Below are 288,358 nucleotides of genomic sequence, written 5' to 3'. Positions count from 1 at the left end.
ATTGATAATACAGACACAAAATGACGGACAAGGGGGCGGAACCATACAGCGAGCACGTGATTTTGTGACGTCGGTGGGTAGGGTCTATAGGAGAAATAATAACGCTACCATCCCATTGCTGATTTTTTTTTTTATCATGTCAAAATATAGATTGAGTTGTAGAAGAGAAACATTTTCATCTTGGAAGGGAAGTTGCAATTTGGGATTTTTTTTTTTTTTTTTTTTAACATTGAACTACGCTGGTTTTACGGTGTGATTGGGCTGGAGACTGTTTCCCATCATGCAATGCTGGTCGAAAATTCAAAAGATAAAGACTGGCCAATGTGGAGCCTTTTTTTGTTTGTTTGTGCGCATCTTGTTTTTTAGTTAATTTCAGTCACTTAACTAAACCGAAGCCTTGACGACATCGTGTCCAGCATTAGCCACATTACGGACTCAAACATTAGTCTTCAAGTCTCAGCACTCGTCGAAGGTTTGCGACTTACTTTAGCCTAGCCTAGCCTAGCTGGCAAACCGCTGGTTTGAAAGGGCAATTTAAAGGCATACAAAAGAACCCACACTGGTGAAAAACCTTTTTCCTGCTCATTTTGTGATCGAGATTCGCTCAGAAAGATCAGATTATGAGACTCGTGTGTACTGGTGTGAGAAGCAGTGGCCAATGACTTTTGCCTGTAAACCATGGCGCCTTCATCAGATTGTGCACACAGAACAATTGTATTCTGTAGAGCTTCCTCAAATCCTGTTGAGGATTGGCACTTTTGGTACCTTGCATGTGCTTTGTCCAATCCTTTTATGATGTGGATCCACACTTTTGCCAAAAGTATTGGCTCACCTGATTTAACTCTCAAATTAAGTGGGATTATTTATACAAAACCCCCTCTTTCAAACTTCTTTTCACAGCTAATATTTGAAACAGTAGACCCCAAATTACAAAAATTCTAAATCATTCATTAATAATGTAATTACATAAATATGGCAAATAAATATTATTATGGTTGTGATTATATATAATTTAAAAAGTTCCAGTCACTACTCTTGATTGACAGTGACATATTACGAGAGAGTATTAGGGCCAAATAAAGGGAGAAAAAGAAAGGAAAATGAGATTAAAGTCATACTATTACTACAAGAAAAAAAAAAGTATATTACATAGGAGGAATGTAGCTGAATAAGGGGCTATGCACTTAATGTACATGTACCGTAGCTGGGAGTCTGACAAAGCATTAGTAGAAATCCTTCTATTGATTTTAATTTGATGTAGATGAGCTAAAAGATAACGGATTTCCTTATTTTGGAAACTGATTCTGAAACACAGCCTCACGATATGCTTTCATTATTGTTGACTTCAGTGGAGGTGGCAAAGCGCTCCGGAAAGTACATGGATGGTTATTCAGCTACATTGCCCAAATGTAACTAATGCCACTTTGTGTAATTACACACATCGCAACACCAATAAAATGATAGAAATTTGGATCGATTGTCAAGCTAAAACGACCGACGCCCGAGATCCCGGATGTAGTGGACCGACATAAACACGATTAATGTCTGCTTAAATAAGGACAGACAGCTAGTTTTAGACAGTCTTGTTTTAATAAAAGACTGTCTCCCCGTCATCTCCTCACTTATCACTGATATCATTAACACCTCCCTACGCTTTGGCTCTGTCCCCCAACTTCTCAAACTGGCTGCCATCACGCCAATCATAAAGAAAACTGGTTTAGACCCCGACATCCCGACCAACTACCGGCCCATTTAAAATCTGCCTTTTCTATCAAAAATTCTGGAAAGGGCAGTTGCGTCACAACTCCGAGCCTACCTTACTGACAATAAGCTATTTGAACTTTTCCAATCTGGCTTCCGCTCACAACACAGCACCGAAACAGCACTTCTCAAAGTAACCAACGACATCCCCCTCTCCTCGGACTCCGGACAACTCACCATCCTCATCCTCCTGGACCTCACTGCTGCTTTTGACACAATCAACCACACCATCCTGCTCTCCCGACTAGCGTCACTACACATCACTGGCACTGCACTCTCCTGGTTCCACTCCTACCTCACTGGCCGACAACAATTCATCATCATTAACAACTGCACATCCCCTGCGGTTTCCCTACCACAACGTGTCCCCCAAGGTTCAGTTCTTGGCCCTTTCCTCTTCATTCTTTACATCCTCCCCCTTGGTCAGATAATCCGTAAATTTGGACTGCAATTTCACTGCTACGCCGATGACATCCAAATATACATCTCCACAAAAACCATCTTACACAGCACCAAATCTACACTTCACAACTGCCTCAGCAAAATTAAATCCTGGATGCAACTTAACTACCTTCAACTCAACAGCAACAAATCTGACATACTCATCATAGACCCTACAGCTCACATCAAAAACAGTCAATTCTCCCTTACCATCGACAACTGCACCCTCCCTCTCTCGACACACTCCCGCAACCTAGGTATCATTTTCGACAATAAACTAAGATTCGATCAGCACATCAACCACATCACCACAACTGCCTTCTTCCACCTCAAGAACATAGCCCGCCTCCGCCCCTCCCTCACCTACTCTGCTGGAGAAACCCTCATACATGCATTCGTCACCTCCAGACTCGATTATTGTAACAGCATTCTTTTCGGATCTCCAGCCAAACTCCTCAATAAACTACAATATATCTAGAACTTCGCTGCACGCCTTCTCACCCGTACCCCCTACAGGAATCACATCACCCCCGTCCTTCACAAACTGCACTGGCTTCCCATCTCACACAGGATACATTTCAAAATCATCCTTCTCACATACAAAGCACTCAATAACCTGGCTCCTCCTTACCTCACGGACCTTCTCTGTCCCCACACCCCCTCCCGTCACCTCCGCTCATCTAATGGAAACATTCTTACACTGCCCCCACAAATAACACACCGTACTTGGGGGGACAGAGCCTTCTCCGTTGCTGCCCCCTCACATTGGAACACACTCCCTAAAACCATTCGCACCTGTTCTGATCTTCCCACATTCAAAAAATTGTTAAAAACTCACCTTTTTAAACTGGCTTTTAATTTGTAATTATTTTCTCTATTGTTCTGTACTGCCCACGTTGTGTGAGCTTTATCCCCCCCCCCCCCCCCCCCCCCCCCAACTGTAAAGCGCCTTTGAGCACCGGTAAAAGCGCTCTATAAATAAAATGTATTATTATTATTATTATTAACTAATGACCACCAGATGGCCAGACCTTGAACAGCTATGGTCGCTACCTCTAATTAGAAGGGGAAAAAATCAGATCCCATAAGCATTCAAACAAACTTTCACCAAAGTGTACATGTTCAAAAGAATATCACATTAATAACTGAATCTTGAAACACTAAATGGTGGTGGTAGTAGCCACCACACACTCCCCTCCCCAGAAAGTTCGCTTACACCGCAGGAGAGATAGTCGGCAGTACTGTTCTGCTTGCCTGGAATGTACTGCACCTCGAACTTGTAGGGCTGCATGGCCAGATACCAGCGGGTTATGCGGTTGTTGGTGTCCCTCATCCTCTCCAGCCATTTGAGTGCTCGGTGGTCCGTCTCAAGCACGAAGGGCCTCCCCAGCAGATAGTAACGGAGTGCATCCAAGGCCCACTTGATCGCCAGGCATTCCTTTTCGATAGTGGAATAGCGGGTTTCTCTCGGGAAGAGTTTCCGGCAGATGAAAGCAATTGGATGGCAGTCATTCGGTGGCCCCTGAAGCAACACTGCCCCCAGACCTCTATCACACGCATCAATCTGTAGGACAAACTCCTGCTCGAAGTCAGGGCAGTGAAGCACTGGATCCTCGCACAAGGTCTGCTGAATGTCTCTGAATGCCTTCACGGCCTCCTCAGACTACCTCAGTACACTCGATCCCCGAAGGCTGGTCATGTCTGTAAGCAGAGAGGCCCTGGCAGAGTAGTTAGGGATGAATCTGTGGTACCAACCTGACATGCCCAAGAAGGATTTCAGTTGTTTTTGGGTCCGGGGCAGAGGGCAGCACCGGATAGCCTCCACCTTTCCAATTTGTGGCTTCACAAGACCCCCTCCAATGACAAAGCCAAGGTACTCCGTCTCCCTCTTGGCAAAGGCACACTTGGCTGGATTCACAATCAGTCCTGCGTTCTGGAGACACCTCAAGACGACTTTTAAGTGTTGCAAATGTTCATCCCAGCTGTTACTATATATAATAATGATGTCATCCAGATACGCCACGGCAAATTGTGAAAGGCCACACAGTACCTTGTCCATAAGACGCTGAAAGGTAGCAGGAGCACCGTGAAATCCAATTGGCATCACTCTGAAGTAGTAGAGACCCCACGGTGTACGGAACTCCGTCAGCTCTCAAGACCTGGAGGACAATGGAACCTGCCAATAGCCCTTGCAAAGGTCAATGGTGGTAAGGTATTTAGCGGTGCCCAGTCACTCAATCAGTTCATCAATTCGAGGAGTAGGGTATGAGTCAAACTTTGAAACAGAGTTGAGATAGCGGAAATCAACGCAAACCTAATCGCTCCATCCTTTTTAGGCACAAGTACAATTGGATTGCACCACTCACTGTATGAGGCTTCTGTAATACCCAGTGACAGCATCAGATCAACTTCCCTTTTAAGGGGGTCCAAAAGTTTCTGTGGTATACGATAGCTTATCCGCTTGGGGACCGCATCGTTCTTTAAAGCCACATCATGCATTACCACAGTGTTGCAACCTGGGGTCTCCTTGAACACCTCAGACGAAGAGATCTTGCCCACCTCCAACCGCTGCTTGACTGGCAGATGGTCCAACCCGGGTACGGAGGCTAATGGAACAGGCAAGTATTGCTCCTCCCGCTCCTCATCCTCGGTGCTCTTCATGTAGAGGGAAACTCCCAACACTGCCACCATGTGTGGTGGCTACCACCACCACCATTTAGTGTCACCATTCAGTTATTTATGTGATATTCTTTTGAACATGTACACTTTGGTGAAAGTTTGTTTGAATGCTTATGGGATCTGATTTTTTTCCCTTCTATTTAGAGGTAGCGACCACAGCTGTTGAAGGTCTGGCATCTGGTGGTAGTTAGTTGTCTGTCCTTATTTAAGCAGCCCCAGTGATGGGTCTGCAGGTCAGTTTGGGCGAACCATTTTGTTATGTTGGCCTCCTTTATGGTGGGCCCAAGATATTTTGTTATATTGGATTTTTTTGTGACTTTATTAAATTGAATGTTCACCTGAGTTGAAACACCAGTGTCCTCGTGTTAATGTCGGTCCACTACATTTGGTGGCAGTGGTGTATTTTTTCCTCCGTTTCCCTTTTTAAAAAATTTTCTTTTGTACCATTCACCCTCAACTATGCCCGTTAGAGGAAGAGGACGCATGAGCCGTGACAGCCCAGAACCGGGCTCATCTGGAAGGGGAGGATATGGCCATGAAGAGGAGGGGGCTGTTGGTGGACTGCCGGTCATGGAAGAGGAGGCAAGTGAAACAACGTTAACCGACCTCTCTAACCTTCTCAAAGCCCATATAAGCCAGCAGAAAGCCATGGAGGCTTATTGGGACAGGGAGGCGGTTAGAAAGGCAAATAACTTCAGAGAACTACAAGAGCAGTTCACTCTACTCAAGATGGAGGTTCAGACTCAAGCCACGCCCCGAATACGGGAGTCATCATCATCAGGGCCTGAAGTGGCCACACCTGTGCAGAGGTTATCTGGCAACTACTCTCGGGCTTCCTCACCAATGCCTCAGCTACCTAAACTGCAAAAGCTGAGTGAGGGAGAACACTTCCTTATTACATTTGAACGAATTGCGGCTGCCTGTAGATGGCCAAAAGTAGACTGGGCTTTCCATCTAATACCATTGTTAACTGGCAAGACCAGAAGCGCTTTTGTACACATGGATGTCGATGTGTCAATGAATTATGACCAAGTCAAGTCGGCTATCTTGCAGAAATATGAGATAAACAGCGAAACCTACAGGCAGAGGTTCCGTTGACTTCAGGTGGACCCCGAGGAAACTCCCAAAGAGCTTTACATCAGGCTGAAGGAGCTGTATGGGAAATGGGTCCAACCGCGAGGTAAAACTGTTAAACCAGATTAACGAAATGATAATTCTTGAACAACATATGAGAATGTTGTCACCAGAACTCCAGGTATGAATCAAGGAACATGAGTCGGCAGACGAGGCTGCCAGATTGGCTAATGTGTTTGTGGCTGCAAGAGGGAAGCATCAGCTATGGGCGCATAGAAGCTGGAGTAAGGGGGACTTTGGTCAGCCCCCCCCCCCGGCACCAAGTGTTGGTAAGCCCTTTGAAAGGGGGGACTTTACGTCAGCACCTGCTTCAAACCTCCATGGGAAAAAGCCAATCTGTTATTTATGTTGACAGGAGGGTCACACGAAACCCAGGTGCCCTCAGAATACTGTCAAATTGTCTCAGATGGGTTTTGTGCCCAGAGAAGAGACTCAAAAGGTTGGGGCGAAGCATAATTTACAGGAGACGTTCGTGGAGCTAAATGGTCAGACACTTAAAGCATTGATTGATACAGGAAGTACACAGACGTTAGTTCGGCGTAAATATGTTTCACCGTATTCTATCTGCACCAGTGAGACTGTTCCTATCTGTTGTGTCCATGGTGATGAAAAGGAATATCCTTCTACTGATGCCTATTTGACTGTGAATGGTTAGACTTATCTGCTGAATGTTGGTTTGTTAGACAACTTGCCTTTTCCTGTCATTGTCCTGTCTTTTCCTGTTACCGTGTCCTCAGTGTGATGTCGCAGTGAATCGGGCCCAGTCAAAGCAATCTGAAGACATTGTTTCAGACCTCAGGGCCTTGCCATTTTATAATGTTGAATTCTCCACAGAAAGGGCAAAGGAACACAAATCCAAACAACAAAGGAGGCGAGAGAAGTTTTGTGGGACGGCAGTGATTCACACTGACACTCCAGAGCTGGATGTACTGCAGGATTTTAAGATCCCTGGTAATATTTTGGAGCTGCAGCACCAGGATCCAAATCTTGCACAGTATTTTGAAGAAGCTAAAGCTAAGGGAAATGACTTCTGTGTTCAAAACGACATTCTTTACAGACAAAATGGTTCAATTAGGCAGCTGGTGGTTCCCTGAGCAGTAAGAGGAATTGTTCTGAGATTGGGCCATGCTATACCCTGGGCTGGTCACCTGGGGATGCACAAGACCTCAGCCTGCGTGAAGCGTTATTTTTATTGGCCCGGCTTGCGTAAAGATGTCGAGCAGTTCTGCCGAAGCTGTCCAGAGTGCCAAATAACATCAGCCAGACGTCCTCACAAAGCTCCTCTCCACCCGCTGCCAGTTGTGAGTACACCATTTCAGCGACTAGGTATGGATATAGTGGGACCTGTGGAAAAAAGTAAATCAGGTAACCGCTTCATGCTTGTAATAACGGACTATGCCACAAAGTATCCAGAGGTCTTTTCCCTCTAAAAACTATTAAGGTCAAGACTGTCGCTTTCTGCTTATTTTTTTTTTCTCCTGTCGTACACACTTTAATCTCATAGTCCTTTTCAATTCAATTTTATTTGTATAGCTCTAAATCACAACAAGGTTGTCACAAAGGGCTTTGCAGAGGCAATGGTACACAATCAGAAACAGCATGTGAAGTAAAAAAAGTTGAATAAATAAAGTTCAAGTCCTGGGCATCCCCCATCCTTGTACCTTTTAATTATTCGGGCCCCTCTCAATGGAAAATCTCTCGACTCTGCTTCGAACTTTAAAGTGCTTGTACTTCACTTTGTTAATTTTATTCATAACAAACAACTTGTTTTTATCCATTTGTGCCCTCCTGTTCCCAATGTTCAGACGAAGCCTAATTATATTTATAATAATTAACCTCAAAACTAGGGTTGTAACGAAAATCGATACTTTATTACCAAGTTGATTCTAAGATTCACAAAATGTGACGGTACTGCCTTTTCTGCAATACCCGAAGTATCGTCGGTACCGACGCGGCAGATCTGGCTGATTCTTTTGTGTGGCATACGGGGCGACACAAGTTGCCGGACAAGCGGTCATTTTCCCCGCTAAAATGGGGGTTATATAGACCAGGGGTTCCCAACCTATTCCACTAAGGCACACTGTGGGTGCAGGATTTCATTCTTACCAAACAAGATGACAACACTTTTTCCCCAATCTGGTGTTTTACAAGTGCAATCAGTTGATTGCAGTCAGGTGTGGCTTGTTTTAGCAGAAGCCTCATTGGTTCAACTGTCTCTGCTGGATCGGCTGGAACAAAAACCAGGACCCACAGTGTGCCTTGAGGACTGGGTTGAAAACCCCTGATATAGACCCTACTCACCTACGTCACAAAATGGGCGTGTCGGTTTCCGGCCGCCATATTGTACCTCTTTTTCAGACCTATTCTCATTGTTTTCAATTAGTCGAGCAAGTTATAGAGCAATTCATGGAAGCCCCGGTGTTATCTGACGCTGTAAACTCATTGGATCCGTTGCATAAAAGGCGTTACGTGGAAAAGCTTCAGTTTATTCATTCTCCAGATCCGTATTTGATGCCTAAATCGATGTTTTTCGACCCGCTGGCTTCGCCTGACATCTGATATCCTGATATTTACAACTATCTTGTCCACACAAAATCAGCCTATTCTCACGAAAGTTTGAAAAACTTTAAGAGCTTGGAGGCTTATAAATGCTACGTTGCTGGTTGGGTGAAACAGGTGCTCTTACACGAAAATTCGGCAGGAATCTTGTGCTCGGAAGGTGAGTTACGAAATTTTCAATTCAAAATCTTTTGTTCTTGCTAACATCCACTGTCAAGTCTAATGTATTTCATATCATTTGTCAATGGAGCTAGGGCTTTTAATGTTTATATAGTTTAGCGATAGCACTCTCACTATATACATATATAATACGTAATAAATATGAAGTGCGATAGCACTACTCCAGATCGTCCCTAGTTGAATTTATTCTGGGGCTTTTGACCTCAATAGTGAAATTGTAAATTAATTGTATGACAACTGTCTGATTATCCCCTTATAATTATATATTTTCAGGTAGTTCATTCACAACGTCTGAGTGTATGTTGTCGGCGATTAGCCTAGCAATGATCTTAATTGTGGCTGTCAGCCCAAAACCCTCTAAATATATATTAAATGCATCTTACCAGATATAAAATGACTACTACATAATCTGTGGTAGTCGTTTGGAGCCCAGTTTTCTCGTCGAATTGCAGCAGTCAATCTCTGTCTCCTCTTCGGGTCTCTCGGAATACGGTAAAAATTCAAGTCTCTCCGTCTATCTTCTCTGTTTTTGCAACCGACCGCCACACACGACTTCACCATTTTGATTATTAATGTTAACGAGCAGAAAAACACGCCATAATAGGAGGAATTTACGAAGCGCTAATGCATTAACATGACTAGTATCCGGACAACATGGCGCGGGGGCGTGGCTGTGACGTCACGTGAGTAGGGTCCATAGTAACCCAAGCTGTGCTAAAGAACGAGAAAAAAAGTCAATGTATGCAACATTGCAGTGGCATGTACATTTACATTGTCTGTGCTGCAAACCATGTACGAACTGTTTCTCATTTTCTTCTTTTGTGGCAACAAAGTAATTACACAACAATACAATACAATAAAAGGTGTTAAGTCTAGGTGTGGTTGTCCCTGTGGCTGGGGCTGGAATTACAATGTCCCATAAACACACGTTGTTTTCCACACACACCCTATAGCTTTTAACGATTGGTACTTCCAAGTTTGTTTTTTTTTTAGTTTAACCCTTTGACACCTAAGCCTCTTTTTTTCCCAACTTGGACACCTTTAATGTTTTTATTATTTCAAAGATTTTTTTTTTTACAATGGCCAGATTGGGTCCCATTTTTCAGGACACCATAACTTTCGTCTCCAAACATTTTGGACGCCCCAAAAATTCAAAAAAAATTTTAATCAAAATTTGTGATACCAACCAAACATGTTCGACGAAACCTTTTGAAGCGTTATAATATTTATTCAGTTTTTTAGGATAAACATTCAACAGAAAAAAAGAGACTGAACAGTTTTACGTATATTTGATAATTCAACAAAAACCGCGGGTATGGTCATAGGCATTTTTGTCCTGTCTACAAACAGTTTGTATATACAGGAGACCAACAGTGAAATACCGGTATATATTATACACACACACACACACACACACACACACACACACACACACACACACACACACACACACACACACACACACACACACACACACACACACACACACACACATATATATACTGGACTGTCTCAGAAAATTAGAATACACAATATTCTAATTTTTTGAGACAGTCCTGTGTATATATACAGGACTGTCGTGTCCTGTATATATGTGTCGCAAGCAAATTTTTGACCACAAGCTGAGCAGGAAAAAGGTTTTTCACCAGTGTGGGTTCTAGTGTGTACTTTTAAGTCGTGAATTTGAGTGAATCCTTGACCACAAAATGAGCAGAAAAAAGGTTTTTCACCAGTGTGGGTTCTTGTGTGTCTATTTAAGGCGCTCTTATGACTGAATCCTTGACCACAAACTGAGCAGGAAAAAGGTTTTTCACCAGTGTGGGTTCTTATGTGTGTTATCAAGCTTTGCTTTATAGGGAATCCTTGACCACAAACTGAGCAGGAAAAAGGTTTTTCGCCAGTGTGGGTCCTTGTGTGTCTTTTCAAGTCTACCTTTCGACTGAATCCTTGACCACATACTGAGCAGGAAAAAGGTTTTTCGCCAGTGTGGGTTCTTGTGTGTGAGCTGTAATTTTACTCCAAAGAAAACAACATGAACATACGTTGAAATCTTACAACTACCATTCTTCTTTATCAAATAACTAAAAAATAAAAGTATATTGTAGAAAATATCAAAACTTGAGCATCATCTTATGTAAACATATCACACACACACAACCCAGCAAGAAAAGGGGAAAGAGCGTGATTCTCAGTGCAGGTCTCTCACAGTACAGAGCGGGCTGTTTTAACCTTCAAAGTCAGGCGACTACTTTGTCTTTTTCCACTAACAGTGAATTCTATGCACAATTTTAGATTTTATATAACAAATACAAAATATGCCTACCTTAATGTAATCCCTGGCCCTGTTTTCCATGAATTTCATGTTTCGTCTCGTAGTTGCGTTTGACACTTGTTGTGCGACACACGCACAATGCTCCCGAGGTATAATGCACAGAGCAAGCGGAAGTAACCAGCCAACCAGTTGTTACCGGCACCCCCAAGGGGCCGCTCTCCCCTACAGTATGACCAGCTTACTAGTTAAGCGTAAGAAAAAGAGAGGCAGGGAGCAAGGTGTTTTGAGAAAGTTGTGCGAAGAGCGCCATGAAAAGTGGCTGTGTCCCATGCTGGTTTTAGTTTTGTTAATAAAAGTCTCCAGCAAAATACCATCCAACGTGTCACTGTGTTTTTATACACATCACCACCTCTCTGAAGTAATAAGCACCGGGCAAATCGACAACAACAAGCCACGTTAATCGCCTGTCCACTACACCCTACGGTGCAGAGTTGCAATTACCAAAAAGTGCAATTGGTAACACAGTGTACTTCCGCCAGCTCTCTGATTGGTCGGCTTCGTGACAGGTTAGTAGTGTGGGCTGAATTAAACGCGCAGAGAAAAAAACCCGACAAGCGCAGGCGTCGAGAAATTAGGGAAGAGCTGGAGGTGTGCTCAAAATCCATTATTGCTCGCATATAACGCCACAGGCAGAGTGGGTGAGAGGGGCGGTCCCGTAAAGCCCCTAAATAACAGGGCGCGCAACTGAAAATGCCTTAATTTCCGGCAAAAAGGCACATTGTAAATGGGCTCGCTTCCGCTATCCAAACAGCTAAACATGAAAAGGTTCACACTCCGGATGTTTTCAGTAATCCCTTATGTGTCCGTTTTCTTTTTTATGAAACTAAAACAATGAAAAAATCCATGCAATCAGCAACAATGCTGCAAATAACAAAAATGCCATCCATATATGCAAACACAATTAGCCTGTATTCAGTAGTTCTTAATTAGAAATATCAAACACATTTCCCCTCAAACACGCAACCTAAAGACAATATAAAGAGTGTAATTCTCAATTTGACAACAAAATACTCACAGACGTTGCTCTAAAGAACACAAATGCCACTCAAGTTGTGAGAGTGGAGCTGCCATGTAACACACTGAATCCCATTTGAAGAACTTCCTATTTGCATTTTTCTTCTACTGTTTTAGAACCAATAAATAAAACGGCCACAAGATGGGGCGCTTGAGCAAGTGATAAAGATACAACCGACAATAAACACGCATTTTTTTTTTTTTTTTGCCATGCCCTCGCGTGTCACTGGTTAACCCTTCGCGTGCCAGTGCTGACACACGTGTCATAGGTTGCCGACCCCTGACTTACACAGTCTGGTGTCTAGCTGTAGCATTGACAGTCGTGAATGCTTTCTGACACATTTCTGCCTTGTAAATATATGTCTAAGTATTTTATGTTTATATACATATGAATACGCAGTATATGTGTATTTCTGTGGAGAAAAGTTTGACTTACAAAACGTCTTAAGTTGTTGTTGTGTTATAGAAGTCAGCCTATGCTAAGACTAGTAGCTCAAGCAATTTGTGCTATCCATATAAAAGTTGTGTATAACAGTGTGTTGTGCAGTTTGTTGTTCATTGAGAATTGAAGATGTGTATGTTTCTTTTATAGTTTCACAATATATTGATGAGTCTCTTCCCATAAAAGCAAGAAAAGAGCAAGCCTTGTAGTTTATGGAAGTGCATTCATTGTTAACTGGCTGTCGGGCAGTGCACAAAGGAAACGCACTGTTTTGGGCAGTACACACATTGTTCTGCATCTGTTTACATTCCATTCTTTTGCACTAGTTAGGGCCCAAATCGCCAGATGCATGATCGTTGCGGTTCCGGTCAGACTCCGGTAAAAAATAGCGCCAGAGCCAATCCGTTCCCATTATATCGTATTGTTCAACGTATACCGGCCGCGTCAATGCTCTGGTTTGACTCCGGACCATCTGCGGCGTGCCGCACCCGCCGGATGGTATAGGCTATTTTCTATTTTTGCCGGACACGCATCCGACAAAATGGGCGGAGCCGGGCCTGACGTCAACATCCCAGTTGCTTATTCACAGTTTAAACCCCAGCGGACATGGACAAAGAACGTTTCATCATGGAGGTGGAAAGTCACAAAGTAATTTACGATGCAGCAGATCGTTATAAAAAGGACAGAATTAAAAAGGAAGCTGCAAGGTGTCCTATTATGTGTGTTTTTCTGGCAATTATATCAAACACACGACGTGCTGACAACTTTGTTTTTGTGAACACACGGCGCTAACTAACTTCTTCAAACCATGGCTATCGGTAGACTGCCTCTTTCTCACTCCCACATCACATGAACAAAACGAACACCGTAGCGTGCACTTCAGGGTGCCTGGGAAAACATCCAGGCTTTCCCCTATACAGTGGGGAGAACAAGTATTTGATACACTGCCGATTTTGCTGGTTTACCCACTTGCAAGCCATGTAGAGGTCCGTAATTTGTATCATAAGTTCTCTTCAACTGTGAGGAACGGAATCTAATACAAAAATCTAAAAAATCACATTGTATAATTTTTAAATAATAAATTTGTGCTTAACTGCATGAAATAAGTATTTGATACATTACCAACTAGTAAATATTTTGGCTCTTAGTTCTTTTTTCAGAACCCCTCCTGTTCTCCACTCATTACCGGAAGTAACTGCACCTGTTTGAACTTGTTACCTGTATAAAAGATACATGTTCACATGCTCAAACAAACAAACTCAACCTCTCCACAATGGCCAAGACCAAAGAGCTGTGTAAGGACATCAGGGATAAAATAATAGACCTGCACAAGGCTGGGATGGGCTACAGGAAAATAAGCAAGCAGCTTGGTGAGAAGGTAACAACTGTTGGAGGAATTATTAGAAAATGGAAGAATTTCAAGTTGACGATCAATCTGCCTCGTTCTGGGGCTCCATGCAAGATCTCACCTCGTGGGGCATCACTGATCATGAGGAAGGTGAGGGATCAACCCAGAACTACATGACAGGACCTGGTCAATGACCTGAAGAGAGCTGGAACCACAGTCTCGAAGAAAACCATCGGAAACACATTACGCCGTCATGGATTAAAATCCGACAGCGCACGCGAGGTCCCGCTGCTGAAGCCAGTGCATGTCCAGACACGTCTGAAGTTTGCCACTGACCATCTGGATGATCCAGAGGAGCAATGGGAGAAGGTCATGTGGTAGGATGAGACCAAATTTGAAGATTTTGGTCTAAACTCGGCTCGTCGTGTTTGGAGGAAAAAGAAGGATGAGTACAATCCCAAGAACACAATCCCAACCGTGAAACATGGAGGAGGAAACATCTTTTTTTGGGGCTGCTTCTCTGCCAAGGGTACAGAACGACTGCCCCGTATTGAAGGGAAGATGGATGGGGCTATGTATCGCCAGATCTTGGCTGACAACCTCCTTCCTTCAGTGAGAGCCCTGAAGATGGGTCGTGGCTGGGTCTTCCAGCATGACAACGACCCAAAGCACACAGCCAAGGCAACTAAAGAGTGGCTCCGTAAGAAGCATCTGAAGGTCCTGGAGTGGCCTAGCCAGTCACCAGATCTGAACCCGAAAGAAAATCTATGGAAGGAGCTGAAAGTCCGTGTTGTCCGCCAGCAGCCCCGAAACCTGAAGGCTCTGGAGATCTGCATGGAGGAGTGGGCCAAAATCCCTGCTGCAGTGTGTGCAAACCTTGTCAAGGACTACAGGAAACAATTGGTATCTGTAATAGCAAACAAAGTTTTTTTGTACCAAATATTAAGATTTTTGTGATGTATCAAATACTTATTTCATGCAATTAAATGCAAATTTATTATTTAAAAATCATACGAGATTTTCTGTTTTTTTGTATTAGATTCCGTCCCTCACAGTTGAAGAGAACTTATGATACAAATTACAGACCTCTACATGCTTTGCAAGTGGGAAAACCAGCAAAATCGGCAATGTATCAAATACTTGTTCTCCCCACTGTATATTAAATATTGTGGCGCACCGCCACACGAAAATAAAAGCTGCCACGCCGTGCAATTTTTTTTAAGGCCAGTTCAAACTAGCGTCAGCCTAATGTGAAAGGTTCAGGCAACCTATTCATTGTGTATTGTAACGTCCGTAACTAAACGAGGGCCCCTAAGAGACAATCGTACGGGGAGCGAGAAAGCGATAGCGGTCGCATGTCGCGGAAGCCCACTGTTATTTTGTTATCCTTTTTCTTTATTATTGTTGCCACAATAAAGTGGCTAAGACAATACAGACTCCCCCACCCCCCATCCGGGGCATTACTGTATTTTGGATAAGACATTTCGGCGAAAGTGAGCGGTGGACGTACCTCTTGGACGGAAAGGCAAGTTTCAATGAGTTTTGCGCCGAGCGGCGGGTCAGAGCGCCGCCGCGCTAATGTGTCAACAACTCATTAAATAGCAGAGGGGCAGGGCTGTTACAGTCATCGGATATACGCAATCACGGCTGACGAAACCTTGATAAATGCGCTTTTTTCCCCAAGTGTTGCGAGCTCTGGGACAAAAACTTATCTTATACCTCTCCTTGCTAAGCGAAATGGTACCTCGATGTGTGTTTGTGTGGAAATGTAGTTCACGAACAACAACAAAAAGACTATTCACCTTCTCACCGAAACCAATAAAACTTTTTTACACGGCAATTAGAATTTCCCCCCACACCTTGAAATGGGTCCATTACAAGGGCGTAGGTTTGGTCTCAATATTGGATTAATGGGTCAGATTATTCCATTTTCTTTAGGTAAATTTTACCATCTGTTCTTATTAAGCCCATATATCTAAAGGTTGGTCATCTTTCTTTTAGCTCTATATGTAAGTAAAACGGCGCCATTATAGACTGAACGCGACAATGCGTGAGTGGGTCGTGCAGCGCATGCGTTCATTGCGTTAAATAATTTTACGTGATTAATTTTTAAAAAATTAATTACCGCCGATAACGCGATAAATTTGATAGCCCTACTTTAAGCCTAAACTAAAGACTCTGGATGAGTGTAAAGCATGTTGTCTGTAACGTTAAATACAAATAGAAAATCATTTAATTAAAAAATATAAATTTATTTAAAAAAGGCATGTTCGATATTTTTTTGCCGATTCCGATACTTTGAAAATGACGAGATCGGACCCGATCGATCTTTATTTTCTACGATGTTAACGTTAGTTAAAACTGTGAGAAACCTAGTGAACTCTGCTCAGCTGTAAGAAACGTAGTGAACCAAGGTTTAGCTCCTTCTCCCCAGTTTACATTTTTATTTTGCTTTAGTGGTCTTAAAGCAGCCGAAAGGAGCTTTCGTTTTTTTTTTTTTTTTAATTTGGCTGTGCTTGTGGACAAAAGAAGTCGTGTTTTTCCTGAAAGACCACTCCATTTTTATTTATTTTTGTTATTCCCTGACCAAAAAAGTTTTTTTTATATTTAATTTATTTAGACAGACAATTTTGAGTGGCATTAAGACAAATGTTTATTTTTTGCATTCCTGGATACTTAAGAGATGATTAACAAGTTTGTATTTCTTGTGTATGCTAATATAATTTGTGCTCGAACAATGCAATTCAAATTTGCTAATAAAATCAAAACATTTAGTCTGGAAGTTTTCAAAATTTCAAAGTTTCTTTAGCAGTTTTTGAAAACAAAGGTTTGAATCGTACGGTGTATCACCTGAATCAATGCATACCGTGCTGGCCAAAAGTATTGGCACCCTTGAAATTCAAATACAAATGCTATGGTAGTAAAATTTAATTATCATTTTACACAAAACTTTAAAAATGGGCCGGACAAAAGTACTGGCACCCTTTATAAAATCATGTGATGCTTCTCTAATTTGTGTAATTAACTGCAACTGTTACTTATCTGTGGCACATAGCAGGTGGTGGCAATAACTAAATCACACTTGCAGTCAGTTAAAATGGATTAAAGTTGACTCAACCTCTGTCCTGTGTCCTTGTGTGTGCCACATTGAGCATGGAGAAAAGAAAGAAGACCAAAGAACTGTCTGAGGACTTGAGAAGCAAAACTGTGAGGAAGCATGGGCAATCTCAAGTCTACAAGTCCCTCTCCAAAGACTTGAATGTTCCTGTGTCTACCGTGCGCAGTGCCATCTATAAGCGGAAAGCCCACGGCACTGTGGCTAACCTCGCTAGATTTGGACGGAAAAGAAAAATGGACGAGAGGTTTCAACGAAAGAATGTGCGGCTGGTGGATAAAGAACCTGGACTAACATCTTAACGACTTCCAGCTGTCCCACAGTCCGAGGGTACAACAGTGTCAACCCATACTATGTGTCGGCGTCTGCATGAAAAGGGACTCTATGGTAGGATGCCCAGAAGACACCACTTTTGACCCAGCGACATAAAAAAGCCAGGCTGGAGTTTGCCAAAACTTACCTAAGAAAGCCAAAAACGTTTTGGAAGAATGTTCTCTGCTCAGAGGAGACAAAAGTAGAGCTTTTTGGAAAAGGCATCAACATAGAGTTTACAGGGAAAAAATGAGGCATTCAAAGAAAAGAACAACAAAGTCAAACATGGCAGAGGTTCCCTAATGTTTTGGGGTTGCTTTGCTGCCTCTGGCACTGGACTGCATGACCGTGTGCATGGCATTATAAGGTCTGAAGACTACTAACACATTTTGCAGCATAATGTGAGAAAGCTGGGTCTCCCTCAGAGGTCATGGGTCTTCCAGCATGACAATGGCCCAAAACACACTTCAAAAAGCACTAGAAAATGGTTTGAGAGAAAGCACTGGAGACTGGTCAGCCATGAGTCCAAACCTGAATCCCATTGAACACCTGTGGAGAGATCTGAAAAAGGCAGTTTGGAGAAGGCACCCTTCAAATCTCAGAGACCTGGAGCAGTTGGCCAAAGAAGAATGGTCTAAAATTCCAGCTGAGCTTCGTAAGAAACCCATTGATGGATATCGGAAGCGGTTGTTCGCAGTTATTTTGTCTAAAGGTTGTTCTAACAAGTATTAGGCTGAGGGTGCCAACACTTTTGTCTGGCCCATTTTTGGAGTTTTGTATAAAAGGGAAATTAATTCATTTTTTCCCATTCTCTTTAGTGTTTTTTCGATTGCAAGCAAAATAAATGAAGATATTACTACCAAAGCATTTGTAATTGCAATCATTTTCTGGGAGAAATTGAGCATTATCTGACAGAATTGCAGGGTTGCCAATACTTTTGGCTGGCACTGTATGCACTGCAAAAAAACCCCTCCTTAAAACTGAGAAACATTTTTTTTAATTTCCTTGTTTTCAGTGTAACTCTACTAGAAATTCGTCAAATTATCTGCCAGTGCTTCAAGTAAATTTTACTCCGATTTCTTGACATAATAAAAATAGCTAGCTGAAAAGATTAACAGACTTATTTTAAGCAAACCGTTCGTACATTTAATCTTAAAAAAAAAAAAAAAAAATGTCAAAAATGTCCTTAATTCAAAAATAGATATTGTTCAAAACATTATTTGAAGCATATTTTTCATTTAGGTGAAAAAATGACCGACTTTTAGATGTATGGATTTAACAGTAAATGGTAATATTTACTCTAAGTAAGTGGAAGAAACTAATGCATTAATCTGTTAACTAGCCTTTAAAACCCAAAACAAGATGAAAAAAATATATTCCACTAGATACAAGAAAAGATATCAGATTAAGACGTTATTCTGTAATTTTGCTGTTTGAAAGTATGAGTGAATACGGATTTTGCATTGATCATTTAGCCTATCAATTAAGTTTTTATTGGTGAGAAATCGAGCTCTGACCGCCGTTCACCCAATCTGCTTGGTCCTATTAATGTCCCGTCCCCAGCAAAAAATGGGTACATGCAGGTTCTGCTGTTATATCGTCCCTACCGATATAGAGACCAAACCTACGCCCTTGTGATAAGACATGTTTGAGTAAACTTGGAGTAAAATTTAAGTATCTGGAGGCCGGGCTGAGTGTCCTCTATTTTGGAAATCACAATATGGTCACTAGTGTTGTCAGTAACGCGTTACTAACGCGTAACTGTAATCTGATTACTTTCTTTCAGTAACGAGCAATCTAACGCGTTCATTTTTCCAAACCAGTAATCTGATTAAAGTTAGTTTCCTCAGTGCCTGTGCGTTACTATTTTGTTGTTTCCTCATAATGTATGTAGAATGAAGAATACTGTAGTCATGTACGAAGAGCATTTGAATAGAAAATACTGCTCTTGAGTTTGGGAGTGACATCACATCTTACGTTTTGTCATCGGAAAAAAAACGGGTCACGTGTATTACCATGGTGTGTGCGCGCCGTCTGCCACAGCGGTCAACAACATAGCATGCTACCTATCAGGATGCTAACAGTAAAGGAGCCGGAGAGATACAGCAAATGGCTGCATTTGCTCACCGGAGATACAGCCATTACTTCACATATCCGTCCAGTAAAGATGACAAAAACTACTCCGTGCGTTGCAAACTGCGCTGGCTCAGAAAGACTGTCGACCACTGAAAACTCGACATCCAATTCAACAGGGAAGCACTTGGAATTACAGGACGACACGAAAAAATTCGAAACAAAGCCGACAGATAACGAGACAGCCAGCACTTCTACAGTTTGTAACCAGCCTTAATAATACGTGTAATTATGTAGATTTTATAGTTAGAGTCTGTAATCATAGGCGGAGTTTTACATTTGTGGGAGAAAAGTGGGGAAAAAGCATGTTGAAGACTTTGAAACAAAAGTCAAAAGTTTGGACACATTATATATTTTCACTACTATTGTAAATACTCACTGAAGACATCAAAACTATTAACATGTGGAATGGCAAAAAAATGTGAAATAACTGAACACAGATTTTGTATTCTACATTCTTCAAAGTATAACTTCAAACTTTTGGCCAATGCTGTGTATATTATATATATACATATATATATATACATATACTGGACTGTCTCAGAAAATTAGAATACACAATATTCTAATTTTCTGAGACAGTCCTGTATATTGTTCTATGTAAAGGACGTCAGCCAAGGTCGGCCCCCCACATTTTTACCACGCCAAATCTGGTCCCCTTTGCAAAAAGTTTGGACACCCCTGCTTTAAATGGTGGATTAATGTACAGGACTGTCTCAGAAAATTAGAATATTGTGTATTCTAATTTCCTGAGACAGTCCAGTATATATATATATATATATATATATATATATATATATATATATATATATATATATATATATATATATATATATATATATATATATATATATATATATATATATATCAGAGGTTGCGCTAGACATTTTCGTTGTCTGTCATTTTGACTGACAGGGTCATAAAAATCCGGTCATAATCTATTTTTACCAGTCACTGAAATTTTTAAAATGATAATGATGACATATTCAATAGTATTTAGTTTTCATTCATTTTTAATTTTGTAACGCTTGCTTGGCGGCGAAAAATTAGACACTGAAGTTGTATTTTTCTCCCTCTTTTTACTCTGCTTACCGCCAACAACACCAACAAAACAACTCCACTCCCTACAGAAAAAGAGGCAACCATATAGACCCCAATCACCAACGTCACACAATGATCTTAATTGTGGTTGTCAGCCCAAAATCTTCTAAATATATATTAAATGCATCTTACCAGATATAAAATGACTACTACATAGTCTGTGGTGATCGTTTGGTGCCCCGATTTCTTATCGAATTACAGCAGTCCATCTCGCTCTCCTCTTCGGTAATTCCAGCTCCAATAGCATATATTTTAAAATGCTACCGTTCACAAGTTCGTAGTTGGATCACGGCGATCTCGGCGAACCACCGTCTGTCACAATTCCTGCCTCTCTCGGCCTCTCCCGGGAGTCGAGCTGTCATCATCATTGTGGAACGCAAACTATATATGTTCGATATATGTCCATCAACGTACAAGTCAAGTTGTCTTCTCTTTTATAACAGCATTTCCCAGCTGTAAACAAACGAATAAAAACTTGTAACACTTGGATATATGCGGTGCATTCAAACACGATTAGCAACAGGCGGCTAGCAGCAGTAGCAGAAGCTAGTTGTTGTAAAAATGATTAAACTTCGTAATTACAATCATCATCGTAATATCAATAGCAAAGGCAACAAGTCGTTTCATGCGCCAGATTTTAGGTTTTAGGTTTCGTATTTTTAGAGCACATTACCTTCCATAACAGCGGGGGCATGACTGCAGGAGCTGTCAGTTTTGTCCATCTCCTTATGACGAGTACGAGCACCCATGGTTTGGAAATCGACATGGTACGAAGCATGGAGGCCTTGGCTTGGTTCTCCACCCGCCTACATCAAAATAACATTCCCGGGATCTTGCATAAAGACCTTCCAACTTCGATTCCACCGCCATTGACTTCAATGGTAAACAGGCGGAAACGGAAGGGGAAGGAAGACATAAGGAAGTAAACCGGTACCTCGAAAACTTGTCTATACACAGGCGGCAATCTAGTCCACCAATTGGATCACGCGCTGGCACACCGGGTGCACCAATAAGAACCTCGCGTTGATGTGTCAATCACGGTGCCGCCGCCAGACCCCGGTTACGCTACAATATTCTGACAGAATAGCCAACGACGTCATGCATTAAGAGAGACAATAGCTAATTAATGTGCCACCCTGTGGTCTGGGGTGTGAATTGCAACCTGTCAAAATGACTGACGGACTTCAGTTTTTTCCGTCAGCGTTTTAAAAAACCGGTCAACGACGGAAAATTTCCGGTTAACGCGACCCCTGATATATATATATATATATTAGGGCTGTCAAACGAATAAAATTTTTAATCGAGTTAGTCACAGCTTAAAAATTAATTAATCGTAATCAATCGCAATTCAAACCATCTCTAAAGTGTGCCATATTTTTCTGTAAATTATTGTTGGAATGGAAAGATAAGACACAAGACGGATATATACATACAACATACTGTACATAAGTGCTGTATTTGTTTATCATAACAATAAATCCACAAATGGCATTATTAACATTCTTTCTGTTTAAGTGATCCACGGATAGTAAGACTTGTAGTTCATAAAAGATAAATGTTATAGTTACAAGTTATAGTAATTTTATATTAAAGGGGAACTCCGGATTTTTTGACATCAGGCTTAATCATCGAGTTGGGGGGCTTAATTAGTCAGTGGAGTAGATTTCAAAATATTACGTAGCGTTTGTTAGTCTTTTATTATTTTTCAGGGCTCCGGAGTGGCTATGCTAATGCAAGTCAATGTGCCCAATTAGCATGCTAATAAAAAGCGATATTCACAGATCTAACACAGTCAAATAAATTGAAAACGCAGCTCAATGTACAAAAATCCCCTGCAGCCCAAAAAAATGTCGCACCAAACTGCCGTAATTTATTCAGTTCTGCGGGACTATTGTTTCATATGCGTAATGACACTCCACTAGAGAGCAGTGCTACGGCCACTTGTCTTCACGTCAGTCTGCACGAAAGGACGTCAGCATGGTGATATGTGCTTTTTAGAACTTGTGGAAACATACAGAAGAAATGGACAAAAGAAAGTGTCCACCGCTTCCCTGTGAAGAACGAGGAACTATATAAACTTTGGTTACTCTCTGCTGGATATGACATTCACACACCGGTGGAAAAAGGACTAAAATGGCGAATTTGCAGCAAGCATTTCGCAACAACCGACATCAGGAAAACATTTTGTGGCTATTCTCTCCTGAAATCAAATGCTGTGCCTTCGACTGCCCAAACAGCTTCAAGATCTTCTGATAAACAGGTAAAAAAAAAAAAAAATCATGTATGGAAATATATCGCATATACACTTCTACTAGGTGTTAGTGTACATGCATGCCAAAAGCGAGCTACTTGTAACAAACACCGGGCATATTTATGGTTCGTGTTTTTAAATAGGAAACAACGATCAACTTTCATATAACCATCCCAAATGCAGTAAATTATTCCAATTTGGGTTGGGTTCGGTTTACAAATGGTTCGTAATTGGTTTATGTTGTGCCGTTCGTAACTTTGTAGGGTTATCTTTTGCCCTGTCATGTCCTCGCACGTCCCGAAAGGTTTTCTAAATTCATGTAGATGCTGCTGCTTTTTCTGTCTGCGTTCTAATTTCTCTTTATAAAACTCAGACATACGCAAATGTGTTGAACATAACCTCAAGTATAATTTCTTGAATTACAAGTGGCCCCCTTGAACACTTGATTTAAAAACTTGAAGTTGCGTAATTTGTGGACTATAATCCGCTGTTTTTTTCCCTCATTTTAAATCCTGCTGCTTATAGTCCAGTGTTGCTTATTTGTTGGGTGAATTGAAAATGTGTCCAACTTAGAGTTCTGTAACCTATATACTTGCGCTCTATCACATGAGGATTTTGGCACATTCTTTTTGAATCATCCTATATTATAGTATAATTAGTGTATAAATATTATAATTTAAGTTACTCGAGGCCGGGTCGAGTTTCCCCTTTTTTTTGGAAATCTAAATATTGTCACCCTACCTATAGTAAGTAGTTTTCTTCGTCCCATTTCCATTCAGGCATTTATTTAAAATGTTGTCGTTTGCGTAAAAGCATAACTGTATTTGTAAATATTAATGTAAATGCCTGAAATGACATGAAAAAAAAAAAACAAAGCGAGCAGCTCTCTCTTTTGTATGATAGGCCTTACTAAGCCAAGCATTTGTTCATACTTTCTTTTGTGATAATGAAATTATAGGTAAGATCTGCTCTACCACAGTCCACGCCAGTGAAGGATACCACATCAACATCAGGCCAGCCGAAGACAATTCAACAATCATCATGAGTAAGTGATCAACTAGTAATAATTGCCACACGATATTAGGGTTGGGAACCTCTGGGTGCCTCACGATACGATACGATTAGCGATACAAGACTTATGATAAAGATGATCTCACAAACAATACAACAATTATCGATAAATCGGTCAGGAAATGCTTCTAGGATATTCAACAAAAAAATAAATAAACAGAGAAACTGATTGGACCTCTACTGGAGATCCAATTAGTTCGAAGAGGGAGGGATGGCAGTGGATAGTTATTCGCTGCAAGCCAACTTTCCACTTCAAATGGATTGGACGTACAGTGGGGAGAACAAGTATTTGATAAACCCATTTGCAGTGTATCAAATCGAGCTCATTGAGAGCCATATACAGTGGGGAGAACAAGTATTTGATAAACCCATTTGCAGTGTATCAAATACAGTGGGGAGAACAAGTATTTGATAAACCCATTTGCAGTGTATCAAATACTTGTTCTCCCCACTGTATATGGCTCTCAACGAGCTCGATTTGGGGCATTTCACATAATTTCCAGTTTATTTTCGATAACTTCCTTTTAACGGGTCACTTCCTGTTGATTTAGGCTTACTGACCACTCAAAAATGTCCCCAAACAGTTAGGAAGCAACTCCAATGCAACAGGAAATAACGCACTTGATTTCTGATTGAATTAGAAGCAATTTTCCGAACATTTATTTTATTGCAGTAGAAAATGTTATCCTCTGCCATTGACATCCCTAGTCCATTACACATACATAATATAAATGCAATTGTAGTTTTATTTTAAAACAAAAGTAAACAATGATGATCGACAGGAGCAAATTTTTGACTAAGTTGTTGCCTCATCAGGACACCAGATCGATTAAATCTTTTTGGTCTCCTGTATTTTTTGGCTGAACATGAAAATACTGCATTATTTATTTTTTTCTGATACTTGGGTTTGCCTTATTCCGTGGTGCGGTTGTGTCTATAACACTGGCGTATATCATGACATATCTCACAAGCTACTTTTTATTGTGATCTGTAGGTGACCTGGAGGTATACCACAGTGCGATGCTGAAGTACACCCAAAAGAGGCTCCACTTTGTCTATAACTCCATGAAGGCAAGGACACTGATGTCTGTTATGGACCACAATGAAAATGTCGGGCGCCAGCAACAGAGGAACGCTGATGGTAGGCTTACTCATACGTCATGGACCAAATTGAAATCTGTCAACATTTGTCCCATTACAATTGCACTCTACCTTTCTTATGTACATATCTCTATCAAATTTACTCTATTAGGCACTTTGAAATACAGCTCGGAGTTTCCAAAGCAAACAAAAAGATGGGTTGCCCGGAACTGTTACGAGCCAACAACGCAGACATTCAGAGAGAATTTGGTGGAAGCGTGTCCTGGAAAGACGGCAGGATTCATCATTAAAGTTTGCTGAGCCAGACTTCTATTTCAAGCCTCCAACTACTATTCCACCGAACATTGTAAACATCGAAAGGCCTGAAAGAAGAAAGAAAGAAACACAAAGAACAACAAAAGAAAAACAAAAAGTTATTTTACAACATGTCAGTCACTTTAAAAAATAAGTAGGCAGACATTTTCCTTTTTTTTTTTTTTTTTATAGATATTTTATAATGTAGATATTTTTGATTGAACGACAATAAAAAAAACACACATATTGTATAATTTGTGAAATGTGAAGGTTTAAAAGATAAAAAGTTTCTGGGTATGGAGGAAATGGTATGAAAAGGTATGTAGGTAAGTCGTACTTAGAAAAATTGCATAGCATCTTCAGCTTCCCTAAAACCATTGTAGTTCTCACTGACAAAAGGGTACTTCTCACGGATGCAGGAGACGACACACGATGGAAGAACACGTCGTTGGCCTCTTCCCAGATGTTCGCCTTTCAACGCCCACTCAAGAACAACCCTATATGCTACCAATCAGAGTTGCCTAAAACAAAACCATAATAGAGGGTGATTCAACAAGAATGTTTCAAAATCATCATGTTGTAGATCAACAGTATATAATAAAAAGTTACAGAACTCTAGATTATTTAGCAATATACATTTTAAATATACCCAACAAATAAGCAGCACTTGACTACAAGCAGCAGGATTCAAAATGAGGGGAAAAAGAAGCGACTTATAGTCCGCAAGTTACGTAACTTCAAGTGCTCAAAGGTGCCCTACACCAGCACTTGTAATACATGAAATGATACTTGAAGTTATGTTCAACACATTTGCCTATGTCAGCGTTTTATAATGTTTTTCATTTTTGACATATCCCGTGATGATTTAGGCACATTCTCGTAAATAATTGCCATACAGCTACTGATTTTGGTAATGACATCATGCTTTATGCTCACAATGCATTACAGTTGAGATGATATAGCTGCTTACCTGAAGTAGAATGAAGCTTAGAGTATACCATAGGTAGTTTTATTATGAGACCATTACGAATATTCATCCAGCGGCAAAATAAGGCATGCAGGAATTCACTAACTTCATTGATCGCTGTCCATTTGGGCCTGCTGGCCTTGTTTTTTTCTTTCAGTTGATCTTGTCGACGAAGAAAAAAGTTTTCTAGAACACCTTTGTTGATAAGTGATAAAAAGTCTTATGCATCGAAATGCATTTTCATCGTCACTATGCAGTGATATATTGAGTTCATGAAAACTCGTGTCGGGAAGTTGCGTCGTTGCCACAAAAAAAAAAAAAAAAAAACTGCGGTGAAAAGACCAACGTGATATACCTCCGCCCTGAGTGCCCGGCGCTTGTTCTCTGCAAAGCAACTGAATTACTAATGTTGCTCTTCATACTGCAGTTATAGACACGCAATGGTAAGTTTTAATAACTTTATCCTGAAAACATAGCCAACACTACTGATTGCATGCGTCATCGGTGATTCTCCTGCGTGCATATGTTTTTTTTATTGGTATGCTAATTGGGCACATTGACTTGCATTAGCATAGCCACTCCGGAGCCCTGAAAAATAATAAAAGACTAACAAACGCTACATAATATTTTGAAAACTACTCCACTGACTAATTAACCCCCCCCTAACTCGATGATTAAGCCTGATGTCAAAAAATCCGGAGTTCCCTTTTAAAACCCCTCTTCATATTTTCGTTTTAATAAAATTTGTACAATTTTCAATCAAAAGTAGAGTTAATAATAATAAGAATAAAAATAACAATAATAAGAATTGAGTGACCAAACTCTGAGTAATGCCAGTTCACTTTGCATTGTTGTTTAGCTGTGTGAGAATAGGGCCTCATTACTACAGACTGAAGTGCTTTTCTTTTTGTGAACATTATTTATTTTGACAGATAGCAATATTATTTTTGTTGTGCTTTCACTAAATGATTAGGGGTGTCAAACGATTAAAATTTTTTAATCGAGTTAATCACAGCTTAAAAATTAATTAATCATAATTAATCGCAATTCAAACCATCTCTAAAGTATGCCATATTTTTCAGTAAATTACTGTTGGAATGGAAAGATAAGACACAAGACGGATATATACATACAACATACTGTACATAAGTGCTGTATTTGTTTATTATAACAATAAATCCACAAATTGCATTATTAACATTCTTTCTGTTTAAGTGATCCATGGATAGTAAGACTTGTAGTTCATAAAAGATAAATGTTATAGTTACAAGTTATAGTAATTTTATATTAAAACTAGGGCTGTCAAACGATTAAAATTTTTAATCGAGTTAATTACAGCTTAAAAATTAATTAATCGTAATTAATCGCAATTAATCGCAATTCAAACCATCTATAAAATATGCCATATTTTTCTGTAAATTATTGTTGGAATGGAAAGATAAGACAAGATGGATATATACATTCAACATACGGTACATAAGGACTGTATTTTTTTATTATAACAATAAATCAACAAGATGGCATTAACATTATGAACATTCTGTTAAAGTGATCCATGGATAGAAAGACTTGTAGTTCTTAAAATATGAATATTAGTACAAGTGATAGAAATGTTATATTAAAACGCCTCTTAATGTTTTCGTTTTAATAAAATTTGTAAAAATTTCAGTCAAAAAATAAACTAGTAGCCCTATTCTGTCCTCAATGTGTGTGAGTACACGAATTGACAGATAGCGAACATAAGTTCCAAAAAGAAATCAGACGGTGTGGCAAAGTTGCATGGGCTTTACTGAAGTCATCTCTTTTTGACAGGAGCACGTTTGTTGTATTTTTGTGAAACTGAAAATAACAAGGCAATGTGTCAATAACTTGCATAAATCACAAAATAACATAAAATGTACACACACGTGTCCATTTGAGCAGTAGTACTAGCCAATTAGCTCACAAGCATCTAACAATGTAACTGCATTTCACCATATATGTGAACAAATTCAAATACACATCATCAATAACTATCTAATGCTCATGAATATAAACAAAGGAGGAATATAACTCACAAGCGATGCATGTATTAGACACAAACAGTGTGATGGGGCTATGAGAACTGCCACTGAATACTGGATGCGGACGTTAGCTGGTCTGAAGAGCACTGTCTATTAGTGTAAGTTCGCGTCGACATACAGGACTGTCTCAGGAAATTAGAATAAGAACTTTATCACAATATTCTAATTATCTGAGACAGTCCTGTATAATCACGTCAGAAAAGCGCGCCGAAACCCAAATAATCAGCTGCACTGAATCGCCAGCAGAGGGCCACATTACACCACATAACATATGCAAGTTACACCCAAGCGCCAACAGAGGGCGGAAAAACTCCATAAAACACAATTAACAAGTTGGCCTTTCACTGTACTGACATTTAAATCTGTCTGAGCGGGCCTAGTGCGTTAATTGCGTCAAATATTTTAACGTGATTAATTTAAAAAATTAATTAACGCCCGTTAACGCGATAATTTTGACAGCCCTATAAATGATACTTCTGTTTGTTGTGAAGGAGTTGCAGAAGCTTATTCCAATAAACGGCGCAGCCCAAAGAACGCCTGTGTCCACTCGCCTTTATAACAGATATATCTCTGTGCACATCTTACCCAAAATACAACAAGAGACACATAATTGCCACTAAAAGAAAGCAAACTTACCGAAATATGTGTGGAGCACAAAGCAACAGCATAAACGTCTCACAACTACTAATTCTCCGACTATTAGAAGGAATAACATTAGTATGGAACGGCGCTGTGCTGCCCCCAAGCGGCCGGTGGCATTCTCTTCACTTTTAATGTCCATAAACGGCGTCACATTGAAATCTGTTTGAGGCAATGTGAGAGGAGCTCATTCAGTGCATGCGTTAATTGCGTCAAATATTTTAACGTGATTAATTAAAAAAAAAAAAAAATTAACGCCCGTTAACGCGATAATTTTGACAGCCCTAATATATACACACACACACACACACACATCTTGACACTGTTCGAGTTCGATCAACTGTTCAAGTTGTTGTTGGTAGCGTTTGAAAGCTTAGGTTTAAAGAAATTCTACATATCCATCTTGCCTCCTCTGGTGTAGTTTTGGCTAAGCAAAGCAAAGGATAGTCTCCAAGGTGCTAGTCACATGATCTGTTCGAAAAATGAGTTTGACCCATTATAAAAACTACATTGTAGGACTTTTGTTCATTTCATTATTTTTTTTTTTTTTATTGCTTTATTACTTTTATAGACAACATTTTAACGGCTAGGTCTTTATTTCAAAGGGGAAGTTCAGAATTTTTTACATTGGGCTTAATCTTGGAGTTAGCGGGAGTTTAATTAGTCGTTGGAGTTGATTTAACCAAATTTTGTGCAGTTTGTCAGTTATCTGCGATGCTAGGGCGAGTCAATGGTGGTTGAAATCAACTCCATCGACTAATTAAACCCCCGCCAACTCAAAGATCAAGCCTTATGTGAAAAACTCAATTACACGCGATGTTATTTTTAAGTTATTTTTATGTTGAGGCAGCAAAAGGAGAAAAATTGGTAAAAAGTAACTGATAAGTTACTTTTAAAGTAACTTTGTTACTTTGATCATAAGGTAATCAGTAAAGTAACTAGATTACTTTTTTGAGGTGTAATCAGTAATCGGTAATTAAATTACTTTTTAAAGTAATCCGTGACAACACTGATTGTCACCCTAGCCAAATCGGGGTCTCAGAGCGGAACCACCCGAGTGTTTTCCCATCCCCAAATTTCCCCCTATCAATAAAAGATTATCTTTAGGATTAAAAACTACAGACATGCAATTCATTTAAACAGGGAGGCCTAGCCTTGAATGCTCATCTTTCAATTTAAATGCGAAACCATGAGGACAAAAAATGAATAGTATTTCCCGAATCGGTGAACCAACCTGCTAGTCTACGAAGAACAACTTTTACTTGCATTTTGCAAGCAGTCGAGAGTTGATGTCATCGCGTTCCTTTTGCGCCACAAAGTTCCGCCTCGAACTTTGCAACTGGCGTCCTTCTTGCACGCATATTGCACACTTGAGGAGGCTCCAACTTGATGTTCAAGCGTCGAACCACGTTGCTTTGTGTTCGCAAGCTAAGCTAAGATAAGCTAGCTAGGCTGCGAAGCGTCAACGCACACAAAGACCACTTGAAGATGGACAGACCAAATCTTTCGAATTTCTTCCAGTCAAGTAGTTCTTGACCTCCTGCGTCGCCAATTATGTGGGTTAACTCCGCACAAAAAGCAACTTGTTGCTGAGCACGTTTTTCTTCGCACGGGGAACTGAGCGTTAGTGACGGGATCTGTCGTTCACTTGAGTAAACGAATCCATTCCGGTTCGTTCAGTAAAACGATTCGTTCAAACGAATCGTTCAACGAATCGTTCGCCCCCCTCATCTCCCTCCCCACCCAAATGAATCGTTCGGTTAGTGAAGGGGAAGTGACGTTGCCGAACGAATCACCAAAGACCGCTTCGCAGTATAACTGAACGGGAAGTGACATTGCTTGGTCCCTCCCTCTCTTGCACATTGACCACTCGTCGTAGTTTCAGAAATGAGTGACAGGCGATATCATTCTGCTCTCAGAGACAGCCTCGTCTCCCTCCCGCTGCTGCAAAAGCGAGGGAGAACTTCCGCGTCGTCTGTCCTAGTTCTATGGGCTCAAAGTCATGGCTCGTGCTTGCATTTCGAATTAGGACACGGTTAAACATTTTCCTTTTGAGGGGGAAGTCGGGGTTTGGGGTCGGGGGCGCACGGACTTTCTTTAGCATGATCTTGCTCACATATACAATGCTGCTGCTAACAGCCAACGCGGCATGCCTGCTGTCACGAAAATAAAAATAAATCGAAAGTTTAATTTCTAATTATGGAACGGCCAACACATCATATTAACCTCTCGCTCTGTTGTATTTTTGTTTTTTATTATTAAGATGATCGTTTTGAATTTTTGCACTGGTATTAATAAATAAAATAATCCGGTCAGCTCCCCTGTCGTCCCCGCATCTCAGATCGTCAAATGCTGACGAGAAATAATTGTTTGCTTTATGATTTCGCCTTTCTACTCTCATTAGTCTGTTAAGAAAAATGTAGACATATTGCGACATCTCCCGTGTCCGCGCGCTTTGTTTTTGGGGCGCTTGAGTAGCACATGATGGACGGATTGACATAATTTGTCAAACCAACCGACACCCTCTGACACGAAAAAAAAAAAAAAAAAAAAACACTCGGAAAAATTTGACATGTATATACAGTTTCATTGCAAATCAGTATTATGGTGATCATACTAAATATTATTTTTTTTCTGTGCACATATGAGGTACATATCGCTGCCATGAAGCCTCCATATAGTGACAGTTCTCTGCCCGCTTCACTGCCGTCACGCGACCGCAGCTCAGGTTTTGCTTGCCTCGCAGCTACGCGTGTTTTAAATTACTGTAAATTTGATAGTATATCGTCATAGGCACAGTCCCGAGTCTGTTGAGAAAAGTAGAACACTAAACCATGCTCGCTAGATTTGTGTGGTGTTTTTGTCTTTTTGAGCAGCATTTGATAGGCTCCACGTTAACAAATATGTGACAAAGTCGTTTCCTTTCATTTTATGACTCGTTCACCGCATAGTCATTACTGGAAAGTCAAGTTAGCAGCAAGCTAGGTCAGGAACCGGAGGACCGAATCACTGAACGGGAAGTGACAAAACTCAGTCTTTCCCCCCTGCCTGCACGCTGGCTGCTTATTGGCCACACGTGGAAATGAGTGACATACGCCATGATTCTGTTTCTGCTCCCTCCCCTGCCCGCGATGAGGCTGGCGTCTGATTGGTCGTGTGCGATGTCAGAAGAGGCTGCCGCTTGCTCAACGCCCTCCCACGCAGCGAACAAGCGCCACCAACTTCATAGAACGAATCAGTGCAGATGGTGATTAGTTCGGTCTCGTTCACCCAAACAATTCGTTCAAAAAGAACGAATCGTTCGCGACCGATACAACACTACTGAGCGTGTGGCGAGTCGGCGACCAGATGGCGGCGCGCATGTGCAGACAGATGCGACGTGGCTCGCTCTGTGAGCAGCTCCGCTACAGTGCATGCGCCACTCACATCGTCGGTACTTACATTGGGTTGCGACACGCCTACACATCGGCACAAAACAAAAATGATCAATATTTGTTTTAATTTTGAAAGTCATTAGCTGCCATTGACGGAGCAGAGTGGTGAAATTTCCTTTGAAACATATTGTTCACTTTTCAAGTTTTACTCTTGGCCGTTTAAAAAGAAGCTTCACCAATTATTAATTATGCATTACTGCAAATTTATCGTAGCAATTATTTTGGTGCTCTGATGTGATTATAACTAGACGTTAAGTGCATGTGACAAGAAAAAAGCATGTTTATTTCATAATACACGTGTATTTTATGCTCCTGAATGATATGGACCTCTTGGATGTGTGTGGAAGCGATCGCTATATTTATTTAGTTTTTTAAATCCCGCGCCATGAAAATGAGTGACTTCCGGCAACAGTCTCGAGTTGAGAAAGAGGGCGTTCTGACGTGTACGGTAGAAGGAGTCCTCCTCACTATACAGCTGTACTGTTGTATGAGAAGAACTAAGGATTCAGCTGATTTTGCGGATTAATACGTTTATTTTTCGAATCACGCCAGCCAAACGGCTGCAGAAAAATCTTGCTGTATGAGGGAGGGGCGTGTGCGTCTTTTTGGAGTTTCAAAAGGTTCCCATTCACCGTGGATATTGGCCAAAACATGCCATACTACTGTGGGATCATCGGACATACGAGGAAGTGAGTAAACATCGTGTTTTGTATTATGTCAAATACTGGGATCATTTTAATATGTAAGTGGCTTGCATTTTGTGGCTGACATGCATGCGGGGTGGCTATTTTTCGTCCCAACACCGTCAGCTTGTGGCACATCCACCCGCCGGGAGAGCACTATATTTGGCTAATTGTGCTCATGTGCCCGGTGTTCTGTCAAATTTTCCGACCGATCAGAAATTGCAACTTTGAGTTAAAAATAGCCGCGAATACAGCGATTACAAAGTAAACACTACAAACTTTCTTTAAATAAAGGACTACTTACATTTGATCATTGATAGGCATGTAAAAAGCTCTCCTCATGCACATTAGCTGCACATTAGCTGCACAACAACTGCAGCCGCCCTCCTCCGAGGAACGAGCTGCAAATTGCTCTCCGCAGGGTGGTTTGCCGATAGGCGAAGACAATCGACAACCCAGCCATCATGTCAAATAACCCGGGCTAGTTGTTTGTGATTTTCCGCTTCGAAGACTTTGAAACATCACTCGGTTCGGGTTAGCGTGTCGGCTAGCTGTCACGCCTCTTGGTTTGTTTACATTCTCCGAAGCTGGGGAAGGGAAATGACGTAAGCCCGATTTAGGTGTCATAAAATATCGTTCAGAAGGTGTGAAAGTAAAGGTGAAGTCGACAGTTTAGATCATTATGGAGTAATTTTGCCATGTCGTCCTGAATAAGTGCATTTTTATTATTTCATATTCCATTTAGCACAAGACTGTTATTTGTCATGACCATGCTATTTATTTAGCAATTGGGGAAAATACTTGGATAAAAAGAATATCCTGTAAAAATATTGAAGTAGAGAGACAGAAACAATGACATTTTGCAGCCCTCTTCGTCGCGTTTTCCTCGTTGTGAATAATTCACCCTCGACGGGCTGACTGGTCATTCGCAAGCCATTTATTTAGCTATTGGGGAAAAATACTTGGATAAAAAGAATATCCTGTAAAAATATTGGAGTAGAGAGACTGAAACAATGACATTTTGCGGCTCTCATCGTCGCGTTTTCCTCGTTCTGAAAAATTCCCCCTCAATGGGCTGACTGGTCATTCGCAAGCCATTTATTTAGCTATTGGGGAAAAATACTTGGATAAAAAGAATATCCTGTAAAAATATTGGAGTAGAGAGACTGAAACAATGACATTTTGCGGCTCTCATCGTCGCGTTTTCCTCGTTCTGAAAAATTCCCCCTCAATGGGCTGAATAGTAAAACCGATGAGCCCAGTCTCCCGCTAACGTCATCCACCTGTTGGGGACGCTAGAGCTCTATAATGGTAGGTGTGGCTAACCGGCAGATTAAATGACTCATTTCTCGTCATCTGCGCTTTGCTAAATTGTTGTATAAAGTCGAATCGTCTCAAAATATGATTCTAATTCACATAATAATGCTATTTAAGACTTTTTTTCTCCTGTCGTATGCTCTTTAATGTCCTACTCCTATGATTAAGTGTTTCATCAAAATGATGGCGCCCCCTTGGGGGGGTCGGTGTAAGGTATATTTTTTCGACATGTTAGGATGAACATTCAATGCAAAAAAATTGAATGAATGGTTTTATATTTGAAAATTCAACATAAACAGCAGGTGTAATCATAGGCGTTTTTGGCCTTTATATAGTACATGCTTTAGTCAAAACAGGTTATGTACAGTAGACTATCCTCAATCGTGCTCGGCAGTATATTCTAAATGTTCACATTGTGTGCTTCTATTGTGACGTCAGAAGTGTTCCTTGGATATATGGCGCTTTCAGTTTTGAAAAAGGACAAGAAATGATGGAAATATGGACATTAACAAATGATCCATGCAGCATTTTATTGTTTATTTGAGAGGACAATAAAACTATAAAACTTGATGACAATGACATTATCTCACGTTTTACTTGGTCGATTGACTTCAAATAAAAACGAGAGTAAACCTCAACTTCCGCACTTTCAAACGAGACTGGCCAGCGGCACATGGGTGACATAATTAAAACATGGGGGGCTTCAAAGACAACATTCGCTGAAGACGCGTGGGCGCGTCCTGTGACTTATAAGTACTTAAATAACGAGCGCTTGAGTAACAAGTACTTTAATAACGAGTACTTGAGTGTTTAAGAGTACTTGAATAGTTAAATAATGATTACTCGAGTAGTAAGGACTACTCAAGTATAATGAGTACTCAAGTATAATGAGTACTCGAGTATTAAAGTAATGAGTACTCAATTACTTAAGTGACAAGTACTCAGTAACTTGAGTACTTGAGTGAGTAAACAAGTAGAGTAGTAAAGTAATAAGTACTCAAGTATTTAAGTAATGAGTACTTGAGTAAAAGTACTCGAGCACTTAACAGGCATGAAAATGGGTCAGGGCTTAAAAAGGTGAGTAGGGTGTGGAGGAAATATATTCCGGCGTTCTGCCAAAATGTCCTCGGTCAGCGAAACGTCCTACATGAGGCGAATTTAACCATTTTAATTTTTCACATAAGGGTTAATATTTGAGTTAGCAGGGGTTTAATTAGTTGAAGGAGTTGATTTCAACCACCATTGTCTCGCGCTAGCTGAGCCAGTCCGGAGCCCTGAAACTAACAAATAACTGGCAAACTGCACAGAATTTGCTCAAATCAACTGCAACGACTAATTAAACCCTGGCTAACTCAAAGACTAAGCCTAATGTAAAAAATTCTGAACTTCCCCTTTAAAATAAAGACCATTGAATATGGCCATTTAAATGTTGTCCATAAAAGTTTTAGAGCAATAAAACAAACAACAAAAATGAATGAAATGAACAAGAATCCTTCAAAGTATTTCATAATGGGTCCAAATTATTTTTCGAAAAGATCATGTGACTATAGCACCTTTGAGACAGCCGTTTGCTTTACTTAGCCAAAACTACAGCTGAGGAGGCAAGATGGATATTTAGAATTTCTTTAAACCTAAGCTTTCAAAACCTTCAACAACAACTGAGCTTGGACCGAGCATTGAGCACGAGCAGTATCAAAAAGTCCTGGCTGTCTTGTTACCTGTTGTGCTGTAATTCCAAGTGGTGCTTGAATTGGATGCTTTTAGCGGTCGACAGTCTTTTTGAGCCAGCGCAAAGTTCGCGGCGCATGGAGATATTTTTGTCATCTTTACTGGACAAAAATGTGAAGTAATGGCTTGGAAACACAGTGTGTACATACAGTGTGTACATACATGTACATGTAGCATATCTCCTGCCTATTTCATTGCATCCCGGCGAGGTCGCAAGGCTATGTTATTTTGGCCGCAAACTCCCAGCGCTCACAGCTCACGCATCATGGTAATACACGTGACCCGTTTTTTTTTCCATCCCCGATTAGAAAATGTGACATGTGATGTCACTCCCATGACTACAGTATTCTTCATTCTACATACATTATGGGGCATTAACAAAATAGTAACGCACAGGCATCAAGGAAAGTGACTTTAATCAGATTACTAATTTAGAAAAATGAACACGTTAGATTGCTCTTTACTGAAAGAATGTAATCAGATTACAGTTACGCATTACTCACATAACGCGTTAATGACAACACTGCTTTTATATTACTGTTAAATACACAAGCTTGACGCTAACTTAACGGGAGCTATTTTTTCACCGGAGATTTGGCTAGCTCTGGCAGTGTTCAACGCAAGCTGCAACGAACGGCAGTAACTTTGTCATACCGCAAAATATGAAAACGATTGAAACCATTACTCACCAAATTCAATATGCTGGCAAATGCATTCATCTAAAAAAAATTGGGAGTGATACGTCTCCTCGTCCAGTGAACGTGAATTTGTGCTTCGGACAAGATCATCTGTTGCAATTAGCGATCTTTGACGCTCTCTTTTCTCCCCCTGCATTCAAACTTGTTTCTCTCTCAGCAGCTGTGATTAACCTCAATGAAGTTGCTCTCCTAGCTAAGCCTTGCCTATCATTCGTCTTTGTAAGTTTTTAGTAACTTTGTGTATTGAATTTGAAAGGAAAATGTGTGTTTTGTTTTTGGCGAACTTTTTCATGAAGCTAAACTGTTGAAGCTACTTACACGTGGAAAAATACGATTGTACAACGTTTTAAATGTATTCATATGGTATATTTCACTTAACATGATTTGAGAGCTCAATAAATTGAAGAAAAGTACGCCTTGTGTTTGGAATGTTTGTTTTTGGGTTTGCTGGAATAGGGAATGGGACGTACTATGTCATTGTTTGGATACGCCTCCATGCTGATAATATCCTTTACTTCCGGTCCGGCAGACTCAACGCGGATTGTAACATGTGGTAGTGCTAAACTAATTCCTTCGGTGTATTCGAAAGAAAATATGGGTGTGTATTGTTGTGTTACCGGGTGCAACAGCGTCTCTTCGACAAAAAAAGGGGTGAGGATAACTGGACTCATTTTTCACCGTTTTCCTGCGTGGAGGACCAATGAATGGGACCAAATATCAGAGATCACGAAGGCACGACGGATGGCTTGGGTCGCGGCGGTTCGTCGGAAAAGCATTTCTTTTGATCACAGGCGGTTTTTGCTATGGGCAATGTGGGTGACCGCCCAGGGCGCAATCTATTTGGGGGCGCACAAACACCCTCGAGAATAAAAAAAAAAAAAAAAAAAATCTGCTAGTTTTCTAGACTAATACCGGTCATTTCCACGTCAAGTTAGTAGAGTGGGCGCTAGGGCACTGTCAACTGCTGCTGAGAGTCGTGTGTGTCAGAGGAAAGGGCACGGAGAGACGAGAGGGGGATCAGCTGCTTGCAACGGCAGAGTGAGTGAGCAGGTCGAAATTCAACCACTCTCAGAGGCAAATCATGGAGGGGGAGGGCCCCGCACCCGTGCCACGTACCCTGTACAGCTTTTCACAGGCCACCTCATTATTCATGTGACTACTTAAATAAATCGTGATTTTTTTCCAAGAAAGTCCATTAATGGGTCTATCATATTCCTCGTTCAATACTCTATAAGAAAAATATAACATATATGCATCTAAAATAATCCTAAACGATTTTATTAGCAATTTTAATACTCCTTTTAGCAAGGTTACTTGGGAATGCGGTGTGCCGCTGAGTACGTTCCCATAGCAACCAGTCCTGTTATTGTCCTACGTCAAAAGCGCTGCATATTCTGAGAACGAGAATAGGCGTAAGCGTAAGGTGCGCATTTTGGGCAGAGGACGGCCACCCCACCTGTTAGGATTAATCTGTGCGTCCATGAACGAATGTAAGTATTTCCTCTTCATGCCATAAAGTTCTTATGATAAGTTAGAGCCATCATCAGCGCGACCGTTTCGTGTTTTTCCTGTTACGTCAGCTGGTTGATCCCACTCGTTCGCGCTGCTTCGAGGAGAACGTTCTTTACTTTATATTCGCATTGCACATTTGCTTTAAGAGGGAAGGTGTTAGTTTAGCATCTTAAAATGATGTTGTACATCTATATGAGTGTAAAGTGCTTAGTTTTCGCCACTTTTATGGCCAAGATGACCGTACGCAGCGCGCACTCGAACCTCCCGCCCCCACCTTCGTGTTCATTTTACTGCACAAATATGTATGTGTGTCACGTGACTCAGAGTGAGTGGGCGGCGATCTGGCCCTTTTTTAATTGGCAAAATGGAAAGTTATCCGTCTGGAAATAAAAAAGAAAGAAAAAAAAGCAGAAGAGGAGAAAAGGAAGCAAGACAGCGGTGAGTGTACTATGTAACTGTAGTTTTATGTCCTAATGTAGTCGAAGCACTGCAGACTAGTAGTAGTAAACCAATTAACTGCCTTAACTTGTTTTAACTAGCTTGTTAGCGTCTGCTAACAGTATTGCAGCATGCTAGCGTTTCTTCATACATAAATGTTACCTAGAACATTAAATCAGTGTTAAGAATCACCATACACACTGATCAGCCAGATGATGGGGTGGTTTGCCCAGGGCGCGCAAGTAGCCAGGACCGCCACTGCTTTTGATCATATTTCTGCTGGAATGAGAGTGTGTTCCCGTCATTTCTACTCTGGTAAATTGAACGATTTATCCACTGTTTTGGTTTCAATAAACGTTTTTTTTTTTTTTTTTGTTTACCGCTGTGTAAATCTGCCTCGGTAGCAATGCTCAGCTACATTTGTTGTGTTCCTTGCATATGAAATACTGACAACACATCCCGATTGGTCACCATCTCTCTTCTTGGGTTGTTCTGAGGTCAAGCGCACCACATTGGAGCATTATGAGAGGTTGGAAAGGCGAAGAGTGCACGCTGAAACCTTTTTTGCTGTGCTCTTACAAACATGAGCCCAAGTGTTGTTGTTAAAAGTCAATAAAATGTGAATACTAAAACATGACTTTAACAAGTTCTTGACAAACTGTAACTGCTTGTTGTTTACTTCAGCTCTTCATAATAAACAGGTGTAATGATTACAAAGTCAGTTGATTTAATATTATGTTATTCTATTTGGAATATGCATTGACAATGTTTGGACAGTATTGTACACAAGAACTGGGACTGGTAAATTGCAATAGATTTATTTCAAGTAATGCAACTTCTTCAATACAATATTTGAACTGACAGTTTAAAATCTTTAAATTAGTGCAAACAAGACCCACCCTCTGACGGGGGAGCAAATATTATATAATATTATAATATAAGGAATAAACAATACAAGATTACAATAAAAGTGTCTTTGTTAAAGCAGTTACAAAAAATAATAATTCACTGGCCTTGGGTAAATTGCCAGACATAATCAAAATGTACTTCTTGCATTTCCATTTTAAGTATTGCAAGTTCCCCAAGACAATATTTGAACTGACAGTTTAAAATCCTTACATTAGTGCAAAATGGCCCACACACTGACAGCGGGCAGCAAATATTATTATATAAAATAAAATAGATTATAAAAAGCAATATACTATATAAATACAAGATTACAATAAAACGTGTCTTTTTCAAAGCGGTTTAAAAAAAGAAAACATTCGGTGGCCTTAGGTAAATAAAGGTGAAGAAATATGTACATTACAGTTCTTGCATTTCTATTTTAGATATTTCAACTCCAACACAATATTTGAATTGACAGTTTAAAGTCAGTGATGACCCATGGCCTTAAAGGAGTCTCGTTGAGGCACTGAGAGTGCAAAACCTGTTAGGGCAGAGAGAAAAAAATAACACAATCGAGTCTTTAGCTCATTGTTTTGAAATCAATGTGAAAGTAAATAAAAGCACTCGAGTAAACATGCATTTAGTCATTTACTGTAGCTGTAGTTTCAACATGGATACAGTCAAGTGAGCTATAAGATGATAAATGCTGGATCAACAGTTGATAATGTAAAAAGCAATGGATTAACAACAAGAGTGTAGCTTTGGTCTTAACATTGGTAGGGATGATATAACATGCATGTACACTTTTTGCTGGAGATGGGACATTAATAAAACCATTAATAAGACCAAACAGATTATTGAAAAGGGGTCAGGGCTACATTTCTCATGAATATGAGCCTCATTAATAAGCTAATTTTAATTCCAATATTTAAACACAAATTACATTAACCTGCACAATAAATACAGACTTGTTACTAGTACAGCGTGTTGTGCTTTAGGTTTTACTTTCATGCACCAGGGAACAATGAGTTAAATGATGGCGATATGTTAACAACATTTCGTGCACTGTGGTACAGAAATGTAAACAAGGCAAGACAGACATTGTGAGAACCGCACAGCACGTAGCCTACCTGTGAGCAGACGAGCGTGTTGTCGTCTGTTGCTTTGAAAATCTGTAGGTCCTAAACCCATCCATTAGTGAACTGGACATGAGCCTCAAAGGATTTGCAATTTTTCAACTGAACCAATGTGTAGGCACTCACACTGCAGACAAGGTATGCGATGATGTCGTTTGTTGTCAACGAGGGCAAGTCGTCCAAATTGTTGCTCCATGCCTTCTTTGGCAGCAAGTACGGGTCTACATCGTTAATAAAAGTTATTTTTTAAAAGTACCGGGTTTGAGCCTCGACTGACAGCGTTTCCCTGTAAATGCCACGACGACTTTGCTTTTTTAACATGATTCCAGCATAAAAACTATCCCAAGGCAAAGTAAACAGCAAGACTGGTTATAATCCGCGTTGAGTCTGCCGGACCGGAAGTAAAGGATATTATCAGCATGGAGGCGTATCCAAACAATGACGTAGTACATCCCATTCCCTATTATGGCATGTTTTTCTCCTCGTTAACATTAATAATAAAAATGGTGAAGGCGCGTGTGGCGGTTGGTTGCAGTAACAGAAAAGATAGACGGAGAGACTTGAAATTCTACCGTATTCCGAGAGACCCGGAGAGGAGAGCGAGATGGACTGCTGCAATTCAACGAGAAAACTGGGCACCAAACGATCACCACAGATTATGTAGTAGTCATTTTATATCTGGTAAGATGCATTTAATATATATTTAGAGGGTTTTGGGCTGACAACCACAATTATAATCATTGCGAGGCTAATCGCCGACAACATACAGTTTCAAATTCAAGATGCTTATTTCTTCCACCATCATTACATTTTGAATAATATTTAGCTGGTACCAAGTGATAGAAACTGGCCTCGTCTACGGATCATCAGTTAAACAGGTGTGTTCAAACCTTTTGCAAAGGGGGCCAGATTTGGTGTGGTAAAAATGCGGGGGGCTACCTTGGCTGATTTACATAGAACAATATATTTAAACAAATTTTAGCAAGCCCTTCTGTGTGTCACATTTGCTTTATTATTTTTTTAAATTCATAATTCCAACAGTCTCGTCTTTGTGGCGTTCTTTCGACACTCGGGCTCTTGCGAAATACTGCTGCTGTGAAATTAAATTAGCTTCAAGTTGCTATAATTTCTCGCTGCGTATCTTCCCTGTAATGTTGTCGTACCTGTCAGCGTGTCTTGTTCGGTAATATCATTATCGCGTCACATCGAACTCTTTGAAAACAGCGACTGTCTCTTTGCAAATGAGGCAGACACAGTTGTTGCATGTTTTATTGAAGAAATAGTCCAATATCCACCTATCCTTGAAGCGTCGGCCATCGCAGTCAACTTTTTTTTATTGATTGTCGCCATTTTAGAAAATGAAGCAAAGGGTCACACGGGGTAATGTTGCTTAGAGTGCTGCTCTTAAAGTTTTTCAAACTTTCGTGAGAATAGGCTAATTTTATGTGGACAAGATAGTTGTAGATATCAGGGTAGCAGATGTCAGGCAGAGAGGGCAAAGACAGCGGGTCGAAAAATATCGATTTAGGCATCAAAAATGGATCTGGCGAATTGATCGACCGAAGCTTTTCCACATAACGCCTTTTATGCAACGCATCCAATGAGTTTACAGTGTCTGAAAGCACCGAGGCTTCCATGAATTGCACTATGAATTGCACGATAAATTGAAACCATTGAGAATACGGATAAACAATGACGGACAATAAGGCGGCCGGATACAGCGACACGTCATTCTGTGGATTTGGTATGTAGGGTCTATATGTAAATTGATTGGCTCATTGAATCCCTATAGAATCATTTCTTTTGCTTTGCTAAAAGAATTGGGGAATCAATAAATAAATTATTATGAAGTTATAAATCGATTTAAAAAATATAAATCATTTAATTGATAAAAGGGGAATATACATGTGTACATATTAATATGTTTGTGTTTTGACTTCCATTATTTGTTCAATTATTTTCTTTAGGGCAGTTGACAGTTATTTTACCTAAATATTGGAGTGTATGGAGCGGCTAATTTCTCCCATTGATTTTTTTTCACATTTCAAAATGCATGGTATGAAAAATATAATAATTACCAAGAATCCTCGAACGAATCACTCCTGAGACAGTCCTTCTTGTTAGTATACGGTCCATCTTTCATACTTTATTAATGTAAATCCGACATTGTGCTCAAAAGCATGTGTAAGAGTTTCACTCCCACTGACTTTTAATAAATGAAGTTGAGTCGCACAGAATGAAGGAGCTTTCAAGTCAAGTTTTTTTATGTCTATGGACAAACGTTGTTCTTTCTACCGTAAGACATCAATCATTGCTGTTAAAGGCTCTAATGAGGTGCAGCAGGCTTATCTTAAAATACAGCTATCCTTAAATGAGGCGTTTCCAGTGGAGTTTGTTCGAAGTGATTCGCTGTCTTCCCGGTCAACCAAGATCACAACTATTTTTCGACCAAAACCACTGCTCATCCATAATTGGATGACTTTTTAAATCATATTTCCTGGTACCTCATTTATCAACTTTTTGTCAAAATTAGTTCATCACCTATAAAACAATGTTAACCCAACCATTGCCTGACATACTATAAAACAGCGTTGTTTCAACATCACTGTCATGTGTTATTGATTCAACATTGGTTATTGACGAAAATTTCGATGTCAACCATACTGATACTGATTTTGATGGAAAATCAACTTTTATTAAGTGTCGGTCTGCTATCTGGGTGTAATGTCAAGCACTTTGAATTAGCTTTGTGTTGGATTGGATGACAACAAAATATCAATCAACAAAAATTTGGCAAGGAGGAATTTTCTCCAACAGAAAACAACTTTGGGAACACAAGGTAGCAAATAAGGAAATAAGATTGGCCCGTGTGTTTGTGGTCTTGCAGATCTAAGTGTCACCCAAGCCCATCGTCCTGAGCACCAGGAGTCTGCATGCATCAAGAAGGAAGGGGAGGAAGAGTCACCATACATCAAGGATGAGGAAGAGTCGGTACCCATTCAAGGTCATTCTGACTTGAATATTGCTTCAACGAAAAGGACACATTGGCTTCGTGCTCGAAGATGGCAAGATAAACTTATATTTGTCAGTCCGTTCTTCATTTAATCGGCAGTTTTCAGTGGCCACCTTTCTCAGACGTGCCATTTTGATGTTGTGCCACCGGTGTGAGCAACGCTCCTGCCGCAAATAAATTGCCACTGTTGCGCCTGAAGGATGAGCGCGTGTCAATGCACAATGATTAACAGCCAATAGGCGCATCGTTGTCATGGGATTGACAGCCCAGAATGCATCTGGTACGAGCGGGTACATACCTCTCCATCTCGCTCTCTTAGCCAGCCTAACCTTACGGCCTACTAGCTGGATAGACTGTTCATAAAACATATTATTTGTCTATTTGTGTCTTGCAGGTTTCAGCAAATATCTTGGTCTTGGGGGGCAGGAGTCTCCTGGTGTTAAAGAGGAAGTCGAGCACCCGCATATGAAAGAGAAAGAGCCAGAGCACTCTCAACAGCAACTTCCAGTCATAAGGGAGGAGGTAAAGCTGCCATATATTAAAGAGGAAGACTATATCAACAGGTTGACTGGTGAGCCCTTGAAGAGTGAAGATGGTCCGAGTGAGGTCAGCAGCGGGACGGAGCCTCCAAGCGGCAGCAGCAGCTCAACAGAAGGATTGCAAGCCTACATTTTCATCGCACCGTCAGATAGAAATGGCGCCACGTCACACTCACCTTCCAAAGATGATGGTCCTAAGAAATTTCACTGTGATGACAATCTCTGCCAATGGTCTCAGTGTGGGAAAACCTTTGCTAATAACTATACTTATATTATGCATATAAGGAGCCACACAGGTGAAAAACCTTTCTCCTGCTCCTTTTGTGGTAAAAAATTCTCTGACAAAGGCAACTTGAAAAAACACACAAGAACCCATACAGGTGAAAAACCGTTCTCCTGCTCCGTTTGTGGTAAAAAATTCTCTGACAAAGGCAACTTGAAAAAACACACAAGAACCCATGCTGGTGAAAAACCTTTTCCCTGCTCAGTTTGTGGTCATGGTTTTATTCAAAAGAAAAACTTAAACGCACACATGAGAACCCACACTGGTGAAAAACTTTTTTCCTGTTGTGTTTGTGGTCAAGCATGCAGTCAAAAGGAAGCCTTGAAAAGACACACAAGAACCCACACCGATGAAAAACCTTTCTCCTGCTCCGTTTGTGGTAAAAACTCTGAAAAAGGCAACTTGAAAAAACACACAAGAACCCATACCGGTGAAAAACCTTTTTCCTGCTCAGTTTGTGGTCATGGTTTTGTTCGAAAGCATCACTTAAACATACACATGAGAACACACACTGGAGAAAAACCATATTACTGCTCAGTTTGTGGTCAAGGGTTTGCTTGGAAGTATCAGATTAAGAGACACGTGTGTGTCTAACGTGCTTTGTCCAATCCTTGTATTATGTGGATCCACACGATAGTACTTGCTCACCTGATTTAACTGTCATGTTAAGTGGCATTTTTTATACTATACTCCCCCTCTTTCAAATGACACTTCACAGTTAATATTTGAAACAGTAGATCCCAAATTACAAAAATTCTGAATCATTAATAAATAATATAATTACATTAATATGGAAAATTATGATTGGCTTACAAATAATGTTTTTGGGGTGGGGATGATTAGACAAATTTAAAATAATTACTATTACTACCCTTGATTGACAGTGATATATTACGACAGAGTATTAGGGCAAAATAAGGGGGGGAGTAAAAGGAGTACAATATTAAAGTTGTACTGTTACTCCAAGAAAAGTATTATTACGTAGGGGTAATGTAGCTGAATAAGCAGCTACGCACTTTACATGCATGTACCTTAGCTGGTAGCTACGACGAAGCATTAGTACAAATCCTTCTGTTGATTATAATTTTATGTAGATGAGCTAAAAGATGAAGGATTTCCTAATTTTGGAAAGTGATTCTTAAACACAGCCTTTTGCAGGCTCCCGTTTGCCCCCCGCCCCCTCCCTCCCCCCCTTAGCAACAGGAGGTAACATTATGAATATTAATGAGCGGAAGTGACGTGTTGCTTGCGGTACGCCATTGAAATCCTCAGCTGGCCCCCATCATGTTTAAGTAGGCGTGTCGCAACCCAATGTGAGTCCCGACAGGATGTGAGTGGCGCATGCGCAGTAGCGGAGCTACTCACGGAGTGAGCCACATTTGTCTGCACATGCGCGCCGCTATCTGGTCGCCACACAAAGGGTCAGTTACCCTAGCGGTAAAATTAAAGTGCTCAGCAACATGCTGCTTTTTGTGCGGAGTTAACCCACTAAGTTCGCGACGCTTGAAGTTCAGAACTACTTGACTGGAACATAATCGAAAGATTTGGTCCATCCAAGTGGTCTTCGTTTGCGTTTTAGCTTCGGAGCCTAGTTATCTTAGCTAAGCTTAGCTTAGCTTAGCTTGCGAACACAGACCAACGTGGTTCGACGCTTGAACATCAAGTTGGAGCCTTCTAAAGTGTGCAAAATGCACGCAAGAACGACGCCAGCAGCAAAGTTCGAGGCGGAACTTTGTGGCGCAAAAGATCTGCGACAACATCAATGCTCGGCTTCTTGCAAAATGCAAGTAAAGGTTGTGCCTCGCACACTACCAGGTTGGTTCACCGATTCGAAAAATACTATCATTTTTTTGTCCTGATGGTATTTGAATTGAAAGATGAGCATGCAAAGCTTTTTTTTGATTGGAGTAATGTAATTTTGAGTTTGGGCCACATTTTAGGTAGGACATTTGTGTCTTAATAATTAAATCACAAAATAAATTGCTTCCATCAAAAGAAAAGATTTTCAATTAGGCTCGAGCGTTTACGTCACAGCAGCACGGGATCGTGCGAGATTTGCGACAACGCATCCATTGCGGAAGCACGTCTGCATCACGGGACATTTAAACTTAACGGCAAATACAATTCAACTACGAGTGCCAAAGATGGAAAAATGTAAGGAAAACTTGCCAGTTCGAAACAGAGACAAACTTGTTACCACGGCAAAGGACATATATGTGAGCAATTTTAAGGATGTGAACAATGTTGACCCTCACGAGCAAGCCGAACACAAATGGAATAAAGATGTCGACAAGCTTCCACCACTACGCGAAATGGACATCACGCTGTATTTAGTGTTTGGTATATGTTACTACACTCATCAGCAATTCCGAAAATACAAATCGCTACAAAGCTACGAACAGTTTTGCTGCGGATGGGTGCAGGATCTTCACTTTATGGCCATAGCAAACGGCAACACCATCTTTCTAGCAAAGGTAGGCAATGTGTGTTTACATTAGTCTGTGACCACGGATGTACAAATCTTTTGCTGCATAAAATGTAGCCTGTGTACAAATTCTTTGCCACTCTCTCACGTCAAAATATTACAGCTTTTTCATTTAGCAACGACAGGAATGATGTCTTATCAAGACAATGCACATGTATGCATGCTAGTTGTTTAGCTGTAGCAATAGCTAACAACAGGGCGACTTAGGGCGTAAAGTTACTGAAATTTGCGTAAACAAACGAAATTAACTTACCGGAGTGGACGTGCATAGAGCAAACTCAGTGTGTAACTGGAGAATCAAACGTTATGCCCTTCCTTCTGATCGAGGCCACCCATGCCATTCTTCGACGTTTGGTAAGTTCAGATATGAGCTTTCCCTCGCCTTTTCTCCATGTAGGGATCCGGAAGAAACTCAATGGTGTTCCGTCGAGCTGTACATTCTCCTTTCTATTCGATCGGTTGTTGCAATTCTTTACCGCACAATAATTTCCAACCATTTTTAAAGAGCGACCTGTGTTGAAATGCCTCAGTTTATGTTTCTCGCTTCCACAATGGCGATAGCGGCGGAAACCTCGCGAGTGCCACGTCATACGCTCGAGCCTAATAGAAAAATGACGTCAATTCAAAAACCTTTTTTCAATCATGTGAAAAATTTTGAATGCGAAAAAAATATTTGACTCAAAAATTCACATTTGAACAAGTCAATTTTTATTGAAAATATTTTCTTAGATTGAAGCAATCCTTTTTGTGTCTGGGCCATATTGTGCGTCGGATATTTAAGTCTAAATCATTGAATACCCCCACCCCCTAAATTTGCTTCAATAAAATAAATAAATAAAAAATAAATCGAGGAAAATGTTCATATGCAAAAATAAAATTGCCCTCCTTAAAAAAAATTGTATTTGAAATTATTTTTTGATTTTTGTTGAAAAGGGTTTTAGTACTCTTGATAACAACTAGCCAGCTGATTTAGGTGAGTTTGAATAACACACAATGGTTGGTAACAAGAAACTGACCTGTTTATTCAGTGACAAACACAAAAGATTATAAATAACAAACAGAAATGGCATAGTCAGTCAGTCAACCGTGCAAATAATATTGTAAACTGTCAGTGGAAAATCCCACAAATCCGCCAAGCTATTAGATGCTTTTAATGTTTCGTGCATTCGTTACAAAAATTGTATAAAAAGCCTCTCAGGTTTAAATAAACGACTATTTCAGTATCAAGTTAACATTTTAAAACAGTAAATAAACTACTCAAGTCCCCATTCTGTATCAGCAGCTTTAAACTACATTCAATTAATTTAGTTTTGTGAATCAACTGTTAAAAGTTGTTAAAATTGCTCCCGTTATTCCATGATTTCCCTTCTGTCTACTTTTGACATGTGAAAGTTTTAAAACTGTTTTGAAGATAGATTCAAGTCAAGATTTTGCCGATTTAGGAGTAGTTTAGATAAAAAGTTAATTAGGTTCGCTTGGAAGGTTTACTACAACAGCCTACAAGGGAAGTCTCCTGCTTTAAGATGGCGGCTGTTTACTAACGCACCTAGTTTTCAATGCATGTGTTGCTAACACTGTCAAGTCTGTCATTGTGCATCTAGTTCTACATACATATGATATCTATTAGATAAGCATGATGTTTACTCTTGGGACCCTATGCGGTCCGTTTCTCATTGCGTCCCAAAGACCCCGCTGTGAATTAGTTCTGCTTTACTTGACATATTTCAATAATCGGAATTTGGATGTTTGTGAATCGTTCTCGAATCTTCCACGGCAGAATCGCTCAAGGATGTAATGACGTCTGGCCAAGTTGTACCGTGGTTCTAATGCTGCGTTCCAGAAAAGTGGGATGTCGGACTTTTCCGACCTCCGACTAGGAAAATATCATTGGAACACCACTTGAACTGGGAGGTCCAAATCGCAAAGTAGGAGAAAAAATAACTACCCCGACTTCCAAGTTGTTTCAATCTGACGTCACTGGACAAAATGGCGCTCAAGAAAACAAATGATAACACAATAATGAAGTAAATCAAGTTTGAGACGCCATGTATTTTTTTTCCTCATACAGTCAATTATCTTTGTTGTGCTATGTTTTTATATTGAAGATCAGCAAAGGATGTAACTAAAAAAAGGCTGTTTACAGTGTGGGCTATAACGCAGCCGTTGTTTTTCCTCTGCTATTTGATCGCTTATAGGAAGGCAGGTTCGCTGGAGGTCAAAATGTCTTTGGATGGCCGATCAGCCATCTTTGTTGTTTACATTTGCTTGAAACGCTTTGAGGTCGGAACTGGGACCATCCGAGGGGGATAAATCTGACTTCCTACTTCTCTGGAATGCAGCATAATGTGTTGGATGGTGTGTCTTTACTCGCGAGAGATAATGGCTCGTCATCCAGAATGAATTCTTGATTCTTCTTCTTGGAATGAATTCTTGCAGTGACTCTTGTTATTCCCTGGGCTTTGGGACTGTCGAGTGCCAGTTTGTCACGCATAGCAAAAGTTTCTGCCAGTGTTAGTTGCGTAGGACCTTTCTTTTTGTCTTCGGTTTTCTTAACATACTCCTCATATTGTTTGTGGTGGTATTTCGCTAAATGCTTGCTTAGGTTGGTTGTATTAAAACTTCTTACAGCTTTACCACCACGCTTGACTTTATTGTGGCATATGTTGCACTCTGCCTCTTCGTCTTTGTCGTCCTTTAAGGTGAAATGATCCCACACAGCTGACATTTTTACCGATAAAGTCTCTCGGTAAATTGGGAGACGGTAATGTAGTGTGTTGAAGGTCTGCCGTAAAATGCGGACCGGATTTTAGGGAAACCGAAGCAAAAACTGGAATGGATTATGTATATCTGTGCGCTGGAAAACCCAGACCGGATTTTCAAAAAAACTGGATCGGAAGTCTGGATCGGAATTTTTCCGTGTCGGCCGATCCGATACCGATGCATTTTTTTGCCCATATCGGCGTCCGATCCGATCCCAATATCGGATCGGGACATCTCTAATACAGACATTAACATAACGTTTAAGTTCTTTATGACGTGTCTTTGACCCGAATCGTCGCGTCCTTGCCAGCATTTTTTTCGCCGCTGACGTCACTCGTTTTAATTTCAGAAGAGTATTTATATGGGAGAATATTTTTTCAATATTTATTTATTTATTTCAAAAATTTTTTCAATATTTACAGTAAGTAGAAGTAAGAAGTATAAGTATTGTTAAAAGAAGTCAATGTTGTGAAGGTGGGGAACGCACCACTCATTTTGCGACTGAAAGTCCGACCTGCATGAGAGTGATAGCTGTGTTTTCTACTGTTTTCTACTTTATATACAGTGGGGCAAATAAATATTTAGTCAACCACTAATTGTGCGTGTTCTCCCACTTGAAAATATTAGAGAGGTCTGTAATTGTCAACATGGTTAAACCTCAACCATGAGCGACAGAATGTGGAAAAAAACTGAAAATCACAATGTTTGATTTTTAAATAATTTATTTGCGAATCATGGTGGAAACTAAGTATTTGGTCATGACCAAAAGTTCATCTCAATACTTTGTTTTGTACCCTTTGTTGGCAATAACGGAGGCCAAACGTTTTCTGTAACTCTTCACAAGCTTTTCGCACACTGTTGCTGGTATTTTGGCCCATTCCTCAATGCAGACCTCCTCTAGAACAGTGATGTTTTGGGGCTGTCGTTGGGCAACATGGACTATCAACTCCCGCTGCAGATTTTCTATGGGGTTGAGATCTGGAGACTGGCTAGGCCACGACAGGACCTTGAAATGCTTCTTACGAAGCCACTCCTATGTTGCCCTGGCTGTGTGTTTGGGATCATTGTCATGCTGAAAGACCCAGGATCGTCTCATCTTCAATGCCCTTGCTGATGGAAGGAGATTTTCACTCAAAATCTCTCGATAAATGGCCCCATTCATTCTTTCCTTTACACAGATCAGTCGTCTTGGTCCCCTTGCAGAAAAACAGTCCCAAAGCATGATGTTTCCACCCCCATGCTTCACAGTGGGTATGGTGCAATTCAGTATTCGTTTTCCTCCAAACAAGAGAACCTGTGTTTCTACCAAAAAGTTCTATTTTGGTTTCATCTGACCATAACACATTCTCCCAGTCCTCTTCTGGATCATCCAAATGCTCTCTAGCGAACCGCAGACGGGCGTGGACGTGTACTGGTTTCAGCAGGGGGGCACGTCTGGCAGTGCAGGATTTGAGTCCCTGGCGGCGCATTGTGTTAATGATAGTAGCCTTTGTTACTGTGGTCCCAGCTCTCTGTAGGTCATTCACTAGGTCCCCCCGTGTGGTTCTGTGATTTTTGATCCCCGTTCTTGTTATAATTTTGACACCACGGGGTGAGGAGGGAGTTGAAAGTCCGTGTTGCCCAACGACAGCCCCAAAACATCACTGCTCTAGAAGATCTGCATGGAGGAATGGGCCAAAATACCAGCAACAGTGTGTGAAAAGCTTGTGATGAGTTACAGAGAAAGTTTGGCCTCCGTTATTGCCAACAAAGGGTACATAACAAAGTATTGAGATGAACTTTTGGTATAGACCAAATACTTATTTTCCACCATGATTTGCAAATAAATTCTTTAAAAATCAAACAATGTGATCTTCTGAGTTTTTCCCCCACATTCTTTCTCTCATGGTTGAGGTTTACCCATGTTGACAATTACAGGCCTCTCTAATATTTTCAAGTTGGAGAACTTGCACAATTAGTGGTTGACTTAATACTTATCTGCCCCACTGTACATGTACCTTCCCTCACAGCTACGACGAAGCATTAGTATAAATTCTTAAATTGCTTATAATTTGATGTAGATTAAGCAAAATAATGATTTCCTTTTTGTAAAACTGATTCTAAAACACAAAATGCTTTCAATATTGTTGATTTTAACGGAGGTGTCCATGTCGTACGTATAGTACTTCGCTGCTTATTCTGCTCATGAGCCCGACATAAGCCCCAATACTCTGTTGTACGGCCAACATAAAGGCAACTTTAATGAAAAAATCTCTCCTGTCGTCTTCCAAAATAATACCTGCAGTGTTTCCCCTAGGATTTTTTGGAAGCTGCGGTAGTGGGCTGCATTGGAGTTGGACTGCCTCAACATGTCGTGTCACGGCAAAATTGCGTCATATCATGACTTTTTTTTTTCACATTTAATTTCCCAAAAAGAACCATAACAAAGCTCTATTTGAAATATTTCATGAGCCAGGCTAATGTCGTAGCTCTCGGCAACAGTTCATGTACGTAAAATGCGTAGCTGATTACAGTTACATTCTCCCACGTAATAATACGACTGTTTTTTTCTCGTAGCAATACTATGACCTACATTTCATACTCCTTCTTTTTCCTTTTATTTGGCCCTAATATGTACTACATTAACACAACAATAATAGTACTTCTATTAATGGACCAATGGCGTAGGTTTGCATAGGGATGTTAGGGACATAACACTAGGAACTTTTCAGGATGCGCAAATTGTCCCCACCAAATTTTAAGCAACCTTGTTGTATTCTCTAAAGAGTTCAATTATAGAAGTCATTTAGATTGTCTTCACATATTTTGTAAGGTTAGAATTGACCCTACCATTATTAACTCAATTACTTTCCTTATGTTCAGACTTGCACTGACACCATTTTTTCCCCTCAAACGCACGTTTGATTGGCAGTTGACTAAATTCCCTTGTTTTCAATCTACTAGAAATAAGTGAAATTATCTGCCAGTGCTTTAAATAAATTTTATTCAGATTTCTTGAAATAAGATTATTTTCAGATGGCTATTTTTTTAACACACTTACTTTAAGCAAAAAAAAGTTTTTTTTTCGTCAGGAATGTTCTTAATTCAACAAGTGATATTGTTCAGAACATTATTTGAAAGCATGTTCCCCCTTGATTTTGGTGAAAAATGGCCAACCTTTAGATGCATGGGCTTAATAAAAACAAATGGTAATATTTACCTAAAGTAAATTGAATAATCTGACCCATTAATCTATTAACTAGTCTTAAACACTCAAAACAAGATGGAGAAGATTGTTCGAATAGATTTCAGAAAAATCCTCGCACTAAAACATTCTAAATTTGTAGTGTGAAAGTTGGTACGTCAATACAGATTTATTTTTGCATTGATCATTTAGCCTATCAATTAATTAGGTTCAAATTGGTGGTGAGAAATGTAGCCCTGATCCCCGTTCACTAGGCATGTGCCGGTATGAGATTTTGACGGTACGATAACCTTGAGCAAAAATACCGCGGTTTCACGGTATCACGGTATTGCAATTATAGCTCCAAAATTTTGAGATGTATGAGTTTAAAAAAAAAAAAAAAAACTTTTTTCCATTGAACAGTTTTTTTTTTCAGAACATATTTGCAAATTGGAACATGAATATAATGTGAAAATAAATGAATGTGAAAATAAATAAACTAACAAAAAATAACAAATATTTTATATAAAATTAAAATAAATAGAACCTAGACTATACCCACAGCCACAGCTCAAGTTGCTCAATATTAGAGCAAGAACAAAATAATTGCTATAAAAAAGTAAAAACACTTCAAAATAAAATTAAAAATATATACTGTATGACTTTTTTTGAGGGGGAGAAGCTGCAATTTCGCCATTTTCAGCCACTGTGTCAACTCTCTTCTACATGATGTCATGCCTTTGTGTTAAAAAGAACAAAGAATTCATAAGTTAATAAGTTAGTTAAAGATGTGTAAGTTAGTTTTATAAGTTAGTTAAAATATAAATATGTTGAGGAAGGGTTTCATCTGAAAAAGTGTGGAGTGAGACCTCCTTTCGCAATTAGCGATCTTTGACGCGATCCTTTTTTTTTTTTTTTTCTCCCTCCTTCATTTAAGCTTGTTTCTCACTCAGCGGCTGTGAGACATGAAATGTCGACGAAGCTGCTCTCCCAGCTTAGCCAAAGCTAACATTCGTCTTTGTAAGTTTTAGTTAGTTTGTATATGAATGTGAAAGGAAAATGTGTGTTTTGTTTTTGGCGACCTTTTTCATGGTGCTACTGCTATCCTGTTGAACCTACTCACATGTGGAAAAATACAATTGTATAACGTTTTAAATGTATTCATTTGTATATTTCACCACGATTTGAGAGCTAAATAAATTGAAGAAAAGTACGCCTTGTGTTTCGAGGGTGGGTTTTTGGGTTTGCTGGCTGTTGAGCAGAATAGCGTTACTGACACTCACGGCAACAAACGGGAAGGGTGAGCGCTGCCGCACCAAGCCACTTCGGCTGCATTTTGGCACATGAAAAATAGCGAATACCGTACTAAGGTATGACGGAAAATTTTAGTGGTTTTGAAACCGCGACGTTTTCACACCACGGTAAACCGTGAAACCGGTAACCGGCACATGTCTACCGTTCACCCAATCTGTTGGGTCTTATTACGGTAATGTCCGTCCCCAGCAAAAAGTGTACATGGAGGTTATGCTGTTACATCGTCCCTACCAATATTGAGACCAAACCTACGCCCTTCTAATGGATCCATTTCAGGCAGTAGGGGGAAATTCTAATTGCCGTGTAAAGAGATTTACTAGTTTTGGTGAGAAGGTGAATATTTTTTTGTTGTTGTTCCTGAACTACATTTCCACACAAACGCACATTGAGGTACCAATTAGCTCAGCAAGGAGAAGTATAAGAGTCATTTTTCAATTGTCCCCGAGCTTGCGAAACTTGGATAAAAAGAGCGCATTTGTCAAGGTTTCGTCAGCCGTGATTGCGTATATCTGTCCGCCGAAACAGCCTGATAGCATAAGTACGTCTGCCCCTCTAGTATTGAACGCGTTGTTGATATTAGCGCGGTGGCGCTCTGCCCGCCTCTCTGCACAATTTCATTCAAACTTGCCGTTCCGTCCAAGCCGTCCACTGCTTACTTTCGCCGAAAAGTCCGGTCCAAAATACTTTAAAGGGATCTTCTATTTTTAAGACAAATAATTCTTAAAAGATAAATGTTAGTGTGAGTTATAATAATTTGATATTAAAGCCCCTCTTAATGTTTTTGTTTTAATAAAGTTTGTAAAATTATTTTAAGTGATATATCGCCATTCTTGTTACGTCGCAGTGCGTAACGTCACCGGTCCCGTTGCCGAAATTCCAGCGTGTCACTCGTTAGCTTTCTCAACATCGTCAGTTCTACCCTTCCTATTTGAACCATATCTGAAAAGTGAAGAGCAGGACAGCACTGTCGGTCGTTCACAAGACGAGCTTCAGGGAAAAATGCGTGCAGCAAATACCTGATAAGACAAAAGTTGGGTAAAACTGTGTGATGCGAGAGAGTGCTGTTAGGAACTCCGGTTGGGAGCAAGAGTGTATCCTGTTGGGAACTCCGGTTTTATTAGCAGATATTCAATGTAAGGATATTGCGTTTTCAAACTTATCCCAATATACTGTAATTATGTAGATTGTTAGCATCCAGAGCTGTCGTGTGCTTTACATACAGTACAGGCCAAAGAGCACACCTTGTGTAATCCATGTCTTGTACATTGTAACGCGTGGTAGCTAGGATACGTGTATAAGAGTACCAAAAAGGGGAGAAGCTTCCACTTATGCACATTTATTCACTAAAAATATTTCCACCATGACCACTCTTCACTCGGGAGCTCAGCAGTACGCAAACACGCGTTCCCTGACGAACTCCAACATTGTTGTAAGGTCCACGTCAGAGTCACTGTCGTCACTGTAGCGTGCCATAGTGCTTTAATTATTTAGTATGATTTGGGGAAAACTCCCACGAAGAATAGTCAACAAAAAAGATAGCAATGGTAATCCAAATCCGCGTTTTTTTGTCGCAGCCGCGATCAGGCCATCGATTCCACAAAATAGACTGATCCGATAACCCGCTGTGGGACCGACGAATCAAAAGAATGGACAGATCCGAAACCAATATTGCAGACGCGGTGGGACCGTCGGATCCAGAAAATAGATGGATCCCTTACTTGATTAATGTTAACCAATCACTATACGCTATGTGCTTACTTTCTGCATATTCATGTGTTATCAATAAAAGGAGTGTACGATGGAAAAAAAGGTGGATTACCCCGTGCACGTAAAAAAACAGATACTCGAGTAATTGCTGACTTGGGTGTGAGCTTTTTCTCCTTGCTACTGTTCTCAGAATAGAATACTGGTTGTGTTTTATTTCCTGACACACAAATAAAAGCGGGCTTCCGTGACATGCGACCGCTATGTCGCTTCCCTCTACGTCACAGCTCCTCCCTTAAGGGGGCCTCGCAGAGCTACGGACATTACAATACACAATGAATAGGTTGCCGCTGAACCCTTCACACTAGGCTGCCACTAGTTTGAAACGGCCTTAAATTTTTTTTTTTTTTAAAACATCTCTTTTGAACGGCGTGGCGGCTTTTATTTTGGTGTGGCGGTGTGCCACAATAATTAATATGTATGGGAAACCCTGACCTGGGTGACGGCGCTTCAGGTATTCATTTACGGCCGATGTGCTGCTTTGGTATGCAACCTGGGTGTACGCTCCTTTGTTTTGTTGAAATATGTTAATGCTTTGGTCACTCTAGTGCACTTTTTTGGCTTTGTGCCGCTTTCCCTGCTTGAATCCCTAGCATTGTCCATTCTCAACACTCCACGCATATTTTTTTAACCCTTTATTAACAGTAGACGGGACGGTGTGCTCGTCAGCACATTTATGTCATCGATGATGTTGACTACGTCAACTAGTCGGGACAGCTCTAATGTCAAGCCCTTTGAATAATTTGAATTGGATTGGATGACAACAAAACATTAACAAACAAAAAGAGATTGGCAAGGAGGAATTTTCTCTAACAGAAAACAACTTTGGGGACACAAGTTTGCAAATGAAATAAGATTTGGCCCATGTGTTTGTGGTCTTGCAGATCTATATGTCAGCCAAGACCATCGTCCTGAGCACCAAGAGTCTGCATGCATCAAAGAGGAGGAAGAGTCTAGACCCATCCAAGGTCATTCTAAGTGCTTTCTTTTTCTTCTTCAGATGAGGCAGGAACCAAATATGGTACCTTCTCATAAGTATGAAAATGTCTTTCAGTCTAATATAGTGGCTTTGTTTACTCAGTAGCTGTGCAATGGACTCGTTAACCGACGCAAGGGTTGCACCATTGCATCGACTTGACTACAGGTAGTCCCGGGGTTACGACGTACCTGACTTACCCGATTTCGACTTTATGATACGAAAGTCTTGTCTGCCATTCTGTTTCCAGTTGTGTTTGTAAACGGTACCTAGTTCTTGCCATGCCTATTTTTGCTTAAGCTTATCATACTGTCAGAATCTCATACCGGCACATGCCTATTCCCTTTTAACATGTTTTTTTTTCTTCTTTTTTTTCGGGAGCCCCAGCAGTTACATGGATGCGTCCCATTCATGACAGAAACCAAATATAAATATGAAAAAGTTTTAAAAAATGCATAATCTAAAGATAGTCATGGGTTTAAGTCAGGGGTCGGCAACCTTTTTGACCAAGTGAGCCAAAACACCCAACATATTTTAAAAAGAGCACTGTTTCTTTCGTGAACTCATTTGAATGCATCATACAGGAGGGAGAGTGTGGTCACACTCTGCTTTTACAAGTAGTCGCAGAGTTGCAAAAGAAATAAATCTTGAGTAAACGAAAATGTTTAACATTTTTACTAAGAATGTTACAATCAATGCACACTCAACACTTAGATAACGGTGCCTCTTGGAGCGGCCGTTTAGTAAGTCGCGCTCTCTCCTGGAAGTTGCCTGGAAGTCCTTTTCTTCTGTTGTATTTTCCCTTGGCAAATCAGCTCGTTACATTGCAGCGAAGTAGTCGATTTAACCGTGAAGGAGTGGGAGTAGATGAAAATAATACTCGCTCGGGCTCTATTTTTAGTCGCAAAATGCCCCAATTGGGGTCAGTCTGGAGCCCTGGATTGAAAAAAACTTCTTTTTTTGATTGAAGTGATTTTTCTCTTGGAAATATTTATTCTTCGTTTGAAGCAACTTATTTTTGGGATTCAATCAAAAAGTTGTTTCAATCACCCAAAAACTTCAAGGGCAATCCCAAACGATTATTTTTCTCCCGATTAGTCAGCGGACTTTAAAGTGCATGTGACACGAAAAAGCGTGTTTATTTCATAATACACGTGGTATTTTATGCTCCTGAATGATATGGACCGCTTGGATGTGTGTGGAAGCGATCGCTCTATTTTAGTTTTTTGAATCCCGCGCCATGAAAATGAGTGACTTCCGGCTTCGGTCTTGCATTGAGGAGTGCGCTGTGACGTGTACGGGTGAAGGGCTCCTCTTCACTATAGACCCCAATCACCAACGTCAGACAATCACGTGATCGCTGTATTGTGCCGCCATATTGTCCGTCATCGTGTGTCCGTATTGTCGTTGATAGTAGTTTCTAAAGGTGGATTCACTTGCAAATTATGGAAGCCCCGGTGCTTTCAGACGCTGTAAACTCATTGGATGAGTTGCATAAAAGCAGTTATTTGGAAAAGCTTCGGTCGATTCAGTCGCCAGATCCATACTTGATGTCCAAACCGATGTTTCCTCCCATCCGGTCCCGTCCCGTCCCGTGCATCAGAGCTCGTCCAGAGACCACAAAATTTCTAATCATACTCCAGTTTATGTCACGATGGGGAGTCGCATACCTGTCAACCTGGACGCTTTTGCCGTACAAAGTACGGTTTTTATGCAATGTAAAATGTGTACGGCGTACAAGAAAATCTGTACGGAAAATCGCAAATTTCCCAATTATGGGTACCGTCCGGTATGCACCGATTATCAAGTAATGGTAAATCAAAAGAGTTCGCTGCGGTAGCCTCCATTCCGTATTATTTTTTCGGTGCAAACGAAGCGAGTGGCTTCATGCTCCTGTGCGCATGCGGTTACCGCCTGGGTTTTTCCCCATTGCATCATTCCGATCACGTGAACAAAACAAAAGCACAGTACAACGTCGTTTTAAACCATTTTTTGGATACAATTATCAAGTCGCAATGTCTGAACCTGAATCAAAACGCCGCAGGGTAAATTGAAGAGGTAAACATAAAAAAGAATGGGAGAAAATGTCAGGACGATATGAGGGATTGATACGAGCTTAGAAGAAAGGTGTGGAATATTCTTATTGTGTTGCTTGCAAAAAGGACGTGAAAGTGGCTGCCTCCGGTTTCTATGATTTGAAGACGCATTATGATACTAAGAAGCACGCTGACAACGTAGCCGTCTCAAAAACCTACAGATCAATGAATGTTCATTTTGCTCCTAAAAAAGAACCAGAAGATTTCTCAACAGCTGCAGAAGTGATGTTTTGCCATTTCATCGGAGAGCACAACGTACCTCCAACAGTTGCCGACCACTTCACATTGCTTGTGAAAAACGTGTTTCCATATTAGAAGGCTGCAAAGGTTTGTAGGCTTTTCTGTCCCTTTTATAAAAATTAAATTACAAGCATAACTGATTGATATTTTACCTTGGATTAATATTTAAAAAAACAAAACAAAAAAAAAATTCCATGCAAACTGACAGCTACTGGACAAGTATTCTAAAGCAGACCACATCACTGGGAGTGCAGATATTTCCTGAGGTATGGAAACTTTTCCATTTTGCTGTGCCTCCCACATATTAACGCATATAGTGAGAGGGTCAACATCAAAATCAACACAGAATACAGAAAGAGCATGTCAGAAGATACACTCGTTGCATATTTGCAAGTGAAGATGAACTATGATGGCAAATGTTGTGACTTTGCTCCATCAAAAGATATGCTAGTTTCAGCAAAGAAGGCAACGGTAACATACAACAAAGAGCGCAGTAGTAGTTAAAGCAACACTTGTTTACGTAATTTATTAAGCAAGTAATTTGTGTGTATAGAAGAATATAATGAACTTAGTGAAAATAGAAAAATGTTAATCTGGTTATAAATAATAATGTCCAACTATGTACAAACGGATTTGGAAAAAAAAAATAGGGTGTAAGTTTTTTTTTTAAATTTTGTAAAGAAAAATACGGCGGTTTGTAAGGCCATGGAGCCTTGGAGGTTGCAGGTATGGAGTCGGGTACCCAAAATCGACACCGGCCCGAATATAAACCGACATTTGGTCAGCTGAGCGTCACCGTTGTCACGATTGTAAAATGAAACTTGATCGACAACGGGCCGGTGTGTGGGGAAAATAGCTGCCCCGCGTGAAATGTCCTCCCTGACGGGAGCGCTTATTTATAACGCTTTACTGACGTGAAAACATCAAAAGTTTTCATGGACGCCTTACAGTAATGGATTTACAACTGTAAGATCAGTTTTAAATAATTAAATTACACAAAATATTAGTACTGTATTTTAGTAACAATTCGTGGACTGGGCCACATAACCATTTTTGAACAGAAATGTATTAGTCTACAGGTTTTCATGACCATATCCCAATGACAATCACACAGGTATTGCATTTATTAGTTTAAGCAGAGTAAAATAATACATATTCACGGTACAACAAAGTCGTTTCCGTGTGGGCGCTCCCGTCAGGGGGGACATTTCACGCAGGGTGGCTATTTTTCGGCACAACGCCTGTTGTTGCGCTCACCTTCTTGCTGTGCAACCGTGGCGACGAGCTTCGTAGTCTCCGTCTGATGATGTCTGCGATCGTGTTGGCATCATATTGATGTTTTCGCCGCTGTCCAATGGCTGTCGACACAAACGCATCATGGACCGAGATAAAACAAGCCGTGCTGCTTTAGATTTGCCCTTTTAACAATGGGCACACAGCAACTACTAAAATGACCGTTTATCTTCTCTGTTGCTGCAACCAACCGCAACAAATGCCTTCATCATTTTGATTAATCAATGTTAACGATCGTCAGGAAGGTTTTTGGGTTCGTTTACTAGGCGGTGATTCCTTAGACAAGCAGAAAAACACGCAGTAATAGGAGGAATGTACGTAGCGGTAATATGTAAACACGATGAGCTGATGGACAATATGGCGGCACCAGTCACGGGGGCGGAGTTGTGACGTCACGTGATAGGGGTCTATACAGCCGTACTGTTGTGTATGAGGACTAAGGATTCAGCTGATTTTTCGGATAAATACGTTTATTTTTCGCATCACGTGAAGGGGAAAGATATCGTCATCGTACACACCACATAATTGTTTGCATTAGTCTAACACATATATAGTCTAACACATACATATGGTACAGGTTCTCGTAGGCACCGTCTGTTTGCAGTACTCTAACACACGTAATATAATTAATCAGGAAATAGTATCATTTTCATATTTACGGTAGGACTACACTACTAATATAAAATAAATAACACACCATAGTTTAATGAGAAGAAATAGAAGAGATACACAATGCCGTCTTATAGCGGGATGTTGAATGATAAATTACTGTCAATCCAAATTCCTAAGTATTTGTATGAATCAGTAAGAGTAATTGGAGTGTCATTTAGGGATTTGATTCCGGGTAAGTCATTGTCAGTAATAGTGGAAGTGGAGAAAACCATGTATTTAGTTTTTTTCAGAATTTAAAACTGTGATTATGAAGAGATATTTGTAAGCCATCAAAAGCTGTCCGTAAATGAGTCAGAGCTAGAGATGGGGAAGAACCGGGCGCATATAGAATAAAATCATCAGCAAAAAAAGTGGACATTACAATATTGATTAGGAAGAAAAATTTTATTGATGTATAACGTAAAAAGGAGTGGTCCAAGGACAGACCCCTGCGGCACCCCGTTTTTAATAGTAAGTGGACTTGATTGAACACCGTCAGCAGCAACAGTTTGTATTCTGTCTGTAAGGTAGACTTAAACCAGTTGAGGGCATTAACGTCTAAACCTATGGCCTGTAGTTTATGAAGTAGAATTTTATGATCAACGGTATCGAATGCTTTTGAAAGATCAATGAAAAGAGCAGCACAGAACTGTTTATTATCAAGAAAGGAGACAATGTTATTTAGGACAGAAACTGAAGCTGTAATTGTACTGTGACCTGGGCGAAAACCAGACTGTTGCGGCTGAGGTATGTTAGATAAGTCAATAAAAGAACGTAGTTGAGAATTGATCAATAATTCAAGAATTTTGGATAAAAACGGAAGCTTGGATATTGGACGGTAATTATTGAGGTCTGAGATATCACCATTTTTATGTAGCGGGATTACAGTAGCAGTTTTCCAAGGGGATGGGATGATGCCGGAAAGAAGGGTTTGGTTAAAAATGTGAGCTAAATATGGACTAATAAAATGAGCACTTAATTGAAGAAAATATGGATCTAGATGGTGTGCACCAGCATTTTTGGAAGCCTTCCATTTCCTCAAAATTTTAAAAACATCAGAACTTTGAAATAAGGAGAACGAAAATTTGGGTTGAGAGTTGATTTGCGAATTAAGGGCTCCGTCTAAAGGAACGTTATGATAATTGCTTTGAGTTGACATGGAGGAGTTACTCTATAAGAGACCAGAGGACATGAAGTGATTGTTGAATAATTCAACCACAGATAATTTATCAGAAGTATGAGCAGCTGCTTGAGTGATATGTGGAGGGAGATGTGGCTTAGATGAATTCTTTAGAGATGAAATTGTTTTCCAGAATTTAGCAGGGTTGTCAGAAGAAGAAAGGGTGGAGAGATAATAATTTGATTTGGCTTTCCTAATCATGCTAGTGCAGATTTTCCTTTTTTGCCTAAATAATAACCAGTCTTCAGGGGTACCACTGGATCTAGCCCTGGACCACGCCTATCTCTGCTGTAAATGACAGTAGCAAGTTGTGGGGAAAACCAGGGATTGAATCTGTTTTTAATTCTTTGTTGTTTACAGGGATCATGTCTGTCAGCAATAATGTTAAAAGAATGTGAAAAATGTTCCAAGGCCAAATACATAAATTCGAAAAAGGACTACCAGATTAAAGTCTTACTATTGCTGCGAGAAAAAAAAGTCCTCCTTCCCAGTAGCTTCGCCGCCGCCGTCTTGCAGTTCCTGATGGTGTCAGGGCCCGGCCGCTGTCATCTCCAGTACTCTTTGCACAGAGCCCTTTTCTCTCAGCCAGTAAAGCCCTAATAGTCATTCAATATAGTAACAGCATTTAACACAACGTACCTTAGTCTTATTTTGTACTTATGAATATGACATACAGTCCATGTTTTTGGACCGTTATTTAATATTTAGAGGTACTTAAAGGGTTCATTCACACTTACGCAAAAATTGGGGTTACGTTGCCAGCCCCGGAACAAAACTCGTTCGTAACCCGGGGACTACCTGTATTTGCAGATTGAAAGATTTCTTTCTATGTAAACGATTTTGCTTTGTTTGAAGTAATTACATGATGTAGATTAGGAGTGTGAACCGCAGGGCACCTCACAATACGAAACGATTCGCGATACAAGGCTAACGATAACGATTATCTCACGATACAGCGATTGTCGATATATTGGTCAGAAATTTGATACATGATGTTCTACGATACAACTGTTGAAACGGGGGGGGGGGGAAGATATTTCAAAATAGAAAAAATCCAGTTTAAGTCATTTATTAAACAGTGACACCTTTTCTGTGCAACGTTGCTGTAAAATATAAATCTACTGCAAATTGTGTACCTGCACACACTAGTATAGAGGAAACAAACCACAGCCACTGATATCCTTGGAGAGATCATGATGAATGGCACCCTTAATTTCTTTAAAGTTTTCAATCTTACAAAAAAAAAAACAGTGCTGTACGTGTCAGTCAGCAGTTGAGCTTGGAGTGGGACAATGATAAAATTGGTGGGTCTTTTCTTCGTATATGACCTTTGTTGCCAAATGCATTGGTTTGAGCACTTCCACCATCTGCTTCAGCATTTGAGATGTCTGACTCAGTCAGTCACATTTTTCCTCACCTTAAAAGCGACACCATAAAACAAAAAATATGAGCTACTTAATAGCTTTTGAGTTGAAATCCTGTTTTTTTGTGTGTGTGTGTGTTGGAAGTATTGAGTAAATTAAAAAAATATGAATTGAATGTACAGAAATTAAAAATGCAATAATTACCTATTTTTAATATGTAGGGTACAATAATTGCACATTACCTTGTATATCTTGGAAGCTATTCAAACCATTTTTATAGCTTATTGTATCAAAATGGCAGTAATATTTAGTAAACTAGATGGAAAGTGGTTCTCAAATAATGTCAAATAAATCAAATTCATGTAGGCTTGTTTGATATTCATTTTCATCCAGTTTAGGGTCCTGGTTTATTTTATATCATTCAACACCAAATTAAATTACATTGCAAATCTTTCTTACCTCGAGTGCTGAAGCGAAGCAGTGAAGAAATCCGGTGCTCACTTTATCACCAGCTGTCAGTGAACCTTATTTTTGTTTGACAATTCTTGCATACAGCAAAGTCCTTGTACACCCACTTCCTTTCTTTTTGGTGTAAAATCTAAAGTGTGTCCACATGTGTGATTTGTAGCAATAGTTTTCTCAGGTTTTCCTCCACCGTTCTCACAAAGCTTTATTTTTTTCAACCCACTTGGAGGTTCCTCTCTTCTTTTCTAGATGACATGTGGGCACTTTACCTTCATTGCCGCTCATGAGCGCCCCTAGTGAGCCGCCAAGGAATTGCTCAACAAACATTGAGCAGTTTACAGCATTCATACTCCATTGGATGGCCAATATGTTTACTAAAAGTATCGATACTTGGCGGGAGCATATCGATAACCAATCAGGTTGCAGAATATCACGATATGTCGCTGTATCGAGAGATGGTCACAGTCGTACTGAAAACCCAGTCCGCGTTTTCCCTGTGACCAAGCTAGCAGTCAGTAGTACCATTTTTCCCCCTGCAGTCGGTTTCTGCGCGCGTCTTTTACCTTTGTTGGTTTGCGGTCAAAAGTTACATCCCAGCTCTAAAATAACGCTGCTACTTAGCTAGTTAGCTTGAAATGTATCGTGAAAGTCCTAGCAGAGGTAAGTGTGTACTAGAGGTGTGCAAAATTTCCGATTCTTAGATTATTCGCGATTTGGCCGTGGAAGATTCGAGAACGATTCACAAACATCCAAATTCCGATTATTGAAATATGCCGAGTAAAGCGGAAGTACAACACACGCAGCGTGCCGCGCGGTCTTCGGGACGCAATGAGCAAGAACGGAGCGAGAGTAGCTAAACATCATGCTTCTCATTACCCGGCCCCTCGGGTAATGCCAATGCTCAACTCACGGCTCTAGCTCAACTCATGCCACGGGATAAAAAAACACAACAACATACCTGACTGCTGCCGAAAAGCTACTACAAAGTACATCCACATAATGTTACGGTAGATATCATTTATATAGGACTAGATGCACCATAGATTCGGTAGCGTTAGCAGCACATCTACAAAAAGTTAGATGCGGACGTTAGTAAACGGCCGCCATCTTAAAGCAGTATACTTCCCTGCAAGGCTGTTGTAGCGAACCTTCCAAGCAAACCCAATTAACTTTTTATCTAAAATACTCCTAAATAGGTAAAATATTGACTTGAATCTATCTTTAAAATAGTTTTAAAATTTTCACATGTCGAAAGTAGACAAAAGGGGAATTATGGAATAACTGGAGCAATTTTAACAACTTTAACGGTTGATTCACAACATTAAATTAATTGAATGTAGTTTAAAGCTGCTGATACAGAATGGGGACTGGAGTTTTTTATTTACTGTTATTTTTGTATATTTGTTTACTGCTATATGTTAACTTGATACTGAAATAGTAGTTTGGTTTAGCCTGAGAGTATTTTGGAACAATTTTGGAACTAATGTACAAAACATTTAAAAAAAAAAATTTTTTTTTAAAAGGAGGGGGGTGTATCTATAATCGTTTTATAATCGAATCGGAGCCTCTGAATCGTTATCGAATCGTTAGGTGCCCAAAGATTCCCAGCTCTAGTGTGTACTCTTGTTCCCACTATCTTTGGGTAGGGGGACTTCCTTGATTATCATCAGTGGATAGTCATTATAATACACTAATAATTAGAGGTGGGAATCTTTGGGCACCTAACGATTCAATTACGATTAAGAGGCTGCGATTCGGTTATAAATCCATTATTGATAATGATTGATGATGTGATGATGCTTCGTACATTAGTTACAAAAATTGTACAAAAAGCCTTTGAGGCTTAAATAAACAACTACTTCAGTATCAAGTTAACAGTTCAAAACAGTAAATAAAATACTCAAGTCCCTGTTCTGCATTAGCAGCTTTAAACTACATTCAATTAATTGAATGAACTTGTGAATCAACCGTTAAAGTTGTTAAAATTACTCCCTTTATTCCTTAATTTCCCTTCTGTAGACTTTCGACATGTGAAAGTTCTAAAACTGTTTTAAAGGTGGATTCAAGTCAAGATTTTGCGGAGTATTTTAGATGAAAAGTTAATTAGGTTCGCTCGGAAGGTTGGGTACAACAGCCTTCCAGGTAGGGGTGGGCGATATGGCCTTAAACACGTATCACGATAAATTGAGCAGATTTACCTCGATAACGATAAATGACGATAAATTCGCCCAAGCGGACTGTTATATACAGTGGTACCTCTACATACGATCACTTCAACACACGATCTTTTCGACATCCGACGTAAAATTTGAGCCGCCATTTGTTTCTACATCCGACGAGTTGCTCGAAATACGACGACATGACAGCACTGCAAACGAACGCACGGTGGATTTTCTTGTGTGAGAAATCAACACAGTTTTCAAAAAAAGTTGATACAGTTGGAGAAACAAGGAAAAAAGTGATGCTTACCTTTGAAATGAAGATGCAAGTTACAGAAAAATATGAGCTTGGGGTGCGCGTCCCTGAACTGGCTCAACAATACAGCTCCATGGTCCTCTTCCGACCACCGTTCGCCACTATTTATAAGTTAAGGTGACAATTATTATTGTGGTAACATTGCCAAGGAAATCGCCAGCTTCGTCTCGTTTTTATCATTTATTTAAGAACTTATCCAACACAAAACGCCCATTGTCTTAAGCAGTTGACTGCTCTCAAGAAAACGAAAGTATTATCTCTACCGCACCGACCTATCTCACTGAGACGTCACCTTCGCGGTGCGTTCAGGGACAGTAAAAAGTGTCCGCCATATTAGAATCCGATTCGTTACATTATTTACAGGAATAATTATTAATTATTATTCTTATTATTATATTATTCTGAATTATTTATTTATAACTTATTTGTTTTTCTATGTTTAATTGCCATTTGTAACAGTGCCAGCAGTATTAAGAATTTAGTGCATGTTTTTAGGCTTTGGAACGAATTAATGGAATTATAATGTATTCCTATGGGAAAATCCTGCTCGACATACGACCATTTCGACTTACAAACAAGGTCCTGGAACGAATTAAATTCGTATGTAGAGGTACCACTGTAGTTTGAAAATCTGAATCAATGCATGAAATACAGATTAACAGTTTCTTGTTGATTTATTTACCAGCATTCAATTTGATATATTTAACAATTGTACATGCAGTCTAAACATTAAGTTTATAAAAATGTATTGTAAACAATAAGAATTCAAGTATGAGCATTTATAACGGCGTGTATGGCTTGAACAATGTACATTGTCAAAAACAGTGTACATTGTCAGAATCAATATGCCTGTGCAAACATGTCATTGTAACACAAATGACTTGCAGCTTGAACAGGACACTTCAAAAAGACAATTTATTGTTAATGGCTGCTGTGACATAATTATTCAATACAAGTGTTTACTTTATGGTTTCAGGGTCCCCCCCCCCCCCCCAGTGCATTTTTTAATAAATGCACGCATACATGAACCCCCAAACAGACAGACAGACACACATTAAAGCTATATTGATCTTCTGCAAATGAAACACTTAAGATTTTATGATAGCAATAATGACAGGGAATTAAGCACATACAGAAAAATAGCTGGGGCGATTTCTCTGTCATATTATAAGTTTCACCGTTGGATTGTGCTTTAAGCTGAATGCTTTACCATCACAAAAGCTATCTGAGAAATCACACACAGACAGATACAAAATAACGCGACATAGTAATTGCTGGATGCAGTCCGTGCCCAATCCACTCATTAAGTTCAGCCGTTTCGACAAGGTTAGAGCCGCTATCCGACTCCATCACGTTCATTTGTAGCGTTAGTCACTAGCGGCCGCTAGCGTTAGCCTGTGGCCTGGCTACCAGTAGAAAGTACTGAAAGCAACATCTCCGGAAATCGTGAGAACAAGGGAAGACAGCGGGTGAAAGCCCGTCTGGATGCCACCAAGAGTCTACTAAATGTCGGGTGAGAGTTTGGCGAACCTCCCTTAAAGAGCATATCACACCAGAAAAAAAGTCTTAAATGGCATTATTATGTGAATTAGAATCATATTTTGAGACGATTCGACTATATACAACAATTTAGCAAAGCGCAGATGACGAGAAATTAGTCTTTTAATCTGCCGGTTAGCCACGCCTACTATTATAGGGCTTTAGCGTCCCCAACAGGTGGATGACGTCAGCGGTAGACTAGGCTCATCGGTTTTACTATTCAGCCCATTGAGGGGGAATTGTTCAGAACGAGGAAAACGCGACGAAGAGAGCTGCAAAATGTCATTGTTTCAGTCTCTCTACTCCCAATATTTTTACAGGATATTCTTTTTATCCAAGTATTTTTCCCCAATAGCTATATAAATGGCTTGAGAAGGACCAGTCAGCCCGTCGAGGAGGAACTATTCACAATGAGGAAAACGCGACGGAGAGAGCGGCAAAATGTCATTGTTCCTGTCTCTTTACTTCAATATTTTTACAGGATATTCTTTTTACCCAAGTACTTTCCCCAATTGCTAAATAAATGGCATGGTCATGACAAATAACAATCTTGTGCTAAATGGAATATAAAATAATAAAAATCCATTTATTCAAGACGAAATGGCAAAATTACTCCATAATGGTCAAAACAGTCGACTTCACCTTTACTGTCACACCTCCTGAACGATATTTTATGAGACCTAAATCGGACATATGTAATTTCCCTTCCCCGGCTTCGGAGAATGTAAACAGACCAGAAGGAGTGACAGCTAGCCGACATGCTAACCCGAACCGAGGGATGTTTCAAAGTCTTCGAAGTGGAAAATCACACATAACTAGCCTGGATTATTTGACATGACGACCCGGTTGTCGAGTTTCTTTGCGGATCGGCAAACCGCCCGGAGGAGAGCAATTTACAGTTCGTTCCCTGGAGGAGGGTGGCTGGAGTTGTTGTGTAGCTAATGCGCTAACAGCTAACTGCTAATGAGCATGAGGATAGCTTTTTACATGCCTATCAATGATCAAACGTAAGTAGTCCTTTATTTAAAGGAATTTTATAGTGTTTACTTTGTAATCACTGTATTCGTATTTGACATAATACAAAACAAGATGTTTACTCACTTCCTTGTAAGTCCAATGGTCCCACAGTAAATATCCACGGTGAATGGGAACCTTTTGAAACTCCAAAAAGGCGCATACGCCTCTCCCGCATACAGAATGATTTTTCTGCAGCCGTTTGGCTGGCGTGATGCAAAAAATAAAAGTATTAATCCGCAAAATCAGCTGAATCCTTCGTCCTCATACACAACAGTACACTGTATAGTGAAGAGAACGTCTTCTACCGTACACGTCACAGCGCCCTCCTCCTCAATGCAAGACCGAAGCCGGAAGTCACTCATTTTCATGGCGCGGGATTCAAAAAACTAAATAAATATAGCGATCGCTTCCACACACATCCAAGCGGTCCATATCATTCAGGGGCATAAAATACTGCGTGTATTATGAAATAAACATGCTTTTTCGTGTCACAGGCACTTTAAGCCACACTCCATCACGTTTTGCTTGTAGCGTTAGCTGCTAGCGTTAGCTTACCAGGCTTCTGTTTGATTGGCTTCCCGATGATCACGTGACTCTCTATTAAGCACATTGACTTTTCTTAAAGGGGAATGAACATAGACGAACAACACAGAGTCAAAGCGGGATGAAAAGACTATTTTCTTGTTTTATTAATTTACTGAATTTACCGACACGGTCAAAATTACATCGGTCATCGTGAAGAATTTCGGTGACGGTAAATTTTCGGTTTACCGCCCTGCTCTACTTCCAGGGAAGTCTACTACTTTAAGATGGCGGCTGATTTCGATTGCCGGCGAGTCTGTCATTTCGCATATAGCATAGCATTATGTGGACGCAGTTTGTAGCGGCTGTCGGCAGCAATCAGGTATTATTGTTTATTTATCTCGCGGCATGAGTTGCGCCAGAGCCGTGAGTTGATCATTGTCATTACCCGGGGCCAGAGCCGTGAGTTGATCATAGTCATTACCCGGGTAATGACAAGCATGCCTTTTACTCTTGGTCCGTTCCTTAATGCGTCCCGAAGGCCGCGCCGACTGTGTTTTAGTTCCGCTTTACTTGACATATTTCTATAATCGGAATTTGGATATTTGTGAATTGTTCTCGAATCTTCCGCGGGCGAATCGCGAATAATCTAAGAATCTGAAATTTCGCACACCTCTACTAATAATAATAATCACTCCACCATCTTTATTGACCTGTAGCAGTCAGAGTAGAGGAGCAAAGAGGGTGACGGGGGAGAGAGACCTCTACATAAAAGGTCAGTAGGAGAGTAATGATTAGAAAATAGAGAAAGCCAAACTGATTATTATATACCCCCCCCCCCCCACACACACACACACACACACACACCTGTACACAAACGTACAGTACAGGCCAAAAGTTTGGACACATCTTCTCATTCGTGCGTTTTCTGTATTTTCATGACTATTTACATCGTAAATTCTCACTGAAGTTACTAAAACTATGAACATGTGTGGGATTATGTACTTTGCAAAAAAGGTAAAATAATTAAGAACGTCTAATATTCTAGCATCTTCAAAGTAGCCAACCTTTGGTCTGATGAGTTTTTTGCACACTCTTCCATTCTATTGATGAGGTTCAAGAAGGAGTCACCTAAAATGTTTTTTGACTTCACAGGTATGTCTTTTCAGGGTTAATTGGTGGAGTTTATTGCAGTGGGTTTGGGACCTTCGGTTGTGTCCAAACTTTTGGCCTTAACTGTATGTATGTTATGAATCATTTTTGGATGTATGTTTGTGTGCGTGCGTGCGTGCGCGTGTGTGTGTGTGTGTGTGTGTGTGTGTGTGTGTGTGTGTGTGTGTGTGGGTGGGTGTGTATGTGCGTGCGTGTGTGTGTGTGTGTGTGTGCGTGTGCGTGTAAGGCAAATTAGCCTGACCCGGATATTACTTAAATTCAAGTAACTAGTAGTATTTTTCAGGGTTTGAAATTACAGCCATTTTTGTTACGTATATGCCCAAAATGTAATATGTTTGATTTACAAATATTTGGGAACAAACAATTACTGTGCTGTGAGTGAAAGTCATGGCATTAGCCTCTATGATTAAATGTATGTGTATATATTAAGAGCGTGACAATATCTCGATACGGCAATATATATCGCGATATTTTGCAACCCAATCGGTTATCGATATGCTCCCGCCAAGTATCGATACTTTTATTTGACATATTGGCCATACAATGGAGTATGGATGCTGTAAACTGCTCATTGTTTGTTGAGCAATTCCTTGTCGGTTCACTAGAGGGGGGGCAAAAGAATGGCGGTGAAGGTAAAGTGCGCACAAGTCGTCTAAAGAAGAAGAGAGGATGCTCCGAGTGGGTTGAAAAAAATAAAAAAGCTTTGTGAGAACGGTGGGGGAAAAAGTGAGAAAAATATTGCTACAAATCACACGTTAGATTTTACACCAACAAGAGAGGTAGTAATGGCAGAGTTATGCTTCCGCGGCAGACCTGCGCCGTCGACGAAGAAACGTAGCCGTAGCCTCTGGGTCCTTCCGCTTCTTCTGACTTCGCGTCGCTATGATTGGTCCGCTCAGACTGTTGTGTCCGGTTCAGCGCGAAATCGCTGGCATTGTCAAACATTATTTTTCTACACGTAAAAATGGACCAAGCTGACGAGAGTATCAAGTATCCCAGTTGAAGCCTGGGAACGTGTGCTTTGGTCAGATGAGACCAAGATTGAGCTTTTTGGCAGCAAACACTCTAAGTGGGTCAGGCGTGCCATGAAAGATGCGCATGCTGAAAAGCACCTCATACCCACTGTGAAGTATGTGGGTGGGTCAGTGATGCTGTGGGGCTGTTTCACTTCCAAAGGCCCTGGGAACCTTGTTAGGGTGCATGGCATCATGAATGCTTTGAAATATCAGGACATTTTATATCAAAATCTGTTGCCCCCTGCCCGAAAGCTGAAGATGGGTCGTCACTGGGTCTTTCAGCAAGACAATGACCCTAAACATATGGCCAAATCTACACAGAAATGGTTCACCAGACACAAAATCAAGCTCCTCCCATGGCCATCTCAGTCCCCAGACCTTGTTTTGTTGGCAAAAGGGGGTTGTACAAAGTATTAACACCAGGGGTGCTAATAATTGTGACACACATTATTTGATGTCAAATAATTATTTCTTTATGAGGGATTTTTTCCCCACTGAATAAATGCACTTGTATTGAAGGTTGGATTTTTCTCTTTTTTCCATTAAGGTCCCATATTATTTGAATTAAAAAAAAAAATAGAAGCTAAAAAACACATCTTAACCAGGGGTGCCAATAATTATGGTGGGCGCACTATATACAGTACATTCCAGAATTGGTAGGTCTGAAGAAAATATAAGGAACCCACTAACCACTAAAATCTAATGAGTGCATACGTTGACAGGACAACCACTTATTTTCAACAGGGAATTTCTTCTGAAGAACATACAATACCAAATTATTGTTATTTTGGGTTACTGCCGTTAAAGTAATATAGCTAAATAATGACATTAATAGATTACCTTTCTAATAGGCTGAAATTTTCCCCAAAACAGACTCCCAGCTACCACAGCAGAGAGTTGGTGAATGGGCTCCTGTTAAAAAAGGGAACAACATTACAGCTGTACTCTGGCAAAAATTAAATGCATTGAGAAAAATAACTACATCCAGCACTTGCCTGCTGCCTTACAATGAGGATATGAATGTATGCATCAATTACCTGTATAGAATTTTTTTAAAAAATTGGCAAAAGGCTTAATACTTATTGTTCCCACTGACTTCATCCGACAGCCAGCCATTGCCTTCTAGTGTATGGAAAGACGTGTCATATAATTTATACGGTCCAAAGACAGCCTCCACCTTGCCTTGGTCCTCTGCAGCCCACAGTAATTTAACTGAAAACACAACATTGTTAAATCAAAAAAAATTATTATTTACGGCACTTGACCAGATGACCATCAGGTCAGAATTATCGACTGAATAGGCCAAACCACCATAATGCTGATAAACTGGGGTTGGCCAGACAAATGACAGAAAAGCGATAAATTCATAATCGTCTGAACATGCGAAATGAAGGGGAAAATTGCCTCCCTCCATACATCATTAACAAAGGGGAGAGCTTTGTGGTTCTGTTAATCTTGGATCTCAAAGCAAATAATACTGGATCCAAGAGCACATCCCAGTTGTCCTGATGGCCATTCACCAATTTTGTAAGAGCTCTACGAAGTAGAAGGGTACAATTAGATATACATTTTGGAACTAAACAAAAAAAACTTGCCGTTTTATGTTGCTATTTGTCCTCTCATCCAGCCCATTCGTCTAAGGATGATATGCAGCTGTAACACTCCTTTCAATGCCCAGGAGGGCACAAAGGTTATCGTTGACCTGAAAAATTGATACAACTTTGTAAATAAATCCAATTTAAAAAAAAAAAAAAAAAAAAAAAACCAAGGAAAACAACGCCAAAATCCCACTGTGAAAATATTTAATGCATTCAGATACCTCATTGACAAATTCTCTTCCTTGGTCAGAAAGGATTCTTTGGGGGCAGCCGTGTCTATAAACAATTGAGCAGATCTGTTGTGCCACTTTTGATGCTGTTTTGGTTTTTAAAGGAAAGGCCTCAACCCACTTAGACAAATAAGTCTTAAGTGGGGAAAATACACCAAAACATGGCGGTGCGCATATAGTCGCAGCGGCTTGGAGCTCCAACACTATCGTAGTTTTCTACAGTATTTTGGTGATTACATGTCTCATCTCGCATGGTTACAACACCCTTGCACTGCAATATAGTCGGACTGAACTCTTGCTGCTAAACAGTGGAGCGCATCGCCTGCCACTTGAGCACTTTATTCCCCAGGAGATCGCCAGACAACCTACCGGGACATCTGCAGCAGGAAGCCGGAGGAGGAAGCGCTGCGAGCGGCGGCAGAAGAGGGGCAAGAGGGCGGGCGTTTTGGCTAGACTCAAAGCCAGCCCGTTTAGACCACCGCTCCCTACCATCTTCCTCTCGAACGTTAGATCCATCCGGAACAAAATGGACGAGTTAAGACTGCTATTGTCCACCCATAAGGTCCTGAACAACTGTTGCTGCATGATTTTCTCCGAAACCTGGCTAGACAGTTTCATCCCCGACGCTGCTGTGGAGCTAGCGGGCCGCACCGCCTACCGAGCCGACAGGACGGCTGATTCGGGTAAGAAGACTGGCGGGGGGCTTTGCGGTTACATCAACAACTCCTGGTGCACTAACATCACTGTGGTGGATAAACTGTGTACTCCAGAGACAGAACTCCTGTTATTAAAGTGCCGCCCTTTCTACCTCCCCAGGGAGTTTACGGCTGTTTACATCTGCTGTTTACATACCACCGGACGCTAATGCTAAGCTAGCGCTAGCACAAGTATACAGTAGTATTAACAACAGCCTAGTAGCACACCCAGACAGCATTTTTATTGCAGCTGGGGACTTTAATCACGCTGATTTAAAATCAATTCTGCGTAAATTCCACCGCAATGTTAAGTGTGCTACTAGAGGAGATAAAACTTTGCATCAGTTGTATACTAATGTAGCAGATGCATACAGAACTCAGGTCTACCCCCACCTGGGTCTGTCAGACCACCTCTCTCTCCTGCTGCACCCAAGGTATACACCCCAAATCAGGAGAGCCGAGACCACTGTTAGTACAGTTAGAATCTGGCCCGAGGAAGCTATTCCTATGCTACAGGACTGTTTCCACCATACAGACTGGAACGTATTCAGAGAGCAGGGCACTGTCACTCGAGAGACTTTGGACAACTACACCTCCACTGTCCTGGAATATATATGCTTCTGTGTGGACAATGTAACATCATGGAGACAACACCGCGTGCTTCCTAACACACCACCTTGGATGACACACAGAGTTCAACAGCTCATCTGTGCTAGGAATAGCGCTTTTAGGTCTGGAGATCAGGAGGTGTACAACAGACCCAGGGCTGCCCTCAGGAAAGGGATCAAAATCGCCAAGCAGCACCACAGGAGGCACATCAAAGCCAGGTTTGCTGACTCGGCAAATCCCAGGCAGGTCTGGGAGGGCATCAGGACCATAATGGGCTATAAAAAGAAGACACCACCTCTCCTAGCCAGTCCCACCTTGGCTGAGGACCTAAATGCTTTTTATGCCCGCTTCGATAAGGAAAACAACGACCAGGTTCAACACCCCTCCCCTCCACAGGTCATGCTCCAGTCCTGACTGAGCACGAAGTGAGGTGTCCTCTGCGCCGCATTAACATCAGGAAGGCTCCCGGACCAGATGCAGTGCCAGGCCGGGTGCTCAATGAGTGTGCTGCAGAGCTTACTGACGTCTTCACCTCCATCTACAACACCTCGCTGTCAACTTCCTGGGTCCCAGCCCGCTTCAAAGCTGCCACAATTGTCCCGCTCCCCAAGCAGTCCCAGGTCACAGGCCTGAACGATTACAGGCCAGGTGCTCTCACCCCCATCCCCGCTAAATGCATGGAAAGACTGGTCATCAGCCACATCAAGGCCGCCATACCACCATCACATGATCCATACCAGTTTGCTTACAGGGAAAATCGCTCAACAGAGGACGCCATCACTACAGTGCTCCATGCACTACTGGAGCATCTGGAGCTTAAAAACACCTACGCACGCCTCCGGTTTGTGGATTACAGCTCGGCCTTCAACACCATCCGGCCATAGAGCCTACGCCCCAAACTCCAACAGCTGGGACTTAACACCACCCTGTGCAACTGGATTGTGGACTTCCTCATGAACCGCACACAGAGTGTCAGAGTGGGTAATTACACCTCCTCCACCTTTGCCATCAACACTGGGGCTCCCCAGGGTTGTGTGCTAAGCCCTCTGCTCTACACTCTGTTCACCCATGACTGCTCTGCCTCCTCCCCCTCCAACCTCATCGTCAAGTTCGCGGACGATACCACTGTTCTTGGACTTATCTCCAACAACGATGAGACGGATTACAGGAAAGAGGTGCAACATCTGGCGTCATGGTGCAGGAAGAACAACCTGGTTCTAAATATTAAAAAGACCAAAGAAACCATCGTGGACTTCCGTAAGTGCAAGCCCAAACACCATAGCCCTCTCACCATTGGCTCGGAGGTGGTGGAGAGGGTCAGCAGTTTTAGTTCCTGGGGGTGACCATGGCAGAGGACCTATCCTGGAACAATCACATTGCCTCAGTAGTTGGTAAGTCCCAACAGCGCCTCTTCTACCTGAGGAAGCTGAGGAATTACAACATCCCCAGACCGCTGCTGGTGAACTTCTACAACTGTGCCATCAGCAGCGTTCTGAATTATGCATTTCTAGCTTGTTACGCAGGCTCCACCAAAGCAGACCAGCAGGCACTCCAGCGAGTGGTAAAAACAGCAGAGAAAATCACTGGGACCCCCCTCCCAGAAATAAGTAACACATACAACACACGCTGTCTAAACAGAGTGCAGAACATCCTGCGGGATAAATACCATCCTGCCCATCGCCTGTTCCTCCTTCTACCCTCAGGTAGAAGGTACAGATCATTGAGCAGCCGTACTAAAAGATTTGCAAACAGTCTGTACCCTCAGGCGATAAGACTGCTGAATTCACAAGTACACTGAAATTGCTGTTATGGTTATGCTGTCATTAGTACGCACTTGACACTGTGGGGTGTGGGGGGGCATAAATGGTTATGTAAATCTATCAATATTTATTATTATTTATGGTGGGATTGTGGGGGCACTGGGGACACTTTACCTTTATATTGCTCTGCACCAAGCACTTTAATGGAAACTAACCCATAGTATTGTTGGAACTCCAATCTGAATTTCGTTGTTATTTTGACAATGACAAATAAACTCTGAATCTGAATCTAATCGGTGGCAGTCAGAATGTACTGAAAGCCATCCTGGGTTTTTGGGAGAGGCCCCGTCAGGTCTATCCCAACCAAACAGCTGGCACATGTGAAAGGCAAATCCAATATTTAACTTATCTCTTACAGCTATTCCTACACAATCTGAGGAGCACCATGTTTTATCTTTGAAGTTTTTAACTTAATCTGGGTAGCTGGCTCCCAACTTGATATGAAAAGAACACATAAAAACCTAATTTTCACACATGTCCAAATATTAAATATGAAGTTGGGTGAGACAGGGTGAGATCTTGCATGGAGCCCCAGATCGAGGGACATTAGCAGTGGTATTGTATGTCTTCCATTTTCTAATAATTGCTCCCACAGTTGATTTCTTTACACCAAGCGTTTTACCTATTGCAGATTGTCTTCCCAGCTTGGTGCAGGTCTATAATTTTGTCTCTGGTGTCCTTCGACAGCTCTTTGGTCTTGGCCATAGTGGAGTTTGGAGTGTGACTGACTAAGGTTGTGGACAGGTGTCTTTTATACCGATAATGAGTTAAAACAGGTGCCATTAATACAGTTAACGAGTGAAGCCTCGGTAGACCTCGTTAGAAGAAGTTAGACCTCTTTGACAGCCAGAAATCTTGCTTGTTTGTATATGACCAAATACTTATTTTCCACTCTAATTTGGAAATTCTTTAAAAATCAAACAATATAATTTTCTGTTTTTTCCCCCAACATTCTGTCTCTCATGGTTGAGGTTTACCCATGTTGACAATTACAGGCATCTCTAATCTTTCCAAGTAGGAGAACTTGCACAATTGGTGGTTGACTAAATTCTTATTTGCCCCACTGTATATATAGGATTTTCTCAAAATATAATGGCATATTTGGGTCACTAGCCATTTGGAGATATGGTTCATTTTTGTATGATTTCAAGCACGAAACTCAGTTAAAACCCAGGTTACCCAAATGTTTAATGCTTACATCATACAATGCTAACTTCCGTACGCTTTTAACCCGCTATAATGTAAAAAAAATCTATCTTGAATAATCACCGAATCTCCATTAAAACCCTGGCGACCCACGTGTTTACTGCTTATCATGCGACGTTAATTTCATTACGCTTTTTTTGTGCAATATCATCAATATTCCAATTCAATCTTTCGTGTATATGTATTTGCTTACAGAGGTTAGCGGACAAAAGGGACTAAAAATACATTAGAAATATTACTCACTTCCAACGACAACAACAAAAGCAATGAAGCACGTGTTTACTGCTTATCATGCGACGTTAACTTCATTACGTTTTTGTCTTGCAATATCATCAATATTCCAATTCAGTCTTTCATGTATATGTAGTTGCTTACAGAGGTTAGTGGTCAAAAGGCACTATAAAATGAAATTACTTGAGAAATGTACTCACCTGCAGCGACAACAATAGCAGGAAAGGCGTCGTAGTCAAATAGGAATCTCCACTTGACAAAAGTTTGACACGTGAACACCCCTGGAGGGGTGTGGTTGCCATGCGCATGCTCAGTAGCGCTTTGGCTATCAATTTGACAGGGATCTTCAATTGTCAGTACACCGGTATGAGATTTTGACGATGAGATAACCATGAGCAAAAATACCGCGGTTTCACGGTATGGCAACTATAGCTCCAAAATGTGTTATTTTGTGATGTATGGGTTAAAAAAAATATTTTTTCCATTGAACTGGATGTTTTTAATTTTTCAGAACATATTTGCATATTGGAACATGAATATAATGTTAAAATAAATACATACATTAACAAAAAATAAAAATTTTAAAAAATAAAATAAAATAAACAGAACATATAGACTATACCCACAGCTACAGCTCAAGTTGCTCATGATTAGCGCAAGAACAAAATAATTGCTATAAAAAAGTAAAAACACTTCTAGATAAAATTAAGAAAATATATATACTGCATGACTTTTTTTTTAAGGGGGGCGGGGCTCAAGGGAAATTTAGCCATTTTCAGCCACTGTCAACTGTAGTCTACATGATGTCATGCCTTTGTGTTAAAAAGAACATAAAGAATTCATAAGTTAATAAGTTAGTTAAAAACATATTAGTTAAAATGGAAATATCGTCGTGAAAGGGTTACATCTAAAAAAAAAACATTGGGTGTGAGACCTCTCCTAGATGAGCGAACATGGATTTGTGTATCAGGCAAGATCATCTTTCCCAATTAGCTATCTTTGACGCTATCCTTTTTTCCCCTTCATTCAAGCTTTTTTCACACTCGGCGCCTGTGAGACTTAAAACCTCGACGTAGTTGCTCTCCCAGCTAAACCTAGGCTAACATTCGTCTTTGTACAGTTTTAGTTCGTTTGTATATTGAATTTGAAAGGAAAATGTGTGTTTTGTTTTTAGCGAAGGTGCTAACCTTTTGAACCTACTCACATGTGGAAGATTACAATTGTACAACGTTTTAAATGTACCGTAATTTACCGAATATAAGGCGCACCCGTGTATAATGCGCACCCCAAATTTACTTGTAAAATATAGGGAATATTATTGTACCCGTTTATAACGCGCACCCTAATCTTAGCACCAATAAATAGAAGAATACAAGAAAACAGAGCTCGTGTACAGATACAGAAATGTCATTTTACTGAATGGTGAAACACAGCACAAGCATAGCATATTGGTAGTTCAAAACATTACCATAAACTGACAATATTTACGGTAATAATATGATTTGACAACTTCTCCAACTGACTAGAATCTAGGAGAAAACAAAACAGATGTGACTTTTCTTTTAAAGGCTGCTGTATAACTTGCTCGTTTCATCATGATGAATAAATGTTTCTTCCATGGATTGATATTGTAAAATGTAAGTGAGAACGTAAGTCGGAAATCCGAGAACGCTCATCGCTGTCGACACGACAGTAACAATAGGAACTATTTTTATTTGGGTTTGAGTTTCCCGAGGGACAGATATAGTTGACGGACATATACAGGAAGCCCGTTGTTACGTTTGTTATGGTCCGAGTTGCGGAGCTGCAATAAACGTTGACTCAAATGAGTTCAAGAAACTAAATTCTGTGCTTTATGAAGAGTGAAAAAAGCAGAATTTAACACAGACGAAATCATTCGGCCGATCAGAGTGAAGTACTACCGAAACAAAATGGTGATGTCACGTACCGTAATGGTCGGCAACAGAACGCCGCATACGAATCTTCAACACAACGTGGCCGTGTCAATTAAAAAAAAAAAATCGGTTTATAGATATACAGTATACATATAATATATATACTGTATATACAGTGCCTTGCAAAAGTATTCGGCCCCCTTGAATCTTGCAACCTTTCGCCACATTTCAGGCTTCAAACATAAAGATATGAAATTTAATTTTTTTGTCAAGAATCAACAACAAGTGGGACACAATCGTGAAGTGGAACAACATTTATTGGATAATTTAAACTTTTTTAACAAATAAAAAACTGAAAAGTGGGGCGTGCAATATTATTCGGCCCCTTTACTTTCAGTGCAGCAAACTCACTCCAGAAGTTCAGTGAGGATCTCTGAATGATCCAATGTTGTCCTAAATGACCGATGATGATAAATAGAATCCACCTGTGTGTAATCAAGTCTCCGTATAAATGCACCTGCTCTGTGATAGTCTCAGGGTTCTGTTTAAAGTGCAGAGAGCATTATGAAAACCAAGGAACACACCAGGCAGGTCCGAGATACTGTTGTGGAGAAGTTTAAAGCTGGATTTGGATACAAAAAGATTTCCCAAGCTTTAAACATCTCAAGGAGCACTGTGCAAGCCATCATATTGAAATGGAAGGAGCATCAGACCACTGCAAATCTACCAAGACCGGCCGTCCTTCCAAACTTTCTTCTCAAACAAGGAGAAAACTGATCAGAGATGCAGCCAAGAGGCCCATGATCACTCTGGATGAACTGCAGAGATCTACAGCTGAGGTGGGAGAGTTTGTCTATAGGACAACAATTAGTCGTACACTGCACAAATCTGGCCTTTATGGAAGAGTGGCAAGAAGAAAGCCATTTCTCAAAGATATCCATAAAAAGTCTCGTTTAAAGTTTGCCACAAGCCACCTGGGAGACACACCAAACATGTGGAAGAAGGTGCTCTGGTCAGATGAAACCAAAATTGAACTTTTCGGCCACAATGCAAAACGATATGTTTGGCGTAAAAGCAACACCTCAGCTCATCACCATGAACACACCATCCCCACTGTCAAACATGGTGGTGGCAGCATCATGGTTTGGGCCTGCTTTTCTTCAGCAGGGACAGGGAAGATGGTTAAAATTGACGGGAAGATGGATGCAGCCAAATACAGGAACATTCTGGAAGAAAACCTGTTGGTATCTGCACAAGACCTGAGACTGGGACGGAGATTTACAGTGCTGCTCGAAAGTTTGTGAACCCCACAGCGATGGTCAGATTTTTTGTAAAAAAAAACTAAAATAACCTTATTAAATGTTAAGTTATACCCAAATCCACAATACTGACATTCCAAATAATGGACTGAAACAAAAGAAATAGTTATATTGTCATTCTTTATTTAACAAAAGTGGTTGATTTAAGAAAAACTCAGATATCATGTGTGCAAAAGTATGTGAACCCCTTCAGTTAATAGGATATTGCGCCTCCTTTTGCAGAGATTACCTCAACCAAACGGTTTCTGTAGTGACTAATCAGCCTCACACATCTACTTTGGGGGATTTTTGCCCATTCTTCCTTGCAGAACGCAGTCAGTTGAGAGAGGTTTGATGGGCGTCTGGCATGAACTGCTCGCTTCAGGTCCCGCCACAGCATTTCAATGGGATTTAGATCAGGACTTTGACTGGGCCAGTCCAGAACACGAATCTTCTTCTTTTTCAGCCATTCCTTGGTTGTATTGCTGGAATGCTTTGGATCATTATCATGTTGCATGATCCACCTTCTGCCAAGCTTTAACTTCAAAACAGATGGCGTCAGGTTATGTTCTAGGATTTGACAATATTCCTCAGAATTCATGATTCCCTGGACTATGTGGAGTTGTCCAGGTCCTGAGGATGAAAAGCAAGCCCAGATCTTGACATTCCCACCTCCATGCTTCACTGTTGGGAGAAGGTTCTTTTGGTGGTATGCAGTGTTGACTTTTCGCCAGACATGGCGGTTTTGGTTGTGACCAAACAGTTCAATTTTGCACCTACATCAGTTGATGAAAACTCTTTTTAATTTAGTCTCGACAACACAACTGTTAAAAAAACAAAAAAAACTACTGAATTGATTGATTAGGAAATCAGGTTGAAATAATAGAAAATTCCAAAATGTTGAGGGGGTTCACAAACTTTTGAGCAGCACTGTATCTTCCAACAGGACAATGATCCAAAACATAAAGCCAAATCTACAATGGAATGGTTCAAAAATAAACGTTAGAATGGCCAAGTCAAAGTCCAGACCTGAATCCAATCGAGAATCTGAGAGCTGAAGACTGCTGTTCACAAACACTCTCCATCCAACCTCACTGAGCTCGAGCTGTTTTGCAAGGAAGAATGGGCAAGAATGTCAGTCTCTCGATGTGCAAAACTGATAGAAACATACCCCAAGTGACTTGCAGCTGTAATTGGAGCAAAAGGTGGCGCTACAAAGTATTAACGCAAGGGGGCTGAATAATATTGCACGCCCCACTTTTCAGTTTTTTTTATTTGTTAAAAAAGTTTAAATTATCCAATGAATTTTGTTCCACTTCATGATTGTGTCCCACTTGTTGTTGATTCTTGACAAAAAATTAAAATTTTATATCTTTATGTTTGAAGCCTGAAATGTGGTAAAAGGTTGCAAGGTTCAAGGGAGCCGAATACTTTTGCAAGGCACTGTATATATATATTTATATTTCTGTCTTTATCAATGTACCTATTAATAATGCGCACCATGATTTTACAAGTTGATTTTGGGGAAAAAAAGTGCGCGTTATATTCGGGAAATTACGGTATTCATTTTTTATATTTCACTTCCCACGATTTGAGAGCTCAATAAATTGAAGAAAAGTACGCCTTGTGTCTGGAGTGTGTGTTTTTGGGTTCGCTGGCTGTTCAACAGAATAGCGTCACTTTTACACACAGCAACAGGGAAAGGGCTGAGCACTGCCGCGCCAAACCACTTCGGCTGCATTTTTAGCACATGAAAAATAGCGAATACCGTACTATGGTATGACTGAAAATTTTAGGAGTTTTGAAACCGCGACGTTTTCACACTACGGGAAGTCGGTAACCGGTACATGTCTAGTCCGTAACAAAGCGCACCCCCCCCCACCCCCTTAAGACTGGGGAGCTGTGATGTATGGGCAAGCGAGTTGGAAGAATGGGCGAGATAGCCGTCGCATGTCGCGGCAGCTCGCTGTTATTTTATTGTTTTTCTTTATTATTGTTGCCACCATTAAGTGGGTAAGCCAATACCTACTCCTCGCTTTCCCTCAGCGAGCGTGAGCGGTGGACAGCCGTCTTGGACGGAACAGCAAGTTTGAATTAATTTGCACGAGAGACGGGGCCCAAAATAGAGCCTTGCTCTATTTTCAGAGCGCGGCCGCGCTAACAGCAACAACGCATCCAATAGCAGAGGGGACATTTCTGTGCTATCAAGCGGTTTCGACGGACAGATACGCAATCATGGCTTACGAAACCTTGATAAATGTGCTTGTTTCGCATGCTCTGGGACACTCTCAAAATGACTCTCACCTCTCCTTGCTAAGCTAAATGGTACCTTGATGTTCGTTTATGTGGAAATGTAGTTCACGAACAACAACAAAAAAGTATTCACCTTCACACCGAAACTATTAACTGTTTCAGTGTTTCCCCTTGGATTTTTTTAAGCTGCGGTGGTGGGCTGCATCGGAGTCGGACCGCCTTACCATGTCGTGCCACAGCAAAATTGCGTAATATCATGACAAATTTTTGTTTCTCATTTTTTCAAGAAGAACCATAACAAAGATCTATTTGAAATATTTCATTAGCCATGCTCATGTCATCACTCTCAGCTACGGTACATGTTCATAAAATGCGTAGCTGTTTACAGCTACATTACCCTACTTAATAATACGACTTTTTTTTTTCTTGTAGCAATAGTATGACTGACATCTCTTAGTCCTTTTTTCTTTTATTTGGCCCTAATATGTGCTACATTAACACAACAATACTAGTCCTTCTGTTAATGGACCAATGGCGTAGGTTTGTATAGGGACGTTAGGGCCATAAACACTACAAGCTTTTTAGGATGCTCAAATTGTCCCCACCAACATTTAGGCAACCTTATTTGCATTATATAATGAGTTCAGTTATAGAGGTCATTTAGATTGTCTTCACATATTTTGTGAGGATAGAATTGACCCAACCATTAGAAGTGAATTACTTTCATTATGTTCAGACTTACAGTGACACCATTTTTTCCCCCTCAAACGCATGTTTGATTGGCTGATGATTGTCCAAGACGTACGTCCACCGCTCACTTTCGCCGAAATGTCCTATCCAAAATACAGTAATGCCCCGGATGGGGGGGGGGGGGGGGGGTTCTCCTTTGTCTTAGCCACTTTATTGTGGCAACAATAATAAAGAAAAAGGATAACAAAATAAAGGCGGGCTTCCGCGACATGCGACCCCTACCGCCTTCTCACTTCCCACTACGTCACAGCTCCCCATCCGATTGTCTCTTAACGGGGCCTTGTTTAGTTACGGATGTTACAATACACAATCAATGGGTTGCCTGAACCCTTCACACCAGGCTGACGCGAGTTTGAAACGGCCTTAAATTTTTTTTTTAAAAACATGTTTTTGCACGGCGTGGCGGCTTTTATTTTAGTGTGGCGGTGCGCCACAATATCTAATAAGTAGGGGAAAGCCTGCTCTTAACATGGATATTAGATTTTCGCCCTACTCCTTGAAATGGGTCCGTTAACAGAATGACTATTATTGTTGTGGTCATGTAGTACTATTAATTACAATTTATTCACACACACACATTCATATTTACAAAGTGTACATCATCTCCTAATGCTGAGCAAGGATCATGTTTGAGTCCGGTCTCCTTAAGAAGCTACTCAAAGCTTATAGCCAGGAGCCTGCGTACATTATGACAATCCTAAAAAAATTAAAAGAGCAGAAAGGGTGAATTATCGCATATTGCAGTATCCCCATACAATAAAATACTGACAAACAATAACATTAAACACTAAATACACACACAAAAAGAAATTCTTCCCTAGAAGAGGCGAATTTATAACTTCGATATGTCCAAATTTTTATATTCACTGATCAGAATGTTTATTAGCATCGTTTTAAAGTTGGAAATGGATTTCAACACGTCGAGCTCATTCCAAATTAGGGCCAAATTAAAGGAAAAACAAAAGGACTACGACATGTAAGTCGTACTATGGCTATGAGAAAAAGTTGAATTATTACGAAGGGTAACGTAGCTGTAATTAGCTACGCAATTTACGTACATCTCCTGTAGCTGAGAGCTATGACATTAGCCTGGCTAATGAAATATTTCAAATAGATCATAGTTATGGTTCTTCTTGGGGGAAAAAATCTCATTTGTCATATGACGCAATTTCGCCATGGTCGACATGGTGAGGCTCTCCGACTCCGAAGCAGCCCGCCGCCTCAGCATAAAAAATCTGAGAGAAAACCCTAGATTTATTTATTTTATTTATTATTTATACTTCATTTGGGGACATTCTTGAGTCACTTCCTTTTCAGCAGAGGAAGGTAGAGTAGACAACATTTTAAATCAAGTGAAAGTAGCGTTCAAAATAATACGACTCCAGTAAAAGTAGTCATCTAAAAAATGTACTCAAGTACAAGTAAAGCATTTGGTGAAAAGAACACTCAAGTCATGATTAAAATTGTAACTGCTAGTTTTTTTTTTCTTAAACAATGAATAAAAAATTTTGAAAAAATAATAATTCTTAAACAATGAATAAAAATTTTTGAAAAAATAATAATAAATAAAATTGCTACTGCTTGCACCTGAAGGATGAGAGCGTGTCAGTGCACGATGACTAACAAGCAATCGGTGCATCGTTGTCACGGGAATGACAGCCCGGAATGCATCTAGCGTGTGCGGGGATATACACTCACGCTCTCTCAGTCAATCTACCCTCACAGCCTATCAGCGACATAGAGGGTCTATAAAATACAGAATTTATCTTCTTGTGTCTTGCAGGTTTCAGCGAATATCTTGGTCCTGATGCTAAACAGCTAAAGAAAGAAGTACAACTTCCAATCAAAAAGGAGGAGGTAGCGCTTCCTTATGTTAAAGAGGAGGATGATATCACCATGTTGACTGGTGAGCCCTCGAATGGCGAGGATGGTCCGAGTGAGGTAAGCAGAGGGACGGAGCCTCCAAGCGGCACCAGCAGCAGCTCAACAGAAAGACACATTTTCATTGCACCATCAGATAGAAAAGGCGCCACGTCACGCTCCCCTTACAAAGATGGTGGTCAGAAGAAATCTCACCGTGACGGCCAACTCTGCAAATGCTCTCAGTGTGGGAAAAACTTTGCTAATAACTATTCTTTTCGTATGCATATGAGGAGCCACACTGACGAAAAACCTTTTGTCTGCTCAGTTTGTGGTCAAAAGTTCACTCAGAAGACCAACTTAAACACACACACCAGAACCCACACTGGTGAAAAACCTTTTGTCTGCTCAGTTTGTGGTCAAAATTTCACTCAGAAGAGCAACTTAAAAAGTCACTCGAGAAACCACACCGGAGAAAAACCTTTTGCCTGCTCAGTTTGTGGTCAAAAATTCGCTCAGAAGACCCACTTAAACACACACACCAGAACCCACACTGGTGAAAAACCTTTTGTCTGCTCAGTTTGTGGTCAAAATTTCACTCAGCAGAGCAGCTTAAAAAATCACACTAGAATTCACACTGGTGAAAAACCTTTTTCCTGCTCAGTTTGTGGAAAAAGATTCACGCAGAAGGGCACCTTAAACACACACACAAGAACCCACACTGGTGAAAAACGTTTTTCCTGCTCAGTTTGTGGTCAGGGATTCACTTCAAAGGAAAGCTTAAAAAGACACTCGAGAACCCACACTGGAGAAAAACCTTTTGCCTGCTTAGATTGTGGGAAAAAATTCAGTCGCAAAAACGTCTTAAAAAGTCACGCTAGCACTCACGCTGGTGAAAAACCTTTTTCCTGCTCAGTTTGTGGAAAAAGATTCGCTCAGAAAAACACCTTAAACATACACACAAGAACCCACACTGGTGAAAAACCGTTTTCATGCTCAGTTTGTGGTCAAAGATTCACTCAAATTCACCCCTTAAAAGTACACACAAGAACCCACTCTGGAGAAAACCTTTTTCTTGCTTAGTTTATGGTCAAGGATTTGATCACAAGGATCGGATTAAGAGACATGTGTGTGTTGGTGTGAGAAGCAGTGGCCAATGACTCTTTTGCCTGTCATCCATGCTGCCTTCATTGGATTGTGCTCACAGGACGATTGTATTCTGGAGAGCTTCCTCAAATCCTGTTGAGGATTGGCACTTGTATAATGTGGATCCACACTTTTGCCAAAAGTATTGGCTCACCTGCTTTAACTCTCAAGTTGAGTGGCATTATTTATACAATACTTTCCCTCTTTCAAACTACACTTTTCAGAATGAATATTTGAAACAATAGACCCTAAATTACAAAAATTCTAAATCATTCATCAATATAATAATTACATAAAAATGGAAAATTATGACTCGCAAATATTCGTTTTTTGGGGGAGGGGTGATTATAATTTTAAAAGTTACTATTACTCCACTTGATTGACAGTGACATATTACGACGGAGTATTGTGGCCAAATAAAGGGAGGGGAAAAAATGACTACGAGATTGAAGTTGTACTCTTACTACAAGAAAAAAAGTCGTATTACGTAGGAGTAATGTAGCTTGTAGTGGACCAAAGATACACGAGGACACTGGTGTTGCAACTTAGGTGAACATTCAATTTAATAAAGTCACAAAAGAGAACCAATATAACAAAATATCTTGGGCCCAACATAAACGAGGCCAACATAACAAAAGGCTTCAACCAAACTGACCTGCAGACCCATCTCTGCGGCTGCTTTAATAAAGACAGACTACGAACTACCACCTGAGGGAGGCATGACAACCAGTTAAGCAAACATTGTCAATTTAAACAACAACAGATGGAGAAATTACATACATCAACTTAGAACAATAATCAACTAATGTGCATTGAAATTATCCCTGAAAATTTTACCCCAAACCATATTTAAATCAACCTAAATATTCCCCCTCCAGAATAGGAGGTGCCAGATCTTGAACAGCTGTGGTCGCTACCTCAAATAAGAAAATCAGATCCCATAAGCATTCAAACAAACTTTAACCAAAGTGTACATGTCCAAAAGAATATCACATAAATAACTAAATCTTGAAACACTAAATGGTGCCGGTAGTGGTAGCCACCACATAGCTGAATAAGGGGCTACGCACTTTATGTACATGTACCTTAGCCGGGAACTCCGACAAAGCATCAGTAAAAGTGCAAAACAATATCGGTATCTGATCGGAAGTGCAAAAACCTGGATAGGGGGATCCCTAATTCGACCGCCATATTGTCCGTCATTGTTTATCCGTATTCTCAATGGTTTCAATTTTTCGTGCAATTTATAGACCCTACCCACCGACGTCAAAAAATCACGTGATCGCTGTATTGTTCTGCCCCCTTGTCCGTCATTTTGTGTCTGTATTATCAATGGTCTCAATTGATCGAGCAATTTATAATGCATTTCATGGAAGACCCGGTGCTTTCGGATGCCGTAAACTCACTTGATGCGTTGCATAAAAGGCGTTATGTGGAAAAGCTTCAGTTTATCCATTCGCCAGATCCATATTTGATGCCTAAATCTATGTTTTTCGACCCGCTGTCTTCGACGTATTTGCCTGACATCTGCTAGCTACCCTGATATTTAAAACTATCTTGTCCACACAAAATCAGCCTATTCTCACGAAAGTTTGAAAAACTTTAAGAGCTTGGAGGCTTATAAATACTTTGTTGCTGGTTGGGTGAAACAGGTCCTCGTCCACGAAAATTCGGCAGGAATCTATCTTGTGCTTGGAAAGGTGAGTTACGAAATTTTCAATTCAAAATCTTTTGTTCTTGCTAACATCCACTGTCAAGTCCAATGTATTTCATGTCATTTGTCAATGGAGCTGGGGCTTTTAATGTTTATATGGTTTAGCGATAGCACTCTCACTACATACATACGTGTATGTTGTCGGCGATTAGCCTAGCAATGATCTTAATTGTGGTTGTCATCCCCAAACCCTCTAAATATATTTTAAATGCATCTTACCAGATATAAAATGACTACTACATAATCGGTGGTAATCGTTTGGATCCCAGTTTTCTCGTCGAATTGCAGCAGCCCATCTCGCTCTCTCCTCTCCGGGTCTCTCGGAATCCGGTAGAACTTCAAGTCTCTCCGTCTATCTTCTCTGTTATTGCAACCAACCGCCACACACGTCTTCACCATTTTGATTATTAATGTTAACGAGCAGAAAAACACGCCGTAAATAGGAGGAATGTACGTAGCCGTAACAGGTAAACACGATGTGTTGACGGACAATTTGGCGGCACCAGTCAGGAGGGCGGAGTTGTGACGTCACGTGGGTAGGGTCTATAGTGCAATTCATGGAAGCCCCGGTGCTTTCAGACGCTGTAAACTCATTGGATGTGTTGCATAAAAGGCGTTATGTGGAAAAGCTTCAGTCTATCCATTCGCCAGATCCATATTTGATGCCTAAATCGATATTTTTCGACCCGTTGTCTTTACCGTCTCTGCCTGACATCTGCTACCCTGATATCTACAACTATCTTGTCCACAGAAACTCAGCCTATTCTCACGAAATTTTGAAAAACGTTAAGAGCAGCACTCTAAGCAGCATTACCCCGTATGACCCTTCCAATTTTCTAAAATGGCGATAATCGATAAAAAAAAAAGTTGACTGCGATGGCCGACGCTTCAAGGATAGGTGGATATTGGACTATTTCTTCAATAAAATACGCAACAACTGTGTCTGCCTCATTTGCAAAGAGACAGGCGCTGTTTTCAAAGAGTTCGCTGTGACGCGATATTACCAAACAAGACACGCTGACATGTACGACATTACAGAGAAGATACGCAGCGAGAAATGAAAGCAACTTGAAGCTCGTTTAATTTCACAGCAGTAGTATTTCGCAAGAGCCCGAGTGTCGAAAGAGAACGCCACAAAGGCAACATTGTTGAAATTATGAATTAAAAAAATAATAATAAAGCAAGTGTGACACACAGAGCTTGCTAAAATGTGTTTAAATATATTGTTCTACGTAAATCAGCCAAGGTAGCCCCCCACATTTTTACCACACCAAATCTGGCCCCCTTTGCAAAAAGTTTGGACACCCCTGTTTAACTGATGATCCGGAGACGAGGCCAGCTTCTTTCAATTGGTACCAGCTAAATATTATTCAAAAAATAATGATGGCGGAGGAAATAAACATCTTGAATTTGAAACTGTATGTTGTCGGCGATTAGCCTCGCAATGATCTTGATTGTGGTTGTCAGCCCAAAACCCTCTAAATATATATTAAATGCATCTTACCAGATATAAAATGACTACTACATAATCTGTGGTGATCGTTTGGTGCCCAGTTTTCACGTCGAATTGCAGTAGTCCATCTCGCTCTCCTCTCCGGGTCTCTCGGAATACGGTAGAACTTCAAGTCTCTCCGTCTATCTTCTCTTTTACTGCAACCAACCGCCACACACGCCTTCACCATTTTGATTATTAATCTTAACGAGCAGAAAAGTAAGCCATAATAGGAGGAATTTACGTAGCGGTGATGCATAAACCTGACGAGCTGACGGACAATATGGCGCGGAGGCGTGGTTGTGACGTCATGTGAGTGGGGTCTATAGACCCCAATCACCAACGTCACACAATCACGTGATCGCTGTATTGTGCCGCCATATTGTTAGTCATTGTGTGTCCGTATTGTCAATGATTGTAGTTTCTAAAGGTGGATTCACTTGCACATTATGGAAGCCACAGTGCTTTCAGACGCTGTAAACTCATTGGATGAGTTGCATAAAAGCCGTTATTTGGAAAAGCTTTGGTCGATTCAATCGCCAGATCCATATTTGATGCCCAAACCGATGTTTCCTCCCGTCCCGAGACCACAAAATTTCCAATCACACTCCAGTTTATGTCACGATAAGGAGTCGGGTACCCAAAATCGGCACCGGCCCGAATATGAACCGAGATGTGGTCAGCTGAGCGTCACCGTTGTCACGATTGTAAAATGAAATTTGATGGACAACGGGCCGGTGTGTGCCGAAAAATAGCTGCTCCGCGTGAAATGTTCCCCCTGCCAGGAGCACTTATTTATAACGCTTTATTGACGTGAAAACATCAAATGTTTTAATGGACGGCTTACAGTAATGGATTTACGACTGTAAGATCAGTTTTAAATAAGTTACACAAAATATTAGTAATGTATTTTCGTAACAAATCGTGGACTGGGCCACATAACCATCTTTAAACAGAAATGTATTAGTCTTCAGGTTTTCACGACCATATCCCAATGACAATCACGCACGTATGACATTTAGAGCTGTTACGACACGTGATTGGGGTCTATACTCGAAGTATCGCGCGGCAGATCTGGCCGCTTCTTTTGTATAGCATACGAGGCTAAACAAGTTGCCCTACAAGCAGTCACACAGCTAAAATGGAGGTTGTAAATGAGCGCTTATATGGCAACCCACGCTCTGCTAAAGAATGAGAAAAGTCAATGTACGCAACATGGCAGTGACATGTGCATTTATGTCGTTTAAAAAAAAATTTTTTTTTTTTTTTTTTACTTTTTTTAGTTTAACGCAAACACCTAAGCCTATTTTTTTTTTCCAAATCTGCATACCTTTGATGATGCCTTTATATTTCAAAGAAAAATAATCGCAATTGCCCGATTGGATCCCCTTTTTAGGACACCATAACCTTCATATCCAAACTTGTTTTTTTCAACCAATTATAATCAACATTTTGGACCCAAACAGATAAAATAAATCAAAACATTTTTGTCAAAATTTCTAATATTGATGTCCCATTGACAACCAAACAGGCTCGACGAAACGTTTTTAAGCTTGATATTTATTCACTATGTTAGGATAAACATTCAACAAAAAAAATGAGACTGAACAGTTTTATATTTGATACGGCAACAAAAACAGCAGGTATGATCAAAGGCGTTTTTGTCCTTCCTACATATTATGGTCAAAACAGGTTATATACAGGAGACAATCAGTGCAAAATAGTGACTATATCAATAAAATATATTATACACAGTAGAAGCGTGCAAAATTTCCGATTCTCAGATTATTCACGATTCGGCCGTGGAAGATTCGAGAACGATTTACAAACATCCAAATTCCGATTATTGAATTATACCTGGTACCCGCCTGGTAAAGCGGAAATAAAACAGTCAGCGGGGTATTCGGGATGCAGCGAGGAACGGACCGAGAGTAAATATCATGTGCAGCTAATGCCGCTAGATAAAAAAAAAAAACAATAATACCTGACCGCGGCCGTCAGCCGCTACAAATAGCGCCTAGTTGCTACTTGCTAGTTACTACAAACATACGGCAACATACGGCTATGGGAGATATCACATATATCTAGAACTAAATGTGAAATGACAGACGACGGCCGTGTTAGACCATGTATCAATAACTACATGCGAAATGACGGCCTTTCCCGCGCTACTAAACAGGCGCCATCTTAAAACAGTAGACTTCTCTAGAGGGCTCTGTTGTAGTGAACCTAATTACTTTTTATCTAAAATACCCCTAAATCGGCAAAATCTTGGCTTGAATCTGTCTTTAAATGATGAAACAGTTTTAAAACTTTCACAGGTCGAAAGTAGACATAAGGGAAATTATGGAATAACAGGCGCAATTTTAACAACTTTAACGGTTGATTCACAACATTAAATTAATTGAATGTAGTTTAAAGCTGCTGATACAGAATGGGCACTTGAGTATTTTATTTACTGTTTTTAACAGGTAACTTGATACTAAAATACGGTAGTAGTTTGGTTTATTTAGCCTGAGAGGATTTTTGAACAATTTTGGAACAAATATACAAAACATAAAAAAAAAATTTTTTAAAAAGGGTGGGGGGGGGGACTTCAATAATCGATTTATAATCGAATCGGAGCCTCTGATTCGTAATCGAATCAATAAGTGCCAAAAGATTCCCACCTCTAATACATATATATAATAATATCTAATACATAATATGTTATATATTTTGTATATTAGCTGCAATATAAAATTTGTTATACTTTTCCTGTCAATGTGCAAAACAGGCCATAAAATGGCAACTATATTCATTTCTTAATCTTTGATTACTCAAAGGCCTTGGTCAGTTCCTCTCTGACTGGAAACACAAGCCCACATTGTTTGTCTCACACATCCAGGCAGTGCTCCTCTGCAGAGTTGGCACCCCATGCTGGCTCTCTGCGATTTCGGTCTATGACCACACTGGAATCTACAGCATCTCCACAGTCCTCTCCAGGACTTAGGTCAGGTAGAAGACGAGTGCTTATTTCATTGTTATTTCATAGCATATACACAGTATATGTGTTCCTCATCCCAACACAAACTGTAGCAAAGTAGTAGCGGCAGTGAAAGTAGGTAGAAATTTCATGTCGGAAATCCCTGACATGAAGGTTGCCACGGTGCCAGATTTTTTTTTTTTTTCTTTTGGGGGTTGGGGGGCGGGGAATCAGGGGCTCAAACTTCGGAAAACCACTGAAATGCAGATAAAACTGCTTTTGGCACAGTTATTCCTATAACACACATTTTCGTTGAAAATTATATTTTTCAATGATTTGCAAAATAAAAGTTACCCCAACCTCCATCTCCTAATCCCCCCCCCCCCCCCCCCCCCCCCCACATTTCCTAAATGCAAAACCTCCATTTTAACAACTTAAGAACATTGGGTGTTCATTAAAATAGTGTACCACACATAACACGTCACCTTTGCTAAATAATATTCATGATGTAATACAATATTCATTATATTTTGTATGATCCCTATAACCAGCATTATGTACTATTCTTATGGCTCCTAACCCTGCAAAATGGATAGTGATGTTATTGTACATTTATAAGTGTTACCCCAGACCTCTGCACAGTAGTGTAAATATGGCAGGATTAAAGAATGTGGAGTGATTTATTGTCAAGGCTGTGTTTAGCTTTATTCAAGACTGATATGCTTCTTGATACTTTACTTTGTGTATGTTTTATATGAGCTTTCCAGTTACCCTTGTCATCAATAACAACCCAAAGAAACTTGTTTTCATAGACCCTTTCAATATTCATCCCATCTATCTGTATTTGTACTGACTATATTTATTGTATCTGGTAAATAACATGATTTTGGTTTGTATATATTTTTGTGTCAAGCCATGTCTTTAGTTTACAAATTTCATCAGAAACCCTCCCCAGGAGCTCATGCACATCCCCCCCAGAGAAAAGATACTTGTTTCATCTGCAAATAAAACTAATTTTAATATTCTTGAAACTTTGTATATATCATTTATATAAGAATAAACCGTTTTGGACCTAACACTAAACCCTGAGGGATACCACAAGCAATGTCCGAGCATAATGATGAATAGTCACCCTCTTCACTCAGTGTAGTGCCACCCCCCTAATTCAATACTTTTCAAGTTTATTGATTAAAATGTCATGATTAATAGTGTCAACTGCTTTCTTTTAAGAATATTCCAACTGAGTATAATTTATCATCAATAGCGTTACTGATGTCCTGAACCGATTCAATTAATGTTAGTGATGTTGAGCTGTTTGCCTTAAATCCATCCTGACTGTCGAAAAGTAAGTTATATTTATAGTTGTGAATTTATCTAATCTGTTGTTGAATCATTTTTCAAGAATTTGGGGAAATCGTGGAAGTAGAGAAGCAGGCCTGTAATTTGTAAAGTGGTGCCTATCTCCAGTCTTGTGTTATGGCACTACTTTAGCTATTTTCATTTTGTTTGGAATTGTACCCGTTGAAAATTATCAAATATAAATATAAAGTATGTTAGTGGTTTTGGAATCCCCTCAATGACCTTTTTTACAACTGTCATGTCAATGTAATTTCAATCAGTGGATGTTTTGCATTTACATGTATTTGCCGTATCAATTATTTCTTCCACCACTGCTGTAATGGACATTAAACTGGGATTCCTTTCAATGAGGTTTTCATTCCACTCCTCGGATAAACTTTTTTTTGTGTGCCAGATTTGGTCCAACATTTATGAAGAAATAATTGAAGCTGCTGACGATGTCGTCCCTAATATCGTTCTTCACATCATTTTCCACAAAGCATTGAGGATAGCTCTGTTGTGTAGCACCATTTTTAATAATTCCATTCAATATGTCCCATATTCCTTTCATTTTTAATTTTTTTTTTTTATTTTATACAATATTTTACAATAGTATTCTTTCCTACATACCCTTATGATATTGGTCAGGTTTTTTAAAATATTTTTTTTCTGCCTCTGTAGTTCTTTGTTTTATGAATTCTCTATACAGTGTATTTTTCTCCTTTACAAGCGTTTTGTAATCCCTTCGTGAACCATGGTCGATCTTTGTACTTTTGTTTTCTGCCGTACCGTTGTATTGGACAGTTTTCATCATATAAGTATGTGAATATATTAAAGAAAATGTTTCATATACACAGTCAATGTCAATTTCATTACATGCATATTCCCAATTTTGTGCCAATAAATCCTTTTTAAATGAGTTCAGTTTCCTCTGTACTTACTTGCCTGTACTTGACATTCTGCTCTGGCAAATTTCTTAGCGGGGTACCATTATAAACTGTTAGGTGATCACTAATATTGTTAATTAAGTTCGCTTACTGTATTACTTTCAATGTCATTGTTGACTATATTATCTATAGACCCTACTCACCAACGTCACAGAATGACGTGTCGCTGTATCCGGCCGCCATATTGTCCGTCTTTGTTTATCCGTATTCTCAATGGTTATTCTCAATGGTTTCAATTAGTCGTTCAGTGTCAGTGTAATTCATGGAAGCCCCGGTGCTTTAAGACGCTGTGAACTCATTGGATGCGTTGCATAAAAGGCGTTATGTGACAAAAGCTTCAGTCTATCCATTCACCAGATCCATATTTGATGCCTAAATCGATATTTTTCGACCCGCTGTCTTCGCCCTCTCAGCCTGACATCTGCTACCCTGATATTTACAACTATCTTTTCCACAGAAACTCAGCCTATTCTCACGAAACTTTAAAAAACATTAAGAGCACCACTCTAAGCAACATTACCCTGTGTGATTTCTAAAATGGCAACAATCAAAAAAAAAAAAAAAAAAAGTTGACTGCGATGGCCGACGCTTCAAGGATAGGTGGATATTGGACTATTTCTTCAATAAAACACGCAACAACTGTGTCCGCCTCATTTGCAAAGAGACAGTCGCTGTTTTCAAAAACTTCGATGTGACGCGATAATGAAATTACCGAACAAGACACGCTGACATGTACGACAACATTACAGGGAAGATAAGCAGCGAGAAATTATAGCAAGTTGAAGCTAGTTTAATCTCACAGCAGCAGTATTTTGCAAGAGCCCGAGTGTCGAAAGAGAACGCCACAAAGACGAGACTGTTGAAATTATGAATTAAAAAAAATAATGAAGCAAATGTGACACACGAAGGGCTTGCTAACATTTGTTTAAATATATTGTTCTATGTAAATCAGATAAGGTAGCCCCCCGCATTTTTACCACACTAAATCTGGTTGCCTGGCTCTGCCAGACTATTCTCCCTGTATTTTTCAAACACTGAGAGAAATAGTCTGGGAACCATCCCATTAACGACCTTTCGAGCAGGTACAAAATCAATCGACAAATCAGATTCGTTTATTTGCGTGACGTGTTCTTAACGAGCAACGTCACTCTTGCGCGTCGAAAGTCATCTCCAACACAGATGGTGAACGGGAGAGCCAAGAATATGTTCCAATCCACGGTAAAATCCGTTTTAAATGACCAAAAATGCATCGACACGAGTCATTGACAACGGTCTGTCTCGTGCTAGCCATGTTGAATAAACTCCGCTCTCTTCGTATGTTTACTTCCGCGCGCAAGTCCCTCGTCCTTCCCTCGTCATTGAGAGATGTCGTCATTTTACTAACGTCACGTCTGCCCGTCGCTGATTGGTCCACTCCGCTGTCTGTTTGATGTGGCTTACTCCGCCCTGGAAATTGTACCCGCTGGAATGGTGGCCAGACTTAATAGCTGGAACAGCGGTGAGTCTGGTGTACCAGGCAACAAATCTGGCTCCCTTTGCAAAAGGTTTGGACACACCTGTTTAACTGATGATCCGTAGACGAGGCCAGCTTCTTTCACTTGGTACCAGCTAAATATTATTCAAAATGTAATGATGGTGGAAGAAATAAGCATCTTGAATTTGAAACTGTATGTTGTCGGCGATTAGCCTCGCAATGATCTTAATTGTGGTTGTCAGCCCAAAACCCTCTAAATATATATTAAATGCATCTTACCAGATATAAAATGAATATGTTCCTACCATCCCGATGCAAACCTACCCCCTTGCTTCATTATCCTTTCCAATTTGACGCGATGTGTCATTTTACACCCATATTTCTTGGCAGGCTCTGAAGATATTTTAAAAGACGAGCAAGCAAGAAGACCTTGCCGGAAATTCCTTCAAATAGGTGACAACACAACGTCACAGTAGTGTTCATATGGAAAGTACGGAGCACAATATTTAATGCGGTGTCACGTGTTTTAGGAATTTGTGATTTCGGCACCAGTTGTAGGTTTTCTCACATGTCTGAGGCAGATATGTTCCATTTAGCAAAAGGTAAGAATTGCACGTACACGTCTCATGTCAAAAAGCTGAACTTTCATCCACGTAGTGCGGAAGCCGAACGGGAAGAGGACCGCACACCGTTTGACGTCCCTCCGCAGATCTTCTCCGTTCCCGACCTACCGCGCTCCTTGGTGCCGCCTTCTTCAGGCGGCTGGAAAGTCGATAGCGACACGGACTGGGGATAATCAATTGGGGAAAAAAAATCGAGTGTACTAGATTTAACCTTACAATAAAGGTGATATATCGTGACACTTTGTTGCCCAAAAGTGTATCTATATGCTCCAGCCAAGAATCGATTTATCGTTTTAAAGATGTGTCACTGTTAAAAAAAACAAAAAAACAAACAGTTTGATACCAAAATCTCCCATTAGAATAATGAATATCTTAACTTAGCTTACTGGTTTCCCTTGATGGCGCGAGACATATAATTCATTTTGACTGGATTGACCTTCAAGGGCACGAAAACTAAAGCAGTCACAACAAGTCTTGTGGGTATTTCCAGGTCAATTCATGTTCAGTTTGCAGGTCACGCCACTGATAGCCATAGACAGCCAATTTTTTTGAAGTGGGAGGGATGGCAGCAAATGAACAAACACTGATACCCTCCCACTTTAAACAGATCGGACGTCTACTTGAAATAGTCTTTGAAATGTGGTTTGATTGTTGAATACGGGGTATTTATGAGTCACTACCTATTGATTTCGGAAGCATATCAATAACCTTTCCTTTTGGGCTACAAATTATCGTGATATATCATCTTTTCGATTTGTTGTCACGCCCTAATGTAGATGTGTGTGTAAAAAAACATTGTTCTTAACTGTCCTTCAGTTGCAGCTCACATGGTACATTCCGTTACTATTCATAGCCCGTTTGCTAATATAAAAATGCAAAGTTTGTCATTCATGCAGTCCGTGCAGCTAAGAGGCAACGGAATGGTACGAGTTGAGTATTGCACATCCCATGTTTTCATATCCCCAAGTATCTTCATTTGGCCGAATGATAGCAGCATTGTTTAATGTATTATTGCCAGACTGAGGCTATGATTTGTTATGCTGTGCTGACGTCAGTGATTGCAAACCAAACCGCGCAAAATCAAAATAATATTTAAACACTTCCGCCCTGTGACACACACCTGAACAAGAATGGGTATTGTTAGTATATTTTATGTAAAATATAGTATATTTTTCCTGGTCAGAGGTTGGAAAACTCCGGCTTCCCAACTTCCTCGAATACAGCCAAAAGTGTGGCCACTTTTCTCTCTTTGTTATCTTTGGTCTTTGATCTCCTCTATCTCAGTCACTTTATTGTAGCCTAGCTGGCCGACCGATAACATCGACACGCCGTCAGGCATTCAGAAATCGAGTAAATTGTCACCGGCTCCAGTAAAAGAGGAGCCCCCGCGTCACCAACGCTCGACTGTGTGCAAAATAATTAAGCTTGAGAACGATAAACCGATATGACCGGATATCCGGTTTTACAGGTGAGAGATACAGCTGCATCAATAGTAAAGTTACCATTCGACAGTAATTAGCCATTAAATATTCAATTAACCGATAGTAGAGATAGAATTCGGCTATCGCGAGCACAAGAATCGTCTTCTAATGACTAGTGCAATGTATTGCTTAATGGGATGATAATTTAGCTTTTAATTCACATGCTGCGCTTGTGTCATTCACCACACAGCGCACTTAGATTGAGACTGGACGCATGATATAATATGGACAAGCACAACTCATGGTCGTGGTTGCCTCAACTTCCCATGCATTTCGGCAGAACCGCTACTAGTCACCGTCATTACCTGATTGTCACGGGCGTGTCATAACAATGCGAGAGCTAACAAAACCACTGTACCGCACGCTCCGTAGCGCTTTCTTCACAGCCCAAAGCGAAAACGAAAATTGTAGTGGCAACGAAGCAACATGCTAAAACAATCGACAGTTTGAGCACCGATGCCAGCGACGTGGAGCGATTGATTTTCAACGCACCCAAGAAAAACAAAAGTCGGACTTGGAAGTGAGGAAGGCAGCCAGATCTGTTCGCATGGGACAAAGCTAGTGTGAAGTGTGGAACGGTACAGAGATCGTGAGTTTTTATCCCTGAAAAATAACCCACTACAATGGTGGAAAGGGCAGCACGACCCTCTGGAGATTTTTTTTCCACGAAACGCAGTCTACTTAAACATTAACATGTGGATTAGTTGATCTTCCTCAAGAAAAAATCTGCCCTTCAAAAAAGATATGGACAGTGATGAGGAATAAAAAAATGTGGAAGCACAGGTATAAGTGAAAGACTGCTGTGTATAAGGTTAAAGTAATGATGATTGACCTGTCTGTCTAAAATGCAATGTTTTTATTCCCCCAATTATATTGTGGTAAAGCATAATTTATTATTTATTTATGATAACATTGCAGGTTTATTTATTTTTTTCTAGAGCTGCTGCATATAATTAATATTTTTTGCTTGTAAGAGGTTTATGTTGAAAGTTTGCACTTAAATTACTTACCTCTTGTGTTCGAAACACCAGGAAATACAGTAATTGAATTACTGCACTTTATTGTTGTCTGTCACTGGAGTTTTATTATCAATCCCAATCCAACAAAATGACGGTCATATAGTAAACCTTAATTTATTTATTTTTCCATAAAAAAAAAAAAAAAACATAACATTGGTATGAAATTTTGTTGTTTAATTTTGCTATTAGAAATGTGGTCTTTTTAATATGTTTAAAATACTGTACAAACACACACAACAAATGTTTACTATCGTATTGTTTTCAATCTGTATCAAACCGTATCATTCTTAAACTGTATCGAATCATATTAAATCGATCGGCCTTAAAAATGTATCGTTTTTAATCGAATCGTAACCTGTGTATCTAGATACATATCGAATCGGCTTCATGCCAGAGATTCCCAACCCTAAAAATAATGCACGCAAAGGTTGTTCTTCAAAGACTAGAAGGTTGGTTTACTTTCGAATATACGTATACATGACAGACAGAAGACAAATCCCAGTGATGAGAAATCTAATGTTATAAGTCGTGGTGTCAAGATATTAACATTTTTATTCACACTTAATCGCGTTTTTCATAGTTAATGGGCCGTGGGGTCGGCTCTATACAGGGGCAAGAGGGGGGCAGTGCTCCCTCAAATAAGTGCCTTGCCTCCTCCAATCAAAATTTTAGACGTTGAGAAAGCACATTTTTAATACTCTCACAAAATGAATATATTATAAATTGACAGATTCATCTGCACTCAATATACAATAACTCCATATACAAAATCTGCACATGACTTAATATGGTAATTTATGCACGTAACTTTGGCTGTGATAGGCATGGAGTTGACACTTCCGCGAAGCACCTTCAAGAGATATGCTGTGTTCACGTGTTTCGGGAGGTCTGAGATCCCAAGTTGGAAAATCGTCCTAATGTGCTGAAAAGTCGTAATGTGGGATAAAAACGTGGTTGCTATAAACAGGAGTAGCCTATTTTAATGCTTCAGCGATACATCACAAGTTGTGTGACTGTTTGGCGCTTTTTATAGACACCATGTAATAGAATGTCATTTTTTCGATTACTCCAACAACACCTGAATGCAGCATCATTATTAGCATGTGCCTGATGAAGAAAAAAAAAATCCAAATGTACAATATGTAAAATTGATTGTCTTATTGAATTGCTACAGAACTATTTCTTTTGCTTCGCTTATAGAATTGGGGAATCCATAACTAAATGATTATTATGTTATAAATCGATTAAAAAAAACAATAATTTCATTGGTCAAAGGGGAATGTATATGTATACATATTTATATGCTTATGGTTTGACTTGCATTATTTGTTCAAGTATTTTCTTTACCAATAAAGTTTAAAATGTTATTCCAACATTGTTGCAATGTTGACATAAAAATGTTGTCTACCAGTAAACTGAACTCTTGCCTTAGCCTACCAGATCTGACATGTTTTGATTATGATTATGTAGTCTACTTTGCACCATCAGCTGTTTGATTCTTTACCAGTGTTATTATAGTTTCTCATTTCGCTTTAAACTTCCATCATGCTCCAAACTAAGGGCTGCATATAGGTTTATCACTTCAGTGCACACTAAATACAGATTATGAAAAATATGTGACAAAAATACCTTCAGTATTTAAATATATCATTTATAATATAACATATCTAATATATACATAATATAACATTTAAATGTAAAGTATACAGATTGCCATGCGCTGACTCTACTGACTCCTTGATGAGGGTGATACCGTCACAGCATGGAAAGGCGAGCTCACAAATCAAAACACCGGCCACCTGCCAATACTCACAAATACAGATCATATATAAAGATAAAATGGTTTATCTCACACGTTTTTAATAATACTTGAAAATGGGCTAAATAACAGTCATATAGCCAACATATGGTACTTTTTTTATGCTTCGTCATATTTATATGAGAGTACTCTAGTTAGGGTCCTGGCAAAGTCCAGTGCCCCCCATTCCCGTTCTTGCATGTCCACATTTTGAAGTTCAACTACGCTGATTGCTTCCAGCAGCATCTTCACTAATGAGCTGAAATGCCAGTGAATTGTATTGACAAACATGTAATGTATATGTTTAATAGTGAATAATTAGACCATCGGATATTAATGATTGTATTTCTTGAAATGAAAATACCGGAGTACAATCGTTCTTCTTCATCCATGCTGACCGCTAGAAAGCGTTGATGAACTCGCTTAATGATTCCTGTGAAAAACTACCCCTCCCATGATCCTTATAGGAGAAATAATAACGCTACAATCCCATTGCTGATGTATTTTTTTATCATGTCAAAATATAGATTGAGTTGTAGAAGAGAAACATTTTCATCTTGAAAGGGAAGTTGCAATTTGGGATTTTTTAATTTTTTTTTTTAACATTGAACTACGCTGGTTTTACGGTGTGATTGGGCTGGAGACCGTTTCCCATCATGCAATGCTGGTCGGAAATTCAAAAGATAAAGACTGGCCAATGTGGAGCCTTTTTTGTTTGTTTGTGCGCATCTTGTTTTTTAGTTAATTTCAGTCACTTAACTTAACCGAAGCCTTGACGACGTCGTGTCCAGCATTAGCCACATTACAGACTCAAACATTAGTCTTCAAGTTTCAGGCACTCGTCGAAGGTTTGCGACCTACTTTAGCCTAGCCTAGCTGGCAAACCGCTAGTTTGTAACCGCTAATCGAGAGGGCAATTTAAAGGCACACAAAAGAACCCACACTGGTGAAAATCCTTTTTCCTGCTCATTTTGTGGTCAAGAATTCGCTCGGAAAGATCAGACTATGAGACTCGTGTGTATTGGTGTGAGAAGCAGTGGCCAATGCCTTTTGCCTGTAAATCATGCTGCCTTTCTCAGATTGTGCACACAGAACAATTGTATTCTGTAGAGCTTCCTCCAATCCTGTTGAGGATTGGCACTTTTGGTACCTTGCATGTGCTTTGTCCAATCTGTTGCGAACGGCAAGCCTTTAATGCGGATCCAAAACACAGACCAGGAAATCAGAGAGCGAATTTAGTATTTAATGAGTACAACAAAGGGAGCACGCTAGAAAACGCGAGTGAGAAAATAGAACTGAGAGAGCAAGCGAGTAAGAAAATACAACTGAGAGAGCACGCTAAAATGGCGTGAATATAACAGTACAAAATTACTATTACAAAATCCAAAAAAAACAAAAGTAAATGAGATCAAACCAGAACACGATCGACGAATGTCGGGAAGCACCAAGGGTGACGATGAGCAGCGGTAAGCAAAGCAGGTAACAAGCAAATGCAATAGTCCGACACTCGCAGACGGTGGCCGGAGTCCTTAAATAATGAGCGCTCCAAATGCGCCACAGGTGTGTTGCAACGGCCCCGCCCATCCAGCTGAATCAGATGCTGGAATGAAAAAAGAACTGAGAAGGCATACAGATATGACAGAACCCCCCTCTCAACGGACGCCCCCTGGCGGACCACCTGGTTTCGTGGGATGACGAGAGCGGAAATCCCGTAGCAGCGACGGATCGAGGATCCAGGAGCAGGGGACCCATTGGCGTTCCTCAGGGCCATAACCTTCCCAGTCGACCAGGTACTGCACCCCCCTACCCCTCCTCCTAGAGTCGAGAATGGCACGTACTGTGTACACCGGCCCACCGTCGATCACGCAAGGAGCAGGAGGAGGCACTGGTGGAGGGTTCAGGGGACAGGTGGAGACTGGCTTGAGCAGAGAGACGTGGAAAACTGGGTGAACCTTCATCGAGCTGGGAAGCTTCAGTCTTACAGTCACAGGGTTCACCACAGCATCTACAGCAAAAGGACCCACGAACCGAGGGCCCAGTTTCTTTGAAGTCCCAGCCAGGTGTAAATCCCGCGTTGACAGCCAGACCATCTGGCCTGGGCGATAGACTGGAGCGGGCCGTCGGTGGCGATCAGCTATCTGCCGGTTGCGGGCCGCCGTGCGGACTAGCGCAGCCCTTCCGTCCCTCCAGACCCTATGGGCCCTTCGCAGGTGCACCTGGACAGATGGCACGATGACTTCGGCTTCTTGGGAAGGAAATAGTGGAGGCTGGTACCCATATGCGGTCATGAAAGGTGACCTCCCAGTGGCAGAGGAAACGAGGGTGTTGCGCGCATACTCCACCCAAGGGAGGTGCGATGACCAGGAGGCCGGATGCAGTTCACAAACACAACGGAGGGCAGCCTCTAGCTCCTGGTTGACCCGTTCCGTCTGCCCATTGGATTGTGGGTGGTAACCTGAAGATTTGCTTGACGTGGCCCCCAAAGCCTTGCAGAACGCTCCCCAGACCTGTGAGACAAACTGGGGCCCTCTATCAGAGACAAGGTCGCACGGGATGCCATGAGCCCTAAAAACATGTGTCACCAGCATGTCAGCGGTCTCCAGGGCTGAAGGTAACTTGGAAAGGGCGATGAAATGCGCCATCTTGGAGAACCGGTCCACCACCGTCAAGATGACCGAACAACCCCTGGATCGTGGAAGACTAGTGACGAAATCGAGTGCAACATGTGACCAGGGGCGAGTTGGAACAGGCAATGGATGGAGTAAGCCCGCTGGAGCACGATGGACTGGCTTGCCCCGAGCACAGATGGAACAAGCAGAGACATAGTCAGTGACGTCCTTGCGCATGCCTGGCCACCAAAACCGCTGGGAAACGAGGAAGAACGTTTGGGACACACCCGGGTGGCAGGCAAACTTCGAGGAGTGGCCCCACTTCAGTACTCCTGTGCGCTGAGCAACTGGGACGAATAACTTGCCGGCAGGGCAACCCCCAGGCACCCTAACTCCTCGTAAGGCTTCTTCCACAAGACGCTCTACTTCCCAACGTAGGGCGCCAACGATCAGATTCACAGGAACAATGGACTCCTCTGAAGGCCCCTCCTCCACTGGCTCATGGAGCCTTGACAGCGCATCGGGCTTCCCGTTCCTTGACCCTGGACGGTAGGTAATCTGGAAGTTGAAACGGGTCAGGAACAATGCCCAGCGGGCCTGGCGAGAGTTGAGGCGCTTGGCAGCACAAAGGTATTCCAAGTTTTTATGGTCTGTGAATATCTGGAACGGTACCTCAGTGCCCTCCAACCAGTGTCTCCATTCCTGCAATGCCTGGACTATAGCGAGCAGCTCCCTGTTGCCGACATCATAATTCGCCTCGGCCGGGCTGAGGCGGCGGGAGTAGAATGCACAGGGGTGCAGCCTCTGGTCGACTGCAGACCTCTGGGAAAGGATGGCCCCCACTCCGGAACTCGATGCGTCAACCTCGACCACAAAAGGGAGATCTGTGTCAGCATGAACAAGGACAGGTGAGCTCGTGACCGCTCGTTTAAGGCTTACAAAAGCGGCCTCTGCCACCGAGTACCACACAAATGGTCGCTTGTTAGAGGTCAACCTGGTAAGGGGCTCGGCCCTCATACTATAATTGCCGATAAAACGCCTGTAAAAGTTAGCAAACCCGAGGAAACGTTGTATGTGTTTACGTGAGGTGGGGGTTGGCCACTCTGCCACCGCCTGAATTTTTGCTGGATCAGGCCCGAGCTGCCCTTTTTCCACAACAAAGCCAAGAAACTGCATTGACTCACGGTGAAACTCACACTTCTCGGCCTTAACAAACAACCGGTTTTCCAACAGTCTATCCGGACATGTTGGCGATGTTCATGCAAGCTTTCGGAGAAAATTAAAATGTCATCCAAATAAACAAAACAGAACACATTTAGCATGTCACCCAATACGTCGTTGATGAGACTCTGAAACACTGCGGGTGCGTTTGTCAGACCGAAAGGCATGACCAAGTATTCAAAATGCCCAAGCGGGGTTTTAAAAGCGGTTTTCCACTCGTCTCCTTCACGAATCCTGACCAAGTGGTAAGCGCTGCGCAAGTCTAATTTGGTGAAAATGGTGGCAGATTTTAACGGCGCGAAAGCCGAATCCAACAACGGTAACGGGTATTTATTTTTAACAGTAATATTGTTGAGACCCCGGTAGTCGATGCACGGTCTAAGTCCCCCATCTTTTTTGCCAATGAAGAAAAACCCCGCCCCCAAAGGAGAGGATGAAGGGCCAATAAGGCCCAAAGCCAAAGAAGAGGAGATGTATTCCCTCATTGCTTCCTGCTCCGGTCTAGAGACCTTGTATAGACCCTACCCACGTGACGTCACAACTCCTTCCTCCTGACTGGTGCCGCCCAATTGTCCGTCAACACATCATGTTTCCCTGTTACGGCTACGTACATTCCTCCTATTTACGACGTGTTTTTCTGCTCGTTAACATTAATAATCAAAATGGTGAAGGCATGTGTGGCGGTCGGTTGCAATAACAGAGAAGACGGAGAGACTTGAAGTTCTACAGGATTCCGAGAGACCCGGAGAGAAGAGAGCGAGATGGGCTGCTGCAATTCAACGAGAAAACTGGGCTCCAAACGATTACCACAGATTATGTAGTAGCCATTTTATATCTGGTAAGATGCATTTAATATATATTTAGAGGGTTTTGGGCTGACAACCACAATTAAGATCATTGCTAGGCTAATCGCCGACAACATACACGTATGTATGTAGTGAGTTCTATCGCTAAACCATATAAACATTAAAAGCCCTAACTCCATTGACAAACGACATGAAATACATTAGACTTGACAGTGGATGTTAGCAATAACAAAAGATTTTGAATTGAAAATTTCGTAACTCACCTTTCCAAGCACAAGATAGATTCCTGCCGAATTTTCGTGGACGAGGACCTGTTACACCTAACTAGCAACGAAGTATTTATAAGCCTCCAAGCTCTTAAAGTTTTTCAAACTTTCGTGAGAATAGGCTGATTTTGTGTGGACAAGATAGTTGTACAGTTCAGGGTAGCTAGCAGATGTCAGGCAAATACGGCGGAGACAGCGGGTCGAAAAACATCGATTTAGGCATCAAATATGGATCTGGCGAATGGATAAACTGAAGCTTTTCCACATAACGCCTTTTATGCAACGCATCAAGTGAGTTTACGGCATCCGAAAGCACCGGGTCTTCCATGAAATGCATTATAAATTGCTCGATCAATTGAGACCATTGATAATACAGACACAAAATGACGGACAAGTGGGCGGAACCATACAGCGAGCACGTGATTTTGTGACGTCGGTGGGTAGGGTCTATAAGCGCGAACTGGGCAACGGGGCATTGGGCAGCAGATCAATGGCACAGTCGTAAGGACGGTGCGGGGGCAGGGTACTAGCCTGCTCTCTACTGAATACACGCTGGAAATCATAATACTCGGCGGGAACATTTTTCAAATTAACAGGCTCGGTATCCGTTTTTGCTTGACCGGGAAGTAGACACGCTGAACGTAAACGGTGCGCATAACAGAACGCACTCCAAGCAACTATTTGCGTCTTCGCCCAGTCAATATTAGGATTATGCACTTTCAACCAGGAGAGCCCCAGCACGACCGGAGCCGATTTGCACGGCATAACCAAGAAGCTACGGGCCTCAAAATGATTCCCGGACAACTTTAATTTGAGCGGGGGAGTAATAAACTTCACGTCCGCCAGAGGGCGCCCATCTAGGTCTAAAACCCTTTTGGGCCTAGCGAGTCTTATTAAGGGACATTTAAGCGCGTCAACAACACTCTGGTCTATAAAACAGTCATCTGCCCCCGAATCAATTAGAGCAGTAAACCTAAAGTGAACCCCACCGTGCGACACTTCTCCCGGCAATTGCAGTCTCATAACACCTTGGGAGTCTTTTGGATCCTTCAACTCCTCCCGAGGCAACTCACTTGAGGGATTGCTGTCCTGTAAGGACCTCGTACTACTACACCCTCGGGCGAGGGGAGCCCCAGGCAACGAAGATTCCAGTTGATGCGAAGGGGCGGCGTCACAAGCGGCGACACGGTGCCCCTGCAAGCTACAATCGGTTGTTGTCACCTACGTCATCACGACCACCTGAGCCGCCATCTTTCGTGTATCTCAGTGACCTTCACTATATCCGCCGCAGTCACGTTTGTTCTGTTGACAGTTTTTCGTGGAAGCAGCCACGCGAATGTCACATCAAAATGGGAAAAAAAAGACAGAAGAACGACAAGACTCCTTATGTGGAGAAGCTTGAAAAGGAAGCGAGAGATCGGTATTTGTCAGTTATGGTGCCTCTGCCGTGGTCTGGAGACCAAAGATGACATGGTTGCGCGTGATAATGAGAACTGCCCCATTATTATTTAACCTGTGTTGGTCCACACAGCATGACACAACTAAAGACATATGTTGGTTCTGCTCTCTGTGCTCCACTTAAGTTAGTGGTGATTGGTAGTTTGTGATTTGTTTTAACTGACAATTTGGCAACATTAAAAGTACCTGGCCAAAGTAGTAAACTGTCGTCCTTTGTATAAACATTATTATGCGTGTGTCAGTGTGTGTGTTTATATATATATATACATACACACATAAAATACAGTATTGACACAAATGCTTTACTTACAAAGAATAGGATTCAAGATGACTTAATGTTTTATTAAGTACAATCAAGTCACAACAAAATACAAAAAATCACTAACAGCTACATTTAAAAGGCTGTTAGCATACTAAATGGTACCTTTCACGTATAACAGTACAAACTACACAACAGTTGGGCAAAGGTTTGTAAGGGCACCGCATACATGAACAATCTTACCCAACAATGTGCAATCTTCGCCGTCACATGGCAGAACCACGTTAATAGGTATAGTTCCTGTTAGGATCTTATACTTCTGGCAAAGATTACCAATTACCCGTTCAACATGGATCCTCAAATGTGCTATCTTCCTAGTCTCCTCCACATCTCTACCAGCTAACTGACAGCGACCTTTTGTGAACGCAGGGAGTTTGACCTCTGCACATAACATACCCACATGTTCTTGAATATCAAAGCCTCTGTCAGTCAAGACAATGTCCCCGGGCAAAAGGTTATTAAAAAAAGCACTGTTCAAGGTGATATGTTTGTCACCACCCCAACCTTCTGACATGAAACAAATTCCCCCCTTTGGTGTGATTCCAATTAGGTATTTCATGGTGTAGTTATGCTTGTAACTAGAAAACATTTGCGCACGGGCCTTAAGATTTTATGGTTTCTCTGTAAAAATTTCAAAAAACTCATTAATCACTGCAACTCTGCGTCTGAAGGACTCAACAAACTCGTGAGGCATTGTTTCTCTGTTGTGCCAAACAATTGCTCATCTCAAGTTAGCATGGAAAAAGAGCACCATGTCATTGAACACTCAGTACACAGTCTTACGGGAAACATGTAATATGTGTGCAATGTGTAGTGCAGCCAGGTCCTGACGCAGGTGCATGAAGGTCAGAAGGAGCATCTGAAGGGCGCTGAAGGCTCGTCCTGTAGCTCACCAACGTCTTCCTCCATCCTCAATTTCTCACGCCCACTTCGTCTAGAAGAGCGGTCCACGTTGGTGGGTTGAACACGTGTGTGTCCCAGGCGTAAGGATGGTGCCCAGTCAGGGTCTGCCTCATTTATTTCATATGCTGGTTTTCCTGCAATTACATAAGTCGTATCAGTCATACAACAGGTTAACATTAGTTACTTAAAATGGATTTTAAAACTTTGTAGTGTGTCTAAACTGGTGGGAACTGCCTTCATATGGCACTGATGTGTAGGCAACAGATTTTTTTTTTTTTTTTTTTTTTAAGTTTAACTGATCATTAGGCATAACAAACAAGCAGAAGATTCTTCTGGTGATTTAGTAGATCTGTAGTCTCCTCCACAGAGTGCTTGGTCAAGCATATCAGTAGCTTAAGCGGGAGGTAAATATAGCATTTTTTTATTCACACATCTCCCATACTTATAATCATTCATGGTGTGCTGTTATATCTTCATTACTACCCTTACTTTGTTACCTTTGAACTGTTTTTTGTGTACTAGTATCATACGGTGAACGCCTGTGGCTTATGCAGTTAGCCAGTAGGGCAACAGTTAGCCTCTCTGAGACACTAGCGTGGTTAGTCAAAGTAAACAACACAGCCACACGCCATAAGCGTTTCAATCCAGTCAGTATCAGCGTCCGAAGAACATTAACACTTCCAGTTACTCACCTTTATGGAAATTTAGGGAACAGACCGACATGTTTTCAGGTGATGAATGAAAAGCGATGGCCTTTCTTCTCACCGCTGCAACCATTCGAAGCTTCTTGGTCAACTCATCGGAGTTCCATATTTTCTCTTCCTGGCGGGAATGCTAAAAACGTATCCCATCCTTTTTGCATTCGTTTCTATCATGGGAACGAGAATGGCAGTCATTCACACAACACGAGTGTACCATTTTCAACAATTACCACGCAGAATGGATGCCTAGCAAAGTATCACGTCGCGGGCTTGTTGTTGTTGTGCAATACACGAAAACCCACAATGCATTGCGCCAAAAACGTCACGAGAGAAGAACCGATACAGACACAAGCCTGCCATCATCCGTCTTCGTCGCTCCGCCGCAGAAAAATGTCCGCCGCCGAGTTGCATGGGCTCCTTCCCCGTCGGGACCGGCCTCCGTGTCGACGTGGAGACGAACGGTGGTTTGATGAAGCCGTCCCGACCGGCCGCTGTCGGGCTGCTCTGCGGCGTTGACCAGCGACGTTCCCGATGCTCCGCAGCTCGCTCGCTCTCACGCTCTTTTAGACGAGGACCCAAATTTACGGACAACTCGATCAGCTCCTGCAGATTCGACGAGTCTTCCCGGGCCGCCAACTCGTCTTTCACCGCCGAAGACAGCCCGCGCCGAAAAATCCCAGACAACGCCGCTTCCTCAAAACCGCACTCAGCGGCCAAAATGCGAAACTGAATGGAGTAGTCCGCTACGGTCAGATCGCCTTGGGAAAAATCCAGCAGGCGGCTGGCTGCCTCCTTGCCTTTTACCGGATGATCGAAAACTCTCACGAGCTCAGTCTTAAAAGTTTCAAAAGAATGACGGATTGCGGGTCTTGAGTTGCTTACCGCTATGGCCCATGCTGCCGCTTTACCGGCGAGGAGGCTCATTGCATATGCTACGCGGGATCTATCACTCGCAAACGTTTGAGGTTGTTGGTCAAACACAAGGGAGCACTGGTGCAAAAATAGTTGGCAAGCACCTGCCTGTCCCTCATAGTGTACTATGTAACTGTAGTTTTATGTCCTAATGTAGTCGAAGCACTGCAGACTAGTAGTAGTAAACCAATTAACTGCCTTAACTTGTTTTAACTAGCTTGTTAGCGTCTGCTAACAGCATTGCAGCATGCTAGCGTTTCTTCATACATAAATGTTACCTAGAACATTAAATCAGTGTTAAGAATCACCATACACACTGATCAGCCAGATGATGGGGTGGTTTGCCCAGGGCGCGCAAGTAGCCAGGACCGCCACTGCTTTTGATCATATTTCTGCTGGAATGAGAGTGTGTTCCCGTCATTTCTACTCTGGTAAATTGAACGATTTATCCACTGTTTTGGTTTCAATAAACGTTTTTTTTTGTTTTTGTTTACCGCTGTGTAAATCTGCCTCGGTAGCAATGCTCAGCTACATTTGTTGTGTTCCTTGCATATGAAATACTGACAACACATCCCGATTGGTCACCATCTCTCTTCTTGGGTTGTTCTGAGGTCAAGCGCACCACATTGGAGCATTATGAGAGGTTGGAAAGGCGAAGAGTGCACGCTGAAACCTTTTTTGCTGTGCTCTTACAAACATGAGCCCAAGTGTTGTTGTTAAAAGTCAATAAAATGTGAATACTAAAACATGACTTTAACAAGTTCTTGACAAACTGTAACTGCTTGTTGTTTACTTCAGCTCTTCATAATAAACAGGTGTAATGATTACAAAGTCAGTTGATTTAATATTATGTTATTCTATTTGGAATATGCATTGACAATGTTTGGACAGTATTGTACACAAGAACTGGGACTGGTAAATTGCAATAGATTTATTTCAAGTAATGCAACTTCTTCAATACAATATTTGAACTGACAGTTTAAAATCTTTAAATTAGTGCAAACAAGACCCACCCTCTGACGGGGGAGCAAATATTATATAATATTATAATATAAGGAATAAACAATACAAGATTACAATAAAAGTGTCTTTGTTAAAGCAGTTACAAAAAATAATAATTCACTGGCCTTGGGTAAATTGCCAGACATAATCAAAATGTACTTCTTGCATTTCCATTTTAAGTATTGCAAGTTCCCCAAGACAATATTTGAACTGACAGTTTAAAATCCTTACATTAGTGCAAAATGGCCCACACTCTGACAGCGGGCAGCAAATATTATTATATAAAATAAAATAGATTATAAAAAGCAATATACTATATAAATACAAGATTACAATAAAACATGTCTTTTTCAAAGCGGTTTAAAAAAAGAAAACATTCGGTGGCCTTAGGTAAATAAAGGTGAAGAAATATGTACATTACAGTTCTTGCATTTCTATTTTAGATATTTCAACTCCAACACAATATTTGAATTGACAGTTTAAAGTCAGTGATGACCCATGGCCTTAAAGGAGTCTCGTTGAGGCGCTGAGAGTGCAAAACCTGTTAGGGCAGAGAGAAAAAAATAACACAATCGAGTCTTTAGCTCATTGTTTTGAAATCAATGTGAAAGTAAATAAAAGCACTCGAGTAAACATGCATTTAGTCATTTACTGTAGCTGTAGTTTCAACATGGATACAGTCAAGTGAGCTATAAGATGATAAATGCTGGATCAACAGTTGATAATGTAAAAAGCAATGGATTAACAACAAGAGTGTAGCTTTGGTCTTAACATTGGTAGGGATGATATAACATGCATGTACACTTTTTGCTGGAGATGGGACATTAATAAAACCATTAATAAGACCAAACAGATTATTGAAAAGGGGTCAGGGCTACATTTCTCATGAATATGAGCCTCATTAATAAGCTAATTTTAATTCCAATATTTAAACACAAATTACATTAACCTGCACAATAAATACAGACTTGTTACTATTACAGCGTGTTGTGCTTTAGGTTTTACTTTCATGCACCAGGGAACAATGAGTTAAATGATGGCGATATGTTAACAACATTTCGTGCACTGTGGTACAGAAATGTAAACAAGGCAAGACAGACATTGTGAGAACCGCACAGCACGTAGCCTACCTGTGAGCAGACGAGCGTGTTGTCGTCTGTTGCTTTGAAAATCTGTAGGTCCTAAACCCATCCATTAGTGAACTGGACATGAGCCTCAAAGGATTTGCAATTTTTCAACTGAACCAATGTGTAGGCACTCACACTGCAGACAAGGTATGCGATGATGTCGTTTGTTGTCAACGAGGGCAAGTCGTCCAAATTGTTGCTCCATGCCTTCTTTGGCAGCAAGTACGGGTCTACATCGTTAATAAAAGTTATTTTTTAAAAGTACCGGGTTTGAGCCTCGACTGACAGCGTTTCCCTGTAAATGCCACGACGACTTTGCTTTTTTAACATGATTCCAGCATAAAAACTATCCCAAGGCAAAGTAAACAGCAAGACTGGTTATAATCCGCGTTGAGTCTGCCGGACCGGAAGTAAAGGATATTATCAGCATGGAGGCGTATCCAAACAATGACGTAGTACATCCCATTCCCTATTATGGCATGTTTTTCTCCTCGTTAACATTAATAATAAAAATGGTGAAGGCGCGTGTGGCGGTTGGTTGCAGTAACAGAAAAGATAGACGGAGAGACTTGAAATTCTACCGTATTCCGAGAGACCCGGAGAGGAGAGCGAGATGGACTGCTGCAATTCAACGAGAAAACTGGGCACCAAACGATCACCACAGATTATGTAGTAGTCATTTTATATCTGGTAAGATGCATTTAATATATATTTAGAGGGTTTTGGGCTGACAACCACAATTATAATCATTGCGAGGCTAATCGCCGACAACATACAGTTTCAAATTCAAGATGCTTATTTCTTCCACCATCATTACATTTTGAATAATATTTAGCTGGTACCAAGTGATAGAAACTGGCCTCGTCTACGGATCATCAGTTAAACAGGTGTGTTCAAACCTTTTGCAAAGGGGGCCAGATTTGGTGTGGTAAAAATGCGGGGGGCTACCTTGGCTGATTTACATAGAACAATATATTTAAACAAATTTTAGCAAGCCCTTCTGTGTGTCACATTTGCTTTATTATTTTTTTAAATTCATAATTCCAACAGTCTCGTCTTTGTGGCGTTCTTTCGACACTCGGGCTCTTGCGAAATACTGCTGCTGTGAAATTAAATTAGCTTCAAGTTGCTATAATTTCTCGCTGCGTATCTTCCCTGTAATGTTGTCGTACCTGTCAGCGTGTCTTGTTCGGTAATATCATTATCGCGTCACATCGAACTCTTTGAAAACAGCGACTGTCTCTTTGCAAATGAGGCAGACACAGTTGTTGCATGTTTTATTGAAGAAATAGTCCAATATCCACCTATCCTTGAAGCGTCGGCCATCGCAGTCAACTTTTTTTTATTGATTGTCGCCATTTTAGAAAATGAAGCAAAGGGTCACACGGGGTAATGTTGCTTAGAGTGCTGCTCTTAAAGTTTTTCAAACTTTCGTGAGAATAGGCTAATTTTATGTGGACAAGATAGTTGTAGATATCAGGGTAGCAGATGTCAGGCAGAGAGGGCAAAGACAGCGGGTCGAAAAATATCGATTTAGGCATCAAAAATGGATCTGGCGAATTGATCGACCGAAGCTTTTCCACATAACGCCTTTTATGCAACGCATCCAATGAGTTTACAGTGTCTGAAAGCACCGAGGCTTCCATGAATTGCACTATGAATTGCACGATAAATTGAAACCATTGAGAATACGGATAAACAATGACGGACAATAAGGCGGCCGGATACAGCGACACGTCATTCTGTGGATTTGGTATGTAGGGTCTATATGTAAATTGATTGGCTCATTGAATCCCTATAGAATCATTTCTTTTGCTTTGCTAAAAGAATTGGGGAATCAATAAATAAATTATTATGAAGTTATAAATCGATTTAAAAAATATAAATCATTTAATTGATAAAAGGGGAATATACATGTGTACATATTAATATGTTTGTGTTTTGACTTCCATTATTTGTTCAATTATTTTCTTTAGGGCAGTTGACAGTTATTTTACCTAAATATTGGAGTGTATGGAGCGGCTAATTTCTCCCATTGATTTTTTTTCACATTTCAAAATGCATGGTATGAAAAATATAATAATTACCAAGAATCCTCGAACGAATCACTCCTGAGACAGTCCTTCTTGTTAGTATACGGTCCATCTTTCATACTTTATTAATGTAAATCCGACATTGTGCTCAAAAGCATGTGTAAGAGTTTCACTCCCACTGACTTTTAATAAATGAAGTTGAGTCGCAGAGAATGAAGGAGCTTTCAAGTCAAGTTTTTTTATGTCTATGGACAAACGTTGTTCTTTCTACCGTAAGACATCAATCATTGCTGTTAAAGGCTCTAATGAGGTGCAGCAGGCTTATCTTAAAATACAGCTATCCTTAAATGAGGCGTTTCCAGTGGAGTTTGTTCGAAGTGATTCGCTGTCTTCCCGGTCAACCAAGATCACAACTATTTTTCGACCAAAACCACTGCTCATCCATAATTGGATGACTTTTTAAATCATATTTCATGGTACCTCATTTATCAACTTTTTGTCAACATTAGTTCATCACCTATAAAACAATGTTAACCCAACCATTGCCTGACATACTATAAAACAGCGTTGTTTCAACATCACTGTCATGTGTTATTGATTCAACATTGGTTATTGACGAAAATTTCGATGTCAACCATACTGATACTGATTTTGATGGAAAATCAACTTTTATTAAGTGTCGGTCTGCTATCTGGGTGTAATGTCAAGCACTTTGAATTAGCTTTGTGTTGGATTGGATGACAACAAAATATCAATCAACAAAAATTTGGCAAGGAGGAATTTTCTCCAACAGAAAACAACTTTGGGAACACAAGGTAGCAAATAAGGAAATAAGATTGGCCCGTGTGTTTGTGGTCTTGCAGATCTAAGTGTCACCCAAGCCCATCGTCCTGAGCACCAGGAGTCTGCATGCATCAAGAAGGAAGGGGAGGAAGAGTCACCATACATCAAGGATGAGGAAGAGTCGGTACCCATTCAAGGTCATTCTGACTTGAATATTGCTTCAACGAAAAGGACACATTGGCTTCGTGCTCGAAGATGGCAAGATAAACTTATATTTGTCAGTCCGTTCTTCATTTAATCGGCAGTTTTCAGTGGCCACCTTTCTCAGACGTGCCATTTTGATGTTGTGCCACCGGTGTGAGCAACGCTCCTGCCGCAAATAAATTGCCACTGTTGCGCCTGAAGGATGAGCGCGTGTCAATGCACAATGATTAACAGCCAATAGGCGCATCGTTGTCATGGGATTGACAGCCCAGAATGCATCTGGTACGAGCGGGTACATACCTCTCCATCTCGCTCTCTTAGCCAGCCTAACCTTACGGCCTACTAGCTGGATAGACTGTTCATAAAACATATTATTTGTCTATTTGTGTCTTGCAGGTTTCAGCAAATATCTTGGTCTTGGGGGGCAGGAGTCTCCTGGTGTTAAAGAGGAAGTCGAGCACCCGCATATGAAAGAGAAAGAGCCAGAGCACTCTCAACAGCAACTTCCAGTCATAAGGGAGGAGGTAAAGCTGCCATATATTAAAGAGGAAGACTATATCAACAGGTTGACTGGTGAGCCCTTGAAGAGTGAAGATGGTCCGAGTGAGGTCAGCAGCGGGACGGAGCCTCCAAGCGGCAGCAGCAGCTCAACAGAAGGATTGCAAGCCTACATTTTCATCGCACCGTCAGATAGAAATGGCGCCACGTCACACTCACCTTCCAAAGATGATGGTCCTAAGAAATTTCACTGTGATGACAATCTCTGCCAATGGTCTCAGTGTGGGAAAACCTTTGCTAATAACTATACTTATATTATGCATATAAGGAGCCACACAGGTGAAAAACCTTTCTCCTGCTCCTTTTGTGGTAAAAAATTCTCTGACAAAGGCAACTTGAAAAAACACACAAGAACCCATACAGGTGAAAAACCGTTCTCCTGCTCCGTTTGTGGTAAAAAATTCTCTGACAAAGGCAACTTGAAAAAACACACAAGAACCCATGCTGGTGAAAAACCTTTTCCCTGCTCAGTTTGTGGTCATGGTTTTATTCAAAAGAAAAACTTAAACGCACACATGAGAACCCACACTGGTGAAAAACTTTTTTCCTGTTGTGTTTGTGGTCAAGCATGCAGTCAAAAGGAAGCCTTGAAAAGACACACAAGAACCCACACCGATGAAAAACCTTTCTCCTGCTCCGTTTGTGGTAAAAACTTCTCTGAAAAAGGCAACTTGAAAAAACACACAAGAACCCATACCGGTGAAAAACCTTTTTCCTGCTCAGTTTGTGGTCATGGTTTTGTTCGAAAGCATCACTTAAACATACACATGAGAACACACACTGGAGAAAAACCATATTACTGCTCAGTTTGTGGTCAAGGGTTTGCTTGGAAGTATCAGATTAAGAGACACGTGTGTGTCTAACGTGCTTTGTCCAATCCTTGTATTATGTGGATCCACACGATAGTACTTGCTCACCTGATTTAACTGTCATGTTAAGTGGCATTTTTTATACTATACTCCCCCTCTTTCAAATGACACTTCACAGTTAATATTTGAAACAGTAGATCCCAAATTACAAAAATTCTGAATCATTAATAAATAATATAATTACATTAATATGGAAAATTATGATTGGCTTACAAATAATGTTTTTGAGGTGGGGATGATTAGACAAATTTAAAAAAATTACTATTACTACCCTTGATTGACAGTGATATATTACGACAGAGTATTAGGGCAAAATAAGGGGGGGAGTAAAAGGAGTACAATATTAAAGTTGTACTGTTACTCCAAGAAAAGTATTATTACGTAGGGGTAATGTAGCTGAATAAGCAGCTACGCACTTTACATGCATGTACCTTAGCTGGTAGCTACGACGAAGCATTAGTACAAATCCTTCTGTTGATTATAATTTTATGTAGATGAGCTAAAAGATGAAGGATTTCCTAATTTTGGAGAGTGATTCTTAAACACAGCCTTTTGCAGGCTCCCGTTTGCCCCCCCCCCCCCCCCCCCTTAGCAACAGGAGGTAACATTATGAATATTAATGAGCGGAAGTGACGTGTTGCTTGCGGTACGCCATTGAAATCCTCAGCTGGCCCCCATCATGTTTAAGTAGGCGTGTCGCAACCCAATGTGAGTCCCGACAGGATGTGAGTGGCGCATGCGCAGTAGCGGAGCTACTCACGGAGTGAGCCACATTTGTCTGCACATGCGCGCCGCTATCTGGTCGCCACACAAAGGGTCAGTTACCCTAGCGGTAAAATTAAAGTGGTCAGCAACATGCTGCTTTTTGTGCGGAGTTAACCCACTAAGTTCGCGACGCTTGAAGTTCAGAACTACTTGACTGGAACATAATCGAAATATTTGGTCCATCCAAGTGGTCTTCGTTTGCGTTTTAGCTTCGGAGCCTAGTTATCTTAGCTAAGCTTAGCTTAGCTTAGCTTGCGAACACAGACCAACGTGGTTCGACGCTTGAACATCAAGTTGGAGCCTTCTAAAGTGTGCAAAATGCACGCAAGAACGACGCCAGCAGCAAAGTTCGAGGCGGAACTTTGTGGCGCAAAAGATCTGCGACAACATCAATGCTCGGCTTCTTGCAAAATGCAAGTAAAGGTTGTGCCTCACACACTACCAGGTTGGTTCACCGATTCGAAAAATACTATCATTTTTTTGTCCTGATGGTATTTGAATTGAAAGATGAGCATGCAAAGCTTTTTTTTGATTGGAGTAATGTAATTTTGAGTTTGGGCCACATTTTAGGTAGGACATTTGTGTCTTAATAATTAAATCACAAAATAAATTGCTTCCATCAAAAGAAAAGATTTTCAATAGAAAAATGACGTCAATTCAAAAACCTTTTTTCAATCATGTGAAAAATTTTGAATGCGAAAAAAATATTTGACTCAAAAATTCACATTTGAACAAGTCAATTTTTATTGAAAATATTTTCTTAGATTGAAGCAATCCTTTTTGTGTCTGGGCCATATTGTGCGTCGGATATTTAAGTCTAAATCATTGAATACCCTCACCCCCTAAATTTGCTTCAATAAAAAAAAATAAAAAAAATAAAAAAAAAATAAATCGAGGAAAATGTTCATATGCAAAAATAAAATTGCCCTCCTTAAAAAAAATTGTATTTGAAATTATTTTTTGATTTTTGTTGAAAAGGGTTTTAGTACTCTTGATAACAACTAGCCAGCTGATTTAGGTGAGTTTGAATAACACACAATGGTTGGTAACAAGACACTGACCTGTTTATTCAGTGACAAACACAAAAGATTATAAATAACAAACAGAAATGGCATAGTCAGTCAGTCAACCGTGCAAATAATATTGTAAACTGTCAGTGGAAAATCCCACAAATCCGCCAAGCTATTAGATGCTTTTAATGTTTCGTGCATTCGTTACAAAAATTGTATAAAAAGCATCTCAGGTTTAAATAAACGACTATTTCAGTATCAAGTTAACATTTTAAAACAGTAAATAAACTACTCAAGTCCCCATTCTGTATCAGCAGCTTTAAACTACATTCAATTAATTTAGTTTTGTGAATCAACTGTTAAAAGTTGTTAAAATTGCTCCCGTTATTCCATGATTTCCCTTCTGTCTACTTTTGACATGTGAAAGTTTTAAAACTGTTTTGAAGATAGATTCAAGTCAAGATTTTGCCGATTTAAGAGTAGTTTAGATAAAAAGTTAATTAGGTTCGCTTGGAAGGTTTACTACAACAGCCTACAAGGGAAGTCTCCTGCTTTAAGATGGCGGCTGTTTACTAACGCACCTAGTTTTCAATGCATGTGTTGCTAACACTGTCAAGTCTGTCATTGTGCATCTTGTTCTACATACATATGATATCTATTAGATAAGCATGATGTTTACTCTTGGGACCCTATGCGGTCCGTTTCTCATTGCGTCCCAAAGACCCCGCTGTGAATTAGTTCTGCTTTACTTGACATATTTCAATAATCGGAATTTGGATGTTTGTGAATCGTTCTCGAATCTTCCACGGCAGAATCGCTCAAGGATGTAATGACGTCTGGCCAAGTTGTACCGTGGTTCTAATGCTGCGTTCCAGAAAAGTGGGATGTCGGACTTTTCCGACCTCCGACTAGGAAAATATCATTGGAACACCACTTGAACTGGGAGGTCCAAATCGCAAAGTCGGAGAAAAAATAACTACCCCGACTTCCAAGTTGTTTCAATCTGACGTCACTGGACAAAATGGCGCTCAAGAAAACAAATGATAACACAATAATGAAGTAAATCAAGTTTGAGACGCCATGTATTTTTTTTCCTCATACAGTCAATTATCTTTGTTGTGCTATGTTTTTATATTGAAGATCAGCAAAGGATGTAACTAAAAAAAGGCTGTTTACAGTGTGGGCTATAACGCAGCCGTTGTTTTTCCTCTGCTATTTGATCGCTTATAGGAAGGCAGGTTCGCTGGAGGTCAAAATGTCTTTGGATGGCCGATCAGCCATCTTTGTTGTTTACATTTGCTTGAAACGCTTTGAGGTCGGAACTGGGACCATCCGAGGGGGATAAATCTGACTTCCTACTTCTCTGGAATGCAGCATAATGTGTTGGATGGTGTGTCTTTACTCGCGAGAGATAATGGCTCGTCATCCAGAATGAATTCTTGATTCTTCTTCTTGGAATGAATTCTTGCAGTGACTCTTGTTATTCCCTGGGCTTTGGGACTGTCGAGTGCCAGTTTGTCACGCATAGCAAAAGTTTCTGCCAGTGTTAGTTGCGTAGGACCTTTCTTTTTGTCTTCGGTTTTCTTAACATACTCCTCATATTGTTTGTGGTGGTATTTCGCTAAATGCTTGCTTAGGTTGGTTGTATTAAAACTTCTTACAGCTTTACCACCACGCTTGACTTTATTGTGGCATATGTTGCACTCTGCCTCTTCGTCTTTGTCGTCCTTTAAGGTGAAATGATCCCACACAGCTGCCATTTTTACCGATAAAGTCTCTCGGTAAATTGGGAGACGGTAATGTAGTGTGTTGAAGGTCTGCCGTAAAATGCGGACCGGATTTTAGGGAAACCGAAGCAAAAACTGGAATGGATTATGTATATCTGTGCGCTGGAAAACCCAGACCGGATTTTCAAAAAAACTGGATCGGAAGTCTGGATCGGAATTTTTCCGTGTCGGCCGATCCGATACCGATGCATTTTTTTGCCCATATCGGCGTCCGATCCGATCCCAATATCGGATCGGGACATCTCTAATACAGACATTAACATAACGTTTAAGTTCTTTATGACGTGTCTTTGACCCGAATCGTCGCGTCCTTGCCAGCATTTTTTTCGCCGCTGACGTCACTCGTTCTAATTTCAGAAGAGTATTTATATGGGAGAATATTTTTTCAATATTTATTTATTTATTTCAAATTTTTTTCAATATTTACAGTAAGTAGAAGTAAGAAGTATAAGTATTGTTAAAAGAAGTCAATGTTGTGAAGGTGGGGAACGCACCACTCATTTTGCGACTGAAAGTCCGACCTGCATGAGAGTGTTAGCTGTGTTTTCTACTGTTTTCTACTTTATATACAGTGGGGCAAATAAATATTTACTCAACCACTAATTGTGCGTGTTCTCCCACTTGAAAATATTAGAGAGGTCTGTAATTGTCAACATGGTTAAACCTCAACCATGAGCGACAGAATGTGGAAAAAAACTGAAAATCACAATGTTTGATTTTTAAATAATTTATTTGCAAATCATGGTGGAAAGTAAGTATTTGGTCATGACCAAAAGTTCATCTCAATACTTTGTTTTGTACCCTTTGTTGGCAATAACGGAGGCCAAACGTTTTCTGTAACTCTTCACAAGCTTTTCGCACACTGTTGCTGGTATTTTGGCCCATTCCTCAATGCAGACCTCCTCTAGAACAGTGATGTTTTGGGGCTGTCGTTGGGCAACATGGACTTTCAACTCCCGCTGCAGATTTTCTATGGGGTTGAGATCTGGAGACTGGCTAGGCCACGACAGGACCTTGAAATGCTTCTTACGAAGCCACTCCTTTGTTGCCCTGGCTGTGTGTTTGGGATCATTGTCATGCTGAAAGACCCAGGATCGTCTCATCTTCAATGCCCTTGCTGATGGAAGGAGATTTTCACTCAAAATCTCTCGATAAATGGCCCCATTCATTCTTTCCTTTACACAGATCAGTCGTCTTGGTCCCCTTGCAGAAAAACAGTCCCAAAGCATGATGTTTCCACCCCCATGCTTCACAGTGGGTATGGTGCAATTCAGTATTCGTTTTCCTCCAAACAAGAGAACCTGTGTTTCTACCAAAAAGTTCTATTTTGGTTTCATCTGACCATAACACATTCTCCCAGTCCTCTTCTGGATCATCCAAATGCTCTCTAGCGAACCGCAGATGGGCGTGGACGTGTACTGGTTTCAGCAGGGGGGCACGTCTGGCAGTGCAGGATTTGAGTCCCTGGCGGCGCATTGTGTTAATGATAGTAGCCTTTGTTACTGTGGTCCCAGCTCTCTGTAGGTCATTCACTAGGTCCCCCCGTGTGGTTCTGTGATTTTTGATCCCCGTTCTTGTTATAATTTTGACACCACGGGGTGAGGAGGGAGTTGAAAGTCCGTGTTGCCCAACGACAGCCCCAAAACATCACTGCTCTAGAAGATCTGCATGGAGGAATGGGCCAAAATACCAGCAACAGTGTGTGAAAAGCTTGTGATGAGTTACAGAGAAAGTTTGGCCTCCGTTATTGCCAACAAAGGGTACATAACAAAGTATTGAGATGAACTTTTGGTATAGACCAAATACTTATTTTCCACCATGATTTGCAAATAAATTCTTTAAAAATCAAACAATGTGATCTTCTGAGTTTTTCCCCCACATTCTTTCTCTCATGGTTGAGGTTTACCCATGTTGACAATTAGAGGCCTCTCTAATATTTTCAAGTTGGAGAACTTGCACAATTAGTGGTTGACTTAATACTTATCTGCCCCACTGTACATGTACCTTCCCTCACAGCTACGACGAAGCATTAGTATAAATTCTTAAATTGCTTATAATTTGATGTAGATTAAGCAAAATAATGATTTCCTTTTTGTAAAACTGATTCTAAAACACAAAATGCTTTCAATATTGTTGATTTTAACGGAGGCGTCCATGTCGTACGTAAAGTACTTCGCTGCTTATTCTGCTCATGAGCCCGACATAAGCCCCAATACTCTGTTGTACGGCCAACATAAAGGCAACTTTAATGAAAAAATGTCTCCTGTCGTCTTCCAAAATAATACCTGAAGTGTTTCCCCTAGGATTTTTTGGAAGCTGCGGTAGTGGGCTGCATTGGAGTTGGACTGCCTCAACATGTCGTGTCACGGCAAAATTGCGTCATATAATGACTTTTTTTTTTCACATTTAATTTCCCAAAAAGAACCATAACAAAGATCTATTTGAAATATTTCATGAGCCAGGCTAATGTTGTAGCTCTCAGCAACGGTTCATGTACGTAAAATGCGTAGATGATTACAGTTACATTCTCCTACGTAATAATACGACTGTTTTTTTCTCGTAGCAATACTATGACTTACATTTCATAGTCCTTCTTTTTCCTTTTATTTGGCCCTAATATGTACTACATTAACACAACAATAATAGTACTTCTATTAATGGACCAATGGCGTAGGTTTGCATAGGGATGTTAGGGACATAACACTAGGAACTTTTCAGGATGCTCAAATTGTCCCCACCAAATTTTAAGCAACCTTGTTGTATTCTCTAAAGAGTTCAATTATAGAGGTCAATTAGATTGTGTTCACATATTTTGTAAGGTTAGAATTGACCCTACCTCTATTAACTCATTTACTTTACTTATGTTCAGACTTGCACTGACACCATTTTTCCCCCTCAAACGCACGTTTGATTGGCAGTTGACTAAATTCCCTTGTTTTCAATCCACTAGAAATAAGTGAAATTATCTGCCAGTGCTTTAAGTAAATTTTATTCAGATTTCTTGAAATAAGATTATTTTCAGATGGCTATTTTTTTTAACACACTTACTTTAAGCAAAAAAAAGAGGTTTTTTTTCGTCAGGAATGTTCTTAATTCAACAAGTGATATTGTTCAGAACATTATTTGAAAGCATGTTCCCCCTTGATTTTGGTGAAAAATGGCCAACCTTTAGATGCATGGGCTTAATAAGAACAAATGGTAATATTTACCTAAAGTAAATTGAATAATCTGACCCATTAATCTATTAACTCGTCGTTAATACTCAAAACAAGATGGAGAAGATTGTTCGATTAGATTTGAGAAAAATCCTCGCACTAAAACATTCTAAATTTGCAGTGTGAAAGTTGGTACGTCAATACAGATATTTTTGCATTGATCATTTAGCCTATCAATTAGGTTCAAATTGGTGGTGAGAAATGTAGCCCTGACCCCCGTTCACCCAATCTGTTGGGTCTTATTATGGTAATGTCCGTCCCCAGCAAAAAGTGTACATGGAGGTTATGCTGTTATATCGCCCCTACCAATATTGAGACCAAACCTACGCCCTTCTAATGGATCCATTTCAGGCAGTAGGGGGAAATTCTAATTGCCGTGTAAAGAGATTTACTAGTTTTGGTGAGAAGGTGAATATTTTTTTGTCGTTGTTCCTGAACTATATTTCCACACAAACGCACATTGAGGTACCAATTAGCTCAGCAAGGAGAAGTATAAGTCATTTTTCAATTGTCCCCGAGCTTGCGAAACTTGGATAAAAAGAGCGCATTTGTCAAGGTTTCGTCAGCCGTGATTGCGTATATCTGTCCGCCGAAACAGCCTGATAGCATAAGTACGTCTGCCCCTCTAGGATTGAACGCGTTGTTGATATTAGCGCGGTGGCACGCTGCCCGCCTCTCTGCGCAATTTCATTCAAACTTGCCGTTCCGTCCAAGCCGTCCACTGCTTACTTTCGCCGAAAAGTCCGGTCCAAAATACTTTAAAGGGATCTTCTATTTTTAAGACAATTAATTCTTAAAAAATAAATGTTAGTGTGAGTTATAATAATTTGATATTAAAGCCCCTCTTAATTTTTTTGTTTTAATCAAGTTTGTAAAATTATTTTAAGTGATATGTCGCCATTCTTGTTACGTCGCAGTGCGTCACTCGTTAGCTTTCCCAACATCGTCAGTTCTACCCTTCCTATTTGAACCAGATCTGAAAAGTGAAGAGCAGGACAGCACTGTCGGTCGTTCACAAGACGAGCTTCAGGGAAAAATGCGTGCAGCAAATACCTGATAAAACAAAAGTTGGGCAAAACTGGTGATGCGAGAGAGTGCTGTTAGGAACTCCGGTTGGGAGCGAGAGTGTATCCTGTTGGGAACTCCGGTTTTATTAGCAGATATTCAAGGTAAGGATATTGCGTTTTCAAACTTATCCCAATATACTGTAATTATGTAGATTGCTAGCATCCAGAGCTGTCGTGTGCTTTACATACAGTACAGGCCAAAGAGCACACCTTGTGTAATCCATGTCTTGTACATTGTAACGCGTGGTAGCTAGGATATGTGTATAAAAGTACCAAAAAGGGGAGAAGCTTCCACTTATGCACATTTATTCACTAAAAATATTTCCACCATGACCACTCTCCACTCGGGAGCTCAGCAGTACGCAAACACGCATTCCCTGACGAACTCCAACATTGTTGTAAGGTCCACGTCAGAGTCACTGTCGTCACTGTAGCGTGCCATAGTGCTTTAATTATTTAGTATGATTTGGGGAAAACTCCCACGAAGAATAGTCAACAAAAAAGATAGCAATGGTAATCCAAATCCGCGTTTTTTTTTTTTTTTTACTCAAAGATCCAGGAATTAGACCGATCCCATGGCAATGTCGCAGCCGCGATCAGGCCATCAATTCCACAAAATAGACTGATCCGATATGCCGCTGTGGGACCGACGAATCAAAAAAATGGACAGATCCGAAACCCATATTGCAGACGCGGTGTGACCGTCGGATCCAGAAAATAGATGGATCCCTTACTTGACTAAGGATCCAGGAAAAATGTTCGGGCGCCAGTTGGAACGCGTGGTGGGTTGGATACGTGCATACAGGGACCAAAAAGGGGGAGAAGCTTCCACTTATGTACATTTATTCACAAAAAATAATATTTCCACCTTGACCACTCACTTCACTCCCCTTGTTTCCATTTGACTGGAAATTGCATCCAAAAGCAGCACATCGTGGCATTTTACTTCGCGAGTTTAGGCAGCAATAAGCAATTGTTGAAAACGCTACACATTTGGAAAGATCCCAATGACGTCATCACTGCGAGCCCGCAAACCATGGCGCCAACTAACGGTCAAAATATGGACTAAATATTATAAAATATTGCCATTGATTTAACATTTTATGTGTTTCTAACAACATATTTTAGTACAAGAGAACAATTGTGGTTTATTAGAGCCTACATGTATTTAAGTTAGAGGATCACTTTAATGCCCCAGATAGGCGGAAGAAGGAGAGGAGTCTGTATTGGCTTACCTACTTTATTGTGGCGACAATAATAAAGAAAAACAATAACAAAATGAGAGAAAATGTATGGGTTTAAGAGGTTTTATTAAAATGTATAATCATGTTAAGGTGAACTGATTTCAACACAATGCTTTGTGTCTGCAAGGAATTTGCTTTCCTGGGAAGGGAGTGTCAGCAAGGCATCTGGCCAATGCCTAGTTTAAAGGGAAAGCCAGGGTCTGTTGCTCTCCAAGGCCGAGGGACGCCTCGAGCTCACAGGGGCGTTGCATACCTTGATAGATAAGGGGTTTCCGAGCTGACTCGTTTCCCAGGAAACGGTGTTTGATTTAAGGAACCAATCACTATCCACTATGTACACACTTTCGGCATAATCACGTGTTAGCCAATCACTGTACGCTATGTGCTTACTTTCTGCATATTCATGTGTTATCATGTATATTCAAGTGATATTGTCAATAAAAGGAGTGTACGATGGAAAAAAAGTTGGATTACCCCGTGCAAGTAAAAAACCAGATACTCGAGTAATTGCCGACTTGGGTGTGAGCTTCTTCTCCTTGCTACTGTTCTCAGAATAGAATACTGGTTGTGTTTTATTTCCTGACACACAAAGCGGGCTTCCGTGACATGCGACCGCTATCTCGCTTCCCTCTACGTCACAGCTCCTCCTCCGATCGTCTCTTAAGGGGGCCTCGCAGAGTAGACATGTGCCGGTTACCGGTTTCACGGTTTACCGTGGTGTGAAAACGTCGCGGTTTCAAAACCAATAAAATTTTCCGTCATACCTTAGTACGGTATTCGCTATTTTTCATGTGCCGAAATGCAGCCTAAGTGGCTTGGTGCGGCAGCGCTCACCCTTCCCCTGTTTGTTGCCGTGAGTGTCAGTGACGCTGTTCTGCTAAACAGCAAACCCAAAAACAAACACAAGGCGTACTTTTTTTCAATTTACTGAGATCTCAAATCGTGGTGAAATATACAAATGAATACATTTAAAACGTTATACAATTGTATTTTTCCACATGTGAGTAGGTTCAACAGGATAGCAGTAGCACCATGAAAAAGGTCGCCAAAAACAAAACACACATTTTCCTTTCAAATTCAATATACAAACTAACTAAAACTTACAAAGACGAATGTTAGCCTAGGCTAAGCTGGGAGAGCAGCTTCGTCGACGTTTCATGTCTCACAGCCGCTGAGTGAGAAACAAGCTTAAATGAAGGAGGGAGGGAAAAAAAGGATCGCGTCAAAGATCGCTAACTGCGAAATGAGGTCTCATTCCTCACTTGTTTCAGATGAAACCTTTCCTCAACATATTTACATTTTAACTAACTTATAAAACTAACTTACACGTCTTTAACTAACTTATTAACTTATAAATTCTTTATTCTTTTTAACACAAAGGCATGACATCATGTAGAAGAGAGTTGACACAGTGGCTGAAAATGGCGAAATTGCAGCTTCTCCCCCTCAAAAAAAGTCATACAGTATATATTTTAAATTTTATTTAGAAGTGTTTTTACTTTTTTATAGCAATTATTTTGTTCTTGCTCTAATATTGAGCAACTTGAGCTGTGGCTGTGGGTATAGTCTAGGTTCTATTTATTTTAATTTTATTTAAAATATTTATTTTTTGTTAGTTTATTTATTTTCACATTAATTTATTTTCACATTATATTCATGTTCCAATTTGCAAATATGTTCTGAAAAAAAAAAAACTGATCAATGGAAAAAAATTTATTTTTTTTTTTTTTAAAACCCATACATCTCGAAATTTTGGAGCTATAATTGCAATACCGTGATACCGTGAAACCGCGGTATTTTTGCTCACGGTTATCGTACCGTCAAAATCTCATACCGGCACATGCCTATCGCAGAGCTACGGACATTACAATACACAATGAATAGGTTGCCGCTGAATCCTTCACACTAGGCTGCCGCTAGTTTGAAACGGCCTTAAAACATTTTTTTTTTTTTTTTAAACATCTCTTTTGAACGGCGTGGCGGTTTTTATTTTGGTGTGGCGGTGCGCCACAATAATTAATATGTATTGGAAACCCTGACCTGGGTGACGGTGCTTCAGGTGTTCATTTACGGCCGACCTGCTGCCTTGGTATGCAACCTGGGTGTACGCTCCTTTGTTTCATTTTAATACAGTATGTGTATGCTTTGGTCACTCTAGTGCACTTATATGGCTTTGTGCCGCTTTCCTCGCTTGAATCCCTAGCATTGTCCATTCTCAACACTCCACGCATATTTTTTTAACCCTTTATTAACAGCAGACGGGATGGTGTGCTTGTCAGCACATTTATGTCATCGATGACGTCGACTACGTCAACTAGTCGGGACAGCTCTAATCTCAAGCCCTTTGAATTAATTTGAATTGGATTGGATGACAACAAAACATTAACAAACAAAAAGAGATTGGCAAGGAGGAATTTTCTCTAACAGAAAACAACTTTGGGGACACAAGTTTGCAAATGAAATAAGATTTGGCCCATGTGTTTGTGGTCTTGCAGATCCATATGTCAGCCAAGACCATCGTCCTGAGCACCAAGAGTCTGCATGCATCAAAGAGGAGGAAGAGTCCAGACCCATCCAAGGTGCTAAGTGCTTTCTTTTTCTTCTTCAGATGAGAAATCAAATATGGTACCTTCTCATAAGTACGAAAATGTCTTTCAGTCTAATATAGTGGCTTTGTTTACTCAGTAGCTGTGCAATGGACTCGTTAACCGACGCACAGGTTGCACCATTGCATCGACTTGGCTACAGGTAGTCCCGGGGTTACGACGTACCTGACTTACCCGATTTCAACTTTACGATGGCAAATCAGCTCGTTAGATTGCAGCGAAGTAGTCAATTTAACCGTGAAGGAGTACGAGTAGATGAAAATAATACTCGCTCAGGCTCTAATTTTATTCGCAAAATGCCCCAATTGGGGTCAGTCTGGAGCCCTGGATTGAAAAAAAAATCTTTTTTTTGATTGAAATGATTTTTCTCTTGGAAATATTTTTTCTTTGTGTGAAGTAACTTGTTTTTTTGGATTCAATCAAAAAGCTGTTTCAATCACCCAAAAACTTCAAGGGCAGTCCCAAACGATTATTTTTCTCCCGATTAGTCAGCAGACTTTAAAGTGCATGTGACACGAAAAAGCATGTTTATTTCATAATACACGTGATAATGATATGGACCGCTTGGATGTGTGTGGAAGCGATCGCTATATTTAATTAGTTTTTTTAATCCCGCGCCATGAAAATGAGTGACTTCAGGCTTCGGTCTTGCATTGAGGAGGAGGGCGCTGTGACGTGTACGGGTGAAGGGGTCCTCTTCACTATAGACCCCAATCACCAACGTCACACAATCACGTGATCGCTGTATTGTGCCGCCATATTGTCCTTCATTGTGTGTCCGCATTGTCGTTGATAGTAGTTTCTAAAGGTGGATTCACTTGCAAATTATGGAAGCCCCGGTGCTTTCAGACGCTGTAAACTCATTGGATGAGTTGCATAAAAGCCATTATTTGGAAAAGCTTCGGTCGATCCAGTCGCCAGATCCATATTTGATGCCCAAACCGAAGTTTCCTTCCATCCGGTCCCGTGCTGTGCGTCAGAGCTCGTCCTGAGACCACAAAATTTCCAATCATACTCCAGTTTATGTCACGATGAGGAGTCGGGTACCCAAAATCGACACCGGCCCGAATATAAACCGACAATTGGTCAGCTAAGCGTCACCGTTGTCAAGATTGTAAAATGAAACTTGATCGACAACGGGCCGGTGTGTGCGGAAAATTGCTGCCTCGCATGAAATGTCTTCCCTGATGGGAGCGCTTATTTATAATAAGGCTGCAGCTATCGAATATTTTAGTAATCGACTGAAAATTCTATCGATTAATCGAGTAATCGGATAAAACAAATATATTTTTAGGTGAAGAGCAATTATAAATATGCACGAGAAAACAAGACTTTTCATCTAATCTTGAACCATTTTCAGTCAATCAATGCCTTTATTTTCGAAGTATATTGTTGAAAACAGCCAACAATTGCATCTCAGATGTAACTAGAATAAAAAAAGACTAATTCACTGCTTTCACTCAAAAAAAAAAAAAAAAAATATATATATATATATATATGTATATAAAAATGCTGTTACACTTGATAACACACATCATTTAAAAGTTAGGATTTTTTCCCACATGTTTCAATTGAATTTCTATTGGTGTCAAGCCATTTTTAAGTTCTAGTTAAGTTTTGAGTTGGTCTAAACCACAGGTGTCAAACCGATTCCAGAAAGGGCCAAGTGGGTGCAGGTTTGCTTTCCAACCAATGAAGAGGACACCTTTTCACCAATTAGATCTTTTACATGTGTAATCAATTAAACTTTGTCAGGTGCTGCTTGTTTCAGCAGGAAGTTCATTGGTTAAACTCTCTGCGCGTTTTCGGTTAGAACAAAATCCAGCACCCACTTGGCCCTTTCTGGAATCGGTTTGACACCTGTGGTCTAAACTATAAGTCCTGATAGTATTTTGAGTTTTTGCAGTGTTCAAAATAAATGTGTGATACAGGCTGTATTGGAGCACATTAGGGACCAGTGCTACTTGGTGTTTTATCCAGCAATGACTACTGAGCTAAAATTGATAGTTAGCATTATTGAGTTTTTATTTCACACCCTCATCACTCCACAACACTATGTTATGTTAAAGCCTGTATGTAAGACACGTTAGCCACGCATTGACAGTGGTCATAATTAATAGAAACCCAGCCCTCCGCAGGGCTAACGTTACGTGAGCTAGTAGTGACAGTAACGTTAATCTTATTTATTAGCGCTTAGTGCTCTTTATTAGCGCTTAGCGCTCTACTGCTTTAAGATGGCGGCTGTTTACTAACGCTGCCCAGACGCGGCCGAGTCTGTCATTCAACTCTAGTTCAACATACATGTGATCTCTATGAGACTCATCAGATGCTACCTGCTACCAACGTTGCATCGTGTGGGCTAGTATTTAGCAACATCGGCGTCGTTTGTAGCGGCTGTCGGCTGCAGTAAGTTTTTTTTTTTTTTTTTTTGCTTCTTCCTCTACGTGCGTGACATCATCAACGCGTTGTCCCGCATTAAAAGTAGTCCGAGCAAAACGTGATGCTTAGAGCTGTCAAAATAAACGATTACTCGGGGTGAATAAAATAACTCGGATCAGTTTTTAAACTCGAGTTGCTCGAGTATTCGTTTCAGCTCTAATTTATAACGCTTTATTGACTTGACATGGACGCCCTACAGTAATGGATTTACGACTGTAAGATCAGTTTTAAATAATTAAATTACACAAAATATTAGTACTGTATTTTAGTAACAAATCGTGGACTGGGCCACATAACCATCTTTGAACATAAATGTATTAGTCTACAGGTTTTCACGACCATATCCCAATGACAATCACACAGGTATGGCATTTATTAGTTCAAGCAGAGTAAAATAATACATATTCAATGTACAAGAAAGTCATTTCCGTGTGGGCGCTCCCGTCAGGAGGGACATTTCACGCAGGGCGGCTATTTTTCGGCACAACGCCTGTTGTTGCGCTCACCTTCTTGCTGCGCGACCATGGCGACGAGCTTCATAGTCTCTGTCTGATGATGTCTGCGATCGTGTTGGCATCATATTGATGTTTTCGCCGCTGTCTAATGGCTGTCGACACAAACGCATCATGGACCGAGATAAAACAAGCCGTGCTGCTTTCGAGATTTGCCCTTTTAACAATGGGCACACAGCAACTACTAAAATGACTGTTATCTTCTCTGTTACTGCAACCAACCGCCAAACATGCCTTCACCATTTTGATTAATCAATGTTAACGATTGTCAGGAAGGTTTTTGGGTTCGTTTACTAGGCGGTGATTCCTTAGACAAGCTGAAAAACACGCAGTAATAGGAGGAATGTACGTAGCGGTAATATGTAAACACGATGAGCTGACGGACAATATGGTAGCACCAGTCAGTGGGGCTGTGTTGTGACGTCACGTGATTGGGGTCTATACAGCCGTACTGTTGTGTATGAGGACTAAGGATTCAGCTGATTTTTCGGATTAATACGTTTATTTTTCGCATCACGCCAGCCAAATGGCTACAGAAAAATCTTGCTGTATGAGGGAGCGGCGTGTGTGCCTTTTTGGAGTTTCAAAAAGTTCCCATTCATCGTGGATATTGGCCAAAACAAGCCCTACTACTTCAAATATGAATACAGCGATTACAAAGTAAACACTACAAACTTTCTTTAAATAAAGAACTACTTACATTTGATCACTGATAGGCATGTAAAATGCTCTCTCCATGCACATTAGCTGCATGTTAGCTGCACAACACCTGCAGCCGCCCTCCTCCGGGGACTCCTCCGGGATCCTCTAACGATCCACAAAGACAATCGACAACCCAGTCGTCATGTCAAATAATCCGGGCTAGTTATGTGTGATTTTCCGCTTCGAATACTTTGAAACAAAAATCTTTTTCTTTGAAAACAGAAATCTCTTTGTCGCGTTTTCCTCGTTGTGAATAGTTCCCCCTCGACGGGCTGACAGGTCCTTCTCAAGCCATTTATTTAGCTCCCACTGCTTGAGCTGTGCAGTCGCACAATTTGAGCTCCTGAAGGGCACGCTCCTATCTTGACTGATAAGCGCTCAGGGCCGGGGGGACCAGCCTGAAAAATACGTCTCAAGTATGGCTCCGAGGGCTCTGAAACCTGAGGATCTGGATGAAGTCAAATCCTCCATCCAGAAAATAGAGGCCTCTCTAGCCTCTCTGACCAACCTGGTTCAAAGCCAGAATCGGGAAGTCATGAAAGAATTACAGCTGATGCGCACTGAAAACGAGAAGCTCAAACAAGTGGTTGAGGAAAAGGAGGCACGCATGAAAAGGCTGGAAATTCTGGCTGATGCTCTCAACCAAGGAAGACGCTCAAATGATCTCATCATCTCTGGATTACAACTGGTGCCCAGATCATATGCCGAGGCCGCTGGCCAACCTGTGGCTCAACAGGCAATTGACAAGCTACAAGAATTTGGAATAAAAGTGGACCCAGAGGACATCCGCCACTGCTTTCTGCTCCCAGCTGGGGGCAGAGGACCGGCGACGATGGTCGTGAAGTTGGCAGACCACAAGAGCAAGGTTGCCCTGCTTGAACAGCGCCACCGCCTGAAGGGAACGAAGATCTTTCTGAATAACAACCTAACTCGCCGAAATGCTAAAATAGCGAAAAAAGCACGTCAGCTCAAAAAAGAGGGGAAAATTGCCAGCACCTGGGTCTGTGATTGCAAAATCCTTGTCAAGTCGCAAGACATGAAGATAAGAGTTGTGCGAAGCTTGGAAGAGCTGACCCCATTTGAAAATTAATGATGACACCTATCACCAACTTTCTGGATGACCAGATTGATGAGTCCCATGATGACCCAATTGATAGTGTTGATCCTGACCTCAACTTTTACAATAACATGTCGAACAACTGTAAGTACTACACCACAGAACAGTACAACAATCCTATGGATGCGAACGGTAAGCTAAAACTAATCCACTTCAACGCCAGGAGTCTATACAGATATTTTGAAAACAGAAGAATATTTACAGAGCTTCAAAAACAAGTTTGATGTTATTGCCGTCTCTGAAACCTGGCTCAGTGTCAACAAAGGATCTGACTTTAAATTGCACGGATACAACATTGCCCAAATGAATCGGACATCTAAGGGGGGGGGGGGTGTTGCCGTATTTGTAAAAAATGTGTTTAAGTTTGATGTCCTACATGTCAACTGCGATTGAAGATTTGATGGAATGTATCACAACTGAATTAAGTATCCCAAACTGCAAAAGTATTACCATTTGCTGTGTCTATCGTGCACCTGACTCAAACGTCCAGCTTTTTTACTAAGCATATGGAAAAGATATTGTTTAAAGCGAATAACAAACATGTTTTTTGCTGTGGGGACACAAATCTGGATATCTTGAACCCTAAAAAAAATCCGCGTATAGACAACTTTGTTGCCTCCATGTATTCTCAAGGCCTACGGCTTCTGATTACGCAACCAACACGAATAACGACACACCGTGTGACACTCATTGATAGTATATTCACAAACATTCTGAATCAGACTCATAGTGTCTTGCTAATCTGTGATATCACTGACCATCTGCCTATCTTTACAAACTGCACCCTACGCAACTACTGTGAAAGCCCGGAAAGGTTGTGTACAAAAGAATAAGAAATGAACATAACATTGAAAGCATGAAAAAAGAACTCTCAACTCAAGACTGGAATGATGTTTACAATTAGTGATGCACGATAATACATTTTTCAACCGATACCGATAACCGATAATTTCTTCCTCATTCCAACCGATAACCGATAATGTCAAGCCGATAATTATATTAAAATATTTATGTAAAATTTTAAAGTATACACAAAAGAAAATGTTACTGTGCAAAAATATAATTTATTGCTCTTTTTTCAACATAAAATATGAACAAGTCGTCAATTCAAACATCTTAATAATGACAGATTGTCTGACATTGTGTAATGGTAAACTTTTGGCAACAATTACTTAAAGAGTAAATACCTAAGTTGCAAAAAAATGCCTTTAAAAGTAAGCCATTCCTAACATATATAACATTAATACACTGCAAAACAAACCTCCTTAAAACTAGTCAGTTTTAAGTGTAAATCTATTGGCAATAAGTGAAATTATCTGCCATCGCTTCAAGTGTATTTCTCTCAGATTTCTTGGAAGAAAAATAGCTAGCTGAAAATAATCTTAACAGCCTTGTTTTAAGCAATACATTATTCTAATTAATCCTAAAAAAAAAAAAAAACTTGGAAGAAGGAAAGATTTTGAATAATATTTGTGGCTACAGAATATTGATTTAAGAATTTGATTTTCTACTGTGACTGTAATTGATCAGAGAAATAAGTTAAATAATTTGAAAAGTGATTGCTAATGTTACATGCTTTGTTGCACACTGTGAAAATGATTAACTCAAAAGAGCGAGATGTCATTTACCCATTCTGCAGCGCTTTGTTTACATTTGCGGCTTTCACGACATTTGCTTTACAGCAGCTAAACTGATACACGGCAGTACTATTTGGACGGAGTTGGAACTCGCACCCGCGTTGTTTTGTGCCCGAGTTTTGTTAAGCCTAAAATAAAGGCAGCGTTACAAAGTCATTTGACCGCTCGTCATTTTACATACTGAATGCATTATTGACTGGCTGACTTCGTTTTCTCCATGTTTAAATTATCATCTAACCACTGTGCCGTCATGATAAGCTTGCTTACTGGACATCACTTTTTCATGAAGAATGGTGGTCGTATAAACTGCATTATTTTTTTTATCCAGGGCTTTGGTTCTCGGGTCATTTAGGTAAAAAAAACAACAACCGTGTCTTGTCTCGGCGGCGGCGGCAGCTACATTCGTACTAGAGAATCCGCCCGCCCCAGCCGGTTCGCCGCAGTGTATTCGGGTCCTGGCTCTGCTCGCACGCCGTGGGGGAACGCTCGAGAAACCGGGGTGTTCGCCGGAGGTCCCCAAGCCGGGGTACCGCTCGGCTCGGCCTGCCGGACCAGACCAGAACAGAACAGGTGTTCGGCCAGAACAGGTGTTCGGCCATTCCTTACTACGCGGCGAAACGTCTACACAATGCTCAGGGCGCTTGCGCATGCATTCACACGCATGCGCACATCGGTTAGAGGTGGCGATTACTCACTATTTTTGTTTTTATTTAGTTATTTAGAACCTTTTCACAGCCTCAAAGATACTTTTTGCATGTATTACCCTCTCATACTTTTAACCATTGTGTTTTTTTGCGTTAGATTTGAAGCAGTTGACCACATTAGTCACGTAGCGTGTTTAAACCGTCCTTATTTGATATAACTACATTTAAGTATTTTCTGCAGGCATTTTTTTAGTACCTTATTCCTGTATGCATCTAAACAAAACAAGTTTAGAGCGCACGGTAGTACTTTAGGTGTCAAATTCGACTAATGTAGGACGTTTCGCCGATGTAGGATATTTTGGCAGAACACCGGCCAGAGCGGCGGGCTCCGTCGGAAGACGGCTACTTGCCGACTATCGGTCTCCAGTCTTGCCGGTGTTTAGCCTTAGATGCGAATTTACCACCCGCCTTGGGCTGCATTCCCAAACAGCCCGACTCTGTATCGTCACAAGCCCTGTAGTTTAACTTTGTTAGTGTTTAAAATAGCTTTAGCATTCCCGCTAGCAGCAGACTCGTATTCGTTCCAAAAATCTTTGTGATGCAGTTTTAAATGGCTGCTGGGTTAGTGGTTTTGAATGAGTACGCTTTCTTTCTGCCTCATGGAACTTCTACGGTACATGTTTCGCAGATGGTGGGAGCGTCATTTTTTTAGTGACAGCCGCCATAATATTCAACTACTTCTTGTCGTGTAACTCCGCCTCCTCAACCCCTCCTACCTCAGGGGCTTCAGAGAGGGGAGGGGTTGAGGAGGCGACGTGCTGAATTCTTCGGTTGCGCACATTTAGAGGCTAAATCAAGTATATAATTATCGGATTGCATTATCGGTTGAATTTTTTTATTATCTGGATTATCTGTGTGACGTCATAATTGCCATTATCGGCCGATAATTATCGGTGACCGATATTATCGTGTATCTTTATTTACAATGCAACTAATGTGAATGCTGCTTATCGGTGCTTTATGAATACAATTCAACACCTCTACGATAAACACTGCCCAAAAAAGTTAATTCCCACTAAGCGAAGAGGGATAAACAAACCTTGGATGACCAAAACGCTTATCAACGCTTGCAGAAAGAAAACAAATCTGTATAAGGAGTACATCTCCAAGGGGACAGTCTCTACTGAGGATAAATTTAAGAAATCTAGAAATAAACTTAACTCCATTCTGCGAGCTTGTAAAAAACAATACTATTGCATTTTACTGGAAAACAACAAAACCTACACTTGTAGACTGTAATTAAGAACGTCTAATATTCTAGTATCTTCAAAGTAACCAACCTTTGGTCTGATGAGTTTTTTGCACACTCTTGCCATTCTATTGATGAGATTCAAGAAGGAGTCACCTAAAATGGTTTTTGACTTCACAGGTATGTCTTTTCAGGGTTAACTGGTGGAAATTATTGCAATGGGTTTGGGACCTTCGGTTGTGTCCAAACTTTTGGCCTTTACTGTATGTATGTTATGAATCATTTTTGGATGTATGTTTGTGTGCGTGCGTGTGTGTCTAAGGCAAATTAGCCTGACAATTAGCCTAATATTACTTGAATTCAAGTAACTAGCAGTATTTTTCAGGGTTTGAAATTAAAGCCATTTTTCTTACGTATATGCCCAAAATGTGATATGTGTGATTTACAAATATTTGGGAACAAACAATTACTGTGTAATTGTGTAAACAGCCTCTATGATTAAATGTATGTGTATATATTAGGAATGAGAAATTTCTCGATACGGCAATATATCGCGATATTTTGCAACCCAATCGGTTATCGATATGCTCCCGCCAAGTATCGATACTTTTATTTGACATATTGGCCATACATTGGAGTATGGATGCTGTAAACTGCTCATTGTTTGTTGAGCAATTCCTTGGCGGTTCACTAGGGGAGCTCAAGAGTGGTGGTAAAGGTAAAGTGCGCACAAGTCGTCAAAAGAAGGAGAGGAAGCTCCGAGTGGGTTGAAAAAAAATAAAAAAGCTTTGTGAGAAGGGTGGGGGGAAAAGTGAGAAAAATATTGCTACAAATCACACGTGTTAGATTTTACACCAACAAGAGAGGAAGTAATGACAGTTATGCTTCCCCGTGAGACCTGCGCCGTCGACGAAGACACGATTTACGACACTCCGCCGTAGCCTCTGGGTCCTTCCTCTTCTTCTGACTTCGCGTCGCGTCAACGCGTGCGACGTGGTGGAAATGGACTATGATTGGTCCGCTCAGACTGTTGTTTCCGGTTAAGCAGCAAAATTGCCGGCATTGTCAAACATTATTTTTCTACACGTAAAAATGGACCAAGACGATGAGAGTATCAAGTATCCCAGTTGAAGCCTGAGAACGTGTACTTTGGTCAGATGAGACCAAGATTGAGCTTTTTGGCAACAAACACTCTAAGTGGGTCTGGCGTGCCACGAAAGATGCGCATGTTGTGGGGCTGTTTCACTTCCAAAGGCCCTGGGAACCTTGTTAGGGTGCATGACATCATGAATTCTTTGAAATACCAGGACATTTTAACACTAGAAGTACCATGGGTGTCCCATTTTGGGACACCCGAGGATCATCCCCAAGGGTGTCCCATTTTGGGACACCCTTGGATCCGCCCCCAAGCCGAGCCTAGCCTTTGTTTTGTAAATGGGGCCATTACTTATGCACCGCTGGCCGCATCCCATGTCTATTTTTCTTCCCCCACAGGGGGAGGGCTTGAAACGTCAGCCCTAAAAATTGGAACGTCATAAGTCCGTTCGGCCAGTTGTTACATAACCAAAAGCGACGATAAAAAGTGCACTAAGTGGACTTGTGCGTTTAGCAAAACTGAAAAACAAAACAAACATTACAAATGAAGAAACACAAAGAACAATGAACTAACATTACAATTAGTGGTGTCGATTTTTATTTATTACACCCCTAATTAGTGCACTTTTTATCGTGATTAATCTTTTTTAACTGTTACTTTTCTGACTGAAGAAAACACATTGAGAGTAGATAATACTGGTCATCAGCTGTTAGAATATTATTTGGATGTATCAAGCTTGTTTCATTTAATTTAAACAAAGCAAACAAAAAAAACACTAACTAACTAACGGAAGGGTCCACAACACATGCACATAGATGTGGAGCACTAGTTCAGTTTAGAGATGTCCCGATCCGATATTTGGATCGGATCGGACGCCTATAATGGCAAAAAAATGCCCATCGGTATCGGATGACCGACACAGAAAAATTCCGATCCAGACTTCCGATCCAGTTTTTTTGAAAGTCCGGTCCGGGTTTTCCAGCGCATCGAGTTACAAAATCCATTCAAGTTTTTTACTTCGGTTTCCCTAAAATCGGGTCCACATTTTGCGGCACACCTTCAACACACTACATTACTGTCTCCCAATTTACCGAGAGACTTTATCGGTAAAAATGGCAGCTGTGTGGGATCATTTCACCTTAAAGGACGACAAAGACGAAGAGGCAGAGTGCAACATATGCCACAATAAAGTGAAGTGTGGTGGTAAAGCTGTAAGAAGTTTTAATACAACCAACCTAAGCAAGCATTTAGCGAAATACCACCACAAACAATATGAGGAGTATGTTAAGAAAACCGAAGACAAAAAGAAAGGTCCTACGCAACTAACACTGGCAGAAACTTTGGCTATGCGTGACAAACTGGCACTCGACAGTCCCAAAGCCCAGGGATTAACAAGAGTAATTGCCGAAGAATTCATTCTGGATGACGAGCCATTATCTCTTGTGAGCAAAGACGCACAATCCAACACTTAGAACCACGGTACAACATGCCCAGCCGTCATTACTTACTTGAGCGATTCGGCCATTGTAGCTTCGAGAACGATTGACAAACATCCAAATTCCGATTATTGAAATATGTCAAGTAAAGCGGAACTAATACACAGCGCCTTCTTCGGGACGCAATGAGAAACGGATCGCGCCTCCCGAGAGTATGATGAGAGCATGCTTGTCATAGACCCGGGTAATGCCAATGCTCGACTCACGGCTTTAGCTCAACTCATGCCGCTGGATAAAAAACACAAGAATACCTGACTGCTGTTGACAGCAGCTACAAACTACGTCAACATCGTTTTACTGTAGATTATAGATATCATATGTATATAGAACTAGATGCAAAACGACAGACTCGACGGCGGTAGCAACATTGAAGTATGGACAATTAGATGCGTTAGTAAACAGCCGCCATCTTAAAGCAGGAGACTTCCCTAGGCTGTTGTGAACCTTCCAAGCGAACCTAATTAACTTTTTATCTAAAATACTCCTAAATCGGCAAAATCTTGACTTGAATCTATCTTCAAAACAGTTTTAAAACTTTCACATGTCGAAAGTATACAGAAGGGAAATCATGGAATAACAGGAGCAATTTTAACAACTTTAACAGATAATTCGCAAAATTAAATGAATTGAATGTAGTTTAAAGCTGCTGATACAGAATGGGAACTTGAGTATTTTATTTACTGTTTTAAAATGTTAACTTGATACTGAAATAGTTGTTTATTTAAACCTGAGAGGCTTTTTATACAATTATTGTAACTAATGCACGAAACATTAAAAGCATCTAATAGCTTGGGGGTTTTGTGGGATTTTCCACTGAGGTTGTTTGTGTGTTTTGCTTTTTTAAGACAGTTTACAATATTATTTGCACGTTTTACTGACTGACTATGCCATTTCTGTTTGTTATTTATAATGTTTTGTGTTTGTCACTGAATAAACAGCTCAGTTCGTTGTTACCAACCATTGTGTGTTATTCAAACTCACTTAATTCAGCTGGCTAGTTGTTATCAAGAGTACTAAAACCCTTTTCAGCATGAGTCTGACACTAAGTAAGGAGGCTAAATAACTTTAAACTTTAACACATGCTCAGATAGGCCGGTATCGGCCAATATCGGTATCGGATCGGAAGTACAAAACAATATCGGTATCGGATCGGAAGTGCAAAAACCTGGATCGGGACATCCCTAGTTCGGTTTAATTAGGTTTCAGATTCAATGTAATATTTACACCATTGTATGAAACCTGAATGATAGTTTATTTCTGAACCAAGAGTGGTATTTACTAATCTTGCATATTTTTTTCCAGCAATTTCATTTGTCGAGCTCTTCGTTTCACCACTGTTGCTTGGTGTGCTTAGTTGTAGTATTTCTAAATATGTATACCAATGTATATCCACAGCAAATTGTTAATTGATATTTTTAAAAATGTTTTTTTTAACATGTAGAGGATATTCAAACAAATACATCACTTCACAGTGGGTATGGTGTTCTTCGGCTGCAACTCAGAATTCTTTCTGCTCCAAACACGAGAACCTGTGTTTCTACCAACAAGTTCTATTTTGGTTTCATCTGACCATAACACATTCTCCCAGTCCTCTTCTGGATCATCCAAATGCTCTCTAGCAAACCGCAGACGGGCCTGGACGTGTACTTTCTTCAGCAGGGGGACACGTCTGGCAGTGCAGGATTTGAGTCCCTGGCGGCGCATTGTGTTACTGATAGAAGCCTTTGTTACTGTGGTCCCAGCTCTCTGTAGGTCATTCACTAGGTCTCCCCGTGTTTTGCTCCCAGTTGTTGTTATCATTTTGACGCCACAGGGTGGGATCTTGCATGGAGCCCCAGATCGAGGGAGATTATCAGTGGTCTTGTATGTCTTCCATTTTCTAATAATTGCTCCCACAGTTGATTTCTTTACACCAAGTGTTTTACCTATTGCAGATTGTCTTCCCAGCCTGGTGCAGGTCTCCAATTTTGTCTTTGGTGTCCTTCGACAGCTCTTTGGTCTTGACCATAGTGGAGTTTGGAGTGTGACTGACTGAGTTTGTGGACAGGTGTCTTTTATACCGATAATGAGTTAAAACAGGTACCATTAATACAGGTAACGAGTGAAGCCTTGTTAGACCTCGTTAGAAGTTAGACCTCTTTGACAGCCAGAAATCTTGCTTGTTTGTAGATGACCAAATACTTATTTTCCACTCTAAGTTGGAAATAAATTCTTTAAATATCAAACAATATGATTTTCAGTTCCCCCCCCCCCCCCACACATTCTGTTTCTCATGGTTGAGGTTTACTCATGTTGACAATTACAGGCATCTCTAATCTTTCCAAGTAGGAGAACTTTCAGAATTGGTGGTTGACTAAATACTTATTTGCCCCACTGTGTATATATAGGACTTTCTCAAAATATAATGGGTCACTAGCCATTTGGAGATATGGTTAATTTCTGTCTGATTTCAAGCACGAAACTCAGTTAAAACCCAGGTTACCCAAATGTTTAATGCTTACATAATACAATGCTAACTTCCGTACGCTGTTAACCCGCTATAATGTAAAAAAATCTATTTTGAACAATCACCAAATCGCCATTAAAACCCTGGCGACCCACGTGTTTACTGCTTATCATGCGACGTTAATTTCATTACGCTTTTTTCGTGCAATATCGTCAATATTCCAATTCAGTCTTTCGTGTATATGTATTTGCTTACATAGGTTAGCGGACAAAATGGACTATAAAATGAATATACATTAGAAATAATACTCACTTCCAACGACAACAACAAAAGCAATGAAGCACGTGTTTACTGCTTATCATGCGACGTTAACTTCATTATGTTTTTGTCTTGCAATATCATCAATATTCCAATTCAGTCTTTCATGTATATGTAATTGCCTACAGAGGTTAGTGGTCAAAAGGCACTATAAAATGAAAGTACTTGAGAAATTCCTCACCTGCAGCGACAACAATAGCAGGAAAGGCGTCGTCGTCAAAAAGGAATCTCCACTTGACAAAGTTTGGCACGTGAACACCCCTGGAGGGGCGTGATTGCCATGCGCATGGTCAGTAGCGCTTTGGCTATCAATTTGACAGGGATCTTCATTTGTCAGTACACCGGTATGAGATTTTGACGATGAGATAACCATGAGCAAAAATACCGCGGTTTCACGGTATGGCAATTATAGCTCCAAAATGTGTTATTTTGAGCTGTATGGGTTAATTTTTTTTTTTTTTTTTTTTTCCATTGAACTGGATGTTTTTAATTTTTCAGAACATATTTGCAAATTGGAACATGAATGTAATGTTAAAATAAATACATAAATTAACAAAAAATAACAAAAAAAAATAAAATAAAATAAACAGAACTTAGACTATACCCACAGCTACAGCTCAAGTGGCTCATGATTAGCGCAATAACAAAATAATTGCTATAAAAAAGTAAAAACACTTCTAGATAAAATTAAGAAAATATATATACTGCATGACTTTTTTTTGAGGGGGGCGGGGCTCAAGGGAAATTTAGCCATTTTCAGCAACTGTCAACTCAAGTCTACATGATGTCATGCCTTTGTGTTAAAAAGAACATAAAGAATTCATAAGTTAATAAGTTAGTTAAAAACGTATTAGTTAAAATGGAAATATTGTTGTGAAAGGGTTACATGTAAAAAAAAAAAACATTGGGTGTGAGACCTCTCCTAGACTAGCGAACATGGATTTGTGTTTCAGGCAAGATCATCTTTCCCAATTAGCTAGCTTTGACGCTATCCTTTTTTCCCCTTCATTCAAGCTTTTTTCACACTCGGCTGCTGTGAGACTTAAAACCTCGACCTAGTTGCTCTCCCAGCTAAACCTAGGCTAACATTCGTCTTTGTACAGTTTTAGTCCGTTTGTATATTGAATTTGAAAGGAAAATGTGTGTTTTGTTTTTAGCGAAGGTGCTAACCTTTTGAACCCACTCACATGTGGAAGATTACAATTGTACAATGTTTTAAATGTACCGTAATTTACCGATTATAAGGCGCACCCGTGTATAATGCGCACCCCAAATTTACTTGTAAAATCTAGGGAAAATTATTGTACCCGTTTATAAAGCGCACCCTAATCTTAGCACCAATAAATAGAAGAATACAAGAAAACAGAGCTCGTGTACAGATACAGAAATGTTATTTTACTGAATGGTGAAACACAGCACAAGCATAGCATATTGGTAGTTCAAAGCATTACCATAAACTGACAATATTTACGGTAATAATATGATTTGACAACTTCTCCAACCGACCAGAATCTAGGAGAAAACAAAACAGATGTGACTTTTCTTTTAAAGGCTGCTGTATAACTTGCTCGTTTCATTATGATGAATAAATGTTTCTTCCATGGATTGATACGGTAAAATGAAAGTGAGAACGTAAGTCGGAAATCCGAGAACGCTCATCGCTGTCGACACGACAGTAACAATAGGAACTATTTTTATTTGGGTTTGAGTTTCCCGAGGGACAGATATAGTTGACGGACATATACAGGAAGCCCGTTGTTACGTTTGTTATGGTCCGAGTTGCGAAGCTGCAATAAACGTTGACTCAAATGAGTTCAAGAAACTAAATTCTGTGCTTTATGAAGAGTGAAAAAAGCAGAATTTAACACAGACGAAATCATTCCGCCGATCAGAGTGAAGTACTACCGAAACAAAATGGTGACGTCACGTATCGTAATGGTCGGCAACGGAACGCCGCATACGATTCTTCAACACAACGTGGCCGTGTCAAAAAAAAAAAAAAATCGGTTTATACAGTATACATATGATATATATACTGTATATACAGTGCCTTGCAAAAGTATTCGGCCCCCTTGAATCTTGCAACCTCTCGCCACATTTCAGGCTTCAAACATAAAGATATGAAATTTAAAAAATTTAAAATTTAATTTTTTTTGTCAAGAATCAACAACAAGTGGGACACAATCGTGAAGTGGAACAACATTTTTTGGATAATTTAAACTTTTTTAACAAATAAAAAACTGGCAGGCAGGTCCGAGATACTGTTGTGTAGAAGTTTAAAGCCGGATTTGGATACAAAAATATTTCCCAAGCTTTAAAAATCTCAAGGAGCACTGTGCAAGCCATCATATTGAAATGGAAGGAGCATCAGACCACTGCAAATCTACCAAGACCCGGCCGTCCTTCCAAACTTTCTTCTCAAACAAGGAGAAAACTGATCAGAGATGCAGCCAAGAGGCCCATGATCACTCTGGATGAACTGCAGAGATCAACAGCTGAGGTGGGAGAGTCTGTCCATAGGACAACAATCAGTCGTACACTGCACAAATCTGGCCTTTATGGAAGAGTGGCAAGAAGAAAGCCATTTCTCAAAGATATCCATAAAAAGTCTCGTTTAAAGTTTGCCACAAGCCACCTGGGAGACACACCAAACATGTGGAAGAAGGTGCTCTGGTCAGAGGAAACCAAAATTTAACTTTTTGGCCACAATGCAAAACGATATGTTTGGCGTAAAAGCAACACAGCTCATCACCCTGAACACACCATCCCCACTGTCAAACATGGTGGTGGCAGCATCATGGTTTGGGCCTGCTTTTCTTCAGCAGGGACAGGGAAGATGGTCAAAATTGACGGGAAGATGGATGCAGCCAAATACAGGAACATTCTGGAAGAAAACCTGTTGGTATCTGCACAAGACTTGAGACTGGGACGGAGATTTATCTTCCAAAAGGACAATGATCCAAAACATAAAGCCAAATCTACAATGGAATGGTTCAAAAATAAACGTTAGAATGGCCAAGTCAAAGTCCAGACCTGAATCCAATGGAGAATCTGTGGAAAGAGCTGAAGACTGCTGTTCACAAACACTCTCCATCCAACCTCACTGAGCTCGAGCTGTTTTGCAAGGAAGAATGGGCAAGAATGTCAGTCTCTCGATGTGCAAAACTGATAGAAACATACCCCAAGCGATTTGCAGCTGTAATTGGAGCAAAAGGTGGCGCTACAAAGTATTAACGCAAGGGGGCCAAATAATATTGCACGCCCCACTTTTCAGTTTATTTGTTAAAAAAGTTTAAATGATCCAATAAATTTTGTTCCACTTCACGATTGTGTTCCACTTGTTGATTCTTGACAAAAAATTAAAATTTTATATCTTTATGTTTGAAGCCTGAAATGTGGCGAAAGGTTGCAAGGTTCAAGGGGGCCGAATACTATTGCAAGGCACTGTATATATATATATATATATATATATATATATATTTCTGTCTTTATCCATGTACCTATTTATAATGCGCACCATGACTTTACAAGTTGATTTTGGGGAAAAAAAGTGCGCGTTATATTCGGGAAATTACAGTATTCATTTTGTATATTTCACTTCCCACGATTTGAGAGCTCAATAAATTGAAGAAAAGTACGCCTTGTGTCTGGAGTGTGTGTTTTTGGGTTCGCTGGCTGTTCAACAGAATAGCGTCACTTTTACACACAGCAACAGGGGAAGGGGTGAGCACTGCCGCGCCAAACCACTTCGGCTGCATTTTTAGCACATGAAAAATAGCGAATACCGTACTACGGTATGACTGAAAATTTTAGGAGTTTTGAAACCGCGACGTTTTCACACTACGTGAAGTCGGTAACCGGTACATGCCTAGTCCGTAACAAAGCGCGTCCCCCCCCCCCCCCCCCCCTTGAGACTGGGGAGCTGTGATGTATGGGCAAGCGAGTTGGAAGAATGGGCGAGATAGCAGTCGCATGTCGTGGCAGCTCGCTGTTATTTTATTGTTTTTCTTTATTCTTGTTGCCACCATGAAGTGGGTAAGCCAATACCTACTCCTCTCTTTCCCTCAGCGAGCGTGAGCGACAGCCGTCTTGGACGGAACAGCAAGTTTGAATTAATTTGCACCGAGAGACGTGGCCCAAAATAGAGCCTTGCTCTATTTTCAGAGCGCGGCCGCGCTAACAGCAACAACGCATCCAATAGATCCTACCCACGTGACGTCACAACTCCTTCCTCCTGACTGGTGCCGCCCAATTGTTCGTCAACACATTGTGTTGACCTGTTACGGCTACGTACATTCCTCCTATTTACGGCGTGTTTTTCTGCTCGTTAACATTAATAATCAAAATGGTGAAGGCGTGTGTGGCGGTCGGTTGCAATAACAGAGAAGATAGACGGAGAGACTTGAAGTTCTACCGGATTCCGAGAGACACGGAGAGGAGAGAGCGAGATGGGCTGCTGCAATTCGACGAGAAAACTGGGCTCCAAACGATTACCACAGATTATGGAGAAGTCATTTTATGTCTGGTAAGATGCATTTAATATATATTTAGAGGGTTTTGGGCTGACAACCACAATTAAGATCATTGCTAGACTAATCGCCGACAACATACACGTATGTATGTAGTGAGAGTGCTATCGCTAAACCATATAAACATTAAAAGCCCTAGCTACATTGACAAATGACATGAAATACATTAGACTTGACAGTGGATGTTAGCAAGAACAAAAGATTTTGAACTGAAAATTTCCTAACTCACCTTTCCAAGCACAAGATAGATTCCTGCCGAATTTTCCTGGACGAGGACCTGTTTCACCCAACCAGCAACGAAGTATTTATAAGCCTCCAAGCTCTTAAAGTTTTTCAAACTTTTGTGAGAATAGGCTGATTTTGTGTGGACAAGATAGTTGTAAATATCAGGGTCAGGCAGGGACGGCGAAGGCAGCCGGTCAAAAATCACCGATTTAGGCATCAAATATGGATCTGGCGACTGTATAGAACGAAGCTTTTCCACATAACGCCTTTTATGCAACACATCCAGTGAGTTTATGGCATCAGAAAGCACCGGGTCTTCCATGAAATGCATTTTAAATTCCTCGATCAATTGAAACCAATGCTAATACAGAGACAAAATGACGGACAAGTGGGCGGAACCATACAGCGAGCACGTGATTTTGTGACGTCGGTGGGTAGGGTCTATAGCAGAGGGGACATTTCTGTGCTATCAAGCGGTTTCGGCGGACAGATACGCAATCATGTCTTATGAAACCTTGATAAATGTGCTTGTTTCGCATGCTCTGGGACACTCTCAAAATGACTCTCACCTCTCCTTGCTAAGCTAAATGGTACCTTGATGTTCGTTTATGTGGAAATGTAGTTCACGAACAACAACAAAAAAGTATTCACCTTGACACCGGAAACTATTAACTGTTTCAGTGTTTCCCCTTGGATTTTTTTAAGCTGCGGTGGTGGGCTGCATCGGAGTCGGACCGCCTTACCATGTCGTGCCACAGCAAAATTGCGTAATATCATGTGAAGGAGAAACGATATCGTCATCGCACACACCATATAATTGTCTGCATTAGTACAGGTTTTCGTAGGCACCGTCTAACTGTTTGCATTAATCTAACACACGTAATATAATTAATCAGGAAATAGTATCATTTTCATATTTACGGTAGGACTACACTACTAATATAAAATAAATAGCACACCATAGTTTAATGAGAAGGAATAGAAGAGATACACAATGCCGTCTTATCACAAGATTGACGCACCAACTCGTGTAATCAGCTCTCCCAGCAAACTCCAAGGACAAAGCGCTTTGTCCTAAAACAAGTACAACCAGCCCGGACAGCAAAGTTGATAGCGGGCGTCCCAATCCGCGCACGAACCTAAGCCGCCCAAAACCGGCCACAGCGGGGATGACCCAAAAGCAACGCCCAGAAACGCCTTCGACAAGACCCGCGTCAGCAAAGACTTCAAAAAGACTGGACACTGAGATAAGACAGATTTCTTCTGCTCGGAAACATGTAGCCTTGTTTTGGATCCAGAATTGTCCCTCCGTCGTCTGTTTTTGCCTTGTTTTTTACCATTGTCGACGAATAAATTGTCAACCTGTTTTCGGCGAGTGTTCTTCAAGCTTTTGAAACATGGAGTCAGTGTGCAAAGGGTTAACACAGGAACGCGCGGAGTTTAGCTTCCTCCTGGCCTGGCTCTTCGGGGGCGTCGAGCGGCGGAGCACATTTCCGTTCTGTTGCCGGCCTCCCCGTGCGGTTTGGGCTGGGAGGACTAAATTCCTTCACATGACAAATTAATTTTTGTTTCCCATTTTTTCAAGAAGAACCATAACAAAGATCTATTTGAAATATTTCATTAGCCATGCTCATGTCATCACTCTCAGCTACGGTACATGTACATAAAATGCGTAGCTGTTTACAGCTACATTACCCTACTTAATAATACGACTTTTTTTTTTCTTGTAGCAATAGTATGACTGACATCTCTTAGTCCTTTTTTCTTTTATTTTGCCCTAATATGTGCTACATTAACACAACAATACTACTCCTTCTGTTAATGGACCAATGGCGTAGGTTTGTATAGGGACGTTAGGGCCATAAACACTACAAGCTTTTTAGGATGCTCAAATTGTCCCCACCAACATTTAGGCAACCTTATTTGCACTATATAATGAGTTCAGTTATAGAGGTCATTTAGATTGTCTTCACATATTTTGTGAGGATAGAATTGACCCAACCATTAGAAGTGAATTACTTTCATTATGTTCAGACTTACAGTGACACCATTGTTTCCCCCTCAAACGCATGTTTGATTGGCTGATGATTGTCCAAGACGTACGTCCACCGCTCACTTTCGCCAAAATGTCCTATCCAAAATACAGTAATGCCCCGGATGGGGGGGGGGGGGGTTTCTGTATTGTCTTAGCCACTTTATTGTGGCAACAATGATAAAGAAAAAGGATAACAAAATAACAGCGGGCTTCCGCGACATGCGACCGCTACCGCCTTCTCGCTTCCCACTACGTCACAGCTCCCCGTCCGATTGTCTCTTAACGGGGCCTCGTTTAGTTACGGATGTTACATTACACAATCAATGAGTTGCCTGAACCCTTCACACTAGGCTGACGCGAGTTTGAAATGGCCTTAAAAATTTTTTTTAAAAACATGTTTTTGCACGGCGTGGCGGCTTTTATTTTAGTGTGGCGGTGCGCCACAATATCTAATATGTAGGGGAAAGCCTGCTCTTAACATGGATATTAGATTTTCGCCCTACTCCTTGAAATGGGTCCGTTAACAGAATGACTATTATTGTTGCGCTCATGTAGTACAATTAATTACAATTTATTCACACACACACATTCATATTCACAAAGTGTACATCATCTCCTAATGCTGAGCAAGGATCATGTTTGAGTCCGGTCTCCTTAAGAAGCTACTCAAAGCTTATAGCCAGGAGCCTGCGTACATTATGACAATCCCAAAAAAATTAAAAGAGCAGAAAGGGTGAATTATCGCATATTGCAGTATCCCCATACAATAAAATACTGACAAACAATAACATTAAACACTAAATACACACACAAAAAGAAATTCTTCCCTAGAAGAGAATTTATAACCTCGATAATTTTTATATTCACTGATCAGAATGTTTATTAGCATCGTTTTAAAGTTGGAAATGGATTTCAACACGTCGAGCTCATTCCAAATTAAGGCCAAATTAAAGGAAACACAAAAGGACTACGACATGTAAGTCGTACTATGGCTATGAGAAAAAGTTGAATTATTACGAAGGGTAACGTAGCTGTAATTAGCTACCCAATTTACGTACATCTCCTGTAGCTGAGAGCTATGACATTAGCCTGGCTAATGAAATATTTTAAATAGATCTTTGTGATGGTTCTTCTTGGGGAAAAAAATCTCATTTGTCATGATATGACGCAATTTCACCATGGTCGACATGGTGAGGCTGTCCGACTCCGAAACAGCCCGCCGCCTCAGCATAAAAAATCCGAGAGAAAACCCTAGATTTATTTTTTATACTTCATTTGGGGACATTCTTGAGTCACTTCCTTTTCAGCAGAGGAAGGTAGAGTAGACAAAATTTTAAATCAAGTGAAAGTAGCGTTCAAAATAATACGACTCCAGTAAAAGTCATCTAAAAAATGTACTCAAGTGCAAGTAAAGCATTTGGTGAAAAGAACACTCAAGTCATGATTAAAATTGTAACTGCTAGTTTTTTTTTTTTCTTAAACAATGAATAAAATTTTTTGAAAAAATAATAATTCTTAATGAATAAAAAATTTTGAAAAAATAATAATAAATAAAATTGCTACTGCTTGCGCCTGAAGGATGAAAGCGTGTCAGTGCACGATGACTAACAAGCAATCGGTGCATCGTTGTAATGGGAATGACAGCCCGGAATGCATCTAGCGCGCGCGGGTATATACACTCGCGCTCTCTCAGCCAATCTACCCTCACGGCCTACCAGGGGCATAGAGGGTCTATAAAACATATCATTGGTCTTCTTGTGTCTTGCAGGTTTCAGCAAATATCTTGGTCCTGATGATAAACAGCTAAAGAGAGAAGTACACCTTCCAATCAAAAAGGAGGAGGTAGCGCTGCCATATGTTAAAGAGGAGGATGACATCACCATGTTGACTGGTGAGCGCTCGAATGGCGAGGATGGTCCGAGTGAGGTAAGCAGAGGGACGGAGCCTCCAAGCGGCACCAGCAGCAGCTCAACAGAAAGACACATTTTCATTGCACCATCAGATAGAAAAGGTGCCACGTCACGCTCCCCTTACAAAGATGGTGGTCAGAAGAAATCTCACCGTGACGGCCAACTCTGCAGATGCTCTCAGTGTGGGAAAAACTTTGCCAATAACTATTCTTGTCGTATGCATATGAGGAGCCACACTGACGAAAAACCTTTTGTCTGCTCAGTTTGTGGTCAAAAATTCACTCAGAAGAGCAAGTTAATCACACACACCAGAACCCACACTGGTGAAAAACCTTTTGTCTGCTCAGTTTGTGGTCAAAATTTCACTCAGAAGAGCAACTTAAAAACTCACACTAGAACTCACACTGGTGAAAAACCTTTTTCCTGCTCAGTTTGTGGAAAAAGATTTGCGCTTAAGGACACATTAAACAAACACACAAGAACCCACACTGGTGAAAAACCTTTTCCCTGCTCAGTTTGTGGTCAGGGATTCACTTCAAAGCAAAGCTTAAAAACCCACTCAAGAACCCACACCGGAGAAAAACCTTTTGCCTGTTCAGATTGTGGTCAAAAATTCAGTCGCAAAAACGTCTTTAAAAGTCACATTAGAACTCACACTGGCGAAAAACCTTTTTCCTGCTCAGTTTGTGGAAAAAGATTCACTCAGAAAAGCGCCTTAAACACACACACAAGAACCCACACCGGTGAAAAACCTTTTTCCTGCTTAGTTTGTGGTCAGGGATTCACTTCAAAGCAAAGCTTAGAAAGACACTCAAGAACCCACACCGGAGAAAAACCTTTTGCCTGCTCAGATTGTGGTAAAAAATTCAGTCGCAAAAACGTCTTAAAAATTCACGCTAGCACTCACACTGGCGAAAAACCTTTCCCCTGCTCAGTTTGTGGTCAAAGATTCACTGAAAAGAAAAGCATAAAAAGACACTCGAGAACCCACACCGGTGAAAAACCTTTTTCGTGCTCAGTTTGTAGTCAAAGATTCACTGAAAAGCAAATCTTAAAAAGGCACTCAAGAACCCACACTGGAGAAAAACCTTTTGCCTGCTCAGATTGTGGTCAAAAATTCAGTTGAAACAACGAATTAAAAAGTCACACTAGAACTCACACTGGTGAAAAACCTTTTTCCTGCTCAGTTTGTGGAAAAAGGTTCACTCAGAAAAGCGCCTTAAACACACACAAGAACCCACACCGGTGAAAAACCTTTTTCCTGCTTAGTTTGTGGTCAGGGATTCACTTCAAAGCAAAGCTTAGAAAGACACTCGAGAACCCACACCGGAGAAAAACCTTTTGCCTGCTCAGATTGTGGTAAAAAATTCAGTCGCAAAAACGTCTTAAAAATTCACACTCGCACTCACACTGGTGAAAAACCTTTTTCCTGCTCAGTTTGTGGTCAAAGATTCACTGAAAAGAAAAGCTTAAAAAGACACTCGAGAACCCACACCGGTGAAAAACCTTTTTCGTGCTCAGTTTGTGGAAAAAGATTCACTCAGAAAAACACCTTAAACATACACACAAGAACCCACACTGGCGAAAAACCTTTTTCCTGCTCAGTTTGTGGACAAGGATTCAGTTGCAAGAGCATCTTAAGACGACACACAAGAACCCACACTGGCGAAAAACCTTTTTCCTGCTCATTTTGTGGTCAAAGATTCACTCAAATTCACCACTTAAAAGTACACACAAGAACCCACTCTGGAGAAAACCTTTTTCTTGCTTAGTTTATGGTCAAGGATTTGATCACAAGGATCGGATTAAGAGACACGTGTGTGTTGGTGTGAGAAGCAGTGGCCAATGACTCTTTTGCCTGTCATCCATGCTGCCTTCATCAGATTGTGCTCACAGGTCGATTGTATTCTGGAGAGCTTCCTCAAATCCTGTTGAGGATTGGCACTTGCATAATGTGGATCCACACTTTTGCCGAAAGTATTGGCTCACCTGCTTTAACTCTCAAGTTGAGTGGCATTATTTATACAATACTTTCCCTCTTTCAAACTACACTTTTCAGAATTAATATTTGAAACAATAGATCCTAAATTACAAAAATTCTAAATCATTCATCAATAATATAATTACATAAATATGGAAAATTATGACTCGCAAATATTCGTTTTTGGGGGAGGGGTAATTATATATAATTTTAAAAGTTACTATTACTCCTCTTGATTGACAGTGACATATTACGACGGAGTATTGTGGCCAAATAAAGGGAGGGGAAAAAATGACTACGAGATTGAAGTTGTACTCTTACTACAAGAAAAAAAGTCGTATTACGTAGGAGTAATGTAGCTTGTAGTGGACCAAAGATACACGAGGACACTGGTGTTGCAACTTAGGTGAACATTCAATTTAATAAAGTCACAAAAGAGAACCCATATAACAAAATATCTTGGGCCCAACATAAACGAGGCCAACATAACAAAAGGCTTCAACCAAACTGACCTGCAGACCCATCTCTGCGGCTGCTTTAATAAAGACAGACTACGAACTACCACCTGAGGGAGGCATGACAACCAGTTAAGCAAACATTGTCAATTTAAACAACAACAGATGGAGAAATTACATACATCAACTTAGAACAATAATCAACTAATGTGCATTGAAATTATCCCTGAAAATTTTACCCCAAACCATATTTAAATCAACCTAAATATCCCCCCTCCAGAATAGTAGGTGCCAGATCTTGAACAGCTGTGGTCGCTACCTCAAATAAGAAAATCAGATCCCATAAGCATTCAAACAAACTTTAACCAAAGTGTACATGTCCAAAAGAATATCACATAAATAACTAAATCTTGAAACACTAAATGGTGCCGGTAGTGGTAGCCACCACATAGCTGAATAAGGGGCTACGCACTTTATGTACATGTACCTTAGCCGGGAACTCCGACAAAGCATCAGTAAAAGTGCAAAACAATATCGGTGTAGGATCGGAAGTGCAAAAACCTGGATCGGGGCATCCCTAATTCGACCGCCATATTGTCCGTCATTGTTTATCCGTATTCTCAATGGTTTCAATTTTTCGTGCAATTTATAGACCCTACCCACCGACGTCACAAAACCACGTGATCGCTGTATTGCTCTGCCCCCTTGTCCGTCATTTTGTGTCTGTATTATCAATGGTCTCAATTGATCGAGCAATTTATAATGCATTTCATGGAAGACCCGGTGCTTTCGGATGCCTTAAACTCGATGCGTTGCATAAAAGACGTTATGTGGAAAAGCTTCAGTTTATCCATTCGCCAGATCCATATTTGATGCCTAAATCGATATTTTTCGATCCGTTGTCTTCACCGTCTCTGCCTGACATCTGCTACCCTGATATCTACAACTATCTTGTCCACAGAAACTCAGCCTATTCTCACGAAACTTTGAAAAACGTTAAGAGCAGCACTCTAAGCAGCATTACCCCGTGTGACCCTTCCAATTTTCTAAAATGGCGATAATCAATAAAAAAAAAAGTTGACTGCGATGGCCGAAGCTTCAAGGATAGGTGGATATTGGACTATTTCTTCAATAAAATACGCAACAACTGTGTCTGCCTCATTTGCAAAGAGACAGTCGCTGTTTTCAAAGAGTTCGCTGTGACGCGATATTACCAAACAAGACACGCTGACATGTACGACATTACAGAGAAGATACGCAGCGAGAAATGAAAGCAACTTGAAGCTCGTTTAATTTCACAGCAGTAGTATTTCACAAGAGCCCGAGTGTCGAAAAAGAACACCACAAAGGCGAGATTGTTGAAATTATGAATTAAAAAAAAAATAAAATAAAGCAAGTGTGACACACAGAAGAGCTTGCTAAAATTTGTTTAAATATATTGTTCTACGTAAATCAGCCAAGGTAGCCCCCCACATTTTTACCACACCAAATCTGGCCCCCTTTTGCAAAAAGTTTGGACACCCCTGTTTAACTGATGATCCGGAGACGAGGCCAGCTTCTTTCAATTGGTACCAGCTAAATATTATTCAAAAAATAATGATGGTAGAAGAAATAAGCATCTTGAATTTGAAACTGTATGTTGTTGCCGATTAGCCTCGCAATGATCTTAATTGTGGTTGTCAGCCCAAAACCCTCTAAATATATATTAAATGCATCTTACCAGATATAAAATGACTACTACATAATCTGTGGTGATCGTTTGGTGCCCAGTTTTCACGTCGAATTGCAGTAGTCCATCTCGCTCTCCTCTCAGAGTCTCTCGGAATACGGTAGAACTTCAAGTCTCTCCGTCTATCTTCTCTTTTACTGCAACCAACCGCCACACACGCCTTCACCATTTTGATTATTAATCTTAACGAGCAGAAAAATTAGCCATAATAGGAAGAATTTACGTAGCGGTGATGCGTAAACATGACGAGCTGACGGACAATATGGCGTGGAGGCGTGGTTGTGACGTCATGCAAATTATGGAAGCCCCAGTGCTTTCAGACGCTGTAAACTCATTGGATGAGTTGCATAAAAGCCGTTATTTGGAAAAGCTTCGGTCGATTCAGTCGCCAGATCCATATTTGATGCCCAAACCGATGTTTCCTCCCGTCTGGTCCCGTCCCGTGCGTCAGAGCTCGTCCCGAGACCACAAAATTTCCAATCATACTCCAGTTTATGTCACGATAAGGAGTCGGGTACCCAAAATCGGCACTGGCCCGAATATGAACCGAGATCTGGTCAGCTGAGCGTCACCGTTGTCACGATTGTAAAATGAAATTTGATCGACAACGGGCCGGTGTGTGCCGAAAAATAGCTGCTCCGCGTGAAATGTTCCCCCTGCCAGGAGCACTTATTTATAACGCTTTATTGACGTGAAAACATCAAATGTTTTCATGGACGCCTTACAGTAATGGATTTACGACTGTAAGATCAGTTTTAAATAATTAAGTTACACAAAATATTAGTAATGTATTTTCGTAACAAATCGTGGACTGGGCCACATAACCATCTTTGAACAGAAATGTATTAGTCTTCAGGTTTTCACGACCATATCCCAATGACAATCACACAGGTATGACATATATTAGTTCAAGCAGAGTAAAATAATACATATTCACGGTACAAGAAAGTCCTTTCCGTGTGGGCGCTCCCGTCAGGGGGGACATTTCACGCAGGGCGGCTATTTTTCGGCACAACACCTGTTGTTGCGCTCACCTTCTTGCTGCGTGACCGTGGCAACGAGCTTCGTAGTCTCCGTCTGATGATGTCTACGATCGTGTTGGCATCATATTGATGTTTTCGCCGCTGTCTGACGACTGTCGACACAAACGCATCATGGACCGAGATAAACAAACGTGCTGCTTTCGAGATTTGCCCTTTTAACAATGGGCACACAGCAACTACTAAAATGACCGTTTATCTTCTCTGTTACTGCAACCAACCGCCACACATGCCTTCACCATTTTGATTAATCAATGTTAACGATTGTCAGGAAGGTTTTTGGGTTCGTTTACTAGGCGGTGATTCCTTAGACAAGCAGAAAAACACGCAGTAATAGGAGGAATGTACGTAGCGGTAATATGTAAACACGATGAGCTGACGGACAATATGGCGGCACCAGTCAGGGGGGCGGAGTTGTGACGTCACGTGATTGGGGTTTATACTCGAAGTATCGCAGCGGCAGATCTGGCCGCTTCTCTTGTGTTTTATATGAGGCTAAACAAGTTGCCCGACAAGCAGTCACACAGCTAAAATGGAGGTTGTAAATGAGCGCTTATATGGCAATACACGCTCTGATAAAGAATGAGAAAAACAGTCAATGTATGCAACATGGCAGTGACATGTGCATTTATGTCGGTTTTGTTTTACTTTTTTTAGTTTAACTCTTTAACACCTAACCCTTTGATTATGCCTTTATATTTCAAAGAAAAATAATCGCAATTGCCCGATTGGATCCCTTTTTCAGGACACCATAACCTTAATGTCCAAACTTGTTTTTTCAACCAATTATAATCAACATTTTGGACCCAAACAGATAAAATAAAACATTTTTGTCAAAATTTGTAAAATTGATGTCCTGTTGACAACCAAACATGCTCAACGAAACGTTTTTAAGCTTGATATTTATTCACCATGTTAAGATAAACATTCAACAACAAAAATGGCACTGAATAGTTTTATATTTGATACGGCAACAAAAACAGCAGGTATGATCAAAGGCGTTTTTGTCCTATCTACATATTATGGTCAAAACAGGTTATATGCAGGAGACAAACAGTGCAAAATAGTGACTATATCAATGAAATACACAGTAGAAGCATGCAAAATTTCCGATTCTCAGATTATTTGCGATTCGGCCGTGGAAGATTCGAGAACGATTCACAAACATCCAAATTCCGATTATTGAATTATACCTGGTAAAGCGGAAATAAAACACAGTCAGCGCGGTCTTCGGGACGCAATGAGGAACGGACCGAGAGTAAATATCATGTGCATCTAATGCCGCTAGATAAAAAAAAAAATAATAATACCTGACTGCGGCCATCAGCCGCTACAAACAGCGCCCAGTTGCTACTTGTTAGTTACTACAAACATACGGCAATATACGGCTATGGTAGATATCACATATATCTAGAACTAGATGTGAAATGACAGACGACGGCCGTGTTAGACCATGTATCAAGAACTAGATGCGAAATGACAGCCTTCCCCGCGCTACTAAACAGGCGCCATCTTAAAACGGTAGACTTCTCTAGAGGGCTCTGTTGTAGTGAACCTAATTACTTTTTATCTAAAATACCCCTAAATCGGCAAAATCTTGGCTTGAATCTTTCTTTAAATGATGAAACAGTTTTAAAACTGTCGAAAGTAGACATAAGGGAAATGATGGAATAACAGGCACAACTTTAACGGTTGATTCACAACATTAAATTAATTGAATGTAGTTTAAAGCTGCTGTTACAGAATGGGGACTTGAGTATTTTATTTACTGTTTTTGACAGGTAACTTGATACTAAAATACGGTAGTAGTTTGGTTTATTTAGCCTGAGAGGATTTTTGAACAATTTTGGAACAAATATACAGAACATTAAAAAAAAAAAAAAAAAAAAAAAAGGGGTGGGGGGGCTTCAATAATCGATTTATAATTGAATCAGAGCCTCTGAATCGTAATCAAATCAATAAGTGCCAAAAGATTCCCACCTCTAATACACAGTATATATAAAAGTTACCCCAACCTCCATCTCCTAATTCCCCCCCCCCCACATTTCCGAAATGCAAAACCTCCATTTTAACAACTTAAGAACATTGGGTGTTCATTAAAATAGTGTACCGCACATAACACGTCACCTTTGCTAAATAATATTCATGATATAATACAATATTCATCATATTTAGTATGATCCCTATAACCAGCATTATGTACTATTCTTATGGCTCTTTTTTGCAAAATGGATAGTGATGTTATTGTACATTTATAAGTGTTAGCCCAGACCTCTGCACAGTAGTGTAAATATGGCAGGATTAAAGAATGTGGAGTGATTTATTGTCAAGACTGTGTTTAGCTTTATTCAGGACTGATATGCTTCTTGATACTTTACTTTGTGTATGTTTTATATGAGCTTTCCAGTTACCCTTGTCATCAATAACAACCCCAAGAAACTTGTTTTCATAGACCCTTTCAATATTCATCCCATCTATCTGTATTTGTACTGACTATATTTATTGTATCTGGTAAATAACATGATTTTGGTTTTACTTAAATATAATAATTTTTTATGTGTCAAGCCATGTCTTTAGTTTACAAATTTCATCAGAAACCCCCCCAGGAGCTCATGCACATGCCCCCCAGAGAAAAGATACTTGTTTCATCTGCAATTTTAATATTCTTGAAACTTTGTATATATCATTTATATAAGAATAAACAGTTTTGGACCTAACACTAAACCCTGAGGGACACCACAAGCAATGTCCAAGCATAATGATGAATAGTCACCCTCTTCACCCAGTGTAGTGCCACCCCCCTAATCCAATACTTTTCAAGTTTATTGATTAAAATGTCATGATTAATAGTGTCAACTAGGGATGTCCCGATCTAGGTTTTTGCACTTCCGATCCGATACCGATATTGTTTTGCACTTCCGATCCGATACCGATATTGGCCGATACCGATACCGGCCTATCTGAGCATGTATTAAAGTTATTTAGCCTCCTTACTTAGTTGTCAGACTCATGTTGAAAAGAGTTTTATTACTCTTGATAACAACTAGCCAGCTGAATTAAGTGAGTTTGAATAACACACAATGGTTGGTAACAAGAAACTGACCTGTTTATTCAGTGACAAACACAAAACATTATAAATGACAAACAGAAATGGCATAGTCAGTAAAACGTGCAAATAATATTGTAAACTGTCAGTGGAAAATCCCATTAAGCCCCCAAGCTATTAGATGCTTTTAATGTTCCGTGCATTAGTAACAAAAATTGTATAAAAAACCTCAGGTTTAAATAAACAACTATTTCAGTATCAAGTTAACATTTTAAAATAGTAAATAAAATACTCAAGTCCCCATTCTGTATCAGCAGCTTTGAACTACATACTTTTTTAGGAAATCACAACTAAAAACAATAGACCATGCCTCTTTTAAGTAAAAGACAACAATATTAATACTGCACAGAAACACAGAAGAAATAAAATGTGTTTATAAGAAAAATACAATTCCACTTAATAATTTAAGCATCTAGGCAAATGAAAACGTTTCCCCCTTATAGCTTCTGCTATGGCGTTCCATGTGTAATACAGTGGTACCTCAACATACGAAGTTAATTCGTTCCAGGAGCTTGTTTGTAAGTCGAAATGGCCGTATGTCAAGCAGTATTTTTCCATAAGAATACATTATAATTCCAATAATTCGTTCCACAGCCCAAAAACCCACACTACATCCTTAATAAATACTGGTGTTACTATTGCAAATAGGAATTTCAACGAGCAAAACAAATAAAATATTAATAAAAATCAGAATAACAATAATAATAGTAATAAAAATACGGTAATAATAATACAGTACAGTACCTGTAATAATGTAACGAATCGAGTTCCAATGTGGCGGACTTTTTTTGCTGCACCTGAACGCACCGCGGGGCTGACGGTGAGCAGGAGGAGAGCGCTTCTTACTTTCTGTTTCGATCCTGGCGTCAACAGCAGTGGACACTCGACGAGTTGATGGAATAAATGATTAGAAACCTGACGAAGCTGGTGATGTCTTACCACAATAAGAGCTGTCACCCTAACTTATAAAGACTGGCGAACGGAGGGGGACCGCCGGCCGAGATCGACATTCTACGACCCAGTTCATAGATGCACACATCATGCTTATATTTTGCTATCATTCACATCTTCATTTCAATGGTAAGCGTCACCTTTTTTTTCTCCACCTGCACTAAACTAAAAACAGAACTAAAATGCATTTTGCGTAGTTGGTAACAAGGAAGCCGAACTTTTAACTGCACGTCAGCGGCACGCACGCGCGCACGCGAGGCGATAAATCGCAGCGGAAAAATTATCGCCTTCATTTTTATGTACCGTGTGATAAATGGAATTATTGCATATTGCGACCGGCTAAGATTCAAGTCAAGATTTTGCCGATTTAGGAGTACTTTAGATAAAAAGTTAATTAGGTTCGCTTGGAAGATTCACTACAACAGCCTACAAGGGAAGTCTCCTGCTTTAAGATGGCGGCTGTTTACTAACGCAGCTAGTTTTCAATGCATGTGTATGTCGCTAAATGCTTGATTAGGTTGGTTTTATTAAAACTTCTTACAACTTTACCACCACGCTTGACTTTATTGTGGCATATGTTGCACTCTGCCTCTTCGTCTTTATCGTCCTTTAAGGTGAAATGATCCGACACAGCTGACATTTTTACAGATAAAGTCTCTTGGTAAATTGGGAGAAGGTAATGTAGTGTGTTGAAGGTGTGCCGTAAATTGCGGACCGGATTTTAGGGAAACCGAAGCAAAAACTGGAATGGATTATGTATATCGGTGCGCTGGAAAACCCGGACCGGATTTTCCCCAAAAAATGGATCGGAAGTCTGGATCGGAATTTTTCCGTGTCGGCCGATCCGATCCGCATTTTTTGCCCATATCGGCGTCCGATCCAAATATCGGATCGGGACATCTCTAGTGTCAACTGCTTTCTTCTAAGAATATTCCAACTGAGTGTAATTTGTGATCAATAGCGTTACTGATGTCCTGAACCAATTCAATTAATGCTAGTGATGTTGAGCTGTTTGCCTTAAATCCATCCTGACTGTCGAAAAGTAAGTTATATTTAGTTGTGAATTTATCTAATCTGTTGTTGAATCATTTTTCAAGAATTTGGGGAAATCGTGGAAGTAGAGAAGCAGGCCTGTAATTTGTAAAGTGGTGCCTATCTCCAGTCTTGTGTTATGGCACTACTTTAGCTATTTTCATTTTGTTTGGAAATGTACCCGTTGAAAATGATCAAATATAAATATAAAGTATGTTAGTGGTTTTGGAATCCCTTCAATGACCTTTTTTACAACTGTCATGTCAATGTAATTTCAATGAGTGGATGTTTTGTATTTACATGTATTTGCCGTATCAATTATTTCTTCCACCACTGCTGTAATGGACATTAAACTGGGATTCCTTTCAATGAGGTTTTCATTCCACTCCTCGGATAAACTTTTTTTTTTTGCCAGATTTGGTCCAACATTTACGAAGAAATAATTAAAGCTGCTGACGATGTCATCCCTATTATCGTTCTTCACATCATTTTCCACAAAGCATTGAGGATAGCTCCGTTGCGTTGCACCATTTTTAATAATTCCATTCAATATGTCCCATATTCCTTTAATATAGTTTTTTTTTTTTTAAAATATATATACAATATGTTACGATAGTAGTCTTTCCTACATACCCTTACGATATTAGTCAGGTTTTTTTAAATATTTTTTTTCTGCCTCTGTAGTTCTTTGTTTTATAAATTCTCTATACAGTGTATTTTTCTCCTTTACAAGCGTTTGTAATCCCTTCGTGAACCATGGTCGATCTTTGTACTTTTGTTTTCTGCCGTACCGTTGTATTGGACAGTTTTCATCATATAAGTATGTGAATATATTAAAGAAAATGTTTCATATACACGGTCAATGTCAATTCCATTACATGCATATTCCCAATTTTGTGCCAATAAATCCTTTTTAAATGAGTTCAGTTTCCTCTGTACTTACTTGTCTGTACTTGACATTCTGCTCTGGCAACTTTCTTAGCTGGGTACCATTATAAACTGTTAGATCACTAATATTGTTAATTAAGTCCGCTTACTGTATTACTTTCAATGTCATTGGTGACTATATTATCTATTAAAGTAGCATTGTTGGTTGTGATTCGACTCGGTCTGGTGATTTTTTTCATACAAACTCATACTGTACATGGTATTAGGGCTGGGCGATATGGCCTTAAGTACGAATCACGATAAATACCTCGATGACGACAAATTCGCCCAAGCGGACTGTTATATAATTTGAAAATTTGAATCAATGCATGGAATACAAATTAACCGTTTCTCGTTAAATTTATTTAACTAGCTTTCAATTTAACAATTGCACATGCAGTCTAAACATTAAGTATTAAAGAAAATCTTGTAAAAAAAAATAAGAATTCTAGTGTGAACATTTATAACAGCTTGTATGACTTGAAAAATGTACAACATTATAAAAATCAATATGACGACTGCAAACGTGATTCTAACACAAATGACTTGCAGCTTTAACAGTACACTTCAGACAACTTATTGGTAATGGCTGCTGTGACATAATTATTCAACACATGTGTTTACGTCAAGATTTTAGTTTTTTTTTTTTTTTCCCCGAAACATTTTTTAATACATGCACCCCCCACACAGACACAACCAGATGCCAATGAAACATTTAAGGTTTTATGATGGCAGAATAAACACATACAGAAAAATAGCTGTGGCCATAAAACTGTCATATTATATATATATATATATTATATATAGGCTTCCCTGCTGGATTATACTTTATGCTGAGTGCTTTACCATCATGAAAGCTTTCAGAGAAATCACACAGGGATGCCAAATAACGCGACATATTGATCGCTACATGAAGTCCGTGCACAATGCACAGTCCACTCATTAATTTCCGCCGTTTCGACAAGGTTAGAGCCGCTATCCGCTATATGGCTTTTGAAAACATTTCTCCTATCCAGTCCTCGAATGTTTCAATATTAGAGCCTGGTGCTGTATAAATACAGCGGATTATGACATTTTTGCGTTTTTCATCATCTAATTCAATTGTTATATATTCCAAAAGGTTATCAACCTGTTGGTCGGGTCAAGCGGTTGTCATACTTTCTCCAACTTTGTAGTTCAAAATTTTATCCACATACAAGCCGACTGCTCCTCCACTTTTATTCTTTCGGTTTAAACGGTTAAATTCATAACCATCCTGTTCAAAATCCATTCCTTTATCTGCTTTGAGCTGTGTTTTGGATGTGGCAATACTTTGATGGTTTTATACATTTATTCCGATATTTTCTCACATTACTGATGTTTGCACACATACTTCTGCTGTATTACTGATAATGTATTGTTCATTTTAATGGTAGAGTTCCTCTGTGTAATAGCAGCAGTTGTTGTTGTTTTAAAAAAGAAATTAGTCTGGATCTACATCATACTTGGGATCCAGTGATTTATGTTCAGTATGTTGAAATGATCTGAGCTCTAGATTCCCATGATCAGCAATCCTTTGGAATACAGGTTCTTCTTAAAGAAAATTAGCATATCGTGATAGAGATCATTATTTTCTGTAATGTACTTATAAACATTAGACTTTTATATATTTTAGATTCATTACAACTGAAGTAGTTCAAGCCTTTTATTGTTTTAATATTGACGATTTTGGCAAAAAAAGTTAAAAAAAAAAAAAAAAAAAAAAATCCCTATTTCAAAAAATTAGCATTTCATGAAAGGGTACTCTCAAGAAGCTATTAACCTAATCATCTGAATCAATGAATTAACTCAAAACCCCTGCGAAGATTCCTGAGGCTTTTAGAAACTCCCAGCCTGGTTCATTACTCAAAACCGCAATCGTGGGCAGGACTGCCGACCTGCCTGCTGTCCAGAAGGCCATCATTGACACCCTCAACCAAGTGGCTAAAGCCCGAGTTATACTCCCGCGTTGCGGTGACGGCGCACCGACTACGGCGTCATTCGACATTCGATAGTTCTGCGGTGAGAGAACGCGTTGCTTTGTAATTCACCGCCAAGCCACTAGAGGGGTGTGGCGTTATGTTTGTACGTTTTTGGGGCATGCTTTTTGACTTCCGCTAGTCTAGTTTACCGGGGAAAAAATAAACAATGCAAGATGGAACCTTTGAAAGTAAATATTGTGCTCATCAACACTGAATAAATATTGAACATACAAATGTTGAGGGGCAGGCGATGCAGAAGACGGTTTCGAGGCTGTCTGGCCGACTTTTTATGCCGCACAGAGAGTTTTAGACTCTGGTGGAGAGAGCTAGCTGTGGCGGCTAGCTCGAAACTGGCGTCGAGCACTACGTTCAAGGTCTTCAAACTCAAAGCCCTCCAGCCCGATTTGTTTGCCGTGTCCTACAACCAGCCAGTGGGAAGCCATAGCAGATTTCTGGCGTCTATGGAACTTCCCAAACTGCGTTGGGAGCCTTGATTTTAACGTTAACATAAAAAGCACCGAGGCACTCTCAATCAGTGATGATGTATCGTGTGTGAACTGTCTGTTATTGAAAATTAACGATCAAAACAACTCTTTAACACCAAATCTGTGCTTTATTCTTCATATACTTGAAGTGTGACACATAAATAAGTCACAGACTCACAGCAAACATATGTACACAATAAATGATGATGTGCACCAACCAAAAAATACGACATGAAGTGATAAAAAGTTGGCAGTTTTTGGCCGACTGGGTCACCGCTTCGTGTGGCCAATCTATTCCGAACACACACCTCTCGGTGGTTCTTCCATTTTAAAATTTTTTTTCAATCGCCGACCTTGCCATTTGGCAATCACAATAATGTCTTGACGAGACTTGCTCTTCGATGATACTCCGGTCAGCTTGGTCCATTTTTGCGTGTAGAAAATAATGTTTGATTCTATTCTGCAATGGCGGTGATTTCGCGCTGAACCAGAAACCAGTCTGAGCGGACCAATCACAGTCCGTTTCTGCCACGTCATACGCGTCTACGCGACGCGAAGGTTAGAAAATTCGAGAGGAGCGCGTCAGGCTATGGCGCAGGGTCGTAACTCGGGTCTTCCTTGACGGCGCAGGTCTGACGCGGAAGTATAACTCGGCCTTAAGACACAGAAAAACATTTCTGATCAAGGCACCTCTGTGGGAAGGAAAAAATGTTTAAAAAAATTCTAAACCTGCCCTGTATACACAGCAATTTACAACGTCAGATATTTTTTCTTAAGTCTAGTCAAATAATTTTCTCCATCTTGTTTTGAGTGTTAAAGACTAATTAACAGAGAATTGTGTCAGATTATTCCACTTACTTTTAAGTAAATATCATATGTTCTTACTAAGCCCATCCATCTAAAAGTTGATCATTTTTCACCTAAATCAAGATAAAATTGCTTACAAATAATGTTTTGGATAATAGCTGTTCTTGAATTAAGAACATTTGACCTTTTAAAGCTTTTTAAAGATTAAATATACTAATTTATTGCTTAAAATAAGTATTTGAAGCTTATTTTCATCATTCTTTTATTTTCCGAACCGCTTCTGAAAATCTGCGTAAAATTTACTTGAAGCATTGGCAGATAATTTCACTTATTTCTAGTAGATTTACACTTAAAACAAGGGAATTCATTCATTTATTTATTTTTGTTTTAAGGAGGTGGGTTTTTGCAGTGCATATGTATTGGTTCAGGTGATATACTGTTCAGTTAGAACCTTTGTTTTCAAAAACTACTAAAGAAACATTTTGAAAACTCCCAGAATAAATGTCTGGATTATATTAGCAAATTTGAATTGCATTATTTGAACACATATTATATTAACATACACGAAAAATACAAACTTGTTGATCATCTCTTAAGTATCCAGGGATGCAAAAAAAACCAAACAAAAAAACATTTGTCTTACTACCACTTAAAATCGTCTAAATGAATTAAATATAACAAAAAACAAATCTTAGTCAGGGAATAACAAAAACGGAGCCTTCCTTTTCAGGTAAAACACTACTGCTTTTGTCCACAAGCACAGCCAAACTCAACAAAAAAATGAAAGCTCCTATGGGCTGCTTTAACACTGCATAAATAAAAGAAAAATGAAAACTGGGGAAACGGGGTAAACCTTGGTTCACTACATTTCTTACAGTTTAACGTTAACAGTAGAAAACATTCAGAGAGTGAAAAGGTGTCAAAGTAAGTCTGAACATAATTCAAGTACTGTAATCCACTTAGTAATGGTAGGGTCAATAATATGCTTACAACATATGGGAAGACAATCTAAATGACCTTCTGTATTTAACCGAAGCCATTATATAATGCAAATAAGACTGCTTTAAAGTTTGTGGGGACAATTTGAGCATCCTGAAAAGTTGCTAGTGTTATGTCCCTACCATCCCGATGCAAACCTACCCCCTTGCTTCATTATCCTTTCCAATTTGACGCGATGTGTCATTTTACACCCATATTTCTTGGCAGGCTCTGAAGATATTTTAAAAGACAAGCAAGCAAGAAGTCCTTGCCGGAAATTCCTTCAAATAGGTGACAACACAACGTCACAGTAGTGTTCATATGGAAAGTACGGAGCACACTATTTAATGCGGTGACATGTGTTTTAGGAATTTGTGATTTCGGCACCAGTTGTAGGTTTTCTCACATGTCTGAGGCAGATATGTTCCATTTAAGGAAAAAAGTGGAAAGTAGGTTTACGCTTTAAGTATATTTTAAACAAATAAATTATATATAGTAGATGAAAATCAACGCCTGGAGGGTTCTGACGACCCGAACGCGTTGGAGCTCAACGTGGAAATCTGGCTGTCCAACAGGGAAAAGCGAAAAAGCGGCCAGACCGGCATAAGGTAAGAATTGCACGTACACGTCTCATGTCAAAAAGCTGAACTTTCATCCACGTAGTGAGGACCGCACACCGTTTGACATCCCTCCGCAGATCTTCTCCGTTCCCGACCTACCGCGCTCCTTGGTGCCGCCTTCTTCAGGCGGCTGGAAAGTCGATAGCGACATGGACTGGGGATAATCAATGGGGGGAAAAAATCGAGTGTGCTAGATTTAACCTTACAATAAAGGTGTGACGGTGATATATCGTGATACTTTGTAACCCAAAAGCGTATCTATATGCTCCAGCCAAGAATCGATTTATCGTTTTAAAGATGTGTCACTGTTTAAAAAAACAAACAGTTTGATACCAAAATCTCCCATTAGAATAATGAACATCTTCGCTTAGCTTACTGGCTTCCCTTGACGGCGCTAGACGTCCAATTCAAGGGCACGAAAACTAAAGCATTCACAACAAGTCTTGTGGGTATTTCCAGGTCACTTCATGTTCAGTTTGCAGGTCACGCCACTGACGGCCATAGACAGCCAATTTTTTTGAAGTGGGAGGGATGGCAGCGAATGAACAAACACTGCTACCCTCCCACTTTAAACAGATCGGACGTCTACTTGAAATAGTCATTGAAATGTGGTTTGATTGTTGATTTCGGGGTATGAGTCACTACCTATTGATTTTGGAAGCATATCAATAACCTTTTCTTTTGGCCTACAAAGTATCGTGATATATCATCTTTTCGATTTGTTGTCACGCCCTAATGTAGATGTGTGTGTAAAAAAACATTGTTCTTAACTGTCCGTCAGTTGCAGCTCTCATGGTACATTCCATTACTATTCATAGCCCGTTAGCTAATATAAAAATGCAAAGTTTGTTATTCATGCAGTTCGTGCAGCTAAGAGGCAACGGAATGGCACGAGTTGAGTATTGCACCTCCCATGTTTTCATATCCCCAAGTACCTTCATTTGGCCGAAAGATAGCAGCATTGTTTAATGTATTATTGCCAGACTGAGGCTATGATTTGTTATGCTGTGCTGACGTCAGTGATTGCAAACCAAACCGCGCAAAATCAAAATAATATTTAAACACTTCCGCCCTGTGACACACACCCGAACAAGAATGGGTATTGTTAGTATGTTTTATATAAAATATAGTATATTTTTCCTGGTCGGAGGTTGGAAAACTCCGGCTTCCCAACTTCCTCGAACGCAGCAAAAAGAGTGGCCACTTTTCTCTCTTTGTTATCTTTGGTCTTTGATCTCCTCTATCTCAGTCACTTAACCGAAGTCACTTTATTGTAGCCTAGCTGGCCGACCGATAACATCGACACGCCGTCAGGCATTCAGAAATCGAGTAAATTGTCACCGGCTCCAGTAAAAGAGGAGCCCCCGCGTCACCAATGCTGGACTGTGTGCAAAATAATTAAGCTTGAGAACGATAAACCGATATGACCGGATATCCGGTTTTACAGGTGAGAGATACAGCTGTATCGATAGTAAAGTTACCATTCGACAGTAATTAGCCATTAAATATTCAATGAACCGATAGTAGAGATAGAATTCGGCTATCACGAGCACAACAATCGGCTTCTAATAACTAGTTCAATGCATTGCATAATGGGAAGATAATTAAGCTTTTAATTCACATGCTGCGGTTGTGTCATTCACCACACAGCGCATTTAGATTGAGACTGCACGCATGATATAATATGGACAAGCACAACTCACGGTCGTGGTTGCCTCAACTTCCCATGCATTTCGGCAGAACGGCTACGAGTCACAGTCATTACCCGATCGTCACGGGCGTGTCATAACAACGCGAGAGCTAACAAAACCACTGTACCGCACGCTCCGTAGCGTTTTCTTCACAGCCCAAAACGAAAACTAAACTAGTAGTGGCAACGAAGCAACATGCTAAAACAATGGACAGTTTGAGGACCGACGCCAGCGACGTGGAGCGATTGATTTTCAACGCACCCAGGAAAAACAAAAGTTGGACTTTGACGTGAGGAAGGCAGCCAGATCTGTTCGCATGGGACAAAGCTAGTGTGGAGCGGTACAGAGATCGTGAGTTTTTAACCCTGAAAAATAACCCACTACAATGGTGGAAAGGGCAGCATGACCCTCTGGAGATTTTTTTTCCACGAAACGCAGTCTACTTAAACATTAACGTGGATTAGTTGATCCTCCTCAAGAAAAAATCTGTCCTTAAAAAAAGATGTGGACAGTAATGAGGAATAAAAAAATGTGGAAGCACAGGCATAAATGAAAGACTCTGCTGTGTATACGGTTAAAGTGCATGTGACACGAAAAAGAATGTTTATTTCATAATACACGCGGTATTTTATGCTCCTGAATGATATGGACCGCTTGGATGTGTGTGGAAGCGATCGCTATGTTTATTTAGTTTTTTTAATCCCGCGCCATGAAAATTAGTGACTTCCGGCTTCTGTCTTGCATTGAGGAGGAGGGCGCTGTGACGTGTACGGTAGAAGACGTCCTCTTTACTATACAACGTACTGTTGTGTATGAGGACGAAGGATTCAGCTGCTTTTGCGGATTAATACGTTTATTTTTCACATCACGCCAGCCAAACGGCTTCAGAAAAATCATTCTGTAAGAGGGACAACCGTATGCGCCTTTTTGGAGTTTCAAAAGGTTCCCATTCACCGTGGATATTTACTGTGGGACCATTGGACTTACAAGGAAGTGAGTAAACATCTTGTTTTGTATTATGTCAAATATGAATACAGCGATTACAAAGTAAACACTACAAACTTTCTTTAAATAAAGGACTACTTACGTTTGATCATTGATAGGCATGTAAAAAGCGCTCCTCATGCACGTTAGCTGCACAACAACTGCAGCCACCCTCCTCCGGGGAACGAACTGTAAATTGCTCTCCGCCGGGCGGTTTGCCGATCCACGAAGACAATCGACAACCCAGTCATGTCAATAAATCCAGGCTAGTTATGTGTGATTTTCCGCTTCGAAGACTTTGAAACATCACTCGGTTCGGGTTAGCATGTCAGCTAGCTGTCACGCCTTTTGGTTCGTTCACATTCTCCGAAGCCGGGGAAGGGAAATGACATATGTCCGATTTAGGTGTCATAAAATATCGTTCGGGAGGTGCGACAGTAAAGGTGAAGTCGACATTTTTTACCATTATGGAGTAATTTTGCCATGTCGTCCTGAATAAATGCATTTTTATAATTTCATATTCCATTCAGCACAAGACTGTTATTTGTCATGAACATGCCATTTATTTAGCAATTGGGGAAAATACTTGGATAAAAAGAATATCCTGTAAAAATATTGAAGTAAAGAGACAGAAACAATGACATTTTGCCGCTCTCTTCGTCGCGTTTTCCTCGTTGTGAATAGTTCCCCCTCGATGGGCTGACTGGTCCTTCTCAAGCCATTTATATAGCTATTTGGGAAAATACTTGGATAAAAAGAATATCCTGTAAAAATATTGAAGTAAAGAGACAGAAACAATTACATTTTGCGGCTCTCTTCGTTACGTTTTCCTCGTTCTGAATAATTCCCCCTCAATGAGCTGAATAGTCAAACCGATGAGCCCAGTCTACCGCTGACGTCATCCACCTGTTGGGGACGCTAAAGCCCTATAATGGTAGGCGTGGCTAACCGGCAGATTAAAAGACTAATTTCTCGTCATCTGCGCTTTGGTAAATTGTTGTATATAGTCAAATCGTCTCAAAATATGATTCTGATTCACATAGTAATGCCATTTAAGACTTTTTTTTTTCTCCTGCCGTATGCTCTTTAACACTTGTGTATGTAAATCTGATGTTGGTAGATTGTTTTCTTCTTGGAGATGAAATGCATGTGTGGCAGTTTAGCATTTTTTCTTTTTTTTTTTTTTTAACATAGCGTTTTGACAGTTGCTGTCATATTTTCGGAATCAAAGCACCGTGTACCGGAACTGCGTTCCGGCCCTAAATCTTATACCAGAACTGTGTTCCTGACCGTTCTGGCCCAATTTCACCCCTGACTATTTGAAGTCAAATTTTCTGTGCATTTACAGCCAACAGATTATTTGTCCTTGTGATGTCTGGATGAGTTCTGTTTGCATTGGCTTTGAGTCAACTGTTTTTTTTTTTTTTTTTTTTTATAACCCTCCTGTGTTTTGGGTACACTTGGTTTTGTTTGCAGGTTTGAGTTGCCACCCGGACATTATTTACCTATTGTTTATTTCGGATTATGACCTAGAGTTAGCTTGACTCAGCAACATAATCATTTGATAAAATTTGTTTATACCTCCTCTTAAAAACAGCCAATGACCCTGAGCTGGTCACTGTAGAATCTAATTTATTCCAAAGATGTACACCAGAGTAAGGGACCAAAAATGATTTTAGTGTTGTTCTAGCATAGTTAAATTGAAACACATTTTCTCCCCTCAAATCCTATTTCGATTCCCGAGCCTGGAACCGACTTTGCAGGTTATATGGGAGGCTATTAGTTGAGGCTTTGTACATCATCTGTCCCGTTTTGAAATTTATTAAATCATACAGCTTCAATAAATTTGATTTGACAAATAACTCATGAATGTGCCGTGTATTTCGCCTTATGAATAATCCGTATTGCTATTTTCTGGATGACCAACAGAGGGTGTAATCGGCATTTGTAATTGTTTCCCCAAATTTTAGCGCAGAAAGTCAGGTAGGGTAAAAACTGCACTATAAATTATTTGGAGGGCCCTGTGATCTAGTACATTTTGTGCTCTGTAAAGAATGGAGACGCTCCTCGCTAATTTATTTTTCAGTTGTCTTACATGTGCATTCCATGTTAATGAATCATCAAGTACCTAATACCTTTTGTTTTCTAACACGTTCAATAGCTACCTGGTTTACTTGACTATCTAGATGTTCTTTCAGTCCTTTTTTGCCAAATAGTATATATTTAGTTTTACTAAGGTTTAGTGACAGTTTGATGGCATTGAACCATTCTTGCAGCTTGCCTAATTCCTCATTCACTTGTTGGGCCAATCTTTTTAGGTCGCTACCTGGGTATCGTATCGTATAGACCCTACCCACCGACGTCACAAAACCACGTACTCGCTGAATGGTTCCGCCCACTTGTCCGTCATTTTGTCTCTGTATTAGCATTGGTTTCAATTGATCGAGGAATTTAAAATGCATTTCATGGAAGACCCGGTGCTTGGCAGATCCGAAACCAATATTGCAGATGTGGTGGGACTGTCGGATCCAGAAAATAGACTGATCCCACACTTGAATGAGGATCCAGGAAAAATGTTCGGGCGCCAGTTGTGACGCGTGGTGTTTAGGGTACGTGCATACAGGGACCAAAAAGGGGGAGAAGCTTCCACTTATGCACATTTATTCACTAAAAACTCACTTCACTCCCCTCGTTTCCATTTGACTGGAAATTGCATCCAAAAGCAGCACATCGTGGCATTTTACTTTACGAGTTTAGGCAGCAATAAGCAATTGTTTAACACACTACACATTTGGAAAGATACCGATTACGTAATCACTGCGAGCCCGCAAACCATGGCGCCAACTAACGGTCAAAATATGGACTAAATATTATAAAATATTGCCATTGATTTAACATTTTATGTGTTTCTAACAACATATTTTAGTACAAGAGAACAAATGTGGTTTATTAGAGCCTACATGTATTTAAGTTAGAGGATCACAGCTAAACGCTAATGCGAACGCTTTGTTAACAATACAAGTTAGTTTAGTGCGTGATGATCACTCAGCAGATATATTTAAAGGCAAAAGCAACATGGCAAAACTAGCCATGATAAGAAACCAAAACTTACCAAGCAGCACCTGACACGTTTCACAAAAGGAGCCTGGAATGGGCACACGCTTACTCACCGGCCGTTGTTCTGCCAAAATGTTGTACACCAGCGAAATGTGGTACAAGAGGCGAATTTGACACCTGAAACACTAATGTGCGCTTTTAGTTTGTTTTGTTTAGATGCATAAAAGAAGAACAAACTAAAACATGCCTAAAGAAAATACATAAAGTAATATCAATGAGGGTGGTTTAAATACGCTACGTGACCAATGTAGTCAATAGATCATCACTGCTTACAAGAAAACGGTGCTTAAAATCATGAGAGGGAAACAAGCAAAATGTATTTTGAGACAATAACAAGGCAAAAGACTCAAGAAAAACAAATATAGTAAGTGCAGTGGTACCTCTACATGTGAAGTTAATTCGTTCCAGGACCTTGTTTGTAAGTCAAAATGGTTGTATGTCTAGCAGGACTTTCCCATAAGAATACATTATATTTCCGTTAATACATCATTATTACATTATTACACATAGCAAAACAAAAAATATATAAATCAAAATCTGAATAATAATATAAAAATACTAATAATTCGTGTAATAATGGAACAAATCGGGTTCAAACAGGGTTTGGGTTTAAGTTCTTGATGGCGTGTCTTTGACCCAAATCGTTGCGTCCTAGCATAGCATTTGTTTGGCGCTGACGTCACTTGTTGTAATTTTAGATGAGTATTTTTATGTACAGTATTTTGGAAAGAGAAAAGTTCCTGAGGACGAGGGTCTGCTAACAAAATGAACATTATTGTTGTGGTGATCTAGACAGTCACGTTCCGAATATTTTATCAGCATCTGAGGCTAATGTCGATCAGATGGCGGCGACCGCTCGTTGTTTGACCGTCGCTTGACAGTTTTATGAAAGCAGACCTTTGCAATTAAAATCGAAAATTCCTTGTGACTTTTGAAAACCCTGGAAGGAATTGTAGGAGTAAGATGTCACTTTTTCGCCTGCTTTGTTCACTTTATTTTTTTGCTTGGAACTAAAAGTTAGCCAGCGGCTACGTGAAAGCTAATCAGCGTCACCTAGCAAAATGGGCAAAGAAGGCATTGACTGTCAACTATCAGAGGACATTTCTGTGATTAAGCTACAGCAGAAATCCCTCCTGAACCTGGTAGAGGAGAAGGCTCTCCGAATCCAGAATGCCGAGAAAGACCGGTGTCTGGCGCAATTGGAGAGTCGAGTGGCGGAATTGCAGCAGCACACAAACATCAATGATGTGATCGTAACTGGGCTCCGAATCAAGCCGTAGTCATACGCCCGGGCTGTGACCGACAACGTTGGGGAGCCCAGTGAGCAGGATGTCGGCTCTGTTGAGCAACAGGTAGCTGTATTGCTTTGAGGTAGGTCAGAATAACATCAAGGTCTCCCACCTCTACCCCGCAGAGATGTCAACGACAAACGAGGTGTTTTCATCAGGTTTGTCCACAGAAAGCACAGAACCGCACTGTTAAAAAAAAAAACAAGGACGGTAGCTGAAGGGAATCAATGTATTCATGGGAACGATCTGACTGAGCAAAACGCTGATATCGGTAAAAAAGCACGACTGATGAAAAAACCAGGGAAAATTCAGCATGCATGGACATCAAACTAAAATATTCAGCAAACTAAATGGGACACCAGATGAAGCCAAAACATTGGTCGTCAGGAGCATAGAGGTATTCGTCAGGTATGAATGACCAACATGGACTGTAAAGTATGAAGAAACACACAACATCATGACACACCCATCCCCATCTAGAGACAACAGGAATATATTCCAACAGATTGCTGATCATGGAAATCTAGAGCTCAGATCATTTCAATTTACCGAACATACGTAAATCACAGGATCTGGAGTATGATGTAGATCCAGACTATAATTTTTTTTAATACCAACATCAACTGCTGCTATTACACAGAGGAACAGTACAACTCCACCATCAAAATGAACAATAAATTATCAGTAATACAAGTATGTATGCTAACTTCAGTAATATGAGAGAATAGCTGAATCAATTTATAAAACTATTCAAAATCATTGCCATATTCAAAACATGGCTCAAAGCAGATAAAGGGATGGATTTTCAACTGGATGGTTATGAATTTAACTGTTTAAACCAAAAATTTAATCTCATAATCCGCTGTATAAATAGAGCACCAGGCTCTAGTATTGAAACATTCAGGGACTGGATAGGAGAGATGTTTTCAAAAGCCTTTCAAAAGGTTGTGTTCATATGTGGGGATTTCAATATTGATTTGCTCAGTCCGAACAAGCACCAATCAGTTGATGAATATATCAACACCATGTACAGTAGGAGTTTGTATCCAAAAATCACCAGGCTGAGTCGAATCACAACCTACAGTGCTACTATAATATATCATATATTCACCAAGGACATTGAAAGTAATATCGTAAGCGGACTATTAATTAACGATATGAGTGATCCCCTACCAGTTTATAATGGAATCCAGCTAAGAAATTTGCCAGAGCAGACTGTCGTACAGGTGAGTAAGGACGGAGGAAACTGAACTCATTTAAAAAGGATTTACTGGCACAAAATTGGAAACATGTACGTATTGGAATTGACATTGACGGTGTATGTGAAACATTTTAGACTTGTTTTTATCATATAATGATGTGAATATAATCTCCAATCCAATGGTACAGCAGAAAACAAAAGTACAAAGATCGACCATGTTTCACGAAGGGACTACAAAATGTTTGTAAGAAAAATACACTGCAAAGAGAATTCATAAAACAAAGAACTACAGAGGCAGAAAAATAAAAATAAACAGGCCAATATAATAAGGGTATGTAGGAAAGAATATCGTAAAATATTGTACAACAACAAAAACAATATTCAAGGAATATGGGACATATTGAATGGAATTGTTAAAAATGGTGCTAAGCAACAATCATCTAAAATCGTCAGCAGCTTCAATGATTTCTTTGTAAATGTTGGACCAATCCTGGCAAAAAAAAAAAAAAGTTTATCTGAGGAGTGGAATGAAAACCTCATTGAAAGGAATCCCAGCTCAATGTTCCTTACAGCAGTGGTGGAAGAAGAAATAATTGATACCGTAAATACATGTAAATGCAAAACATCCACTAATTCAAATGACATTGACATGACAGCTTTGAAAAAGGTCATTGAGGGGATTTCCAAATCACTAACATATATCTGTAACGTAGCATTTTCAACGGGTAAATTTCCAAACAAAATGGAAAATTGGAATATTCTTAGATCTTAAGAAAGCATTTGACTCTATTAATCATGACATTTTGATCAATAAACTTGAAAAGTATGGGATCAGCGGGGTGGCACTACACTGGGTGAAGAGGGTAACTGTTCATCATCATGCTTGGACATTGCTTGTGGCATCCCCCAGGTTAGGTCCAAAACTGTATACATCATTTATATAAAGAATAAACAAAGTTTCGAGAATACTAAATATTTACACTACTGTGCAGAGGTCTGGGGTAACACCTATAAATGAACAATAAAATCACTATTCATTTTGTAAAAATGAGCAGTAAGAATAGTACATAATGCTGGTTATAGGGCTCATACTATTATTTTTAAAATGTAGAACATTAAAACTCAGGGACTTGTTACATTTTCCGTTTCACGCAACCCATCTCTTTAAAGGGCAACTGAAGAGGTTTTCAGATTTCGCTTTTAAGTGTTTTACTCAGTTGAATTGTATTAAATGCATCATTCGCTGTCTCAATAAGTCACATTAAAAAAAGATAATAATAATTGACCGCGTAGTTTTTGAGTTATGGCCATAGCAACACCATAGCAACGAGAGACGCGCCGTCCTGCCGACTCCTACCTCGTGACGTAACTTCCAGGAAGCCTCCCCACCACTCTGAACACGGAAATATAGCACCACGCTATCCTCGCCATATATTGCAAACATTTTCTGGGTTTTACTCGCGGGATTCGTCATGCCATCTCGATGTGTAGCGATGAATTGCTCACAGGAAGACTCGAGACTCTAGGAGTGGTCCAAAAAAAACTTCTCCTGCAAAGGTTTGGACCGTTTTTGTTAACATGCATACAGGTCCCCAATCGGCTCATTGTTTTCATCATTTCAGCCACGACAGCTTTGAAAACCTACAACAATGCAACTTTGGTTTTACAAAGACGTAAGTAGAACATTAATGGCTTTTTTTTTTTTTATATATAAACGAGGGGGGACTCCTACTGCCTGTTTGTTGAAGTGCGACATTTTTTTTTTTTTTTTTTTGCTGTTTGCCTGTCATAAGTAGATAGGTTGGCTGACATGTCGTCTACTCATGTGATTTTATTACTATATCAATAGGTGTTTTGTAAATTGAAATGTCCCCAGCACCAAATAGGTCCTTGGCTCGTTGTTTTTTTATACTTCAACATCAAGGCCTGCCTATTTGAAGAGGGAACAATAGCATCAAATAGATGCTGCAATGACTGGGGCATTATTATTTGATCACCAAGAAATTATTATTAAATTAAAATTAGGATTCAATATTTTCATGCTGCTGTGATTTTTTTTTTTCCTCCAGGAAGCCAAACATAAAAAATTAAGTGGCGGAAACCCTCAACACGATGAAAAAAGCGTTGCAAGTCAGTCGCCACCCAGTTTCCCAAAATCAAGAGAGAGTGGGTCGAGTCATATGATGACCCAAGTGATGCGGTGTCCAGCGATAACGACTGAAGAGATCCTATGAGGCCTGCCAGATGCTGAATTTCTTCCGTCTGCGACATCAGATGACGATGACTTAGGAGAAATAAATGTAGCAAATTTTGATGACATGAAATCATAAACTAGTCATGTATACACATTTTTTCAAAGAAAAATCTAGTTACCTTCATATTTTAATGATAATGCATTATCTTTGTATAGAGAACACTTCATGCTACAGAAAAGAGTAAATACATATTTCCCACTGCCATTATCATTTTTCAATGTTGCGCTAGTCCGTTGCTATCCTAACTTTGTGTTGCTTACTAAAATTATGCTCTTTGATGTGTGCCATTGTCTGCTTGGTATAACATATGTTGTGTCACAATTTGACAACGAAAGCTAATGCTGATTCAACATAAATCTGGTATCATTTCTTATTGTGGCCTATTGAATATTTTTTCAGAATGTAATATAATTACAATATATTATATACCAATAGAATACATTAAACAGTCAACAAAATGTGTCAATGTTGTTAACAATTTATGGTTTTATTTTTTTAATGTAATTCATGCCCCTGTCAGTGCTTCAGCCTCCTCAAGTTTGGCTCTCACGTCTGGGATCTCCTGATGACACAGGCATACTCTTGGAAGGGTAATTACTTGACGGTTTACAGCAAGACCTGGAAAATAAAATGGTTTTGTCATTTATTTTGAAATATCAATAACATATCATTCATTTAGCCACATCTGGGCTAGCTTTATCATATTTAGATCGGTAGGAGCTGTCCCATTACCTAATATCCAGTTTTAGCTATGTGTAGAGCATGGAAAAATAAACAACCATGTAATCGCATTCTAATAAAAAAATCACGATGCTGGACTTACCACTCACTCTCCCGTTCGTGAAGTGTCGAGCTGTCAATTGGCGTCACGACGCCATCTGCTGTGTCAAGTAAATCGCCGTCATCTGACGCCTCAGGTTCAAACATGTAGGGATTAATTGCAGTTCATCTTTCCTGGGAGCCTTTGCCATCGGTAGCGTCACATAAGAGCGATCCTGAATGGTTACCTTTGGTGGAAATATCACTGACATCGTTGTTGCTGCTATGCTAGCTGTGGGTAGTCTTCTGTTGCCTACGTCACACTTCCGGGTTTGCGACGGGACCATTAACGGAGTGCAAAAAAACTAAAAAAACGCAAATTATCCTTACAATTACGTGTTGATAATGTCATGGTTGTTTTGACGAACTCGTCCAAAGTTTATATTCATAAAATTACACCAAAATCCGGAAAGGTCTTCAGTTGCCCTTTAACTGAACATTTGTATGATCTTCCACATCTTTACCAGAGAATTTGGCACCAGGAACATCATTTTTGGACAGAATTGGTAGGTTTAGCTCGGTAAACATCTCTTTCATACACTATTTACTAGGGGTGTAATGGTATACAAAAATCTCAGTTCGGTACGTATGTCGGTTTTGAGGTCACGGTTCGGTTCATTTTCGGTACAGTAAGAAAACAAAATGCAAAATATAAATGTGCTAGTTGTTTATTAAACACTTTTGTGCTTTCAACAATAGGAACAGTAGCCTATGCAAAGCCAGAATTCTGCTCAAAAAGTAGCGGGTATTGAAAGATAATAATCCAACAACAATTTGCCTTTCAGACTCCGCGTATTGCTCAGCTTTCTTTCTGAAAGAAAGAAAAAAAGAAGTCCTGTACTAAAGAGAAAAGCAATCCCAATGACAAATATTTTAACATGTATTTTACATACGAAATGCCTCAATGAATCTTTTTTTTTTTTGTTATGAACGGTTTTCAAAAGCTTTATTGGTGGATTTTCTCAAGTTAAAGCGCCACACAGAAATTAATAAATTTAATTGTGTAAGCAGGATCTGTGCATTATTCTTATTAATTACAGGTGCTTTAGCTCATTTCAATTTATTTTATTTAAATGGGCTATTATTTATTTTATTGTGTTTGTATTTTACAAATGTGATGTATTCATTTATATTGTATAACTTTAGTTCATATGTGAATATTACTTCCTACTTGTTTTGTTGTGGGAGGGGGGTTTTGTATTGAACACGGGGCCGTGTTGGTTATTATTATAGCAGAGAAGACAATTGTAAATCAACAAAGACAAGTCAACTGTGCCCAGATCTACCACTCAAGAGATCTGATGGACTCAAAAAGTGGGTTACGATTGCATATTAGTTTGAAAATCGACCGGATCCACCGTATTTTTACACGAGTGTATCCCGGTCTGAGAGCGAGTAGTATGGACGCTGGAGGGCCGCATCTCCCGTCAAATAATAAACTCTGCCTTTCTTTTCGCGTGCATTGCGTTGAGCCGCTTCTGACACGCGGCCGCACTGCGACTGGTGAGCATTGGCTGATTGACTTTAACGCCCGCGTATCACTGCGTTCTCGCGGCGGACACGTTGTCGCGCCATTGACGTTTTTTACTGTCCTACCGTGTTGGTCCTCATTATAGTAGAGAAGACGGAGTAAATATAATCGACACAAGGAAACTGTAACCCGATCGACTCACAGCCTCGAAAAGTAACGGTTACATTACGTCAGAAACTCGTTCGGTACGCCTCCGTTCCGAATCGAGCACCAAGTACTGAAACGGTTCAATACGAATACATGTACCGTTCCACCCTTACTATTTACATGCATCTAGCATGGGGGACAAATGCATGTTTGCCCCCCCCCCCCCCCCCCCCCAGCAACAGTCAGTAATGTCATGAATATTACTGAATAAAGGTGACGTGTTATGTGCAGTACACTATTTTAATGAACATCCAATGTTCTAAAGTAGTTAAAATGGAGGTTTTGCATTTAGAAAATGTGGGGGGGGGGAAGATTAGGAGTTTGGGTTACTGCTGGTTCTGTTAACATTTATTTTGCAAATCATTGAAAAAGAAGTTTGAATGAAAATTTGTGTTTCTAGGAATAACTGTGCCAAAAGCAGTTTGATCTGCATTTCAGTGGTTTTCCAAGGTTTGAGCCCCCCCCCCAAAAAAAACATTTCAGGCTCCGCGGCAACCTTCGTTTCAGGGAATCTCAGCAAGAAATTTCTATCCACTTTCACCCCTGCTACTTCTCTGCTACAGTTTGTGCTGTGATGAGAAAAAGATATATACTGTGTATGTGCTATGAATTGACCATGAAATAAGTACCCGTCATCTACCTGACCTATGTCCTGGAGAGGGCTGTGGAGATTCCAGTGTTGTCATTGACTGAAATTGCAGAGAGCCAGCATGGGGCACCTCCTCTGCAGAGGAGTACTGCCTGGATGTGTGAGACAAACAATGTGGGCCTGTGTCTCCAGCCAGGGAGGAACTGACCAAGGCCTCTGAGGAATCAAAGACTAAGAAATGCATATAGTTTTCATTTTATGGTCTGTTTTAAACATTGAAAAGTATCTAACAAATTTTATATTGTAGTTTATATATAAATATGTAATGTACGATACACTGTGTATTATATGTTGTGTATATATATATATATATATATATAGTCACTATTTTGCACTGGTCTCCTGTGTATAACCTGTTTTGACCAGGGCAAAAGGACAAAAACGCCTTTGACCATAGCTGCTTTTTTTTTTTTTTTTGAATTATCAAATATAAAGTCCCAGTTTTTTCTGTCGAATGTTTATCCTAACATGGTGAATACATATCACGCATAAAAATGTTTCGTCGAGCATGTTTGGTTGTCAATGGGACATCAATATTACAAATTTTGACAAAAATGTTTTGATTTTCTTTTTCTCACCAATGTGGGTTCTTTTGTGTATTTTTAAGGAGCTCCTGCAACTGAATCCTTGACCACAAACTGAGCAAGAAAAACGTTTTTCACCAGTGTGGGATGTTATGTGTACTTTTAAGTGGTGAATTTGAGTGAATCCTTGACCACAAACTGAGCATGAAAACGGTTTTTCACCAGTGTGGGTTCTTGTGTGTCTATTCAAGTCGCTCTTCTGAGTGAATCTTTTTCCACAAACTGAGCAGGAAAAAGGTTTTTCACCAGTGTGGGTTCTTTTGTGGATTTTTAAGGAGCTCTTGGAACTAAATCCATGACCACAGACTGAGCAGGAAAGAAGTTTCTCACCAGTGTGTGTTCTTGTGTGTCTTTGTAAATTGTGCTTTTCAGTGAAACTGTGACCACAAACTGAGCAGGAAAAAGGTTTTTGACCAGTGTGGGTTCTTGTGTGTCTAGTTAAGGCGCTCTTCTGAGTGAATCCTTGACTACAAACTGAGCAGGAAAAAGGTTTTTCACCAGTGTGGGTTCTTGTGTGTCTTTGTAAGTTGTCCTTTTCAGCGAAACTGTGACCACAAACTGAGCAGGAAAAAGGTTTTTGACCAGTGTGGGTTCTTGTGTGTCTACTTGCGGCACTCTTCTGAGTGAATCTTTTTCCACAAACTGAGCAGGAAAAAGGTTTTTCACCAGTATGGGTTCTTGTGTGCCTTTGTAAGTTATCCTTTTCAGTGAAACTGCGACCACAAACTGAGCAGGAAAAAGGTTTTTGACCAGTGTGGGTTAATGTGTGTTTGTTAAAGACTCTCTTCTGAGTGAATTTTTGACCACAATCTGAGCAGGAATAAGGTTTTTTAACCGTGTGGCTCCTCATATGCATACGAAGAGTATAGTTATTAACGAAGGGTTTCTCACACTGAGAGCATTTGCAGAGTTTGTCGCCACGGTGAGATTTCTTATGACCATCATCTTTGTAAGGTGAGTGTGACATGGCGCCATTTCTATCTGATGGTGCGATGAAAATGTGTGCTTGCGATCCTTCTGTTGAACTGCTGCTTGGAGGCTCCGTCGGACCATCCTCGCTATTCAAGGGCACACCAGTCGACATGGTGATATTGTCCTCCTCTTTAACGTATGGCAGGTCTGACTCCTCCTGTTTCATTTGCGGGTGCTCCACTTCCTCTTTAAGGCCAGGAGACTCCTGCCACTCAGGACCAAGATATTTGCTGAAACCTGCATGAAACAAGAAGACAAATGATACATTTTATGGACCGTCTATCTAGCTACTAGGCCGTGAGGTTAGACTGGTTGAGAGAGCGAAAGAGTGTATATACACACGCGTACAAGATGCATTCTGGGCTGTCATTCCCATGACAATGATGCACCGATTGGCTGTTAGTCATCGTGCATTGACACGCTCTCATCCTTCAGGCGCAAGCAGTGGCATTTATTTTATTTTTATTATATATTGACCTAAAAAAATTCTCAACAAAAATGTAAGCAGTTACAATTTTAATCATGACTAGGCATGTGCCAGTATCAGATTTTGACAGTACAATAACCGTGAGCAAAAATACCGCGGTTTTACGGTATCATGGTATTGCAATTATAGCTGCAAAATGTGTTATTTTGAGAGGTATGGGTTAAAGAAAAAGAAAAAAAAATTCCGGTATTTTTTTATTTTTCAGAAAATATTTGCAAATTGGAACATGAATATTATGTTAAAATAAAAAAACAAAAACTATTTTAAATAAAATAAAAATAAATAGAACTTATACACCAGCCACAGCTCAGGTTGCGCAAGATTGGAGCAAGAACTAAATTAATTGCTATAAAAAAGTAAAAACACTTCTAAATAAAATTGAAAAATATTGACTGTACTTTTTTTTTTGAGGAGGCAAAAGCTCAACAGTAATTTCGCCATTTTCAGCCACTGTGTCAACTCTAGTCTACATGTCATGCCTTTGTGTTAAAAAGACGCAGAATTCATAAGTTAAAAATGGATAAGTTAGTTAAAATGTGAATGTTGTTGTGTAAACGTTTCATCTAAAAACACTGGGAGTGAGACATCCTCCTTTTCCAGCGAGAGTACATTTGTGCTTAGGGCAAGATCATCTGTCGCAATTAGCGATCTTTGATGTTATCCCTTTTCCTTCAGTCAAGCTTGTTTCTCAGTGGCCGTGAGATTTATAACCTTGATGAAGTTGCTCTGTCACCTAAGACTAGGCTAACATTCGTCTTTGTAAGTTTTTAGTTAATTTGTATTTTGAATTTGAAAGGAAAATGTGTTTTGTTTTTGGCAAACTTTTTCATGGATGACTTCCTCACATTCTGTTGTGTTTGTGCTAATGAAGCTACTCACACGTGTAAAATACTATTGTACAACGTTTTAAAACTGTATATTTCAGTTACCATGATTTGAGACCTCCATAAATTCCAGAAAAGTACACCTTTTGTTTGGAGTGTTTCTTTTTTGGTGTTTAGCAGAATAGCGTCACTGACACACACACATCAACAACTGGAGAGGGATGGGTGAGCGCTGCCTCTCCAAGATACTTCTGGCTGCATTTTTGAGACTTGTAAAACAGCGAATACCGTACTACGGTATGACGGAAAATTTTAGTGGTTTTGAAACTGACGTTTTCATACCACGGTAAACCTTGAAACCGGTAACCGGCACATGCCTAATCATGACTTGAGTATTTTTTTCACCAAATACCTTTTCACTTGTACTTGAGTACATTTTGTTGGGATGATTACTTCTACTTGAGTAATATTATTTTGAAGTTACACTACTCTTACTTGAGTCAAATTTTTGTCTATTCTACTCTCCTCTGTTGAAAAGGAAGCGACTCAAGAATGTATCCAAATGAAGTATTGAGAAGAAAATAACACCCTATCTACTGTCAAGCACAGTGGGGGGGTGGGGGGGTCATGCACTGGGGTTGTTTTGCTTCTTCAGCTACACGGACTCTTCAGTGTGTGCAAGGTATTATTTATTCAATTCAATACCAGGAGATCTTGGATGCAAATGCCAAGCAGTCATTGACAAAGCTGAGGCTTGGGTGAGGTCGGACCTGCCAACAAGACAATGATCCGAAGCATACCTCAACATCTACCACATCTTGGTTGCAAAAGAAGTGCTGGAAGATTCTGGAGGGGCCATCGCAATTACCATACTTAAATTCCATTGAAAATCTCTGATGGTACTTGATGAAGGCAGTTACAGCACGAAAGCCCATAAATGTTAATGAACTGGAGGCCTTTGCCCATGAAGAATGGGCAAAGATACCTGTGGATCACAGCAAGAAACTTATGTCAGGCTAGCTTCGCGTCTAAAGTATGTTATTGTTGCAAAGGATGTTCTACATACCTAAGGGTTTGAATAATATTGTCAATGAAGTCATCACAGAAAGGCCATAAATTGGAATAGTCCCAGAAACATTTTGGTTGTTTCATCCGTATTTTTTCTATTTGACATGTCATTATTTGATGTGATTATAAACAAGAATGAATGTCAAACTTGCAAAAGCACCATCTACTTTGGGGGTTTAATAATTAGTTACACAACTGTAAATGTAGTAGTATACTATAATATTAATGCTAAATATTTTAAATGTGTATTTTTTTAAAGAATTGTTTAGAATCATGTTGGAAAGGTGAAGTCGCAGTGTGTTGCCTATATGCACCAGTATGGGAAATTAGTTGACCATTTGCAGTGTGTTGCTGCCACCTGCCGATCAGAATAATTCACTGCATCTATTTTTTTTTAAATTTTTATTATTATTTTTTTTTTTATACAGAGTTTGCCTCACAAGCTCATTCACTTACACAGTCTGGTGTCTAGTGGTACCATTGACACTCGTAAATGCTTTCCGTGACGTTTCTGCCTGGGAAATATGTGTAAGTATTTTATGTTTATAATAACATGAATAGGCAGTATATGTACATTTCTGTGCAAAAAAGTTGTATTTACTAAACGTCTGAAGTTGTTGTTGTCTTATAGAAGCCAGCCTATGCTAATGCTAGTAGCTCAAGCAATTTATGCCATCTATATAATAGTTGTGTATATAAGGGTGTAGTGTGTTGTATATTGAGTATTGCCTATGTGTATGCTTCTATTATAGTTTCACAATATTATGACGAGATTCTGGCCAATATTATATAATATTACTTAAATGCAGAGAATATAAGTCTTCCAAAATGTTTTTGTGAATAAGAGTCAACGAAAATTTAATTGCTAGATTAGTTTAACGATTAGTTGACCAATCGTTAAAAAAGTCTGCTGACTAAGCAGACAACTGTATTTAAAATAAATACAGTATATTAAAGTAAATACAGTATATTGAAGTGATAAGGCAAGGGCGTAGGTTTGCATCGGGACGGTAGGGACAAAACACCACCAACTTTTTAGGATGCTCAAATTGTTTATGCTGTAGCGATAGAATTGACCCTACCATTATTAAGTGAATTGTTTTCATTATTTTCAGACTTAATTTACCCCTTTTACACTTGCTGAATCAGAGAGTCAATGTTTTTTTTCCTCAAACGCATGTTTGATTGGCTGATGACTTGAACATACACGTACTCTCAGAGTACAGAATTACGTTACATTTCGACATGACACCACCTCCTCTGCCCGCCCTTTGCTACTGAAAGTCCGACCTGCATCACAGTTTACCATTACCATTACATTATACTGTGTGAACTTGCTAGCCTGAGTAGGAAGCTGCTAAGGAGAAGAGTCCTCTTGTATGAGTTTCTAATATGTTAACATTAATCAAACTGTGAGAAATATAGTGCACTCTGATTTAGAGATGTCCCGATCCGATATTTGGATCGGATCGGACGCCGATATGGGCAAAAAAATGCGGATCGGTATCGGATCGGCCGACACGGAAAAATTTCGATCCAGACGTCCGATCCAGTTTTTTTTTGAAAATCCGGTCCGGGATTTCCAGCGCACCAATATACATAATCCATTCCAGTTTTTGCTTCGGTTTCCCTAAAATCCGGTCCGCATTTTAAGGCTCACTTCAATTCACTACATTACCGTCTCCCAATTTACCGAGAGACTTATCTGTAAAAATGTCAGCGGTGTGGGATCATTTCACCTAAAAGGACGACAAAGACGAAGAGGCAGAGTGCAAAATATGCCACAATATAGTCAAGCGTGGTGGTAAAGCAATAAGAAGTTTTAATACAACCAACCTAATCAAGCATTTAGCGACATACACATGCATCGAAAACTAGGTGCCTTAGTAAACAGCCGCCATCTTAAAGCAGGAGACTTCCCTTGTAGGCTGTTGTAGTGAACCTTCCAAGCGAACCTAATGAACTTTTTATCTAAAATACTCCTTGTTCTGCCCTTCATTTCGCGATGTGCATTTTTCGTTCCTTTTATTTTGACAGCCGTCCGACAGGAAAGAAGTAGCGCGGCGGCCATGTTTGTAGTCGTTTCGTCATAACCAAAATGTATCTTCTAATTAGGCCAATTCGACCAAGTGTGAACAACTTCGTTGCTCTATAAGCTGCCTAAGTCCCTGAGAAAATCTACTTCCTTTTAATAGCGAACAAAGGGTCAACAGATTTAGTATAAGTAAACAAAGGTGTATCTCGCATGGCTAAATGATCCACTGGGATCCAGTGTGTTTCACACAGCGTTACGTACTTGCGCGTAATATATCTACATTAAGAGTGTGACAATATCTCGATACAGCAATATATCACGATATTTTGCAACCCGATCGGTTATCGATATGCTCCCGCCAAGTATCAATACTTTTATTTGACATATTGTCCATACAATGGAGTATGGATGCTGTAAACTGCTCAATGTTTGTTGAGCCATTCCTTGGGGGTCCACTAGGGGCGCTCAAGAATGGCAATGAAGGTAAAGTGCGCACAAGTCGTCTAGAGAAGAAGGGAAGAAGCTCCAAGTGGGGTGAAAAAAATAAAAAAGCTTTGTGAGAACGGAGGAGGAAAACGTGAGAAAAATATTGCTACAAATCACACATGTGGACACACTTTAGATTTTACACCAACAAGAAAGGAAGTTGGTGTACAAGGACTTTGCTGTATGCAAGAATTGTCAAACAAAAATAAGGTTCACTGGCAGCTGGTGATGAAGTGGACACCGGATTTCTTCACTGCTTCGCTTTCATCACTCGAGGTAAGAAAGTTTTGCAATGTAATTTCATTTGATGTTGGATGATATAAAATAAACCCGGACCCTAAACTGGATGAAAATGAATATCGAACAAGCCTACACGACTTTGATTTATTTGACATTATTTGAGAACCACTTTCCATCTAGTTTACTACATATTACTGCCATTTTGATACAATAAGCTATAAAAATGGTTTGAATAGCTTCCAAGATACACAAGGTAATGTGCAATTAATGTAGCCTACATATCAAAAATAGGTAATTATTGCATTTTTAATTTCTGTACATTCAATTCATTTTTTTTTTATTTACTCAATACTTCCAACACACACACACACACACACACACACACACACACACACACACACACACACACACACACACACACACACAAAAATCAGGATTTCAACTCAAAAGCTATTAAGTAGCTCATATTTTTTGTTTTATTTTGTCGTTTTTAAGGTGAGGAAGAATATGACTGATGGAGTCAGACATCTCAAATGCTGAAGCAGAGGGTGGAAGTGCTCAAACCAATGCTTTTGGCAACAAAGATCATATACGAAGAAAAGACCCACCAATTTTATCATTGTCACTCATTGTCACTTTATCATTTATCACTCAACTGCTGACTGACACCTACAGCAGTTATTTAATTTTTTTTTTTTTTTTAAGATTTAAAACTTTAGAGAAATTGAGGGTGCCATTCATCATGATCTCTCCAAGGATATCAGTGGTTGTGGTTTCTTACCTCTATACTAGTATGTGTAGGTACACAATTTGCAGCAGATTTATATTTTACAGCAACTTTGCACAGAAAAGGTGTCACTGTTTAATAAATGACTTAAACTGTATTTTTTCTATTTTGAAATATATTTTTCCCCCGTTTAAATAGTTGTATTGTAGAAGATCATGTATCAAATTTCTGACCAATATATTGACAATCGCTGTATCGTGAGATAATCGTTATCGCTAGCCTTGTATCGTGAATCGTTTCGTATTGTGAGGTGCCCTGCGGTTCCCACTCCTAATCTACATCATGTAATTATTTCAAACAAAGCAAAATCGTTTACATAGAAAGAAATCTTTCAATCTGCAAATACAGGTAGTCCCCTGGTTACGAACGAGTTTCGTTCCGAGGCTGGCGACGTAACCCAAATTTCTGCGTAAGTGTGAATGAACCCTTTAAGTAGAGCTGGGAATCTTTTTTTTTTTTTTTTTTTAATTAAATGTTTTGTACATTAGTTCCGAAATTGTTGAAAAATATTCTCAAGCTAAACCAAACTACTATTTCAGTATCAAGTTAACATATAGCAGTAAACAAATATACAAAAATAACAGTAAATAAAAAACTCCAGTCCCCATTCTGTAACAGCAGCTTTAAACTACATTCAATTAATTTAATGTTGTGAATCAACCGTTAAAGTTGTTAAAATTGCTCCCGTTATTCCATAATTTCCCTTTTGTCTACTTTCGACATGTGAAAGTTTTAAAACTATTTTAAAGATAGATTCAAGTCAATATTTTACCGATTTAGGAGTATTTTAGATAAAAAGTTAATTAGGTTTGCTTGGAAGGTTCGCTACAACAGCCTTGCAGGGAAGTGTACTGCTTTGAGATGGCGGCCGTTTACTAACGCCAGCATCTAGCTTTTTGTAGATGTGCTGCCAACGCTACCAAATCTGTATTGCATCTAGTCCTATATAAATGATATCTACCGTAACATTATGTGGATGACGTACTTTTTAGCAGCTTTTCGGCAGCAGTCAGGTATGTTGTTGTGTTTTTTTATCTCGTAGCATGAGTTGAGCTAGAGCCGTGAGTTGAGCGTTGGCATTACCCGAGGGGCCGGGTAATGAGAAGCATGATGTTTAGCTACTCTCGCTGCGTTCCTCATTGACCGCGCAGCGCGCTGAGTGTGTTGTACTTCAGCTTTACTTGGCATATTTCAATAATCGGAATTTGGATGTTTGTGAATCGTTCTCGAATCTTCCACGGCCAAATCGCGAATAATCTAAGAATCGGAAATTTTGCACACCTCTCCCTTTAAGTACCTCTAAATATAAAATAACGCTCCAAAATCATGGACTGTATGTCATATTCATAAGTACAAAATAAGACTTAGGTATGTTGTGTTAAATGCTGTTACTATATTGAATGACTATTAGGGCTTTACTGGCAGGTGAGTCACTTTGCTCAGAGAAAAGTGCGCTGTGCAAAGAGTACTGGAGATGACAGCGGCCGGGCCCTGACACCATCAGGAACTGCGAGACGGCAGCGGCGAAGCTGCTGGGAAGGAGGACTTTTTTTTTTCTCGTAGCAATAGTAAGACTTTAATCTGGTAGTCCTTTTTTTAATTTATGTATTTGGCCCTAATACTCTGTCGTAATATGTCATTTTCAATCAAGAGTAGTAATAGTAATTTTTAAAAATATATAAACGTGCATCATTTGTTTTTTTTTTTCACATACTTAACTCCACTGATACGTGACATTTATCTATCTACTCTGCTGGTGCTGGCTCTAATGCTGACAAGAATATAAACATATAACAAAAAGGGAAAGTAAAAGGGAAGTCACAGTGTTCTGAATCTGTTAATATTCCGTTCTTCTGCACTAGTAGTGCCAGCAGCATTTGACCTCATTGTTTGTCATTTATGTGTTTATTTGTACTTTAATAATTTAAGTCTTCCAAAATGTTTTGTGAATTAATAATCGTCAACAAAAATGTAATTGCAAGATCAGTCAAAAAAGTTTTTTATTAGACTAGTCGACTAATCGTTAAAGTCTGCTGACTAATCTGGAGAAAAATAATCGTTTGGGACTGCCCTTGAAGTTTTTGGGGGATTGAAACAACTTTTTGATTGAATCCAAAAAATAAGTTGCTTCTCACAAAGAAAAAATATTTCCAAGAGAAAAATCACTTCGATCAAAAAAAGAATTTTTCTTTCAATCCAGGGCTCAAGACTGCCCCCAATTGGGGCATTTTGCGACTAAAATTAGAGCCTGAGCGAGTATTATTTTCATCTACTCGCAGTCCTTCACGGTTAAATCGACTACTTTGCTGTAATGTAACGAGCTGGTTTGCCAAAGGAAAATACAACAGAAGAAAAGGTCTTCCAGGCAACATCCAGGAGAGAGAGCGACTTACTAAACGGCCGCTCCGAGAGGCACCGCTATCTTCCAAGTGTTGAGTGCGCATTGATTGTCATATTCTAAGTAAAAATGTTAAACATTTTTGTTTACTCAAGATTTATTTATTTCGCAATTCTGCGACTACTTGTAAAAGCAGAGTGTGACAGTGCTCTTTTTCAAATATGTTGGGTGTTTTGGCTCACTCGGTCAAAAAGGTTCCCGACCCCTGACTTAAACCCATGACTATCTTTAGATTCTGCATTTTTGAAAACTTTTTGATATTTATATTTGGTTTCTGTCATGAATGGGACGCCTCCATGTAACTGCTGGGGCTCCCGAGAAAAAACAAAACAAAACCCATGTTAAAAGGGAATAGGCATGTGCCGGTAAGAGATTCTGACAGTATGATAAGCTTAAGCAAAAATAGGCACGGCAAGAACTAGGTACCGTTTACAAACACAACTGGAGACAGAATGGCAGACAAGACTTTCGCATCGTAAAGTCGAAATCGGGTAAGTCAGGTTCGTCGTAACCCCGGGACTACCTGTAGTCAAGTCGATGCCATGGCGCAACCCTTACGTCGGTTCACGAGTCCATTGCACAGCTACTGAGTAAGCAAAGCCACTATATTAGACTGAAAGACATTTTGGTACTTATGAGAAGGTACCATATTTGATTTCTGCCTCATCTGAAATTAAAAAAAAAAAAAAAAAGAAAACACTTAGAATGACCTTGGATGGGTCTGGACTCTTCCTCCTCTTTGATGCATGCAGACTCTTGGTGCTCAGGACAATGGTCTTGGCTGACATATAGATCTGCAAGACCACAAACACATGGGCCAAATCTTATTTCATTTGCAAACTTGTGTCCCCAAAGTTGTTTTCTGTTAGAGAAAATTCCTCCTTGCCAATCTCTTTTTGTTTGTTAATGTTTTGTTGTCATCCAATCCAATGGCGTACCGCACGCAGGCTATTTTTAGACCGTGACGTCGCATCATAAAGCGGAAGTAAAGCCGAAGTGGGACATTATAGACCCGCCCTCGCATAGACACAAAGTAATTTGTGCTACTTTTCTCCGGTAATCTTTCAAAAACGAACTTGCCGATCACGCATTGCTTTTTTGGAACTTGTAGAAACGACTCTAGACATTACGACACATGAAGGAGGTTTTCTTCATACGTTTCCAGAAACCAAAAACTGAGGAAAAAATGTGAAGACTGAATCAACTTGCGTGGACTTTTAACACCAGCTCGGTGAATCCATTCACATTTCATATGCATAAAACATTATGTTGGGTTGGCATGGTCTTTCAGAGGACAAAGAGGTCAGTCATTTTTATATTTTTAACTTATTTTTTTAGCGTAACGTTGTGCCGTACTGCTTTTGTCTGACAATGAATGACCTGAAAAGAATTACAATGGTATCTGACTGCCACTGTTACCGTTTCTGTATATATACAGTACTGTATATATTTTTTTTTAATTATTAAATTTATTAGGATCATGGAAGCTTCCACTTGGGGAAAACATATACATACAGTTTATCCTGTATATACATAATATAATAAAAACATACAGTACTGTGCAAAAGTTTTAGGCAGGTGTGAAAAAATGCTGTAAACTAAGAATGCTTTCAAAAATTGAAGTGTTAATAGTTTATTTTCATCAATTAACAAAATGCAGTGAATGAACAGAAAAGAAATCTAAATCAAATCAATATTTGGTGTGACCACCCTTTGCCTTCAAAACAGCATCAATTCTTCTAGGTACACTTGCACACAGTTTTTGAAGGAACTTGGCTGGTAGGTTGTTCCAAACATCTTGGAGAACTAACCACATATCTTCTGTGGATGTAGGCTTCCTCAAATCCTTCTGTCTCTTCATGAAATCCCAGACAGACTCGATGATGTTGAGATCAGGGCTCTGTGGGGGCCATACCATCATGATGCTTCCAGGACGTCTTGTTCTTTACGCTGAAGATAGTTCTTAATGACATTGGCTGTATGTTTGGGGTCGTTGTCATGCTGCAGAATAAATTTGGGGCCAATCATACGCCTCCCTGATGGTATTGCATGATGGATAAGTATCTGCCTGTATTTCTCAGCATTGAGGACACCATTAATCCTGACCAAATCTCCAACTCCATTTGCAGAAATGCAGCCCCAAACTTGCAAGGAACCTCCACCATGCTTCAATGTTGCCTGCAGACACTCAATTTTGTACCGCTCTCCAGCCCTTCGGCGAACAAACTTCCTTCTGCTACAGCCAAATATTCCAAATTTTGACTCATCAGTCCAGAGCACCTGCTGCCATTTTTCTGCACCCCAGTTCCTATGTTTTCGTGCATAGTCGAGTCGCTTGGCCTTGTTTCCATATCGGAGGTATGGCTTTTTGGCTGCAACTCTTCCATGAAGACCACTTCTGGCCAGACTTCTCCGGACAGTAGATGGGTGTACCTGGGTCCCACTGGTTTCTGCAAGTTCTGAGCTGATGGCACTGCTGGTCATCTTCCGATTTCGAAGGGAAATAAACTTGAGGTGTTTTTCATCTGCTGCACTAAGTTTCCTTGGCCGACCACTGCGTCTACGATCCTCAGCGTTGCACGTTTCTTTGGGCTTCTTCAAAAGAGCTTGAACAGTATATCTTGAAATCCCAGTCTGCTTTGAAAACTTTGTCTGGGAGAGACCTTGCTGATGCAGTATAACTACCTTGTGTCTTGTTGCTGTGCTCAGTCTTGCCATGGTGTACGAACTGTGACATGATACTGTCTTCCACAACCTCACCTTGGTAGCAGAGTTTGGCTGTTCCTCACCCAGTTTTAAGCCTCCTACACAGCTGTTTCTGTTTCAGTTTATGACTGTGTTTCAACCTACATGTGACAATGATGATCATTTGCACTTGATCATACACCTGACCATAATCCTACAAAATCCCTGACTCTGTGCAAGTGTACCTATAAGAATTGATGCTGGTTTGAAGGCAAAGGGTAGTAACTCCAAATATTGATTTGATTTAGATTTTTCTGTTGTTCACTCACTTTGTATCTTGTAAATTGATAAAAATAAACAATCATTGTTTATATTTTTGAAAGTATTCTTAGTTTATATAATTTTTTCACACCTGCCTAAAACTTTTGCACAGTACTGAATATATAAAAACAACTTTAGTAAGGGGGAAGTGTAAATAAATTATAGAATTAAGATGTGTTATCAATGAAAAAAATTAAAAGTGTTCGTTGGCTGTTCCTGAGTAGCATTTGCGATCGCTACACAAAGCTAACTAAATTACCCCCAAGAACGGTAAGAGACGTAGGACAACCAGAGGATATATAAGAAAGACAGGGCTGATGATAAAGGATAGCTTGTTGAAACAGGAGAATATCATTGTCAGTCGCGTCGATAAAAAAGCTAAAGCTATGCTTCGGTCGGCTCGTTTTTTTTTTTCTAATGTCATGAATATTAATGAGCGGAAGTGACGTGTTGCTTGCGGTACGCCATTCAAAGGGCTTGACATTAGAGCTGGCCCGACTAGTTGACGTAATCGACGTCATCGATGACATAAATGTGCTGACGAGCACACCGTCCCGTCTACTGTTAATAAAGGGTTAAAAAAATATGCGTGGAGTGTTGAGAATGGAAAATGCTAGGGATTCAAGCTGGGAAAGCAGCACAAAGCCTAAAAAGTGCACTAGAGTGACCAAAGCATGCACAAATTTCAACGAAACAAAAGAGCGTACACCCAGGTTGCATACCAGGGCAGCACGTCGGCCGTAAATGAACACCTGAAGCGCAGTCACCCAGGTCAGGGTTTCCCATACATATTAATTATTGTGGCACACCGCCACACCAAAATAAAAGCCGCCATGCCGTGCAAAAGAGATGTTTAAAAAAAAAAACAACAACAAAAATTTAAGGCCGTTTCAGACTAGTGGCAGCCTAGTGTGAAGGATTCAGCGGCAACTAGGCCTGAACGATATATCGTTTAAACATCGCCATCGCGATGTGCGCATGCGCAATAGTCCCATCGCAAGGACGTGCGATAGTTTTTTCATTTCATTTTTTTAAATCCACAAACGTTTGTTTTGAGGAAGGAGCGCGAAGGAGAGCGCACAGCTCTCTCATTCCCTCCAACTCGCAGTCATCGGCTCCTCCCCCTCCCCTGCTACAGCGGAGTGGAGGGAGGAGGGGCCGAACAGCAGAGCGGAGGGAGGAGGGGCCGTTTTCAAAGTGAAAGCAAGCAACACGTTGAATAGGGAAGACTGTCTCCAAAAGGAGTTTTGGAAGTATTTTGGCTATCGACAAGAATATAAGGAATAAAAAACAGCCCTGTTGACAGTGCCTCGCCATGGTTGCCTCAACAAGAAGTAATCCGTCAAACATGTGGGACCATTTAAAACGCAGGTATCTATGCATTCCTGCTACGAGCTTCCCATCAGAGGCTTTTTAGTACAGGTGGGAACATTGTTATGTGCCAACGTTGTTGTCTCAAGCCTGCAATGGTGGATAAACTAGTAGTCTTGGCCAAAAACCTATGAGACCCAGTTGAGAATTGCTGAGCAAGGAAGGTGGACGATATGCAGACAAATACATAACACAGCTGCAGGAATGTCTTTTCTTCTTTTTATTCATGTGACAGCTATCAGGAAGGCAGGAAATTTGGGAGTTAAAATGGTTCTGTTATTCATCAGTTATTTGCTGTTATTCAGTTCAATTATTTACAAGTTCAATTGAGTTTCTGTTTATATTTAAATTAATTGTAAATCGTATTTTTCAAATAACTATAGTACAGCTGCACATAAAGTTTTGATGCTTAATATTTTTTAAATATTTTTACAACTTTGTTGCAGTTTTGCAGTTTTATATTGTTATATTTTGTGTAAACAACTCAGGGGACTAATGCACTTGCACTTTTATTTGACAGATTTAATATTTAAGTTCAAATATGTTGACAACTTTATTGTTTTTCTGAGGTTTTTATTTATTGTTATAGTTTGTGAACAACTCTTATTTGTCATATTTAATATTTTTGTTCAACTATGTTTACAACTTTGTTGTTATTTTACAGAAGTTTTTATTTATTGTTATATTTTGTCAAAAACTTAGGGGACGAATGCACCTGCTCTTTTATTTGTCATTTAATGTATTTGCTGCTGTTGAAGTGTCAAATATTGTGTTCAATAAATTATCTATTTTGTGCAGACATTGCTTCCTGGATCCCTTCATAATAATACAGCAATCTTAATCATTCACAAATGAAACGGTATTATATGAATACACTGTGGTCACGGTGTGTCATGCAAAGTATTTCCAAACAGCTATTCAAGTCATCTAGTGAAAATTTCTTTTAAAAAAAAAAAATATATATATATATATTTTTTTTTTTTTTTTTTTTTTACTATCGCAATATAATATCGCAATATATTGCACACCTAAAAAAAAATCGCAACAATAGTTTTTTCCAATATCGTTCAGGCCTGGCGGCAACCTATTCATTGTGTATTGTAATGTCCGTAGCTCTGCGAAGCCCCCTTAAGAGACGATCGGAGGAGGAGCTGTGACGTACAGGGAAGCGAGATAGCGGTCGCATGTCACGGAAGCCCGCTATTATTTTGTTACTGTTTTTCTTTATTATTGTCGCCACATGATGCGGGAAAATATTACATTATGCTTTTGTGATGTATGATTGCTACTGTGACATAGATTGTAACAACTTCTATTGTTTTTCACCGTGTTCCCATAGTTAGGAGACGCGCTTGAGAATCTCACGAGATTACTTGTTATTGTTTTACTACACGCCTGGGTCCCATAGTTACACGCCTGGGTCCCATAGAGATAACTTGTTTTGCACCCATAATATTTACCATTTGTTGGCATCTGTTGCAGCACAGCTCATTCGTCCCATGTGAAAAGCCCTTTTTCAAGGGGGCTGAACCAAAAGTAGCTTAAATGTTTGTGATGGGACGGGTCCGTGCCGCTCGGGGGCGGAAGTTGGCCTCTCCGCCTCCGAGGGGCGCGTCCTTACAAAACCGGACATTTCCGGGAGACCCGTGAGGTCCGCCAGCGGGTCACGTACGGATTGCCTGGCTTTGTTCCTTTGCCGCTTTACTGGAGTGTTGCTGGCTTCCCACTCACTTGTCACGGACTCACGGCAAGCGATTTTCGTTGTTAAAGGGATATTTTGTTTTGCTTTAACGCTAACGCGGGGATTCTGGGGTTGGCAAGCTCAAGTCTAGCGTCATCGTTGACATTTGTTGATACTTGTTTGCTTGCTCTTGTGGGATTGTAATCAATAAATCTCATTTATTCTGCATTTTCTAATCAATAAACATCGTCTACTGAGCAAAAGTGTGCCTGTTACTGATTCACCGCGAACCTGAAAATTTCGGAAAACACCACAATAAAGTAGGCAAGCCAATACAGACTCCACTCCTTCTTCCGCCCATCCGGGGCATTGAAGTATTTTGGATCGGACTTTTCGGCGAAAGTAAGCAGTGGATGGCTTGGACGGAACGGCAAGTTTGAATGAAATTGCACCGAGAGGCGGGGAGAGCGCCGCCGCGCTAATATCAACAACGCGTTCAATAGCAGAGGGGCAGACGTATACTTATGCTACCAGACTGTTTCTGCGGACAGATATACGCAATCGCGGCTGACGAAACCTTGATAAATGCGCTCTTTTTATCAAAGTTTCGCAAGCCCGGGGACACTCGAAAAATGACTCTTATACTTCTCCTTGCTGAGCTAATTGGTACCTCAATGTGCGTTTGTGTGGAAATGTAGTTCAGGAACAACAACAAAAAAATATTCACCTTCTCACCAAAACTAATAAATCTCTTTACACGGCAATTAGTATTTCCCCCTACTGCTTGAAATGGATCCATGACAAGGGGGTAGGTTTGGTCTCAATATTGGTAGTGACGATAGATATAACAGCATAACATCCATGTACACTTTTTGCTGGGGACGGACATTACCGTAATAAGACCCAACAGACTGGGTGAACGGGGGTCAGGGCAACATTTCTCATCACCAATTTGAACCTAATTAATTGATAGGCTAAATGATCAATGCAAAAATAAATCTGTATTGACGTACCAACTTTCACACTGCAAATTTAGAATGTTTTAATGCGATGATTTTTCTGAAATCTATTAGAACAATTTTCTCCATCTTGTTTTGAGTATTAAAGACTAGTTAAAGGGGATGTCGCGGCAAAGGGGGTGTGAGACATCAATAGAACCGTTATGTGCCAAGATAACAAATATTGATAAAGTTGACAAAAAAAATCAATCACATTAATGAGCAATTATTGAAAATAGATCGAAAATGACGAACATTCCTGAAAGTGTTCCGGAAACAGCCGAATGGTGCGGCGACGTCACGACAAGTGATTGACAGTCGAGGCGGAGCTAGGTGCCATTGTTTTTTAACGACAAGAGAGTAGCGTTGGGGTTTGTTTGACGAAAACATCTCAAAAATGGTTCAAAACTGCTGTGCTATGTGGTGTACAAATAGCTATTTATCGGAATATAGTATCCATGAGTTCCCGAACGCGAAAAAAAAGCTGGACTACGCAGACGATGGGTAAAGTTCGTCCGTGCAAAGAGGGCTAATTTTCTAGACACAGCCTCCGGCACGCTTTTCTGTGGTGCGCATTTTCCACCTGAAAGCTTCTCGAACTATGGACAAGTGAAATCGGATTTTGCTAAAAGATTGCTGCTCAAAGGAGATGCGGTGCCGACCATACACGCGCAGCGACCTAAATGTCCCGAGATATCAAGAAAAAGGATGATGACTAGCAAAGGAGGCTAAGGCTAAGGAAAGGAGGGGAGCAGCCAAGCTCGAAATGGCTAGAGTGAGTACTCTTTTATAATTTAAAAAATGTCACGCATTGGATACAGGACTGGACACATGTATACATAATCGTTCGTAAAATATATAGAACAAATCCTCTGATCCCATTCATATTTGTGTCTGTTGGCCGCTATGATAGCGCAATAAATGATAATTATTCTATGCATTCCTTTATTTTGCAGTCACGGTGTATCAGCTTCACAAAAAGAAATGCAAAACAAATCATTGGTGTTTCCCACACGATCTGCTGCCGATGTTTCATCAGTGTCATTGCTCCCCTGAAAGACCGTTTCATTACGCTGCATTGGCGTTGGTTTGGGCTCAAATTGGTAACCGAAAACACCGGTTAAAGCTTCGTAACTCTCCTCGTCACCATTAGATGAACATCCGTTACGTCCTTCTACGTCGGATTCGTCGCTGAAACTACAAACGAAATTTTCTGCCATCATCGCCGCCATTCAGTATTAAAGCACTGAGCCTTTTTCTTGTCGAAGAAACAATTCTGAATTCTCTTTTATTGACAACGAGGAGTGTTTCTTCATGAGGGAACCTGGAATATGTGCAGGACGAACACAATGCATCAGCATAAACAGCTCAAAACACCCCTAATTCTCCCCTCACTAGAAGGAATTCTACTGATGCAGACAGGCGCTGCTCCCCTAGTGGCCGGTGGGACTCTCTTCACTTGTCGTGACATCACGCACACAATCTGCCAGATCTCGGGCGCCGGTCGTTTTAGCTTGACAATCGAGCCAAATTTCTCTCATTTTCTTGTGTGTAATTACACCAAGTGGCATGATATGAATACAAAAGGCATGCGTTTATGGATAAATGATGGAATATTAAAATTTTCCCAGGGCACTACATCCCCTTTAATAGATTAATGGGTCAGATTATTCAATTTACTTTAGGTAAATATTACCATTTGTCCTTATTAAGCCCATGCATCTGAAGCTTGGCCATTTTTCACCATAATCAAGGGGGAAAATGCTTTCAAATAATGTTTTGAACAATATAACTTGTTGAATTAAGAAAATTCCTGACGAAAAAAAAAAGCTTTTTTTTTTTTTGCTTAAAATAAGTGTGATAAAAAAAAAAAAAAATAGCTATCTGAAAATAATCTTATTTCAAGAAATCTGAGTAAAATTTACTTGAAGCACTGGCAGATAATTTCACTTATTTAAGCCGCTACTTTTTTCCTTCATTTTGATACCTGTGGCTTATAGACCCTACCTACGTGATGTCACAACTCCTTCCTCCTGACTGGTGCCGCCCAATTGTCCGTCAACACATCATGTTTCCCTGTTACGGCTACGTACATTCCTCCTATTTACGACGTGTTTTTCTGCTCGTTAACATTGATAATCAAAATGGTGAAGGCATGTGTGGCGGTCGGTTGCAATAACAGAGAAGATAGACGGAGAAGACGGAGAGACTTGAAGTTCTACCGGATTCCGAGAGACCCGGAGAGGAGAGAGCGAGATGGGCTGCTGCAATTCGACGAGAAAACTGGGCTCCAAACGATTACCACAGATTATGTAGTAGTCATTTTATATCTGGTAAGATGCATTTAATATATATTTAGAGGGTTTTGGGCTGACAACCACTATTAAGATCATTGCTAGGCTAATCGACGACAACATACACGTATGTATGTAGTGAGAGTGCTATCGCTAAACCATATAAACATTAAAAGCCCTAGCTCCATTGACAAATGACATGAAATACATTAGACTTGACAGTGGATGTTAGCAAGAACAAAAGATTTTGAATATAAAATTTCGTAACTCACCTTTCCAAGCACAAGATAGATTCCTGCCGAATTTTCGTGGACGAGGACCTGTTTCACCCAACCAGCAATGAAGTTTTTATAAGCCTCCAAGCTCTTAAAGTTTTTCACACTTTCGTGAGAATAGGCTGATTTTGTGTGGACAAAATAGTTGTACATATCAGGGTAGCTAGCAGATGTCAGGCAAATACGGCGAACACCGCGGGTCGAAAAACATCGATTTAGGCATCAAATATGGATCTGGCGAATGGATAAACTGAAGCTTTTCCACATAACGCCTTTTATGCAACGCATCAAGTGAGTTTACGGCATCCGAAAGCACCGGGTCTTCCATGAAATGCATTATAAATTGCTCGATCAATTGAGACCATTGATAATACAGACACAAAATGACGGACAAGGGGGCGGAACAATACAGCGATCACGTGATTTTGTGACGTCGGTGGGTAGGGTCTATAAAGCTTTGCAGTAATTGGTTCAAAGTTTAATGATGATTCATTGTCTTATGACAGTCGGTCGTATGATGCCGCTGTCAAAAAGGGTTGTACCAGTTAATATCTTTTGGTGTAAATATCCCATGATACAGTAAGGACAGCTGCGGCTTATAGTCCAGTGCGGCTTATCTATGAACAAATGCCGTTTTGTGCCAGATTTGGTGGGCTGCGGCTTATAGTCAGGTGCACCTTATAGTGCGAAAATTAGGGTAATTGACTTAATAATGGTGGGATCAATTCTAACCTTACAAAATATGTGAAGACAATCTAAATGACCTCTGTAACTGAACTTTTTATATAATGCAAAAAGGTTGCTTAAAGTTTGGTGGGGACAATTTGAGCATCCTGAAAAGTTCCTAGTGTTATGTCGCTAATGTCCCTATGCAAACCTACGCCATTGGTCCAATAACAGAAGTACTATTATTGCTGTGTTAATGTAGTACATATTAGGGCCAAATAAAAGGAAAAAGGACTATGAAATGTAAGTCATAGTATTGCTACGAGAAAAAAACAGTCGTATTATTACGTAGGGGAATGTAACTGTAATCAGCTACGCATTTTACGTACATGAACCGTTACTGAGAGCTACGACATTAGCCTGGCTCATGAAATAATTCAAATAGATCTTTGTTATGGTTCTTTTTGGGGAACAAAATGTGAAAAAAAAAAAGTCATGATATGACGCAATTTTGCCGTGACACGACATGTTGAGGGAGTCCAACTCCGATGCAGCCCACTACCACAGCTTCCAAAAAATCCTAGGGGAAACACTGCTGGTATTATTTTGGAAGACGACAGGAGACATTTTTTTAATTAAAGTTGCCTTTATGTTGCCTGTACAACAGAGTATTGGGGCTTATGTCGGGCTCATGAGCGGAATGAGCAGCGGCGAAGTACTCTACGTAGGGAATGATCGCTTCCATTAAAATCAACAATATTGAAAGCATTTTGTGTTTTAGAATCAGTTTTACAAATGAGGAAATCATTATTTTGCTTAATCTACATCAAATTATAATCAATAGAATTTATACTAATGCTTTGTCGTAGCTGTGAGGGAAGGTACATGTATAGTGGGGCAAATAAGTATTTAGTCAATCACTAATTGTGCAAGTTCTCCCACTTGAAAATATTAGAGAGGCCTGTAATTGTCAACATGGGTAAACCTCAACCATGAGAGACAGAATGTGGGGGGAAAAACCCAGAAAATCACATTGTTTGATTTTTAAAGAATTTATTTGCAAATCATGGTGGAACATAAGTATTTGGTCAATACCAAAGAGATTTTGAGTGAAAATCTTCCATCAGCAAGGGCATTGAAGATGAGACGTGGCTGGATCTTTCAGCATGACAATGATCCCAAACACACAGCCAGGGCAACAAAGGAGTGGCTTCGTAAGAAATGGAGACTGGCCTAGCCAGTCTCCATTTCTCAACCCCATAGAAAATCTGCGGCGGGAGTTAAAAGTCTGTGTTGCCAAACGACAGCCCCAAAACATCACTGCTCTAGAGGAGATCTGCATGGACGAATGGGCCCAAATACCAGCAACAGTGTGTGAAAAGCTTGTGAAGAGTTACAGAAAACGTTTGGCCTCCGTTATTGCCAACAAAGGGTACATTACAAAGTATTGAGATGAACTTTTGGTATTGACCAAATACTTATTTTCCACCATGATTTGCAAATAAATTATTTAAAAATCAAACATTGTGATTTTGTTTTTTTTCCCCACATTCTGTTGCTCATGGTTGAGGTTTAACCATGTTGACAATTACAAGCCTCTCTAATATTTTCAAGTGGGAGAACACGCACAATTAGTGGTTGACTAAATACTTAATTTCCCCACTGTATATAAAGTAGAAAACAGTAGAAAACACAGCTACCACTCTCATGCAGATCAGACTTTCAGTCGCAAAATGAGTGGTGTGTTCCCCACCTTAACAACATTGACTTCTTTTAATAATACTTATACTTCTTACTTCTACTTACTGAATAAATATTGAAATAAAAATGGAAATAATTACATAAATAAAAATTGAAATAAATAAACATTGAAAATAAATTTTTCCATATAAATACTCTTCTGAAATTACAACGAGTGACGTCGGCGCCGAAAAAATGCTTGGCAAGGACGCGACGATTCGGGTCAAAGACACATCATAAAGAACTTAAACGTTATGTCGATGTCTGTATTAAGGTCGTTTTCACAGAATGGCATTCATTTAGTTGAAATACCTTTCGGCGGAGTTTTCTAAACTCCACCCCGACAAAACCAGGTGCAAGTTAACAAGAGAACCCATGTGATTGTCTAAATAAGGCGTGTAAAGGAACAATTAGTAATTAGTATTAGTAAAATTAATAATAGTAAAAAGTAATTGACGTGCTATTTCAGACGACTTATGGGAATTAGTGCGTAAATAATGGAGCTATATATTTTTTGTTAGACGCCATTCTAAATTATAAAAATTAGAATGTTTCATTAAATCTTTAAAAAAAATCTCATTTGCAATGCCTGGCGGCTTTTAATTTGGTGTGGTGGTGCGCCACAATCTTTTTTGTGGAGGAGAAACCCTGCCGAAATATTAAGGATATATCGGATAAACAGGATAAACCCGATTCTATAAAACAAGATGCCTTCAATATTGTTGATTTTAACGGAGGCGGCTTATTCAGGTACATTAGCCCGACGTAATAATACGACTTTCATTCTCGTACTATTAATCCGACATTTATTCTTGAAGTAATTTAGCCCGACGTAATAATACGACTTTTATTCACTATTACTTTGAAAATAAACGGCGCCTCTGTTAAAATTAACAATATTGAAAGCATCTTGTGTTTTAGAATCAGTTTTACAAATAAGTAAATCATTATTTTGCCTCATTTACATCTAACTATAATCAATTAAAGAATGTATACTCATGGTTGGTCGAAATAGCAGGCGAAATAAATGTTACTGCAAGCATAAACGCTTTTTTTTGTTCATCTAAAATTTATTTGGCAACATAAATGTTTGTAATCAGATTACGCCATTATTCGAACTAACTAATCAAAAGACAGGCATAAATCAATAAAAAAAAGTGAGTTCAAAACTTTTTTCACTTCAACCCAAAAAATAATTTCAAATACAATTTTTTTAAGGAGGGCAATTTTATTTTTGCATATGACATTTTTCCACGATTTAAAAAAAAAAAAAAAAAATTAATGGAATCAAATTTGGGGAGTGGGGGGATTCAATGATTTAGACCAGGGGTCAGCAACCCTGGTCCTCGAGTGCCACTATCCAGCTTGTTTTCCATGCCTCCCTCCTTTAACACACCTGGATCAAATAATCATGATCGTTATTAGGCTCCTGCAGAGCTTGCTGATGAGCTGATCATTTGATTCAGGTGTGTCAAAGGAGGGAGAGATGGAAAACAAGCTGGATAGTGGCACTCGAGGACCAGGGTTGCTGACCCCTGATTTAGACTCAAATATCCTACGCACAATATGGCCCAGACACAAAAAGGATTGCTTCAATCTAAGAAAACATTTTCAATAAGAATTGACTTGTTCAAATGTAAATTTTTGAGTCAAATATTTTTTTCGCATTCAAAATTTTTCACATGATTGAAAAAAGGTTTTTGGATTGACGTCATTTTACTATTAAAAATCTTTTCTTTTGATGGAATCAATTGATTTTGTGATTTAATTATTAAGACATATATGTCCTACCTAACATGTGGCCCAAACTCAAAATTACATTACTTCAATCAAATAAAGCTTTGCATGCTTATCTTTCAATTCAAATACCATCAGGACAAAAAATGAAGAGTATTTTCCGAATCGGTGAACCAACCTGGTAGTGTGCAAGGCACAACCTTTTCTTGCATTTTGCAAGAAGCCGAGCATTGATGTTGTCGCAGATCTTTTGCGCCACAAAGTTCCGCCTCGAACTTGGCGGCTGGCGTCGTTCTTGCGCGCATTTTGCACACTTTAGAAGGCTCCAACTTGATGTTCAAGCGTCGAACCACGTTGGTCTGTGTTCGCAAGCTAAGCTAAGCTTAGCTAAGATAACTAGGCTCCGAAGCTACAACGCGCACGAAGACCACTTGGATGGACCAAATCTTTCGATTTTGCTCCAGTCAAGTAGTTCTGAACTTCAAGCGTCGCGAACTTAGTGGGTTAACTCCGCACAAAAAGCAGCATGTTGCTGAGCACTTTAATTTTACCGCAAGGGTAACTGACCCTTTGTGTGGCGACCAGATAGCGGCGCGCATGTGCAGACAAATGTGGCTCGCTCCGTGAGTAGCTCCGCGACTGCGCATGCGCCACTCACATCCTGTCGGGACTCACATTGGGTTGCGACACGCCTACTTAAACATGATGGGGGCCAGCTGAGGATTTCAATGGTGTACCGCAAGCAACACGTCACTTCCGCTCATTAATATTCATAATGTTACCTACTGTTGCTAAGCGAGGGGGCAAACGGGAGCTTGCCCCCCGGGCCGTTCCTGACCAATATTTAGCACAAGATTGTTATTTGTCATGACCATACAATTTATATTGCTATCGGGGGAAAAATATTTCGAATGTCCTGGAAAAGTATTGGAGTAGAAAGATAAAAACAATGATGACATTTTGTGTTGTCCAGGCTATCTCCTCTAGTCATCAGCCTCGTGTTTGTTGCCTTTTTTTCATTCTGAATTTTCCTCCTCCTTCAAATGCAACTCAAACATAGATGGCTGTATGTCACATACTTGCTCTGGATTGACAATATCGTTCGAAAAATCCACACTTGAACCAGAATCGCTGTAAAACGTTTCCTCCTCCAATGCTAAATCCGCTGAAATCGCTCATTATCTGACGTCATCACAAATATGGAGACACCAGTGCACTATAATGACTGGAGGAACTAAACTGCAGATTTAAAGATGGATTTCTCGTCATCTGCACTTTGCCAAATTATGGTATTTAGTTGAATAATTTCAAAATATGATTTAAATTCCTATAGTAATGCTATTTAAGATATTTTGTCATGTCATAAGCATTTTAATCATAAACCTACTGGTAACTTGTCATTTAACAATCAAAAATTAATCTAGTTGGTCACATTGGAGTGCTGGTATTTTGAACACTATCGCATCATATCATGACCCTGCATATTGAGGCGAATCGCATCGTAGGTGTTATGGTGTATTGTACCGTCCCTAGTAAATTGGCCAAAAGTGGCACAACAACATGAGCAAAATTATTTTCATGCACAAATCAGGCTTGTTCTGAAGGACCGGAACAGGAGGCTTGGACTGAATGAAAACAAGGTCTTTATTATGAATGAAAATAAACAAGGACGGTGAAATACAAGCACTTTGAAGTTCAAAGAAGAGTCGAGAAATTTTCATCAGTTGGGACTGGTATAATTAAAAGCACAAACAATAAAAATATCATATGTCCAATCAATGTCGTATTGTTACAATGAAAAATAAAAAGTCAAACTGTCACGACAAGAAAATAAGTTGTACGATTACTATGAGAATAAAAGTCGTATTATTGCGTAGGGGTACTGTAGCTGAATAAGCAGCTATTCATTTTACATTGCGCGTTGCCGCCTATGCTAAAATCAGCAATCATGAAAGCATCTTGTAAGGCTGTGTTTAAGAATCAGTTTCCAAAATTAGGAAATCCTTCATCTTTTAGCTCATCTACATTAAATTATAATCAACAGAAGGATTTGTAATAATGCTTCGTCATAGCTACCAGCAGGGGCGGACTGGGACTAAAAAGCAGCCCTGGACTTTGACTCAGCCCAGCCCATAAGAATCGCTATACGAAGGGAAACACAGACCCCATAGGGGGGTCCGGGAACATGCCCCTGCCGGGGGAATTTTTTTTTTTTTTTTTACATTTTATTGTAAAATGCACCAATTTCGTGCACTTTGAGAGAAAAATGAAGAAAATGTGTCTAGACTGTGACTGTCTGACTACGGGCGCTCAAAGTACTGCAAGGCTGAACTGGAGTTGGATTCATTTTCTGTACTAGCTCTATGATCAACCTGAATAAACAAATGAAAGAATTTATTTTTCAAAGCAAGTTTTACGTATCCAATTGATTATAATATATCTCTATAGATCTCTGTCTATAAAATGACTTCATTGTTTATGCCATAATTCAGTGGTCTCCAAACTATTCCACATAGGGCTGCGGCGGGCGCAGGATTTCATTCCAACAAAACAAGACAAAACCTCTGCACCAATCTGGTGTCTTACAAGTGTAATCAGTTGATTGCAGTCAGGTGCTGCTTGTTTTAGCAGAAACTTCATTGGTTAAACTGTCGGTACTCGATCGGTTAAAACAAAAACCAGGCCCCACAGCGGCCCTTGAGGACCGGTTTGGAGACCCCTGCCATAATTAATCTTGCCATACAAATAATAAATTTCAATGAAAATACAATACACATTTCAAGACAAATCCTGTATACATAAACTTCATTGGAAAGTATTAACCAGAAAACAAAACGATATATAAATGATTAATAATGTATATAACATCAATTTAACTACCTAAACTTTAAAGTAAAACCATTCATTTTATTAATATTTTGTTATATTTCTTCTGAATTAATATTGCTATGCTGCGTGTGCATACATTGTTTTACGGCTAAAATATTTTTTCTTAGGAGAGGGATAGTAGGACTAGCATACTGTAACTTGACACGATTGCAAACGGGTACATCGACTAGCTGGCACTAACCCTTTAATTGTCATTTATTTGATTTAAAATGTAGCTACCTGATGGATAACAATTGCCAGTTTACAGAGCAAGTAACCCTTTTCATCCCAATTTACTTGCCCTGCGCTTGTCTGGGGAACTTCCAACAGTTTATCGTTGCCCCCTCCCTCTTCTTTTCTCTCTCCCAGCACCGTCTGCACGTCAGAGCGGCTGCAGCTCCCTCTCACCATCGCCGGGAGCTGAGCTGTTGTTACCCGACGTGGCCGTTGCAGACAGACTGCTGCTTGCGAAAATATTTGTCGATTTATGACATTTTAATGCTTCACTCTCCAGTTTCTTTAATTTTTTCTCTCTAACCTTCTCCGCGCCACCCTGCTCTTTTCAGTTTTTTTGCCACCACCATCCATATTGTGCATTAACACTCGTCGCTATTTTGCTTCCACAAGGAAGGAACCAATGAAGGCTACTCTGTGCTTTCGTCGTTCCTAGTCTATCAGATTGGCGGTGAAAAGCCAGGCGCATTGCTGCCACCTGTCGGATTGGATGCGAACTGTAGATAATCAGAGGATGGGGGGATAAAAACAGTGATGCATAATGAATGGCGGCCGCCGGCCGTCCAGGGCACCGGCCGTTCTGTGATCCTCCAGAACCCACAGATTACCAGTCCGCCCCTGGCTACCAGCTAAGGTACATGTATGTAAAGTGCGTAGCTGATTATTTAGCTACATTACCTCTACGTAATAATACTTTTCTTGTAGTAACAGTACAACTTTAATATCGTAGTCCTTTTACCCCCCCCCCCTTATTTTTCCCTAATACTCTGTCGTAATATATCACTGTCAATCAAAGGTAGTAATAGTAATTTTTTTTATTTGTAATCATCCCCACCCCAAAAACATTATTTGTGAGCCAATCATAATTTTCCATATTGATTGTAATTATATTATTTATCAATGATTCAGAATTTTTGTAATTTGGGATCTACTGTTTCAAATATTAACTGTGAAGAGTTAATATTTGAAAGAGGGGGAGTATAGTATAAAAAAATGCCACTTAACTTGACAGTTAAATCAGGTGAGCAAGTACTATCGTGTGGATCCACACAATACAAGGATTAGACAAAGCAGATTTCAGACACACACTTGTCTCTTAATCTGATACTTCCAAGCGAACCCTTGACCACAAACTGAGCAGGAAAATGGTTTTTCTCCTGTGTGGGTTCTTGTGTTTTTTTAAGTTGCCTTTGTCAGAGAATTTTTTACCACAAACGGAGCAGGAGAAAGGGTTTTCACCAGTGTGGGTTCTTGTGTGTCTTTTCAAGTTGCCTTTGTCAGAGAATTTTTTACCACAAAAGGAGCAGGAGAAAGGTTTTTCACCTGTGTGGCTCCTTATATGCATAATATAAGTATAGTTATTAGCAAAGGTTTTCCTACACTGAGACCATTTTCAGAGATTGTCATCACGGTGAAATTTCTTAGGACCATCATTTTCGTAAGGTGAGTGTGACGTGGCGCCATTTCTATCTGACGGTGTGATGAAAATGTAGGCTTGCAATCCTTCTGTTGAGCTGCTGCTGCTGCTGCCGCTTGGAGGCGCCGTCCCTTTGCTGACCTCACTCGGACCATCTTCACTCTTCAAGGGCTCACCAGTCAACCTGGTGATAGTCTTCCTCTTTAATATATGGCAGCTTTACCTCCTCCCTTTTGACTGGAAGTTGCACCCCTCTCTTTTGCTGTTGAGAGTGCTCTGGCTCTTTCTCTTTCATATGTGGGTGCTCAACTTCCTCTTTAACACCAGGAGACTCCTGCCCCTCAAGACCAAGATATTTGCTGAAACCTGCAAGACACAAATAGACAAATAATATGTTTTATGAGCCGTCTATCCAGCTAGTAGGCCGTGAGGTTAGGCTGGCTAAGAGAGCATGCTGGAGAGGTATGTACTGTACGTGCTCATACCAGATGCGTTCTGGGCTGTCAATCCCATGACGACGATGCGCTGATTGGCTGTTAATCATTGTGCATTGACACACCCTCATCCTTCAGGCGCAACAGTGGCAATTTATTTGCGGCAGGAGCGTTGCTCATACACGTGGCACGACATCAATTGGCACGTCTGAGAAAGGTGGCCAATGAAAACTGCCAATTAAATGAAGAACGGACTGACAAATATAAATTTATCTTTCCATCTTCGAGCACGAAGCCAATGTGTCCTTTGTGTCGAAGCACAGTTGCTCTGATGAAACGTGAAAACATAAAATGCCACCATGAGAAGGGCCACCACAATTTTAATCAAGAATGCCCTCTCGAAATCGGATTAACTTAAAAAAATCTGAAAAAGTCGTACGAGCCTTCGAGCACAAAACTGACCTCGTGCATGACAGAACAGCTAAATAGTTGCCTGGATCATGGGTCAAGAAAGCATTTCATGATGCAGAAATGATCCAATCCAAGACGTTTTGACGCCTTGTTAGAAGGCAAGGAATGTTTCTAAATTGAAGTAAATCCCACATACATACTCAATTCATTCGCTGCCATCCCTCACACTTCAAACAGCTTGGACGTCTATGGTTGTCAGTGGTAGCCAATGCCAGGCAATTAGTGCGTTTTGGGGCATTTCATGTCATTTCCTGATAATTTTTGGGCACTTCCTTAAGTTCCTTTCCATTTTTGGGGCATTTATGGTCGTTTCCTGTTCATTTTGGGATACTGAAAAGCAGGTGTGTAGTAATGCGTTACATACGTCTAAGAGTAGTTTACCTAAGCCATAGTTTTTACTTTTACTTGAGTATATTTTTGAAGATAAAATACTACTCTTACTCCGCTACTTTGGGCTACACAAGAGTCGTAAGATTTGTTCTTTCTGCCAGCGATGCCAAGAGTAGCTCGACCAATTTCGGCAATGAAACGTTGCAACAATAATCACATGACTCCATTTTACCAATCAGATGCAAACTTGACGTTGCCATTGCGTTTTGCAACCAATTTATAGACCCTACTCACATGAGGTCACAACCACGCCTCCGCGCCATATTGTCCGTCAGCTCGTCGGGTTTAAGCATTACCACCACGTAAATTCCTCCTATTATGGCGTGTTTTTCTGCTATTTAACATTAATAATCAAAATGGTGAAGGCGTGTGTCGCGGTTGGTTGCAATTTAAGAGAAGATAGACGGAGAGACTTGAAGTTCTACCTTATTCCGAGAGACCCGAAGAGGAGAGCGAGATGGACTGCTGCAATTCGACGAGAAAACTGGGCACCAAATGATCACTACAGATTATGTAGTAGTCATTTTATATCTGGTAAGATGCATTTAATATATATTTAGAGGGTTTTGGGCTGACAACCACAATTAAGATCATGCGAGGCTACTCGCCGACAACACACAGTTTCAAATTCAAGATGCTTATTTCTTCCACCATCATTATTTTTTGAATAATATTTAGCTGGTACCAAGTGAAAGAAGTTAAACAGGTGTGTCCAAACCTTTTGCAAAGGGGGCCAGATTTGGTGTGGTAAAAATGCGGGGGGCTACCTTGGCTGATTTACATAGAACAATATATTTAAACAAATTTTAGCTAGCCCTTCTGTGTGTCACATTTGCTTTATAATTTTTTAAATTCATAATTTCAACAATCTCGTCTTTGTGGCGTTCTCTTTTGACACTCGGGCTCTTGCGAAATACTGCTGCTGTGAAATTAAACTAGCTTCAAGTTGCTATAATTTCTCGCTGCATATCTTCCCTGTAATGTCGTACATGTCAGCGTGTTTTGTACGGTAATATCATTATCGCGTCACATCGAACTCTTTGAAAACAGCGACTGTCTCTTAGCAAATGAGGCAGACACAGTTATTGCGTGTTTTATTGAAGAAATAGTCCAATATCCACCTATCCTTGAAGCGTCGGCCATCGGAGTCAACTTTTTTTTTTTATTGATTGTCGCTATTTTAGAAAATTGGAAGTAAAGGGTCACACGGGGTAATGTTGCTTAGAGTGCTGCTCTTAAAGTTTTTCAAACTTTCGTGAGAATAGGCTGATTTTGTGTGGACAAGATAGTTGTAGATATCAGGGTAGCAGATGTCAGGCAGAGAGGGCGAAGACAGCGGGTCAAAAAATATCGATTTAGGCATCAAATATGGATCTGGCGAATGGATAGACTGAAACTTTTCCACATAACGCCTTTTATGCAACGCATCCAATGAGTTTACAGCGTCTGAAAACACCGGGGCTTCCAATTGCACTATAAATTGCATGACAAATTGAAACCATTGAGAATATGGATAAACACTGACGGACAATATGGCGGCCGGATACAGCGACACGTCATTCTGTGACGTTGGTGAGTATGGTTTATATAGGTAAAACGGCGCCATTACAGCTTGAGCGCGACAATGCGTGAGTGGGTCATGCAGTGCATGCATTAATTGCGTTAAATATTTTAACGTGATACATTTTTTAAAAAATTAATTACCGCCGTTATCGAGATAAATTTGATAACCCTATCTTAAGCCTAAACTAAAGACTCCGGATAGTGTGTAACATATTATGTTTATAACGTTAAATACAATTAGAAACGATTTAATTAAATTATATATATATATGTATATACATATATCAAAACAAGGCATGGGCGATATTTTTTTGCCGATTCCGATACTTTGAAAATGACGTTATCGGACCCGATCGATCGTGATAATTCCCAAGTACATGTTGCCATCAAGCGCGGAATATGTCACCGTCTTATTGACATGAGTCTCTGCATATTTTGTGAAACAGGGGTGTTGCTGATATTGCGATAACTAGATGGTAACAGTTGCTATGTTGGGAAGTCATTTGATATTGTGAATCAACTGTTAAAGTTGTTAAAATTGTTACAATTATTGAATTATTTCCCTTCTGTCTACTTTCGACATGTGGAAGATTTAAAACTGTTTTATTGTTTAAAGATAGATTCAAAACAAGATTTTGCCGATTTAGGAATATTTTAGATAAAAGTGACTCACTTTAGGTTCGCTACAACCAGTGGCGCCACCAGGAGGTGGCCAGGGGTGGCCACGGCCACCACTATAAATTTGTTGGCCACCCCACTGGCCACCCCGCTTGCCAGTATATCGTTAGATTGTTGTAGCATCAGTTATGCATTTCATCCCAAATGAATGCATTTATTTTGTTTTGTTAAATGTAGGGCTGTCAAATTTATCGCGTTAACGGGCGGTAATTATTTTCTTTAAATTAATCATGTGAAAATATTTATCGCAATTAACGCATTCACAGTACGACTCATTCACGCATTGCCGCAAACAGCCTACAATGGCGCCATTTTACTTCTATACAGAGATAAGAGGCAGTGTCAAGTGAGTGGAGTAGATAAAACATTCTTTGGGGCCGTGCTTTTAATTGGCAAAAGCTTTGTCATCTCTCCCACAGCAACTATAAATATTGTGGGAAGCGACGTGGGGAAGAATGACAGGAGTTGATCTTTTTCTTAACACCCTGTAGTATATCCAACGCAGAGAAGATATAGCATTTGCAGCCACCACACAGTCATGGTTGCACCACTCCCCATCATGCATTTGGGCAGAACAGTTAAGTCGCTACAGTATCATTTACTGAAAGCTCAACAAATACACTAGATGGCAATATTTAGTCACAATATACAAACTCACATTTATCCTTTAAGAATTACAAGTCTTTCTATCCGTGGATCGCTTTCACAGAAAGAATGTTAATAATGTTAATGCCATCTTGTGGATTTATTGTTATAATAAACAAATACAGCACTTATATACAGTATGTTGAATGTATATATCCGTCATGTCTTATCTTTCCATTCCAACAATAATTTACAGAAAAATATGGCATATTTTAGAGATGGTTTGAATTGCGATTAATTACGATTAATTGATTTTTAAGCTGTGACTCGATTAAAATTTTTAATCGTTTGACAGCCCTAGTTAAATGTACATCTTATGCCTAATATGTACATAACACAATAAAACAGAATTGTTGAGGAACTCAAAATGTTGACTGGACAGTTACAGACTATGCACATTAAATCATTAGTAACATCAAGTATTACACAATACACCAAAGTATATCAGTAGCCGTGTCCTTAAGTCTTTCTGATAGTTTTCTCCTGACCTTTTTACTGCAATAATATAATGAAAACCTGAAATTATGGCTTTTAGTTTTGGCCACCCCAAGATTTTAAGTGGCCCCATCTGGCCACCCCTATGAAAAATTTCTGGAGGTGCCACTGGCTACAACAAGGGCTTCCTGAGAAGTCTACTGATTTAAGATGGCGGCTGTTTACTAATGCCGCCGAGTCCCCCATCTCGCATCTAGTTCTATGTACCAGATATCTATGAGACGCATTCGATTACCGTAGCACCAAGCAATGGCTGCAGTCATTGTGATTGTCCCAATATTGACTTCTTTCTCTCCCCCTCCGCCTACTTCTTCTCCGACCTTCAAGTGGCGGCTCAGGAGACTTGCTTTCCCATCGTGCAATCCTGGTCGGAAACACAAAGGATAACTACTGGTCGAGGTGGAACATTTTTTCTCCGCGGATTTTTTTTTCTTTGAGCGCGTCTTGTTTTTCCTCGATTTCATTGACTTAAACCGAAGCCTCGACGACGTGTCCAGCATTAGCTACCTTACGGACTCAAACATCAGTCAAGCTCTCGGCACTCGTTGAAGTTTTGCGGCCTACTTTAGCCTAGCCTAGCCTAGCTGGCCAACCACTAACAAAGCTGCAAGGCACGTCGTCAAGCGTACTCAGTTCTAGTGAGGAAAATGTCCGCAAAAACGACAACGGCTGCAGTAAAGTTCCAGGAGGAACTTTGTGGAGTCAAAGAGGAGTCCCCACGTCACCAACACTTAACTGTGCGCAAAATAGTGCACGCAAAGGTTGTTCTTCACAGACTAGAAGGTTGGTTAACTTTCATTTGATACGATTACGTATACTGTACATAGCAGACACCCGACATCGCAGTGATATGGAGGACCAAGAGTGCAAACATTAAATAAATAAATACACAATTAAATAAATTATTATATGTGTAATTAAAATGTTTCTATTTAAATATTTATTTCACTACTTTATTTTTTCTTTATTTGAATTTTTTTTTTTCAATTTACATCAATTTATTTAAATGTTTATTTCAATTTTTTAAATATTTCAACATGTATTTCCATTTTTTATTTTTTTCATTATTTCGAAATTTATTTCTCTTTGTTTATTTCATTCTTGCACTCTTGTTCCCTCGTAATGCATGGAATTATTTTATCTGTCATTGGCTCATGAAACTCTGGCGGGCGTGAACTGCGCGGGGTTTGAGTTGAGTTGCTCCTTGCGTCCCAACGTGGCAGCGATTGCTAAGATTCTGCATAATTTTAGGTTCAATGGGTTAGAATTAGGCCTGTCGTGATAACAAATTTTAGTGGGCGATAAATTCTCTCATAAATTATTGCGATATGCGATATTATTGCGCCACAGTAACACAGTAAGGATACAGTTTATATACTAATAAGACTAAGTAATATTAAGTACACCGCAATAAACGTTTACTCTTAAATTCAAAAATACTTTTTTAGAAATCACAACTAAAATCAATAGACCATGCCTCTTTTAAGTAAAAGACAACAATATCAATACCACACAGAATAAATAAAATTTCTTTTTCAAGAAAAAATAAAATTGCACTTCAATAACAAGCATTTAGGCACAGAGGTAGTAATGGGTCCAGTGATACTAATGCGTCGGCGCGCGCACCGAGCTCATGGAGCAAACCTTGCGTTGTTGCATGTATCGCTACAAGAAAATCATGTGACCGATGCATGAACTCATTGAACTGTGTCGACACAGTCATGACGCGGCAAACTGGTTCAAAAGGAAGTGCGTCTGTCAACGCGATGGAGCTGCTGAAACAATCCACATCTCACGGTTACTTCCTCGTTGTCTACATGCTGTGGAGATGGACGTAACACAGTCATCATCAACGCACTAGTCATCTTCCATTCAAAATACAATTAATTTTAAGGTAACTCTTAGTTTATTAGTATGACGGGTAGACGCGGGTCCGTCGTATGCGGTGCATGCAAATCTCGCTTCCGATGCCTTCAAAAACACCTTTTGGCATTTAACCAGCTAGCTTAGTGGTAAAAGCGCTCGCTTTTCGTCCTCGACGGATCACGGCGCGTCTCCAAGAAAACAGGTGGTATTATTCACGTTCATTCATTCATTTTCCATGCCGCTTTTCCTCACAAGGGTCGCGGAGGTGCTGGAGCCTATCCCAGCTGACTAGTAGTAGGCAGGGGACACCCTGAACTGGTTGCCAGCCAATCGCGGGGCACAAGGAGACATACAACCATTCACGCACACACTCATACCTACGGACAATTTAGAGTGTTCAATCGGCCTATAATAATAACGTTATTAACATTATTATTATTATTATTTTTTTTTTTTTCAGGTAAAATGTCTCCATTGTACCTTCCACCTTTCATATACAAACAGTTGCCACCTCCTCAATGCTGAAGCATTATTGGGCCAAGCATTAGAATGAAGTTTCTGATAATCCCAAAATAAACACCGGCATAGAGCAATTCCTTTACTTACCCACAATAGCTTTTTAGGTATTTTATTAGAAATCGGTAATTAAGCTATAATATATTTATTGTCCACTTCAATTTTTTCTGATGGGCTATGGTAGCACCTAGATGACGAAGTGGGGAGTCAAGGAGCCAATGCAACTATAGATGAAATTGCAAAAGTGCAACAATGCACGGCTGAGCCGAACATGACACGCAGTGCAGATTTTCTTCAATACTGAAGGAGCCAATGGACATCTTATCCAAACTTCTTTCAACCATCTGAGAAATTCTTGTGCATGCTGGCATCATTGGTTCCATGCGAGTGTGTGTTATCCACAGCAGGTGAAATGGCTTGTTTAAAATATAAATAAATAAACAGGTACCAATTAAATTTTAAACATTAAAAAACTATGTTTTTGAAAAAAAAAATTATCAGAACAAAATGTCCACAAGCATCCTCATTCACCCATTCATTATTACTTACATTTTCACACAATATATGTTCACATAATTTAAAGATATGGAATAATGCAATGTGAATGCAAAGACTTAAATGATTTGATTTTATATGCTATGTCATCAATTCAGTGTCAGTCTGCCAAGAGGATTCCCTGTAGGGATTTTTTTATGTCCAGCATGTGTTAGTATTCAATGACACAGTATTCATACTGTGTCGACACGCTTCATGAGGTCTCACAGAGCCATCACTACACAGACGTATAAAGTTGTCGTAACACAAATAATTGCACTTCAACAACAACGGAGAAAAATAGATTAATTAAGTAGCAGTAAGAAAAATTTGACTTCACGAAGGCTAGGTTTATCCTGCAGGTCTTAATGCTAGGCATGCAAACTTGCCACCTTACAGCGAAATTTCGCCATTTTGAAATCAAAATGGGTCATTCTTCTGAATCATGTTGATCCGAGGAGAAAAAAATGGGGGGCGGGGCATGTCAACGAGCGAGTGAAACCGTTTACTTCAAAACCGTAGTCCATACTCAAAACTACACTCTAGTCCTATGACCTAGACCTATCACCGCCACTCTCTTCTCGTGACAACAAACGACTGACAAGGGAGAGAGACGGGAGCACAGTTATCACCAATCAGCAATGAGGAGGCCGAACCCCTCTCTGTCCCAGCTTCTCGCCCGGACCCGTTGGAAATTGGGGCAAGGTAAGGGATTAATGTCAAAAATTGTTGACTTCTTAAAGCTAAAAGTTTGAGTGATGGCCTATAATAGTCTTCATAAATCATTCAATCGTGTCGTTTGATCAATTCCTGCGCTTGTAATGGTAATGACACAAGTTATTCGCTTAATTTCTTGATAACTGACGTCAGATAGTCCTCGATATTTCACCGCCTCGTAGAACGCATTTACTTGAGGTAGCTCTAACTGCGGAGGGGCTAACTAGCGCCTTTCACACAGGGCTTTGCTGGTAAAGTTAGCAAACGTCAGTTGGGATTTGAATTGTCGCCAGTTGGCGTTGTGACGAGTTATTTAAGGCCCCTTTGTGAAGCACTTGTTAACGATAAATTTTTTTTTTTTTTTTAAACATGAGCAATGAGCTAACTAGAATGATGAACTAGTGCCTTCCATACAAGTCATGTTCAGGGCTTTGTTAGTAAAGTTCTGAATGGTCACCAGTTAATTTGACAACGAGTTATTTAAGGCCCCTCTACTCTCCGATAATTTCAGAAAGGGAAGAGTTTTGCCTTGTTGTGGAGGTGGTTTAATTTGTTTGGTGTGTGGTTGTCTACTCCAACTTTGAATTTTTCAATGTTTACCAATGCAACAATCAAAACAAAAGCATTTATATGTCTTACTCTTTTCAGTTTAACAAAACCCTCGTGTCCAATTCAGATCAAAAACAAAGCCATTTAGCAATAATTAGGATATCTATGTATGTCTTGGAAATTGATGCCCTTTTCTTTTGTTCCTTATGTCATTCAAAATATGTATCATTTTCCCCTTTTGTAAAAAAATTAGTTCCCCAGAAAATAATTTCAAAATAACAAACTATAAAATAGGATCAATAGAATAAATGCAAGCCAACCAGTTTTTTTTTTTTTTTTTTTTTTTAAACACAATTCAACGATGTCCTCCAAACAGTCAAATATAAAATATAAAAACAGACATTTTATAGAAAATGAAAAAAATGCAATACCAATATAAAATATAAAAATAAAATTTTTAGAAAAATTATGAAAGATACAGTTAGCACAAGCGTGGAACGAAACAACACTTACTCCACTCCTCCTTTTTTTTTAAAGATTATTCAAATCCTTAAAAACTCAAAAAAGTCAGTTCTATAAGGGTCCAAAGAAATGGAAAAATATCAAATGAGGGTAATTCCTCAAAAATAAAAAATGAAACCATAAAAATTGTCTTATACTGGGGAAATCGTATTTATAGACGGTAGATTTGGAAATAATGATAAGTATTCTGAAATTAAAGTAAGTCATATCTAGATTCTATCTAATTATAGTTGTATCTCCGAGTATCATATTTATCATTTAAGATAAGCAATTTCCCCGGCATAATAAATTGCATTTGGCACAATGCCAGTGATGTTCTCAAATTTATTTAGTCCCCACTTAAATAAATTGTTAATTAGATTAGATTTTTTTTTTTTTTTTTTTTTTTTTGTCGCACGGATAGCCCAATTCTAGCCGCAGGTGAGCCAAAAGATTATGTTTTAGTGAAATTTGGCATTTTCAAGTCCTTTAAAAACCTAAATCAACTTTTACATTGTCCAGTATATCAAAATTAACCCATGAAAGAGATTCTTCCTCCGTATTCTTTAGGGAGTCAATAGTGGCTAGGGAAGGACTATCTTATCTATTGTTTTCCCAAAACAACCAGAGACTTGAGCTTGAGATGGCCCACTTTAAAACTTTACTCTTTTCTAAACTTTAACCCGTTTAGCAAGGGATCTCAAACCAAAATTAGCTTCTATAAACTCCAAATTAAACGGAACTACAAAATAAATCAAAAATCTGTTTTACAAAAGTGCAAAAGAAAAAGAAAATATATTAAATGAAACTATTTCCTTCAAAAGGTCAGCAATGAAAAGCAAATATCCACATTAAAAATAAAAATTAATTAGACTTAAAATGTATCTCATTCTGGGAACGTTATCTCCGATGTAAATTTGGAATCGTGATAAGTATTCTGAAAGAACAATTTACCCATTTTTAACTCCAAAGATGTTCTAGTTAAATCCAGGAGTGTTACGATTGTCAATTAGCTCGAATATTTAAATTCTTATATCACATTATTACAGGTTTTACAATTGCTCCCTATTTAATAATTTGTCAATTAAATTTGGTCGTGGCCTGTCTCGACAAAGTTGGCCACTTATTTCTTACTATAATTTCATAACAGCAAAAATTAGGTCAATTATAATTGTCTTCTGATGTCAGAACTAAATTCGATAAAGATATACTCCCTTAAAATTAAATTTCAAACTATTCGTTATACTACGAGTGAGCCATGATGCCAATTCCCCGTTATTAACTTTAAGGTTTTCCTTGCTTTATCTGCTCGCTTTAGGAGACTCTCCACATTCTTTTGTGAGTCAAAACATTGGCTCGGGAAAGCTTATCTAAAAACATCCAGGGCCTTCTCAGTTTCTTAACCTGCATTAAAAGGAGGTATCAGTTTTTCACCATCCTCTTAAAAAAGTTTATCAAGCTATCATTTATGTTACTGTATATTTCTTCACGAACCCATTTCAATTTTTGGTCAAGACTGGTATTCTTTTTGGTTCTGGGTTTCTGGGCGGAGCTGGAATTGTCAATACTGGGTGATTGAGCTGACACGCCAGCCCCGCCGAATAAAACCAATGTCTTTTTTGTTGTTGTTGTTGTTTTTTTTTAGCAATTTAAGCGGCTTTTATAATTTTAAAGCATTCTATCATTTCCAATCAAGCTCCCGGGTTTATTTTCCTCTAATGCCACCTCTTTTTCACTTTATTAGCATTCCATCTCAAGTTCTATTTTAATATTCTGTTTTTTCATTAGACTGTCAATTTGATAGCACCAATAGTAAAATGTGCTTGAATGTTGCCAGCCCTCCTTGCTTTGCTTGGCCAGAGCAAGAGCAAGGGGGCCTCACGCCCATCGCCCCGCGCACCTCATTTTGAACACTGTATTTTTTTATTTTTTTTTTACATGTTTTCCCTCTTTGGCTCTCAATATTATCTTAGAATTACTAGTTGTGAGACGTTCATGCTGTATTAACAATGCAATGCAAATTGCTATTTTTGCTCCACACATATTTCGGTAAGTTTTCTTTCTTTTAGTGGCAATTATGTGTCTCTTGTTGTATTTTGGGTAAGATATGTACAGATATATGTTATACAGTAAAGGCGAGTGGACACAGGTGTTCTTTGGACCGCGCCGTTTATTGGCATAAGCTTCAGCAACTCCTTCACAACAAACATAAGTATCGTTTAGTGAAAGCACAACAAAAATAATATTCCTATCTCTCCCCAAAAAAATAATGTTCACAAAAAGAAAAGCACTTCAGTCTATAGTAATGAGGACCTATTCTGACACACAGTTAAACAACAATGCAAAATGAACTGGCATTCCATATCAAAATAGCTATGCAAAATACATGTAAAACTTAGACTTTGGTCACTCTATTTTTATTATTGTTATTTTTATTCTTATTATATTAACTACTTTTGATTGAAAATGTTGCAAATTTTATCAAAACGAAAACATGAAGGGGGTTTTAATATAACATTACTATAACTTGTAACTATAACAATTATCTTTTAAGAACTACAAGTCTTTCTATCTGTGGATCAATTTAACAGAAAGAATGTTAATAATGCCATTTGTGGATTTATTGTTACAATAAACAAATACAGTACTTATGTACAGTATGTTGTATGTATATATCCGTCGTGTGTCTTATCTTTCCATTCCAACAATAATTTACAGAAAAATATGGCATATTTTAGAGATGTTTTGAACTCCGATTAATTACGATTAATTAATTTTTAAGCTGTAATTAACTCGATTAAAAATTTTAATTGTTTGACAGCCCTAATTATATTATGTTAATATTTTTATTTTATTTACTTTTGTTCCGTAAAGAATCCAGAGAGGGTTATTTGATTGTGGCTTTCTAAATAACAATAATTTTTTACATTTAGGCACTCCTGCAATCGTCACACTTTTTCTGTTACAAACTGACCCCGGCCCTTCATCAGAGAAGGGAAAAGTTATGTGGCCCTCAAAGGAAAAAGTTTGGGGACCCCTAATCTAACACATAATAGTTAAGTGAATGGATTTTATTCTGTACCTGTAAATTCATATTTTATGCTGTACAGCTGTTCTCTGCTTAATGCAAATGGGACTTACTGTATATTTTATAATTTAGATTTTGTATAATTTGCTACTTAATGCGTCTTTTATGTTCTGATTTCAGGATGAAAGATTTTGACTTGAATATTATAAATTATTATGTACTGTGTTGTAATTCGAGATGTCTCTGGTTGCACTATGAAATGCACTTTTCAGCGCATGCCGTGTGTCCATATTACTTTGCCACCTTTTTCACCCCTAACCAGTTTGTATGCCTGTAATGCACAAATCCGATTTTTTTTTCATATGTGGTTTTTTTGGCGTGCCCGTTCAGACTGCCTTTGTCCATGGAGCCCGTTTAAGTATCACGCATGCACACTAATTCGCAGTCCGAGATGCGCAGAAGCATCAAAATAAATGACACATGCTAGCTGTATGACATTCCAGTGTGATCCAAAAAGATGGCACAATTAACAGACATCAATAATCCCCGTTTAGTCTTTCATTCGAAGTTTATATGGACTGATAGAACGCATACACGCACGCACATAAGCCTTGACTTGTGTGTGTGACATGACGTGGGTGTGTAAGTTTGCCCCGTCTCAGCCATGTAAGCAATACTGAAATATTGTTCATTTGGCGTATTGAATGAAAATCCAAAATTGTCAGGCTTAACCTTCATTGTTTTTTTATGACTGTGGACAAGCCCGCTTCGTGCATAAAAGCAGAGTTCAAGCTAGAAGCTAATGCACAGCTACATCGCTCCCGTCCTGCTTTCACTTTGCTGACGTCATTGCTGCACGACTTCCAATTCGGGAGACTTGAAAGTTCAGACCGCCAGCCACATTCTAGAAAAATGTGGCCCAGATCGGATTTAGACCACATACGAAGGTGACCCAGATCGGATTTGAAATGGTCCACTTCTATGCGACTTGTCACGTTCAGACCGTCAAGTTAATGCTTCACTTGAGTCGGAAAAACATGAAAAAATCGGATTCGTGCATTAAGACCTGCAGTATGAACCTAGCCTCAAGTGTCAAACAACATTGAACAGAGGTAAAACGGTCTTATTTCTTTAGCAATGGAGCGGACTACACTTTCCGTGAAGAAACGCCGTTTTGCGGGGTTTCGTTTGTATTTCTCAAATCAAGCGAATACCTCTGTAATTGTCGGTTGGCGTGACAAGGTGGGCTCCGCTTGTTGCGATGCAGTTTTCTTACCAAGCAGTGAAAACTAGAGTGTGATTGTGTTTCAAATGAGCATTTAGATTTGTTGTATTGGCCCTCTTTGTTGAAACAACCTCCAAACACATTTTGCAGACTGGTTCGTCCTCTTTGGGTGCCTCGCAATTTTCATTTGGTTCAAAATCAAAATATTCCCACACCGGATCTGTGGTGTTTGGCTTGGAAATCAGTATTTACCGACAATTTTCTGCTCGCTCATTGCTGTACGCCGACAGTGCACTCAGTCCCGCCTCCCTCCATTGAATGATGGTTACGCAAACTCAAATGTATAAAACGAACAAACCCAGAAGTCAATAAAACAGTGAATCCTTGAACAGCATATTGCGCTGTTGGTAACAAGGAAGCCGAACTTTTAAGAGCACGTCCGCCGCACGTGCACGCACGCACATACGCACTTGAGCCGATAATTAGCAGCGGGAAAATTACCGCTTTCATATTCGTCTCCCGTGCGATAAATGGAATTATTGCATATCGCGACAGGCTTAGTCAGAATTGAGAACATAGATCAAAGATTTATTTTCACTATACATGGATTACACTCAAGATAGAAACTGTGTCGGGTCTGACATTTTACAATGTTTTTCGGAATTCATTTCCGTACGGAAAAGCCGTTCATTTGCTGCCCCACGCACATATACGATATATATCTTGGGCTCTTTTATGCTTTTATGCATTTTTAATGTATTTTATGAGACTGTTTTGGCTGAGGCCTTCCTGATTTTAATGTGGTGTCAATCACTTTGAATTACTTTGTGTTGGATTTGATGACAACAAAACGTGAATAAAAATGGCAAAGAGGAATTTACTTCAACAGAAAACAACTTTGGGGACACAAGTTTGCAAATAAAGAAATAAGATTTGACCCGTGTTGTTTGTGGTCTTGTTCTTGTAGATCTATATGTCAGCCAAGCCCATCGTCATGAGCCCCAGGTTTCTGCATTCATCAAAGAGGAGGAAGAGGAAGAGTCACCATACATCAAGGAAGAGGAGGACTTCGTACCCATTAAAGGTCATCCCAAGCTGTGCTTTTTCCCCCTCTTCAAATGAGGCAGAAATGAAAAATGGTGCCTTCTCAGAAGTACAGAAATGTGTTTCAGACTACCTCTACACTAAAACGGATCATATTTTTTGCCTTGTAATTCGGACAATATACCTGTCCGCACTATGGCGTCATTCGATGTCTTCTGCTGACATATTCGAGCATAAAATTTATAAGCTCTTTCCATTGTAAAAAGAGGAGCGGGAAAGCCTCGTCTTTAGCATTCGTCTCCATTGTTTACAATGCCGTAATACATAATGGCAATAGCGCGCTCCTTGACGTCACTTCTTTTGTGTCCGATTATTATACAGATATCCATGTTAGCTCCAATGATGACTCCACTTTCGGTTTGACTTGGAACAAGTTTTATTTTAGGCTCCCGCCTTGTGCACAGACATTTGTCAAGTGAACATAAATGCACAGCCTATTCCCACAGTGAAGTAACACTGCACCCTAATGGTGTGCCATTATAATGACTCCGTGGAAGATTACAACAAATTTATAGTACAATTCAGGGCCTTAGAAAGAGGGTTACGACACTCCCATAGAGATCCATTATAGACAACTATGTTGTCCACACAAAATCAGCCTATTCTCACGAAAGTTTGAAAAACTTTAAGAGCTTGGAGGCTTATAAATACTTCGTTGCTGGTTGGGTGAAACAGGTCCTCGTCCGCGAAAATTCGGCAGGAATCTATCTTGTGCTTGGAAAGGTGAGTTACGAAATTTTCAATTCAAAATCTTTTGTTCTTGCTAACATCCACTGTCAAGTCTAATGTATTTCATGTCATTTGTCAATGGAGTTAGGGCTTTTAATGTTTATATGGTTTAGCGATAGCACTCTCACTACATACATAAGTGTATGTTGTCGGCGATTAGCCTAGCAATGATCTTAATTGTGGTTGTCAGCCCAAAACCCTCTAAATATATATTAAATGCATCTTACCAGATATAAAATGACTACTACATAATCTGTGGTAATTGTTTGGAGCCCAGTTTTCTCGTCGAATTGCAGCAGCCCATCTCGCTCTCTCCTCTCCGGGTCTCTCGGAATCCGGTAGAACTTCAAGTCTCTCCGTCTATCTTCTCTGTTATTGCAACCGACCGCCACACACGCCTTCACCATTTTGATTATTAATGTTAACAAGCAGAAAAACACGCCGTAAATAGGAGGAATGTACGTAGCCGTAACAGGTAAACACGATGTGTTGACGGACAATTGGGCGGCACCAGTCTGGAGGCCGGAGTTGTGACGTCACGTGGGTAGGGTCTATACGATTTTACTTCCGGGTTACGGAGCCTCGTGTAGTTCCAAACATGGCTTCGACGAGAGCAGACCGCATTCATACGAATGGCTGGCTGTAAAGTATATTCGGAGGTAAGTTGGTGAAAAAAACGATCCCTTTTGAATTTTCAACAGTCTGTATTCTATCAGAGGCGCTTTATGATGTATATGTTGAGCTTTATTTGTAGATGCGTAGCGTAATTATACATATATTTTATCTTGGTTGACGAGCGATGTTCTGCTACTTTTTAAGCTGAGTCTGCTAACTAGGAATGTATCGTCAGGGGTAAATTCATTGTCCCTACCTCTTTTAAGTTGTTAACACTTTCAGAGGCCCTTTGTGACATACACACTCATCTGTATTTGTGAGTATTGGTCGACGACCGGCTTATTAGCTCCATTTTGTAAGCTTTGAAGTAAGGTATCCCCCTCATGAAAGAGTACCAAGTCAATGCATGACAATCTGTATTCTTTACACCAAAATGTTTGACATTATTATATTTTAGAGATGTGTATAGATTGAAAAGTGATGTCAACAAATAATAAACACATTTATAATAAAAAAAAAAAAAAACTAATGTATATTATTATTTTAGGTTACTTTTTCATGATCCACATGCTGCTGTCGGTCTATGTTCCTACCCTAACCTATAGTCACGACCCAGGACACGCTGGAGAGACTGTGTCTCGGCTGGCCTGGGAACGCCTTGGGACCTCGCCGGAGGAGCTGGATGAAGTGGCTGGGGAGAGAGAAGTCTGGGCTTCCCTGTTAAAGCTGCTGCCCCTGCGACCGGATCCCCAGAGCAAGTGGAAGATGATGGATGGATGGACATCATGCTGCTGGCTGTGCGCACTAAGTCCATTTTTTAAATGGCAACAAAAAAACAAAACAAAAAAAAGCATTTTTTTCATGTTTTGACGACTGACCATTGCCATCCATTTTCTGATCTATAAAATGTTAGGTGTAAACAATGAACCATGACACCAATTTCACCAATTTTTCAATAAATATTGTGATTTTCTTTATCAAAGGTAATAAGTTGTTATGGTTATACATTACACCATGTTGAGGAAAATCATTAAATGTTTTTCCTGTCTTGTAATCATTTTGTGTTGCTTGGGTCCAAAATGAAAAATGCCTTTAAAGAGGTACAGGTTTGGTTTTGCATAAATTAGAGGCTATATTCAAAATTTAGTTGTTTTGCACTGTTAAATGTCATTTGTTTGTGTTTCAGGTCAAACTAAGTCTATAAAATGGAAAATGTACGGCCGCATATATGTAAGCATTAGAAAGTGCAACAGGAAAGAAAAGTGGAAAAAGGAATTTAAAAGCCATGACCACAAACCCACTTTTTGGGAAACAAATGTTTTTATATGTCAATACGAGAAAACAAACTTGGAACTACCACTTAGAACTAGGGAACAAAATACATGGGGTCATCTTTAATATATTACCACAGGTAGGTGAATCAAGGAAATCTAGACATTTTCTGGAAAAACAGTATTTTAGTTGTGAAAAAATGAAAAACCTCAGTCATCTTGTATTTCAATGTAAAAGTCGATTTCCCTTGCTCATGCTAACATTAACATGACACGTTCCCTTCTATGTTAGTTTACATAGTTCTCAATTGTCGCCTGACCACTCCAAATGTAAAACGAGCCCTTAGACATATGTCATAATGCAATGACATAATCAAACAAGTACTTAGATACGTGATTTGATCCATTTTTCCATAAATGTCGCAATTACCGCTGTCCAGTCCATTGCAAACCACGACAGCGCTGCTTGTGTTTGGAACTATTCACGCCCTACATGAACCACGTGACCACACGCGGCGAGAACAGAGAGTGTCGCGACTCTCTTTATATGGCTCTGGCACAATTTAAGCAAACATTGCTGACAACAACAACATATGTGCAGTGGACTTATCACAGAATAAGTTTGTGTATTTATTTAACTGCCCAATGTCCTTCATAGAGAGCCTTAAGTAACGAGACTGATGATGCTCCCCTTTTTTTGTAAGGCAGTCTGCCAGTTGATTTTTGGTTTGTGACCATATAACTTGCTGAACCCTTTTGGTTTGTATGACAGGATTTCCCCTACATACACTGAACAAATGTCACTTATAAAACGAGTTAAAAAAAATGACTTGAAATGAGATAAGATTAGCTTAAAACAAGTAAGAAAATTCTGCCAATTGAACAATCAATTTTTGTCTTGGTAAGAATTCTTAAAATAAGACATCCATTCAGGATGAACGAGATCTTGAAACTAGTTGTTTCACTAGTTTTAAGAAGTGTTTTGGATTATAATAAGCTTTAAAAAGTTTAGTATAGTGGTACTTCGACATAAGATCGCTTCAACACACAAACTAACTCCATCTATGTCCAGCTTGGATCTTTTACATCCATTCAAATGTGAGATAATTTGCCGGATAAAAGTAAATGACATCTGTCAAAAGCATTCATAACCTACATATATCAGATTGTGGCGCAGCGACACACTAAAATAAAAGCCGCTACTCCCTCTAAATGAGATATATTTGTTTGTTTGTTTTTTAGGCCGTTTCAAACTAGTGGTAGCCGAGTGTGAAGGGTTCAGCAACCTATTCATTGTGTATTGTAATGTCCGTAACAACGTGCGGCCCCCTTAAGTATGGGTAGCTGTGACGTAGGGGCTAGCGAGTTGGGAAAATGGGCGAGATAGCGATCGCATGTCGCGGCAGCCCGCTGTTATTTTGTTATTGTTTTTTCTTTATCATTGTTGTCACAATAAAGTGGGTAAGCCAATACCGACTTCTCTCCTTCTTCCCCCAATCCGGGGCATGACAGTATTTTGGATCGGACTTCTTGGACGTCTTGGACGGAGCAGAAAAAAATGTACTCAAGGAGAAGTAAAAAAGTATTTGATGAAAAGAATACTCAAGTCTTGATTAAAATTGTAACTGCCATTTCTTTCCAAACAATGAATAAAACAATCAAAAGATAATAATAATAAAATAAATAAATAAACTAAGCCACTGCTTGCGGCTGAAGGATGACGGCGTGTCAATGTACGATGACTAACAGCCAATCGGTGCATCGTTGTCATGGAAATGACAGCCCAGAATGCATCTTGTAAGCGTGCATACAGTATATACTCTCTCTCTCTCTCGCTCTCTCAGCCAGTCTTTCTTCACGGCCTACCAGCTGCATAGAAGTTCTATAAGATATACCGTATATCATTTGTCTTCTTGTATCTTGCAGGTTTCAGCAAATATCTTGGTCCAAAGTGGCAGGAGTCTGAGTCTCCTGTAGTTAAAGAGGAAGTGGAGCACCCACACATGAAACAGGAAGAGCCAGAGCACCCTCAACAGCAAAATAGAGAACTGCAACTTCCACTCAAAAAGTCGGAGGTAGAGCTTCCATACGTTAAAGAGGAGGACGATGTCACCATATTGACTGGTGAGCCCTTGAAGAGTGAGAATGGTCCGAGCGAGGCCAGCAGAGGGATGGAGCCTCCAAGTGGCAGCAGCAACTCAACAGGATCGCAAGCACACATTTTAATTTCACCATCAGATAGAAATGGCGTCATGTCACACTCGCCTTACAAAGAAGATTGTCGTAAGAAATCTCACTGTGACGACAAACTCATCAAATGCTCCCACTGTGGGAAAACCTTTACTTCTAAGCAAACTTGTCGTACCCATATGAGGAGGCACACTGACGAAAGACCTTTTGTCTGCTCAGTATGTGGTCAAGGATTCAGTCAAAAGAGTGCCTTTAAAGTGCACACAAAAACCCACACTGGTGAAAAACCCTTTTCCTGCTCAGTTTGTGGTAAAGAATTCCCTTGGAAGAGCCGCTTAAGCGCACACTCCAGAACCCACACTGGCGAAAAACCTTTTTGCTGCTCAGTTTGTGGCCAAAGATTCAGTCAAAAGCACAACTTCAACACACACTCCAGAACCCACACTGGCGAAAAACCTTTTTGCTGCTCAGTTTGTGGCCAAAGATTCAGTCAAGAGAGGGCCTTTAAAGTACACACAAAAACCCACACTGGTGAAAAACCCTTTTCCTGCTCAGTTTGTGGTAAAAAATTCCCTTGGAAGAGCCGCTTAAGCACACACTCAAGAACACACACTGGCGAAAAACCTTTTTGCTGCTCAGTTTGTGGTCAAAGATTCAGTCAAAAGAGCAACTTCAAAGCACACTCCAGAACCCACACTGTCGAAAAACCTTTTTGCTGCTCAGTTTGTGGCCAAAGATTCATTCAAAAGAGCTCCTTCGACACACACTCCAGAACCCACACTGGGGAAAAAGCTTTTTCCTGCTCAGTGTGTGGTAAAAAAATCAGCCACAAGAGCTACTTAAACACACACTCAAGAAACCACACTGGCGAAAAGCCTTTTTCCTGCTTAGTTTGTGGTCAGAGATTCTGTACAAACAGCGCCTTAAGCAAACACACAAGAACCCACACTGGCGAAAAAGCTTTTGTCTGCTCAGTTTGTGGTAAAAAATTCGCTTGTAAGAGGTACTTAAGCGCACACACAAGAATCCACACTGGCGAAAAAGCTTTTTCCTGCTCAGTTTGTGGCCAAAGATTCAGTCACAAGAACGCCTTAGAAATACACACAAGAACCCACACCGGCGAAAAAGCCTTTTCCTGCTCAGTGTGTGGTAAAAAATTAAGTCAAAAGAGCCAGTTAAGTGCACACTCAAGAACCCACACTGGCGAAAAGCCTTTTTCATGCTCAGTTTGTGGTCAAAGATTCCATACAAAGAGCAACGTAAACATACACATAAGAACACACACTGGTGAAAAAGCTTTTTCATGCTCAGTGTGTGGTAAAAAATTCACTCAAAAGGTCCACTTAAACGCACACTCAAGGACCCACACTGGCAAAAAACCCTTTTCCTGCTCATTTTGTGGTCAAGGGTTCGCTGAAAAGCAACACTTAATGTTACACATAAGAAACCACGCTGATGAAAAACCTTTTTCCTGCTCATTTGTGGTCAAAGATTCAGCCGAAAGAGCAACGTAAACACACACACAAGAACCCATACGGGCGAAAAAGCTTTTTCCTGCTCATTTGTGGTCAAAGATTCAGTCAAAAGAGCAACGTAAACACACACAAGAATCCACACTGGCGAAAAACCTTTTTCCTACTCAATTTGTGGTCAAGGATTCACTTGGAAGGATCCGATGAAGAAACACGTGTGTGGTGGCCAATGACTGTTTTGTCTGTCATCAATGATTGCTACATCAGATTTTGCAAGCAGGACGATTGTGTTGTGTAGAGCGTCCTCAAATCCAGTTGAAAACTGCTACTTTTGGTGCCTTACGTGTGCTTTGTCCTATCCTTGTATCCTTGCATCCACACTATTGCCAGAAGTATTGTCTCACCTGATTACCTCTCAAGTGAAGCAATAGAGCAACAAGTTCTGTAACATTTGACAATAATCATCATAATAATTCCTGTCGTACGTTGTTGCCAAAGAAGTCGTCCTTCTGTCGTCTGAGTCTGCCTCCTTTGCTTTTTCTGGACGAATGGAACAAGTGATCTAATTTGAGAGCACACACCTAGTCGGTATACTTCTGCCAGCTTTCTGATTGGTTGGCTTTGTGGCACATTTGCAATGTGTGTGCCAAACTGATTGCGCAGATAGAGAAAAATCGGTGCTTGCACGGGTCGACAGATTGAGCGGTAGGGGGGAATTGAGCGGGTAAAATTAACATTCAAACAATTATGGAGCACAGAGTACATTTTTTTTGCTCAATATTGTTTCCTGTATTCCAATTCTGTTATTGCTTGCTCAAAATCTTTAATTTCTCACTCAGAGTAGTGGCACAAATACACACCACAAATGGCAAACTACTACAGGAAGCATCAGGCTTGCCATTTTTGAAAATAATTTTAGTTTTTATCCTGCATGTGAGAATATGCAATATTGCTTTAGCCTTTTATGGTGTTTACTGAGTATATCTACATTCTAAATATAACTCGTAGCATTAGCTTTACCATGGGGAGCATCCTCTTAAACTCTCAATTGTTAACATCTCGTGACGTCCAGGTGGGTTTAATTATTTGAAAATAATGTTCTGTTCTCGCTGAGCGTGTATAATCATAAAAGGAAGTCCTGCGGTAGTGTGTATATACGTATATACTGTATATCGGCCTCAAATATCGGCTTACAGAAGCTGCTTAGGATATGTGATATACCATCTTTTCAATTAGTTTTCACATCCTAATGTATATGTTTGTGTAGAAAACCCCCGTGAATGACTTTGTTCTTAACTGTCCTACACCCTTTCAGTTGCAGCTCACATGGTACATTCCATTACTATTCATAGCGCGTTTGCTCATATAGAAATGCAAAGTTATGCAGTTCGTGCAGCTAATAGGCAACCTAATGGCACGAGTTGACTAAAGCACCTATGTTTTCATATCCCCAAGTACCTTCATTTGGCCAAAAGATTGCAGCATTGTTTCATGTACGAATAATTGCCAGACTGATGCTATGATTTGTTGTGCTGTGCTGACTTGAATGATTAATAATTGTTTTGTGTTGACAATTGTTTCTTCTGTTTTATTGACAGAAAACACACAAAATATTCATCCACAACTAAAATTGGAATCCTCCTGTTCAAGAATAAAACTGGAAGGACAAAACACTTCATTTATTCATCATATTAGTCGCTACCCTTTTAACCAGGGTTAAGGGAATGCAGGTGCAACACACACTACACATAATTCAATACAGTTTGTGTTTTCAAGCCTAGAATGATGACTTGAAGGGTTACAATATTTGGGTACCTTTTAGGAAGTATTCGAGTACCTCTAAAGTCTTTAGGTAGATTTTAGGGAGTATTTGAGTTCATTTAGGTCAATTTTAGCGAGTATTGAAGTACATTTAGGTGTATTTTAGTATATTTAGGTGTACTTAAGTAGGTTTTGGGGAGTATTTGAGTACATTTAGGTAACTTTTAGGGAGAATTAAAGTATATTTAGGTATATTTCGGTGTTATTAGGTCTATTTCTAGTGAGAATTTGAATACATTTAGTCTACTTGAGTAACTTTTAGGGAGTATTTTAGTACATTTTGCTTTATTTAGGCAACTTAAAGTATTTGAGGGCATCTAAAAGGTTAGGTCCATTAGGTATTTTCCAGTTTTTCACATTTTCTCATCTGTGTCCTCAAAGCTACCGACTGGTACGTTGTAAAGTATGTCGCCCAGGCGAAGGCCAGAATTTGAATTCTGACGACGACCCCCCATCAACTTTGAGGCCTATCGGCAACACCGGCGCCTAAGTGACAATACAGAGCAAAATCGTAGGTTTGGCTGCCAAATGTTGCCATTTTACTGTAAAGTTGTGTATGGTTTTGATCCAAACACCTCATTTGGCTTATCCCAGAAGCTCAGAAAGGATGCAACTTCAAGTAATTTAGGGACATTCATCAAAGTAGCAGTCCAGGATGAATAGCTGTTGACATTAACCTGCTTGCTGATTGATGAAAAAGGGCGCAGGCAAGATTATGTTTATGTTGAGACAGGTTAAGCTTTGAAATCACACGGCCAGCCTTTCCACGCGTGTGGTAGAGCTGCTACCTCAGCAGTGGGTTTGCATACATTGGCTGATATCAGAATAATGGTGGTAGTCCATTGGATGAGGGCAAAAGAATCCACAGGGATTGAAACCCACATGGGGCATGTGACTGTGAACAGCAGATCTTAACAAAATGATCGTGTGGAACTAATAATTGACACGTTTGAACATGATCATTTCATGCACTGCTTAGACAAGTGATTTCAAAACCTTTTGTCTAAAAAGGTACGGGCGTTCCAAAATCGGGAGGAACTTTGGGCTTAAAAATGGTTGAAAAATAAAATGTTACTTTTTTGACTTTCCGATACATATTTTTCATCAATAGGTAATACACTATCAAAAGTTTGATAAGCTCAGCTGAAAGATCAATGGGAAATTTTTGATAAAATGATTTGGTGTTGACACAAAAACATTTTATAATAATAATTATATATATATATATATATATAAAATAATGACCCATATAGCCTGCAAGATGTTCTCGCCAAAACACTTTTGACCACCAGAAAAGCAGCGCATGTGGCAATTACTCATAATATAATACGGCCAAGGTATAAAACGGCAGGGTTGTACAGTACTTTGTTATATGGAATGCCCCTGCCATCTAGTGGAAAAGCTTTTAATTGTTCTGTATGTCACTTCTACACAGGTATCTGAACTTCAGGCAGTCAGAGTAGCAATCAAGCTTTGCCATATTTGCATAGTAGCCAACCAAAAGTAACGCAAAGATTTTTCCAACTATTGGAAACTACAGTATTACTATTAAAAGCACATCATTGAAACAATGATTTTCTTTAGAAAATTCTCTATTGGAGGTCCTCTGTCCTAAGTGTGAGAAGACCTACCGACGTCAGTGTTGATTACCTCGAAGATTTTTTTAGTTGAGGGCGACCGATATGGGATTTTCAAATGCTGATGTATGTCTATGTATATATATATATATATATATATATATATGTATATATATAAAATGTATGTATACAGTGGGTTGGCAGTGTATCAAATACTTGTTCTCCCCACTGTGTATATATACATATATACATATATATATATATATATATACAGTGCCCTCCATAATTATTGGCACCCCTGGTTAAGATGTGTTTTTTAGCTTCTAATAACCGTGTGCTTTGATCAGATGAGACCAAGATTGAGCTTTTGGCAACACACACTCTAAGTGGGTCTGGCGTGCCACGAAAGATGCGCATGCTGAAAAGCACCTCATACCCACTGTGAAGTATGGGGGTGGGTCAGTGATGCTGTGGGGCTGTTTCACTTCCAAAGGCCCTGGGAACCTTGTTAGGGTGCATGGCATCATGAATGCTTTGAAATACCAGGACATTTTAAATCAAAATCTGTTGCCCTCTGCCCGAAAGCTGAAGATGGGTCGTCGCTGGGTCTTTCAGCAAGACAATGACCCTAAACATATGGCCAAATCAACACAGAAATGATTCACCAGACACAAAATCAAGCTTGTGAAACATTATAGGAGAAGATTAGGTGCTATTTTGTTGGCAAAAGGGGGTTGTACAAAGTATTAACACCAGGGGTGCTAATAATTGTGACACACATTATTTGATGTCAAATAATTATTTCTTTATGTGAGATTTTTTCCCCACTGAATAAATGCACTTGTATTGAAAGGTGGATTTTTCTCTTTTTTTTCCATTAAGGTACCATATTATTTGAATAAAATAAAAAAAAATCATTAGAACCTAAACACATCTTAACCAGGGGTGCCAATAATTATGGAGGGCACTGTATGTATATAGCAGAGGTTGCGCTAGACATTTTCGTTGTCTGTCATTTTGACTGACAGGGTCATAAAAATCCGGTCATAGTCTATTTTTACCCGTCACTTAAATTTTAAAAATGATAATGATGACGTATTCAATAGTATTTAGTTTTCATTCATTTTTAATTAATATTGTAACGCTTGCTTGGCGGCGAAAAATTAGACACGGAAGTCGTGGTATTTTTCTCCCTTTTTACTCTGCTTACCGCCAACAACTCCGCCCCCAAAGAAAAGGAGGCAACGATATAGACCCCAATCACCAACGTCACACAATGATCTTAATTGTGGTTGTCAGCCCAAAATCTTCTAAATATATATTAAATGCATCTTACCAGATATAAAAAGACTACTACATAGTCTGTGGTGATCGTTTGGTGCCCAAATTTCTTGTCGAATTACAGCAGTCCATCTCGCTCTCATCTTCGCGTCTCTCAGAATACGGTAGAACTTCAAGTCTCTCCGTCTATCTTCTCTGTTACAGCAACCAACCGCCACACACGCCTTCACCATTTTGATTATTAATATTAACGAGCAGAAAAACACGCCGTAATAGGAGGCATGTACGTAGCGGTAATGTATAAACATGACGGGCTGACACACAATATGGCGGCTCCGGTCAGGGGGGCGGAGTTGTGACGTCATGTGATTGGGGTCTATACACAGGCGGCAATCTTGTCCATCAATTGGATGACGCGCTGGCACACCGGGTGCACCAATAAGAACCTTGCGTTGATGTGTCAATCACGGTGCCGCCGCCAGACCCCGGTTACGCTACAATGTTCTGACAGAATAGCCAACGACGTCATGCATTAAGAGAGACAATAGCTAATTAATATGCTAACTCGCCACCCTGTGGTCTGGGGTGTGAATTGCAACCTGTCAAAATGACTGACGGACTTCAGTTTTTTCCGTCACCGTTTTAAAAAACCGGTCAACGACGGAAAATTTCCAGTTAACGCGACCCCTGGTATATAATATATATGTATATATATATATTAGTGCCGTCAAGCGATTAAAATATTTAATCGCGATTAATCGCACAAATGTCATAGTTAACTCGCGATTTTATCTATTATAAATGTCCCTTGAATTATTTTAATACTCTTATCAACATGGAAAAGTGGATAGGCTTGCTTTGTGCATTTTTTTAAAAATTGAAAACAATATGTAGTGCTATATTTCGCAGTACCATTCTCACTTTGAACAGTCATTCACTTTTCAAGCAATATCTCACACAAGTTCAGACACGTACCTGCAATAATATAAAGAAGCTCTTTAGTGTTGGTAGTCACATAGAGCTTGCTCGCTCGGTCGCTCACTCACACACAGAAAGCCCATACTGGTGTCAGTAGTTACAGTCGTATATGGGGAGAGAGGAGGGATATGTCTGTCTCTGTCTCTCTCTCTCTCTCTCTCTTTCGCACACACACATTAACATTACCGTTTTGAAACATATCTACCTTGATTATTAAATTAATAGATAGGCACATGACATGGACACAAACTATGAGTTACAGTGCCTTGCAAAAGTATTCGGCCCCCTTGAACCTTGCAACCTTTCGCCACATTTCAGGCTTCAAACATAAAGATATAAAATTTTAATTTTTTGTCAAGAATCAACAACAAGTGGGACACAATCGTGAAGTGGAACAAAATCTATTGGATAATTTAAACTTTTTTAACAAATAAAAAACTGAAAAGTGGGGCGTGCAATATTATTCGGCCCCCTTGCGTTAATACTTTGTAGCGCCACCTTTTGCTCCGATTACAGCTGCAAGTCGCTTGGGGTATGTTTCTATCAGTTTTGCACATCGAGTCACTGACATTCTTGCCCATTCTTCCTTGCAAAACAGCTCGAGCTCAGTGAGGTTGGATGGAGAGTGTTTGTGAACAGCAGTCTTCAGCTCTTTCCACAGATTCTCGATTGGATTCAGGTCTGGACTTTGACTTGGCCATTCTAACACCTGGATACGTTTATTTTTGAACCATTCCATTGTAGATTTGGCTTTATGTTTTGGATCATTGTACTGTTGGAAGATAAATCTCCGTCCCAGTCTCAGGTCTTGTGCAGATACCAACAGGTTTTCTTCCAGAATGTTCCTGTATTTGGCTGCATCCATCTTCCCGTCAATTTTAACCATCTTCCCTGTCCCTGCTGTAGAAAAGCAGGCCCAAACCATGATGCTGCCACCAACATGTTTGACAGTGGGGATGCTGTGTTCAGGGCAGGGGTCGCGTTAACCGAATATTTTCCGTCGTTGACCGGTTTTTTAAAACGGTGACGGAAAAAACTGAAGTCCGTCCGTCATTTTGACAGGTTGCAATTCACACCCCAGACCACAGGGTGGCATATTAATTAGCTATTGTCTCTCTTAATGCATGACGTCGTTGGCTATTCTGTCAGAATATTGTAGCGTCACCGTGGTCTGGCGGCAGCACCGTGATTGACACATCAACGCGAGGTTCTTATTGGCGCACCCGGTGTGTCAGCGCGTCATCCAATTGGTGGACTAGATTGTCGCCTGTGTATAGACAAGTTTCCGAGGTACTTCCGGTTTACTTCCTTATGTCTTCCTTCCCCTTCCGTTTCCGCCTGTTTACCGTTGAAGTCATTGGCGGTGGAATTGAAGTTGGGAGGTCTTTATACAAGATCCCGGGAATGTTATTTTGATGTAGGCGGGTGGAGAACCAAGCCAAGGCCTCCATGCTTCGTACCATGTCGATTTCCAAACCATGGGTGCTCGTACTCGTCATACAGGTGGGAGGGAAGGAGATGGACAAAACTGACAGCTCCTGCAGTCATGCCCCCGCTGTTATGGAAGGTAATGTGCTCTAAAAATACGAAACCTAAAATCTGGCGCATGAAACGACTTGTTGCCTTTGCTATTGATATTACGATGATGATTGTAATTACGAAGTTTAATCATTTTTACAACAACTAGCTTCTGCTACTGCTGCTAGCCGCCTGTTGCTAATCGTGTTTGAATGCACCGCATAAATCCAAGTGTTACAAGTTTTTATTCGTTTGTTTACAGCTGGGAAATGCTGTTATAAAAGAGAAGACAACTTGACTTGTACGTTGATGGACATATATCGAACATATATAGTTTGCGTTCCACAATGATGATGACAGCTCGACTCCCGAGAGAGGCCGAGAGAGGCAGGAATTGTGACAGACGGTGGTTCGCCGAGATCGCCGTGATCCAACTACGAACTTGTGAACGGTAGCGTCTTTAAATATATGCTATTGGAGCTGGAATTACCGAGGACGGGAAAAAAGCACATCTAAATGCCGCCGAGGGCCTCCGTGATGTCGCTATTTGTTCACGAGGCTCCGGAGCTCTGCGGTCTGATATCACATTCTCGTATGCTATTTTTGCAATACTTTTATAAATGTGATTTATTGACCTGTTTTGGAGTGCACCAATCGTTTTAAATAAAACAAGAAATTGAATCATGTCTAAATGTTTTATTGCGATCAATGCCTGCAATAAAAAAAGAATAACATACTATTTGTGTTTACATCATATGTACATAACCTTGTAGCATTTCCTTGTAACAAAACAATCCATGACAGCCCTTCTGCAGTCGGCAAATGTAATATAACTTGTAATTTCACCACATTTTGGTCACTAACGGCCGTAGTATCAATCCATTCCTCACGTTAACACAGGCTGACCTTTGTTAATAATTTTGTCCACGAATGATCAACGAAGTGACACGAACTGCCATCCAATCTCATCTACGTGTCATCTAGGTCGTGCTGAATCAATTTTTGAAGATTCCATGGGTTTCTCTGGCTTGATTTCGTAGTTTTATCGTCGTCAATACACTGCTAATACACTGCTACTCGACCGGACCGGAAGTGCGAAGCAGACATTTTCCAAGATGGCGGCGCCCGTATTTCGCTCAGGAAACTTGTCTATAGACCCCAATCACATGACGTCACAACTCCGCCCCCTGACTGGAGCAGCCATATTGTCCGTCAGCTCGTCGTGTATACACATTACCGCTACGTACATGCCTCCTATTACGGCGTGTTTTTCTGCTTGTTAACATTAATAATCAAAATGGCGAAGGCGTGTGTGGCGGTTGGTTGCAGTAACAGAGAGGATAGACGGAGAAACTTGAAGTTCTACCGTATTCTGAGAGACCCGAAGAGGAGAGCGAGATGGACTGCTGTAATTCGACAAGAAATCTGGGCACCAAACGATCCACAGACTATGTAGTAGTCATTTTATATCTGGTAAGATGCATTTAATATATATTTAGAAGATTTTGGGCTGACAACCACAATTAAGATCATTGTGTGACGTTGGTGATTGGGGTCTATATAGTTGCCTCTTTTTCTTTGGGAGTGGAGTTGTTTTGTTTGTGTTGTTGGCGGTAAGCAGAGTAAAAAGAGGGAGAAAAATACAACTTCCGTGTCTAATTTTTCGCCGCCAAGCAAGCGTTACAATATTAATTAAAAATGAATGAAAACTAAATACTATTGAATATGTCATCATTATCATTTTAAGAATTTAAGTGACTGGTAAAAATAGATTATGACTGGATTTTTATGACCCTGTCAGTCAAAATGACACAACGAAAATGTCTAGCGCAACCTCTGGTTCAGGGTGATGAGCTGTGTTTTTTTTTTTTTTTTGTGCTTTTACGCCAAACATATCGTTTTGCATTGTGGCCAAAAAGTTCAATTTTGGTTTCATCTGACCGGAGCACCTTCTTCCACATGTTTGGTGTGTCTCCCAGGTGGCTTGTGGCAAACTTTAAACGAGACTTTTTATGGATATCTTTGAGAAATGGCTTTCTTCTTGCCACTCTTCCATAAAGGCCAGATTTGTGCAGTGTACGACTGATTGTTGTTGTCCTATGGACAGACTCTCCCACCTCAGCTGTAGATCTCTGCAGTTCATCCAGAGTGATCATGGGCCTCTTGGCTGCATCTCTGATCAGTTTTCTCCTTGTTTGAGAAGAAAGTTTGGAAGGACGGCCGGGTCTTGGTAGATTTGCAGTGGTCTGATGCTCCTTCCATTTCAATATGATGGCTTGCACAGTGCTCCTTGAGATGTTTAAAGCTTGGGAAATCTTTTTGTATCCAAATCCGGCTTTAAACTTCTCCACAACAGTATCTCGGACCTGCCTGGTGTGTTCCTTGGTTTTCATAATGCTCTCTGCACTTTAAACAGAACCCTGAGACTATCACAGAGCTGGTGCATTTATACGGAGACTTGATTACACACAGGTGAATTCTATTTATCATCATCGGTCATTTAGGACAACATTGGATCATTCAGAGATCCTCACTGAATTTCTGGAGTGAGTTTGCTGCACTGAAAGTAAAGGGGCCGAATAATATTGCACGCCCCACTTTTCAGTTTTTTATTTGTTAAAAAAGTTTAAATTATCCAATAAATGTTGTTCCACTTCACGATTGTGTCCCACTTGTTGTTGATTATTGACAAAAAAATTAAATTTCATATCTTTATGTTTGAAGCCTGAAATGTGGCGAAAGGTTGCAAGAGTCAAGGGGGCCGAATACTTTTGCAAGGCACTGTACCTGCACTGCTCCAACGCAGCTTTGAGCTTCCTCATTTTCTCCAGCTCGGTAGCTGTTGGCATGGTGACATTGCTTGGTCTGTAGGGGCAGCACGTCTGGCAGATGTCCCGTATTCCGCTGGACGTGCTTGATAATTTCAAGGGTACTATTCCATCTAGTTGACACTTCCTGTGTGAGCGACTCTTTCTTCTGATGGTGTGCGATCTGTTGCTGCTCTAGCTCCACGGCATTTGCTGGGCTGTGTTTGAAATGTCCAACTATTCGGCATTTTGCCAATGCACTGTCAAACGGGCTGTTGTGTAAAGAAACCGTGACTGCACACTGTGTGCGTTGCATGGCAAGTGTTCAAAAGAAAGCTGTCTGGCCACAGCAATCAAGTTGCCTGCACTATCAGTGGTCAGTGAGACCAGTTTGTGTTCAATGTTCCAGTCTTTGGCTTACTTGCATGAAATGCGCTGCAACAACGTCGCTTAAGTGCCTCTCTTCGGTCTTCATAACAGTCAAAGCATGCGACTGAAGTTCCCACAGTGGGTCGAAATAATGTGCTGTGACCCCGAGGTAGTTATCATTACTGAGGGACGTCTAGTAATCTACAGTGAGCGCGACTGTGTTTGTCTGCTCCAACGCGTGCTGTACATTGGACTTCTCCGTGAACTTTCCGTTCAGAATTGTTTTCGTTTCCGCTTCGTTTCACTCAAACAGCCTACTCTTTCACAGCGAGTGAGCAGGCAAGATCAAGCACATGCGTGGGGCGTGCCTATTGTTTTGTTTCCGGGTTACAACTTTTTTTCTCACGTTGCAACCAGAGCCATACAAAGAGAGTCGCGACACTCTCTGTTCTCGTCGCGGGTGGTCACGTGATTCATGTAGGGCGTGAATAGTTCCAAACACAACCAGCGCTGTCGTGGTTTGCAATGGAACTGACAGCGGTAATTGCGACATTTATGGAAAAATGGATCAAATCACGCATCTAAGTACTTGTTTGATTATGTCATTGCATTATGACATATATCTGAGGGCTAGTTTTACATTTGGAGTGGTCAGGCGACAATTGAGAACTATGTAAACTAACACAGAAGGGAACTTTCTCATGTTATGGAGTGAACGTGTCATGTTAATTTTAGCATGAGCATGGGAAATCGACTTTTACATTGAAATACTACATGACTGAGGTTTTTCATTTTTCACAACTAAAATACTGTTTTTCCAGAAAATGTCTAGATTTCCTTGATTCACCTACCTGTGGTAATATATTAAAGATGACCCCATGTATAACATATTTTGTTCCCTAGTTCTAAGTGGTAGTTTAAAGTTTGTTTTCTCGTATTGACATATAAAAACATTTGTTTCCCCAAAAATTTGGGTTTGTGGTCACGGCATTTAAAGGGCAACTGAAGACCTTTCCGGATTTTGGTGTAATTTTACGAATATAAACTTTGGACGAGTTCGTCAAAACAACCATGACATTATCAACACGTAATTGTAAGGATAATTTGCGTTTTTTTTTTTTAGTTTTTTTGCACTCCGTTAATGGTCCCTTCGCAAACCTGGAAGTGTGACGTAGGTAACAGAAGACTACCCACAACTAGCATAGCAGCAACAACGATGTCAGTGATATTTCCACCAAAGGTAACCATTCAGGATCGCTCCTTCGTGACGCGACCGGTGGCAAAGGCTCCCAGGAAAGATGAACAACAATTAATCCCTACATGTTTGAACCTGAGGCGTCAGATGACGGCGATTTACTTGACACAGCAGATGGCGTCATGACGCCATTTGACAGCTCGACACTTCACGAACGGGAGAGTGAGTAGTAAGCCTAAATCCAGCATCGTGATTTTTTTATTAGAGAGAATGCGATCATATGGTTGTATATTTTTCCATGCCAACTGGATATTAGGTAATGGGACAGCTCCTACAGATCTAAATATGGTAAAGCTAGCCCAAATGTGGCTAAATGAATGATATTTTACTGATTTTTCAAAATAAATGACAAAACGATTTTATTTTCCAGGTGTTGCTGTAAACCGTCAAGTAATTACCCTTCCAAGAGTATGCCTGTGTCATCAGGAGATCCCAGACGTGAGAGCCAAACTTGAGGAGGCTGAAGCACTGACAGGGGCATGAATTACATTAAAAAAATAAAACCATAAATTGTAAACAACATTGACACATTTTGTTGACTGTTTAATGTATTCTATTGGTATATAATATATTGTAATTATATTACATTCAGAAAAAATATTCAATAGGCCACAATAATAAATGATACCAGATTTATGTTGAATAAGCATCAGCTTTCGCTGTCAGATTGTGACAACATATGAGCTAAGTTATACCAAGCACACAATGGCACAAATCAAAGAACATAAATTTAGTAAGCAAAACAAAGTTAGGATAGCAACGGACTAGCGCAACATTGAAAAATGATAATGGCAGTGGGAAATATGTATTTATATGATAAATATGTAATATATGAAGGTAACTATATTTTTCCTTTAAAAAATGTGTACTGTATATATGACTAGTTTATGATTTCATGTCATCAAAATTTGCTACATTTATTTCTCCTAAATCATCGTCATCTGATGTCGCAGACGGAAGAAATTCAGCATCTGGCAGGCCTCATAGGATCTCTTCAGTCATCATCGCTGGACACCGCATCACTTGGGTCATCATATGACTCGACCCACTCTCTCTTTATTTTGGGAAACTGGGTGGCGACTGACTTGCAACGCTTTTTTCATCATGTTGAGGGTTTCCGCCACTTAATTTTTTATGTTTGGCTTCCTGGAGGAAAAAAAAATCACAGCAGCATGAAAATATTGGATGAATCCTAATTTTAATTTAGTAATAATTTCTTGGTGATCAAATAATAATGCCCCAGCCAAGGACCTATTTGGTGCTGGGGACATTTGAATTTACATAATACCTATTGATATAGTAATAAAATCATATGAGTAGACGACATGTCAGCCAACCTATCTACTTATGACAGGCCAACAGCAACAACAAAAAATATGTCGCACTTCAACAAACAGGCAGTAGGAGTCCCCCTCGTTTATCAAAAAAAAGCCAGTAGTGTTCTACTTACGTCTTTGTAAAACCAAGGTTGCATTGTTGTAGGTTTTCAAAGCTGTCGTTGCTGAAATGATGAAATAAATGAGCCGATTGGGGACCTGTATGCATGCTCACAAAAACGGTCCAAACCTTTGCAGAAGTTTTTTTGGGACCACTCCTAGAGTCTCGAGTCTTCCTGTGAGCTATTCATCGGTACACATCGAGATGGCATGACGAATCCCGCGAGTAAAACCCAGAAAATGTTTGCAATATATGGCGAGAATAGCGTGGTGCTATATTTCCGTGTTCAGAGTGGTGGCGAGGCTTCCTGGAAGTTACGTCATGAGGTAGCGGTCGGCAGGACGGCGCGTCCCTCGTTGCTATGGCGTTGCTATGGCCATAATTCAAAAACTACGCGGTCAATTATTTATTTATTTTTTTATGTGACTTTTCGAGACAGCGAATGATGCATTTAATACAATTCAACTGAGTAAAATACTTAAGAGCGAAATCCGAAAAGCTCTTCAGTTGCCCTTTAAATTCTATTTTCCACTTTTCTTTCCTGTTGCACTTTCTAATGCTTACATATATGTGTGTGTGTACATTTTCCATTTGATAGACTTAGTTTGACCTGAAACACAAACAAATGACATTTAACAGTGCAAAACAACAAAATTTTGAATATAGCCTCTAATTTTAGCAAAACCAAACCTGTACCTCTTTAGAGGCATTTTTCATTTTGGACCCAAGCAACACAAAATGATTACAAGACAGGAAAAACATTTTATGATTTTCCCCAACATGGTGTAATGTATAACAATAACAACTTATTACCTTTGATAAAGAAAATCACAATATTTATTGAAAAATTGGTGAAATTGGTGTCATGGTTCATTGTTTACACCTAACATTTTACAGATCAGTGGCCTGTGATGGTTTGTGTGCCGCATGATTTCCCCAAGGACCAAGAGCAGCAGAAAAAAATGGATGGCAATGGTCAGTCGTCAAAACATGAAAATGCTTTTTTTGTTTGTTTGTTTGTTGCCATTTAAAAAATGGGCTTAGTGCGCACAGCCAGCAGTCACCATCAGCAGGCACCGCCAGCAGCATGATGTCCATCCATCCATCATCTTCCACTTGCTCTGGGGTCCGGTCGCAGGGGCAGCAGCTTTAACAGGGAAGCCCAGACTTCCCTCTCCCCGGCCACTTCATCCAGCTCCTCTGGCGAGGTCCCAAGGCATTCCCAGGCCAGCAGAGACACGGTCTCTCCAGCATGTCCTGGGTCGTGACTATCGGTTAGGGTAGGAACGTAGACCGACATGATGTGGATCATGAAAAAGTAACCTAAAATAATATTATACATTAGTTTTTTTTTTTTTTTTTTTTTTTATAAATGTGTATTATTGACATCACTTTTCAATCTATACACATCTCTAAAATATAATCATGTCAAACATTTTGGTGTAAAGAATACAGGTTGCCATGCATTGACTTGGTACTCTTTCATGAGGGGGATACCTTACTTCAAAGCTTACAAAATGGAGCTAATAAGCCGGTCGTCGACCAATACTCACAAATACAGATGAGTGTGTACGTCACAAAGGGCCTCTGAAAGAGTTAACAACTTAAAAGAGGTAGGGACAATGAATTTACCTCTGACGATACATTCCTAGTTAGCAGACTCAGCTTAAAAAGTAGCAGAACATCGCTCGTCAACCAAGATAAAATATATGTATAATTACGCTACACATCTACAAATAAAGCTCAACATATACATCATAAAGCGCCTCTGATAGAATACAGACTGTTGAAAATTCAAAAGATCGTTTTTTTCACCAACTTACCTCCGAATATACTTTACAGCCAGCCATTCGTATGAATGCGGTCCGCTCTCGTCGAAGCCATGTTTGGAAGTACACGAGGCTCCGTAACCTGGAAGTACCCGGAAGTAAAATCGTGTAGTGGATCTCTATGGGAGTGTCGTAACCCTCTATCTAAGGCCCTGGTTGCAACCAGTGGCCACAGTTTATAAAAACTACAAGTCCACTTGGTCACAATGAACGTTAATCTCGCGATAAAAAAAAATGACACCGTTAAAATTGATTTTCGTTAACGCGTTAATAACCAGTGTTGTTAATAACGGCGTTACAATATAACGGCGTTACTAACGGCGTTATTTTTTTCAGTAGTGGGTAATCTAATTAATTACTTTTCTCATCTTGGCAACGCCGTTACCGTTACTGAGGACGGAAAGGCATGCGTTACTATGCGTTACTATATTGGTCAAAAAGTCTGAGGGAGACGGACTCACCGAGACGACAGAGCAGAGCAGGAGCGGGGAGGAGGCAAGAAAGTTGTGACGCCGAGCAAACGCGATGCTAGGTAGCTCCAATAATACATGTTGTAGCCGATAGCCGACAAACTACGCCCGCATGTTATGGTAGATATGTTAGACATGGTAGATATCACATGTACTGTATATAGATATAACTAGATGCAAAATGACAGACATGGCACTAAATGCGTTAGTAGACAGCTGCCATCTTAAAGCAGTAGGCTTTTTAGGACGGCTGTGTTGTAGAGAACCTTCCTAGCGAACCTAAATAACTTTTTATCTAAAATACTTCTAAATCGGCAAAATCTTGACTTGAATCTATCTTTAAATGATGAAACAGTTTTAAAACTTTCATATGTCGAAAGTAGAGAGAAGGGAACTAATGCAATAATGGGAGCAATTTTAACAACTTTTAACAGTTGATTCAGGGTAAAGGGTAAATTAGGGTAAAGAATTGGGCTCGGGCCAATTGTACCAAAAACCTCCACAAAAAACTTCACATAGTGTGGCCAATTTTTGTTTTTTTTTGTTTTGTTTTTTGAGGAAAAAAAAAAAAGTAATTATCACCAATTACTTTGCCAAGTAACTAATTACTCTTACATTCAGGTAATTGAGTTACTAACGCAATTACTTTTTGGGAGAAGTAATTTGTAACTATAATTAATTACTTTTTTTCAGTAAGATTAACAACACTGTTAATAACGCGCTATTTTTGACAGCAGTATTAATATATATATATATATACATATATATATATATATATATATATATATACTAGTATATCCAAAGGGGATTTTGTAAGCCCTTATTTGAGGCCAATATACATTGCCAAATTGCAGGGGTGCCAAAAATATTGGCACCCCTGCAATTCTGTCAGATAATGCTCAATTTCTCTCAGAAAAGGATTGCAATTACAAATGCTTTGGTAGTAATTAGGGTTGGGAATCTCTGGCATGAAGCCGATTCGATATGTATCTAGATACGCAGGTTACGATTCGATTAAAAAACAATACATTTTTATGGCCAAGCGATTCGATACAGTTTAAGAACGATACGTTTCGATACAGAGTGAAAACAATACGATAGTAAACATTTGTTGTGTGTGTTCGTACAGTATTTTGAACATATGAAAAAAAGACCACATTTCTAATAGCAAAATTAAACAAAATTTCATACCATTGTTATGTTTAATTTTTTTTTTATGAAAAAAAAAAATTAAGGCTTATTATATGACCGTCATTTTGTTGGATGGGATTGATAATAAAACTCCAGTGATGGACAACAATAAAGTGCAGTAATTCAATTACTGTATTTCCTGGTGTTTTGAACACAAGAGGTAAGTAATTTAAGTGCAAACTTTCAATGTGAACATCTGACAAACAAAAAATATTAATTATATGCAGCAGCTCTAGAAAAAAAAATTAAACCTGCAATGTTATTATAAATAAATAATAAATTATGCTTTACCACTGGTACAATTGGGGGAATAAAAATATGGCATTTTAGACAGACAGGCCAATAATCATTACTTTAACCTTATACACAGCAAAGTCTTTCACTTATGCCTGTGTTTCCACATTTTTTACTCCTCATCACTGTCCATATCTTTTTTTGAAGGGCAGATTGTTTCTTGGGGAAGATCAACTAATCCACATTTTCATGTTTAAGTAGACTGCGTTTCGTGGGGAAAAAAAATCTCCAGAGGGTCCTGCTGCCCTTTTCACCATTGACGTGGGTTAGTTTTCAGGGTTAAAAACTCACGATCTCTGTACCGCTCCACACTTCACACTAGCTCTGTCCCACGCGAACAGATCTGGCTGCCTTCCTTACTTCAAAGTCCGAATTTGTCTCCCTGGGTGCGTTGAAAATCAATCGCTGGACGTCGCTGGCGTCGGTGCTCAAACTGTCCATTGTTTTAGCATGTTGCTTCCTTGCCACTACTAGTTTCGTTTTGGGCTGTGAAGAAAACGCTACGGAGCGTGCGTTACAGTGGTTTTGTTAGCTCTCGCGTTGTTATCACACGCCCGTGACGATTGGGTAATGATGGCAACTAGTAGCGGTTCTGCCGAAATGCATGGGAAGTTGAGGCAACCATGACCGTTAGTTGTGCTTGTCCATATTATATCATGCGTTCGGTCTCAATCCAAGTGCGCTGTGTGGTGAATGACACAAGCGCAGCATGTGAATTAAAAGCTAAATTATTATCCCATTAAGCAATGCATTGAACGAGGCCTTAAAAGCTGATTCTTGTGCTCGCGATAGTCGAATTCTATCTCTACTATTGGTTCATTGAATATTTAATGGCTAATTACTGTCGAATGGTAACTTTACTTTCGATACAGCTGTATCTCTCACCCGTAAAACCGGATTTCCGGTCTAATCGGTTTATCGTTCTCAAGCGTAGTAGTAATGTCTTCATTTATTTTGCTTGAAATGAAAAAACAAAAAAGAGAAGAAAAAAAAATATTTTACACAAAACTCCAAAAATGGGCCCGACAAAAGTATTGGCGCCCTCAGCCTAATACTTGGTAGCACAACCTTTAGACAAAATAACTGCGAACAACAGCTTCTAGTATCCATCAGTGAGTTTCTTACAGTGCTCTGCTAGAATTTTAGACCATTCTTCTTTGGCCAACTGCTCCAGGTCTCTTAAGATTTGAAGGGTGCCTTCTCCAAACTGCCATTTTCAGATCTCTCCACCGGTGTTCTATTGGATTCAGGTCTGGACTCATTGCTGGCCACATTAGAAGTTTCCAGTGCTTTCTCTCGAACCATTTTCTACTGCTTTTTGAGGTGTGTTTTGGGTCATTGTCCTGCTGGAAGACCCATGACCTCTGAGGGAGACCCAGCTTTCTCACACTGGGCCCTACGTTATGCTGCAAAATTTGTTGGTAGGCTTCAGATCTCACAATGCCATGCACACAGTGGCAGTCCAGTGCCAGAGGAAGCAAAGCAACCCCAAAACATCAGGGAGCCTCTGCCATGTTGGACTGTGGGGACCGTGTTCTTTTCTTTGAAGGCCTCGCTTTTCCCCCCTGTAAACTCTGTTGATGCCTGTTCCAAAAAAGCTCTACTTTTGTCTCAACATTCTTCCAAAACATTTTTGGCTTTCTCAGGTAAGTTTGGCAAACTCCAGCCTGGCTTTTTTATGTCTCTGGGTCAGAAGTGGGGTCTTTCTGGGTATCCTACCATAGAGTCCCTTTTCATTCAGACTCCAACGGATAGTGCAGGTTAACATTGTTGTACCCTCGGACTGCAGAACAGCTTGAACTTGTTTGGGTGTTAGTTGAAGTTCTTTATCCACCATCCGCACAATCTTTCGTTGAAATGTCTCGTCCATTTTTCTTTTCCGTCCACATCTAGGGAGGTTAGCCACAGTGCCATGGACTTCACACTTATTGATGACACTGCGCACGGTAGATGCTGAAGCATTCAGGTCTTTGGAGATGGACTTGTAGCCTTGAGATTGCCCGTGCTTCCTCACAATTTTGCTTCTGAAATCCTCAGACAGTTCTTTGGTCTTCTTTCTTTTCTCCATGCTCAATGTGGTACACACAAGGACACAGGACAGAGGTTGAGTCAACTTTCATCCATTTTAACTAGCTGCAATTGTGATCTAGTTATTGGCACCACCTATTATGTGCCAAAGGTAAGTAACAGGTGCTGTTAATTACATGATAATAATTTAAGTTTTTTTCCATTCTCTTTTGTGGTTTTTCATTGCAAGCAAATTAAATGAAGATATTACTACCAAAGCATTTGTAATTGCAATCATTTTCTGGGAAAAAATTGTGCATTATCTGACAGAATTGCAGGGGTGCCAATACCTTTGGCCAGCAGTGTAAGTAGACGTGTTATTTCGATCTCTAATAAGCATTGAAGGGAAGTTATATTTAATAACGGGAATTAACATAATAAAAGTAATGAGACAATAAAATGCATTTGCTGTAAGAAAGCTGAGACTGTTTCTTTAAGCAGGAGGGCCCTTTCGATAACATACCTCTTCGGACAAGTGTTTGACACCCGAAGAACGAAAGCAGCAAAAGACAACATGCCATCTGGAGTTGATTCACCTTGGGGAGGCCTAAGGAGGAGAAGGGAGCAAAGGGCACTTTTTCTCTGATCTCAGGACAGTGTGGGGGCACCTAGAAGTCTGGCAAAGCCAACAGCAGACGTTTAGATCAACAATCTCCCCATCTGGCATTAATGGCCAGGAATTCCATGGACATTCAACCAATCACATGACCACATAGCATCAGTTCCTCATCCTCATCTATAAAATACCGGGCAAGCCGGAAAGAATCTGTCAGTCTACTCTGATCTTTTTTGGGCTGGGACAGGAGTGGCTCACTGACACAGCGTCATAGGCGGAGTTTGACTTTTGGGGCAGGGGGGGCATAACATGTTGATGACCCCAAAACGCAGTGTCGGCAATAAAATTAGCTTACAAGAATATTTATAATAATAAGTTGAAAATGAGCATTGTTTCCCTTCATTCTTGAGGGGAATTCTAAATCAGACAGCTTAGGACAGCTATACCTTTCGCCAAGATCGTAATCCATTGAATATGGTACGCCCGCCGGTGTCGTGCCAATGTAGTTACCCCAGTCAAAAATTGTATCACCTGGGTGAATCCATATGGAGGTAGATTTGTGTCTTCATTATTGGATCCAAAAAAAAGTTGCATCAATCCCTCCCCGCCAAAAAAAGTTTGATCAAAATCAGAGGTTGCGCTAGACTTTTTCGTTGTCTGTCATTTTGACTGACAGGGTCATAAAAATCCGGTCATAATCTATTTTTACCCGTCAATTAAAGTTTTAAAATGATGATAATGACATTGTGGTGACCCTTTGTTTGGCATAATTCACCTTCCGTACTTGTGTGTCCATTTGGCCGAGCGCGTTACCGGCTACGACAGTCACGTGACAGAGACACTTAGGAGCCGCGCGCGGTCCCCTCACTATCCACTCGCTCTCGCTATATGATTGGCCGAAGAGTCGAAATGCTCTCCCGTGAAATGCCCGTTTAAAAATGTTCCCGTTGTTACTTCTTGCGTTCGCTTATAAGTGCCCATTTAAAAAGGAAAAGCGATGGATGATACTACACACAGAGTTGTATAATCATATAGCGAGAATAAGGAACGTCACTGACAAGCGCAGGCCCCCGCGAGTGGATAGTGAGGGGTCTAGGATAGTGCGCCTACAGCTAACAAGACTTTTAACATTGCATACCGCTTCAACATATTCAATAGTATTTAGTTTTCATTCATTTTAAATTAATATTCTGTCCGAACAAGCTTAACAGAGAATCCACACCGTGCCATCACACATCAAGCAGATGAATATGTAACTTTTTCTCCGCAGTGACAAAAACAGCTAACTGTGGCCCCAGTAGTTAGGTAGCCTACCATATGTAGCATATGGAACAATGAAATTAACAGTTCACCTGCTGAGGCCTGAACGTAGTCTCACACTTTCCTCCTGGTGCGCATGGACTTGAGTTGCGTGCCCGCTTGTGCAGTCCCTGTTTTTTCACCTCTTTTATCAACACCATCGTCGTTTTGGGGCTTTTTGAAGAAACTTCGGACACTCAGTTGCCTTGACATTTTTCAGAGTAAGGCCAACGATGTCATGCATCAAGAGAGACAATAGCTAATTAATAAGCTCACTCGCCACCCTGTGGTCTGGGGTGTGAATTGCAACCGGTCAAAATGACGGATGGATTTCAGTTTTTTCCGTCACTGTTTTAAAAAATCGGTCAACGACGGAAAATATTCGGTTAACGCGACCCCTGATCAAAATATATTTTTTCAATGAAAAAAAGTCACTTCAATCAAAAAAATATGTTTGAATGCAAAAATAAATTTGAAACTCAAAAAGATGCATTTGAAAGCTATTTTTATTTGGATTTTTTTTTTGTTTTTTTGTTTTTTGGATTGAAGTCAATTTTTGGGGGGGTTGAAGCAATTTTTTTGATTGAAGTAATGTTGCTTTGCGTTTGGGCTACATTTTGGCTAGAACGTTTGTGTCTTTATTATTCAATCAAAAATGAAGTTGCTTGAAACGAAAATCACTTCAATCAAAAAAAGAAAATTTTCAATCATAGAAAAAAAGTTTTTGAATGCGAAAAAATATTTGAGACTCAAATGTTTGCATTGCCCTTAATTTTTCATTTTAAAAAAATCTTTGATATTAGCAATCCTTTTTGTGTGACATTTGTGTCTAAATCATTCAACCCCCAAAAAAGTTCAAAAAAAATATTTTCAAAGAAAATAAATCATTTGAAAAATAAAATTGCCCTCCCGTTTTTTGTTGTTGTTTTTTTAAAAAAATAATATTCAAAGCAAATGACCGTCGAAGGTGCTCATCACATATTCAGTTCGAAAAATCATTTCAACCCATTATATAAATCTTTTTTTTGTTCATTTCATTCATTTTTGTTGTATGTTTTATTGCTTTACAACTTTTATATGAATACGAAAGTCAATTATATGCAATGACACTTTTCGGCCACCGGGGGGCCTGGATCCCCCCGCCCCCCTTTAAACTCTTTGACTTTGAACATGCAGTCGTTATTGGAGTCCTCACAAAACGAACATGCATGAAACCTTGAGGATGAATCAGTTACCAGGTGATCTAAAATACAGGTTCCTTTATTATGTCAATGGTTTTATATGTATTTGGACTGTATACTTACTGAATTACAAAAACAAGCTTTGCCCCAATCTGTTGCAGTTTCATGGATTTTGGAGTGGACGAGTCAATAAGTTACAAGCTATCTACGAAGCCAACACTATTTTTATGTTTCACTTTTATTTCAGACAATGATAGACATACAGTACCTCTACCCTGGGACCTGTTTTTCTTCCACCTCCTTTCTGCGCTTTCTCAAAGCATCCTGTGAGGGCTTCGACCTTTTCATATTAAAATTCTTCAACGTCGTGAGACATTCATCATATGCTAGCAGTAAACATAGTGATATGTTGCTCCCCGACACACACACATACACCTTTCACTGTCATCAAGAGTGCAAGTGGAAAAAAAACAATTGCCCAGCCTTAAGAGTGTGTATATCATAAATGCTGGGTCTTGTTGGTTTTCTGAGAATCTACTGAACCTACTGGTAACTTGTTTGCCATGTAGCGTTAAAAAATATACCAATTCATCTAATAAGTGACATTGGACTCCTATTATTTATAACACTACTGTGTCATATCGTGACCCTGCTGTATCGTAGGTGTTTAAGGCTTTTGTCCCGTCTCTAGTAAACTGGTCAAAAGTGGCACAACACATGTACAATTTTTCATACACACAGGTTTGTTCTGATGGACCAGACCAGGAGGCTTGTACTGAATCAAAACAAGGTATTTATTATGAATAGCACTTTGAGCAAGCAAGTTCAAAGCAGAGTCGAGAGATTTTCATCAGCGGGGACTGGTATGATTAAAAGCACACTCAATAAAAATATCATATGTCGAATTTGTAGTTTTAGAACCGAAAAACGAGAGGGATTAAAGTTGTACTATTACAATGAGAAAAAAAAAAGTTGAACTGTCACTATAAGAAAATAAGTCGTACGATTACTGACAATAAACCTCACATCACGTCGGGGTAACGTAGCTGAATAAACAGCTATGTATTTTACGTTGAGCGTTGCCGCCTCCGCTAAAATGAACAATAATGAAAGCATCTTGCGAGGCTGTGTTTAATAATCAATTCCCAGAAATAGGAAATCCTTTATCTTTTAGCTCATCTACATAAAATTATAATCCATAGAAGGATTTGTACTAATGCTTCATTGTAGCTACCATCTAAGGTACATGTATGTAAAGTGCGTAGCCGATTATTCAGCTACAATATCCCTACGTAATAATACCACTTTTTTTCTTTTAGTAACAGTATGACTTTAATGTTGTAGTCCCCCTCCCCCCCCCCTTTATTGGCCCTAATAATCTGTCATAATAAATCTGTCAATCAACAGTAGTAATAGTATTTGTTTTAATTATATATGATTACCCCACCCCCCAAAAAAACCTATCATTTGAGAGGCAATCATAATTTTCCATATTGTTGTAATTACATTATGTGCAATTAATTACATAATAATAATTGCGAGCATAATTACATCATCTGTAATTTGGGGTCTACTGTTTCAAATATCAACTATGAAAAGGGCAATTTGAAAGGGGGAGATTATTGTATAAATAATGCCACTCGAGAGTTAAATCAGGTGAGCCAATACGTTTGGCAATAGGGTGGATCCACAAGGATTGGACAAAGCACATCCAAGGCACCAAAAGTACAACAGGATTTGAGGAACCTCTACAGAATGCAATCGTCCTTCGTGCACAGTCTGAGGAAGGCAGCATGGGTGACAGGCGAAACAGTTACTGGCCACTGCTTCGAACACCAACGCACTTGTGTCTCCTCATATGATCCTTCCAAATGAATCCTTGACCACAAACTGAGCAGGAAAAAGGTTTTTCACCAGTGTGGGTTCTTGTGTGTGTGTTTAAGACGCTCTTGCGAGTGAATCTTTTTCCACAAACCGAGCATGAAAAAAGTTTTTCTCCGGTATGGATTTTCATGTGGGTGTTTAAGCTACTCTTTTGAGTGAATATCTGACCACAAACTGAGCAGGAAAAAGGTTTTTCGCCAGTGTGGGTTCTTGAGTGTACTTTTAAGTAACTCTTTCGAGTGAATTTTTTACCACAAACTGAGCAGGAAAAAGGTTTTTCTCCGGTATGGATTTTCGTGTGGGTGTTTAAGCTACTCTCTTGAGTGAATTTTTTACCACAAACTGAGCAGGAAAAAGGTTTTTCGCCAGTGTGGGTTCTTGAGTGTACTTTTAAGTTACTCTTAAGACTGAATCTTTGACCACAAACTGAGCAGGAAAAAGGTTTTTCACCAGTGTGAGATCTTGTGTGTCTGTTTAAGTCACTCTTTCGAGTGAATTTTTTACCACAAACTGAGCAGGAAAAAGGTTTTTCTCCGGTATGGATTTTCGTGTGGGTGTTTAAGCTACTCTTTTGAGTGAATTTTTTACCACAAACTGAGCAGGAAAAAGGTTTTTCGCCAGTGTGGGTTTTTGTGTGTGTGTTTAAGTTGCCCTCCCGATGGAATTTATGACCACAAACTGAGCAGACAAAAGGTTTTTCAACATTGTGGCTCCTCATATGCGTACAACAAGTATAATTATTAGCAAAGGTTTTCCCACACTGAGAGCATTTGCAGAGTTTGTTTTCACGGTGAGATTTCTTGTGACCATCATCATTATAAGTTGAGTGTGACGTGGTGCCATTTCTGTCTGATGGAGCGTTGAAAATGTCAGTTTGCAATCCTTTTATTGAGCTGCTGCTGCCGCTTGGAGGCTCCGCTCTTCTGTTGGCCTCACTCAGATCATCATCACTCCTCAAGGGCTCACCAGCGTCTACCTCCTCCTTTTTGATTGGAAGTTGTACTTCTCTCTTTTGCTGTTGAGGGTGCTCTGGCTCTTGCTGTTTCATATTCGGGTGCTCGACTTCCTCTTTAAAGCCAGGAGACTCAGACTCCGGCCACTCAAAATATTTGCTAAAACCTGCAAGAAACACAAAAAGACACATGATATAATTTATAGACCGTCTATCCAGCTTGTAGGCTGTGAGGTTAGATTCGATGAGAGAGCGAGTGTATGTATGCGTGCGTTCGAGATGCTTTCTGGGCTGTCATTCCCATGACAACGATGCACTGATTGGCTGTTAGTCATCGTGCATTGACACGCCCTCAACCTTCAGGCGCAAGCAGTAGCAATTTACTTGTGGCAGGAGCGCTGCTCACACTCGTGGCATGATATCAAAATGGCACGTCAGAGAAAGGTGGACACTGAACGAAAACTGCGATTGAATGAAGAACGGACTGATAAATATAAGTTTATCTTGCCATCTTCGAGCCCAAAGCCAATGTTTCCTTTGTGTCAAAGCACTGTTGCTCTAAAATAACGTGAAAACATGAAATGACATCATGAGAAAAGCCACCGCAATTTTAATAAAGAACGCCCCCCAAAATCAGATAAAATAAAAAATAAAAATAAAAGCTGAAAAACTTGTGCGAAACGTCTGTCACAAAACTGACCTTGTGCTTGACAGAAGAGCAAAGTAGTGGCCTGGATCATGGGTAAGCACAAGAAAGCATTTGATGATGCAGAAATGATGCAAGGAATGTTGCTAAAATAAAGTAAATCCCACTCACAGAAGACAGCAATAAGACATACTGAAATAATTGCTGACGATTTGCCCAAACAGCTCTGTGATGGAATACAAAATGCATTTCCCCTGCAGTGAATGAATCCAATGATGCCACTGACAGGGGCGCCGTATAGGGGGGAAAAGTGGTACCGATTCTAAGGGCCCATGGCCTGAGGGGGCCCACAAAGAAAATTAGAGCATTAGGTAATCGTTTGCAAATTAAAATATTAATCATTATAATTTTAAAAGGTATAAAACGAAGGGTTTCTTTTTCTTGTTTTGTTTTTGGCAAAAAGTAAACATCCAGAGACCATATGTACTGCCAGCAACCCCCCGCGTATTTTCATTAATTGGTTTCGTCCGCCCTTCCTTTGATCAGACCACGCGCAGGCTGAGCAGCGGTGCACATTTACACCAGTCAATGACTGAGTACTGTGCGTGCGGTAGGCTACATCAAAAATGTTTTCAAAACAGAAATCAGGCTATCAAAAGAGGAAAGAAAATAAAGCAAAGCAGGAGAGGGGTAGAAAAGGCCTACAGGATGTGAAAAAGTACTTCACAAAGGAAGGTTGGTGTAAATTGTGTCAGTGTAGTGCTGAAAATTAACCTGTTATTTTAGCTCACGCGACGTCTATTAGAAAGCTCAGAAGCAGGTCCCAGCTCACTCCGTAAGAAATACGGGATTTTCCCGACCTCAGTGAGCGACATTGACCAATTCAAGAACACAAATTCCAAATAATGACGGCATTTTTTGGTATCATACGGATGTTGAAAGTTGGTGTGGATTTTTTTTTTTATCTGGTTGAATCCAGTTTTTCAAGAACTTATTGAATTTAGTTTGTCATCAATTAAATTTAGTTAGTTAACAAGGAAGGGACCTGGCTTCGGAGCTAGCCTGTAGCCTATAGTGGAGATTGTAAGTTTTTTTTTTTTTTTTTTTTTTTTTTAACCTGTCCTGTTCAGCTGTTTGACACAGAGAATGGAAGTCTAAGTGCCCGGATTCTGAACAGTTTTAATGTTTCACATGGAGAGTCTGACATACTCCCATTGTGATCCTTCAAAATACCTTTTTATTATGACAAAGCAGCGAACAGGAAGGGATTATGGGGGGACAGAAGAAAAGAAATACAAGAGAAGAAAGAAAAGAAACACATACACAAACAACAACAAGAAATACATAGAACATCTAGACTAATTATTAATATGCTGGTGCTATCGTCAGCGAGATGTATTTCCGGTTTACACCATGTGGGGGCCAATTGGCCAGTGAAAGAGGAGAATGGGGGTGGGGGTGTCTATAAGACTATAAGCTAAGTGATTGAAAGGGGTAGAGTGTACACAAATCAGTTCTGTGATCTAGAACCCAGTAATCGTGTGAATCTCTTATGAGTGTAAGCCCGTTGGCGACCAACCCTACGCCGCCGCATCGCCAATCCCGGCACCGGAACCCCCAACCCGAGCATGCCCTACCACATCCAGCAGCACGCAAGCCCCACCGGGCGCGCGACAGCCACGCAGACGGGTGGAGAAACCGCGCCACGGCGCCCCACCCAGCCAGCCCGGGGAGCGCAGCCCATCCCTCCTCCCGCCGCCCAGCAAAGGAGCCACCGCCCCCCCCCCCCCCCCCCGGGACCCAGGGTGGTCCCCCGGGCCACCCGCGCGCCCATCAACCGGCCTTCAGGGATGGCAGGAGGGGACGCATCACCAACCCCACGCCTACACCCACCCCCGCCCGCCCACCCGGGCCACGAGCCACAGCCACAGCCCCCCAACCGGCACGGCACGCCATGGGACCCCCAGCGGCCCACCAAGCCCCAGGCAAGGCAGGGTCCCCCGCCGGTGCAGGCGACACCCCGCTGATACACCGGCGCCCAGCCAGCGACCCGCGACGGAGCGCAGGGCGGATGCCCAGCCAGGGAAGAGAGGGGAAGGCGGAGGCAGGAGAACGCCCAGGAACTGCCACGGGGCGATGCAAGATCGGAGACCCGACCCCCCAACCCACTCCCGCGGCCGGCAGCCGAGGCAGAGGGGAGGCCACACCCCGGGAGCCACGCCATATAGAAAAAGTGTGGGACCCACCTACCACCCTATTACTGTGGCTGCCAGGTTCCCGACTGGCAGCCATCACCCAGCACCGTGATGGGGGTGTGAGGGGAGGGTAGTGCAATGTATGCATTAAAATAGGAGAGCTTGGCTTGGGGCAGTGGGACCGCAGCATGGAGTTTCTGTCCAGCCGCCCGTCCCACCGCCCTTTGCCGGAGCTCTCCTGTGGAGTATGATGTGTGTGGTGCATTTAAAAAAGGTGCAGGGATGGCGGGGCCTGTGGTGAGGAGGCAGCCGTGAGGCCCCCCCCCCCCCCCCCCCCAACAGGTCCCAACCATCCCACAACCTTGGTGTGTGGTGCATTAAAAACAGGGGGGAGTCGGGCTGGGACTGTAAAGCCCCATCCCAACTCTCCCCGGAGAAGTGTATGAGCATGTAAGTGCCAGGGTGAAAAATATTTACAGTGCCGAAGTGAGAAGTGTGTGAGTTAAGAGGCAGGCTCCCGCGGGCGTGGCCCCGTCCACCAGAACCACCGGCCCCAGGGCGGAAGAAGCGTCAGGGCCCGGATCAATCCCCGCCCCAGACCACCCACGGCGCCTCCGCGACCGCCCACCCCCCTCCCACCCACCGAGCACCCACCCCGCACCCCGAGCAGGCGCCACACCAAGCGCCGGCGACCAGGGGGCGTCCACCCCACCGGCAAGGGACAGCAAGCCTCACCCTAGGCCCCGCGGGCCCCAAGAGGCCCCGCCAACGACCCCGCCAGCCGGGGGGCAGCCGCGGCCGCCGCGGCCCAGGGAGGCGGACAGGGCCGGAAACAGACCAAGGGGAGGGAAGTGCACCCCCCACAACCCACCCCCGGGCCAAGAAGGGCGCGCGGTATGGCACCAGAGGGCACCTCCCCGGCACCCGGTACAGGGAGACGCGGCTCCGGCCGGGCGGACCTGGGAGGGAACCATGGCTGCCGCATACACCCCCCGGCCCCCACCCCAACTCCACCCCACCCCGGCCGGCCGGGGAAGGGCCACGGCCCCGGACCGGCACCCGCGCGGCCCCCCCACCCGCCCACGACACCAGCGCACGCCCGACGGGACCCCCCGCACAGCCAGACGCAACCAGACAAGCCCCGGCCGAAAATCCCGGGGGCCAAGACCGGCGGCGGGACGGCCCAGGGCAGGACGCCAACAAACTCCACCTGTAAAGCTGATAGAAGAAGAGGTTTATCAAACACCATTAGATGTATGCCAAGGACCAGTGAAGTGTATTATTTACGCATAGTTCCTTAATTGTTCCAAGTCTGATAAGTAATATATAGGGTGTTCCAAAAAAAGTTGCATATGATCCCCAGTAGCTGGGGATTGTAAGTTTTCAAATGGGGCTAAGCCTGCTCCATTATGAAATACTGTAATTGTTTGCTAGCTAGTGTTTGCTCCACTTTTAGCTTACATTTAATTAGTACAGCAGGTTAACCCTTTCGCAAGCTCTCCACACCAAAACAGTTGTCTCTGCACTCGCCTGTTGTAATAGGCACAAGCACAACTCCTCTTGCTGCGTCTGGCTCAGCAGCTCTGTCTCCTGACACCCTTTATGAGCCAGCCTCATCTTTACTCCCAACTGAAGGAGGTGAGAAATCAACTTGAACACTGCCACACCACACATAAAATATCATTGGCTAAGAGACAAATAGTAATAAGTAATAATAATGAATAATAATAATTATTATTATTAATTAATGATACATAATTAATAATTAAATTAAGATACTAGAATAATATAGAAGATATTGTTATATTTGTCATTTTATGTACACTACAGAGCCAGGACCATCTCAAGTTTTGTTTTAACTTAAGTCATTCATTGTGGTATTTGAGAATATTTCTAATAAAAATATATTTAGATTGTAAAAGATGGGCTTCAGTACATTTCTTAAAGATGATATCAGTCTATTCATTATTGCTCTATACGCTGTATGTTTACATAAATATATTTTCATCTTAAATTAATGCAGAAAATGCACAAATTAGTGTGTAAAGATTCACCAGAATGCAGGAAATTACGTAGTTGATACTCTAAATGTGTGTGTGTGTCCCGGCTCTGGTGGTGGGGCCCAAAGTGATATCTTTTCATGGGGCCCAAAATCCCTGGTCGCGCCCCTGGCCACTGATAACGCACAGTTGGTGAGATATTATGATGAGGCAAAGGAAAAGTTTATTGAAGACGTGCTGGGAGTGGCAATCTCAGTTGGCAAACAGAAGGGGAATACGTTTATTAAGTACATTCAATACGCAAAAAACATTCGATCCAAATGAAAAGCATTAACGCGCTCCTACGTTACATGTACTCCGTTAAATTTACTTGAGTAACTTAAAAAAATAATAATTTAAAAAGTACTTCTAAGAGTAGTTAAACTGAGCCATACTTTTTACTTTTATTCGAGTATATTTGTGAAGAAAAAATGCTACTCTTCCTCTGCTACTTTGGGCTACACAGGAGTCGTAACATTTTTTCTCATTATTCTACATACTAGATTTTTTGTTTTGTGCTGGGAACCCTAAGAGGAGCTTGACCAGTTTCACCAAGGAGTTGTAGCAACGATAATCCCATGACTCAATTTTACCAATCAGATGCAAGCTTGCCGTTCTATGATCACGCCAGCCTGCTCAATCAGGTGGCGTCTTTAAAGCAGTGTAAATAATATAAGTATTTGACATAGCCATGCCCTCAACAGTATGAATTTATCATGCATGAATAAATGACCAGGTATCAGTATGTTTTACACAGCGTTACGCGCTTGTTTGCTCTACTCAGCGTGTGTGTTCTATCCTGGTAATTGCGTGTGATATACATGGCGGAAAACACAGACAAGGCTGAAAAGCAGTTTCTGCCCTTGCACCCCTCTTTAAAATAAACTGCTGTACTTTTAGCCAAAAGAACTGTTGTGTTTGATAGAACAATATGTCTATATGCTGTCATAGCAGATTAATGGCGCATTAAGCCCCCAAACTAATTTTAATTTGCCTGTTTTACCCTGGAAACCCCCGTTTATAGACGTCTCACAACTGCTTTTGTTTCAACCCAGCCATAAAAAGAAGGAAAACAATTATATTTATTATTTGAAATGTCTGTCATTTTTGGCTTAGAGTCATTAATTGATGTCTAATATTTAGTTTAAAAAAGAAAACGACTTTAAAAAATTATTCACTCGTATATTTTAAACTTTTAAACAAATGACGTCACAATGAAAAAAATAGTGTCTGTAAATGAGCCACGGATATCTACCTCATAACTATCACTTAATTGTATTTTTGTTTTTGTTCCTGTCCCATTTCCCCCAATATTTTAGATGATAAATAATCGATCTAAACAAAGAAAAACTGAAAAGAAAAAGGTTTCAAAGGGTAAATATATGAAAAAGAAAATCTCGATCACTCCTTGATGTCTGCGATTTCTGCATTGCGACCAGGGGGTGAAAGTGGGCCAGAACGGTCAGGAACGCAGTTCCAGTATTAGATTCTGGGCCAGAACGCATTTCCGGTATAGGATTCAGGGCCAGAATGCTGTTCCGGTACACGGTGCTTGATTCCGAAAATATGACGTCAACTGTCAAAACGCTATGTAAAAAAAAAAAAAATGCTAAGCTGCCACACATGCATTTCATCTCCAAGAAGAAAACAATGGTAACACTTTATAATAACTATGCGTTTTACTAGTTAATAGATCATTAGTAAACTGTTGATAAATGATTTATTGTTGATTTGTGAAGCATTTGTTAACAGTTTGTTAAGCATTACAGGGTGTTCTTAACCTGACACACAGTTTGTGTAGAAACGTTTCAAGTTTTTGTGTGTAATGTTTGGCGTTTCTATCTTTTCAGGTTAAGAAATGCCGTTCACTTCAAAAGAAAAGGCATTTTGATAAGGCATTTTGCAGGCAGCGCTCATGTTGCACATTTATGAAAATCTGCCATAGAACCAACAAATATTTGTACTTTTCTTTGTATATTTAAGCAATAAAACTTATGACCTTCAACAAGTCAAGTCAAGTCAAGTTCAAGTTTATTGTCCCCTAAGGAGGGGAAACTTATCTTACAGCAGGTGAGCACACAGATTCACAACAACAGATAACACATACCCATAAAATGACAAAGACCACAATTAAAAAAAAAAAAAAAAAAAAATGCTATGAACAGCTTTGCCTCTCAGTCCGAGAATTGTGCAAACATAAAGTGTATATAGTTTTATTAAGATCCATCAACTAGCATGGGCATTTAGAATGGGGTCAACTATATTGGAACACCCTGCAAATGCTTAACAAACTGTTAACAAATACTTTACAAATCAACAAATCATTTATGAACAGTTTACTAATGATCTATTAACTAGTAAAACGGATAGTTATTATAAAGTGTTACCAAAACAATCTACCAACATCAGATTTATGTACACAAGTGTTAACAACAAGCATAATAAAGTGCTTGTGTAGCGTAATCTGTTTCCACCAATATTCACTATTTATTTTATTCCATGGACCGCATGGAGGTTTCCCCATCTGCTGCAGTTATCCGAGTCTGATGATGATGAGTCACGTCAATGTGCGAATGCACACAGCAAAGCAAAACGCCTGGACTCATTTATCCGTTCAATTGGCTGACATACTGACATGTGATCAGCAGAGATAGTTAGCTCTGATTGGTTCAAATGTGCATGTTTTCTGGAACAGCAAAAAAAAAAAAAAAAAAAAAAAAAAAAAGTTTTTTGAATTGATGCGACAACAAAAGGGCAATACAACATAAAATGGATCAAATCAAATCTTTAAGGGCAACGAAAGAGTTGAGGCTTTTTTATCATATTTAGTTTTATTTGCTCTGATGGGTACACTGTAAAAAATTTCAGCGTAAAATAACGGTAAAGAGCTGGCAGCAGGGTTGCCATTTATATACTGTCCTTCTACAGTCTTGGTAATGTAAAAATGTTTCACAGTAATAGTCTGTAATCCAGAAAAACTGTTGATTCCTGTATTTATAGAAAACACAGTATAAGTCCGTCAGCAGGATTGCCATTACGAGACTGTTATTTTACAGTCTTGGTAAACATGTTTCACAGTAATAGTCCATAATCTAGAAAAACTTGATTCCTGTATTTATAGAGAACACCGTAAAAGTCAGTCAGCAGGATTGCCATTACCAGACTGTTATTTTACAGTCTTGGTAATGTAAAAATATTTAATAGTCTGTAATCCAGGAAAAACTGTATATTCCTGTACCACCAGAATTCACGGTAAAGAGCAGGCAACTGAGGAGCTGCAGTATGCTGCATTTTTAACGATATACTGTGTTTTAACAGTATTATTTGGGAAAATGACTTTACAGTCCATGAATGCATATATTTTTAAAAAATGCGGATGTCAGGTTTGAAACAGAACAGGTTTTATTTCATCGTGTTGGCAGGCAGTGAAAACTGACAGGAACTAGAGAGATGGTGCAGTCGGGTCGTGTAGGTCAGGCTGGAGATCTGGCGTGATCGGGTCAAGCAGGACAGGCTGGGTCAGAAGTGGTGATCGGTCAAGGACAAACGACGAGCAGGAGTGTGCTGAATCGTTGACGAACTGATACCGGCTTTGGGAGGCCGTGCCTTTTTTCTTTTATTTGAGCAATGTGGAAACCTTTCTCCATTAGGTGAAAACCTTCAATAAACAATACAAAAAGAAAATGTCAACAGTTGCATTTGACTAAATTCAACATTAACATTGAATCTCTAGCACGTAAACTACATTTTAGAACAGTCAATTAACTTTTTAAATTACACACAGTCAATAACTAATTTCAAATTACAGTGTTTAAATCTCTCATTTTTAAATACTCAAACTTTTATACAATAAAAGGACAAATTCATTACATTGTTTTAATTAACAACAACAAAAAGTGAAAGCTTGAATACAATAAATGTCAATGTCAATATTAAAACAGTGTCTCAAATCCCAAATTACCCTTGAAATATATACTACAATTGTCCAAACATTTCCACTGGTGAGTCAAGCAATGTGGTAATGGCCGCTGCTGGCACATTTCATCTTTTAATTCTGCTGCTTACCGGCTGCCTCTCTGGTTATCTTTTGCCAACGTCTCCAGCTGCACAGGACAGCAAGTTTCAATAGCCAAACCAGGCTGTCATCTTCCTTTCCTGCTTTTATAGCTCTAGGTTGCTTATGGGTTGATTGGCCAATCTCTTCCAGCTGTGCATCGTTTCCATAGTGCTTGCATGCCGGTGATTTTCCAGTTCACACCCTGGTTGTCTGCTCAATGCTTTTTTGTTGATGTTTATCAGGGTTTGACTTTACAATGGTTGAAAAATAATTGTCCATGTTGTTCTTCAATATGAAGAAGTAAGAGTTTGTAAAAAAACAATTGAAGCAAAAAAAGCACCTGTCTAATTTACTCCAAATGTTAACATTGGTCTCATGTGTGACGTGGGGACAAAGTTTGTCGCAGCCAGTGACGTTTCCACAGTAATTCACCGCCATACCACTAGATTGGTGTGGCTTTGTCTTTGTATGGTTTTGGTTTTTGTCGAATTCCTTTAATTTTCCACCGGTCATTGACAGTAATGGAGTAATGAAGATGGAACATGTGCATTTGCAGCTGCAGCTCATTAATATTAAACAACAAATGTTGTCAATACAAATGTTGAAGCGTTGGCGACACAGAAGTCGTTTGCGAATGTTTGAAAATGGTGTTGTTGTTGTTGTGCTAAACCGGAAACAATGTTCTGAGCGGACCAATCAGTCCTTCGACGTTCACGTCCCGCGCGTTGATGTGATTTGTAGTCAGGACTTTTTAGAGGGGCACATTAGGCTATGGCGTAGGGTCGTTATCGGGTCTGCGTTAATGGCGTAGGTCTGCCGTCACCACTATGCAGAAGCATAAATCAGCCTTCATAGTGATGGAACGCTACAATTTTTGGAGAAGGGCCAGTTTAGATCAGAGTGGGGATACAACAAGAAACATAACATATGAGTAGAACAGAATGGAGGCGACGTCAAATAATATAATAATATAGCGTATAGGCCAACCAAACATCCAGTCTGGTGTTTGCGTCGATGTGATTGTGTTGTAGTCTGAGGCTCAACACCCATATATCATCCGGTACAGCTAACGCTAATGCATTTGGCTAACATTTGCAACATCAAAATTTAAAACTACTAACAATCAAAACATAAACATAATACATTTATTAAATAAATATTAATATAAATAGAGAAATAATTAAAATAAATTGTATCGTATTGTAACTCCACTGTTGGATACATATGAGACACTTTTATTTATTTCCCAAAAAATTCTCTCAGCTGCATCTTTTGCAAAACAATAGAAAACTGCCCTCTACTGGCACTCCAGAGGAATTAACATCAATATTATATATTTCGCTATCCAGCATCCTCAGAACTTTAGTTTAATATAAAAAATTTTAGGTAATATGAGTAAGACTTAATTAACTTACCGTTTATAAATTGGTACATATAAATCCCAATATAAGTTGAACAATAAGCAATGAAGAGCAGCAAATGTCATCTAAAGTCATTCTCTGAAGAGTCTCCAACATCAAAATTATAGGTAAATAAGTCCTCCGGGATTTGATGGCAAATTATTTGCGGTGTCTAGTTATTATAATTTTAATTGGCAAAAAACATAGTCTATATTGCCACAATGCTCCAAATTTCCAGTCAAAACTCAGTTTCCAAAAAATACGGTAGTGTCATGTAATTGAAACATTAACATACCGTTTACAGCATTCGTCTTGTTGCTTTAATGTTGGTAACCCACAATGCATTGCTAACTACCCACAATGCATTGCTAACTACGGTAATAAACTGTTTAACATAAAAACGGTATTTTAGTGTTCAAAATTGGCCGTAAATTTACAGCAATTTTTTACATTGTAGGTTCAGAACATAGCTGTCAATGTGCACTTTGGACTTACAGTATATTTATTACTTTATGTTAGGGTACTTATTCATTTCCTTATCATTTAAAAAATTCAATGTTTGCGCGATCTTCAAGCTATATTCCATTTCTCTCTGCATACTATAAGTCATTTGTACTTATTTTTCTGAATGTCACTTATGTCTTTTTTTTTTTTTTTTTAAGTTAAATGTTTACATTAACTTCATTTTTAATATACATCCTATGTTCTTATGTAGTTAAAATTGAGATTTGGCATTTAGTATGTTAGGAAATGAGGGAAAATAAAAATAAAAAATTAGGAGATGGAGGTTGGGGTTATTGCTGTTTTTGGGAACTTTTATTTTGAAAAAATATAATTTTGAATGAAAATCAGTTTTTGTATGTGTTATAGAAATAACTGTGCTAAAACAGTTTTCTTTGCATTTCAGTAGTTTAAGAGGTTTGAAAAAAAAAAAAAACATTTCTGGCTCCGTGGCGACCTTCACGTCAGGGAGTTCCGGCAAGAAATTCTAGCCACTTTCACCACTGATCGCGACCCTTGTTATATTACCATGTTTCACCCATAAATTCAGCTGTGGCCATTCACAGTTGCGTCTTGACACTCTGTGATACATGCTACATGGAGTTTTTGGATCGAAACAAGGTAAGTACGCAATAATACCTCATTAAAATCATGGCGTCTTTAATTATGTTCTCTCATGCTCTCACCTCCAGTTAGGGTTTTGCTGTTTGAATTTTTTTTTTAAAATGCCCTCCTGTTCAAAATTTTTCTTCCCACAGAAAATTGAGATTTTGAGCTTTCCAATGATATATCACACATGCTTAAGGCAGTGCTTAATTTGTAAATCATATGGTGCCGGAACGCAAAGTACATATGACAGCGCAGGGATGACTAGACACGCACAGGTCCCGGAACACAGGCAAAAACTGGTACTCGAAAACAACACGCAAATGGCCAATTGCATGCTGTGGGACTTACAAGCCTCAATTTCAGATAATATCCATGGTATAAATGTTATGACAACAATTTACAATTATTTAGGATAAACTCTGCACAGCACGGTCAACTGCCCATATAAACAAAGGTGGGACTTACAGTAAACAGTCAGCGATATAACATGGCTATAGATGATTAATCCATGGCTAGGGACTCATCACCAAAGGTATCACTATAGCCCTTTTCACACACATATCCAGGGAAATTCCCATGTAAGGTGCCGCGGGATTTGCTCATGTCATTGCTTTCACGTATGAACAGATGTCTCGAGAATGAAGCGGTTTGGACGCTTTCACAGACTTGTCCCGCGTTGCACACTGGCGCTCTCTGTTCGGGGAGGGCTGCTGGCGTGCTTTTATGAACCGGACATATACATCATTTTTGTCGTAACTCCAGCCAATTTAAGCTCATCAAGACTGTAAGTGGTGGCAAGTGGTAAAATGGGGCCTAAAAAATCCAGCCAGACCCGAGCCGGTCCGCGGGCATTAAAGCCTGACCCGGCCCGAGCCCGGTCAATTAACTTGATTTGCAGGGTCGAGCCCGTAAGAAAACCCAATTTTAAAAAATTTTATTTGTAGGCTCCAGCCCAAAAAAACAACAAAATTTTATATTTTATTTGTAGGCTCAAGCCCAAACCCCCAATCCCTCTGAAATTTTATGTTTTATTTGTGAGGACTTAGGATAAGGATGAAAAAGATGGGATGCGCCAGTCAGACCTGGACAACACTGCTTGCTTCTTGGGAAAATGGACTGGTTGCGTTTTGTGTGATCACATTTGTGACGATGCCTGTGTCTTTTGTAACGAATTCTCAGTTGGTAAAAAAAAAAAAGTTTTCTCAATGTTTAAAAAGTCTGCATATTTTTATGATCATTATAAATGCATTTAAACAATTAAATAACGCTGGAAAAGTTTGTTAAATACAAAGAGCTGCGGTTTTGCGGACACACAAAGGGGAAGAATAAAAAGGATCACATTTGTCTGCGTAAAAGGTAACAAATTCTCAGTTGGCAGAAAAAAAAAATTGCAAGTTTTCTCAATGTTTAAATAGTCTACATATTTTTATGATCATTTTAAATGCATTTACACAACGAAATAAGGCTGTTAAATATAAAAAAACAGATGCGGCTTTGCGGACACGCAGAGAGGAAGATTAAAAAGGGGGCATGGCACGCTCTGGCTCTGCACTCATACTGTTTGCAATGACCATATACAGCACCTTCGCTTTTTTATTCAAGTTATTTACTTATAACACGTATTTCTTTGTTTAACATCCATAAATCGTTTGAGTATACATATATGAATATATATTTATTTGAAAAAGCGAGTGAGAAGCCCAGCCCGGCCTGACACGAATGTAATATTTGGGCATTTTAATTTTGTTATGTTTTCAGTTTAATTTAGCTATTTCCCGCTTGCTATGTTTATAATTGCGATGTTTGTTTACCGCTTTGCGTTTTACTGCGAAGAGGGAAGAAGTGACGATCGCCCGCTATGATATTTACCTTTATCAGCCATCGTGTTCCCTGGAATTTAACACCTGCTTTCACGCACACCACTTCCTGAATAAGTCCCGGGCATGACACTAGGACGCGACCCGTGAAATGTCCGCGTAATCTCCGTGTCAGTCAACACGGATATTGTTTTCACACACAACTGCTGCACGGGTTAATCCCGCGACATTCCCAGTGTTTCGGAGTATGTGAAAAGGGCTGTAGCTAAACGTTTGACTCTTTGTCAACGTTAAAATACAATACATTTAAAAAAAAAAGTTTTTATATTACTATTATTTTCTACACACGAGAGGTACTGGATCCGCCCAAATAAGTCCCGGAACACGGGGACGCCAAAATCAAGAGGTGGCGGATCCTGTTCCGGCGTGTTCCAGCACAAATTAACTCCTGCATATAGGACAGTTTGAAATTTGGCCAAATTGGGAGTCTCAGAGAGGAACATCAAGTCACCCGAGTGTTTTCCGCCATAAAAATCATGTAATTACTTCAAACAAAGCAAATTCGTTTCCATAGAAAGAAATTTTTCAATCTGCAAACAATTGTCGACGCCGTGGCACAACCCTTACGTCGGTTAACGAGTCCATTGCACAGCTACTAAGTAAGCAACGCCACAATATTTGAGACATTTCCTCACTTATCCTCACTTAGAAGTTACCACGTTTGATTTCTGCCTCATCTGAGGAAGAAAAAAAGCAATGCTTAGAATGACCTTGAATGGGTACGGACTCTTCCTCCTCCTTGATATATGGTGACTCTTCCTCCTCCTCTTTCTTAATGCATACAGACTCCTGGTGCTCAGGACGATGGGCTTGGGTAACATTTAGATCTGCAAGACCACAAACAAACGGGCCAAATCTTATTTCCTTATTTGCAAACTTGTGTCCCCAAAATTGATTTCTGTTTGAGAAAATTCCTCCTTGCCAATTTTTTGTTCATTGATATTGTTGTCATCCAATCCAACACAAAAGTAACTCATAGTGCTTGTCATCACGCCCAGATAGCAGACCGACATTGAATAAACGTTGATTTTCCATCAAAATCATCAGTGTGGTTGACATTGAAATTTTCGACAATAAACAATGTTGAATCAATGACACATGACAGTGACGTTGAAACAATACTGTTTTATGGTATGTCAGGCAATGTGTGGGTTAACATTGTTTTAAAATTGAACTAATGTTGACAAAAAGTTAATTTATGATTTTTTGCAGAAATCCAAAAAGCCTCACACCACTCTCCCTGGTGTAGCAACAAAAGCCTGCAGCACATTGGACTGGCGTGACGCAAAAAATAAACAAATTATTCCGCCAAATCAGTTGATCTGGACATGCTTTGTTTTGTGTCACAGGCACTTTACCGATAGCCATATTTTAAGGTAAGCCTGCTGCGCTTCGTTAGAGCCTTTAACAGCAATGATGTCTTATTGTAGAAAGAACCGCGTTTGTCATTATCACTTGTATATGAAACCCTTTGCCTGACATCGTGTGACAAAGTTGCCAAAATTGTAAGAAACTGTGCATTTGCTGTGATTGGCATTCCAGCAAAGACCCACTTAGCTTGGATGTTAGCAAAGTAGAATTTCAGGCAAACTAAATTCCTTTTCCAATTCATGTGCTATAATCTCTAGATATTACACAATTGAGCCTACCGTAATTTCATTTACTGAACACCAAGACAGTGCAGTCATTTTTCCATCGTAGCTCGCTCCATTCCCACATTTAGCCCCAATTTGGTTTGAGAGTGGTTGAGAAACTCACTTCACCACACAATGCTGAAGCATATGAACTAACCTATGATATCTGCTTGAATTCCATGCGGTTTGACTTAACTGTGAATGTGGCTTTACTTGAATTTTTTAGACTCACTGAAGAGACAGATGAGGATGGTCATGTTAGAATATGCATTCGCTGCTGTTGTGCAAAAGTGGCTACGCTATGCCCCGTACAGACCGCGTTGGTGGCGAGGTTCGCAGCGAAGCTGGTCACACTGAAGAGGAGGCTTAAGTTTGAAATACAGTATGTTTACGAAGCGATATTACAAAATAATTTGAAATCTAGCCATGTTTTTATTTTCACTGTTTATTCATTTATCATTTTATCAGTCAGCCTTGTGGTTTCTTCTGTCTGTAAATAAAGCAGGTCCTCTAAATAAATATAATATTTGTACAGTATATATACATATTTGAAAGCAATAATAGCATCATGGTTGAAAATGGAGGAAAACATAACATTGATTCCGCATTGTTAATAATAATGGAAGGATTTCAAAATTGGAACAATATTAATCGAGGGTGCAACAGTGATGACAAAATCAAGGATTTTTATTGTCTCATCAGTTCACATTTACATGTTAATGGTGAGAAAATAGAACTCCGGTCCCGTTTTGAAGGCCAATATATAAACGTCGGGTGTCAACGTTGATTCAACGATATAAGATCGACAGCAGAATGTTGATTCAACATCTTTTCAACATCGGACTGCTATCTGGGCATTAACCAGGGCCAGTTGGAGGCAGGCATATATTAGGGGGCAGTCAGAAATGTGTAAGGGGCATCATATGTGGGGCACAGCGAGGCACTGCCGAGCAAGTAAAAACATTTTTTACCACTTATCTGTCATAAAAAGTCAGAAAAATCCTACCAAAATACAAGTTTCTGTAAAAAAAAAAAAAAAAAAAAAGTGACATTTTTGTGTGTTTTTCAGCCATCTGTATTCCAAATCCAAATTGGGACATCCCTTGTTGACAGTCAATTCACATGTGCTCATCAACTTCCATCTCTCCTTCACCTATACCTGCACTCTGCCGCTCTACTTTGACTGGACACAAATGGGGATACGTTACTTGTAATTCTTGTGCAATTAATCAGTGTTTCTCAACTGGTAATTTGTGACCAAAAAGTGGTTATCTCGCCACCTCTCTCTTTGCTGCGAGCAAATAACTTTCCATTATCCATTTGCAAGGGAGAGAAACCGAAAGTGTTGACTAAAAATTAAGCGTGATGTCGTCTTCTTATTAGAATAATAAGATAGACAACACATGGTGTCAGAATAGACCGTGCACAAACTCGGATGGAAGTTTTGTCACGGGAAACTCATGTCCTCTACAGAAGAAGTGTTTCCAGTCGTGTGAGTAAAGTGTGCTAACGGGACGTGCTAATGGAGTTTGCTGCAACTTTTGATGGCATCGAGCGTGCGTGTGGGTGCTGAGGAGCAAGCGGACCAAATTGAACTAGAGGAAGAGATTGGTGTGCCTGTTGCCGACGGCGACCAGCATCATAATATACCTGGCGAAGTTCCCATACTCCGACGTGCAGTCATGTAAAAGCAGTGACGTGCGGTCAGGCTCATCAGTGTTGTAATCTGATTACTTTCTTCAGTAACGAGTAATCTAACGCGTTCATTTTTCCAAGCCATTAATCCGATTAAAGTTAGTTTCCCTAGTGCCTGTGCGTTACTATTTTGTTTTTGCCTCATAATGTATGTAGAATGAAGAATACTCTAGTCATGTACGAAGAAAAAAAAAACGGTTCACGTGTATTACGATGCTGTTTGAGGCTGTCTGCCACGGCGGTCAACAACATAGCATTCTGACAAGGCAGGAAGGCTAACAGTGAAAGGCAGGATATATATTGCAAATGGATGCCTTTGCTCACTGGAAATACAGCCTTTACTTCACATTTCTGTCCAGTAAAGATGACAAAAATATCCCCATTTGTTGCAAACTTTACGCTGGCTGAAAAAGACTGTCGGCCGCTAAAAACTACATCCAATTCAACAAGGAAGCACTTGGAATTAGAGGACAACGCGACAAAACTCGAAAAAGCCTACAGGTATGCACCAGCTCCAGCACTTCTACAGTTTGTAACTAGCCTTTATGCACATTTTATTATCAGTGTTTGTAACCATAGGCGGAGTTTTACTTTTGTGGGGCTGGGGGCAAAGCATGTTGATGACTGAAAAAGTCAAAAGTTTGGACGCACCTAAACATTTTTACGTTTTATATATTTTCCCTACTATTGTAAATCCTCTCTGAATGCATCAAAACTATGAACGAACATGTGGAATGGCAAAAAATATTTAGTCGTTGGAGTTGATTTGAAGAAATTCCGTGCATGTTGTCAGTTATTTGTTAGTTTCAGGGCTCCGGCGTGGCTAAGCTAGCGCGAGTGAATGGTGGTTGAAATCAACTCCATCGACTAATTAAACCCCCGCTAACTCAAAGATTAAGCCTTACGTGAAAAATTCAATTACATGCGATGACATTTTTTGTTGTCATTTTTATGTTGAGGCAGCAAAAGGAGAAAAATTGGCAAAAAGTAACTGATAAGTTACTTTTAAATTAACTTAGTTACTTTGATAATAAAGTAATCAGTAAAGTAACTAGATTACTTTTTTGAGGTGTAATCAGTAATCAGTAATTACATTACTTTTTTAAGTAATCTATGACAACACTGGTCATCATGACAAAAAATAATTATAACATCAAATTTATATTAATATTTGTCCACTTATTTTCATGTATGACTTAATTTCGAACATTTTTTATGGTCAAAATCGCTGAATTTACCTATTTCCTGTTCAAATAAAGAAATGAAACGAGAGGTGCGGCAGCAACGAGTAAAGCCTCACCTCTGAATCCGCAATCCATCCCAAACTGGGTTGATACATGCAATTTGAGCGTGCGGGTTGCCTTATATCTGCATGTCGCCATTCTAATGTTTGCAGATACGTTTATTTGACCTGATTTTCCACAGTCTGGCTAATGTCTTTAACCCGTAAAGTTTAATGTTTGTTAGGGACGTATTTAGTTTTGCTTATGGGGAAAAAAAAACGCAGTGAAAAGGCTCAGGTTTCGGCAGAGTAGAAGGGGGGCGTACGTGAGCCAACGGGTACTTGGCGCCAGGCGAGTCAAGTGCACTGCTGCGAGCCATTTTGTATTTTGCTACATCGGACTCCCAAAATGGAAGAGGATTATATATCTAAGCTTAAAAATTTCTCTTAATTGGACTTTCAGTCAAAAGTGGACGTGATTAACACAGGTAAAACCAACGCCGGAGCTAAAAGGCTTGCTTCAAACTACGGGACAGAAGATAACTCGCTCTTTTCAATCCGAGTTGTACACCCGAAAAGACTGTCTATGTGGCTGTCCTTCGAAAAATCGCCTTAGCTGCTTTCCCTGCCTTTTGTCCTCAACTTGTGCCAATGTCTGGACTAACAGGGGATATTGTGACATGGAAAATTTACCACGAAGCCTCAGCAAACATGAGTGATCGACCACTCACATTCAAAGCCAGATTGCTTTAAAAACTTTTGGAAGCTCAAAGATCGATTTGGCTTTGAACAAACAGCGGAGGCTCAACGTTAGCATCCACAATGCTAAGATAAAGGAAAACCGAACGATTTTGAAAGACCTCATTAATGCAACCTGCTTCCTAGCTAAACAGGAGTTAGCATTTCGTGGTAACGATGAGAGGGCAAGCTCTTCTAATCGTGACAATTATGTGTAACTATTACATGCTTTTGCTGAGAAAGATGAAAGGTTAGCTAGACTTTTGGACACATCCACTGTTTTCTGCCTTGTCAAATAGAGTACAGAAAAATGTAATCGAAGCAATCGTCTCCATTGAGTCGGAGAGACTTTTAAAACTAAAGGAAAATAAGGAGGACTTTTACAACAAGGAGGTTATTGTCGCGAAGGACAGGCGCATGGACTTCATCTACAAATAAAGGTAAGAGCACAAACAATTTTCATTTCAATCTTTTAATAAAGAGATTAGACTAAGAAAAATACAATAGGATATTTAAAAACTAAATTTTGGCCTTATATAAAATATTCTTTGTTCTTCTTTTCATGCTTTTTGTTGAGCAATCTGTTTTAAATTGATTAAAGTATCAGAATTAAAAGTTTTAAAAACAACTGAATATTTCACTAAAGGTCAAAATTGAAATCTGTGGTTTTGTCCACCACTCTTTACTCTCATTTATGTTGCATGAATTATAGAATTGTGACGGCCAACACATGGAGGGTGTAGAGCAAATACATACCGTAATTTCCCGAATATGACGCGCACTTTTTTCCCCCAAAATCAACTTGTAAAATCATGGTGCGCATTATAAACGGGTACATGGATGGAGACAGAAATATATATATATGTATATATATATATATATATATATAATAGGGCTGTCAAAATTATCGCGTTAATGCGCGGTAATTAATTTTTTAAATTAATCACGTTAAAATATTTGACGCAATTAACGCACATGTCCCGCTCAGACAGTATTCTACCTTTTGGTAAGTTTTACAGCAAGGCTTTTTGTGCTGTAACAGCGAACTCTTGTGGTCGCTTTGCAATATGGTATATTTTTTTCTTGCCAGCTCAATATGACTGCACGACGTCTCGGGCTGACGCCTACGTTGTGATGTTGTGCTTATATGATCCTTGGAGAAGATTTGTCCGTAAGTATGGTTGTTGTAAAGAATGTACATATTATGTTAGTAAGCGAAATGTTCTATTTTTTGTATGAGACGCTTTTTGTTTATGTTTAGTGAACCTGTATAGCGTGCTAAGCTAACGTTGTTGCTAATGCAATGCTTGTGTACTTTCTTTTTTGTAGTTTTATGACGGTCTAAAGAGGACAATGGTTTGAGGCTATTTTATTAATAAATCAGATGAAAAAGGAAGAAGTATGATTATTATGGTGTCGTTCACTAGCTGTCTAGCTTTGGAAAAAGTAGATGCTTTGGAGTGAGGACAGCATAGACAGATTTAAATGACAGTAGAGTGAAATGCCCACTACAGTCCTTATGTACCGTATGGTGAATGTATATATCCATCTTGTGTCTTATCTTTCCATTCCAACAATTTATTTTACAGAATATATATATAATTTACAGAAAAATATGGCATATTTTATAGATGGTTTGAATTGCGATTAATTGCGATTAATTACGATTAATTAATTTTTAAGCTGTAATTAACTCGATTAAAAATTTTAATCGTTTGACAGCCCTAATTTAAACAAATTTTAGCAAGCCATTGTTTCACATTTGCTTTTTTATTTTAATTTCAACAATCTTAATCATGTGTTTTGGTTCATTTGAAACACGCATATCACATGCAGTTGAATATCCACTTAACTTTTTTTTCTTAAACAAACTAGCTTCAAGTTACTTCAATTTCTCGTAGCATTCCTTCCCTGCAATCTTGCCGTACATGTCAGAGTGTCTCGTTTGTTAATGTCGCTTGACATTGAACTCTTTACAAACAGCCACTCTCTCCTGGCAAATGAGGCAGACACAGTTATTGCGTACTTCAGTAAAGAAATACCGTATTGGCCCGAATATTAAGACAGCCCTGATTATAGGACAACCCCCTCTTTTTCAAGACTCAAGTTTGAAAAAAGACTTTTTGAACACCAAATTAATTTTTTTACCAAAAATAATTACTGTACATCCGAAACAAATGATTATAACAATATATTTGAGAGAAAAAGCATGTTATTTTGCCTTATTCAAATCTTAATATCTGAACATTTAAATATGTAAACTAAAGTACCATCACATTCGTGAATGAATGGCTTCTGGTTTTTGAAATACAAACAAACCGATCTATTGTGATAAACAACAAAATTGCAATAACTGCATTAGCCATCAAAGTGAAGTCTAACTGTAACTGAAGTCTTGAAAAGAAGGAAAAACATTGCAATAAAATAATGCAAACTAGTTAAACATGAGAGTAGCTGAGATCTGTCATCACAGAACATCGGTCAACTTTCCTTTTTTTGTTAATTGTCGCCATTTTATAAATTTGGGGGTAAAGCGTCACACTGAGTGATGCACTCACAGTGCTGCTGCCCTCTAGTATGTAAATGAGGAACAGCATTTAGTGTAAGCTACTTCATATGCTGCTCAATTTATTAAGTCTAGGTGCGGGCCAGACGTTATGGGTTTTATGACAGAGGCTGCGGGCCGGATGAAATTTGACCAAGGGCCGCATTTGGCCCCCGGGCCGGATTTTGGACATGTCTGGATTAGACTAAGAAAAATACGATAGAATATTTAAAAACTAAATTTTGGCCTTGTATAAAATATTCTTTGTTCTTCTTTTCATGCTTTTTGTTGAGCAATCTGTTTTAAATTGATTGAAGTATCAGAATTAAAAGTTTTAAAAACAACTGAATATTTCACTAAAGGTCAAAATTGAAATCTGTGGTTTTGTACACCACTCTTTACTCTCATTTATGTTGCATGAATTATAGAATTCTGACGGCCAACACATGGAGGGTGTAGAGCAAATACATACCGTAATTTCCCGAATATAACGCGCACTTTTTTCCCCCCAAAATCAACTTGTAAAATCATGGTGCGCATTATAAACGGGTACATGGATGGAGACAGAAATATATATATATATTACATATATATATAAACCGATTTTTTTTTTATTGACACGGCCACGTTGTGTTGAAGCAACGTATGCGGCGACCCGTTGCCGACCATTACAGTACGTGACGTCACCATTTTGTTTCGGTAATACTTCCCTCTAATCGGCCGAATGATTTCGTCTGTGTTAAATTCTGCTTTTTTCACTCTTCATAAAGCACAGAATTTAGTTTCTTGAACTCATTTGAGGCGACGTGTATTGCAGCTCGGCAACTCGGACCATAACAAACGTAAGCACACAGACTTCCTGTGTCCGTCAACTATATCTGTCCCTCGGGAAACTCAAACCCAAATAACAATAGTTCCTATTGTTACTGTCGTGTTGACAGCGATGAGCTCTCACGGATTTCCGACTTACGTTCTCACTTTCATTTTACCGTATCAATATATGGACGAAACATTTATTCATCATGATGAAACGAGGATTTAAATTTTTTAAAGTCACATCTGTTTTGTTTTCTCCTAGATTCTGGTAAGTTGGAGAATTTGTCAAATCATATTATTGCCGTAAATATTGTCTGTTTATGGTAATGTTTTGAACTACCAATGTGCTATGCTTGTGCTGTGTTCCACCAGTCAGTGAAATGACATTTCTGTATCTGTACACGAGCTCTGTTTTCTTGTATTCTTCTATTCATGGGTGCTAAAATTAGGGTGCGCGTTATAAACGGGTACAATAATTTCCCCTAGATTTTACAAGTAATTTTGGGGTGCGCATTATGCACAGGTGCGCCTTATATTCGGGAAATTATGGTATTATTTTCTTACTTTTACGTATCTGTAATATGTACCGTGTGTTCGTGTATTGTGAAGAATGCCGAGATATTAAATAACCACTAGCCAATTGAATAAGCCACCCTTTTTGGTTTATATATTAGTAAATCTGACACTAAAGGAGCCAGTGCCTCACCAACCATCAACCTCACCGCACGTCACTGTGTTAAAGCTAAGTCCACCTACTTCAATGCAATTATCTGGTATTTTGGCCGATAATTGAAAGCGCTTCAAGCAAAGATTTAACATAGATCTGGCTGCAAGCGGCGATGATGAAGGACTGAAAGCTAACATCCTTTTGCATATCATTGGAGAAGATGCTTTGGATATTTATAATAGTTTTCAGTTAGATGAAGATAATCTGATTTTAGCAGCATTGATGAGAAACTTTGAGGAATATTTTGTGGGTAGTCAAAACAAGACCTTCGATCGGTACAAGTTCTTGACTCATGATAAAAAACAAGGAGTATCTTTTGATCAGTATTTAGCAGAGCTCCACACACTAAGCAAAACCTGTGAATTTGGCACACTAAGAGACTCGTTGGTGAGAGACAGGATTGTCTGTGGCACAGCAGATAATGGACTCAGAGAAAGACTGTTGAGAGAAACTGGACTGACACTTGATAAATGTGTTAGCATGTGCAGAGCAGCCGAAACCACTCGAGCACGAGCAAAAGAGCTCAGAAGAAGTGAAACGGCAGTGCATGAAATACACAAAGGTAGAACGAAAAACGCAACGTTCACCAAACAAAAAGATCAGAAACAGAAATCTATTGAATTTAAAGGTGGTAAATGTGGAGAAAGTCACAAGCCAAAGTCATGTCCAGCATTTGGAGAATCCTGTAATAACTGTGGGAAAAGTAACCACTATGCAACATGTTGCAAAGCACGTTCAAGAAACAAAGTTCACACAGTCGATGAAAATGACAAAGATGAAGAGGAATTTCTTGTGGAAGTTGTGCAGGTCTGCAATGAAAAAAAAAAAAGAATAGATTATGTCAATCCAAGTGAATGAAACAGTAATTCCATTCAAGCTTGATACAGGTGCACAAGTAAACCTGCTGTCTTTTAAGGACTATAAAACGCTAAAAGTGAAAAGCAAGATGCATCCTGTAAAAACCAAAGTGACCGGATGCACTGGTGAAAGAGTTCCTGTTAAAGGCGGATGTATCATGACCTTCAAACACAAAAGTCCGAAAATCAGGGCACAGCTTCCGATTGTGGACATGCAAGTACAGCCAATTCTGGGACTTAGTGCATGTGCAAAACTCAATTTGGAAAGAAAAGTGTTTGTAGTGACAACACCAGATACACCAAAAGACAAAAACTCACTCATGGAGGAGTATAAGGACTGTTTTGAATGACTTGGATGTCTTCCAGGAATACACAAAATATGTGTGGATAAAAATATGACTCCTGTAGTGCATCTGTGCAGGAAGGTCCCATTTACACTGCGGCAGAAGCTGAAAGACGAACTGGACTGAATGGTAAAGATGGAGGCCATCAAGAAAATAGATGAGCCTAGTGAATGGGTCAGCTCGCTGGTCATCGTGCAAAAGAAAAATGGTGCACTGAGAATATGCTTGGACCCAAGAGACTTGAATAATGCGATTGAAAGAGAACATTTTAATTACCAACTAGAGAAAAAATCATGGCGCAGTTTGCAGGAGCAAAATTGTTAAGCAAACTTAATGCATCATGAGGCTTCTGGCAGCGCAGGTTGGACGAGGAGAGCTCCAAACTGTGTACCTTCAACACGCCTGAGGGGAGGTACAGGTTTCTTCGCTTACCGTATGGCATCTTGTCAGAGCCTGAAGTCTACCATAAGACCATTCACATGATTTTTGAACACATTCCAGGAGTAGACACTATGATGGACGATATCATTGTTTGGGGATCTACTCAAGAGGAGCACGACGAAAGACTAAGACAAGTGCTTGACAAGACAAGGGAGGTGAATCTCAAACTTGACAAAGACAAATGTGAGTTTGGAGTACGATCACTTACTTTTGTGGGAGATGTTGGCAGCGATGAAGGCGTGCGGCCAGACCCAAGGAAAACATCGGCAATAAACAACATGGAAAGACCAAAGAATAAAGATGAGGTCAGAAGGTCCCTAGGGATGGTAACGTCCCTTGCCAAGTTCGTACCACAATTGTCAACCCAGTCAGCACCTCTCAGAAGTCTGCTAGAACACAACCAAGCGACTGCCTTCGCTAAAGCCTGGAGATGTGGTACGTCTCAGAGACACCTCTATGGGATCGTGGAGTCGACCAGGACAAGTGGAACAGGAAGTGGCACCACGTTCCTACAGGATCCAGACGGAGAATGGATTGTCGCTGAAAAGAAACCGCGCAGATCTTCAACTGCAAACACCTGAGAAGTCTACTGCAACTCAGGAGGCGGTTCCAAGAGATCTGGCTGACTTCAGTGAGGTAACTGGGAGTGGGCCGGATAAAACCGAGAAAGCTCTTTCTACAGCGCCCGCACCATCAGATGCTGAGACACTTTCCAACACGCCAAGATCAACAACAACAGAAAAAGTCTCTAGACCTAAAAGACACATTCAGCCACCAAAAAGGTTGATTGAAAGTTGCCCCCCCCCCCCCCCCCCCCCCAAAAAAAAAGCGTTGTAAGTTATCGAAAAAAAATAACATGTTAATATTTTGAATGCCGTTAAAACTGTTGTACACGTTCGGTAAGAATATTTTGTGAGATTGCAAAGTTATAATGTGCACATAGTATTATATGTAGGGGTGTCAAACGATTAAAAATTTTAATCGAGTTAATTACAGCTTAAAAATTAATTAATCGTAATTAATCGCAATTAATCGGAATTCAAACCATCTATATAATATGCCATATTTTTCTGTAAATTATTGTTGGAATGGAAAGATAAGACGCAAGATGGATATATATATATATATATATATATATATATATATATATTCAGCATGTGGTACTTAAGGACTGTATTTGTTTATTATAACAATAAATCAACAAGATGGCATTAACATTATTAACATTCTGTTAAAGTGATCCATGGATAGAAAGACTTGTAGTTCTTTATGAAAAATGTTAGTACAAGTTATAGAAATTTTATATTAAAACCCCTCTTAATGTTTTCGTTTTAATAAAATTTGTAAAATTTTCAATCAAAAAATAAACTTGTAGCCCGCCATTGTTGATGACAATATTTACTTACACTATAAAATCAGTAGCACCCAAGCGCCAGCAGAGGGCAGCAAAACTCCGTAAAACACAATTAACGAGTGGGCCTTTAACTCCTCTGTCATTTAAATCTGTCTGAGCTGGGCCAAGTGGGTTAATTGCGTCAATTTTTTTAACGGGATTAATTAAAAAAATTAATTAACGCCCGTTAACGCGATAATTTTGACAGCCCTAATTATATGATAAGGTAAATGCTTGTTTTGTTAAGGGGGGAAGATGTGGTGTAAGGAGTAACACTACATTACCCAGCATGCAATGTTATGACACACAGAGTGACGTCATGTTTTGTTGACAGAAGTTCAGTCTGTACAGCGCGACCGGTGTAGGTTCACTATCCTCTTCCCCTCATTATCCACTCGCTCTCGCTATATGATTGGCCGAAGAGTCGAAATGCTCTCCCGTGAAATAACTGTTTAAAAATGTTCCCGTTGTTACTTCTTGCATTCGCTTAAAAGTGCCCATTTAAAAAGGAAAAGCGATGGATGATACTACACACAGAGCGTATTATTAACAAATGTCAAAGTTGTATAATCAGATAGCGAGAATAAGGAACTGTCAAGCGCAGGCCCCCGCGAGTGGATAGTGAGGGGAATAGGATAGTGCGCCTACACCGGCGCAAGTGAGAAACCGAAAGAGTTCATTAAACGTCAGCGGGATGACAACGCTTCGTCTTCTTATTAAAATAATAAGATAGACACAATAGCCAGTAGGCTAAAACACGGCAGCTAATCTGCCCCATTAATTCAATACAAGAGTACTTTATCTCAGTTAACTGCCTAATACATAAAGAGTAAAGTTGAACCATTGAAATTCACAATTCATGGGAATAGGCGACCTAACAAACATCAACACATACAGTCGGTAATAAAAAAATAACAAGGATGGGCAGTTTATCGGGCACTAACCTGTAACGAAGGTGGGAAGATGTCATTCGCACCTGCCGTCGACTGTATGATTAGTAAGGATGGGCTGATCGATACCAAAATATCGATATTTCGATCCAGCGCGTTAAGTTTTAGGTATCGATCCCCTTTCTATTACATGGTGTCTATAAAAAGCGCCAAACAGTCACACAGTCAAATTGTGATCTATCGTTGGAGCATTAAAATAGGCTACTCCTATTTATAGCAACCATGTTTTTATCCCACATTATGACTTTTCAGCACATCAAAACGATTTTCCAACTTGGAAAATCAGACCTCCCGAAACACGTGAACACAGCATATCTCCTGAAGGTGCTTCACGGAAGTGTCAACTCCTGCCTATTACGTGTATCAATTACCATATTAAGAGCCATGTGCAGGTTTTGTATATGGGGTGATTGTATATTGAGTGCATATTAATCTGTCAATTTTTAATGTGTCAATTTTATGAGAGTATTAAAAATGCGCTTTCTCAACGTCTAAAATTTTGATTTGAGGGGTCAAGACATTTATTTGAGGGAGCACTGCCCCCTCTTGCCCTTGCATAGAGCCGACCCTGCGGCCCATTAACTATGAAAATGCGATCGTGAATAAAAAAATTAATATCTTGACACCACTACTTTTAACATTAAAAATAAATTCTCATCACTAGGATTTGTCTTCTTTCTGTCAGTCATGTACAGTATATTTTGTATCATCGAAAGTGGATCAACCAACCTTCTAGTCTGTGAAGAACAACCTTTGCGTGCATTATTTTGCACACAGTCGAGTGTTGGTAACGCAGGGGCTCCTCTTTTACTGCAGCCGATGACATTTTACTCGCTTGATTTCTGAATGCTTGACGGCGTGTCGATGTTATTGGTAGGCCAGCTAGGCTAGAATAAAGAGACTTTGGTGAAGTGGCTGAGATAGAGGAGATGAAAGACCAAAGAGAACAAAGAGGAAAAACTGGCCAGTCTTTTTGCTGCGTTCGATGAGTGCAGGAAGCCGTAGTTTTCTAACCTCCGACCAGGAAAATTATATTTCATATATTTATTTATTTATTTTCCCTACAGGCATGACAAATCCGAACAAACATACAGCATTTATATGTGTTTACAATTAATTCAACCCGAAAAAATATATTAAGAATACCCATTCTTGTTAGGGTATGCGAAATGAAAAATGGCGCCCCGCTACCCGCACGTCCCAACCGGCTACCAACCCAGCAGGGACACACACACTTTTTTAGGGTGGCATCTATGCTGCTTTTTAGTATGTTAGTTATATGGTTGCAACTAACGATGAGATTTTTAATCGAATGATTAATGAAACGATTAATCAGATAAATGTCACGTTTTTCAATTACTTTAACAATTTCACTTGAAGTTGTCTTTGGTATGTTGTAATTAACAATGAAGACAAAACGGATGACTACGTATTTCCTTCAAAAACATTGTTTTATTACAGCTTCCTGACTTAACTGGAGTCAAGGGCGTAGGTTTGAATAGGGACGGTAGGGACATAACACTACCAACTTTTGAGGATGCTCAAATTGTCCCCACCACCTTTTAAGCAACCTTATTTGCATTATACTATGAGTTCAGCTATAAAGGTAATTTAGATTGTCTTCCCATATATTGTAAGGATAAAATTGACCCTACCATTATTAAGTGTATTACAGTACTTTATGTTCAGACTTACATTGAACCCTTTTCACTTGCTGAATGTGCCAGTCCATTTTTCCCCCCTCAAATGCACGTTTGATTGGCTAATGACTTTACCCCCCAGCCCCCCCCCCACACACACACACACAAACGCATACACCCAAGCCCAACAGAAATACAACACGCAGCCTCCTCCGCCCCGTTCAAAGACAACGGATATTAAAAGTTTTTTTCCGCCAGCAGCAGCCACTGTAAGTAATGTAAAAAAGGAAATGTTCTGTAGCTGGGGAACACACCACTAATTTTGCTACTGAAAGTCCGGCCTGCATCAGAGTTAGCATAACATTAATCTGTGTGAATTTCTCAAACTCGGGGAGGAAGCCGCTCTGAGAGAAATATCCTCCTGTATGTTTTCTACTGTTAACGTTAAGAAATGTAGTGAACCCAGGTTTACCCCTTCTCCCCGGTGTTCATTTTTATTTTATTTATGCGGTCTTAAAGCAGCCCAAAGGAGCTTTCATTTTTTTGTTGAGTTTGGCTGTGCTTGTGGACAAAAGCAGTAGTGTTTTACCTAAGGCTTCATTTTTATTTATTTTTGTTATTCCCTGACGAAGAAGTTTTTTTGTTATATTTAATTCATTTGGACAGACAATTTTGAGTGGTACTAAGACAAATGTTTATTTTTTGCATTCCTGGACACTAAAGAGATGATTAACAAGTGTGTATTTCTTGTGTATGGTAATATAATTGCATTCAAGTAATGCGATTTAAATTTGGTAGTATAATCCAGTCATTTATTCTGGAAGTTTTCCAAATGTTTCTTTATTGGTTTTTGAAAAAAAAGGTTTGAATCGAATGGTGTATCACCTGCACGAATACATTTGCACTGCAAAAACCCACCTCCTTAAAACAAAACAAAAAAAATTAATAAGTAGTAGGGTTGTTCCGATCATGTTTTTTTGCTCCCGATCCGATCCCGATCGTTTTAGTTTGAGTATCTGCCGATCCCGATATTTCCCGATCCGATTGCTTTTTTTTTGCTCCCGATTCAATTCCAATCATTCCCGATCATTTTTCCCGATCATATACATTTAGGCAATACATTAAGAAAAAAATGAATAAAACTCGGATGAATATATACATTCAACATACAGTACATAAGTACTGTATTTGTTTATTATGAAAATAAATCCTCAAGATGGCATTTACATTAGTAACATTCTTTCTGTGAGAGGCATCCACGGATAGAAAGACTTGTAATTCTCAAAGGATAAATGTGACTTTGTATATTGTGACTAAATATTGCCATCTAGTGTATTCGTTGAGCTTTCAGTAAATGATACTGTAGCCATTTAAAGGTTGCCCAAATGCATGATGGGAAGTCCACCCATGACTGTGCATAGTGGCACCAATTGATATATCCTCTCTGCGTTGGAATATAACACATGGTGTTAAGAAAAAGATCAACTTCTATCTTACTTCCCCACATTGCTTCCCACGATAGTCCTAATTATTGAAAGGGGGATTATAAGGCTTTAGCCAAATAAAAAAAGGTTCCAAAGACTGCCAAAACTCACTCTACTCATCTTACGCTGCCTTTCAGCTCTATACATAGGTGAAACGGCGCCATCATAGATTGAACGCGACAATACGTGAGTGGGTCGTGACGTGCAGCGCAATGAGCGCATGCGTTAATTGCGTTAAATATTTTGACGTGATTAAATCAAAAAATATTAATTACCGCCGTTAACGCGATAAATTTGAAAGTCCTACTTTAAGCCAAAACTAAAGACGCTGGATGAGTGTAAGACATTTTGACTGTAACGTTAAATATAATTAGAAAACGATTTAATTAAACAATATATATATATGTGTATTAAAAAAATAAATTAAAACCCCTCTTAATGTTATCGTTTTAATAAAATTTGTAAAAAAATTCTATCAAAAAATAAAGTAGATACACTAAATACACCACAAGGTGTCAATGGCGAGTTTTAAATTAACTTGGAAATCAAGCCAAATAGTGTTTTGTCCCTCGAGGACTGAACTGGTCCATCCATTGTAATTCACGTCATTTGAGTGCTGGCTTCACAACGTACTTGACCACTGATAGTTCATATATTGTGAATAAATATTGCCATCCAGTGTATTTGTTGAATTAAACAAAATGTTTAAATAGAGTTAGACCAAAGTCTCAGTAAGTTTTATGTGTATGTTGCATAGCTATTTCGATTGGGAATGCCAGTTCTCTTTGCACTGTGTGAGAATAGGGCCTCATTAATACATATTGAAGCGCTTTTTTTTTTTTTGTCAACATTTTTGGGAGAGATTTTTTGTTGTGCTTTCACTAAATGATACTTGTTTTTTGTGAAGGAGTTGCCGAAGCTTATGCCAATAAACGGCGCGGCCCAATGAACGCCTGTGTCCACTCGCTTTTTGTAATATTCTGATATAGAATTATCCGAGGCACCTTGAAGTGCACGCGGCGCCAATATTTTTTACTCACATGATGCAGGAGTGAGTTAGAGTTAGTTAGAGCCTGCCGAGAGCCATAAGCTGTGTTAATGTTGAAGCTGAATGTGCTAATAAAGAAACAAAGTGCCAGCACATCGCATGTGGTATACCTATGTTAAGAAAAAGCACAAAACAAGACATCGTTCTCTGCCTCTTAGCTCTCAAGTGCGTCATTGTAATCTGTTTGACGTAATGCATGAGCGGGTCATTCCGCGCATGCGTTAAATATTTTAACATGATTAATTAAAACAATTAATTACCGCCCATTAACGCGTTAAATTTGACAGCCCTAGCTAAAAATGGCCACGAATGCAGCGGTTCTAAAGTAAACACGACAAACATTCTTTAGAGAAAGGAATACATTTATGTTTGAACAAGGACTGGCATATAGAAAAGTTCTTCTCAAACACATCCTGCTATGTCAACTGCACACAAAAACTGCATGCCGCTCTCACTACTAACATCTACGGCGTGTCATTAAGCATTAATTTCCGCCATTTTCGTGTTGCACATGTATGTTTATGATTTAATTTGTTTATTTAGCACCTTTGGATAACATTAAAGAGTCCAACTGGATGTAAAACAGGGCTAAGTCATCACCATAAAAGATTTTAATGAAAATATTATAAGGGTGAAAAATGACAACACTGTGAATGTAACACAGATCGATATGGAAAAATGATGGATGGATGGATGGATGGATGGATATATGGATGGATGGATGGATGGATGGATGGATGGATGGATGGATGGATGATGGATGGTTGGATGGATGGATGGATGGATGGATGGATGGATGGATGGATGGATGGATGGATGGATGGATGGATGGATGGATGGATGGATGGATGGATGGATGGATGGATGGATGGATGGAATTCGTTTACCTCTCATTGTTAACGCCAGGAGATTCTGGCTCCTGCTACTCAGCACCAAGATTTTTACTGAAAGCTGCAAGACACAAGAAAACCATTGAAATATTTTATGGACCACCAACGCGTCATCAGCCAGTCTTTCCTTGGAAAAGACGATTGGAGTGATCCATCGCAACTTCACGTTTGGCTGATTCAGTGCGTCGTGCGGTTGTAATAGGTATTCATCAAAAAATAGTTAATAGTTAATCAGCCACTTGCCCCACAAACATGCAGAACAATACGAGTGTATGAAACAACCAATACGACAGGTATGACAAACAATCGCAGAAACAAAAATGTTGCTCCCACCCGTTGTTGTTTTGTTGCTGTTTCTTAGTCATATTTTAGTCATTTCAAAATGTGTTCATTTTCATCTAGTTTTAGTCGACAATTCTCAAAATGTTTTCATCTATAAACTTCAAAAATTTTAGTCCATTAAAATAAAGGTTTTTAACAATTTTGAATAAACAATAAATCACATCAATAAATAATTTTGAATAAGCT

At 40.0% G+C, this 288,358-nt stretch overlaps 6 protein-coding genes and 1 long non-coding RNA gene across 8 annotated transcripts; 5 read left to right on the top strand and 2 right to left on the bottom strand.

The window, feature by feature from the left end:
• The first annotated feature begins 46,015 nt into the window (after positions 1-46,015).
• Positions 46,016-94,041, top strand: LOC130928963 (gastrula zinc finger protein XlCGF28.1-like). The gene is made up of 3 exons (XM_057855817.1): positions 46,016-46,421; positions 56,977-57,060; positions 86,468-94,041. The coding sequence occupies exons 1-3, from the start codon at positions 46,295-46,297 to the stop codon at positions 87,625-87,627; spliced, it is 1,371 nt and encodes a 456-aa protein (XP_057711800.1). The 5' UTR covers positions 46,016-46,294; the 3' UTR covers positions 87,628-94,041.
• Positions 94,042-119,190: 25,149 nt separating this feature from the next.
• LOC130928959 (gastrula zinc finger protein XlCGF57.1-like) lies at positions 119,191-163,911 on the top strand. The gene is made up of 3 exons (XM_057855811.1): positions 119,191-119,522; positions 129,896-129,979; positions 152,220-163,911. The coding sequence occupies exons 1-3, from the start codon at positions 119,396-119,398 to the stop codon at positions 153,485-153,487; spliced, it is 1,479 nt and encodes a 492-aa protein (XP_057711794.1). The 5' UTR covers positions 119,191-119,395; the 3' UTR covers positions 153,488-163,911.
• On the top strand, positions 163,821-168,690 carry LOC130928668 (zinc finger matrin-type protein 5-like). The gene is made up of 5 exons (XM_057855386.1): positions 163,821-163,830; positions 168,081-168,143; positions 168,221-168,301; positions 168,352-168,460; positions 168,516-168,690. The coding sequence occupies exons 1-5, from the start codon at positions 163,821-163,823 to the stop codon at positions 168,634-168,636; spliced, it is 384 nt and encodes a 127-aa protein (XP_057711369.1). The 3' UTR covers positions 168,637-168,690.
• Positions 168,691-178,122: 9,432 nt separating this feature from the next.
• Positions 178,123-179,614, top strand: LOC130928988 (uncharacterized). Its single transcript, XR_009066783.1, has 3 exons — positions 178,123-178,311; positions 178,377-178,427; positions 178,824-179,614. It is a non-coding gene; the product is annotated as an uncharacterized LOC130928988 (long non-coding RNA).
• Positions 179,615-181,684: 2,070 nt separating this feature from the next.
• On the bottom strand, positions 181,685-206,410 carry LOC130928958 (zinc finger protein OZF-like). 2 transcript variants are annotated; one of them, XM_057855808.1, is made up of 3 exons: positions 205,983-206,410; positions 192,747-192,830; positions 181,685-183,948 (listed from the first exon to the last, which is right to left on the bottom strand). In XM_057855808.1, the coding sequence occupies exons 1-3, from the start codon at positions 206,107-206,109 to the stop codon at positions 182,675-182,677; spliced, it is 1,485 nt and encodes a 494-aa protein (XP_057711791.1). In that variant the 5' UTR covers positions 206,110-206,410; the 3' UTR covers positions 181,685-182,674. The 2 variants fall into 2 exon arrangements, with proteins under 2 accessions (XP_057711791.1, XP_057711792.1); XM_057855809.1 differs by lacking the exon at positions 192,747-192,830.
• A 3,292-nt stretch (positions 206,411-209,702) lies between these two features.
• LOC130928666 (zinc finger protein OZF-like) lies at positions 209,703-280,426 on the bottom strand. Its single transcript, XM_057855385.1, has 8 exons — positions 280,315-280,426; positions 270,117-270,233; positions 260,454-260,581; positions 256,783-256,813; positions 255,964-256,249; positions 255,091-255,843; positions 233,415-233,420; positions 209,703-210,237 (listed from the first exon to the last, which is right to left on the bottom strand). Exons 1-8 carry the CDS (start codon positions 280,424-280,426, stop codon positions 210,003-210,005), a joined length of 1,668 nt encoding a protein of 555 aa, XP_057711368.1. The 3' UTR covers positions 209,703-210,002.
• Positions 215,241-232,844, top strand: LOC130928940 (oocyte zinc finger protein XlCOF6-like). Its single transcript, XM_057855775.1, has 3 exons — positions 215,241-215,782; positions 224,903-225,019; positions 229,581-232,844. Exons 1-3 carry the CDS (start codon positions 215,647-215,649, stop codon positions 231,356-231,358), a joined length of 2,031 nt encoding a protein of 676 aa, XP_057711758.1. The 5' UTR covers positions 215,241-215,646; the 3' UTR covers positions 231,359-232,844.
• Positions 280,427-288,358: the final 7,932 nt, after the last annotated feature.

The sequence above is a fragment of the Corythoichthys intestinalis genome, chromosome 13 (genome assembly GCF_030265065.1).
Source record: "Corythoichthys intestinalis isolate RoL2023-P3 chromosome 13, ASM3026506v1, whole genome shotgun sequence".
NCBI classification, from domain to species: Eukaryota; Metazoa; Chordata; class Actinopteri; order Syngnathiformes; family Syngnathidae; genus Corythoichthys; species Corythoichthys intestinalis.
The sequence above is the reverse complement of the archived record's forward strand: the minus strand, read 5'-3'. Positions and strand labels throughout refer to the sequence as shown.

Excerpts from the sequence above, each read along its gene's own strand:
- LOC130928963 (XM_057855817.1), top strand. The coding sequence starts at position 46,295 with ATGCACGCAAGAACGACGCCAGCAGCAAAGTTCGAGGCGGAACTTTGT. Across the intron at positions 46,422-56,976 it reads TGTGCCTCGCACACTACCAG|ATCTATATGTCAGCCAAGAC; the intron begins GTTGGTTCACCG and ends GTGGTCTTGCAG. Across the intron at positions 57,061-86,467 it reads AGAGTCTAGACCCATCCAAG|GTTTCAGCGAATATCTTGGT; the intron begins GTCATTCTAAGT and ends TGTGTCTTGCAG.
- LOC130928959 (XM_057855811.1), top strand. The coding sequence starts at position 119,396 with ATGCACGCAAGAACGACGCCAGCAGCAAAGTTCGAGGCGGAACTTTGT. Across the intron at positions 119,523-129,895 it reads TGTGCCTCACACACTACCAG|ATCCATATGTCAGCCAAGAC; the intron begins GTTGGTTCACCG and ends GTGGTCTTGCAG. Across the intron at positions 129,980-152,219 it reads AGAGTCCAGACCCATCCAAG|GTTTCAGCAAATATCTTGGT; the intron begins GTGCTAAGTGCT and ends TGTGTCTTGCAG.
- LOC130928668 (XM_057855386.1), top strand. Across the intron at positions 168,302-168,351 it reads TTTAAGGAAAAAAGTGGAAA|ATGAAAATCAACGCCTGGAG; the intron begins GTAGGTTTACGC and ends TATATATAGTAG. Across the intron at positions 168,461-168,515 it reads AGCGGCCAGACCGGCATAAG|TGAGGACCGCACACCGTTTG; the intron begins GTAAGAATTGCA and ends TCATCCACGTAG.
- LOC130928958 (XM_057855808.1), bottom strand. The coding sequence starts at position 206,109 with ATGCGCGCAAGAACGACGCCAGCCGCCAAGTTCGAGGCGGAACTTTGT. Across the intron at positions 192,831-205,982 it reads TGTGCCTTGCACACTACCAG|ATCTATATGTCAGCCAAGAC; the intron begins GTTGGTTCACCG and ends GTGGTCTTGCAG. Across the intron at positions 183,949-192,746 it reads AGAGTCCAGACCCATCCAAG|GTTTCAGCAAATATCTTGGT; the intron begins GTCATTCTAAGT and ends TGTTTCATGCAG.
- LOC130928940 (XM_057855775.1), top strand. The coding sequence starts at position 215,647 with ATGTCCGCAAAAACGACAACGGCTGCAGTAAAGTTCCAGGAGGAACTT. Across the intron at positions 215,783-224,902 it reads TGTTCTTCACAGACTAGAAG|ATCTATATGTCAGCCAAGCC; the intron begins GTTGGTTAACTT and ends TTGTTCTTGTAG. Across the intron at positions 225,020-229,580 it reads GGACTTCGTACCCATTAAAG|GTTTCAGCAAATATCTTGGT; the intron begins GTCATCCCAAGC and ends TGTATCTTGCAG.
- LOC130928666 (XM_057855385.1), bottom strand. The coding sequence starts at position 280,426 with ATGCCATACGGTAAGCGAAGAAACCTGTACCTCCCCTCAGGCGTGTTG. Across the intron at positions 260,582-270,116 it reads AGAGTCCGTACCCATTCAAG|TGTTCAAGTTGATTTCTCAC; the intron begins GTCATTCTAAGC and ends GTGGTGTGGCAG. Across the intron at positions 255,844-255,963 it reads TCAGACAGAAATGGCACCAC|GAGCCACAATGTTGAAAAAC; the intron begins GTCACACTCAAC and ends TACGCATATGAG.